The sequence below is a fragment of the Arvicanthis niloticus genome, chromosome 1 (genome assembly GCF_011762505.2).
Source record: "Arvicanthis niloticus isolate mArvNil1 chromosome 1, mArvNil1.pat.X, whole genome shotgun sequence".
NCBI classification, from domain to species: Eukaryota; Metazoa; Chordata; class Mammalia; order Rodentia; family Muridae; genus Arvicanthis; species Arvicanthis niloticus.
In genome coordinates this window covers 118,107,572-118,353,099 of record NC_047658.1, presented here as the reverse complement: position 1 = coordinate 118,353,099, position 245,528 = coordinate 118,107,572, and the positions used below count along the sequence as shown (strand labels likewise).

At 44.2% G+C, this 245,528-nt stretch overlaps 5 protein-coding genes, 2 long non-coding RNA genes and 1 pseudogene across 16 annotated transcripts; 4 read left to right on the top strand and 4 right to left on the bottom strand.

Annotated features, from left to right (window-relative positions):
• Positions 1-5,348: 5,348 nt before the first annotated feature.
• Positions 5,349-36,690, bottom strand: Rab3il1 (RAB3A interacting protein like 1). Of its 8 annotated transcripts, XM_034484081.2 has the most exons (14): positions 36,162-36,690; positions 28,219-28,286; positions 26,905-26,976; positions 25,800-25,961; positions 25,559-25,613; positions 14,066-14,321; positions 13,567-13,662; positions 13,409-13,486; positions 12,537-12,755; positions 10,931-11,059; positions 10,729-10,841; positions 8,742-8,841; positions 7,164-7,230; positions 5,349-6,502 (listed from the first exon to the last, which is right to left on the bottom strand). In XM_034484081.2, the coding sequence occupies exons 6-14, from the start codon at positions 14,123-14,125 to the stop codon at positions 6,420-6,422; spliced, it is 945 nt and encodes a 314-aa protein (XP_034339972.1). In that variant the 5' UTR covers positions 14,126-14,321; positions 25,559-25,613; positions 25,800-25,961; positions 26,905-26,976; positions 28,219-28,286; positions 36,162-36,690; the 3' UTR covers positions 5,349-6,419. The 8 variants fall into 8 exon arrangements, with proteins under 8 accessions (XP_034339972.1, XP_034339962.1, XP_034339926.1 ...); XM_034484071.2 differs by lacking the exon at positions 28,219-28,286 and having other exon boundaries at positions 5,476-6,502; positions 36,162-36,684; XM_034484035.2 differs by lacking the exons at positions 25,559-25,613; positions 25,800-25,961; positions 26,905-26,976; positions 28,219-28,286; positions 36,162-36,690 and adding exons at positions 11,596-11,742; positions 22,493-22,637 and having other exon boundaries at positions 5,476-6,502.
• A 31-nt stretch (positions 36,691-36,721) lies between these two features.
• Best1 (bestrophin 1) lies at positions 36,722-52,705 on the top strand. Its single transcript, XM_076916993.1, has 12 exons — positions 36,722-36,906; positions 40,832-41,019; positions 44,391-44,485; positions 44,712-44,945; positions 45,522-45,676; positions 46,100-46,177; positions 47,115-47,267; positions 48,081-48,161; positions 48,487-48,638; positions 50,902-51,260; positions 51,557-51,733; positions 52,475-52,705. The coding sequence occupies exons 2-12, from the start codon at positions 40,868-40,870 to the stop codon at positions 52,675-52,677; spliced, it is 1,839 nt and encodes a 612-aa protein (XP_076773108.1). The 5' UTR covers positions 36,722-36,906; positions 40,832-40,867; the 3' UTR covers positions 52,678-52,705.
• Positions 52,706-52,787: 82 nt separating this feature from the next.
• On the bottom strand, positions 52,788-55,291 carry Fth1 (ferritin heavy chain 1). The gene is made up of 4 exons (XM_034517048.2): positions 54,930-55,291; positions 53,565-53,711; positions 53,191-53,316; positions 52,788-53,100 (listed from the first exon to the last, which is right to left on the bottom strand). Exons 1-4 carry the CDS (start codon positions 55,041-55,043, stop codon positions 52,939-52,941), a joined length of 549 nt encoding a protein of 182 aa, XP_034372939.1. The 5' UTR covers positions 55,044-55,291; the 3' UTR covers positions 52,788-52,938.
• Positions 55,292-82,671: 27,380 nt separating this feature from the next.
• On the top strand, positions 82,672-112,746 carry LOC143435283 (uncharacterized). Its single transcript, XR_013105428.1, has 3 exons — positions 82,672-83,089; positions 107,707-107,827; positions 111,804-112,746. It is a non-coding gene; the product is annotated as an uncharacterized LOC143435283 (long non-coding RNA).
• A 19-nt stretch (positions 112,747-112,765) lies between these two features.
• On the bottom strand, positions 112,766-140,863 carry LOC143435281 (uncharacterized). The gene is made up of 3 exons (XR_013105427.1): positions 140,439-140,863; positions 117,094-117,207; positions 112,766-114,610 (listed from the first exon to the last, which is right to left on the bottom strand). It is a non-coding gene; the product is annotated as an uncharacterized LOC143435281 (long non-coding RNA).
• Positions 140,864-140,960: 97 nt separating this feature from the next.
• Positions 140,961-170,959, top strand: Incenp (inner centromere protein). Of its 3 annotated transcripts, none has more exons than XM_034497963.2 (19): positions 140,961-141,124; positions 148,524-148,674; positions 149,101-149,214; positions 150,078-150,874; positions 158,159-158,210; positions 159,195-159,252; positions 159,373-159,487; positions 160,459-160,510; positions 160,922-161,036; positions 161,108-161,242; positions 161,711-161,722; positions 164,452-164,561; positions 164,634-164,754; positions 165,130-165,249; positions 166,312-166,502; positions 167,875-167,953; positions 168,126-168,233; positions 168,676-168,826; positions 170,393-170,959. In XM_034497963.2, exons 2-19 carry the CDS (start codon positions 148,535-148,537, stop codon positions 170,587-170,589), a joined length of 2,667 nt encoding a protein of 888 aa, XP_034353854.1. In that variant the 5' UTR covers positions 140,961-141,124; positions 148,524-148,534; the 3' UTR covers positions 170,590-170,959. The 3 variants fall into 3 exon arrangements, with proteins under 3 accessions (XP_034353854.1, XP_034353940.1, XP_076773096.1); XM_076916981.1 differs by having other exon boundaries at positions 140,968-141,155; XM_034498049.2 differs by lacking the exon at positions 161,711-161,722.
• Positions 170,960-192,875: 21,916 nt separating this feature from the next.
• LOC117721678 (proteasome subunit beta type-3 pseudogene) lies at positions 192,876-193,511 on the top strand (annotated as a pseudogene).
• A 40,228-nt stretch (positions 193,512-233,739) lies between these two features.
• Positions 233,740-236,602, bottom strand: LOC117700091 (secretoglobin family 2A member 1-like). The gene is made up of 3 exons (XM_034491973.1): positions 236,545-236,602; positions 234,340-234,527; positions 233,740-233,781 (listed from the first exon to the last, which is right to left on the bottom strand). The coding sequence occupies exons 1-3, from the start codon at positions 236,600-236,602 to the stop codon at positions 233,740-233,742; spliced, it is 288 nt and encodes a 95-aa protein (XP_034347864.1).
• Positions 236,603-245,528: the final 8,926 nt, after the last annotated feature.

Sequence of the window (245,528 nt, the reverse complement as noted above, 5' to 3'; positions counted from 1 at the left end):
GGCCGCTGCGCACAGGCGCACCCCCAGGGGCCCGACACGAGCCCAAGTCTGAGCCCTGAAAGGCTGAGAAATGTAGTTAGGAACGTCACAGGTCTTTAGCCATGCATCCCAGGTGGCTAGAAATGAGGACACTACCTCGGGGTGACTTGTCAACGGCCTCCAAACAATGGACCTCATCTCCGCCCGCCCCCCCCCCCCCAGCAAACCCTCAACATCCACATGAAGCCATCTAAAGCAATCTGCTGGTACAGATGGCCTCTTGTCCTGGCTGCACACAGGATTGGGGATGCCCAGGTTGGCCACTGCAGGAGGAGCAGCAGACACTGCTGCTTGGAGGTCTGCGGTTCATGAGATGAAAGAATGGTCCAGTCTGCAATGGTGGCTTGCTTGTTACCACTTCCCAGTTCTCCTTCATGGTGTTGCATTTTTGACTTATTAAATCCAAATCCTCTTGAGAGTGTAACTATGATCCCAATTGTACGATGTTACTTTGAAATAGACATCAGTTTCTTAAAAGTTAAAGCTTTCACAACTGGCAAACTTTAAGGTCCATCCGAACTTCCTAGAGGGTTAGTTAAAACAGACTCCCACACACCACCCTAGTGTGACTTAGGGCAGAAAGGTGAGACAGATCTTCTCGTTAGGAGAAAATATTTTCAGAACCCTAAAGTGTAATTTTTTCCAACATGCTAACATTTCCTCTTGGTCTACCTAAGGATTTGTAGGTGAACTGATCTCTAAGGCACCCCTGTGGATACCAAAATCAACCTGTGCTTCTTGTCTACCTAAAACAGTATATGCATGTAACCTTCACACATCCCCCCATACACTTTAAACCATCTCTGACTTCCTCATAATGTCTAATGTGATGTAAATGCTCAATGGATAACTGTTCACTGCATTGTTTAGGGAACAATAAGACTTAAAAGGCTGAAAGCATTCAGTCCAGATGCAACTATTACAGGCTAAATAGGAAGGACAAGGAAAAAACGGGGAGGTGAGCAACACTCTGAAGAATGTTGGCGAGATACCTGGGACCTGTGAAATGAGGAGAGGTAATATCAGGGCCAGCCTACATACACACTAGAGTACATGAGTACATACATACATACATACATACATACATACATGGAGTGTGAGGATTGTGTCACATCTCAGTCTTACATTTTGGAAATTTTCAGAATTATTTTCTGAACATGTCCAACCTACTGCTGTTTTATCTTAGGCTGCAGAACTCACAGAGATATATGTGTCACAGGCAGACCAGAGCTCAAAGAAAGGAGCCTCTTGGTTCTCTCTAGTTTGAGGAACTCTTGCTTTGCTTAGCCAGGACCAACAGGCCCAAGATGTTGCCACAAAAACAGGAGGTGTTTAATCCCTTTCTATGGAGGCTCTTCAAAATCTTGTAACATGCTTTTTTCCTGCACACCTGAGGATACAGGAGCCCTGACCAAAAGAGGACGGCAGGTGCTGCTGCCCCCACATGGTCACAGTGAAGACTGGGACAGAGAAAGCCTACTCTTCCTAGAGAATACACCTCTTGTATCCAAACTTGGATGCCCATAGGGTGTGGTCCTTGCTCCATTCTCAGCACCTCTCAGTATTAAGATGTGGCTGGCTCAAGAACCATTCAAAGGTTCCTTTCCTGGGGGCTTGGCCTGGACTCAGATATGGGAGGCAGTTAGGGGTGGGTTAAGTTAAATCTCTGTGTCCTAGCCAGGAGAGACACCAAAGTGGAGGCTGGGCAGATTGAGGAGATAAACCAAGGACAAAGCCCTAATCATGCTGCCCTCTCTGGCCACTTCAGTCCAGTATGGAGTCTACAGGTGGTATGGGACTCTTTCCACCTGTATCTAGCTGTGTGTTCCCATAAAGCCTAAACTATGAGTGACCTCTCTCCACCTCCCACACAAACAGCTTCCCACTTAAGTTCTCTGAAGGTCTTGGGGTCATCCCTAGGCCACTTTGTTTCTCTGATCTCTGACCCTGGAGAACTTGCAACTTGCAGGGAGTCAGGGGTTAGGGGAGCTTGACAATCCATTGTCCATCCCCAAATCCCCAAATCCAGGCAGCTGAGGCCTCTCAGACCACTTGGAAAGGGAGAGGCATCACTCGACATTCCTGAGCTGCCATTGGATCATTGCCAGGGTGTGCGAGTGAGTGTAGGAGGGAGAGGGAAGCCAGCCAAATGGAGTGATGGGGGGGGGGGGCAAGCTTGAGGTTTGAGAGTCCCCTTGAATGCCTTGAATATAGCCCCTTACCTCTGCCCCAGCTGGATTCTTTACTGTTGTAAGCTTTCACTCAGGCCTCTGGTTGGATGCCTTGAAATCACCACCCCCTACAGAGCCACCAGCTACTGTCTTGGAGCCAAGAGATGTTTGTGCAGTGCCAGGGAGGCTCAACAAGCTGGGTAGGCAAGCAGTGGCTTTAAGAAAAAGCTCGGAAGCCACCAGGAAAGAGCGGTCCTGGAGCTTAGGCAGCAGAAGCACAAGAGGGGACTCAAGTCAGAGTTCTAGGGTTCGGCTTGAGTCACAGATCTCATCATGAGTTTGGTTATTAGTTAGGGGTACAACTCTTCTGAGAAAGGAGGGGCAGAGGCCATGGGCACCACGGGATTATGTAAAGGCTGTTTGAAACTATTTAGGCCAGCAACAAGAAGCCTATCAGCAACTATGGTGGAACACAGCTCCTTAGAACACCCTTGGTAAGAGCAGGATACACAGAAACATGCAGTGAGAAGGTAAGAAGACCCCAGATCACTACTCAGGACACAGATCAAAGCTCAGGGAGCAAACACCTCACGTCTCTTAGAATGGTTATTACCAAAACCAGAAAAATAATTTTGGCCAAGAGGCAGCAAAGTTGGAACCCTGGGGTGTTGTTGGTAGAACTTTAAAATGATACAGCCACCATGAAAAAAGTATGGAGGATCCTCTAACAAACAAAAAACTCTACCATATGAGCAAACTTACTAATGGTCATTTATTAAAAGGACTCTATGCAGGGTCTCCAAGAGATATTTGCATAAGCATCAACAGGTACCAGTAACCCATGTCTGTCTCCAGTGAATGGGTGTTATGCATACATCAGAATATTACTAAACCTTAAAAGGGAAATCCTGTCATCTTACAACGTGGATGGATACTGACATTATATTAAGTGAAACAAGCCAGTCACTAGAAGATGAATATGCTGACTCCATTTACAGAAAATCTCCAGAGGAGTCAGATCCACAGAGGCAGAAGGTGGAATACTGATGCCCACAGTCTAGGGGCAGGAGAAAGAGAGAATTATTCAGTGGATGCAGCATTTGTTTTGCAAGATGCAAAATGTTTGTAGATTGGTTTCATGGTAGTGTGAGTGTACCTAACACAACCATAATTCTACACTTTAAAATGTATGATAAGATCACATGTTTTTTTAAAACAAGTATGGCAGAGATTGCTTTGTGGGTAAAGGACTTCATGTGAAAGTCTGATGACCTGAGTCTAGAACCACAGAAATCTTATAAAGTTTGATCTGGTAATCCATGCCTGTAATCCCTAGTCTCCTAGTAGGAAGGTGGGAGGCAGCAATGGGAGAACTCTCAGAAGCTTGCCTGGCCTATGTATCAATGGACAATGAGAGACTCTGCCTCAAACAAGGGGGGAGATGAGGACCAAGATAATATCAGAGTTGTCTTCTGACATGTGCACCATGGTACATGTGCACTCACACACGCACAACTCACAAACACCAAATGCATGCACGTATGAATGAATGAATGAATGAATGAATGAATGAAGACTGTAGGGGAAAAATAATAATCCCAATTCAAAACTCAAAAAAGCAACTTGCTCTAAGGTCACAGCCCTGGCAGGATTCAAATTGGGGCAGGTTTGGCAGATGGTGAAGTGAGATATCTCAGGTGCTGCACCAGGATGGTAAAGTAAGATATCTCAGGGTCCTGCACCAGGTAAATGTGCTTAGTCAGGTTCAATGCCTCCATGCCTAGAAGCCAGACTCAGGGCTGGCCAAGGAGAGCTCAAAGGATTTCCATGTGCCAGGAATTCATAGAAACCCAAGTGGGTTATCTAGAAAATTTAAGAACATCTGGTGTGACAGTTAACCTCCCAAGTCAGCCCCAAGAGTTAAAGCCCTGAGCTACTTCCATAGTAGAGCAGAGAAAATCTGGGTTAGAATTCCAGCCCTGCCTCAGTCTGTTTCTTTTGGGGTGTGTGTGTGTGTGTGTGTGTGTGTGTGTGTGTGTGTGTGTGTGTGTGTCTGTGTGTGTGTGTGTGTGTGTGTGTGTGTGTGTGTGTGTGTGTGTGTGTATGTGTGTGTGTGTGTTTCTGGGGATCAAACCTCAGGCCTTACCCTTCTGTATCAATTAAAGAGGTCCATGGGGTGTCTCCTGGTGTTTCTGTGGTCCTGCATATGGCTGGATCCAGAGCACAGAAGTTAGGGTCTGAATAAGTCAAGTCCAGTACTCAGGTTTTCAAGGGTTCACCCCAGGTGAACAAGGGTTGACATAATCAGGGGGTGCCATGGGGCTCCAACACAGTATACCAAGTCCTTTCCTGATATCCTTTGGTTTTTACTAGCCTGGACATATTACTGGTATGTGTATTATAGCCAATGTCCATCCAGCACAGAGACGACCCCAGAATTGGTTAGTGAATGAGTAGATCTGACAGGGACCTGGTCAGTGACCAGGTGTCTATGGGGGCTGGGGACCCAGCGAAGGATTTGAGTCACAGTGGAGCAAGGAGGAGAAGTGAGAACACAGAGTGGCAGTGGAGTCCAGCAGAGTCCTTGGAACAGGCTACTGGTCAGAGAACATGTGAAGGCAGAGGACCCTGACAGAGCTCTGGCCAGCCCCGAGCTGATCTACCATCTGAGCACACCTGGGCCAATAGAGAAGTTTCTGTAGGCTACTAACCATCTCTGACCCAACTCAGAGTCTGCTGCACCCTCCTCCCAAGAAAGCACAAAGCCCTACTGATTGGGCAGGGGCAGGAACCACAAGACATCTCCTCATTCCTAATCCGAGGTCTCTCAGGACCATGATTACACCCACCTCCTTCCACTTGTGTCTGTCAAGCCTAGCACTTCTGAAGTCCCCACCTGTCCTATGACAGGTGGCATGGATCAATTCTGTACTGTCCTGCCAAGTCCCAAGACGCCTGGGTGTTTTGATCCCAGGCTTCTAGTAGACTTGGGGTCATCTCTGAGGGCTGGGGCATTCACAGACCAAAGCTGAACTCAGAGAGTGGGAAACTCATTCCAATCCCCCCCTAGCCCCATGAAAAGCTAAGGACAACTTTAACAGTCTTCCCTACAGCAAGAAAGTGGTGGTAGCCGTGGGGGTAGCTTCAGGATTTGGGTTTAATCCCAAGCACGAGGCCAGTTAGGAAAGGATTTGATTTCATTCCTTCAGATGCCCAAGCCCTGGCCAGAGCCAGGGCACAGGAGTGAAGGCCACTGCCGCCTAGCCCCTACCAACAAAGCCTTCCTTTATTAAATAGAGATCGTGTTACATTCCATTTGAAGGAAATAGGGGCGTGGTGAGGGATATGTCCAGGTTGGATCCCCCGAGCCCAGTTCCCAGTGGGCTATGATGGATAAGGCAGAGTCCATGTCCTGCTTAGCCCGCCCTTTCCATCCAGTCCCACATACAGGGCCCCTGCAGTCTGGATGGCTGCCCAGGGTTAAGTCCTGAGGCTGCCCTGGTGGCACACTTTGGGAAGAAAGGGTACAGACTTCCTGGCATGTTTAGGAACATGGTCTCCTGGAGATGGTGTTGAAGCCGAGAGGACAAGGACGGGGAGAAGAATGCCTCTATGCAGAAGAATGGAGGAGGGATCTTTGCCTCACCTTCAGAGCACTTTGGAGCAGTTATCCCTCTACCTTGTTCAGATTAGAGACACTTGCCCTACCACTGAGGCAGTCTAATGAGGCCACTTGAGAACAGAGTGAGAGATGGCCACAAGGGGGTGCTGGTGTTCCAGGGCTTAGAGGTTGTGGTAGCGCATACCCTGGAGATACAGTCACCCTAGAACAGTCCCTTTGAAGTGGCAGCAAGAGAGCATTGGCGAGCAGTAGGGGATTGTGGTCGGGGTACTGGCTACTCGAGGGTCCCTCTCCCTAGGACTGAGCTCCTTGCTCCGAGCTCCGTGGTCTTTGGTGCTTTCTTGAGATTCTCTTGTTGGCTACAGAGCTCAGTGGGCAAGAGGGTCATCTCATGAAGTCCAGGCCAGGCTGTCCTTCTCTGTCTGTCCCAGGAGGGGTGGGTGGCACTGGCTCAGAACTGTCTTTACAGTCTGTTTATCTGTCCTTTCAGCTTCTGGCTCAGAGCTGGCTTCGAGATTTCTTGTCTGTCTGTCCCAAGGCAGCTGTTTGCTCTAGCTCAGAGCTTACTTCAGGCCTGGGGCGATGCCCTAGGCCTCCTGGGGGAAGAAGCCAAGCTTGGCTAGTGACATCCCCTTCCGCAGCCTCATGATCTCCCAGAACATCGGCTCAGCTGCAGACAGAGAGGACAGTTCATGGTCACTTCAGGCAACTGCCCTGGCCTTCTCTCTAGCTTTGGGCAGGACAGTGATGTAAGAAACCCCTCAGCCTGGAGACATTCATGCACTCTCTGCCACACAGTTCTTTACATAACGGGCTTAACTACACTTCTCCAGTTGCAAATGTTTTCCCACTTTGACCCAGAGCAGTGAGCAGGGCCCAGGGCCTCAGTCCCTGTGTCTGGAGAAGAACCCTTTAAGTAAGGACTCAAGAGGCAGGCGAGCCATTTCTGGTGGGCATGAAAAAGTAGGCAAGAGTCACAGGAGAGACACATGATAAAGAACTTTGAATGTCAAAGCCAGTAATAGGAATGCTGTCTTTACTGCCATAGAAAAATTTCTATGCAGAAGAAAAAACAGCATAACCCAGATAGGTGGAAGGCACGAGGTTTGCCGTCCAGGTGAGACAGAACCCAGCATCAAGGAGGATCAGGGACACTTTGTTAACCTACAGTGCTCCCCTTTTCTGGTCTTCTACTGGGAGAACCCAACCCTAGATGCCTGCCTCTGCTGCTGCTGACAAATAGACTTGTAAAGGCACTTAACCAGCCTCATTCTGCCCTGTCTCTCTCCCTTGGGCACTATTCCTTGAAAAGACCACTAGGAGGCACTCACCATCCTGCCGAACCAGGCCTTGCTGGATATAGCGAACGTAGGTGAAGAAGTTGCATACTGCAGTGATCTGTGGGCAGAATGGAGAGGGTGTGACCCACCAGATTCCCCATATTCTAGGGGCCACTCTGAAAGCCACTGTGAAGCCTATTCCATAACAATAAGTTCCAGCACCTGGCAGAGCCAGAGGATGCTCTCTGACTCTTCTAGAGTTCAGCTTCCCAGGTTTAATTAACAACAGCAAGACTCCCACTGTTCCTAAGAATACCTGCCGCAGCTGCCTGTTGGCAGTGCCCATTTTACCTGTGATAAAGACTGCCAAGCTGCCGGGCGGTGGTGGCGCACGCCTTTAATCCCAGCACTTGGGAGGCAGAGGCAGGAGGATTTCTGAGTTCGAGGCCAGCCTGGTCTACAGAGTGAGTTCCAGGTCAGCCGAGGCTATACAGAGAAACCCTGTCTCGAAAAACCAAAAAAAAAAAAAAAAAAAAAAAAAAAAAAAAAGACTGCCAAGCTGAGAGATGGAAGCAGGCAGCCTGCACTAAAAGCCAAACTCAGTCCACAGGTCCTCAGTGGACCTGCTCCTTTGGAACAAGGAGGTCTGGGCCCACCAGATATAAACTAGGTGCCATGTGTAATTTCAGAAAAAGCAATTAGAGTCACTTCCCTGAGCTGCTTTGGTCCCTATGCTTGAGGACCATGTATGGCTAAAGAGGCCTGTTCCCAAGCTCTAGTGACCTTCACCAACACAGGCACCGCTGCAAAGACTCTTATAGAGAGAGGGCAGAGAGGCTCTATTGCTATCCTGCCCAGAGGCCATCCCCAAGCCTGGCTCCTTCTCCCAGCTTCTAACGATTTAGGCTACATTGAGCCCATGGTGCCCATTTTGTGAAGGGAACACAGGCCAGCTCTTTGGCTAGGACGGAGACAGCTCTGCTTGGGACTCTCTCTAGATCTACCTGAAGCTAAGCTCAGTCTTGGCTTGCCCCCTTACTTTGCCCTCATCCTGTTTCCCTCCCTCCACTAAGAAGTTCCAGAAATGTCCATGCAGACTCTGCATCTAGAGAACTAGTCAAGACGGAAGGTAGCAAGCAGCTAGACCCATAGGAACCCCCTACCCAGTGTCCTGGGTAGGAAAGCCCTACATGTGAGGCACCCAAAGACTGGTGAGTGAAAGAGGCTATAGGGAGGGGTGGTGCTCTTACCAGTCCCCCAAACACAGAACTTTCCAGGAAGCCAGAGAGGGTGCAGAGAGCTGGAATTGGAGGGAGGATACCCAAGCAGGGTAGTGTGAGAAAGGAGAGGAGCATCAGCCTAGTGTGGCCGAACCTGGTGTGGCCCAGCCTGGTGCTGGAAAGGGGAAGCAAGGCTGAGGTGTCAGGGGATGGTTGGCACAACACAGATGCCTGGTGAGTAGCTGGTAGCAGGCAGAGTGGTAGAGTTTCTCCCCGGAGCTGTGTTCTCTGCCAACACCTCAGTGTCTCTAAGTAAGGATCACATACCAAACCATTAGACTCTCCTCAGGTCTGGTCTCCTCCACTCTACAGCTTTGCCCAGCACAAAGGTGAGGGATGGATGACTCACCCTGGCCCGGGAGGACGGTGAGATGTAATAGTGGCTATCAGAGTCCCCCAGGCGGATTCGATGGTGGCAGGTACGTGCCAGTCCACTCAGGGCACATGTGCTGGGGAGAACAGAGAAAGAGTAGGGTGCTGAATGAAGCTCATAGATGCAGGGAATGTGTCTGGAGAGTGAGCACAGCAAGCAGACAGGAAGTAGGGCCTGGCCTCCCCACTCCCATCTTCCAAAGGAGCCCAGGGTCAAACAAAGATGTGGGGTAGGGCAAAAGTCTTTAGGATAAACCTTAAAAGAGCTGGATCCACACCCAGACCCCATTCTTTTCACCATACAGGCAGGGGAGCTTAGTCAACCTCATAGCATGTATATGAGAGCCCCACCCTCCACAGCCTCTAAAACTGCCTCCCCACCTCATTACTGGGGCCTTTATGCCCAATCGCCTCTTTCTCTAACTGAGTTCTGGTCTGTCTGCCTCTCACATCCCCACACCAGGCTTTTTCATCTAGCCCTGTGTTGTCCCCTGCCCAGCAGGCCTCATAAGAATCCCTTTCCCATGTCACCTCTCTCCCAGCCAGGCCTAGGAAACCCACTTAGCACCTTCAGCTACCCATATATCAGGCTTCAGTTGTCCTGAGAGCCCATCCTCCAGACTCTGGAACTCCCAGGCCCAAATCAGTCCTCCACCGGCCCCTGCCTCCATGATGAACTCTCCTGGCTCCCACCCCTACACCTGTACTTTGTCACCACGCCCCCAGATTACTCATTCCTTTTGCCTGGATTCCCTCAGCTCTTGCCAACCATTCTTTTCCCTCACTCTTTATTCTTTACATTATAGCCAGGAGCTTCTCCAAAGGCCACATCGAACCCACCATCTTTCCCTATGGCTTCCATATCACCTGGGACGTAGTTTCAGAATCCCAAGTACAGGACAATTGATAGTGTTTGTTGCCTCTTCTTTTACTGAGGCTGAATGGACCAGAGAACTCTCTGTTAAGGTCATCCACTGGTGACCCTTCATACACCATCCTAGTAAGTTGGTGCCCTACCTTGCAGAGGCTTTTCATACTCTGGCCTCAAGCAATGCCCCCAGACCCAGACCCAGACCCCTGTTTCATGGCTACATCCTGACTCTGAAGTGTTTCAAATCCCAGCTTTCATTCATTCATTTCCCTCTGCCTACAAAGCTGGCTCAAATGCCTTCTCTGTGTGGCCAGACTTCCTTTGTGGAACCAGCCTCACCAAACAAGCTCTGGAATCCCAAGGGGGGGAAACCAGCCTGGTCCTCAGTCCACCTTAACTTCTTAGTTTTGCTGCTACCTCTGCTCAGTGCTGGCTGAGCATGCAGGATAAGACGCCAATGGTGTTAGTCATTAATTGACAGGAGATAGATCCAGCCACTAGCAATCACATGTTTGCCAATCAGAGCCCAGTATATCTCTGGGATAGAAGGGGGGGGGGGCAAGGATGACTACAGCTAGAAGAGACACCCCAGCTGGCATCAGGAATTTTTGACAAGGGTAATTCCTGCTCCTAAATGGTGACAGTAGTGACTGTTTCTCTCTTGTAGTTTATTATTCTTATTTTTTTAAGCAGGGTTTTATGTAAGCCAGGTTTGTTTTGAACTTGCTAAGTAGCCAAGAATGACCTTCAACTTCTGATCTTCCTGCCTCTACCTCCCAAGTGCTGGCATCACAGGTGTATGCCACCATACTTGGTTTTACAGCACTGGAGTCAGATTCCATGGCGTTGTGCATGCTAGTCAAGGACTTTACTAAGTTATTCCCTCAGCGCCATGTCCATCTCTTGGGAGTCGCTAGGCTAGGTGATGAACCCTGGGAGACCTGAATGTTACAGCCCCTACCCACCCGAGGCTCTATATCCATCTAGGAGGCCCAAGGCTCAGGTTCCTATCCCAGTCCCCCAGGGTGCTGCCCAAGACTCCATGCTGGACTTTCCCATGTGGGCAGGAAGGGGCCCAGGGCACTAAGCTTACTTGGTGTTGTTACACTCAACAGTGGGCATCTTCACAGTGGGCAGAGTCTGTGAAGCCACGGGCTCAATGGTGAGTGTGTTGTCCTCCACAGCAGTCCGAACCAGAGCTGAGAGCTGTGGCAGATCAGGGTAGAGCAGTGAGATGCTGGGTGATGGGGAACTGATGGGTTGGGTCCCCAGCTGCCACTCTTAGCCCACCTCACCTCCTGCACTGTGAAGTCAAGGCAAGGACCCACGTCCTCCCGGTACACCCTTTCTAGGAAGGGGCAGTTCTTATCCAGGGTAGGTGATGCCCTCCAAGCCTGGAACTCTGCAAACAGGGTTGTATCCACCTGGAGAAGAGGGGAGCCAGTGTGTGTGGGGGGGGGCAGTCAGGGATGAGGGTGAGCACGCCAGAGAAAGTAAAGCTGATGGAGAGAAGAGCAGGGAGATGCAGGAGTGCTCAGTGGACGGTCAGGCCTGTCCTCAGCAGCCATGCAGGGGAGCAGAGTCCAGGCAAAGAAGAGGTCCTGTCTGCCCTTTGCACCAAAGAATTTACAACAACACGGTTTGTGTCTGGGTGTACATTAAGTTTCTTGGCACTGCAAAATTACAGACTTGGATCCGAGGCCTTGGCCTGAATGCTGCTACTGACTCCTTTTAGGAGAAATATCAAAAGCAAGCCTGTAAGAACCTGTGGGCCCCCATAGGAACCTACGGGTTTCTCTATGTCCAGGATGCACATATAGGTACATGCACACAGGAGAGAACGTTTCACAGGTTTCCCTGCTGCCCACTGGAAGGGGCAACAATGGCCTGCCCTGGGCTGCATGCACAGTGAGTGAAGCCCAGAGGGGAGATGTCGGGTGGCCTCTAAAGGAGCCATTACCTGTCGGGAAAAGGAGAGAGAGGTATCGGAGTTGGGGGTCGTGGACCGCTCCCCAGATGGGAGCTGCCAGGTCGGCTCGTAGGTGAGGTGGATGGCCTTGCTGGGGATCACGCACAGGAGCAGGGAGAGTAGAGGGGGCAGCCCAGGCTGGGCCAGAGGATGGGTGGACAGATGGACAGACAGACAAACACAGACAGGAGGAAGGAGGAGATGTCAGTGTCTAATGGGAAGCTCAGTGCTCAGAAGGGGACTGAAAGAACTTGCTTGTACCTCTTTCCTAGAAGCTCAGGAGACAGAGGAAAAAAGATCTAAGCAAGGGTGGGCTTGAGCAAGAGTCCAGGAAGCTAAATCTTACCCTATGTCTCCTGTTCATTTAATACTAAAAAGGCTGGCTTTTTAGCATCCACACAATTCCTCACCCTAAGTATGTGGCATGTGAAGTAATGGAAATTTTAACAGTCACCCAAAGACCTATAGTCATGTCAATCCAGCCTGGACCACACCTTCCTCCCTCTGTTTCCTGCTGAGGCAGGAGAGAGACATTTGTCTAAGGCCATAGTTGCTTCAGAAAGGACCCTAGAATACACAAGTGTCACAGTGTGGTCTTAGACCCTAAGACTGTAGTCACAAAATACCAAGTAGCCCCTCTCTAGAAGTCCAGTGGCACCTGTCTATCACTCTTAACACAGGAAGCATATTTCTGGAGAGGTTTCCTGAAAGAGGACCTTCAGGTAACAGCCTCAAGTTCAAAGATTATCACCTCCTGCTTGGAATCAGCCTGCCCAGCCTGCATGGTTCAAGGGACCCTGAAGCCCAAAGAGGACAGAAACAGGTGGCAGGTCCCACAGGAGGGGTCAGGATAGCTTTTTCAGGATGCTGATTCGGCTGGTTAAGCATAATCAACCCTCCCAACTGTGAGTCCACTATGGCCTGTGCCTCACCTCCTTGCCTTCTTTGTCTGGGGTGGGGATATGCCCTGCAGCGGGGCATACCACAGGGCAGAGGGAGCTGCTGGTGCTCTTTTGGCGTGAGTGGCCCTTTCGGGGTCCGGCCTTGGTGGGGCTCAGCAGCTGTGGGTGGAGCTCACGGTTGGGAGAGGCTGGTGTGGATGTGATGACCAGTGTCTTCAAGGCTGTCACCTCTGCCTGTAGCATGTCGATCTGTCCCAGACAAGATGGCCATCAACACCAACATGGGGCTAATGTCACCATGGCTACCACAGCCTGGCACCCCAGCATCCCCAGCAGTCTGTAACCTGTCTCTTGACCCTTAGAACAAGCTGTTAGACATCTATTCTAGAGATGGGGAACCCAAGGCTCACAGGAGACATGGCCTGCCTCAGGTCACACTGTGAGACTCTGCTGGAGGCAAGCAAGCATCTGGGAACTTCCTAGAGTCACTACTAAGTATTCATGGATCCCCAGAAGCCAAGAAAAGCAGCTCCAGCCTCATAGTTACTGATTAGCAGTCTAAGAGAGGAAACTCCCTGCCAGTGCTCTACCACCCTGGCCAACATTTCTGCTTTGGAGGCAGGAGGAGAACCTATAATAACCACCTGGTCCTCCTGGGCTCCAGGGGACCCTAGAAAAGTCTCCATGGTGCAACAAATACACTGATGGAATCTGGTGCCATGGGGTAGTTAATTTCAGACCCACCCTACTTGTCTCAGACCTGGATTCTCCTGTTCCTGATGTCTGGTAGGTCTGAGAGAGACCTGTTGCATGCCCTTGCTAGCTAAGGGTAATACACCCACCCCAGCAAGGACTATGACAGGAGCCATGAGCTAGCCTAGGCACACAGGGATGGGTCTCACCTTGCCCCAAGCCTCCTTCAACTGCTTTTCTGATGCTGCCTGCTTCATGTTGGCTTCCCGAACCATCTTGTGAGCTTCCTAGAAGAGCAGCGCCTCTGCATCAGCGGTCACAAGACACTGGACACACGGACCACCCGTTCCCAGGCTGCCCAGCGTACCTCAAACAGGCTGGCTGTCAGCTCCTCCAGCTCCTGCTCCAGCTGTGCACGTACTTTGCAAAGCCGCTCACATTCTTCATCCTTTAGCTTCAGCTCCTGGGTGCAGGCAGGAGGCTGTTAGCCTGCCCTAGCCAGGCTCCATTTTCCCAGCCACCAGCTCTGGGGTCTGTCACCAGGTATCTGACATTCAGTGGTACTTTAGCACATGCACAAGGTTAAAACCCTAGCCTTCCATCCCAGCTGGAAGCAGATTTCTGGGTAAGTCAAGATGTGTGAAAGTCATGTTAGACTTCTGAGACTTCAGTGATGGAGTGCACACCTAGCCTGCTTGAAGCCCTGGATTGAGCCAGCCTGTTCCTTTGAGTTCCCAGGACTCCTGAGCGGGCCTGGCATGTGGCTTTGACAAGTGATTTCTCCTCTCCCTTCCTTCCACAGCTATCCGGGCTCACTCAGTGCAGCTGCTTTTCCTCAGCCCCCAACCCTACGCTGGAGCACCCACCTTCTGGGCTTTGTGCAGCTCCTCCTTTAGGAACTCGGAGCCCTTCTCTCGGATCTCCATGGAGGAGCTGCGTAGGCGTGACACATCCAGTGGAGCAGCTGCTGGGTGTTCCTCACCCCGGGTCTCCTCCCAGGAAGTGGAGGCTTCTACCAGGCCTCCTGGGGACTCCCTGTCACCTTTGCTGGAGCCCAGATTTTTCCAGGGGACTGAGATAGCAGAGAGGCCCACAGGGAGGCCCTTGTCTTGTTGGGGTGGGCTGCAAGGCAAACAAGGGCATAAGTGCACACAGGATGGGGACTCAAGACCTGCAGAACTGAGCCCAGGGACCAACCCTAGGCCACATACCTGTCACATAGCCACAGTCTGTCCAATAGAGCCACTACAAGCTGTAACTGGACTATCACAAGGGCAGAATGACCAAACACAAACTTTCTCAGGGGCCAAGGCAGGACTCATGCATTTTTGTCACCTACCATCCCCAACCTAGGGCACAGGGCAGTGCTTGGTACACAGCCCGAGACCACTACTAGGTGCAAACTCAATTCAATTCACATTTGTTGAGCCGTCAAATGAATATAAATGTATCAATCCTTATACCACAGATAGGATTGTCCCAATGATTGTCACTCCCAAGAGTTGAAGGGGATGGGCAGAAAACCTTTGCACAGCAGAGGCAGTTAAATGAGTTTGGATCGACATAATTAAAGCAAAGCGTATATCGTCAGTGCCATGGCATCGTTAGTGGAAATGTCAATATGATAGAAGTCCACAAAGGCGGACCAGAAAGGAAGCATCAGGCCTCAGCAGGCAGGAAGAGCCTACAAATAGTTCTGGCATAATAGACTCACTTCCTGCCACCCCTGGATTTTGTGAGTGAGGAGCAAAACCCAGCTCTCCCTGGTAAAGACAATTATGTCTTCTTCTGGAAGCCTCAGGACCCTCCATTGCTGAAGCTGAAGCCCCTAGATGGACTGGGGTTTATGTTCTTAACCAATCCCCATCTCCAAGCTACAGCACCCTCTAGAAAGCAGACCCTGGAGAAGGAAGAAAGGAAGGTCTGGCTATTGGCTGTTTGTGCAGAGACAGCACCTCTGGCTTTGCTTGCTCAGCAAAATCTCCGGCTCCTGAGCCAGCAGCCTCAGAGCAGCAGTGGCTTGGTGGGGTGGGGGGTTGGGGGAGCTGGGCTGACTGATAACTGTGGGGAAGTGAGGAGGAGGGGCTTAGCCAACACAAGGCCATTGAGACTGGGTCCTAGAATAATTGAGAGGAAATGCTGATTGTCTCTCTCTGTTGTCCTCAAGTCCCTGAGAAGTTCACCAAACTCTGAGCCTCAGTTTCCCTCTGAGTAACACAAAGAAATTGAGCTCTCAAAAACCAGAGCAGCGAGCCCATAGCCAACTCCTTTAACACGACCCTGGTCACTGCCCAACCCAGCCTTCTCTCTGCCCTGGAACAGGCCCAAAGTATAGCCTTGAGGCTCCTGGAACTGGGCCCAGCTTGGCAGGGACAGGGCCTCATTGAATATAAGGTAAGAGCAGAGATTCACTATTCCACCAGTGTGTGTGACAAACAGATTTTCCTAATACCATCGGTTTTTTTGGCCGTGTGTGTGTGGGGGGGGGTTGGGGGGTCTCGTTGGCACAGTGTTCTTGAGGGAGGTCTGAGGCCCCTCACAGTGCTGCGACAGTTGTATGGAATGAGAACTCTGCCCAGGGACTGGGAGTTTTCTCTGCGTGTCAGTGTCTCTGTGTTTGTGTTGGTACACCCATGTCTGTGCACATGGATGTGGAGACCAGAGGTCAACCTTGGATGTTTCGTCTCTGGAGTTACCACAAGCTCTCTTGCTAGGATCTAGGGTTTGCTGATTAGCTTCAGCTGGATGGATAAGGAGCCTCGGGGGTTTTCTTGTCTCTTTTCCCAGGACTGTGATTACACGGGTGTGCCACCATGCCTGGCTCAAACTCAGGTCTTCATGTTTCCGTAGAAGGTACTTTATCAACTAAGCAAGCTCCCCAGCTGGCAGCTGGCTTACTCGTGTGTGTGTGTGTGTGTGTAAAATTTATTTGTATTCACATGCACACATATGTGTCTGTCCATGGATGTCACATGTGTTTGTACTCACAGGGACCAGAAGAAAGCATTAGATGCCCTGGAGGTAGAGCATCAAGCAGTCCTGTTCTTGATGTAGGTTCTGGGAACTTGGGTCTTCTGGTAACACAGTAAGTTCTCTTAATGACTGAGCTCTCTCTCTCTCTCTCTCTCTCTCTCTCTCTCTCTCTCATTCTCTCATTCTCTCATTCTATCTTATCTCACACATTGTTTTTTATATTCTTTACACAGTAATTGTAGTCTTTCCCCCCATACTACTGATAGGGGTGCAAGCTCAGAGAGAGGAGGGGACTTCCATGGAGGTCCCATAACTAGTCAGGAGTAGAGTGGAAACAGGCAGCCAGGTGTTCAGCCTGCACTCCCCAGCTTCTGGCCAAGTGGCCTGGTATGGGACGAGTGTTGGAATCAGCACATATGCTTCATGATCAAGGGTTTCTAGACCAGGGCAACTCAATAGGCTCTTTATGAGTTATAGCAGGGAAACCTTACCCAATCCAGCTCAAATTGGTTATTAGACTTTTGCTAAGTCAGAAAACATCCTGCCTAGACTGATGGCCTGGGGGGAGCAAAAGGAGGGTACTGTGGCCATGATCATGGCCATGCTTGTCCTGGGAATACCTGAGGTTCCTGGAATCTGCTCTCCCCATAGATAGACAAAGAAACCACCAGACAGGACTGGAGAGATGGCTCAGCGGTTAAGAGCACCGACTGCTCTTCCAGAGGTCCTAAGTTCAATTCCCAGCAACTACATGGTGGCTCACAACCATCTGTAATGGGATCTGATGCCGTCTTCTGGTGTCTCTGAAGACAGCAACAGTGTACTCACATAAAATAAATAAATAGGAGAAGGAGAAGAAGAAGAAACAACCACAAGGTGGAGGGACATTATCAAGATCAAATTGGAACTCACTGGTTACAGTGACAGGTGAATAGGGATCAACCCCAACTGGGCAGAGATGTCCAAATGCTCATCCTGACTCTAGATCCGGAAGCTGAACCTACAGGCAAGGGATAGCAGAGGCAGGAGGGGAAGGGGCACAACTGTGTGTGTGTGTGTGTGTGTGTGTGTGTGTGTGTGTGTGTGTGTGTGTTTAACAACAACTCCAGTCTGCAGATCCTCTTCTCTTCAAGGCCAGTTCTTGTGATTCATAAAGAATCAGAGACAGAAAGAAAGGGTTCCATGGCTCCAACAGAGCAGACTCTCTGACCATCCACACACTTCAGGTCTCCAGTAAGTAGGAACCTGAGATCCCTGCACCTCCACAGTCCAGACTCCGTGGGAATATAATCTTTTGTGAGGAGTATACTATGGGATGGGAATCGATCTTCTCGGGGTGAAAGATATTAAGAGTCAAGGTCAGAAGCAGATAGGGTGGCCAGCATCCCTCATCCTGAAGCTGGCTTGGAGCCGAGGGCCCCCACATACAGGAAGCACTCTCCTGGGTTACTTCCCCAGGAAACAGAGTGCAGCGGCTACAACCCTCAGTCCACCAGCCCTGCCCTGTAGAGGCAGCAGAAATTTTTGTCTCTACCCCTCAAAGCATAAATTCCTCAAAGGAGGAATCCTGAACTCTGTCGCCTGTTGGCCGCTCAGATGCTCAAAACCCCTCCAATCAGAAATTCCTGGCTCCATCTAAACAGGGATCTCTCTCGGCCCTCTGGCCGAACCAGACTGCTCTGGGCTCCTCAGCAAACAGGCATGGCCCTCAACAGCCATTTCCACAGTTAAGAATCCCTTCTCTCTTCCAGGCCACAATGGTTCACTAAATAAACAGCAGAGGGGGCCCTGAGCACAGCTCTGGAAAAGAACTGGCTGGGAGCATCTGGTACCTGGGGAAGCTACAGAAATCTTGCCTGGAACTCACTCTCTCGGAAGGGCAGTGCTATGATGCAGGGAGCGGATTCAGACCCATTTAGGAGACTAAGTAAGAATGACAGACCTATGACTTTGATTGTCAGGTGGCAACAAGGTGCCAGGAAAGGTTTTGACTCTCTATAAGCAGCCCACAAGCCCAGCAAACAGTTCAAGTCTTCAGCAAACCAGCAAGTCCGTACAGGGTTTCCAGGTTCCTGGTTCAGGTTCAGGCCAGCTCACCCAACCACTTCCAGCACCATGAGTGTCATGACAGTGAGATGGGCTCCACAGTCTAATTTTAATGACATGGCAACCCAGAATGAGGCAGGGTTAGTATACAAAGCAAGGAGGTGACAAGACTGGAATTGACCCCAGACTGCAGGCACAGCACAAACAGCATGTGACTTGCCCCCCCCCCCCCCCGCCCCCAGAAGCGGGACTGAATGGAGGTTTCAGAGAAGTGAGGCAGGATGCAGATGGGTTTGAGGAAGTTGGAGACAGTGCCCAAGTAAGGGAGGAGTGGTGAAGGGTGATCCTCGGGGCGTCCTTGCCTGCTGGGCAGGACTGAGCTGAGATAGACAAAGCACTGTAGGGGGTCCATGGGCATGGGTAGCTGGAGGAGGAGCTGGGTAGAAGAGAAGGTAAAATATGCGGTACAGTAATTGATTAACTAAGCTGATTTAAAATCAAGGGAAAGGTGAATGAAAATTGTGGGATGGGAATGAGGAAGTGGGAAGGGGTCTTCCAGGAAGCGAAAGGGGGTAGCTCAGGCTTTTGGGAAGTACAGAGTGTTGTGGGTGGCTAAAGGGAAAAGGCAGGACCAGAGCAGCTGTTGTGAGGCACCATTGGGAACAACCAGCACCAAGCCTGGGCTTAGGGATGGGTGGCAGAGGAAGGACCCTGACAATCAGAGACACATCTTGTCTCTTTGGTAGTAGGGTCTGGAGTTGGGTCAGAATCCAGTAAGTCAAGGCAATGAGACACCAAGGGCAGGCAGAAGATGGGCCTAGGCCACTGACAGAGGGGAGTGGGGCATGTGGGGGTGGGGTTACAAGAACAGCAGCAGGGCCTAGTGGAAAAAAAGAGATCAAGAGACTAAATAGGTGGCCAGGCCAGATTCTTCTTGCCACTGTCCCTACCCCAGGTCAAACCAGCTCAGCCTAGTAGGGGACACAACCCTCTGTCTCTCCACCAGCCAGGCCTAGATAAGAGTCCCATGCTCTGTTGGTTCTGAGAGGCTCCCTATACATTTAGTCCAAGATCACACACACACACACACACACACACACACACACACACCCCTCTGACATATAGCATGTGCCTACTGAATACTGTGCCAGCTTTCACACCCTGATCCTTCCATAAGTGCAAGGAAGATTTCAGGGGCCATCATGGCATCCCCCTCTCACCACCTACTTTGCTTTGTACCCCCCCCTCCTCATTTCCTGAGGTTTACTGAGGATACATCCGGGTCCTAGGCCTAGCAAGGCAGGGCTGTACTGAGGGTCTGGTCTGATCCTGTACACAAAAGTGCAGGGTAAGGAACAGCAGGCAAGATACTTGCATCTGTTGAAAGGCCAGGGGAGTGGGGAGATCACCTGCCTGACCCTGGGGTCCTCAGCCCCTGTGACTTACATCTCATGGCAGAAGCTCTTAGGGCAGTGAAGGCCCAGAACAGTTAAGTGACTTGCTCAAGACTGCAGAGCCTAGACACCTGCAAGTGTAAACTCCCTAGTCACTGGCCTGGGGCAAAGGCATGGCCTTTAACTCCTGGGAGGCTGAGTGATCTTAACTTTCTTTTCTTAGCACTCCATTAGAATTTGGCTCTCCCTAGAGATATGTATCCAGGAAGTGGAGAAACTGAGACCACCAGCTCAGTGTGGCTGCTCAGTGGGACAGAACCAGCACAGAACTCAGACTCTGGACTCTGCCCACCAACTGTAAAGTTCCCAGGACTGTGTTAGGTTCAGAACTCTCAAAATATCATCCTCACTCCATCCCCTAGAGTGGGCTTGGCCCCCAAGACCATAGGCCTATGAAACTGTAGGTAATGAAGGAGGGGAAGCCCAGTCTGTGGTGTGTGTGTGTGTGGGGGGGGAGTGGAGTCCTGAAAGTGAGGGTAGCCAGGCATAGCAGTGCAGCATCTCGGAAACTAAGCTCAGAGGATTAAGAATTCTAGATGAGGGCCAGTAAGATGGTTAAGTGAGGAGAGGGGCTTGCTGTATAATCTTCAGTTTGACCCCTAGAACACACATAAAAGTAGTAAGAGAGTACCAACTCCACAAAGTTGTCCTTTGACCTCAATATGTGTGTGGTGACACATGTGCTCTCTCTCTCCATCTTACACATCCCCCCACACACAGCACACTAATAAAAATTTCTTTAAAAAGAGTTCTGGGTCAGCATAGTCTATATGGTAAGAACCTGTGTCCAAAACAAAGCAAACCAAAATGAGGCTAAGGTTGGATGCACAGCCCAGTTGCCCAAGTCCTTGCCTAGAGCACACAAAGCTCTAGATTCCATCCTTGGCAACTCCTAAATCACGCCTGTAATCCCAGTGCTTGAAGATGGAGAAAGAGGGTCATCCTTGGCTATAAGGGAAGTTTGAGGCCAACCTAGGCTACATGAAACCCTGTACCCACTTCCCCTACTCCAAAAATAAGATTCGTGTTGCCATTTACTTCAGAGTTCAAGGTTTATCCTCAGAAGGATCTCCTGGCTCCTACAGGGTCCAGTCATTTCGGCTTATCTCCATTTAGGACTCTGCCATAAACAAACACCATAGCTCAGTTTAATTTACAGCAGGAAGCCAACCTCCAGGAACCCTGGATTGGCCAGGCCCCAACCCTTCCTGGGCTAGGATGCATACCTCCTAGGATATACCTCTTAGAGCTGACATGAGCTTCTAGGGAATCACATAGAGTGACCTGGCAGTGTGTGACCCAGAGCACGGTCCCTCTCAACTTCTGCAGAGTGGAGTGCTCCAAGGCCCCTAAGTCCCCAGCACATTCTAGACACTCAGACTCTGACTCCTATGTCCAAGGGCTGGGGAGATGGCTCTGTGGGTAAGAGCGCTTCCTACATATGCATGAGGACCTGAGTTCAGATCCCAGTGTGGTCACACGCACCAGCGAGCTCAGCACTGTGAGGGGACACTGCACCATGGGAATCACTGGCGTACACTAGCCACCAGCTTGGCTAAACAAGTTCCAGGTTCAGTGAGAGACCTGGCAATACAGTAGAGAGAGACAAGACACCTGACATCTCCTCTGACCCACCCTCCCCCAAAGTGCTCAAGCTGGCTCCAGCCCAGAGAAGGGGAGTTGTTATCCTAAGGGGCATACAGCAATTGTCAAGTCCACCCGGCCATCCGAAAGGCCCACAGCTTCCTTCAGACCAGGCTGCTCCTCACACAGCCCTAGGCCCCAAGCGGGATTGCCTCAACCTGAGGCAGGAACCAGGAACCCACCCAAAACACTTCCCAAGCTTAGCTAGCCTCTTTCCCTGGAGCAGATTTCCAACAAATGCAGGCTGGCTTCTGCTCCCTCTGAAAGATCAAGCCTGCCCACACCTCACAGGAGCTCAGTTCTGGTGCGCTGGCTGGGGCTGAAGCCCCACACATCCCCTAGCACTTCAGTTCAAACTCAGCTGGGGTCCATGAGAGTAAATAGATCTCACCTGTTCCCCTCCCCAGGGCTTTCCTCCTTCCCTGTCCTCTGCCTATCCTGAAACAGTCCTTAGCAGGAACACCCGCAAGACCTAGTCTTCGCAGCCCGAGAAGGAGAAGGCATTTGCCTAAATTCAAAAAAGGACATCAACCTTATGTGAACACGGAGCAGGGTCTTGGCCAGAACAGGAGTCAGCCTTAAGAACTGATAGCCAGCTCTGGATGCGGGATAATGGGACCAGTCCCGTTCGGGCTCCGAATAAGGGGTGGGAAAGGGGTTCACCCAGGACTCAGGATCTGTGCTTATCCCCCTCCAGACTGCGAGAAGGTACCACCCACCTCACATCTTGAATCAGAAGGTTCCAGTCAACTAGCCAGAGACCTTGGAGAAACACAGCTAGCTTTCTCAAGTGCACTGCTTCCCCAGAGTTCAAGGGTGTTCCCTCCTTTAAATACGTGCCCAGACTTATTTTTGAGATATACATACTACTTCTCACCACCCCCCTGCATCCCCCGCCACGACCACTTATCTCATGCGCTCCACTGGAGCTAGGAGTTGGAGAGGTCACCCTTCCCACCCTGGGGCAACTCAGATTGGTCCTGCCAAGGTCCTTTCAGCTCTGGGGCTGCAGTGTGTCCTCATGCTACAATGCACCTCGCCGCTGCAGGCACGGCTGAGAGTACAGATTATCTCCCAAGTGAGGTGCAAACAACAGCAATGAGCCCCTGTTCTCCCATCCCAGGAGGCCAGCGCGGCCCAGACCGAGCGCAGAACCACCGGCGTGCGGGGACCTACCCGCTCCACATCCCGGCGTCTCCGCCGCAGCCGCGTCCACGCGCGCCGCCAACTCTGCCGGGGCCCCAGAGCTGCCCTGCCGCCTGTCAATCGCTCCACCGCCAGTCTGTCCCGCTGGCCCTTGGGTTTGCGGCTCCGCCCCACCGGAGCCCTTCCCCTGCCCTGGGCGGGTCACGTGTCCGAGAGGCGGGCCCCCAGGCCACGTGCCCGGCCCCGCCCCTCTGCCGGCCCAGCCCTGTCCCTCTGGCTGCAAGGGGACAATGACCCGCCGGAGCCACAACGGGACTGGTCCCATCATTCTGCATCCAGAGCTGGCATCCGCCTTTCCCTGTCACTCTCTGCCTTGCACTTTTGGACCACCCTTGCTTGAGAACCTACAATGGCTCGCGGGTGTCTCAGCTCTGTTTCTCGCACAGATTGTCACGCAAAGTGGACAAACAGCTCCTACACCCTCATTCAGACTTCTAGCCCCTGTTGCCAGTCTCTGGAGCTCGTAGCTTAGTATCAATCCCTGAGTGACACTGGGCTTCTGGGAAGGGGGCAGGGCAGACCTTAAACAAGTATCATTCGTTGAGTGGTTTAAGCTAAGAGAGTGCTACCTTGGCCCAATCCTACCAGCCCTGCTTCCAAGTCCCTCCTCTAGTATCTCTGAACACTCAGTTCATCCCAGCCTTTCGAGCCATCCTAAACTCTGGAGACTACTCTGCCAGCCTCACTAGCACTTGTCTGTCCCAGGCACTTTTAAAAAGGCATGTAAAAAGCTTGCATCCCTGGCCACTAGTCACCTGTCCCTCCTATGCCCTCCTTTTATCCTGGCTCTAACCACTGACCTGGATAAAGTGAACTTCATTCACTTCCTGATCTGAGCCTCTCAGATCAGGATCCAATAAGTGGAGGCCACAGTCAACCCCTCCTTGAGTACTGCTAGGACCAGCTCCCACAGGCAGGGTCTACAGTGCTCTCTGGGCTTTTAAGAACACATCTCACTCATCCATCCACACAAAACAGGCATTCAGCTGCCCCTTCTGCATTGCTAAGGACCATGTGAAACCAGGAGATCCTCCAGGCTGGATCCCCTACCTCCCTCTCTCGTTTCCCTTAGCCCCCTCTTCTCTGTGACTGTGGGTCATATACTACCTAGGTTGGTCTCCAGATTCTGGGCTGAATTGATACTTCCTCCTCAACTTCCTCAGAGGCTATGACCACATGCTTGGCTTATGGAATTCCAGTATGGTAAATGGTAGGAGAGTGGGAGACCTGCATTAAAGGGCCTCTACTGCCAGAGCCTTGACTTGCCTGGGACCCATCTTTACCAACTAATAGTGTCTCTTTTCAAAACAGAAAAGAGAACCAGGGTGTGGTGGCACAATCCCCGCACTCTGGAGGCAAAGGCAGGCAGATCTCTGAGTTCAAGACCAGCCTGCTCTACAAAGTGAGTTCCAGGACAGCTAGGATTATTACACAGAGAAACCCTGTCTAAAAAAGCCAAAAAACAAAACAAAACCCCACAGCAACAAAAGAAAGCCCTCCCCAACCCAAAACAAAACAAAACAGGAAAAGAGTTAGGCTGGAGATGGCTCAGTCAGTAGGGCATGCATTGCTCTTGCAGAGGACCCAAGTATGGTTCCCAGCACCCATATCAAGCATCACTACAGGGTGATCCTATGCCCTCTTCTGGCCGCTGTGGGCACCTGCATGAATGTGTACAAATCCACAAATGGACATACACACATAATAAAGTATTTTTCAAAAGAGAAGATGCTCCTTTCCCAGCTTATAGGAACAAGGACTTGGTGACTGGAATCCATGTCTTTGCCCATGGCTGGTATCTTCTGCCATGGAGAACCTAGACAGCTCTCCATAGCATCCTTTTCATCTGACAGACTCTCTCAGCCCAGGTCTTCTATGTCCTTCCCTCATAGGGTGGACATTTACCAGGCTATGGCTTCTCCTGAGTAAAGACTAACCCCTTCTTGGGCTATGTTTCTCCACCCAGCCCAGCCCAGCTTAGGATCTGGCCAAAGCAGATATCAACATATTTTTGTTGACTTGAGCCCTTCACCAGCTAAGCTTTGAGCAAATGCTCTTTTCCTGTCCCTTGCTCTGGTCACCACCTAGGGGAAGGAAGAAAAGATGACACAAAAAGAGTCTAAGACATGGCCTTTGCCTTTAAAGGCCAGGGAAAAGATAAATTCTGTCAGTGGGATTAGTGAGAGACAAAGAGAGGTGTCAGCAAAGGGGAAGGTTCCCGGGAAAGAGGCCTCATCCTAGAAGCCTTTGAGGGAGGCCTCCAAGGACAAGTGTGTGGTCACCACCCTACAGCATTGACCATTGATGACATGCAATTACTAACCAAAAATATCTTGTCATTTATGCATCTAGCCTCTGTGAACTTCCAAGCCACAGGGCTTCCTCTCAGCAACACAGGAGGCCCTGCTATGCCACTGGAAAGGGATGGCCTCAGAGAAGTTAAAGAACCTGCTTTATGTCAGAAGATCCAGGGGAGGGGAGGTGGAGTCTCTTTACAGAAGCTTTTCCTAGAGACCACTGGTTCTGGTGAAAGCTGTGTCTTGGTACAGCCAGCCTTCAGAAGGTTACTGAATATCTACTAGGTGCCAGGCCCAGCCAGTGGAGAGGAAAAAATTAAAGATATGTCTATAGTGACAAACCACCAAAAGCCTCATCGTCCCTCCTTCCACACCACCATCCCCCTGTCCACTCTCCCCTCCCCCAGCTCACTACCTTTAGCCACAGACACTAGGCTGAGGCTGAAGGCATATGGAACTTGAATCTGAATCAGTCTCAGATTCTGGAGTTACATCTGTTTCTAGTTGTGACCTAGGATGAGCATCTTTGTCTCTCTGACTGTCAGTTTCTACCTTAGTCTAAATCTCAAGGTGGACCAGACAATCAGAGTCTCTGAATGCCCACCCTGCACGAAGCTCCTGGATTCTTCCCAATTCAAAACAGCCCATTGTTCCAAGCCAGCTTCTGACCCCCAAAGTCCCTACAGAGTGTCAAGACCCATCCCCCACCTCCCCTCAGTGTCCCAAGACCTCAGCTCACCTGTTTGCATCCCAGGTCTCCTCTCTAAAGTTCCTCTCAGGTACAGGACCCAAACCTGATGGAGCATAGCGGACAGTGCTTGAGCTCATGGCCAAGAACACTGGGCATGGCCCTCGGGCAGGGCACTGCCTGGGCTCCTCAGGGGCTTCCATGTCTGGGGCCAGGCTGAGGTCCCTTTGGAGACCACCAGGAGGTCAAGCGGCAAAGCCTGCCTTCACTTCAGGCAGAGCCTCACACTAACCTTTGCTATCTCTCAGGAGCAGCAGCACAGCGGCCGGGCGGGGCCTCCCAGACGGGCTTCTATCTTCTTAAACCCTTAATTATTAACTCCTGAGGCTCAGCGGGCAGCGGAAGACATGGGCCTCCTTCCTGGGTTGTGGGCTATGAGCTGGACAAGATATACCTGAGAACAGGAGAGAAGCTACCCCGCATGCTGATGCCCTGAGCTTCAACTAGATCCCTGGAGAGACCGCCTATATCCTGTCCTCCTCGGCAGAGCTGTCCAGCCTGGTTCCATTATGAGCTGGCTGGTTATTTGCTTTTGTACAGACACTCAGTAGCTAGCCCCTTAAGGCCATTGACTGCCATCACCAAAGGACAATTCAACATTGCTTCAGCCGTTCTGTGCCTCAGTTTCCCCAATCCATAAAATGGATTCTTAGCCTCTGAAGCACATCCAGCCAACTGTTGTCACTCTGATACACCTCAAATTGTCCTTTCCTTCCAAACATTGTTCCCCCCAACGTTTTCTTTTTTCCTGAGCAGGGTAGTTGTGTGGTGAGGGGAATTGAAGCCAGAGCCTTGTGTATGCAAGATAAACAAATACTGAGCTACCCCACACCCAATCCTCACACTAACTTCAACTTGCATCCCATTTTGTGCCTTCAAACAGGAAAAGATTTCCTTTTGGCTGTGTGACCTTGGACAAGTCACTTAACCTCTCTGGGGTCAGCCCCTCAGAAATAGGAACTATTCTCCCCTGTGGAAGGCAGCACCCTCCACAGGAGGTCTGTCTGCCCTGGTGTCACAGGAGCTCCTCCTAACCCCTTTCTCCTCTACTTTCACTATTGTCTCCGGTCAGCCTTTGGGTCCTTCTGAGCCCCTCCCCACCAGCACCCCGCCCCTCCCAACCCGCCTTCCCTTCGGCCAGCGGATAACAGTATCTCTGCTGAGCTCTGGGTTGTGAAGCCTGCTCCGCCTAATGCAAGCCAGATGCTGTCGGAGGGTTTCCTGGCTGTGAATTTTCCATGGCCTGCTCCCACCCCCTTCCTGTTTTTGCTCCTCGATCATCCCCTACTAGATTTTCTAGTGCCCCCACCTTCCTCTGCAGGGCAACAAGGGCTCACCTGGAAACCATTAGCAGAAAACAGGATGTGCAGAAAGGGGGTGCATCTCCTACCACCCTGACGCAACTGGACCTGGATGGTGGTAAAAGGCATTGGGGGTGCACAGTGAGGAAACTGAGTCAGAGGTGCTGAGAAACACACACACACACATACACACACACACACACACACACACACACACACACACAAATAAGCTACTTTCTGGGCATTTGCTTAGAAGGGAGGATCTGTGAAGACCTTTGCCAGTCAATAAGGGGTCAACCCTCTCTTGCAAATCAGGAAACTGAGGCTTGAAGAGTCATTCAGGGTCACTGACAAGGGCACTGGGAGACAGTTGGGAATGAGCCAGCTGGCAACAGAGCTGTTGTCTAGCGTCTCTCTTGGGGCTTGCTATTTCATACTCATCCCTGCCTGCCCTCCCCCTATTGCTTGAGGTTGAGCCTGGAGTCTAGTCACGAGGAGGAGACTCCCGAGGCGAGAGGTAGCTGCCCAGACCAGGCTGGGCAGGCTCTGAGGTAGATGAATCTCCTTTTGCAGGAGCTCCACAGGATGACCTTGGGCAAGCAGGCCCCAGATGGTGTGAGCAGAGGGGACTGCTTTGTCTTCCTTGTCCTATGTGCCTTTCCAGGCAGCCAAGGTTTGAACCCACAGGGTGCCCCTACTCCCCCAGCAAGGTCTCCCTCATTTCCATGAAAACAACACAACCTCTGGGCTCCTGACCCACTCTGCTCCTCGGGCTGCCCTTCCCTCCGCCAGCTGTGCAGTGTTTGGACAACTGGATGGAATGTTCTGCTGCCAGAATTCTCCCTGGATCCCTGAGCTCAGATTTCACCAGGGAGGGAGGAAAGGATGCTGGCTCCAGGGAGGGAGAGGGAAGAGACTGGGCGTTCAAACACAGGCCTGGACACCCCACTCCCTGTGTCCCCCGGGCCTGACAGAGAAGATTGCCTGCAGCCCTTGTTCCACGGGACTCTGAAGTCTGGCCAGGATTCTACAGAAAGGCTGGATGGCTGGTGGAGGCAGCTGTATGGTGTCAAAGATTTGGGCAAGCCAATGATGAAGTCAGACCCTGGGGACAATCTGGGCTCAGGCAGGGCTGGGTGAGGAACAGCTCTTGGAGAATTCTAAGAATGTGAAGACCATGCTGGTATAGATCTTTCCATCCACAGACTCTCTATTTTATTGCTAGGACAGTTGGGGTGCTAGGGGCAGGTGTGTTTGCCTAAATGGACACAGCATGCTGACTTAGACCTAAAACTGAACCAGACCTCCGGATGCTAAACTCGCACTTCTTGCGGTCCAGGGAGTCCTTACCCTCAGCCTTGGAGTCACATATCATCTTTGCTCTTCCTCAGGCAAGATGGCCTCTGGTATATGGTGACCTGTATATGGTCACAAAACAATAGATAGAGTGACAGAGTGGCCTCTGAGTGTGCCATCAGTTGCTTTATAGACCAAGGGAGAGGCTCAGAGAGTCAGGACCCAGCCCCACCCCCACATCTTTGTGGTTCAGACTTTGTCCCCTCCCTAGTACACCCCACACTTAGGACCTCATGAGAAAATCCTTTTCTCTAGCTTTGAAAACACATAAGCGGCTGGGCAGTGATGGTGCACGCCTTTAATCCCAGCACTTGGGAGGCAGAGGCAGGCAGATTTCTGAGTTCGAGGCCAGCCTGGTCTACAGAGTGAGTTCCAGGACAGCCAAGGCTATACAGAGAAACCCTGTCTCGAAAAACAAAACAAACAAACAAACAAACAAAAAAAGAAAACACATAAGCTCCAGATCCAACTACAGCAATGCTAATCTGAGACTCAGTTTACCCACATTAAAATGGAGTCGGGTTATCTTTCATTTAATTCAGTGGCTCTCAAAGTTCCTAATGCTGTGACCGTTCAATACAGTTCCTCATGGTGTGGTGTCCCCAACCATAAAATTATTTCCTTGCTACTTTATAACTATAATTTTGCTACTGTTATGAGTTCTAATGTAAATATCTGATATGCAGGATATCTGATATTCTACCTCTGTGGGGTCTCAACCCACAGGTTGAGAACCACTTATCTAATTAATCATTGTATGGCTGGGGGCATTGGGTGTTGGTGGACTTCTTTGGAGATTTAATTTAAAGACTGAGGAAGCCACTGGAGCTCAGAGAGAGAGAGAGAGAGAGAGAGAGAGAGAGAGAGAGAGAGAGAGAGAGAGGAATTATTTTATTTTAGGCCAAATAGGTGTGTGAAAATGCATCCAGGTGCCCCTGGGGCCTGGGCTGGTTCTGAGAGAGGAAACCTGTTTGGTCACTCGAACTGCCCAGTGGGAAAGCTCAGCCACCTGAGGAGTTTGAGAGCCACTCAGACCTTCAGGAAACCACACAACTATGAGAAAATATGGCCCGGAGTGGAAGACTCCATATGAAGGAATGTGGAGCTCAACACTGACCCGCTAGCATAGGATGTCACACCATCGAATGTGGTCCTTGTTGCTTTCTGTTCCCTTTTTATTTTATCTTGTTTTTCCAGACAGGGTTTCTCTGTGTAGTCCTAGCTATCTTAGAACTCACTCTATGGACCAGACTGGCCTCAAACACAGAGATCCGTTTGCCTCTGCCTCCTGACTAGGTTCCTAACTTAAAGAGGGGAACTGGGGACTGGGGGCGTAGCTCCATGGCATAGCACCTGCCTAGCAAGCACAAGACCTGGTTTCATCTTTCTCAGGAGAAGGGGGTTGGGATGAAGATAGCGTGGAGGCTAAAGGATACGGCCAATAGCAAACAAGTGGGCCTGACTTCCAAGTTCACTTTCTCATCTCTCCACTGTTCACCTTTCCAGAAAAAGGGATAGGTGAGGTTTGTGTGCTTTTGAGAAAGGTCTTACATAGCCTAGGCTAGCCTCCAACTAGCTAGATAGTTGAGGATGACCTTGAATTCCTACAGTGCTGGGACTGCAGGCATGTGCCACCAAATCCAGTTTATGTGTGCTGAGAATTTAATTTAGGGCTTCCTTTGTGTTGGGTGAGCCCTCAACCAACTGAGCTATATCCCAAGCCCTGTTTGCTTTTGTTCTGGTTCTCACATTTATTTAGTTTGGAGGGGACATGCATAGGCCAAGGCATACATGTCAGAGAGCTACTCGTGATAGTTTGTTCTTCCATTCCACCTGTGGGTCTCAGGGATTGAACTCAGGTTGTCAGGCTTATCAGCAAGCATCTTTAACCCACTAAGCCATCTCATTCACCCAAATTTCTTGTTTTTCTGGAATAGAGTCTTACTATGAAACCTGGCTGGCCTCGACCTCACGGTGACACTCCTGCCTCCACTCCTGGGTGCTGAAATGGAGGCCTTTTACAAACAGTGGAGCTTGAGGAATTATGCAATCATTGGAAGATATGGGCTAATGTAAGAATTAGGGACCAGATCATGGGGGTGGCAGGAAGTTGTGTATCCTGAGTTTAGAGTTCACACATAAGGACAAGAGAAGTCATCAACAGGTTTAAGCAGATGTGTGATGTGACTGGATTTCCACGTCAAAAGGGTGGCTCTAAGTGCCAAGCATGGTGATGTAGTCCTGTAATCACGGCACTTGGGAGGTAGCATGGCAGAAATATCAGGAGTTCTTCAAGATCATCTTTGGCTACATAGTGAGTCTAAAGTCAGCCTGGGCTTCATGAGATACTGTCTCAAAATCCAGGAAGACTCCTAGGTGGAATGTACCATGGCATTCCTGATCCTTACAGTGTGCTGACTTGAAGCAATGAGGAACCCTTCTGTTACTGAAAATGAATACCCTAAGCCAGGCATGGTGGAGCTCATCTGTGGTTCCAGCTACTTGAGACGTAAGGATGACTTCAGCCCAGCGTTGAGGAGCAGCTTGGGCAACAGAATTCGACTCTGTACAGACAAATCCTAGAGAGATGCTATGATTCTTTGAGGCCTTGTTGGCTGCCAAGATCGCTTTCCTTACAAGGGAGAATAAGGACAAAGCAGGAGCAGGACCAGCAGGGAGGGTAGGGGCTGAATGTGGAGCAACTACATGTACCTAGGAGAGCCAAAATATTTCATGTTGATGACATCCTTTGACAGAACTGTGTGTGAGTCTGTGGAGGAAAGCCTCTGAATCTGTTCCTGCAGGACTCCCATTAGTCAACACTGACCAAGGAGCTGTCAATCAGAGATCACCAGCACAAGAAAGATGCTAGGTACAATAAGTGAGATTCAGCCAAAGTAACCTACAAACAGATTTGGCTGTGTTAGGGCTCCAGATACTCCTGTTTGCAAAGCAGGAAGTTTGAGGTAAATAAGCAGCATGGGATTATTAAGGAGAACAAAAAAAAATTCAATGGCCAAATGAATATGTTTTTAAAATAAGGGGTTAAATAACAAATTAGACCCAGCAAGAGAGAGAACTGAATCTCTGGAAGATAACATGCCAATGTAAGAGCCAGGAGGAGCTAGGGAGGAGTGCTATGAACCTTTGTCTTCTGGACATGACACAGCTGTTGTACCCATAAACTCACAGCAGCTGTGGTTGCCTGCACAAGAGTGAACCCTTCAACATTTCATCTTGGATTGTGGAAGTACTTATGAGGTCCCACCTGTCCCTGATGGGCTACTGGCAGATAATAGTTGCTGGAGGAGATGGGAGTAATTTTCTTCAGTAGTGTAGGCTCTGACAAGTTGCTCTTACCCCAGTAAATAACCTCCCATAACTACTCATGCAAGCAACCGTAACTACACACAGTGGGTCACACATAAAAAAGAAGACATGGAAGTCGCACAGCAACTTGCTGAGAAGGAGAAGGAGGGGCATGAAAGAGGTGAATGAGGTGAAACTGACTGAAATTCATTATCTACATGATATGTATATTATATATATTATATCATATACATGCAAGAATTAAAAAATAAAAATAGAAGTTAAATTCATCGGATAAATAATATAGTTCTAAATTAATAGATACCTAATAAAATATTTAAAGCAAAAACTGTAAGAGCTGCGAGGAGCAGTTAGATAAATGTGCCATCAGGGGATGAGCAGCAGCAGACTGATAGAACCGGGAAGCATAGCTTTGGGACTTGGCAGCAGCAGACCTCTGCATTGGCAGTAAAGGCCCAAGCGTAAAGCCCTGGTTCCAAGCAAACTGGGAAGCAATCGCATCCCTGAGTCTGTTCCCATCATATCACCAGGCAGCTAACCTTTCTGAATCCTACTCTCTGGGGATGGTAAATTGGAGGTTCTTTGGATCAGTAGCAGCTACCTAAAAGAGTTTAGCAATTGCAAATGCTGACCACTGAGATCCAACCCCCCAACACACACACACACACACACACACCTCTTTCTTGACTGTCGGACCTTTACTCTCCAAACATCCGGCTTTGGGATTCTGGCCGACCTGAGAAATAGGTCTAAGACTACTTAACTGTCCAGCTAAGAGCAGTGCGTTGTAAGCATGAGCATCACACTTAGGAGCAGTCCATCAATGTTTTCTTTTGTATTCAGATGGGATCTCATGTAGCCAATGCTGACCTCAAATTCACTATGGAGCCAAAGACAGGTAACCTTGGATTCCTAAGCTCCGTGCTTTTGCTTCCCAAGTGCATCATCATGCCCAGCTTCCGTCCTGTTTTATTTCTGAGACATGAGACAGGGTCTTGGGTCTTGCTAAGTAGACCAAGCCAGAGCTGGAGTTCCCATTCTATTCTTTCTGCCCATTAGACGTCCTTCCTTTTCTCTAACTTTAAACTCATTCTTGTACCTGGGAGCGGTGGCGCAGATCTTCAATCCCAGCACTCTGGAGGCAGAGGTATGTGGATCTCTGAGTTTGAGTCCAGCCTGGTCTACACAAAGAAACCCTGTTTTAATGGGGGAGGGGGCTTAGGGTGGGGGAGAGTAAAAGGAGAAAAAAAAATCAGTTGTTGCTTTGAGTGGTGGCACGAGAGAAGATCACAAGATGGTCCACGGCAACTGCTGCATTTTTTTCTCAGCTCTTACGTTGTCCAGATTCCAAACCCAGAGAATGGCGTCTCCCATTTTCACGGCCAGCCTGGCCTACATACTTTGTCTCATGATACCAAAGGTTTGTGACACAACACAGTGGTACGCAGCTAGTATGTACAAGACCTAGCACACTAAAAACATGACACCAACAAACAGGGACGGCTACAGAACACTTATATTTCCATCTTCTAGCAAGACTCCAAAAGGGAAATCAATGAAAAGGGTTCTAGTTGTCAACATCATGTGCACACACACACATGCACACAGAGAGGGGGGGGTGAGAGGGAGGGAGGGAGAGAGAGAGGAGAGAAGGGAAAGAGACAGAATATTTTTAACCAAAAATGGCATATAATGGCACACAGGCCTTTAATAACCAGCATTTGGGAGGCAAAGGCCAGCAGAGATCTCTGTGAGTTTGAGGCCAGCCTGATCTAACTAGTTCTAGGATAGCCAGGTCTATGTAGAGAGACTCTGTCTTAAAACAAACAACAATAGCTACAAGCAAGCAAACAAAAAATCTTACACACTGGATACTACAAACTATTGTAGAATAAAATTAAAGGAGAGCTAAAGTATTGAACAGATAGTGCATGTTCATACCCAGGAAGAATGATACAATACACACAATAGATCTGATTCCTACAGAATCAAAACCAGCCTGTCACAACTGCAACTGTCATTCTTCAGAAATGGCAACACAGTCCTAAAATTCATAAGAAATGTCAAGGCTCCTTGCAATGGGTTGCTATAATTGCCAACTTGACACAGTCTTGAATAACATGGGAAGAGAGAGTCAGGTTGACCTGTGGCGATGTCTGTGGGGTTCTTTTGGTTATATTAATTGATGTGGGAAGACCCAGACTAAAAATGGGAGACGCCATTCTCTGGGTTTGGAATCTGGACTACGTAAGAGCTGAGAAAGAGTGGAACAGTTGCCATGGACCATCTGTTTCTTTCTCTGCTCCTGACTATGGATGTGACTGGCTGCTTCAAGTTCTGACTGCCCTGACTTCCCTGAAATGATGGGTTTCATTCCAGATCAAACTGTGACCTGGAATCATACCCCCAAAGGGCTTATACCCAGATAAGGCCCTCCTCCCCAAAAGGGCTTTTGTCCAAAAGGGTGTTTCAGCACAACATCAGAAATGAACCAAAACCACAGCCTAAATAATCAAAATCTGAAAACACATGCTTTGGTTTTACATTTGCTTATTTGCTTGTGTACGTGCATGGGGTGGGGGTGGGGACAGAGGGATGGGGAGATTGGTGCGCATGTACCATAGAGCATGTGTGGAAATCAGAGGACAAACTGTGGAGTAACTTCTCTTCCTTCCTTGTGGATTCTTAGGACTGAATTGAGGCCATCTTACCCTCTGAGCCTAACTCCTACTTCTGATTCCAAAACAGCCTGCCTGCCCTCTGCCTGCCACTGTGTAAACCAGGGCCTGTTGGTGCATGCCTGTCATTCTAGCACTTGGGTGGCAGAGACAGAGCATCCATGAGGCAAGCTGGCTAAGCTAGACTAGGCAGAATTGGTGAGTTCAGCAAGAGATCTTGCCTCAGTAAATGGTAGTGAGCCACCGAGGAAGACACTGACATCGGCCTGGGGCTTCAGTATGCATGCACAGGTATGTATTCATACACATATCGCACATACATGCACACACAAAAGAAAAAGAAAAGCCAAATCAAAACTAGACAAACAACAGTGTAGTATCAGCCTCAGGACAGACACAGAGATCAATGAAATTGAGCGGAGATTCCAGAAATAGATACAACTGTCACAGATTGATCTTTAACGGTGGTGCCAAACCCATTCAATGAAGGAAACAAACCTTTCCAGCACAGAGTGCGTGGAAAGCTGGGTACCCATACGTAGCAGTGGCCTTGGGCCATTACCTCACATCTTCTACAAAAAGGAACCCAAAATATATCAGATCTTAAGTGTATAAGCTAAAATTATAAGATTCTCAGAAGGAAATAGATTCGGCCACATCAAAATTCATCAAAATTAAAAAGTTTTATGTGTCCAGGAACACTCTCAACTAAGTATAAAGAGGTCTGGGTGTAGCACTTACTTAGCATGCAAGAGACCTTTGGTTCAATCCCAGCACTGCATATATTGGGCCTGCAATCCTAACACTCGGGAAATGGGGGTAGGACAATTAGGGGTTCAAGGTCAGCTTCAGATACACAGCAAGCTCAAGGCCTGTGTAAAAAGCAAACAAACAGCCGGGCAGTGGTGGCGCACGCCTTTAATCCCAGCACTTGGGAGGCAGAGGCAGGCGGATTTCTGAGTTGGAGGCCAGCCTGGTCTACAGAGTGAGTTCAAGGACAGCCAGAACTACACAGAGAAACTGTGTCTTGAAAAACCAAAAAAAAAAAAAAAAAAAAAAGCAGTGCTTTTCAAATGGAAACAGTAATAAACTTCTTACTCTGATCATCACCTGAAGCCAATCTCTCATCTCTCAACCCAGGTTGTATACCTGACTCAGATGCAGATAAGAATGCTTGCAGTCAAGGCTTAGCTTGATTCGTGAGACTCAAGCTGGAAAAAGAGAACCAACTCCTGAAAGTTGTCCTCTGATCTCCACATGTGTACTGTGGTACTCAAGCACACACACACCAATAAATAAACAAAACTTTAAAAAAATTAAATGCAGGCTCTGACTGAGGAGGCCTGGGGTGGAAGCCTCGGATTCTTGCATCTCTAACCATCTTTTGTATGGTGTGGGTGCTAAGGGGCCTCAGTGTAAGAGTCTGTGTTCTAAGAGGAGATGGACAGGTAAAGCAATTCACTAAAGCTGACAGAAAAAGCCCACAGAGGAAAAGGCTTTTGTTTCTTGATATCCCCTAAGGAACTTAGACTGTGTAGTCGGTTCTTTACATCAAGAACTCAGTTGTGGGACTGGTGATGTGGCTCACCAGTTAAGAGCAATGGCTCTTCTTCCTGAGGACCTGACTTTGATCTTCAGCATTCACGTGTTGGCTCACAACCATCTGTGACTCAAGTCTTAAGGGATGCTGCACCCTCTTCTGGCTGCATCAGGTACCAGGCATGCATATGTTATACAGCCATACACATAAAACCAAAAACTAAATACATACATACATACATACATACATACATACATACATCATACATACATACACACATACATCATACATACACACACACACATACATCATACATACATACATACAAAAGAAATTCACTGAACAGGTGGGAATTTGGTGAAAAGATTAGGGTAGGGTCAGGTCCTCACCTGGCTGGTATCTGCAGGGTAGAGTCCATGAAGCACCACTCGACTAGAAATCCTAGCTTTCCCCTAGGTTGTGCTGAATTCTCACCATGTGTCTCTTTCTGGGTTGGTTCTGGTCTACTCTGTATTATTGCATTGCTATTTGTGGGATATGGCTTGGTGGTGCCAGCAGCCTTTCCTGCCTCACCTTGTCCTTGTTGTCCCCCTGAAAGGATCAGAGGTTATGTCAGTCTCCCAGAGCTTTAGCAATGAGATCTGCCTGGTGTCAGAAAAGAGGTATTGACTGTCTTCCTTCCTGTCCCTGAAGTGGCACTATATGTCCTCTGCCTCCCTGTCCAGCTATGTTAATCCACCTCTTGGTTTCTTCCCTGTTTATTCTGTGATTGGCCCAGAGGAGGAGAGTGGGCTAGCAGGCACCCTATGCAGAACCTGGAGACAGCAGCCAGGTCTGCTAGGCCCAGCCCAGGGCCTACTGCCTACTGCCCTCTGCTAAGTCTGGCCCTCTTCTATCTGCCTGGCAAAGGCCAGGCCCTCTGTGATGCTCTCGTTGCCATGGTGATCCTAGATGAGAAGGCTTTAATGTTCTAGGTCTGGAACTTTCACCCATCAGTCCAATGTGCTTGGCTTGCTCCCTGACATGACTCTCTATCAGGGGGGTGTAGAGTATGGGCTCTGCTACCATCAAAGTCTTCTCTGCACACCCCTCATTCCTCAGACCTCCCTTCAACCTCAACAGAAACCCTAACAGGTAAGCCTCAGGTCCCAAGTAACCCTCCTCCAGGGCAGAGGTCATGGTTGGGGGTAGAAAGGGCCCAGGACCCAAATTCAGAAGACTTTAGGTCCCAAGTCTTAGTCCTAGTTCATTGGTAGAGATGTGGTCTTGGCCAAAAAGGTCCGCCTTGAACACCAGTGTCCCCTGAGTGTTATACACTTACCAGTCCCTCGGCAATGCCTCAGTGACTTGCCATGGGCTGTTCTTATGTGCTTACATCTTCTCAGCTCAGTGAGTTCCTACTCCTGCTTCAAACACTGACTCTGGTGCTCCCACTCCCTGGCCTCTCAGGAAGAGAGAATGGGAATTACCATTCCCATTCTCTGCTGGAGGTTTTAAATATTTCTTTAGCAGTCACTCAACTTTTGACTTCTTAGAGGCAGGAGTTAGAACAGACTCCACTCTGGTATCAGAGATGTTTTGCTGAATAACTTCTTGTGGCATGGAAAGGGAGAGTGGTCTTGGCTGAGTTAGGCACTCTCCTTTTGGGGATCACTCTGGGGTCCTGCATCCAGGTATGTCTTGGGTTTACTTTATCTCTGAGGTCTGCTTGGTTGACTGTGTCTGAGACCTGTGGGACACTATGTCTTATATTTGAGTGTGCCTAGAGTTGTGTGGGTCTAGGAACAGATTGTTCACAGTGTCTCTGGAGACATCTTGATACGCCGGGGAGGGGCAGGAGGGATTGCTAGGCTAGTGGTGAGGAACATGGGCTTCGTGAAAAATCGAAGAAGTTCTCCAGCACTTCCTAGCTCTTCCAAAACATTCTGTGGCTACTGGTAACGGTCAAGGAGATAACAGAGCCTTCCAAAGACAGCTTTGATTGTCACTGACACCTGGACAACCATACCAGGCTTCCCTGGCAAGAACTAAGTCAATGGTGACCTCTAGTGGCCAACAGAAGGGATGCAGGACTCCATCAAGGCAGTGCTTGCAGGTGTTTTATTTTGAATTACTCTGCCAGGAACATGTTCAACTTTAATTTAAAATATATATATATATAAAATTGAGCTGGGATTTAGCGAAGTGGGAAGAGTTCTTGTATAATGTGATCCCCAGCACTTACCTGGTGGATATGGTGGCTCACATCTGTAATCTCAGCTCTCAGGAAGTGAAAGCAGGAGTATTAGAAGTGCAAGGTCCTCCTGGGCTACATAGAAAATTCAGAGTTATCCTGAACTACATGAGAACTTACCTCAATGTAGACTGTGTGTGTGTGTGTGTGTGTGTGTGTGTGTGTGAGAGAGAGAGAGAGAGAGAGAGAGAGAGAGAGAGAGAGAGAGAGAGAGACACACCTACTAAGTAACAAGCTCTCTTGTGAGTGTCAGTATGCGTTGGAGAAAAGAGGGGAAACGAGGTAAGAGCCCACAGAGAGTCTCAGCCCAGTTGTACATTACAATGGAAACCCAGAACTTGGGCAAGTTGGGTCTGCCCCTGTCCAGTGCCCCAGGCAGGCCCTCCCCAGACCTGACGTGTCTATCATCCCCACTCTCATCTCAGCGAGGCAGCAGTTATTCTCACCCTCTTTTCAGATGAAAAGACTGAGGCTCACAACAATCCTGTCCCTTCTCTGTTCAGTTAAGGACAGGAACAGGGTGGCAGGGAGGGGTGGGTGCTTTTCCTCCTCCAAGGTTGACCCCGATCTCAGTTGACTTTCAGGATAACACCAGCTTTATTGTTCACTGTGATTAGAAAAGTAGCCAAGGTCATGATGAAACAATTTCCCCCTTTCTGAACAGAGAATTATGCAGGCAAAATCTGTGTGTACCAGAATCACCTGCAAGCTCAGCCTCCTTAGGGAGTGTCTGAAGGGGTGTGGGAGGGAGAGAGGAAGCAGGGAGTAAGAGGGTGGGTGGCTTCACTTTAAGGCTCAGGGTCATAATGTAAATTGGGACTTCCAGAACTGTGGTTCCCAAGACCACCCAAATCACAGACTCCTGCAGCACTTGATAAAAATGCAACGCTTCCAAGGACACAGCATCAGACTCCTAAGAAAGATCCGGAGAAGCTTCATATTTGGTAACTGTCTTGGCAATTGTCTCAGTCGGTGAAGACTGAGAACCAGTGCTTCTTACTGGCCATGCTCTTTATGTATGGTGAGCTTGTTGGCAAACTCCCATCTTAGCCTGATGCTCAGAGGAACGTTCAGAAAGGACAGGTACACTAAAGTTTGCTGAGCTGTTGAGATGCCACCCAGCTGCCCCTGGGAGCTTGGGCATGTGTCTTTGTCTTTCTCAGGATGTCTGGGATTACACAATTTAAATAGCAGACTGATAGTCATCTCCCACCAAGTGCAGTTGCCTCACCTGGCCTTCCTGCTCCCCTTTTCTTTTCTTGGTTCTGAAGTACCAACTAGTAGGCCCTGACAACCAATCAAAGCCACCACAACTTATGATGTCACCAGCGGCCAATCAGAGCTTCTCACCAATATATGCAGATTGCTGTCAGTTTTACTGTTCGGATATTCCAGAGCAACACATCCTTTTCAGATGGGGATGCTGTGGCCCAGTCAGGGCTAGCACAAAGGTCACTAGAAGCCAGTGACATGTGGCAGTTGTTCAGGAGAAGCCCCCAGAGGCCTGGACAAAGTCTCCTGAGTTCCTGATACCTTAGATGGAGCTCAGTCCTACCCCCAATCTTCTCAAAGGTCAGGATGCAGTGGTGGTAGCAAAGATTTCTCAATTTCTAAACCTCAAGCCATGGAAGAAGGGGTATGGCCCCTAATTCCAGCCCTCATAAGTCAGCACCCCAGGGAAGAATTAGAGGAACACTGGCCAGGCTGTGCTGGCTGCTGCTCTTGAACAGATGACAGGAGGGGCTGAGACAAAGGCTTTTGTGGAACCTTTTGCTTAGAAGGTCAGGTGCTACTCAGCACTTATTTAGGTGGGCAGTGCCAGCCTCCAAGTGTGGGCAGAGGTACCTGCCTCAGGGTCTCAGAAAGTCCCATCAACCTAGTGGCCAGAGCCTTTATGGGTTGCCTGAAATGCTGGAACCCTACCTGTGAGTAGGGGATGCCCCAGGTGGGCAGGGCTGGGGCTTTGAGGGCATTTAGGGGTGGAGAACTGTGCTTATGTATGCAGGTGTGATGGGCACACATTGGTAACACATGTGGGAGATGTGGACTCTCTATGTCTGTGCAAAGGCCCTGAGGTAGGAATGGATTTTGTATGTAGGCACAGAAACAACAGCTGGTTTGTGGTGGCACTCAAATGTTAGGAATGGGGCAGTCAATCGCTGGTTTAATCAGTTTTTATTGAGCATCTAAGCTGACACACACAAGAGCTTTTGGTGGGAGAAGAGAACAAACGGTAAGCAGGAGTGTTCTGTGGCACACATATTCAAGTAGAAACATGCACCATGTAGAAGGATCGAGCACACCAGGGAGATGCTGCTAGTGACAAATGAGATATGACTTCCAGTAGGATGGCTGAGGACATTTTTCCTAGGAGATGACCTGATGTGGAAGTGAGCCATGGGCTTACCTCAGGAAAAGCATCCATTCCCCCTGAGGCAGTGGGTGGCCTTGGAGATCACCATTTGGTAACCATCAGTAGGGAGTTCTCTCTCGCCAGGCTATGTGCTGGGGATGGGAAAATGGTGGTGCACAGAGCTAGCCTGGATCACTGAGCTACTCACTCCAGTCTGATTTAATAAACTGAGGAAAAGGGCTGAGGGCTCATGCAGCCCTGAGCTCTGTGTGAATGTTGCTACTGCCCTTGTAGCTGCCTTTGCCATCCTACAAAAATCACGGACATGTGGCAATTCACAGACCTGCCTTCTGTGTCCCAGGCTAGAAAACAGAGGCCCAGGGTAGGGCAGGACTCAACTCATGCAAGTCCAAGATCAGAACCTAGTCTTTGAGTCCTACCCATTTCCACGTCACTCTCTGCCTGCCCACCAGGACCCAAGCCCACCTCCTGCTGCCCAGTGCCAAGCCATGACTATCACCTACACAAGCAAAGTAGCTAATGCCCACCTCGGCTCCTTCTCATGCCTCCTCCTGTGCTGGCGAGGCAGCATCTACAAGCTGCTGTATGGAGAACTCCTTGTCTTCATATTCCTCTACTACTCCATCCGTGGGCTCTATAGGTAAGAGTTGGGAAGGTGAGGAGCTTATGAGGAGGGGCCTAGAGCTCATGGGGGAGGAGCCTACAAGCATGCAGGTGCGGTGGAGATGAGAGCTGGGGAGGAGCGAGCAGCTGAGGAGGAGAGTCTGATGTCCTAGCTTATAGACTGAGCTGAACTCCTGGCCAGGCCTGGCCATTGGAGAGGAGGCTAGGGAGGGAAAAAAAAAAAAAAAAACCAAAAAAGACCTGGAGCTGCTCATGCAGCTCAGAAAAACAGCATTTGCCTGGCATGTGTGTCATCCCCAGCTCAACCCCCAACACACACACACACACACACACACACCCCACAAATCAGGCTGGGAAGATACTTTAATCCAGGCCAGAGGAGACTCAGGAACTCTTTCTCTCCAACCCAGGGAGGGACCTGGACCTAAGGCCTGAGCTAGTCCTACTGGGCTGACTTTGTTTTACTTAGGCACTCAGCCACCCACAATGTACTTTAATATGCTTATTTCAACATAAATGCTTTTATAAAATAAAATGTCAGATGGGTGTGATCACAGAATATATGATAACATTTTAAGTGAAAATCATGGGCCGGTGAGACGGCTCAGTTCCGTGGAGGCACCTGCAGTTGGGCCTGATGCTCTGAGTTCAATCTCCAGGACCTACAAATTACAGGAGAACATTAACTCCCACAAGTTGTCCTATTACACCCACGCATGTGCCATGGATTTGTATATACATGTTCTCTCTCTCTCTCTCTCTCTCTCTCTCTCTCTCCTCTCCTATCTCTCTCTCACACACACACATAAGCATACACAAGAAATAAATACATAAATAAAAGTTTAAAAAGCAATCATCTACTATGTATTGAAAAATATTAAATATCTACAATTCTGGAGTTTGTTCTAATAATAGCACACTGGTATTTGGCACCTTAAAAATTAGAATTTAATTAATTGCCTGTTTTTAGATTTTTAAATTTTATTTTAAATGTATGAGTGCTGTCCCTGCATTTATGTCTGTGTACCCTGTATGTGCTTAGTGCCTGCAAAGGCCAGAAGAAGGCCCTGGGTCCTCTAGACCTGGTGTTACACACGAGCTGTGATGTCATGAGGGTTCTGGGAACCGAACTCCTCTGCAAGAGCAACACATACTCTTAACCAGGGGGCCATTTCTCTAGCCCCAAATAATTAATTCTTAGAGACGAGGTCTTGGTATGTAGCCCTGCCTGTCCTAGAACTCCCTATGCAGATAAAGCTGACCTCAAACTAGCAGTGAGGTGTTCCTTTGTCCTCTGTCTCCCAAGCGCTAGGATCACAGGCAGGAGCCAATGTGCCAAGTTTTTTTTTTTTTTTTTTTTTTTTAACTTTATTTTTAAGACAGAATCTCACTATGTAGCCTTGCCTGTCCTCAAATACTCTGCATAGACCAGTCTGATCTCAAACTCACAGAGTCTGCCTTTGCCCCTGCCCCTGCCCCTGCCCCTGCCCCTGCCCCTGCCCCTGCCCCTGCCCCTGCCCCTGCCCCTGCCCCTGCCCCTGCCCCTGCCCCTGCCCCTGCCCCTGCCCCTGCCCCTGCCCCTGCCCCTGCCCCTGCCCCTGCCCCTGCCCCTGCCCCTGCCCCTGCCCCTGCCCCTGCCCCTGCCCCTGCCCCTGCCCCTGCCCCTGCCCCTGCCCCTGCCCCTGCCCCTGCCCCTGCCCCTGCCCCTGCCCCTGCCCCTGCCCCTGCCCCTGCCCCTGCCCCTGCCCCTGCCCCTGCCCCTGCCCCTGCCCCTGCCCCTGCCCCTGCCCCTGCCCCTGCCCCTGCCCCTGCCCCTGCCCCTGCCCTTGCCCTTGCCCTTGCCCTTGCCCTTGCACCTCTCTGCCTCTGCCTCTCTACCTCTGCGATTAAAGCCTGGCTAGAGGTTATTTTTTTTTTTTCTTTTTCTTTTTTCCTTTTGAGACAGGGTTTCTCTGTATAGCCCTGGCTGTCCTGGAACTCACTCTGTAGACCAGGCTGGCCTCGAACTCAGAAATCCACCTGCCTCTGCCTCCCAAGTGCTGGGATTAAAGGTGTGCACCACCACTGCCCGGCTAGAGGATATTTTTAAGAACATGTCGTTTGCAGCAAAATTAAACAGCTGATAGAAAGATTTCTCGTCTGTGCCCATTCCAGCCTCTGCTTTAGCAAAGCACACATGCACGCTGGCATGTTTACTGATGCAGTCAGTGAGTTTGCCTTGTCACACCATTGTCACTAGAAGGTCACAGTTGCCACTAGGGTTCATTCATGGTGTCCTACATCCTATAGGTCGGCACAGATGTATCTTATATGACATGTAGTACTATTACAATACCATCAAGAGCCACTACAGTGCCCTAAAACTCGATGCTCAGTCTAGCCATCTACCTCCCCCTTACTGTGTGTGTATGTGTGAGAGAGATACCATGCCTGGATTCATTCCCACATGTGATGTACAGACTGAATGTATGAACTTGCATGTGCTAAGCAAGCACTGTCCCACTAAGCTACTAAGCCCTCTACCGTATATATCAATGTATCTATATAGCTATATCTATCTCATACATATATATGTAATAATTTATATATAATAAATATAACATATATATATTAGACACCAAACACTTGTGCCAGGTTTGGTGGAGCACCCCTTTAATCCCAGGACTCAGGAGGCAGAAGTAGGTAGATCCCTGTGAGTTTGAGGCCAGTCTGGTCTACAAAGTGAATTCCAGAATAGCCAGGGCTGTTATACAGAAAAATCCTGTCTCAAAAACCTAAACCAAACCACCAAAACACTCTTTGTTTCTACCTGCTTTTTTTTAAGACTTATTTTTTATATGTTTGAGTGCTTTGCCTGTACATATGTATGTGCCTTGGTGTGTGTGTGTGTGTGTGTGTGTGTGTGTGTGTGTGTGTTGCTCAAAGAGGCCAGAAGAGGGCATCAGAACACCCGCCCCCCCCCCTCCCTGAACTGGACTTAACATATAGCTCTAAGCTGCCATGTGGGTGCTGGGAATTGAATCTGGGTCTTGTGCAAGAGCAACAAGTGCTCCAAACCACTTTCCCTTGGGTTGTTTAAAAGTGAAGGACTGGGTATAGATCTCAGTGGTGAAGTGTTTTTCCAACACGGGCAAGAGCTGGGTTTCATTCCTAGTATGGCAACATGGACAGATACACACACACACACACACACACACACACACACACACACACACGGTGACAGAAGTGACCCCTTCCAAGAACCCACCTCAGCCAGAGAGTGACCCTGGGCCAGACCAGTAGAAAGGGTAAACACCCAGACGCCCAGCTCACCCTATCCTCTCCCTCCCCCGCCGGGAATAGGGACACACTCTTAGCCACTTCCTCTCAATGCCTCACCCACACCAGAATGGTTCTCTCGAATGATCAGCAGCTGTTGTTTGAGAAGCTGGCTCTGTACTGCAACAGCTACATTCAGCTCGTCCCTATATCCTTCGTTCTGGGTGAGTATCCCCCTCGCGGCTGTTGGGGGTCCGGTGGCCTCCCCCTTGCTCCAGATACACAATGGGCAGACCTCCACCAGAGGCGGAGAGTGGGATGAGGTGGGCCAGTGGCCTTCTAGGCTGGCCCACACATATCAGGAAAACAGAGAAACCGAGGGTTCACCCGGCATTGGTCTCTGGCCACAGCCCGGCCTCTCCTCCCTTGTACCTCATCCCTCCTACCCAGGTTTCTATGTTACATTGGTGGTGAGCCGCTGGTGGAACCAGTATGAGAGCTTGCCATGGCCCGACCGCCTCATGATGCAGGTATCTAGCTTCGTGGAGGGCAAGGACGAGCAAGGCCGGTTGCTGCGGCGCACGCTCATCCGCTATGCCATCCTGGGCCAAGTGCTCATCCTGCGCAGCATCAGCACCTCGGTCTACAAGCGCTTTCCTAGTCTTAATCACCTGGTGCTAGCCGGTAGGCAGTATGTTGAGTGGGCGGGGCCTCAGGGCTAAGGTTAACCCGAGGCAGGGCCTGGCCTGAGACGTAGTGCTGGGTGGAGCCAGAGTCCCCTGGGCTTGAAGAAGGTGAGGTGGTGTGGCACTTATGGGGTCAGATTGGGGATAGAATTGGGCAGGCCAGAATCAGGTGCTCAAAGTAAGGCAAGGCCAGAATAGATTAAAAGGTAGGGATTTGAGAAAGGGTTAAGAACCATTCAGGGATAAGGGAAGAAGTTTGGGGGCTTGGGAACCGATGGCTCTACCTCCTTTCCCTCTGCCTGTCCTGATCTTCGTTTTCCTGACTGGATGGCTTGACATAGGTCCTTAACTTCCCCTTGACTTGACCAGGGCCTGACTCTAGCTTATATAACAACCCCCCCATCCTCCCACCTCCTGCCCCATGCAGTCCAGAAGAGCACCTAACTGGGACTCAGTAATTTTGTGTGTTGAAACAAAAATAGTAAAAGAGCCCTAGTTGCTTGGGCTGGCTGGGTTTCCTGGTGCAGTCCACTTCTTTAGGGTTACCTGTTGCCTTGTCCACTCTGCCCTGCAGGCTTTATGACCCCTGGGGAACATAAGAAGTTGGAGACATTGGGCCTACCACACAACACATTCTGGGTGCCCTGGGTGTGGTTTGCCAATCTGTCAATGAAGGCCTATCTTGGAGGTCGAATCCGGGACACTGTCCTGCTCCAGAGCCTAATGAATGTGAGTCCGCAGATGGGTGCAGTGGGAAGGACTGTGGCTTCCTTTAAAGAGAAGGCTGGAGGGTCTTCCCACACTGCCTCTCCTGGTAGTTAGTGTATGATATTTCCAACAAGATTCCACAGCCCAAGGTGGCCCCTCTCCAAATCTCCCTTCTGTCTCCTCTCTGAGTGAGCCTGTGATGTCCTGGCTCCTCTCTGAGTGAGCCTGTGATGTCCTGGCTCCTCTCTGAGTGAGCCTGTGATGTCCTGGCTCCTTTGTGCTAGATGAAGCCACTGAGACACAGAGAAGTCTAGGAAGCTGCATATGACCACACAGCCAAAGCTGCTCCATTTGCACCACTGCATTATATCTGGGGAAGAGTTGTAGGAGGGTTCTGGGGAGCAGGTGGGGGTCAGCATCTCATCCTCCTTTCCCACCCATCAGGAGGTGTGCACCTTGCGTACCCAGTGTGGACAGCTGTATGCCTACGACTGGATCAGTATCCCGTTGGTGTACACACAGGTGAAAACCATGGGAAACTGTTCCCCTGTGGGGAACTGCAGCTATGAAGATCCAGAAAGCACTCTTCCCTAGAGACTGAGTACAGTCTCACCTGTGGAATTAGGCCTGGACTTGGAAGATTCTGTGCTCCTGCCTGGTTCAGCCAGCAGGGGGAGTGCTATCATCTTGGTCTTAAAGAGGGGCAAATGGCTGGGGATGGAAGGGTAGAGCTCATTGGGTGGTTCGTGGTGCTTGCCATGTGTACATGAATCCCTGGGTTTGATCTTCACCATCACATGAAACTGGTCATGGTGGCACACACCTGTATTTCTAGCCCCTGGGATCTGGTGGCCCGAGTGTTGTGTTTTATAAAAAGATAAGAGGAGTATGTTTGGTGGATGTGTAGTCAGTTATGAGGGAAGGGGGTACCTCTGCTGGTGCATGCTGAGGCATCCCTTCCCCCTGAGGGACCAGCCACATGATGCTATAGTATAGAATACAGTTTACTGGGAGGGGGTAGTTAAGAGAGAGAGAGAGAGAGAGAGAGAGAGAGAGAGAGAGAGAGAGAGAGAGAGAGAGGCCCCTTTTATAGTGAGTCGGGTACACCTGGCTGTTGCCAAGTAACTTTGGGGCAGACCTTAGACAAAATGCTAACACAGAGGGAGAATCAGAAGTTCATTGTCATTCTTGGCTATATAGTGAGTTTCATGTCAGCCTGGGCTACAAGAGACTTTGTCTCAAAAAATAAAAGAAAACAAATTACACACACACACACACAGAGAGAGAGAGAGAGAGAGAGAGAGAGAGAGAGAGAGAGAGAGAGAGAGAGAGAGAGAGAGAGGCAAACAGAGACCCAGTCACAGGAGTGTGGAGGTCAGAGCAAGGCTGTAGACACAAAAGCTTTAGACCATGGTCCCTGCTTAGCCTTTGTGCTACCTGTGCCTTTTTCTCCTTCCAGGTGGTGACAGTGGCAGTATACAGCTTTTTTCTTGCATGCTTGATTGGGAGGCAGTTTCTGAACCCAGACAAGGACTACCCAGGCCACGAGATAGATCTGGTTGTGCCTGTCTTCACAATCCTGCAATTCTTATTCTACATGGGCTGGCTAAAGGTGAGCCTCACTGCATACTGCCCTCCCCTATAGTGTAGGCATGGCCAGGGGGTTATGTCTTTCACCTGGGAGAAAGACAGGGAGTTGCAAAGGATCTGGTCATGTATATCACAAGTGCATGAGCATACATACAAAAACGATTCTGTCCATCACACACACACACACACACACACACACACACACACAGAGAGAGAGAGAGAGAGAGAGAGAGAGAGAGAGAGAGAGACTCTAGTTTCAATGTATCCTCTTCCAGTTCCCTTTGCTTTCTAAAGACTCTACTAAATTATACTTTTATAACTTTTATAAATTATCTGAGGTACCTCACTACTATCAGGATGTTCCTTGGACCCACAAACAGTAATCACCTCTGTGGAGCTTTGCTTGAGTGTTTGAGATATCAGTGCCCAGGAAACCGCCATCCTGGCCACTCTAATTCAGCACAGTCTCACTCAGCATATATCTCTAACCTCACAAAACAACAAATGCATACATATTGGAAGATAGATAAGGGAACAAAAATCGGATGGAACTTGAGGTGAGTTACATGAGTGAGATCAAGGTGATGACTCTGCTGTGTGACATAGGAAGGGACAGTTTGGTCTTCAGGGACAGGCTGGCTCATGAGGGAGAGGCAGAAGGGTAGTATGTGGGCACCTCATTGGGAGTGGCTGGGGCCCAATGCTGTGGCCACAAAGACAATTGTTAGGGAGGAAGGGCATCATGAGGGGGTCAAAATGGGAGGACCCAAGGCTTGGGGATACGAAGCAGTAACAAGGTTCTCAGAGCACACATCACCCCTCTCCCCACCTCTAGGTGGCAGAACAGCTCATCAACCCCTTCGGAGAGGATGATGATGATTTTGAGACCAACTGGATCATTGACAGAAACCTGCAGGTATGAGGGGGTGTGGGGTGTGGAGAGACTGTGTCATAGACCCTTCTCAGAGAGGGGTCCAAAGAGAGGGCACAATAGTTTCTCAGGGACTGCATAAATTGTCTTCCTCTCCTCTAACATCAGCCCCTCTCTCAGCCAGTCATTCACTCGCAGGATTCGCACCTCAACTTTGGAGGCTGCAAGTAAGCATCCGTGTCTTTAGTACCTCAGGTGGGGAAACTGGGGTCCAGAGAACTAATTGACAGTTCCTAAGGTATTGGGCGGGCTCATGGTCCTGCTTAGGCTGCCCATTCTATTGGATACTGCCTCTGTCCTTGGTAACCAGGTGTCCCTGTTGTCTGTGGATGGGATGCACCAGAACTTGCCTCCCATGGAGCGTGACATGTACTGGAATGAGGTAGCGCCTCAGCCGCCCTACACAGTTGCTTCTGCCGGGTCTCAGCGACAGTCCTTCATGGGCTCCACCTTCAACATCAGGTAGACAGTGCCAGGGGACTGGGTGGGAAACCTTTCGAGTGTAAACAACTTGGAACAGCTCTTGTTACTACACTGGGTGCCCAGTAAGGGCTAGCCAGTGGACTGTGCTCTTCACAGACATTAATTTTTTCCCTCCCAATAACCTTTGTTGTCTCTACTCTTCCTACAATTAGGTACAGGTTCATAGGAACTAATAAAGTTGCCCAGCCCAAAGTCACATAAGTGACAAAGGACACATCTGAGCCAGCTGTCTGGTTCTGTCGCCATACTCTCCCTTTTTTTTTTTTTTTTTTTTTTTTTTTTTTTTTTTTTTTTTTTTTTTTGGTTTTTCGAGACAGGGTTTCTCTGTGTAGCCCTGGCTGTCCTGGAACTCTGTAGACCAGGCTGGCCTCGAACTCAGAAATCTGCCTGCCTCTGCCTCCCAAGTGCTGGGATTAAAGGCGTGCGCCACCACCGCCCGGCTTCCCTATTTATTTTTGATTGGATTTTCTTGAGATGGAGTCTCATGTAGCCCAGGCTGGCTTCAAACTTACTATGCTGGGGGATGACAGGCAGGCACCATTGCCTTGACTTTTGGTATTTTGCTTTGTTTGAGACAAATCCATTACTATGTAGTTCAGGCTGGCCTCACACCCAGTGCTAGGAATATAGGTGGGAACCATCACTTTATGCTATACTTTTTTTTTTTTTTTTTTTTTTTTTTTTTTTTTTTTTTTTTAAGACAGGCTTCTCTACATAGTCCTCGATGTCCTGGAGCTCACTAGTTAGACCAGGTGGGCCTTGAACTCACAGAAATCCTCCTGCTTCTACCTCCTTAAGTGCTGGGGTTAACAACATGCTGTGTTCCTACACACCCAGCTACCTCCATACTCTTAACTCTCCACTATGCTGTGTTAGACCCTCCAGTCCAATCTCTCCTGTAGACAGCCCAGAGAGAAACAGGACGTTTCCAGGGACAATCAGGAATAGATGATGTAGAGATGCCAAGGCTGGCTTTCTAACTCTGACCAGAAAAAGTAGCCTTTGTATGGACGTGGAATTTTAGGAAGCCTGGGATGAAGCGGGGACAGTATTTGTAATGGAGTTCCAGTAGGAGATAGGACCTCCTGAATAGACTAAGGTCTCCTTACACCCACAGCAGCAGCAGTTTCCTCTCTAACAATCCCATTTCATCCGAATTCCTCCTACATACTGTATGGGCCTTCCACACAGTGTCACCTCTGGCTGACACAGGTGAGCAGGCGCTGAAGTGTCTGATGTATTTGCACATTGTACTAGAGTCCATTAAGCTGAAAGTAGAAATAGGAACATTTTGGAAGATGTTTTTGAACCCGTTTCATCAGACCATTCCCCCGATCCTCCCCCCAACCCCCACACACACACACCACACACACACACACACACACACACACACACACACACACACACACTGAACCTGGTGCGGCACTGGGTGAAGGTCCTGCATTCAGGAAATGGGCAAGATAGTGAGTGGAGCAGGCACCAACCCATGGCCAAAGACTGGGCAGACACAGAACAGAAGTTGCCTTTGGCCAAGAGGTGACCTTCTCCTGGGCCTGCAAGTAGATCTTAGAGGCGGAGAAATTTTGGATGTGGGCAAACGCCCCATCCAGAGTAAGTAAGCTTTTTCTTACAGATTAGAGGTCCTGGGGCCTCAGGTTGTCTGCTGCCAGGAAGCAAAAGGCCTTTTGGTGTATGTTACTCTCCAATGGGAAACATAAATTCGTTGTTCCTGCTAGGCCTTGTCTGAACAGGCTTTACTGGGAGCAGAAGTTCCCATTGCCGGAGGGAGGTACTGATAAAAGAGGACACTGTGAGATGTAGGAAATTACTGTTGGTTAAAGCAGGAATGCCCGAGTTTGACCTCCAGAACACATGGTGTCATTTGACACCATACACTTGTAACCTCACTGCTCAAGAACAGCTTGGAGATAGCCTGCCAGATAATCTAGCCTAATTAGTGAGCTTCAGGCTACCTGGACGCCCTGCCCCAAAGAAAGTGGATGGGTTTCTGAGGACTCAAATGGAGATTGTCCAATGGCCTTCACACAGGCACACACAGGGGTGTCACTCACCTATGGACACATACCAACTCTGTAATGCTAGACTGGGAAGCTGGATGTTACCAGTGAGCAAGAGAAGAGCCTAAGGTGAACTGAGCCTTGAGGGACTCCCTGGGAAGAGGATTTGTTTCCATCTTTTCTTTGCCCACTCACTCAATCTTATGTAACCTTTTTCCTTCCAGCCTGAAGAAAGAAGACTTAGAGTTTTGGCCAAATGAGGAGGATGACCCCGATGACAAGAAAGAGACCGGTTATGGCAGCACCATTGGATGTTTAGGACTGCAATCCAATGATGATTCTCCCAAGACAGACTTAAAGACCAAACTATTGGGTTCTAAGAAGGACCCTGTCCTCGAGGGCGAGTGTAAGAATGACAATCAGAAAGATAAATTCTGGAAACATAAGGGTATAGACATCTTCAGAGCTGTTCCGAGGTTTAAGAGGCCAAGCTTCCTTCGTTACCATCGGACACCCGGCAGCAGCCCTCCCATGGCCTTGCCTCCTGAGCAGTCAGCACCCTCCAGTTCTTACTCAGACACAGGTATGGACACTAAACACAAAAGCTTAATGCCCATGACTTCTGAGACCAAGAACACTTTGTTTTAAAGGTTTATTTTTATTTTATGTATGTGTGACTTTGTGAGTATATGCCATATATACTGGTACTCTCAGAGGCCAGAAGAGGGTGTCAGATCTCCTGGAGCTGTAGTCATAGGCACTTGTGAGCTGCCTGATGTGGGTGCTGGAAATCAAACTCAAGCTCTCTGGAAGAGCAGAAGTGCTCTTGACTGTTGACACATCTCTTCAGCCCCAAGAACACCACTGAATTGTTCCTAGGTGATGGGCCTTCCAGAGAGTACCAAGAAGCCTGTCACATGAGAAAGAAAACTGTGGAGTTTAACTTGAACATTCCAGGGAGCCCCACAGAACATCTTCAACAATGCCATTTGGACCAGTTGTCAACCAACCAACATGCGGTACTGAAGGAGCGTGTAGAGAGCCCCATCCCATCAGGTCTGTCCACCCAAAGAGCTGCATTCCCCATGCCTGCAATTTCAATTCTGAGTCTACCGATTTCCCCAAGATTCCATTACTACTGTGGTGTGGGGGAAACTTACATTCCTACACTAGCTGAGGGTTAATACCAGCCACCTCTGAAAGAATCCTGTGATGGAGGCCTTTTGCTCACTCCACCTAAGAGCCTGGTATCAGCAAGAATACTTCCAGGAAGTGAAATTGTACTGACAGAATGATGATGGCTATCTTGGCAAGAGGGGTAGTGTGCCAGGCTGATGATTTTTTGCAAGGATGGCTGGCTAGCTTTTTTTGCAGGGAGGCTTGAGACAGAACTAAGACTAGCTAGAATGTAACCCAGCCTCACTACTTTTATCAGCTAGATGGCAAATAAACACTTGTCCTTACCTAAGCACTCCCACCTCACTTCAGGCACAGGCCACGGTCTCCTGGGTCTTAGGCCTTAATACTTCCAAAAAGCCTAAATTGGGACACTTTTGCCCAATTACAAACATTCCACCCTCACCTTAATCATAACTCCCCACTTCTACATTCCTGGTCTCATCTGTGGATGTTAACTCCCCACTTCTACATTCCTGGTCTCATCTGTGGAAGGGCACAATTTTCAGCTTGTTTCTAGTGTTACACACTAACTTTTACAGATCATCGGGTGTGTTTAAGACTACTTCCACCTTTGTTCTTAGTCAACTCATGCTATGAATCCTGTCAAATCTCCCACAGGGATGAAGCTGACACCAAACCCGTTTCCTATGAGTGATACTTCACAGCCTGGTCCTCACCTGCAGAGATTCCAGCAGGGCACTGACTCAGTCAGAGGCACACAGCATGGATACCCAAGTGTATGTCTCCATGACAGTCTGGCAAGTAACTCAGAACCAAGAGTGCATAGTCCTGTCTGTATTTTACTATCTTCCCCAAACTAAGGAATTTAATAAACATGAATATTCTTTTATGTGTTTCAGTGTGATTAGTATAATCAGCAGTGATGCAACTGGAAGCTGGCATACTTATCCTTAACCACACAGACAAGAGCTGGGTACCAAAATTCTTTATTTGAAGAAATGGTACAAATTAAAGAACTTAAGCAGATGTTTTGGTGCAACTTATAGAAAAGATAAAGGCATCCTGACATGCATGCACTGCCTCAGTGACCAGGAAAGTCACGTGGCTTTGGGGAAGTCAGCTTAGCTCTCATCACTGTGTCCCAGGGTGTGCTTGTCAAAGAGATATTCTGCCATGCCAGATTCAGGGGCTCCCATCTTGCGTAAGTTGGTCACGTGGTCACCCAGTTCTTTAATGGATTTCACCTGTTCATTCAGGTAATGTGTCTCAATGAAGTCACATAACTAGGAAAAGAGAACATGGGACAAAGTTATTGGTCAGCTCTCTCAAGCCCTGTGGCAAATCTCCATTCACCCCGTGTTTCCAATACTTACGTGGGGATCATTCTTGTCAGTAGCCAGTTTGTGCAGTTCCAGTAGTGACTGATTGACACTCTTCTCCAAGTGCAGCGCACACTCCATTGCATTCAGCCCGCTCTCCCAGTCATCACGGTCTGGTTTCTGAATGAAACATCAAGGTCAATTCATTTGCAGTCTCTACCAATCAAGCCAAGCCAGTCAACACCTCACACTAACCACTGAGCTCTGGCAACAGGACTGCCCTCAATTCCCTCTAATAACAGCTTTTGCCTCAAGATGTTCGGTAACTGCCATTTGCCAACATATAGGGGCAGAAGGCCCGGTGCGCCATCATTTTCTGAATAAGGGTTAACTGCTCATTCATTTAAGGCACCCCTAGATCTACTCACCTTTATATCCTGCAGGAAGATGCGGCCACCTCGCTCGTTCTGCAGCTTCATCAGTTTCTCAGCATGCTCCCTCTCCTCATGAGATTGGTGGAGAAAATATTTGGCAAAGTTCTTCAGAGCCACATCATCCCGATCAAAATAACAAGACTGAAAGTGGAAAGGGTACATGTTACAGATCCCCACAGCAAGGCAGCTGCAGTGGCTGCAGGTGGTAAAGGCTGTTTGCCACCCTACTAGGCCTTTTAAAAGTACAGCAAGGATGGGAAAGCAAACCTTGGGGCTTGTCCTAAGGTTCTGTATTAGTGAAGAGAAAAAAATTTAAGCCAAGGCCGAATCTCCGTGCTAGAGTAACCTACATTGGGAGGCCATTTTTCTCCTCCTTCACCAGTCATGTAAAAAAATGGCTAATACAAGGTCACAAGGTTTCCAGACAGCCAACTGCTAATTTATAAAGTTAATGCATCATGCCTGGTTAATAATTGAGAGCATTGTACTTTAGCACAACTATATTAAGAGAAGCTTTGATTTTCAGGTTTAAGCACTCAGTGTATTCCTATTCCAGGAATGGCAGCCACAGAAGTCCAGGCCCGTTTCAAAGTTCAGGCCTCCCCCAAACCTGTTTTTCAGAAACAGAATTATTACATGAAAAACTTCCTTGCCCAGCAATTGATTGTGGGCTTTTCTCAACAAGCATATACCTACCACTTCTGTTAGAAAGCCACAACCCATGCAAAATAGAAAAAGAAAAAAAAATACAGTGCTCTAGATGCCTTTTAAGGGCAAGGTCGGGATGACACTGATAACTACAGAAGGGGAGATTCCTAGCGATAAGTTTCAATACAAGTGAGGCTCTGTGATAAGCAGAGAGGTGGAGGCGGCTGCTTTAGAAGAGGTCAGAGTAAGCTCACAAGAGATAAGCCTCTTTACACCAGGCCCCAAGGCTGCCATTCGACACCGTGACCAAGCAGACCCGCCATTCTCAGAGGAACTGGAGCTGGATGCATAGCCAAACAGAGAAGCCTGCAGGCCACGTGATCGGAGGGGACGAGTGCAGAAAATGCACCTAACTGCAGGGTTGGTTGGACCGGCTGACAATCATACAGCCCTAAGGCTTCAAAAAAAAAGGGGTGAAATGACGTGCCTGGTCTCTGCAGGAGCCACAAGGCGCAGTGTGCTCAGAATTGCCAAGGCAGGGCTGCCAGCCTTAGGAAAGAACCCCGAACAAACTCCATTTTCCAGAAAGGCGCTGGAAGGCGGGGAAGCCCGCAACAGGCCACGCCCCAACCCACCCTCCGCCTGCTCCCCAAGTGGCCCAGGGGAGGCCGCACCCGGTTCCTGCCCCTCCAAAGGCCAGGCCGCACTCACCATAGACAGATAGACGTAGGAGGCATACAACTCCAGGTTGATCTGGCGGTTGATGGCAGCCTCCGAGTCCTGGTGGTAGTTTTGGCGCACTTGCGAGGGAGACGCGGTGGTCATGGTGGCAGCGGGGCGAGGCGCAGTGGCGACGCTGGAGCGGCGGAGAGACGAAGTTGCAAAGGGCTCAGGCTCGAAGCGGCCGGCGGGGGTCGGAGGGGTCGAGCACCGGGTTCCGTTCAAGCACTGTTGAAGCAGGAAACCGCGGCGACTCTGGGATAGAACGTCTGGCGCAGGGGACCAGCGGACCGCACTTATAGCGGGATCCTGCGTCAGGCTCTCTCTGGCCAATCAGCGCGGCGGACCGCCCAGCCCCGCCTCTTCCTGTGGGCGGGTTGCCCAAACCAGCGGGGCGCGGGCGGGGAGGAGCCTGTGTGAGTGAGAGGCGACGCTAGGGGCTCTGAACTGCAAGAGCGGTGCCTAGCAACAAGCGGGCTGTTTCTGTGGCCCGGGGCTGGCTTAGTTGGAGCCAGCCGTACTGCAGAGGCATCTGGGTCCCAGATGGGGACAAGAGGGTACCGATGAGGATGATTATCAAGTCCCCCAGGACATCCCTAAACTCTAGGCTAAGTGCATGTTGTTAAATCGTGACATACACCAGGCAGTGACTTCGTCTTACAAATAGGAAAATGGAAGCGTGGCGCTGTAAATGGCGAACAACAAAGAAGTTGGACTGGGAAAGAGCAGCTTTCTCTCCTTCAGAATCTGTGGAGAGAAGCTCAAGGGAGGTGTAGGGAGACTACTGGGGAGGAGGGGTTTAGGGCCTGCCCCGTTCTTCTGACTCAAGCAACCCGGCTTTTTGCTGAAAGCAAACATGGCTCTGTGCACAGTTGGAAAAACAAAGGCTAAAGAAGGTGTATTTCTCCTTAGAGCAGGACAGCCATCTATAGGGGAATCCTGAGGCTAAAATCATCTAGGTTTCTGAGAAAGCCCCTGGTGATGCTTGAAATTAAGAGAAGTCTCTGGATTAGAAAAATAAAGAAGTGACCTACATGTATCTGTTTCAAAATGGTCTCCTTCATCTTTCTCAGAAACCTTGGGCTTGTCCTTGGAGAAAAGCTGATACCGCAGAATGGCAGGTGACAAGTGCAGGAAACCGCGGAGGGACAAGCCAACTGTGTGTGTCTTGTAGCTTGTGGCCCAGCTTCAAAGTGGGTGCGAATTCTTGGGTAGCAAGCATAACTAGAGATTAGCCACTGTGTCTTGCTAGGCCTTGCCATCCACATCTGCTACTCTGTCTTGTTTAGTCTTTTAACACAGGTGGAGAACCAGCAGAAGCTTTCCATATATTCAAAATTGGACGTTGGACTTAGATTTTGTTGTTTTTGTTTTAAAATAAGGTTGACAAGGTTACTGGATCAGTAGCCCAGATTGGCCAGGGACTCTCTATGTAGCTCAGGCTGGTTCATGATTCTCCTGCCACAGTTTGCAGAGAGCTGGGATTACAACCCTCTCTCTCCCCTTTTAAGGTAAGTCTACTGAAATACATTACTAGTGGTATTTATTCTTTTAAAAATAAACATTATGTCCAGGGAGTGGTGGCGCACACCTTTAATCCCAGCACTTGGGAGGCAGAGGCAGGCAGATTTCTGAGTTCGAGGCCAGCCTAGTCTACAGAGTGAGTTCTAGGACAGCCAGGGCTACACAGAGAAACTCTGTCTCGAAAAAAAAAAAAAAACCCACAAAAAAAAAGAAAAACGAAAATAATAATAATAATAAAACATTATGTATGTTCCTTTCAGGAAAGATTTCAGTGGTACTCTAGCTGCAGGATGCTTCTAGATACATATCCTTGAGTCAGACTTCAGGAAGACAGCCCTAAGAGACTGAAGCTGAGCTAAAGTTGATGAACAAATTCTCTTTGGAAAGTGGAGGAAGGAAGTGGGGAAAGGAATTCTAAGTAGAAGGAATAGCAAATGGACAGGTGTGGAAATGCTTGCCTTGTTCAAGGAGCCTTAAGGAAAGTGTGTTTGTTGGCCTGAAAAACAAAGTGCATGTTGGGGACTGCTGGAAGGAACACAGTCAGATTGGTGTGCCATAAAAAGTCATTAAACTTTACCCTGTAGGCAATATGGAGATACCATATCCATTTGTTTTTAGGAACATTACTGTGAATCACTAGAAAAACCAAGAGTCCAGCCAAGTCATCATCACATGTGGGATGCAAACTCTTTCTGTCTAACAATAACTGCCACCAGAAAATATGATGAAAGACCAGCAAGGGGGTGATGGTGGTGAGCAAATATTTTTCACTTAAATCAGCAGCATATACTCAAGTAGTAAGTAATAAGATCAACAATAACACGAGACAAAACAAAGTGATATTGAAGAAAGGAGGTGCCATCTTCCTGAAGGGTCATCGTCCATATTACAAATGCCAGTTCTAAACTTGTAATTCAACAGAATCTGAAATGTGAAAATACAGTGTTTGTTTGGTAGGTGATGATTCTGAAGTTCATATGGCATCAGTGGTCTAGCTTGTAAACACTGAAGAAAACAAGGTTGCAAGGGCACTTGGGAGGCAGAGGCAGGTGGATTTCTGAGTTCGAGGCCAGCCTGGTCTACCGAGTGAGTTCCAGGACAGCCAGGGCTACACAGAGAAACCCTGTCTCGAAAAACCACAAAAAAAAAAAAACAAAAAAAAAAACCAAGGTTGCAAGGGAAGGTTGGCTTGAAATATCTATCATAGCATCACATGTAGGATATATATATACACACATATATATACATATATATAGCATATATATATATATATATATATATATATATATATATATTACAATAAAATGTGGTTTTGGTACTGACAGGAAGATGAGATCAAAATCAAAATATTTCCACCCACATATGTGTGGGAACTCGATATAAGTTAAAGGCATGCATTTCAAATTAAGGAAGGAAGAATGGGCTTAACCAATAATATCGACACAGTCGTCATGTGGATAAAATGAATCACTCTGCCTTTAAAAATACCTCCTAGGTGAATTAAAAATACAACTCTTAAAGTTGAAATCTATAAAGTTTTAAAAAGACTATAAAGAAGACTATCCAAATTTAGAATAGGGAATGTTCTTTTGAGTCTCTCAAAAGTTGGCAGGCTTGACTACTTAAAAATGAAAAGGGTTTATATGAAAGATATTTTAAATAAGGTTAACACAGAAACTGTGTTGGGCTGCTGGTTTTTATTACCCATAGAAAGGATAAAGATGAAGAGCCTGAATGTCTATGTGCAATTATATATTTTTTTCAGTCTTGAGGATGGAACCCAGGGCCTAGGCATTCTAAGCAGGCTCTCTTCCACTGAGGTACTCCTGTTTAGTTCTTTCTTTTCTTTCTGTTTAAAGATGGGGTCTCACTGTGCTGTCTAGGCTAGTCCCGAGAGCCTATGCTCAAATGATGTAGTGTTCAGACTCCATTGTATCACTGTACCAGGCTGTGTGATGCCTGCATTCATCACACCTTTTTATAGGGACTACTTGGTTGGCTTCCCTACTACTGTAGGTTGAAAGCTCCAGGTAGGAAGCCATTTCTAGCACACACAGTCCATTACAAGGTGCTTGGCATTTGATGCTTGAATAAAATGAACGCATTTTATGTGGAGTTTGGATTCAAGTGAAGCAAGAGGGCCTGGTACCAGTTGGGAGACAGCTGCCATGATTTTTAATGAGCGTGGGAGACAGAAAGCTGAAGAGAGATATGGAGAAGACAAGGCAGACAGGATGAGGTGAATGGCTAAATATTGTGTGGGTTAGGAGGTAGGGAGTGGATACTAGGCCCCTCCAGTTTTCAGACCTGGGCAGCTGGATTTGCTGCTGCCCTGCATGGTACCAGAGAATGCTGAGGGAAGGCTGTTGGGAAAGGCCAGCTTGTTTTGGACTGGATATACAGGTCTCTAAGACTGCCAGGTGAACAGAAATAATACAAAATTAGATTATCTGAAAGGAAATTGAGCTGCCACAATAAGTAGGTTTTGTGAATCAGTATTGGTTCCGTGCTTGTTAAATACAATCCCTAGCTACAGTAAACAGCAGAGCAAACCAGGGGACAGCATGTCTGTGGGAGGTCACTGACGAGGGCTTGAAGGGAAATAGAAAAAAATGTGAGTACCCTTGCTTGGGTCTGGTTCCCACCTTTTGGGAGCAGTGAGTGCTAAACCTCCAGATTCTTCTGAAGCTGTGGCCAGGGCCAGGTCTTTGGACCTTTGTTGACCATACTTCTGCCTCTCCAACCCCCATGTTGCCTCCACTCCTCATGCCTTTGAGGAGGGAGTTTGGCTCGCTGCCCAGAACAAGTTGAACAGCAGCCTTTCAGGGCCAGGAGCCACAGAGTAAATGCAGGCCAGCAGAGAGTCAGGCCCCTCTCTGTTCTGTAGAATACTAGCTCATTTCGGAGAAAGAGGAGAAAGAGGAGGAAGAAGAGGAGGAGGAGGAGGAGGAAGAAGAGGAGGAGGAGGAGGAGGAGGAGGAGGAGGAAGAGGAGGAGGAGGAGGAGGAGGAGGAGGAGGAGGAGGAGGGGTTGTGGAATCTTTTGGTGGAAAGTTGTTGTTCCATTGTGACTCAGCATTCTGCTCCTTTGGAGGGGTTGGGCTTGGGCTCCAAAAGTGCTTTGTCATGGAGGGGTAAGGCAGTCTGGAAGGCCTGGAGGGCGGTGGTTTTGTGGAGAGAGGGAGGGTGGAGAGGAAGAGAGCTGGAGGGGAAGGATGAGAGCTCCTGACTTCCCCATAGCACTCAGAATCTTGACTGGGAGTAAAGAGGTCTTGATCACCCTGCCAGGCTTTGGATATTTTTTTGCCAGAAAGGCTCTTGTAGGGATGTCTCAGCAGATATTGAGTCTCTTTCCTTTCCAATGATTTGTCCCTCTGTAGTTACAGATGCCAAAGACTCCACATCCACTATTTGGTACAGTAGGGTCCAAAGGGACACCAGAGTTTACAAATCACTGTATTTTGTAGGGCAGAGGGTGAGACCCAAAGGTGAGAATTCCTGGGGGTGGGGTGGGGGAACAGTCATAGACTGAAAATGTGAAGCAGAGCGTGCAATGGAATGCCAGGGCAACCATTAAACATCACGTGATCGTTAAATGTATGGCGTGTTGCCAGACTGCATATGGAGTAATGTTAAGTGAGAAAGCAGAGTTCAAAATAGTTCCTGAAAGCCAGTTACAGAGAAGGAACATCACAGGACTGGAAACAGATGAAGGCTGGGTGAAAATAGGTAAAAACTCTGAAAACTAAACAGTCAGTGTTGCAAAAGGATAGGATTCCCCAAGAAGTGTGCAGGAAATTCTGACATTTGCAAGTGTACCACTCACTCAACCAGCTTGTGGTACATTCTAGATGAAGCAACTGTCGTTAGGGAAATGATCCTTAAATCATTTCTTGAAAACTCAGGGCATGTAGACTTAAAAGTCTAACTATCCAGAATCCCTCTCTTCTGGAATACTAAGGGGTGAGATTCATAGCCTGGAATGTTAGAGGACAACTGGAAATGGAAGCCCTGCATCCCCCTTAAAAAGTAAAAAAAAAAAAAAAAGTAAGTGAGGGCTGGCAAGATGGTTTAGCAGGTTGAGGTACTTGCTGCCAAGCCTGATGGCTTGTGTTTGATCTCCAATCTACATGGTAGAAGGAATGAACCTATTACTTGCAGGTTGCATGCCTTCCCTGCTACATATAAAATTTAAAAAATAGTGAAAGATGTACCAAGAGTACTCATAAATGAAACTCTCAAAAAAGAAAAGAAAAAGTAGTTCAGGCCTCTGTGCCTCTGGGAAGCCTTCTCAGTGTGGCTGAGGAGCCAGAATGTTACACGTCTGTCTGCCAGTGATCTTATCACTCCGTCCCTGGCTGCTTGCTTGGTCACCTTCCCTCTGGACTTTGACTAACTTCTTAACCTGAATCTCTAGACAGCAATACTGCCAGAGGCCCTTCTTCCTCTTCCAGTGGGTTGCAGCTTGTTAATTTTCCTCTAGTCTCCTACCCTTCGGAATGTCTGGTCACTACTTTGGCCTGTGGGCCCTTGGGGACTTGAACTCTTGTCTCTGCTAGATCCCTGCTCTGTCCTTCCCAGTATCTCTTGGATATCTGCTCACATCCTGGAAAGCTTCTAAAAGTTTACTTAGTCTCTCTGAGATTTGTTTTCTGTTTTGATGTATAGAGTATTTGAAGGCCAATCTCCCCAATACTTGCACCTACCCTGAACACTTGTTAATATTAACACATCTTTTCTCATAGAGCCAAGTGAGAGTGGTAACTGGTAATGCAAATTTAGGTTACCCTAATTATGACATTCCAGCATAGTAGCAATTTTGTGACAAGGTCGTAATAACAGAACAGATCAAAACCATGAATCACACTTTCCCAGTATAGGGACTGCAGATAGGTAGGTTATAGCAAAAAAGAGAAAGCTTTGTTACAGGCCTCAGAAACTATCTCATGATGTTCTTTGCTTTTGAGATGGAGGAAGCTAGGGATTTGCTCATGTGTTCCAAAGGATTTATCTAATAGTCACAAGGTTGTTAAACAAAAGGCATACACTAAATGGGCATTTAAAAGATAGCTCAAGATAATTTGCAGTGGGACTCTAAACTTGCAATGCTCTGACCCAGAACCGTTGACCTTCTAATCAGTCAGTCAGCTTCATAAGCACAGCTGCTTTATGGCTGCTTTTTTTTTTTTTCTCCATTCCTTCTACACCACAGTTCATGTCACATGCCACCAGCTGTTACTCAGCCACATGCTGTGCCTACTTGACCTATTCTAGGCTCATCTGGACCCACTGTGACCTACTCTGAGGCCCAGATCATCAGAAGTGACAGCTTCGGTAGTGAGGAGAGCCCTGGCAAGACCTCAGCAGCCTGGAAACACTTCCTTGAGGAAATGGGGTTTTGGATGCCTTGGTCTGTCACCTAGTAGATGCTCATCTGTCTGTAGGGGAGGCCATACAAACTGAGTGCCTTAAGTGATGGTTAAGTTGAGGAGTTGATGGAAGAAACTTGAGTTAGCAGACTGACTGTGGAGCCTGGGAATGGGAATTCCAGATTCACTTTGCAATAGTTGCAAGAAAGGGATGGACACAGCTCTGTGGGAATCTAGTTGGCAGCCAGGGACATGAGGTAGATACAAAGCAATCATAGGACTGACCAAGTGGGAAGTTCACAGAAGGTTTCACAGGTGAATGAGTACCCAGGCAATATCTCCTCTCTCTGACAAAGGTCCCTTTGGTGTCATCCTGAAAAACTAGCACGTCTAGGTGGGCCAGCAGATATTCAGGAGACAGGAGTTTTTGAGTGTCACATGAAAGAATCCGGATTCCATAGGCTTTACTAGATGTCCATTAGAGGTCTCAGCCATCATGGGGCCCCTTGCAGGGTCCCAGGATCCTTCTGTTCTACCCATCCTAAGTTTACAAAAGCAAACACGAACATTTTCCTTCTCAGATCAAAACCCCTGCAGGTGTTCACCCTAGACTGCCTGCCTCTGGTGTTCATTTCAGAGAAAACAACCTAGCCTTCAACAACCCCTGGCTCAGATAGCCTCTGTGGCTTCCCTTTTTGCCAAGAGAGAATCTCTAGCTTTTCTGTCTCTCTAGCATTTCCACTACCCTGCCTTGCTAGAGTGACCCATTTTATGCCAGCTCTTGCCACTGGAAAAAGACTTGTCCTGTTCATCATAGCAGTACATTTCCTGCCCCTCACCTCAGAACCCAGCAATTATGGAGAAATATAGGTTAGCTTGACTTTGGCCTTAGGTCACTGTTTACTTTGCTGTTATTGAGGAGGTCAGTCACCCCACCCATGGCCTCATAGATTTCCATATCTTCATCTAATTGAGAGCAGCTCTTTCTGTTCCCACACGGGGGACACAGAACAGGCCAGTCTTTCTGGGGTTGAGGATTATGCCCTAACACAGACCCCAGGATGTTGTAAGGCAGGGGCTCAGGACCAGCTGACCTATGAGGACAGTGGAGTGACACATGGTCACGGGCTCCACTGCTCTGAGGACAAAGTCCCTTTGCTGCCCCATGGATGCAGACTGCTTTCTCAACTAGAGGAAATCATGGGCTGTCACAGGCCAGGGGAGGAAGTGGAGGATTGCAGTAGTTAGTTCATGACTAGAAAACACCACATGCTTCCTGGTAATAGACTAGAATGTTCTTAGGGTTCTTGTCACTCCATGAGTCTGGTGCTGGGCGCTCTGCCAGAGAGCTTACACAAAGCTATTGACACCTTATGGCTGAAACTGACAACATCCCTGTTAAGTAGGCTGGGCAGGTCCCAGTGCTATAGGCAGAGTCCTGTCCTCAGATGAGGAAGCTGAGGTCTAAGAGGTGGCTTGACCTGGCCTAAGGTCACATAGCTGACAGGAGACAGGGCCTTGCCTGGAACTTGGGTCTTCCCTGTGGGGAAATGTTCTAATTGGGCATCTTGATGCAGCCATGTTGGTAACATCCTGAAACTCATAGCATTGTCCAAAGGTATGGAGGAAGATCCCCCAGATTCTGGTCCCTGGAGACTTCTGAAATGTCATTTCTCTTGTAATTCACAGGAATTGCGATTTGGGCTAAGAGCATTAGTTCTAGGGCCCAGTACACACTCCCCAAACCAAGGATGCTCAGTTGTCCCCTCACCCCCTTCTTTACAGGATTTGAAGTACCCCAGCCTCACCTTTCTATGTAGCCAACAATGACCTGAACTTGTGTCCCTCTGTTTCTACCTCTTTTTTTTTTTTTTTTTTGGTTTTTCAAGACAGGGTTTCTCTGTGTAGCCCTGGCTGTCCTGGAACTCACTCTGTAGACCAGGCTGGCCTCAAACTCAGAAATCCGCCTGCCTCTGCCTCCCAAGTGCTGGGATTAAAGGCGTGCGCCGCCACCGCCTGGCTGTTTCTACCTCTTAAATGCCAAGATTATAGGCATGTGCCACCAAAAGTGTTCTCATGCGGAGTTGGAACCCTGGGTTTTATGAATGTAAAGCAAGCTTTCTACCAGCTGAGTACACTACCAGGCCTCTATTCAGATACATTAAATGGCATAGCGTTTGTACATAACTTAGGCGAATCTTCCCATGTATTCTCTGTATGTGTATGTTTGTGTGCCTGTGCACATGTGCATGGGTGCATACGTGTGTATGTGTGCATGCATGTGGAGGTCGACCTCTATTGGGTATCTTCCTCTATCATGCTCCACCTTATTTAAGAGACAGGGTCTCTTTGGACCTAGAGTTCAGCAGTTTAGTTAGACTGCTCCGTGAGCTCCAGGGATCTGCCTTCCTGCCCCAGCAGCACAGGGAATAAATATAGAACAGTATGTCTGGATTTTTTAATATTGGTCCTGAGGATGCAAACTCATGCCCTCATGCTCACTTGGCAGACAGTTTATCCATTGGGTCATTTCTTCATCTCATCTTTTTTTAGAAAGATTAATTAACATATATCATTTACTACCTTCTCCTTCTAACCTCTTTCTTGCCCCCATTTCCCTCAACTTTATGGCTTATTTTTTTTCTATTATTATTGTGCATATATCCAAATATTATATATACAACCTGCTGAGTTCCTTTTGTGTGGCTTGTAGCTGTATGTTTTTAGAGCTGAGTAATTGGTATTGGATAACCATTTAGGGGCTCATCCCTGAGGGAAGACAACTTCTCTTCTCAGAATTCTCCATTCTTTCTTAATTTCCCCTTTAGCTTTTTGTATAGGGTGGAACTCTGTGAGACTGCCCCCATCTATGTTGGAATATCAACTTGTGTCACTAGTCAGGTTTGATTTAGGCAGCCATACTGTTGATATTTCATGGGTATAGGCTCCTAGTCATAGCTAGAAGTCACATTGCAGCAGTTTCTGGGTCTCTGGAAGTCCCAGTCTTTCTGTCCCCTCCTGTGTGATATTCCCTGAGCCTTGGGTGTAAGAGTTATGTTACAGATGTATCAGCTGGGGCTGGGTGCCCTTGCTGTCCTTTAAGACAGTGTCTCACTTTAGGTCAGGCTGGCCTGGTATTTATTATGTTGCCCAGGCTGCTTTTAACTTTAGGGTAATCATTATGTCTCCAAGTTATGGGGTTACATGTAACCCACCACAGTGGGCCTCTCTCACAGACTTGAAGTCATGTCTAGTTTACTTACGATACTGACTACTAGGTAAAAGCTGTAGAAATAGTTGCTAATCTGTATTGTTTAGGAAATGATGACAAGGGGAGAGTGGTCTTCTAGGAGGAAGCAGCAAACATGGAGGACCTTCTGTATCTGTACCATAGATGCACAGCAGTTCCTGTAGCCTGGTCCTCAGTCAGTGAGGACCCTCTGAACATACTTTGAGACTTGGACTCAGAAGCTATGACTTCTAAGCTTGCTGTAACCCTGCCAACAGCAAAGCTGTAGCTATAAGGGTTCATTTCCCAAATGAATTAGTGATTTGATTCCTAACTGGAGTTTGTTTGTTGGTGTTTTGTGACTCAGACCCCCCACCCCACTCCCACACCCCAACCCCAGGGATTTCAATTTGTAGTTTAGGCTGTCCTTGAACTCCATGTCCTCCTACCTTAGTGGGTGCTGGGGCTATGTGCATTTAGTACCATCTATAGGTCACTTTTATGGTCCTTTTCAATTTTTCTTTCTTTTTAAATCCTCCTCTCATATATTACAGTCTGGCTGCAGTTTCCTCTACCTCCTCTCCCCTTTCCTCAGTCTCTTTCCTCCAACTCCCTTCTCCCCCAGATCCATCCCCTCTGCCTCCCCTCAGACGTCAACCAAACAGGACACAACAAGCTACAGTAAGCTCAGGCATATTCTATCACACCAAGACTGGACAAGGCAACCCGGTAGGAGGAAAAGGGTCCCACATGCAGGCAAAAGAGTCAGGGACAGCCCCCCACCCCACCCCGTTTCCACCTCCAGGATTCTCACAAGAACACCAAACTACTCAGCTGTAACATATATACAGAGGACTTAGGTCAGACTTCTGCAGACTTCCTGATCTCTGTAAGCCACTCTGTTGATATTCCCAGCTCTCGACTAAACAATTTTTAAAGATTTTTAAAAAATTGAGTGTGAGTATGTGTGTGTGCGCGCGCGAGTGTGTGTGCAGGTACCTTTGGAGTCCAGTAAAGAGCACTGGACCACCTGCAGCTGGAGTTATAGGTGGTTGTGAGCCACTCAGAGTAGTAGCTTGGGGGTCCTGGAAGAACAGTAGGCCTTCTTAACCACAGAGCCATCTCTTTAGCCTGCAACTTCCTTCCTTCTGTCCTTCCTTCCTTCCTTCCTTCCTTCCTTCCTTCCTTCCTTCCTCCCTCCCTCCCTCTCTCCCTCCCTCCCTTCCTCCCTTCCTTCTTTCTTTCCCTCCCTTCCCTTCTCCTCCTCTTCCTCCTCCTCACTTTTGTTTGTTTTTCGAGACAGGATCTCACTGTGTGGTTCTCACTGTCCTAGAACTTGTGTAGACCAGCCTTGTCTTGAATTCATAAAGATCTGCCTGCCCATGTCTCCCTCCCAAGGGCTGGAATTAAAGATGTGTGCCACTGCCACTTGGCCCACAACTAACATTTTAAAATGGCATTTTGTGGCTGACCTGATGATACAGGGCTGTAATACTTGTGAGGCTGAGGCAGGAGAATCAAAAGTTTAAGGTCTGCCATGGTTATAGAGTGGGTTCAGGGCTATCCTGGGCAACTTAGGGAGACCCTGTTTCAAATTAGCAATAAAACAGACAGAATTTAAGCCTGTGGTGGAGAGCATGCCTTGAATGTGATTAGCTGTGAGTTCAACCCCCAGCATTGGAAAAAAGAAATAAGTTGGATGGAGTTGAGGACCAGAATTGTGCCTTCCAACACCTTGTTGGAAACAAGCAAAAGAAGCTTATTCTAAGTACTACCATTTTATTTTCAAACTCCATTTAATCATAGAGAGAAAGTAAATTCAAGGTTCCAGGGGAGCTGGTGACATCCTGAATAGCTTCTGTTGTCTGAGTCCAGCTATCTCAAGGACAACTTTTTCATCTTGCTGGCAGGGTCAAACAAGTTCATGTTCCCAGGCTAGGAAAAAACAGCAATCCCACTTTTTAAAAAAAATTTTTATTGTTGTTAACTGGTAAAGAATATAGAAATTACTGTTATCTAAACAAAGATGCATAAGTTATAAAAATATATAACCCAATTGCCTGTTATGTCCTAATTAACTACATACAAAGGACCCGCTCCTTTGTCCCCATGTCACTCTGAGCTCCAGACCTAATAGCTGAGATAATGAATTAAGGACTTTGAAGCCAGGTGCCCTGGATACAATCCAGTCTCTGTTCAGTACTCCCTTGCTTAACCTATAATGTCAAAATACAATTGGATAACCTTGCAACTCACCTCAGCTCACCCCTTGCTTTATGCCAAGGATCAGCCTCAGCTTAGAGAGGGGTTCCTGAGGGAGGGGTGTTTGGGAGCAAGAAAAGAAGGACTCAAGACAATTGTTGGGTACAAGCTGACAGCTCTGTGTTGTGCTCCTGCTGGCTTTCCAGACAGCTCATTAGGATAGCTCAGTTCATGTAGATGAAAGCCCAGCCTTTTATTTACATATAAACTCAATCACTCACCCAGGTTCCCTTTTGATTATTCCATGAATCAGCATTTTATAACCTTAGCCCTTTGATTCTTAGAAAAGGCAGCAAATAAATTATTAAAAAAACCCCAAAAAACCAAAAACCAAAACAAACCATGGCAATGAATTAGAGATCTGCCTGCTTCTGTAAGCATAGACAGTAAGCTAGCTGGGTAGGATCCTGTCCTGCAATTACCATTCCTACCACTCCTGGCCTAAACTTGCTCTATCCCAGGCTGACCTTGAACTCAGGAATCTGCCTGTCTTTGTATTTTTCTGACAAGCTGGCTTATAAGTGCAGCTGTCTTTGTTCTTTTAGGTCTGGGAAGCCCCTCATAGAACTCATACTTTACATAGTTGAGAAATTATATATTTTTGAACTTATATTTTTAGGGTTCTTTCCCACAGCCTTAAGAGCTGTCTTGAAGGTCACAGCATTTACTATTTTTTTCTGAGGAACAGACACACCCTCAGCTCCCAGATTCATACTGTTTCTAATTATCGTGGAGTCATTAACTTTGGCAGGGAGAATATTTCCAGAAGGAAGAACATGAAGTGAAATATATACATTATTATAAAATAAGCCTTAAGCCCAGCAACCTTCAACACTTGTGGAGGCCCACTTCCTACTGGCTCTGCTCCAGAGGTGGGGAACCATGTCATGCCACCATCTCTTCCAAAGCCATGCAGGACTCAGGACCCATCCTTTAAAAATGTATAATCTCCCCTTGGGACACAGTTCAGATCCTGAACCGGCCACCTCCCTGAGTGCTCAGAAAGTTCTTCTGTATCTGAAATAAGTTTTCTTGGCTTCCATCCTGAACCCAACAACCTGAGCCAGCTGGTTTTTGTTATATTTCTTCAAAACCTGTCAGAGTGTTTCATGGTTCTAAAAACCTGAACAAGGAGGATTATTTCTCAATCTTTGGTTTCCTGAGCAAGGCAAGGATGGGTCAAGGGGCTTCAGAGAGAAGGAGAGAGAAGAAAGAGGAGGCAAGAAAGATGAATCCAGGCAAATGGCATAGTTCACATGACACTTAGTAGCACCTGTGGTGCTGTATACTACATACTTTGGTCAGTGAAGGATCGCTCACATGACAGTGGTCCTGCTTTCCCATTACCTGGTGATGTTCATTTACTTACACATGTGTGGTGATGCTCCTGTAAACAGAGGGACTGCACTGACATTTATCTAAAAGTTCGACACATGCAATTATTCACAGTGTGTCATACTTGGTAAGAAATGTCTCTGTTCCTGGTTTACCTTATTTCCTATAGCGTCTTTCATAGCATTCTTTAAGCCTATTCTTTCTACTTGAGGAAAAAAACAAACAAACAGAAAACCAAGTTCACAATAAAAAAAAAAAAATCCTTCCAGGCTATGCAGCCAGAAGCCTCACCCTTCATGTTTACTGGTCTCTTGATAGCATGAAACAGAAGGACTGAAAAGGAATGATTTAACAAGGTATTCATTCAGTACTTGTCTGCTAGTAAACTGTGCTGTGCCATCTGGGAACAGTGGCAAGCAAGCCTCCAGCTGCCCTCAGGATCTTCAGCCCCATCTAACACACATTCTTTGCAAATGGTTTAATAATCACCTTGCCTGCCACACCTACTCAGTGCCAGGGTTGCTATGGATCTCCCTGGTGTAACCTCTGAGCCAGCAAGCAGCAATTAGCTACCACAAAATGGAGTCTGATAAAGCACCATCCAGAAGTTGTTAGGGCAAATTCCAAACACTTAGGGCATCTATAACTAGCTGGGACCAGGTCATTAGAGAGCCTGTTAAGATGCCCTGCCCTGCCCGGCCCTGCCCTGCCCCAGCTGCCCTGGGATTGTTTCTCCATGCTGTCAGCTCCACAGCTGACCTCACTCTCCTCTCAGATAGTTGCTACCCAGCAGCTGCCTCTGAGTCCAGGCACAGATGTCTGACAGGTGGCAGAGCAATCATATGAGGTCTCATTCCCAGGCATCCTTTCTTCTTGTCTCATGAGTCCCTTAAGTTATCCATATCAGTCCCTACTCTGCCCCACAGGTCCAGTGTGGCCGTACCTCTGTCACTTTCTTTAAGTCTTTCTATCTTAAAACTGTACATTGTGTAAAATTTTAAAAAATGTGTCTGGGCATGGTGGTGCCTGCCTTTAATCCCAGCACTTGGGAGGCAGAGGCAGGTGGATTTCTGAGTTCGAGGCTAGCCTGGTCTACTGAGTGAGTTCCAGGACAGCCAGGGATACACAGAGAAACCCTGTTTCAAAAAATCAAAAAAAAAAAAAAAAAAAAAAAAAAAGAAAAAGAAAAAGAAAAAAAGAAACAAACAAGCAAGCAAACAAACAAACAAAAACAGGGGTGTATGCATGTGGTGGTGGTAATGGTGGTAGGACACAACTCTGAGCACTAAATCTAAAGCTCACAGTTTCACCTAGGTGGGCCAGGCAATGAGATTCTGGGGTCTGTCTATCTCTGCCCTGCAACGCTGAGGTTACAGGAATACAGGGACATTCTCAGCTTTCACACTAGTGTTGGAGTTCACACTCGGGGTCTTAATGCTGGCACAGCAAGTGCTCCTTCTCACCAAGTCATCTCCCAGTCCCCCCCAGTCCCCCCAACTGTTCCTTCCTATCCATTAAAAGCCTGCCCTTTCTTCAAACTCTGGTTTAAGAGGGCAGCTGCCAGCTCTAGGGCAGATCTCTTTCTCCCCGTTCTCCTGCTAACATCCCTGCCTTCAGCCTTTGCTAAGTGTCAGTGAATACTTGAGTCTTTGCATTGTCATTCCTCCAATGCACAGAGACAGAAGACACAGAGAAGAAGACACAGAGGAGAAGAAGAGAGAATAAGGGCTTGACTCCCCTCCCCCTTATTTTCTAAGTAAGTTGGTTCTAAGTAAGTAAGTTCTAAGTAAGTTGGTTATGGTGTCCACCATAATAGTCAACTGTCATTACTATAATGAAGGATGCAAGGCAAGTATCTTATTAAGAGAAAAAGGCTTTGTTGCTGATGGGACTATTCCATTCTATTTCATTTTATTCTATTTTACATGGTATTTAAAGACCACCAAGGAGCACTAGATGCATATGTGTCATTTGTGTTACTCAAAACCACTAGGTCTTTTCAAAAGGTGTAAGTAAGGCTTTTAAAATGTATTTATTTGGGTGCTAAGGAGATGACTCAATGTGTAAAATGATGGCCACACAAGTGTGGGGACTGAGTTTAAATCCCTAGCACCCATGTAAAGAGTGGGAGGGACAGATTGTTTGTAATCCCAGCACCCGGAAAACAGAGGCAGGAGATTTCTGAAGTGACCTGGCTAAGTAGCCAAATTGGCAAGCTCCTGGTTCAGAGAGAGAACCTACCTCCATTTGTAAGGTGGGGAGCAAGATTACATAACATAAGGATCCATAACCTCAGCCTCTGCAGTATGATTTTATCTTGTGTCCCTTGTCGTCTAAAGGATCCCCAGTTGCTAGTCTACTAGCTCTTTAAGTAGAGTGCTTGCTTTTTATATCCTCTCCTGTTCCCAGAAGTCCCTGAAGGTCAAAGGATCAGGCAGTTCTCTTAAAGAGCCAGTAGACTAGCAACTGGGGATCCTTTAGATGACAAGGGACACAAGATAAATCATACTACAGAGGCTGAGGTTGGAGGGACCCATGGCTCCAGCTGTATATGCAGTGGAGAATGACCTTGTTAGGCATTGGTGGGACAGGAGGTCTTTGGTCCCGTGAAAGTGGGATGCCCCAGTGTGGGGGAATTCAAGGGCAGGGAGTGGGGAGTGGGTGGATGGGTGGGGGCACACCTTCATAGCAGGAGGGGGACGGGATAGGGAGTTCCTGGCAGTGGTGGAGGAGTGGGGAAAGGGGATAACATCTGAAATGTAAATAAGTAGAATATCCAATAAAAAAAAAAAACCAAGAAACAACAAACAAACAAAGGCAAGCAGAGGCCTAGAGAGAGGGGAAGTAGGGTTAGGATCCAGGTGGCAGAAGCATAGGGTCAGAGAAGACAGGTTGTGCAGGAAGAGAGAAGACTGAATAGGGCTGAGGAAGAGAAGACTTCACCGAAAGGAGACTGACTGAGCAGAGTGAAAACAGGAGACCGCTGAGCCAGGAGAAGCTGAGCTGTCAGAGAAGATATTGGTAGGAGACAGTTGAGAGAGAATTGGACTAACAGAGTGAGAAGACAGTTGGTGCTGGAATTAAAGGTGTATGCTACTCCAGCTTATCAAGGCATTTTCTAACCACAGTACTGGACATGTCAGCTGGACGAGTTATAGCCAAGCAAGAAAAACTCTGTGAATTTTACAGACATTATCTGTGACAACCTTAGGTTTGGGTTGGCAAAAGCTAAGAGTCTGTTAATGTGTCCCCCTTGACAGTTACAAGGATGCTAGGTCAGACACAGGAGGAGCTATTACGGGCTGGCATTGTGGGCATCAAGATCCAGATGCGCAAGGTTCTAACTCTCTACAGTCCAAATGTTCTTTCTCATCAGTTCTCTCATCCCTATAGACTTAAGAACTCTGCTCTGGCTTTTCTCTGACTTCACTTCACAAAATCAATTCCTAAAATTTGAAAGCAAGATGTCCCTGTGTGCTGAGCTGGGGACACAAATGCAGCGGAACTCTCGAAAGTGACTTCACCACATGGTAGTTTTGTATCTCTGGTGAGGTTTGTTCTAGGACGAGCAGACACTAACAGTATTAAGCTGTCTTCGATAACATAAGTTAAAGAAAAATGCAGATAAGGACTTAAGATGCTGTCCTCAAGAACAGAGATTTAAGACAGAGGGGAAGACATTTAGACCCAAAAATATATATATAGCTGTATGTAACTGTGTTTGTGTGTTTTCGGTCTTGGCCAGCAGAGCAATAAGCCAAGCAATGGGAGGCAAAAAAAACCAGTTTGGCTCAACACAGTAGCTGGTGTTGGTTCAAACTTTGGGAGTCTGACCCTGAGTAGTTTATTCTAGGCGTATTTAGGCACAGCACTATCTGGTGGAAACTATTCTGGTGATAATTAACTCAATTCCATGTGCAAAACCAAGCATACATAGAGCTCCTTGGGGAATGAATCAATCGAAATACAGATCAGATGTAACTATGTCAAAACGTTTTATAGACTGACTGAAAAAATAAGTTTATGGAAGAATCCAGTGCTGGAACAGTATCCAGACACACAGATAGAAAAGTCACCAGGCTAAAGAACACGTGTGCTCCAGCCTTCTGGGCAGATAGCACATTTTCCAAACAGCCCCTTGTGCTTAACACTCCAGTGCATGTCAGTGAGCACAAAGACCTCTGTCCATCTGTGTCCCTAATCTTAGTAAAACTCCAGTTCTATAAATTTTATTTTATATTTATTTATATTCTATAAATTTATTTTTTTGAGATAGGATTTCTCTGTATAGCCTTAGCTATCCTTAACTAGCTCTGTAGATCAGGCTGGACTTGAATTCACAGATCTGTCTGCCTCTGTCTCTACCTCCCAAGTGCTGGGATTAAAGGCATATGCCGCTACTGCCTGGCTTTCATCTTGAGATTAAAATATGTTGAACAGGCATAGTGGTTTGTGCCTATAACTCCAGCACATAGGGGACTGAAGCAGGCAGACTGCCGTTAAGTCTGAAGACAGCCTGGCTACACAGTGTGTAGCAACCTAACCAGAGGTACATAGCAAGATGCTGTCTCCAAACAGCAAGTAATGACAAGACAAAATAGTTCTTTGTGTGTGTATGCTGTGCCCATGTGTTACATATGCATGTTCATGTGTGTGTGGGCACACGTGTGTATGGGTGTACACAGAGGCAAGATGTAAAATGTGTTTTTTAAATGTTTCTTTTAGTGTCTCTTTTTCTTACAAATAGCAACCAGTTCTCTTAACATCCTGCCAGCCTTCCTCCCAGTTTCTAGCCCAGCCATTTCAAACATTTCTCCCACAGTTCCCCAAGTCTGCCTCAATAGTCTCCCCTCCCAGTTTTCCCCATATTAGCTGCTCCTCACTGTGACAGCTGTTCTAGCCTCTCTGCTCTGCTCAGCTCAGCTCAGCTTCTCCTGGATCAACAGTCACTAACTGTCTTCTCACTCTCTTAGTCCAATTCTCTCTCAACTGTCTCCTACCAATATCTTCTCTGGCTCAGCTCAGCCTCTCCTGGTTCAGCGGTCTCCTGTTTTCCAGCACTCGGGAGGCATAGGCAGCCATATCTCTGTGAGTTCCAGACCAGGCTGGGGTACATGAGTTCTAGGACAGTGAACCACACCGTGAGACTCTGTCTAAAAAAGAAAAGAAAGCAAAGAAAGATGTTCTATTCTCTTTTTGCATTATGTTACTACAAAGCCTCACGTGATGGTTGTGAATTACCACGTGGGTGCTGTGAATTGAATCTGGGTCCTCTGCAAGAGCAGCAAGTGATTCTAACCACTGAGGCCCTAATGTAATTTTGCAATCACCTAATTTTATAATCATGTACAACATATACATTCATGTTGAATGTAAAAATAAGATACATTTAAAGGGATCTGGAGTCTTTTCCCTGCGCTGCTCTATCTCAACCACCATGTTTATGAGGGATGTCCACACCTCCACTTTCACGTTTGCCTTTTGTCCCTTTCCGTCCCGGAGAAGCCCCTGCTTCTGAGCACGTCTTGCACTCTTCTCCATCATGTCTTCTCCCGTAACGAGATGCCCCCAGGACCACTCTGTACTTGTTTGTAGAGATCTTCCTACTTCCTCCCATGGCACAGAGTGCTTTGTTAGGCGAAGGTCTGGTTATACCCACGCTCTTATTCTGGACATTTGGCTTCTTCCCAGACCTTGACTGTCACAGAGAGCTTCAGTAAATAACCTAGTGCCAAGACTTTCTGTATTGTTTGCAAGGGATCTTCAGGATGGGTTCCTGGAAGTGGAGCGCAGGTCAAAGAGCCAACATACAAGCTGCTTTTGCTAAGCATTGCCAAGTTCCTTTCCATAGGGATGGCATCACCCTCATTCCCAGCAGCCATGTGTCACCATGCTGGCTTTCTCATAGCTGAAACAAGAGAGCATTTTGTTGAATCATTGTATTTTGGCCAATCTGATCAGTGAGAAATAGTTTCTCAGGGCAATTTGAATTTCTTTTACCATAAGCAAGATTGAGTGTCTTCTAATATAATTTAGACTTTTGTCTTTTTCTTTTAACTATTGGTATCCTTAGTGTATTTCTCAATCAGGTCATTGACCTTTAGATCCATATTAGAAGCACTTTGTACAATAATAATATTAGTATATACATAAATTGAATGTATAATTTTTATTATTTATTTATTTATTTATTTTGGTTTTCTGAGACAAGATTTCTCAGGATAGCCCTGGGACTCAGAGGTCTTCCTGCCTCTGCCTCCCAAGTCCTGAGATTAAAGGTGTGTGCTACCACTACCTGGCTTGAGTGTATAAATTTTGTGTATAATATAAATTGAACATTTAGGCAGTTATTTGTTTTAATTTTGCTCATTTACTCACATAAATTTGAAAGATTTATTTTTATTTTCATTTGTGTGTATGTGTGTCTGAGTGTATATCATATGTGTGTAGGTATCCCTGGTAGACAGAAGAGTGTCAGATTCCCTGCAGCTTGAGTTACAAGTGGTTGTGAGCCACCAGATGTGGATCCTGGGAAGCAAACCTACCTGGATCCTCTGGAAGAATTGATTACTTGTTTTTGGCCACAGATAATCCAATTTCTTATTCACCTTTCCCCTTGTGGCTTCTGGATGCTATGTGAGAATTTGGAAAGTTTGCCCTACTCCTACACTATAGGAGACTTTATCTATATTTTTTTTCTATAGCATTCATAATTTTACTTTTGGTGGACAGGTTCTCATGAACCCTAGGCTGCCCCCCTGAAATTCACTGTATATCTGAGAACGACCTTGATGTCCTCCTACCTCCAGCTTCTGAGTGCTGGGATCACAAGTGGGTGCTGCATACCTGTTTATGTGGTGCTGTGGATCCAACCCAGGGCTTCCTGCATGCTAGACAAGCACCCTAGCAACTGAGCTACATCTCCAGCCCCAGCTTCCTTTTACACCTAAATCTCCAGCCCTTTCAGGAGGTGTATAGGTGTTTCTGAGTCCATGTGGCTCTCCTCTTAGCTCATACCACCCAGTTAAGCCACCCATTCTTCCCCATGGCTTGGGATGCTGCTCCTTCCTGACTCTCTTCTCTGCTGGCAGTAGGGCTGCTTTCTTGAGCTTATACTCTGTTCTCAAGAGGAACAAATTCCTGCCTTTACCTCTGCCTAGACCCTCCCTAAGGTAACCACAGTCTATCCAGGATAGCACCAGGAAGAACATTTGTAGGGCTAGGGTACAGGGTGGGTCTGGCTTTTGGGCAAGGGAAGGCTCTGTCTGTCAACAGCTCTTTGTTCCAGGCATAAAGATCAAGCTTTGGAGACAAATGATCTTGAGAAAGGGACCTTGTTTGTGAAGCAGGGTGTCTCTATTAGCTTGCCAGGCTTGTTTACTTGCTATGTAACCCAGGCAGGCCTTGAACTCTTGTTAACTCTCCTGATTTAACCTCTCAAATGCAGGGATTCAGAGTGTCCTCCCACCTGAGTGAACCTTTCTGTTCCAAATCCATATTAATCCACACTTAGCATAGAGAATTTCTGAAAACCTTCAGAATACAAGTTGCCATGGAGGAGGACTGTCTGAGTGGAGGAGACCCCTGTTCTATCCCTGGGGAAGAGATGGCCAGGAATAAACATTACAGGCTTTACAGTGATTAATGGTCATCCATCCATCTACTCATAAATACATCCTTAATATGTAATCCAGTCCATGGCAAGCACAAAGGTCATGCTTTGTAGAGAGGAAACTCAAGACACTGCCCTACGCCTTAACCTGGGTGTGTGTGGTGTGGGGTAAGCCCTAAAGCTCATGCTGAACGCATCTGAACGGAGGCCTAAACCTTGCCTTGTGAGTCAGGTTTGGTGCATCTGTGTGACTCAGAGGCCTCACTTCTCTACTCTGCTGGTTAAGAAGGAATTCAAGTTCCAGGACAAGGAGAGGCCCTGCCATGGACAATCTCAATTTTATACTGAGTTATCATTTCTTAAATAAGCAATACTGAGTGTGGTTGTGCACACCCATAATCCTAATACTCACAAGGCCAAGGGATGAGGATATCAAGTCTGAAGCAAGTAGAGGGAGGCTACATTGAAAGACCGAGTCTCAAAAACCAGGATTGTGTCTCAGTAGGTAAAATGACTCACTGAGCAAGCCTGCCGATCTGAGTCAGAGACCCTGGGACCCAGGCCCTATGTGGTGGAATGATTCCTGTGAGTTGTCAAAACTACCTGGAAGTCTTACAATTTAGGACATTGGGGTGAATTTGTTGGGGGAGGTTTTGATGGATTAGCCTTGGATGAGTTGCTTTGTTTGTTTAAGACAGGGTTTCTCAGCAGGGTGGTGGTGGCGGAGGAGGCAGAGGCAGGCGGATTTCTGAGTTCGAGGCCAGCCTGATCTACAAAGTGAGTTCCAAGACAGCCAGGACTACACAGAGAAACCCTGTCTCAAAAAAACAAAACAAAACAAAAAAAACAAAACAAAAAACAACAACAACAACAACAACAACAACAACAACAACAACAAAAAAAAAAAAAAAGAAAGAAAGAAAGAAAAGAAAAGAAAAGACAGGGTTTCTCCGTGTAGCCTTGGCTGCCCTGGAACTCATTTTCTGGACCAGGCTGGCCTTGAACTCAGAGCTCAGGCCTCTGTCTCCTGAGCGCTGGGATTAAAGGTGTGCACCACTACTGCCCAGCTGCCAGTTGATCTTTAATAAGACAGTCTGTAGCAAGGGATATACACATGGAAGGCATGCTTTGGGAGGGTAGCAGGTCCTAATTATTCCCTGTAATGGTAGATTTTAACTGTCTAGAGTAGGGCAGAACATAGGAACCAGAGAACTTTCTTACTCCTCTTTCCACCTGTGTGACATAATTCTTGCTCTTCCCACCTCCCAAAGTCATTGTGAGGATGGACGTACATGAGGTATACCACATGACCTAAAAATCCTCAAGCTGTTATTATTGTTCATTGGATTAGACTTTGGATATTTATTTTTATTTTGTGTGTAAGTATTTTGCCTATATATATGTGCAGTGTTGCCAGAGGCCAGAAGAAGGCCTGGAACTGCAGTAATGGATAATTGTGAGCCACCAGAGAGAGAGCTCAGTGGCCTAGACTTCCTAGCCACTGTTTTCACCACCAAAGGACAACTCGCAGCTCAGCAGCATCGATATGGGCACCTTCTGTAGCTCTGTTTCATAGAATGAGATACAGTTTAAGAGTGTAAGTGGAGCAGGAACCAGTGGCACAGGCCTGTACTCCCGCCACGCAGGAGGCTGAGCCAAGGAGATCCCAAGTTCAAAACTTGCCTGGAAAACAGAGTGAGTTTGAAGCCAGCAAATTAGTGAGACCTTTGTCAAAATAAAAAGTAAAAAGAGTGGCTGGGGCTGTGTAGGTCAGTGGTAGAGAAGTTCCCTCACATGCATGAGGCCCAAAGTGCATTTCCTAATTCTGGGGGGGGGGGGGCGGGGGAAGCTAAAATGACCTCAGAAATTGTGGCAGGAGCTGTCTGTAAAGCACTTGCCTCGCACAACTTTGATCCCCAGACCCACCTGAAAAAACTAGACATGACGGTGAGTGCTTGTGACCCTGGTGCTGAAGACACAGAGACAGGCCAACCCCAGGGAGAGCCAGTCTAGCCTCAATTAGTAAGCTCCAAGGCAGCCAGACAGTGCTTCAAAAAAAACCAAGGTGGGTGTGGCTGGGGAAAAGGGAAGCTGGAGAAGAAATGGTTCCGCACTCAAGAGCACTTGCTACCCATGCAGGCCTGAGGTTTGCTTCCCTGTACCCATATGGAGGCTCACAACCTCCTAGAACTTCAGTTACAGGGGCCCCAATGCCTTCCCTCATGCCGCCCCTCCCAAATAAAATAATAAAATAAATCTGAAAAAAAAAAAAAAAGATGGCCAGTGCCTGAGGACTGACACCCAAGGTTGTCCTCTGGTTTCTACATATATGAGTACACACAGGAAATCATGGTGCCACCAGCTCTCAGGACTGGGTGCTGCCTTCACCCCATCTTTGGGAGCATGTCTTGTCTTTTAGGTATGTGCATAGGAAAGAGTGACCCAGATTGCCTGGCCCTTTTCTCTGGTTGTCCCCATGTTGGCCTCATCTGGGTCACCACTCCCCAGGGTCTTTACCTCACTCCTCTGAAGTGAGGAAGCTGTCGTTGGGCAGGGGAAGGAAAGCTGAGAGAAGGAGCTGGCCTTGCTTTCTATCAGCCTTGTTCTTCCCAGAATTTCTGACAGGCTGGTTGGGAGGTACTCCACCATTTCTGTCCACTCACACCTTCACCAACAAGGAGCTGATACTTCGGCGTAGGCAGCTGGAGCACCCCACTCCCAACAGAGGTATTTCTGGAGCAGCAGGATCCATGCCTGCCACTCTGCTTCATTCCATCAAAGACTCCAGCTTCCAGCCAATGACAAACCCATTGCAAATGGGGACACCATGGTTGGTAATAGGGATGAGAGTGGGACAATGTTAGTGACTCCCACTGTTTCCTCCTGCCTTGGTAACTGTCCCCTCCCCAGAGATGCCTTTGCTTCTTCTGCCCCTGTGCTTCAAGTCTATAGTCCTTACTGATCCTGGTCACATCCTCGTTTTCCAGCTTCCTCTAGTACCTGGTGGAGAGACTGCATCTCTTTATGTGCTAGGAAGCCAACGATCACTCCTAGCTCTCCCTTTGGGTCCCTAACAGGGACCTGGTTATGCATAAGGTGACTCAGAGTAGACACCATGGACTCAGAGGACACTAAACTTAGGAGACCACTTCTCAGAGCCTGTGGAAAATACCAGGGTTGAGACAGATTTACAATGCCTCTGGAAACCTTCGTATTTTCAAATTACCATTGTTTCAAATTACAATAGTGCTGGCCACGATGGTGCACACGCTTAATTCAGAGGCGGGCTGAACTCTCTGAGTCCCAGGCCAGCCTGGTCTACATACTGAGTCCCAGGACAACCAGGGCTACATAGAGAGACCCTATTGTCTCAAAAAGCCAACACTCAAAAGAATTACAATTAGGTAATACATTTTGACTGTCTGTCTACTTACTTATTTTGTTTCTTTGAGACAGGTTTTACTGTGTATCTATGGCTGTCCTGGAACTCATTCTATAGATCAGGTTGTCTTCAAACTCAGAGATATGCTTACTTTTGCCTCTTGAGTGGATTAAGGGCATGTGCCACCATGCCAGGCCTCATTTTGTTTTTTTGAGACAAGTTTTTTTCTGTGTAGTCCTGGCTGTTCTGGAACTCTCCGTAGACCAGGCTGGCTTCACATTTAGGGATCCACCTGCCTTTGCCTCCAAAGTGCTGGGATTATGTGCTACGCACATAGGTTCTAACTCACCTGATTTTGAAGCAAGATAGAAATCCAGGGGACATTATGGGGCTATAGGAAGCTAGTCTGGTTCTCTTCTTTCAACAGCTGAGAAGCAGAAATCCCAGCACAGCATCTGCTGTGAAAGTTGTGGCCCCAAAGATACATCTCTTTCACATATAGATTTTCTATGTTATAATAGCAGTAAACTAAGTTTGAGGCTTTAGCGAGGGCTTCTCTCTTTTCCTACGTATTCTGAGAGTCTCCAACAAGACAATTAACTTTGTTTACAGTGAAGACATCCTGTCTTCCTGTATCCTGGGATCTAGAATGTTACCTTATCCATTAGAACCTTGTCTGTACTCCTCAGGACCACCCTGTGGGCTCATTTTGTTTTCTTAGAAACCCTTTCAAAAGAAGACCTTTAGAACCAACCTAAATGCTATACGTGGCTATTGTAAAGACAGTGAGGCTGTGTCTCTTAGATAAGCCACACCCGTGCTCTCTGCTGTGTCTTCTTTAGCTTTTCTCATTTTCTCTTAATACTTGTGTTTTAAACATATTTAAAAAAAAAAATCTCTTGTCAGGCAGTGGTGTGGCACAATTAATACCTTTAATCCCAGCACTTGGGAGGCAGAGGCAGACAGATCTCTGAATTTAAGGCTAGCATGGACTACAGAGCCTAGGACAGCCAGGGCTTTACAGAGAAACCCTGTTTCAACACACACACATACACACACACACTCATGCACCCCTCCCTCTTATAATAAACCTGAACTGTCCTTCATATTGGCTTGTCCTGAAATTACTTTCTGCTGTGAAGCTAGGAATCTTGAGTTTGCCAGAGTGGAGTTCTCTGAGAAGAGCCCCTGGGGTTGCTGCTGGCGACAGATGGCCCAGGGGAGGGAAGGGAGACTACACATTACAGCAGTCTGAGGCCAAGTGAGTGGGGTTTCCAGAAGAAGTGAAACTTCAGTTTCCTCACAAGCAGGGACACTCAGACCGGGTAGCTCTGTCAGAGCAGTTGTCTCAGCCCTGCACATAAGCTCCAGTTCTCCAGCCTCTAAGAGACCAAGAGGGCTCCATAGAATTGGTCCTTTGGTGCCAAAGAGGATCTGCTCCCTCTTCTCTTCTTTTTAAGGTAGCAGTTAGCTATCTTAGGAGTCATCCCAATGATACCCAGGAGTGGACAGAAGAATATGGGGGCTGGGGTAGTTGTGGAATAAAGGAAAGGAGAAAAGAAACAGACAAAAAAAATTTTTTTTTCCCAGCACAACTTGTGGCCTTTGCTGTCTTTCTGTTCTCTATTAGTATTGAGCAATAACCCTGAATCAGGGCCAAGGCCAGCGTTCAGCAGTGCCTCCAAACCAATCTGCAGGAAGAAAACAATGCAGAGAAAGATGTTTTTTTCAGGCCCCCAAAATGGCCTCCCTCTCTGCCCATCTCCCCCCCCCTCAGATTCTTCCCGCCCACAGGAACCAGCTCTTAATGTCCCGTGATGGGTGTAGAGGAAGTGGGAGAGCCAGCACTCCTCCCAGCCAGCTGGCTGCCCACTGTGGGTCACAGTGTACGGAGATACCAGGGCAATGGTTCAGACGCCAAATGGCAGCCCTGGGAGCAGAGAGTCTTGCTCTTACCTAAACCATGCAGTGGTGCTCAGAGATTTTGTTTTAGGATAGCTTATTGGGAGTTGATAAAGGTCTCTGACAAGGTATGGGGCTGCTAGCCCCTTCAGGATAATAACTTCCAGGCTATAATTTTCAAGAGTCAGTTTCTAGGGGTGGGGAGATGGCTGAGTCAGGAAGTACTTGCTGCACTAGCGTGAGGACCTGAATTAGATTATATCTCACATAAAAAGCTGGCTGTGGTGGCACATGTCACCCCAGAGCTTGGGAGGTAGAGTAAGGAGGATCCCTAGGACTTTCTGGGCAGCTACCTAGTTAGTTGGTATGTTCCAGGATCAGCAAGAGACCCAGTCTCAAAAATAAAATAAATAAGGTAGAGGGCTGGGCATAATGACATAGACCTTTAATTTTAATTCTAGCATTTGAGTGGCAGAGGTAAGCAGATCTCTGTGGTCCCAGGCCAATCATGAATATGTGTGTATATATATACATGTGTGTGTGTGTGTGTGTGTGTGTGTGTGTGTATACACACACACACATATATATGCTATGTATAGCGTATGTATATCATATATATAACATAGATATGTATATATAATGTATCTGCATATCTTCATGCACATACAACCATGCAAACACCACAGACACACACACACACCCTAGTCAATTTACATTTAATGTTTATCTGACTTGGACAGTTGGTTGAATGAGCAGTCATTTGCACTATGGACATAGCTACTTTCTCCAAAGAGAGTAAAATAGAAAGCTGAGATGGTGTACATGCCTATAACCCCAGTATCTGGGAGGTCTAGGCAGAAGGATCGTGAGTTTGAGGCCAGAGTGGGTTACATTACGTGGTTCAAGGCCAGCCTAAACTACCTATGAGACCTTACCTCAAAGCAAACAAAAACAAGAAACTCTCAACAATGAAAACTCAATAAAAAAGTGAGCATAGGGCTTGCGAGGAAAGGACAGTTATTCAGCTTGTGGTTTAAGACGGCACAGACTCTCATGAGGAGAAACCGAGACAGTTCACACACAGCTGGGACCCCTCACCCCTGTGGCACACAAACTGCAAGAAATGTTGTTGCTTCTTCTCCCCTCCTGTTCAGACTGGGCCCCTAGTCAAAGGACAGCATGGTGACACCTTCCACCTGTTTACACTGTCCCCACTGCCATCTGATGCCAACTTCCAAGGACTGTGAGTGAGAAGTGTTTTGTTGAGTCCTGATTCCTAGTGAGAGAAAACAGGAAACTGCTGTTGCAATCCACCAGTTAAACAGTACTGGACCACCTCTGGAAGGGTATCAGGAAGTTACAGAGTAAACATTGTCTGGGGAAAACAAATGTCTATTCATCCCAAATAGGGCTCCAACAACAGACCAAAGAAACTACTCCACCAGTCCTGGTTAGTTTTTGTCCTTTGGCACAGCTAGAGTCATCTGGATTGGGGGAACAGCAGTTGAGAAAATGGTTCCATTCTCCTGGCCTGAAGGTAAGCCTGTGGGGCATTCTCTTGATTTATGATTGATGTGAGAGGACCCAGCCCACTGTGGGTGGCATCATCCCTGGACATGTGGTCCTTGGTTGTATAAAAAGGCAGGCTGAGCAAACCATCAGGAGCTAGCTAGTAAGCAGTGTTCCCCCATTGTCTTTGTTTCAGATCCTCCTTCCAGGTTCCTCCTGCCTTGAGTTTGAGGCTCTGACTTCCTTCACAATGAAGTGTGAGTCAAATAAAGTCTTTCCTCCCCAAGTTTCTTTTTGTTATGGAGTTTTGTTGCGGCGATAATAGCTTAAGATACTACTCAAGCCTAGCTTTATGAATCAGTGGGTTTTATTAAGGTTACTTGCAGGAGTATGAGTGAGGGGTTACTTTACAGGGACATGGGCAACTTATAAGTGGCTATATTATTAAAGAAAAATGTCTTGCACCACCAGTAACTGCTAATATATTTTCAGGGAGGGACAGGGTGTTGTAAGGCTGTACCACTGACTGTTTATACATCCTTGAGGTGCTTGGCCTTATGGACCTCTCCGTCATCCATGATGGAAAGTTAACAGGCCCAATCTTGTTTAGACAAACTGTGTTTAGCCTAGCTGCAGAGAATTCAAGAAAGCAATGGCTATATCCTTCCCTGAGGATAGGATTCCAAAACAGTTTTCACTCACACAGGAATGTAGAAGGCAAGAAGCCTTGTGTACACAGACAAACACTAGAGAAGCCAGGAAACTGAAACATGCATGCTTGTCTCTTCAAAGGAAGGAGGTGTTTGCCTGTTTTCCTTCCAGAATGCTGGGGAGGGATGCAACCTGGTGATTTTTTGCTATCTGTAAGACCAAGCTTTACCTGAATTACCCAGAATACTGTTTGTTTATCCCAGACTTTTCCCCCATAAATCTTTGAGTGTTGCTTCTTAGTCCATGAAAACCCATCTTTATGAGAGATATTACTTATATTTATAACAGCCTAAGTGATTTCTATGTTGTCTTAGGGCCAGGCCAATCCTGACTACCATAGGCATTATGTCTACCTCAGTCATTCTCCCTAGGCCCTTGTCCATTATTCCTAAATCAACAGAATCCATCTTTATGAAAGATGAAAGAATGAGTAATGTAAACACATCTTAAGCTTTGTTGAACACACAGGACTGAGTTAATTGCCACCAGGGAACTTTTTTTTTCCAAAATTGATGCGTTTTTCTTTTCCTGATATTTTGAGACAGGATTTCTCTGTGTAGCCCTGGCTGTCTTAGAACTCTCTCTCTGTAGACCAGGCTGGTCTTGAACTCATGGAAATCTCCTTGCCCTTGCCTCCTGAGTGCTGGGATTAAAGCCATGTACCATCACTGCCTGGCCTGTGCTGTACTTAAATGTGGCTAAAATAAACCGTCTGGTGTCAGACTATAGAAGTTTGGCCCAACATCAGCAAACTAAATCATGTTGAACCTAGTTTCATTCTTACCTCACCAGGATCATTTCCCTGGTATGCTTTCAGGGACCCCTCCCCCCCCAGGTACAAAAACTAAATTCCTTCTGTAACCAAATACAGATTGAACATCAGCTGTGCAGACCAATTTCTGACTCTTTTTTTTTTTGTTGTTGTTTGTTTGTTTTTTTGGGTTTTTTTTTTGTTTGTTTGTTTGTTTTTTGAGACAGGGTTTCTCTGTGTAGTCCTGGCTGTCCTGGAACTCACTCTGTAGACCAGGCTGGCCTCGAACTCAGAAATCCGTCTGCCTCTGCCTCCCAAGTGCTGGGATTAAAGGTGTGCGCCACCACCACCCGGCAATTTCTGTCTCTTTTATCAGACTCATGAGTATGGTTCCTGTAGTTTTATTGCTCAAAACTACAGTCTTTCAGCTGATTAGTTGTGGTAAGTGCTTTTCATTGAATGACCCAAGTCTGTCTTCTACAAAGCCTGGGTGAGCCAGACAGTTTCTAATTTTTTTCCAGGAAGGTTTCAGAATTTACAGCCTTGAGTTCTTAGGGGGAGAAAAAAGTCTTTCTTTATTGATAAGGTGTGTCACTTTCCCTAGGAGACATGATCGAACATTTATTCACCCCAGATGGGGCAGAGATGATTCCACCAATGTCTAACTTGGCAAACCCATGCATTTAGTGGGCTTACTTATAGAGCTTGAATAAGAATTTATAGGAGCACAGATGACTCAAAGGCAGGTGTATTACTAAAAAGCTTTCCCCAGCAAAGGGTGAAAATTCATATAGGCTGCATCCCTAGGGTCCTCTGTACTTCTAGGCAGTTCAGCTTCTGTGTGTGTGACCATCAGGGGAGGCCTTGTCAGTCTTGTAAGTTTCAGAAGCATCTTGAGACTTGTGAGTTGTCTACTCCCACAGCCTGGTAAGTTTCATTTAGTGTTCTGAATTTTAAGAAACCTCTCCATAAGACAGAGTGTTTCAGAGAAACTCAGAGAAAATTATTACACAACAAAAGGGCAAATCTGGGATGTGAATTTTTTGTTTTGTTTTAGATGCTTCAATTTATGGATGTGAGGGTAAAGGTGTGATGTATGGGTCATCTGTGACCATTTTAATACCCTGAGAAAAGAAGCTATAAGAACAAGACCACAGTCCAGAGCTCCTCCAGTCTTCCTATATGAGAGACAGATTCTTTATCATTCATGCTTATCTATCTGCAATTAAAAGCACTCCTGAGTCACCAAGACCCTCATTTTCTTATCTTTCTTGAAAAGCAGGGGAAGTCATTTCTGTCTTCCATGTTGAGTCAGGTGGGTTCTTTCGTTTGTTTGTTTTTGTTTTTGAGCTGGAGTTCTGGGGTTAAGAATAGGCTGTGTGCCCAGCTCCAAGTTCCTCCATATTGTATAAAATGCTGTTTTTCCCCTAGGTTAAACTTGCCTGTAATGACTCCGAGATTTTACAAGCAGTGTTTAGCTCCATTTTTTATGCAAAGACAAAGGCAGGTAATCAACTTCACCACTCTTATACCACAGACAGGCACAAACTGATAAACCACTTATTTCTAAAAGTGAAAAGGGTGATTCCCTAAAAAATTTATCATAGTTGGGGCTGGGCACTCGTGGTGTACATTTTTAATCCCAGTACTCAGGAAGCAGAAACAGGCAGATCTTTGAGTTCAAGGCTGGCCTGATCTACAGAGTGAGTTCAAAAACAGCCAGGGCTACCCTGAGAAACTCTGTCTTGAAAAAAAAAGTTGGGACCATTGAGAAATGGGTGAATTAAAATAATAAGGAAAACCAAGCCTAAGAACTTAATAAACTCACCAGAGGGAGGAAAGGGCACAGAACCCTCACCTGGACCCCATCTAGAGGAGGCTTAACAGAGATGGTGGTAATTGCCCCTCTGACTTATTATCTGCCATCTCATTTGGAGTATGTAAAGGTGTTGACAAGCAGAGAACTCTCAGCTGTCCCAGGGACTTTTCTCAGCTTGGTCCCAACTATATTTAAATTACCCCATCTTTCCTGTTCATCCATCAGGACCTGCTATCCCTTTGTCTACCAGTGCATCTACCTCTACCTAGTTGGGTCTTTTGCCTCTATGTCAGCCATCCATGGTCCCATACTTTGACTCAGCAGCTCAACTCCACATTGAGGGCTGCCTGAGCACTGACCCTTTGGCTTAACTCTGTAGAAATGTCACCCTCAGACCCCTAGCAGGTTAGTCAGTTAACCACACTTCTCTGCTTCCTATTACTCCCACAGAGATTCAACATCTTCATCTATCTTTCACATTTGCATATAAAGAGGTCTCTTTGGAGCTCACCAAATTCTGCTGTAGACCATTGTAATCATCAGCAAATTTCTCTCTCCCTATGACTCCCACACCACAAGTGTTCATTTATATTTCTGACACAGTATGCTCACTACGTGGTCAAGAGTAGTTTTCTCTGGGCGTGGTATGATCATTGGTTGCCAGAGAGCACCTTACAGTCATGGCACCAGGCCCATGGCCCTTCTACCTGCTACATTCTACTGAAACCAGGAAAGGATGACTATTAGAGACATTATTTTATTCAAGTCCAGGCTTTGGGGGTTGAAGGACTCTTTTACAGGTGTTTCCTAAGACCATTGGAAAACACAGATATTTATATTGAAATTCAGAACAGTAGCAAAAATACAGTTATGAAGTAGCCATGAAAGTAATTTTATGGTTGAGGGTCACCACAACATTAGGATCTGTATTAAAGGGTTGAAGCATTAGGAAAGTTGAGAAACACTAGCCTAGACTGTCCTCCTACCCCAGCCTCTTAAGTGCTGGCATTGCAGAATGTGCCACCATGCCCAGCTCCAGTCAGATTTTATCTCCTAGAGCTGGACGTACTGGTGGAGAGAGGAGGAGGGTGCCATTGCCTTGAGGTTGAGCTGGTCAGAGAGTAGGATCTTGTCTTGGAGCATAGCCTAAACTGACCCTCAACACAACACAGCTGGAGGATTTCCCATAGTCCTTGGGCCCCAACCATGTGACAGGTCAAAGTTACCTTTCCTGGCCTGAGAATCAGAGACTCCCCTGATACTATCTATAGCTGGCAAGGGTGAGAGATGACCTTTGTCATGGCTGGTGAGTTAAATCACGGGATGGCTCTGTCACTGATGATCTGTCATATCTTTCTTCTTTAACTTACACCCTGAAGACAAATGATTGAAACCCTCATCCATGCTGTATATTCTACTGCCCCAGGGTATAGTCTCTGAACATCTCAAAACACTATTGGCAAGTGAGATGCCCAGAGTGAGCAACAAATGGCCTTACCCACACCTGACAGTCAACAAGTGCCCAAGTTAGCAGAGTACTCTGGTGATCCAGAGTCACATTGGCTCCCTGGAGGGTGGTTTAGTGGATGAGTAAGAAGTGTGGGGTAGAAGACAAGGCTGAGCTGAAGAAGATTTTGTTATGTATCCTAGGTTGGTCTTGAACTCACTATATAGCCAAGGATGAATTTGAACTCCTGATCTTCCTGCCTTCACTTTTCAAATGTTGGGATTACAGGCTTATGCCATCTGGCTTGTTTTTCTGCAGTGCTGGGGATTAGATACTGGGTTTCGTGTGTGCTAGGCAAGTAGTCTCCCAACTGAGCTACTTTCTCAGCTCAAGCCACAGAAGATCCTGCCCCTCGTGACACAGTAAGGGATGAATCCAATTTCTTTGTTGTTACTGCTTTTGAAACAGGGTATCATGTAGCTCAGCTGGGCTTTGAACCTGTGATCCTCCTGTTTCTACCTCCCAAGTGCTAGTACTGCAGGCATGCACCACCATGTCTGGCTTGGGTTGCAGATCTTCAAGACCATAGATAAGCTGCCAGCACCTCCACCCCCTTAACTTGCTTCCTGCTGTAGTTATGGCTGGAGCTACAGGGGAGGCCCGAGAAAGCTGGGAATTCTGGCCTCTACAGAGACATGATTCAAATTTTCTCTCTGGCTCCCTGGGAGGCTGAGCTGCTGGGAAATTCCCTGGGAGGTTGGTATACACTCTTCCTGCCAACTTTCCTGGAACCTTCTGTACAGTGAGCCAGGAGAGGATGCCTGCAGGGCTCTGGAACAGCAAATCCTCTCTTCTTCACCCACGGAGGAGCAAGAAAGGCTCCTGCCTTCCCCTGGCTGAATGCCTTCAATAACAATACCAAGTAGGAGTTGGTTTGCCATTAGTGAATCCTTTGGATGTACTAGGCAGGCTTTACACATACTATCTCATCTAGTCTTTACAGAATTAAAACAAAACAATTGCCCTAGGACAACAGTTCTCAACCTATGGGTCATGGCTCCCACAGGGGTCACATATCAGATATCCTGCATGTCAGTTATTTACGTTACAACTCATAACAGCAGCAAAATTACAGTTAGGAAGTAGCAACAAGAACAGTTTTATGGTTGAGGGGTCACCATAACGTGAGGAAACTGTGTTAAAGGGTTGCGGCATTAGGAAGGTTGTGAACCACTGGCCTAGAGGATCACACCAGCCAAGATGTGCCATGGCGAGAAGCCCACTCAGGTTAGTTTACCATCTCCCCTACTTCACATTGTCTGTTTCCATGATGTAGAGGGAAAAACCTACAGCACAGTGCACAGGGCACTAAAGCTCTGGTCCCCACCACCTCTTACTTCCTTCTGATGCTTTAGCCAGTGCATGTGTTTCACACCACCCCTGCACATGCCATTCCCTCTGCCAGGAAAGTCTTTGGCAATCCCATTCAGTCCTCCCAATCTTCCTGACCGAATCCTATTAGTGGCCCAAGACTCCACTCCCTCCTGTGGGCCTACACCTTCAGTTAAGTTCCAGAGCCAGGGTTTGGGTGAAAATTCTCATGGTGGGAGCCATCATTGCTGCTCGACAGGGCTGACTTAGCGTTACTTCCTCCAGCCTCACAACTGATTGCTCTGTTCTGCTGAGCATCAGGTAACGGAGTTGCCTAGCATTTAGGAACTGTGATGCTTGTTATCTAGAATTTCCATGGAAACGTGTCTGGGATTTATGAGGGTATTTCCAGAAAAGATTAACTGAAAAGTATCACTCTTAGTGTGGGTGATAGCATCCCACAAGCTGGGGTTTTAATTTTTTTTTTTTTTTTTTTTTTTTTTTTTTTTTGGTTTTTCGAGACAGGGTTTCTCTGTGTAGCCCTGGCTATCCTGGAACTCACTCTGTAGACCAGGCTGGCCTCGAACTCAGAAATCTGCCTGCCTCTGCCTCCCAAGTGCTGGGATTAAAGGCGTGCACCACCACTGCCCGGCTTAATTTTTAAAAAAAGATTTATTTTATGTGTATGAGTGGCTTGCTTGCATGTATATCTGTTTGGGTGTATGTGCATATGCATGTGCGTGTGCATGTGCGTGTGTGTGTGTGTGTGTGTGTGTGTGTCTGTGCATCTGCTGCCTATGACAGTGTATGGTCCCCTGGGACTGGACGAACAGATAGTTGTGAGTCATTATATGCATGTTAGGTATTCTGCAAGAACAAGTGCTCTTAACTGCTGGCCATCTCTCCAGCTTCCAAGCTGAAGTTTTAGAGGACTAAATACAAGCAGTCATGCTGACATTGGTACTCTCTGCTTTCTGACTGTGGATCCAATATGACTAGCAGCTCCTGCCTCCATGGCTTCTCTATCATAGTGACCCGAATCTGCAAACTATGACCTAGAAGAATCCCTTCCCTCCTTGAATTGCATCTTGTCAGGTATTTGGTCATATCGATGAGAAAAATAACAGAGGAACCATGCTGTGTATTAGAATTATTCTCAGCATGATAATGTGCTGTTCTGGAGGGAATGGATCTTCCATGCCCTACCCCCTACGCTTGCCCTTGTTCCAGGGCTGACACCTTTTGAATGAGAGAATGATCATAGTAGGAGGGCTGGCTCAAGAAGCTTCCTGGAGGTGACCACCATGGGCAAATGTCACTTGTTAGAGGCCTTAATGACTTGGAGGTAGCAAAATAGCACTGGATATATAAAGCCATGCAGGGGAGTGATAAATTTCAAAAGACACTTGAGGGGGCTGAAGAGATGCTCAATGAATAAGACTATGTGCTGTGCGAGCGTGAGGACCTGAATGTGAATCCCCACCACCCCGTGTAAAGACTGGATGTGATTGCACACACACCTGTAAGCTAAGCACTGTGGGGCTGGAAACAGGGGCAGAGACAGTAAGAGACCCCATTTCAAGGGAATAAAGCAGAACAGGACCCACGATATCCTCTTGTGGTCTCTGGTGTCTGCATATACATATGGATATAACGTAGGGCAGTGGGGGATTATGCAAGGGAGAGGTTACTGTCGATTGTCCATCACGTAGGTCACTCTCAGTGACAAGAGGGTCTGGGACAATAGAAGACTTGAAGATGAAAGTGGGAGCTAAGATGGTTTCCCACTCAGTGGACCTGGGCTGTGTTTAGAAGGCAAAAAGGCAAGGAGTAGAGTCTGTCTGCAGCTCCTAGAGAGACATGGCCATGTGGATGGATATCTTGTTACTAGTCCTTGAAGAATTCATTTTAGACCTCTAGAACGATGTGATTATATATTGGTGCTGTTGTTTTTTTTAATTCAGTGTGTACGGTTGCTTTACATATGTGTATATTTGTGTGTCACATACATGCCTAGTATCTAGAGAGGCCAGAGGAGGACATCAGATCTCCTGGGGTTACAGACTGCTGTGAGTGTGCTCAGAACACGTAGGTTCTGAGAATTGAACCCAGGGCCTCTGGAAGAACAGCCAGTGTTCTTAACCACGGAGTTATCTCTCTATTTCTTACTGGTGCTGTTTTAAAACACTGTCTGTGAGACCTGGAAGATGGTTCTGTGTGTTCTTTCAGAGGACCAAGGGTCAGTTCTCAGAATCCACATGGTGTCTCACAACCATCCATAGGCACATATGTGCTACATATACATACATGCAGGCAAAACACCCATACATGTAGAATAAAATTAAATTAATAATTCAAAATAAATTTTTTGTTTGTTTGTTGAGACAGGGTTTCTCTGTGTAGTCCTGGCTGTCCTGGCACTCACTCTGTAGACCAGGCTGGCCTCGAACTCAGAAATCCGCCTGCCTCTGCCTTCCAAGTGCTGGGATTAAAGGCGTGCGCCACCACTGCGGGGCCAAAAATTCTTTTAAAGACACATGGTGGTGAGCTGCTGTAGCAGCAATCAGGAATAAACATGAGTCTGGCCAGCAAATTGAGACTCATGGTAACACGCTTTACTAACAAGAGGCCAAGAAGAATTACTCTGCTAGGCCTGTGGTTCTCAACCTTCCTGATTCTGGGACCCTTTAATACAGTTCCTCACATTGTGGCGACCTCCCAGCCATAACATTATTTTGTTTGCTACTTCATAACTGTAATTTTGCTACTGTTATGAATTGTAACATGTTTTCAGATGGTCTTAGGTGACCCTGAAGAGGTCGTTCCAACCCCCTCAACCCCCCCCGCCAAAGGTTGCAACCCTCAGGTTTGGAAGCACTGTGCTAAGCAGTGATGGCAGAGCTGGCTTCTCAGAGCACACTGCGGGATCTCCATTTCCACTCCTATGCTGTGACCCTGAGCTTGACTCTGTAAATCTGAGAGGGTGGAGTAGAAGGAAAGCAGAAATGCAAAAGGCTTACAAGGCTATAACACACCCCCCCACACCCCCACACCCCCCCACCCCCCCACACCCCCCCCCCTCCCGCTGCACAGTCTGTATGGACACCAGACAATGGCCTTAAGCACCCATTCCTCCAGGATTCCCGAGGCCAATATCCGAGGTTCAAAGGCTCAGGCTCATTGTGGGTCTGGGGTATCAAACTCAGGTTGCCAGGCTTGGAAGCCAGCGACTTCCTTCATCCACCGAGCCCGGCGGCCACCTCCAAAGTTTTCTTGGATCAAAAATGAAGAAGCTGCTGAGAACAAAAGGTTCCCAGTTCTGAGTAGAGGCGGGAGGGTGTGTGTGTGTGTGTGTGTGTGTGTGTGTGTGTGTGTGCGCGCGCGCGCACAGGGGGAGTGGCGTGGCTGCAGGCAGTGGCTGTTGTTTGTGTTGGCAATAGCCTATGTCTTAAATTAAATCTACGTCAGACCCAAATGTGTTTTTGCCGTCGTGTCTGTGTAATATGTTTTCACACTTTGCTGTTGTGACTAAATCAGCAACAGAAGACGGACCTCAAGTGTGTCTCAGTTATTTCAGAATGTTTGTCAATGGCAGGTTCCTTGTACAAGGAAAGATGAAAACATTTCTCAAGTGTTGGGTGGCCTTGTAACTAAAGGTTCTCAAAGGCACGGTAGCAAGAGGGTGTGAAGACTGACTAGAGGTCAGACAAGGGTGAGCTGATGGAAAGAGCTGAGTAAAGGCATTCTCAGGAGATGAAAGGGATACACACACATTCACCCCAGCCACTTTCCTTGGAGAGGAGAAATCGATCAGACCGGGAGCAAGCAGGGAGCCATTTTGTTACTTACATTCAAATCCTATTAAAGGTTAAGCGAGAGTCACTGTCATCTTCAGAGGAGACCACACTCCTCCTGGACAATCAGTGGGAGAAGAGTAAACTGAGGGACAATTTCCTTGACACAGCTGCGTAGGACAAGAGGCTCAGGAGCAGTGAGTCGGGCTTCCTGGAGGAAGAGGAAGTTGGTCGGAAGAACCGATTAAAATTCAGGCAGAGGAGAGGGCAAGTAGTGCTGAGGCCATTTAAACATGGAGAGAGAAAAAGGTAACTAGGAGAGAGAGAAGAGTGGGGAACCCCGAGCAATGGCTGTCCCAGTGAGCTTTGATTGCCAACTTGACACAGTTTCTCTAGAAGGGAGTCTGTTGAGGGATTGCCCAGAGTGGATTGGCCTGTGGGCTGGTTGTGTGGGATTGTCTTTTGTTAACTGTTACAGGAGGTAGGTTAAATCCTGTAACAGCCACTGTGAATGGCACTATTCCCCGGCCAGGTGGTGTTGTGTTTCAGACACAGGACACGGGGCTAAAGGTGCATATTTAACATACCAAGACAGAGTACACAGTGAGTTTCTGGCTTCCAGGTTCTCCCAGCATCCCTTAGTCCCTACCTGTTACAGGACGTGGCTGGCATACCACACCCTTTGCTCTGAATTTGCAGCCCAGGGGCTGGGCTTTCCTCTCCACAGGAGCTCTTTCCTATGTAATCCAGACATTTTGATCTCTTTTCTCTCTCCCTCTCTTTTTCTCTTTTCCTGTGCATGCGTGCGAGCATGCTCTTCCTCTTTCCCCTCCCCTCTGTCTTTCCCCCTATGGCAACTTCCCTGACCTCATTTCTTGGGACCAGTGAACCCACTTGACAGCTGCCCCGCCCCCCAAACCTGTCTTTATATGCTTTAATTTGTTTTGAATTGGCTCATGTTGTTGAAGAATAACTTATCAGTTGGTCCTGAACTGTGTAAGAAAGTTAGTTAAGCATAAACTTGTGAACCAGCAAGAAACATTCCTTCATGGTTTCTGCTTCAAGTTCACACCCTGATTTCCTCCCAAGATGAACTGTGAGCCCCTGGAAATGTAAGCTGAAATAAACCCCTTCCTCTCCCAAGTTGTTTTTGCTCACCGTGTTATCACAGCAACAGTGAGCAAACAAGTGAGAACAATGGTCAGTAACCAGATGGACAGGAAGAAGAACACAAAACCTGACAGGGGAACAATGCCCCCCACCCCCAAACAATGGCCCCTGCAAACAATGGGCTCCAGAGGGGAGAAGAACACAGGCCTCAGAAACATCAGCTGGGGAAGCAGCTCTTCTGTGGTCCTTTGGACTTTGTGACACAAAGCAGGCTAAGAACATCTGCCAAGCCCAGTGACAAGGTCCCTGCTGTCTGGCTGTGCTGAGAGGCGTTGCCCAGAAAACAGAAAGCAATGTTGGATTTTCAAATGGCATAGTTCACTGTCGGGCGTAGAGGCTCACAATAGTAATCCTAGCACGTAGGAACTGATGCAGGAGGTTTGCTTTAAACTGAGAGTTAGTTTGAGGAACACAGTAAGTTTCAGGCTAACGTAGGCTACAGAGTAAGATGATGTCTCAGGAAACAAACATTGACAATAAGACACAGGATTTGCTGCCGTGGAATTAGCCACAGTCAGGCTCAGTTGTAGGTATTCTAGAGTCAGAAAGTTGTACCTTAATAAATGACAGTAGGACACAGTGAGTAGAGTGCCAGGCTCTGTGCTCACATGCTCATTATTGCTTATTAATGGTAAGAATCTTGAACCTCGGTTTTATGGCCTGCAAAATGGGCATGGTGAGAATACCTACCTATATTTAATATGGTGAATATTAAATGAGTAGATACATTCTATGTGTTTAGACCAGTGCCTAGCACATAGAAACTGCTCACTCTATGTTAGTATAGGTAATTATGACATGTTCAAATGAATGAAAATCATATTAGGACAGGAAATAAAAGAAGAGCCTAAGTTGAGGGCAGAAAAGCTGCTTTGGAGTCAGCTGCACGTGAGAGCTGTGTGGTGATTGGTTGGAAGGGATGGGTTACAGGTGGTCGGTCATTCTTCAAGCTCTGGTGGCCATTCTAGCAAACAATTAAAGTTGAGCAGGGGATTCTAGGAATCTTTAACAACAGTTGATCAGAAGCGTGGGATACCTGGACTTGTGAAGTACAGGAAGTCTTGGGCTGAATGAGTTACTTTTCTCATTCTGACAAATACTGCCCAGAAGCATCTTAAGAGAAGAAAGGTTTGTTTTGGCTCATGGTTTCCAGAAGAGCTGCACTCCATCACAACAGGGAGGGCATGGTGGTGGGAGGGGCTTCTTCCTAGGCTGGGGCTCCTCACATCATGACCACAGACAGAAAGCAGAAAGTGGAACACTCCCCCCTCCCCCCACTGAGTCTCCCACCCTTAGTGGGTGACTCACTTCTTCCAGTCAGGCTCCACCTTCTGATGGCTCCGGGCCTTCAAAAGGTGCTAGGGATGAGCAAGTGCTCGAAATACAGTTCCTATAGTAACACGGACCAAGCTGTGAAAGCTGACTCTAACTCCAGGAATTAATGTCAAAACTGGATTATAGGATGTCCAGATAGTGTTGGGAAATTGGTTGTTCTGGGAAAAGTCTCTCTCTCTCTCTCTCTTCTCTCTCTCTCTCTCTCTTTCTCTCTCTCTCTCTCTCTCTCACACACACACACACACACACACAAACACACACAGACACATACCACACAGACACACACACACACCAGCTAATAGATGTGAAATGACAGAACACACCTTTAAATTAATAGGCAGAAGGGAGAAGGTATAAAGATTGCTGCAAGTTCAAGTCCAGTCGGAGCTACACAGTGAGTTCTAGACCTGAGCAGTGGATGAGCTCCTGTCTCAAAAAACAAAAGCTTGACTGGCATTGGTTGTCTTCTGAAAGGTCTGAGTTAGAGTCAGCGCTAATTGTATTTGGTCTAACGTCTCTTGTAAAGACTACAAAGGTTGGAGGAGTCATTTGTCTCTACAACTGCTTCTTCTCTGGTAGTGAAGAGTTAGTGAGCCAGCTCAAGGCTGTTAGTGGGATTGTTTCAGTGCTCTGCAGGGGCAGTAGGCTACAGGAAGTGAGTCATTCTCTCTGACTCTCGGATTTCCAAACAGGACTGCAGACATCCCTTCTTGAAGAAACCCATATGAGGCCCCGTTATTACATCAGGGAAGCTGAAGTCAGCAAGTACACAGCTGTCAGCAGACACCCACAGGACATGACAGGGTTTGTTTGGACCATGCCCTTCCCAACAGTTATGAAGGAAGCAGAGTGGAAAGCCCCGCCATCATGACTGGCAGAAAACAACCATTGGAAGACTGGTTTAAGCAACACAAGCCACGTTTCTATCGTACAAGGAAGGCATTGTGTGGGCAAGAACCCGCTTCGGTTTCGTGGCTTTTGAGCACAGAAATCAGTGGAGTAATGTCTATGACTTCCCCACTTGACGTCAGCCACTCTGTCGCGTCTGTGGCCCTGCAAAGTTGTCGTTCCTCAAGGGCCTGACTATGCATAACGTGTTCACCTTTGTGTGAGGTGGGAAGCCAGGCTCTTCTGTTTCTAGGTAATGAGATTTCCGGTCTGAGCTCATACCCATGGTTAGCTCCTGTGCTCCTGTCTTTTTCCACAACGGAGTTTCTTTTTTTTCTCTTTTCTCTCCTCCTCCTTCCCTCTTCTTTCTCTTCTTTTTCTTCTCCCACCACCCCTCACCCAAGACAACTCAGATCTGGAGAGATGAAGAGGCAATGAAGAGCACATACTGTTCTTGTAGAAGACCTGAGTTCAGCCAGTAACTTCAGTTCTGGGGATCTGATGCCTCTGGCCTTCATGTGCACTTGCACTCATGTGCACACACCCCTAACCTCCACATACATATACAGTTAAAAAAAGTCTTTAAAAAACATGTTTCAATATAAGCTTGAGGACAAGAGTTTAGAAAAAAACAAAGTGTGGATATGGGCTTTTCAAGGAAGCTCTACAGAGAGTCAGACTCAGAGTGGGTTTGGGCTCTCAAGAGACAGTCACCTTCCCTTTCCCCTTCCCTTTCCTTTCCCTCGCCTCCCTTTTTTTCCCTCCCCTCCCCTCCTCTTCCTCCCTTTGTTTCTAGTTTTGGTTTGTATGTGTGCACCTGTTTATATGTGTTGAGGCCAGAGATCAATTTTGAGTGTCATTGCTGACTTAGACCAGCAAGTCCCAGGTATCCACCTAGCTGTGCCTTCCCAGTGCTATGCTTTTAAAAACATTGTCAGCCTGGCTTTTTTTTTTTTTTTTTTTTGAAAGACAGTGTGAATTTGCTCTGTAGACCAGATATCTGTTTGCCTTTGCCTCCCAACTGCTGGGATTAAAGGTATATGCCCCCACTGCCTGGCAATGCCTGGCTTTTTTTTTTTTTTTTTTTTAATGTGGGTTCTGGGGATCAAATTGATCCCCATGCCTTCCTACATAGTAGACACTTTACTATGTTATCTCCCCAGCCTCACACCCTGCTTCTCCTGCTCCCCCCCACCCCCTGGCTTGCTTACCAGGCAGTCCATATCTGTGCTGTGTTAACTTCCTGAGCTGAGGGCTCTCGTTTGCCTGCATGTTTGCCAAACAATTGAGTCTCTTATGGGGCTCTCTTTGCTACCTAAATGCAAAATAGTCAAGGCTTGGTCTGTATTCTAGATCTTTCTGAGCTCTAGACCATAATTTTCAAGTTCTCTTCAGATTTATTATGCAGGCCCATCCCCTTTCCTTTTATATGTCCTGTTCCATCTGGAAGTCAAAGTTCTCACCACCTAAGAAGGTTCCTGCGGCAAGAAATTTGAGGATATCTGTGGGACTGTGAAAGGATAGCATGGTTTCTGGTGGAGCTCTGGCTAGAGATGGCAAGAGACCCAACAGGTATTCCTGCAAGGGACGGCATGCATTTCACCACGCTCCCAGACTTCAGGCTCCTGACACATGGCCAAAGACCTCCACTGATCCAAGCCTTTCAGTCATGTAGGGCAATGCCCCTACCAGCACCTCCACAGATAGAGGGCATGACTACAGGCTGCAGAGCCTCAAGAGAGCTCCATATTAATGAGATACCTAAAGGCCAGAGGGCATAGCCAATTAAGCATTCCTCCCCAGACCCTTCTCCTTACAAATAGTATTTAACCTCAGACCCACCCTGAGGACATGGGGTACAACTATATCCACTTTCCGCCATGACAGTAAACCTTTTAAAACCATGGACTTCCTCTCGTCTGCCCCATGGAGAACCATAGAGGGGGCCATAGACTACTGAGCCACCGCTGTCTAATCTCCTTTGGAGGACTTCTCTACGTTCCAGCCACTGAGCCCTGTCAACTCAAGCAAGCTAGCCAAGCCAGCCTTGAGTGAGTCACAATGACCAAGAGTACCACTACCCCGAGGGGGCGCTGCCAGAGCTTCTCCCTCTCAGCCCTCTCAGCTTCGGCCAGTCCAACCCACATGCCATCTCGTCTCAGGTCTTCTGCGGCTCCTAGCGCGTCTGGGAACCCAAGGACAGAGACCAGCCAGTCTCCATCCAGCTGCTTCAGCCCGGAGACCCCCAACCCAGGAGCTCTGCCCCGCTGAGACCTTTCCATGCCTGGGCGAAGCTCGAAGCTCAGTGGCTTCTCATAGCCTAGTGTCTGCCCTGCGCTGTGTGGAGTGAACTCAGTCAAATTCCCATGCTTCTGCTCCCCGAGCCTCGGTTCCAGCCGCCTGGGGCTGCAGATAGAAGGGACCCACACCCACTCGCAGACCCACAGATATCCTCCTCCTTCATCTATAGGACACCAAAAGCTCCAGACATTGTGAGAGTTTCTTTTTATGTTATGATAGGAATCAAGAACAACACTGCTTCGAGGAACCCCTTCCTGGACAACTGTCAGGAATCATCTAAGAAAGGCTAAAGGAGTGCAAGTATGTTCTGGAAATGGCCCACCATTTTTGCATGCCCTGCAATGGGTGAGCTCTGAGAGGCAAGGCCCAAAGAGACTTCATCTCAGGATTGCTTCTTACTGTTCATATGCTTTTCCTGTCACCATTATATAGTTTAATGATTATTGGGCAAAAGATGAACTTTCATGAATTAATGCTGTTTAGACGAATTAATGATTTTATAGAATTCCTGATTTGATTCAAATAATCCTAGAAAGAATGTTTTTGGGAGATAGTTTTAGCTGTTTTGCCTGAAAGATTTAATAAAAGCAGAATCAAGAATAAAGTGTGCCCACCCCACACAGAATAGTAAATAAAGGCTGCATGATAAGGAGAACAATGAGCTTTCACAATTACACTAAGAAGACGAATAGGCTTAAGACAAATTTGTGATCAAGGAAAAATAGTCATTGTAGGTCAGATCCAAGGATGAAGCCACAGGTGTGGACTATCATAAACCAAGGCCAAACTGTAGATTTGATCTTATGATGAGCCTATAGAATGAAACACTGCTATTTTCTCTGTACAGTGCTTAAATCCAGGACTTTGTGCTTGCTAGGCAAGCACTCTATCACTGAACCACAGACTAGTGCTTAAAAAAAAAACTTACATAATGTATGTTCTCTTTTGTATATGGAGGTAAAAATTTTATTTCGAAGAAGTAGAGTACAGGGCTGGTGAGGTCAGTGGGTAAGGGTGTTTGCCATGCAAGCCTTGGTATCCTGGGTTCCGTCCCTGGAATCCACATTGAGGTGGAAGGAGCAAACTGACTCCACAAAGTTGTTCACTGGCTCTACACATATTCCATGGCATGTCTGAATACATAGTCTCTCTCTCTCTTACACACACACATGCACAGACACACATACAGTAAGATATAACTTAAAATGCAGAAAGGAACAGTAGTTATCAGAGTCTAGGAAGGGTGAGTGGGAGGGGAGAATTGAGAGGATATGTAATGGGTACTGGCATGCAGCTAGATCCAAGAAGTTACTTCCAGTGTTCTATAGTTCGGTGACATAATGATGAGTGATAACTGACTATTTGAAATATATAATAGGACTGTGAGTGAGTATATTTAACACAAAGAAATTCTGTATGTCTGATGTGTAATGATCAGGTCAGGGTACCTGGAAAATCTGTCACCTCAGATGAGAGCCACCCCACCCTGTGTGTGTGTTCTTCTATGTGCATATGTGTGTGGCAGCCAAAGGTCAATGTCATGGTTTTTTTTTGGTCCCTCTCACCTTATTCTTTCTTTTCTCTCTTCTCTTTCTTCCCTTCCTTCCTTTCTCCTTCCTTCCTTCCTTTCTTTTGTTGGAAAGGTCTTTCATTAAACCTGGTGCTCACTCATTCATCTAGATTAGCTGGACAGACAGCCCAAGGATCTGGGTCTACCTCTCCAGTACTAGGATTATAGGCACACGCTGCTCTGCCTGGCTTTTAAGTGGGTGCTAGGGATCAAACTATGGACCCTCCAGCAAGCATTTTGATAACGAAGCTATCTCTCTAGTGTCTCCCCCCTTACCCCTTCCCATTGTGGCTCAAACTGGCATAGAACTGGCAGATAACCCAAGCTGACCTCAGACTTACAAACCTGCCTCAGCACCACGAGGGACAGGGTTATGTCATGTGCTACCACATCTGATTTAAGGCTTAACATTGGAATGAAAATAAATATGAGGAAGTTACAAAGCCATTGTGGTAGATTTCATGCATGCTGCCTTGTACATGTGTACCATGGCTGTATTTTAACTAAAATAAAAATATAAACCCAAAAAAGAACTGGGATATAACTCAGTTACAGAATATTTGCCTTGCATGTGCAAGGCCTTGGGCTGGACTCCAGCACAATGTGCAGGGCAAGGTGGCACATTTTTATAACCCTGGGCTATGAGACTTTCTCAGAACAAAAACAATTTTTAAAAAGAAAAAAAAAATGTCTGAAAATCTTAACACAAGTCTCTTTGAATGGATTCATGCTGGAGCCACATTGGCCTAAGCATCACCTGTAAGTCCACTTAGAACATTCTGGAGTGTGCTGGGGAAGTTCTTCTGCCTAAGGTTTTCCTTTTCAATATTTTAGGCAGATTTCTTATACGGGAAAAATCAGATAAACCATCTCTAAAGGAAAGAAGCTGGAAGGTATGAGGGGAGCAGGGAGTTACGGCTTAGTAGCTCAGTGCTTCCCTAGAATCTAAGAGGCTGTGGCTTCTCCAGCACCACGAACTGTCAAACAAGTTGTCTGAGACTTTCCTTTACTTCTGTGCAGGCCTGGAAGCAGAGTCTTGAAGACATACTGAGAACATGCCTCCAATAACTTGTACTCTACATTCGAATTGAAACGTGAGCATGCTGTGCAGACAGACCCTGCTTTGGGAGCTGGGAGCTGTCTGTATTAGACCGACAGATGTTTGATAGACAAGGAGTGACCATGTGCTTTGTTTTTGGTTAGAGGATGACGGAAAGGATGCAATAATGTAGGACTGCCGAGAGGGCCAAGGGCTTCTTGGGGGCTGAAAGCATGGTGAGTGACTCATGTCTGTATCTGTCATTTCACCCCAAAGGCTCACAAACCAGACTGAAGTAGTGCTGCTACTCATAATTGCTGGAACTGCCACAATAACAGTAAGTTGCTTTGGGATGACCAAGGTCAGCCAGAAGAGATGGTAGCATTCTTTATTACAAATACAGAAGTGGGAGAATTCCTTATCTAAAGAGACCAGTTAACGTTACCATACTCAGCCACAGAGGCAGTTTCCTGCACAAATTATGCAGCAAGCCTGGATCCCATCCTCAGTTCCTCCTTAGGTCTATGTGGCCCACTTCCAAATTTCTTGGTTTATTGGCTTTTTAGTTACTTTTCTGTTTTATGACAAAACACTGTGGCTAAAGCAACTTATAGAAGAAAGCATTTAAGCTATATGACTTTAATGTCAGCACTTTGTAGTCAGAGGCACGGGGAATCTCTGAGTTCAAGGCCAGCCTGGACTATGGAGCAAGTTCTAGGATAGCCAGAGCTACACAGAGAAATCTTGTCTTGAAAAACCAAGATGAAGGAGAAGGAGAAGAAAGTGTTTAATGGGGTCTTACCATTTCAGAGAGTGATTCCATGACCATCATGGTGGGGAACATGGCCCTGACAAGCACGTAGGTATCAAGGTCTTTTGAAATACCAAAGCTTGTGCCCAGTGACACACCTCCTCCTGCCAGGCTGGACCTCCTAAGCTTTCCCAAACAGTTCTAGCAATTAGGGACCAAGCATTCAAATATATGAGCCTGTGGGGCCATTTTTATTCAAACCACCACATTAAGTTACCTCTTATCTCAAAGACAAGCAAGCACCCTCCCATACCTGCTCCATGAAAAAATTTAAAGTTTCCTTTTTCTGGGAAAAGTTGGTCATTTCTTTTTATAAAGGTATGGTAGAGATATGCATAATTGTTTTTTAAGGACTTGTTTATTTCTGTCTGTCTTGTCCTCCAGACTGCCCTCAGCCTCACCCTCCCCAGCCTCTCAGTGCAGAATGCTGACAACTGAGGAATGTGGGTGTAGCTACTTGGAGATTCCAATCACATAACATTTTCTCATGTGTCAATCAAATAGAGAATTACATTTAACACATTCCATTTAACAAATGAGTCACTTCCCCTCTGCCTCTTCTACAGTAGAAACATTCACCATCTCTTTGCCTTTGCCTAACGGCCCTTAGCTCCTCTTATGTATTTTGCAGCCATTTGTAGATTAGCTGAGGCCGCTGGTGACAGGTTCTTTTTCTCCTAGATACAGTTTAACCTGCTTTTTTCTCTTTTGTTCTCTCTCTCTCTCTCTCTCTCTCTCTCTCTCTCTCTCTCTCTCTCTCTCTCTCTGAGATAGGTTCTCATAGTATCCCAGACTGGCCTCTTAACTTGCTATGCACCTACAGTGACCTTGAATGTCTTTCTGATCTTCCCACCTTATCTTCTAAGCTCTGAGATTATAAGAATACACTACCACACTGGGTTTATGCAGTGCTGGGGCCTGAACCCAGGATCCCATGCTTGCTAGGTGGGTACTCTACAACCTGAGCTACATTCCCAGCTTTAGCTCTGTGTGTTTAATTGAAATAAAAACAATTGTTTGTGTTGCAGGCCTGAAGTTAACAGAGGCAACCTGATCTACACTAAGTGATAGTTACAAAAATGAATATTAATGAACATAAATTATATAAATAATAATGATAATGAAAGTCATGTATGGTGACAGATATCTGTAATCCTAGCATTTGGGAGACAGACCAGAAGATCTGTGAGTTCAAGAATAGTATAAAGTGAGTCTCTCTCTCTCTCTCTCTCTCTCTCTCTCTCTCTCTCTCTCTCACATACACACACACACACACACACACACACACACACAGGCAAACACATACACACAAACATGCACATACTTGCACACATACACATTCAGTTGCAACATGGAATATTTATTATATGTCAGGAACAGCGTAAAAAGCTTTTGTCATTGAATCCTTACAGTGACCCTGTGCTATTGAAGGCATCTCTTTTAAGGGATGAGAAAACTGATACAAAGGATTAAGAGTCCCAGAACAGAAACTGATCCCTACCCTAGTCAGCACCATGGCCATATGTCTCTTGGCCATACCAGAGAGTCTTCCGTTTAGTGTTGGGGCTGAGACACTACCTATATCCCTGCCAGGGGTTCCCATTATACCCAGTGTTTTTCTCACTGTAGTAGTTAGTCCATTCTGTGCTGTGATAACAAAATACCTGGGGCTGGGAACATTATTAACTTAAAAGGGGACATTAATTAACTTATATTTCTAGAGGTAAGACCAAGATCTTGGCACTTGTATGAGGGCCTCACTGTGGATGGAATTACAAAAGTGGTACCATGTACAAAAGAATATTCAAAGCAAGAAAAAATGAAGTCACGGAAGGGCCAGGCTTCATCCTTTGCAATAAGCTATTCTCTTCAGAGTTCCATGAGACCTGAATCAACCACTTGCTCATTCTGCAGTTTGGTCCTGAGAATCTTGACTGGGGCAACTTGGGAAAGAAGAAATGACAGATACAAATACAGAAAAGCTGGGGTCAGGTGGGTTGTGCTGGCTCTGGTGGAGGGTACCTGCTATGTTACCTGGAAACTCAGCTGTTATGGACAACATAAGAAGTATTTAGTGGGAGGTTTCTATAAGGGGGCAGTCTCAGACTGCTGTCATCCAGGAAACAGAAGCCGCAGTTGTAGTTTTTGCACACACTGGACAATTGTTCTTTTTGCACATAGTGCTCAATCGTTGGCACACTCACACTTGGACCAGAGAAGGCTTTGCTATGTCTTTGAGCCTCACCTGGGTCTGAGGTACTGTGGTCCTTGACATGGTCATGCCCATGTCTATAATGCGTGTTTATTCAGTCAGCACTCCCTGCATACTTTTTGTTTTTTGTTTTTTTTGAGATAGGGTCTTATGTAGCCCAAACTGGTCTCAAACTTATGCTGTAGCTCAGGATGACCTTACATTTCTGATCCTTCCACCCCTACATCCCATCGCACCACCAGGTCTGATTTTATGCAGTGCTAGGGACTGAATTCAGAGCTTTGTGCATTCTGGGCAAGCATTCTCAAAACTGCTACGTTCCCAGCTCCAATACCATTATACTGGAACCCGGCGTGTAAAATACAAGCCTTTGGAGGATTCATGCTAGCTATTTCCAAACTGTAACAGTAGCTAAAGATTTCCCCAGTTTAAGAAAGAAAAGGAGGTTGGTGGGGGGAAGAAAGGGGATCTGTGAGGGATCCTGCAACCACCCATCCACACTCCCCTGTGGATATCAAGAGATGATGACATTTCAGATGTCTTCAGGCAACCAGAATTTGGGGGATCTTCCTCCATACCTTTGGACAATGCTATGAGTTTCAGGATGTTACCAACATGGCTGCATCAAGATGCCCAACTAGAACATTTCCCCACAGTGAAGACCCAAGTTCCAGGCAAGGCCCTGTCTCCTGTCAGCTATGTGACCTTAGGCCAGGTCAAGCCACCTCTTAGACCTCAGCTTCCTCATCTGAGGACAGGACTCTGCCTATAGCACTGGGACCTGCCTAGCCTACTTAACAGGGATGTTGTCAGTTTCAGCCATAAGGTGTCAATAGCTTTGTGTAAGCTCTCTGGCAGAGCGCCCAGCACCAGACTCATGGAGTGACAAGAACCCTAAGAACATTCTAGTCTATTACCAGGAAGCATGTGGTGTTTTCTAGTCATGAACTAACTACTGCAATCCTCCACTTCCTCCCCTGGCCTGTGACAGCCCATGATTTCCTCTAGTTGAGAAAGCAGTCTGCATCCATGGGGCAGCAAAGGGACTTTGTCCTTAGAGCAGTGGAGCCCGTGACCATGTGTCACTCCACTATCCTCATAGGTCGGCTGGTCCTGAGCCCTTGCCTTACAACATCCTGGGGTCTGTGTTAGGGCATAATCCTCAACCCCAGAAAGACTGGCCTGTTCTGTGTCCCCCGTGTGGGAACAGAAAGAGCTGCTCTCAATTAGATGAAGATATGGAAATCTATGAGGCCAACAACAGAAAGAAGCTAAGAGAAGCAGAACATGGTCAGACTTGCAAAGTAATGATGCCAGAAGCTTCTAGAGTATTAGTCATTAGTATTCAGTACTTAGGCTTCATGTTTCCCTCCAGCATCCTGTCTGTAGCCCCACAGGCCAAGATGGCTGCAGGTATAAGCCACCATGTTCAGCTTCTGTTTAGACTTAAAAACAAAAAATGAAAACAACAAAAAAAACCCCAACTGAATGTTAGTAAAGGTACACATATAGAAATAGACTTATTCTTAATAATCTGTATATTTGTGTCTGTTTGAATCTGTGTGAGTGCAGGTACCCTCAGAGTTCAGAAGAGGGCATAAGGCTATCCTGAATTACACATAGTCCTGAGATGCCCAATGTGGGTTCTGTGAACCAAACTCATGTCTTCTATATAGTGCATGTTCTGTCTTTCTTTCTTTGTTAAAAGATTTGTTTTGCTTTTAGTTTATGTGTATGTATATGTGTCTGTGTGGTTATGGGGAGCAGGGTATGTGTATGTAGTGCAGGCGCCAGAAGAGGAAGGTGATCTTGGAGCTGAAGTTACAGGTGATTGTGAACTGTCAGATATAGGACTCAAACCTGGGTCCTCTGTCAGAGCTGTATGTGCTCCTCCTAACCTCGGAGTCACTTCTCCAGGCCTGTAGAACAGTCTCAGCCTTAACCACTGAACGTTCTCTCCAACTCCTAAAACTTCACATTTTTTATCACACAAACGTTACTTCCTATCCTTAACTGAAATTTTCTATTCTTCTTTAGTGCTTGATTCATACTAATTTTTACTATTTTCTACATTTGGACAACAGAAGGGAAGAGTCTATTAAATGATAAAAAGGAGGAGGAGGAGGAGGAGGAGGAGAGGAAGAGAAGTCCAGAAAATCCCCCACCCCACCTACACCTCTCAAATAGGCTCAAGCGAACTAGGGTGTGTCCTGTTGCCTCTGTGTAGTGGGGACCCCATGGGGCCACAGAACGTTTGTACAGTCTCTTCTTTCAAGAAACAGCCATATTGCAGCAGAGTCCTGGGGTCTGCCAAGAAGGCTGGGTGGAAGAGAGGAGGTGGGGGAAAAGCACAGTGAAAAAGAAAGCGTCTGTAGTGGTGGCGAATGCCTTTAATCCCAGCGTTCGGAAGGCAGAGGCAGGCAGATTTCTGAGTTCAAGGCCAGCCTGGTCTACAGAGCAAGATCCAGGACAGCTAGAGATACACAGAGAAACCATCTTGAAAATAAAACATAATGAAATGGAAAACAAAAGGGGGAGGGACACAATAAAAAAGAAAACCAACGACAGCAAAACCCAGAGCTTGGACTTAGGATAACTGTCCACCGTTACCAATTTTCTGTCATTTTTTAACTAGGCACAGAAGGGTTCCCTCTTCGCTTAAACTCAAGCTTTATTGTTCAGAGCTACTTCCTATTGGCCAAAGAACTCTGAAGTTCTTGGGATTTCGTTGTTTCATTTATTTATTTTTTCTGGATTGTCTTGGAACATTTTTTCCCTTCACATATGTGTGTTCTATAATGTGTGTAATCGGGCATAGATAGGTAGTATTTACACGTGTTATATGTGCATTTGTGGGTGTGTCATGACATATATGTGGAGGTCAGAGCACAACCCCATAATGGGTCTTTTGGGTTCCATCTTCTTTAAGGCAGAGTCTCTAGTTTGTTTTCTGCTATGCTGTGTACACCAGGCTTGCTGGCTCATGAGCTTCCAGGGTCTGGCTCGCATCTGACCAGGATTACATGCTACTCTGCCTGGAGTAACATGGGCTCTGGAGATTGGAACTTAGATCGCTCAGATTCCTCATGATTGCTCAGAAAGCATGTTTGTCAGCTCGTGATCTTGAATTTATTTTTTTTTTAAACTCTTATTTTTTTATGTGAATGTTTTGCATACATATTTGTAAGTGAACCACATACATGAGTCATGTTCCCTCAATCTGGAGTTGCAGATGCTACCAGTAGGTGCTGGGAGTCAACCCCAGGGCCTCCGCAAGAGCAACACATGCTCTTAACCACTGAGCCATCCCTGCAGCCCAGTTCTGAACTTCTGATCCTCAGGCCCTCTCACCCCCGTGTTCACCCACAGTTTTATTTTTGCTTTCTACATTTCTTTCACTATCCCTTTCTCTTTTACCTGGGAAAGCTCCAGTGAACACCCCAAACTTGGATCTTTACCAGTGCATGGAGTTGAGGAAGAACCCGGACAGAACCTATGAACCAGACGTATTGTGGTCATCCGTTAGCAGTGGTCATTTTGTGATTGTGTAAGTATCAGTCAGATTGCAAGGTTTAGAAACCCACACCACAGTGGTCAGGCTCAGGGGCACTCCAATGGCGGGACCTAAAGGCTGAGGCTGAAAAGTTAATTACCTGTGGACTGGTCCAAAATAAAGCCAGCCCTCAATCAACCACTTGGTCTATCATTAACACCTGCGTCACTGCTTCAGTCCCTGTGATAATGACTTATTCTCCACTCTCCGTTTGCAGTCTGTTCACATGGACACCAGGCCCCTTCAAGCTGTTTCTGGCCATTACAAGAAGTAAGGGAATGTGAAAAATACACACACACTTGGCAGTAGATGGAACACCCAGTCAAAGGAAGGGAGTTCATAGCAATTTGGGGAATGGATTCGTATCCTATGGCTGACAGAACAAATGACCACAGACTGGGAAAGGGACTTAAAGCAATGAGCATTGATGGTTCTCTTGCACTTTGAGAGAATGAGAGCCTGAACTCAGGATGTGAGCGGAGCAGCCCTGGAGCCTCTGGAGGCTTTAGGGGAGATCGAGCTTAGCTCAGGATTCTTCTGAGACCTGGTGGCTGTTGTTCTATCTTTGGCTTTCTGTGGTTTGACCTCCCTCTTCTCCCTTTTCTCACTCTTCCCTTCCTTTCTTCTTTTCCCCTGCCTTCTTCTCTTCTCCATTCCTGTCTTCCTGTCCCTTTCCCTCCTTTTGTTTTAAAGCATTTAAACTATACTTATTTACTCATTTGTTTATGTATGTGTGTGCACACACCATAGAGGTCAGAGGACATGAGAGTCTGTTCTTTCCCTTCACCATGAACCAGCTTATCAGGCTTAGCTGCAAGCACCTTTGCCTGTGGGGATCTCAATGGCCTTCTTTCTTATTTTGTTGAGGCAGGGTCTTGCTATGTAGCCACGACCATCCTGGTACTTGCTATGCAGCCCAGACTGGCCTCAAATTCACGGCAGTCCTCTAGACTCAGCTTTCAAATGCTGGGATTCATTTTTCAGAGAGGGTCGCACTTGGTAGCCCTAGCAGACCTTGAACTCACAGAGATCCAACCCCTGCCTTCTAAGTGCTGGGGTTGCAGATAATGAGGCACAAAGGCTGCCTAAGATGTGGAATCTGATTCCTTACCACCCACTCATAATACTTGCTGTGCCTTTCTTGTGTTATGGAGGAGGCACAGTGTTTATGCCAAGAGCCAAGGGTCTTACAAGCTCACTTTGGGGCTGGAGATATGACTCAGTTGATAGAGTACTTACCCAACATGCACAGAGCCGTGAGTTTGATCCCTGGTGCTTTGTAAACTAGGCATGGTGGTAGCACATGCCTGAAGTTCCGGCACTCCGGAGGCTGAGGAAGAGGACTAGAAGTTCGTGGCTATTCTAGGCTACAGAGGAGTTCAAGGCCAACCTAGACTACAGGAGACCCTGTTTTAGATAGATAGATAGATAGATAGATAGATAGATCTCCCCTTGTCTTTTTAGGATCAGTGGGCTGAAGAAGGGAAGATTAGAGGTAGAATTTGTTAAAAGGATACTGCTGCAGTAAGAAGGGAAGGAGGTGGTAGCTGGGGCCAGGGCATGCTGTGGAGACCGAAGGGGTAGATTTGAATATTTTCTAGAGGTATCAGAGCTAACCTCCCTGATTGACCTTCTATGGAGTGAATGAAGGAGGGAGTTGGTAATGGATCTTAGATTTCGGAATTAAGTTGACTAATTGAGTTCCTACTTCATTCCCTATTTTATAGTTAAGCTTCATTCTGTAAACTGAGCATCCTGGACTCCGTGTTAGCCTAGAACACATGGAAATCCTTCTGCCCCTGCCTCTCAAGTACTGGATTGGAGGCATACCACCATACTCAGCTTCTACCTTTGTTTTAACAGGCAAAATACTAATCTTATTTGAAAGGGAACAAAAAGAGAGTTTATTCTTGAGCCAAACATGCGTGCCCATGTCTCGGGAACACAGATGTGTGTTGTCCCAAACATGTTCAGTGTGGAAATTGTTTCACGATGTTTTTATAGTTTTGCAGATAAAAAGAAAGTCATACATAAATAAAGGCATGTTTTCAAATGAGCTGGAAAGATAGCTCAGTGGTTAGGAACACTGGCTGCTCTTCCAGAGGACCTAGGTTCAGTTCCCAGCACCGACATGGCAGCTCACAACTCTTGGTAATTCTAGTTCCAGGAGATCCAATGCACTCATACAGATATACATGCCAGCAAAGCACCAATGCACACAAAATAAACAAATAAACAAATAATTAAAAAAAAAAAAAAAGACTTTTGAGGCCTTTAATCCCAGCACTCTGTTGTCAGACGCAAGTAGCTCTCTTAGTTCTAGGCCAACCTGGTCTACAGAGCAAGTTCCTGACAGCCAGGGCTACACAGAGAAACATGTCTTCAAAACAAAACAAGAACAAAAGACTCACAGAAATGTTATGAAAGGAAGAAAGGAAGGAAGGGAAGAAAATTTCTATGCAGGTCTCCAGCACTGTTTGATGGCAGGCATTCTTGGCTTTGGGGTTGGTGGAAACTAGTGATTTGATAAGTCAATACATAACCAAATATTTCACACGACAGTCACAAGGATATTATTACGTCAAAAACAAAGGTGGGCAAGACATGGTATTAAGGGTTAGAGATAGCCTAGCATAATTTGGCTGAGGACCTGCAGCATCCCAACTCTCCACAGTCAGGAAGTTCTAAGTAGTCACTCCTCTTTGGAGAATCTCTAACACAGGCTTCCCCCACCCAGGAACTTCAGTTCATGGTATGTAACGGAGAATTGGGCATTCATCATTTTAACCATCTTCTTACACTTTAAAATGTTAGATGCCCATCACCACTCCAGTCCCAGAACTAACAGTTCTGTTACTTGTATTTGCCGGGGGGGGGGGGGGGGATAATCAGTGCCTATTCCATGAAAGCAGAGTGTGGAAGGTGCCTGTTGGGAGGTCAGTGCCTGTAAATCCCTGTAAGCAGGTAAGACCTGCCCTGCTTCCTCCAGCTGTTTGTAGTAAGCAGAAACAAGGGGCGGGGGCAGCAGGGGTTGCACATACTTTTCTTCTGCTTCTGCCTCTGCAGAGGGTGGGGAAACCCTTTGTGCTACTCATGAATAATCTCTTGACCTTGCTTAGGACAGATGCCCAGTGCTCTGTCCTTCCAGACTCTTCTGTGCACATGCCCCAGGAGGCTTCTGAGTGGAGTCAGGTTAAAATCCCTTGGACACTAACTGAAACTCTGATCCTTGTGGTTCATGACAGATCATCAATTATGGAAAGGTCTGATGAACGCTAACAGCACTCGTGACTTCCCCAGCTGAAACCATAGAGGGTTGAAGACCCAAACTGCTGAGGTCTGCATACAGTGGTAGGAGTGGGGTGGGGAGGAGAGGCCTCCGCTTACCAAGAGATCCTGGCTTCTAACAACCAGCTCAAGAGATGTTCCTAGTGATTCCTAATAAACTGAGCTCAACAAATTGACCATGCTCTTTTCCTTTAAAATTACATTTATTTATTTACTTATTCGTTCATTCATTTATTTGAGACAAGGTCACATTGTGTAGCTCTTGTTATTCTGTTAATTGCTAAGTAGACCAGGCTGTCCTCAGGCTCACAGAGATCCATTTGCTTCTGCTTCCTGAGTGGGGAGATTAAAGGCATGTGCCTTCATGCCAGGCCACACCCAGTTTCTATATCATTCTATATTCCCTGCCAGCCTTTCTCTCTTTCTTTCCTTCTCTGTTCTCCCTTCTCTACCCTCATGGCTCTGTTCCGGTCTGTCTGCCTCTATCGCTTCTCCAGGCCTTCACTCCCTTCCCTTCCCCCAAATAAACTTTATTTATACCAGGTCTGTTGAATGGTGTGATTTCTCACGGGGACACCTTGGCACGGGCCCACCAGGTACCCTGGCCTGCTGCTGAATTACACTTCATACTTATCAGTTCATTTTAGTGTTTTTTTTTTTTTTTTAATCTTTTCTTGTGTAGGTCCAAGTGTGGTGATGCATTTTCTGAGAAGTCCTTGTCGTCTTCAAAGGGACTGAACTTTCTCCAGACCCTGCAGACAACCTGTGATCCTCCTGTTCACTCAGCCAGGGTAAACTTGTCTTAAAGAGAACAATGTAACCAAAGCTACTATGCCTTGGATTTTCCCTGCAGTCACTGTTTTTCAGCCTAAACTAAATACCTAACTTTAATCTGAAAATATGTACTCTTCCGTTCTCCTGACCCAAAGTATTGTCTGTGTTGTGGTAATCATTTGCTGACAGTAGCCAAGAGGTTGAAAGAAACCTTAAACAAAGCAAATATCCCCTATCTATTAGAAGCAACTCGTGGACTTGGGTTGATAACATCTGTTTGAAGTTAGTGCAAGTAGTTCTGGGTCAGTCAATAACTACTTCCTTTGTAAACCCTGTTAAGGATCTCTGTAAAGAGTTGCCCATTCTCCTGCCATTCCATGTTCTCTGTGGTGTTCAAAAACTACCAAGCAAACCCATTGTTACAGCCAGACAGAAGACACGGGAGGGAGTGGAGATTCTAATTTGGGCCCATATGTTAGAGCTCAAACCCAGAACTAAAGGCCAGTTGAGGTGCCTATTTAACAAATCAAAGTGGACCTGGCCACCAGGTTCTCCCAGCATCCCTCTGTCCCTACCTGTTACAGGGTATGGCTGGCATACCCCACCCCTACCCTGAACTTTCCAGCCCAGGAATGGGTCCTCTTTGGTATGTTAAATAGGCATCTCACCTAGCTGTTTGTCCAAGATTGAGAACTAACTTCACTCTTGTCAAGCTACAAGACTTCTTGGAAGTCTTTTTTTATTCTTTAATATATTACTGAGATATCCAAGCAGGGGTTCTTTTATATGATGGAAAGGGAAAATGTTTCAGGTACTATTTTTTTTTGACTATATGGAGACCATAATGATTAATCTCAAAGGTAAACAAGTTTACAGAAGAGTTAGGGAATACCAATGACCACTGAGGAGGAAGTGACTTCAGGGTCTTGTCTCTGGTGATTTAAGTGACAAATGCCCCATAGACGCAACTATTTAAACACTTGGTCCATAGTTGGAAGCATTGTTTGGGAAGGTTTACAAGGTGTGGCCTTGCTGGAGAAAATATGTCACTGTGGGCAGGCTTTGAGAGATTATAGTCCCCCCCTCCCAGTTTGTACCCCCCCCCCTTCCAGTTTGCTCTCTGCTTCATGTTTTCTGCTCTAGGTATCTTGCAGAAGTTCAAAGTCATGCTTGGCTACATAGAGGGTTTGAGGTCAACCTAGGCAGGATACTCTGTGTTAAAAAACCACAAACACAAACACAAACACAAACACAAACCAAACCATATCAGAAAGTTCCTGGGCTGGCAATTCCTGAAGCTTTGAAAATCTAAGTTGCCATGGCAACCTCCTGGGTGCTAGAAATGCCAGAAAAGTGGGATGTCTGCCACGGAAACAAACCCACAGGCATTGAACAGAACTGGGCTCAAGAGAGAAGCCCTGCTTTCTGGCTCTCACATCAGTGACAATACCTTTGAGCCTGGTCTTGTACATATGCAGTCCCAGCACTCTGGAAGCCAAGGTGGAGAGCAAGCAAGTTCAAGGCCAGCCTGGGCTTTATAGCAAAACTCTGTTTCAAAAGAAAGTGACAGTATCTTTAGTATAAAACCCCCAAATTTTACATAGAAGAAATGAGAAATTCCTCTCTAAATGAGGCAAAAGGTGGCTATGGGAGAGGCAAGGACAGCTTTTAATTCAGTGTGTGTGGCCTGGCCCTTCTTGACATACAATCCCTCTGGCTTTGTGAGTCTTTCGTATCTCGGTGGATCTGTAAAAAGCAGATTTTAGTGACCATCTTCTTCCACACGTTGCTCCATCCTTTTCCTGTTTGGATAACCTTTAGGATTTATGAGCTCTGAGTAGAGACGCTTCCCTTTTCCCACCTCTTTCCATTTTGATTCTGTCAATATTGGAAACTGCTAGGACTGTCCCTTTCTACTGGAAGTCAGATAGGCCACTCCTGGTAGAGTCTATTTTTATCTTTCTTTTGATTGATCTTTCTCCTTTCATGCAGCTGGATTGCTTTGGTTATTTGTGCTTTCTTATCTCAGAGCTGTTTAGGCTATATCTTGACATGCACACAGCCATCTTTTTGGGCCTTTTCCCAGTGGCCCTCAATCCTGTCACTTTCTCATTTCTCCTTTTCCCGTGGCAGTGCAGATGACACCCACAATATTCACAGGGTAACTCAGTGCGCGTTTGTGGACCGCCTTCCCTCTGCTCTCAGCTTTTAGGTCTCGGAGTCTCTGGAGCTGACTCAGCACAGCTAGGAGCATCTAAGTGTTTGCCACAGTCTCCCCCTGAGTGTGTCTGCCACAGTCTCCCCCTGAGTGTGTCTGCCACAATCTCCCCCTGAGTGTGTCTGCCACAATCCCCCCCCTGAGTGTGTCTGCAGGATTATTCACCACTACATGGGTGTCATCTGTTGACTTGCTCATTTATAAGCAGAAGGAAAAACAGTAAAACAAAAAGAATGCCAACCACAAATTATTCTAGAATAAACAGCTGGAAGTATCAGTTAAACAAAACAAAACTCAAACAAGACAAAAGGACCCACAAACACTTGAATGCTTTAGTTTTTAAAATATTTAGTTTTCGGTGTGCCTGTGTGGACACATGTGAATGTCAGAAGCCAACTTGTCATAGCCGTTTCTCTTAATCGGTTTTAAGGTGGTCTATGATGTTCTCTCATGGACTACGTCTTCCAACAGCCAGTGGTAGAATAAGAATCCTGATTCTGAAAGGAGGAAATGGGAGGTTAGCAGTGGAAAACTGAGCCAAAGCAGTGCTAAAGCCAACAAGAGAAACAGCGCCCCCTGCAGGCCATGGGTTTTGGAGCAAATGTTTACATAAGCTTTGTCTGGTTAAGCAGCTGTACCTCTCTGGGCCTGCCATCTGCTTCCTTCTCGGCCAGTTCCATTGAATGACTGTGCATTGTTTGTTTGTATTTCTCTGGAAAATTTATTTCCACAATCTCACAACACGTGAGTTCTGGTAGTTTGCAAAACCAGAACCTTGTAAACAACAGCAGGTTTTCCTGCCAGAGTAGCTACTTTGCTTGGGCCACAGTGGTTGTGGATCCTGAGTGCTTGCTTTACTGAACCCAGGGAAACACTCCCCTAAGTAGCCCCGTTAGAGGTGAACCCAGGGAAACACTCCCCTAAGTGGCCCCGTTAGAGGTGAACCCAGGGAAACACTCCCCTAAGTGGCCCCGTTAGAGGTGAACCCAGGGAAACACCCCCCTAAGTGGCCCCGTTAGAGGTGAACCCAGGGAAACACTCCCCTAAGTGGCCCCGTTAGAGGTGAACCCAGGGAAACACTCCCCTAAGTGGCCCCATTAGAGGAGAACCTAGGGAAACACTCCCCTACGTAGCCCCATTAGAGGAGACAACCTGGGGCTTTCTTTATAATATCTTTCTAATGTCTATTTCAGTTTCTGGAACTTTTTTTTAAAAATCATTTTATTTCCTTACATTTCAAATAATATCCCCCTTCCTTGTTACCCCTCCACAACCCTCCCATCCCATCTCCCCTCTCCCCACTCCCCTTTGCTTCTATGAGGAAGCTCCTTCACCCACTCACCCACTTCCACCTCACTGCCGTAGCATTCCCCTACAGCCTCCACAGGACCAAGGGCTTCCTTTCCCACTGATGTGAGATAAGGCCCTCCTCTGCTACATATGTGTCTGGAGCCATGGATCTTTCCATGTACACTCTTTGGTTGGTGGTTTAGTCACTGGGAGCTCTGGGTGGTCCAGGTAGTTGATATTGTTCTGCTTATGGTCCCTTTCTTGTTGTCCCAATTCGAAGTGTGAGGCTTCTCTTTAATGGTGCTAATCCCCGTAATAATTAAAACCATTTGTGTGCGATTGGCTTTGTCTGAAACTTTAACCTCGTACATACTTCCTTCTTAGCCAAATTGTACATTTTTGAAATTCACATGCTCTGTGTTTGCTTCCAATTCTCACTGTAAATTTGATTAAAAACTGTCATACTGCAATGCTATGCTGCCTTGAAATTTCCTCTGCCAAATAATTGAGTCCATTACTTTACTTTGTTTTTGGGTTTTGGGTTTTTGTTTGTTTGTTTTTGGTTTTGGTTTTTTTTTTCTGAGACAGAGTTTCTCTGTATAACAGACCTGTTTGTCTTGGGACTTGCTATGTAGACCAGGCTGACCTTGAACTCTCTTCTCAAGGCATCTACGACTGCCACCTGGCTAGTCCTTTCCTTTTGAACTCAGTCTTACTCAAATTTTCAGGACACAAACAGAAGGTAGCCATATTCTTTTACAGTAACATTAATGGCCTCTGGTTCAGTTCCCAACATACTGTTTGAATGTGAGAAACATGAACATGGTCTTTATTACATACGTTTCTCTTAGCACTCTAGGATTCCAAACTCCCACCAGAATGGCTCAAGGAGGTTTTTTTTATGGCATTCTAGGGCTTTTCTTCCCTCTCTGTCTCTCTCCTCTTCCCTCTCCTCTCTCCTCTCACCCTCTCCCTGCCATCATACCCAGTGTGTGTGGTGCTGGGAATTATGCCCTGGACTTCATGTATGATAACATAGTATTTGACCAACTAAACCACACCCCTTCCCCATTCTTTTTCTATTTCACATTTACTCATGTATGTTCTTCCAAAGGCAGGTGCAAAGGCTTAAGAACAACATGATCTGGTTTATCTTAGCAATGACAGCATGTCTCTCAAAGTAATTTTTGGTGTTAGTTAATTTTCTTGTCATTGTGACCAAAATACCAGATAGAGAACTGTGGGATTTTCAGGCTCCAAGCAGTCTGGACATCTTCTGTTTGGAATCTAGATAATTTTATGTATAAAAATAACTAAAGAAATGGGCAAATCTTACTGAATTCTATTTAGAATTGTAATAGCCACAGTGAATTACTTTAAACAAAGACATAGTTAGTTATTCATCTATGGACTCCATTGGGAGAAGAGAATTCTGAATGATTCAGAAATATGGAAACATAGTTCTGATTGATAGGCAGAAGCTGCTTTAAGAAGCAAAGCAAACGAATAGAAAGTTACCTCAAAAGATTCCTTATGGATTAGTCACTTTTCTGTTGCTGATATAAAATATCACTACTAAAAGCAACTTAAGGAAGAAAGGGTTTACTTGGGCTTTACTTGCAGAGGGACAGTGAGCCCACAGGAGGCAGGGCCAGGGTATAAGCCCTTGGAACCAACCTCCTATGCTTACCTCCACCGGCACCAGCGGGATCTCTTTCATCATCTCCCCACAGTGCCACCAACTGGGACCAAATGTTCAAATCCATGAGTCTGTGGGAACGTTTCTTACTCTAACCACCATACCCTGCAAAGAGCAAAGGGAAACAAATTACCTCTGACTGACTGTACTTTGTCTCCACATTCTTCTGTTCAACTCCTCTGGGTCTAGTGGCCTTCCTCCCCCAAAGATGAAATGGATGCTAGACATGTGTCTTTGAAGTGAGGCCTTCAGATCAATCAGACCTTTAGATACAATGGCCAACAATAAAAATGAAGTCCCCACAGTTTAATAATCAGGCCATGACCATTTGGATTGTGAGCCCTAGGGCTTATATCTTACACAGACAACTGAAGCCTAACTCCTAATGACCCATGGCATCTTACCAGTCTCAAGAAAAATAGCTTAATCTTTGGCAGTTTCATACAAGCATATAATGTACTCTAGGCACACCCGGCCGTCAGCACCTTCTTTTATCCCCCTGCTCCCATCAAAGGCCACCAACCTCTAAGCAGAAACTTTAAAGTAAATGCTTAACTTTAACCAACCAAATGTCTCCTTCCTTCTCCTCCCTTGTCGTTTGCCCTCCTCTCCTCAGCCCTCCCTCTTTCCCTTCCCTTGCTTTCCCTTCTCCCTCCTTTCTTGTTGTAGCTCATGCACCTGGGTGTTTTGAGTGTCGTTATAGAGTTCTAGGTGGTTTTTGGTACAGCCTGTGGGAAGACAACAAGAAATAACAGATAGCCATATACTGTAAGTGGTAATACATGGGAACAGAATGTTATTTTAAGATATGCCTCAAACTGGAAAAATATTACAGTTTCTGATTTAGGGAACAGGATTTATTATTTACCTATTTAATATTAGTGGAACTGGGGATTAGATTAACATGTTAGACAAGCACTCTACCACTGAGATACAGCCTTGGGCATAGTGTAACAGGGTATTAAAATATTTTATTTGAAGCTGGGCAGCTGGGCACACCTTTAATCCCAGCACTTGGGAAAGAGAGAGGCAGGCAGATCTCTGAGTTTGAGATTAGTCTGGTCTACAGAGAAAGCTCCAGTACAGCCAGAGCTAAACAGAGAACCCTTGTCTTGAAAAACAAAAACAAACAAAAGATTTTATTTGTATTTATGTGTACGTTTGTGTGTGTCTGTATGTAGCATGCTATGTGTATGTGGGTACTGTCAAAGTCCAGAAAGGGGGTACTGGACCCCTGGAGCTAGATGATTTACAGGAGTTTGTGAGCTATGCAGAGTGGGCGCTGAGAGCCAGGTCTGCTGGAAGGGCAACAACAGGTTTTAATGGCAGAGGCTTCTGTATACTCAGAATATTTTTAAAATTATTTATTTTTAAAACAGGGTTTCATTATAGCCTAGGCTGGCCTAGAACTTGATGTATAGATGAGGATGGCTTTGAACTTCTGACCCTCCTATGCTTATTTTCCTCTTAAGTTGCATGTATCTATATTTTTGATTAAAAATAAAGTCAGACAACCGTCTAAGGATTGACTGAGGAAGTAATCAGTATGCAGTGTTAATGAATGGTGCATAAAAGATTCTTTCAGCATGGCCTCTTTTTGTACATGGAAGGGTGGGGAGAAAAAAGGAGAGGCTGGGCATACTTTAGCTTTTTTCTTTATATTTGCTTTGATCTTCTAATTTTTTTATTTTAAAATTAACATGCATCAATTTACAACATTAGAACAGAGAGAATTAACAACTTTGCAGGTCCATCACTGAGACCAAGAGGACTTCCCAAGTTCACCCATGCCAGGTTCCTGAATCAAACTCCACAACCCTAGAGATCTACACTTGCAGTGTCAGCACTTAGGAGGCTGAGGTAGGAGAACTGTTGAGAGTCTGAGTTATAGTGAGTCCCTGGCCAGCCTATGCTTGTGAGACCCTTTCAAAAACAGGCACAGGGTCAGACTTCCGTAATCCCAGCATTTGGGAGTGGAGACAGGGGACCAAGAGTGCAGTGTTATTCTTATTTATAAGCCAAGTTTAAGGCCAGTTTGTGGTACATGAGACCATCTCAAACAAACACGAAAACAATAACAGCAAACATTCAGCATGGCACAGACACAACATGGGTACCTGCAAGGGGTGCGTGACGAGGTACCGCAGGAGGAGGACCCAAATTGTCCGCTTCTAAGTCCTCTGAAAAGAAAACCTGATTGCATAGAGGTTGGTGTTGATTTCTTGTGTCTCAAAGCAGCTGGCTAGGACCCTCGATATACTACGTGGCCCATCAGACAAATAACCCTCTCCTCCCCAAAAAGATACCATTACAAACGATACTGGGAGGATCAGGTCAATGCTTTCCCCCTCTGGTCAATGCCCATTTATCTGCCAATGAGATTTCTTAATGTCCACATTCACCTGCCAGCCTCCTTTAAAATTGTTAAAAGGGAACAGATGCCGGGAGCCAAATCCAGGAACTTAAAGAACAGTCTGGCATTTCCTTCGAGCCGGGAGCCAGTTACAACAATAGGGTGGTCTAGGGCAACGAGGATATAACAGTGGACTGGTCTTAGACAATAAGGATTCAATAGTGGGATAGCCCTAAGCAATGACCCTCGCCCAAACTTCCCGGTTTGCTGTGTCTTTATAACCTGCCCCAAAATTAAAGTTTCAGAGCTTGATCAGAACCCCAGACTTGCTCTCATTCTTTGTGTCTCTTGTCCTTTCATTCTTTTGCCCCCTTCCCTAAGATACTCGTGGAAACCCCTCGGCCGGGCACTTCTGGAGTAAGATTTTGTGTCTGATAGCAAGCTAAGCCTTTACTCCCAACAACAGTTTGATTGTTAACCAGGGGTACCCTAACCTAGCATGTGGGGGAAACCGAGTTCAAAACACTACAAACAAGACAAAAACCCAAAGGCAAAGCAATGAAACTCCATTCTCAGAACCGCAGCGACAGCTGGCCTTGTCCTCTGTTGCCCCCAAGTGGACATTCAAGTAATTGCACTTATTGTCTTTGATGGACTAAGGATTTTCAGTAATGGTTTCTATTGACTTTTGAAAGTACTGCTTCACAAAAGAAAGCATAGCATATTAAAGAGAAAGGGACAAGGCATCAGGGATTCCAGCACATGAGCAATATTTGAGATATTTATCCCATTTGTGAGCATACATAAAGGCCAGCAATATTGTAACTGATATGATACTTTTCCTTCTTTGATACAGGACTTATGTTGCCCAGGTTAGCCTCTAGCTCACTCTGTAGCTGGGGACGATTCTTAACTTCTAGTCTTCTTGCCTTCATCTTCTGAGTACTATTACAAGCATTTGTCATCATGTCCAGTTTTATTCATATTTTTGAAGTGTCTTAAATATCATTTTTAGATTTTAAAAATAATCAAAACTATCTCTACAATATTATTCCTTCAAAACACTAAAACTGTTTCTCTTTTGCCTTGCAGGTAAAAATAAAATTCAGGGTAGTCTTTTTTTTTTTTTTAGATGTATGTAATAATACTGCTGCACCTGATGTATGTACCCACTAACATATACAGTAATGTGTGTTTTGATAAAAGCTGGTATTATGTAGTATCATTGTAACGATCTTGTTCGTGTGTGTTTCTATGTGTACTGCTGTGACTGAACCTAGGAGTCCCCTGTACCAATGAGCTACACACCTCCAGTAGCTATGATGCCTTTAAACATTTTTTCAACGTAAATTTTATAATTTAGTCTATTATATATTTCAAATCAGTCTTATGTAACAAAGTGTTTTCTCTAAGAAACTATATTTCTCTAAGAGATATATATTATTCGGGTTTAAAAAAAAAAAAAAAAGCATCGAGAGCACTGGTTCCTTCCAGTCTGGGCCCAGAAACTGGGCAGATCCAAGATGGCAGCTCTGCCCCCAATCACTAAGAACCCAGAGGAAGTGGGGATCCCAGGTGCTCTAACTTGGGCAGTATCTTAGGTAAGCAGACAGCAAGGTCCGCCCCAAACAGGGAGTAACCGGGACCCACAAGGACCCAGGAAGTCACTCCCGGCCCGGACCACTGGTTCCCTTTGGTCTGGGCCACAGCACTGAGCAGATATTGGGCGGCAGCTCTGCTCCCAATCTCTAAGAACCCAGAGGAAATGGGGCTCCCAGAGCTCTAAGCTGGGCAGCATCCTGTCTGTGCTTGAGCACTGGGCAGATTTTGGGCCCCAGCGCTTACCCCAGTAGTTACACCCACCCCACAAAGTTCTGATACAACCAAGATAATAGGAAAGACAGGCTCCAGTCAGGGACAGGGCAGGTAGCACTAAGGAGATACAGATGGCAAAAGGCAAGCGCAAGAACATAAGCATCAGTAACCCAGGGTACTTGGCATCATTAGAACCTAGTTCTCCCACACTAGAAAGTCCTGAATTCCCCATATCACCAGGAAAGCAAGATTCAGATTTAAAATCACTTCTAATGATAATGATAGAGGACTTTAAGAAGGACATAAATAACACTCTTAAAGAATTTGAGGAGAGCACAGGTAGACAGATAGAAGCCCTTAAAGTGGAAACACAAAAATCCCTTAAAGAACTACAAGAGAACAAAACCAAACAGGTGAAGGAATTGAACAAAACCATCCAGGACATAAAAATGGAAGTAGAAACAATCAAGAAATCACAAAGGGAGACTACACTGGAGATAGAAAACCTAGGAAAGAAATCAGGAGTCATAGACACAAGCATCACCAACAGAATACAAGAGATAGAGAATCTCGGATGCAGAAGATACCATAGAAAATATCAACATAACTGTCAAAGAAAATGCAAAATGCAAAAAGTTCTTAACACAAAATATCCAGGAAATTCAGGACACAATGACAAGAACAAACCTAAGGATAATAGGTATAGATGAGAGTGAAGATTCCCAACTTAAAGGGCCAGTAAATATCTTCAACAAAATTATAGAAGAAAACTTCCCCAATCTAAAGAAAGAGATGTCCATAAACATACAAGAAGCCTATAGAATGCCAAATAGACTAGACCAGAAAAGAAATACCTCCCATCACATAATAATCAAAACATCAAGTGCACAAAACAAAGAATATTAAATGCAGTAAGGGAGAAAGGCCAAGTAACATATAAAGGCAGACCTATCAGAATTACACCAGACTTCTCACCAGATACTATAAAAGCTAGAAGATGCTGGACAGACATCATACAGACCCTAAGAGAACACAAATGCCAGCCCAGGCTACTATACCCAGCAAAACGCTCAATTATCATAGATGGAGAACTCAAGATATTCCATGACAAAACCAAATTTACACAATATCTTTCCACAAACCCAGCATTACCAAGGATAATAGCAGGAAAGCTCCAATACAAGGAGGGAAATTATACCCTAGAAAGAGTAAGAAAGTAACCCTCTTCCAACAAATCCAAAAGAAGATAGCCACACAAAGATAACTTCACCTCTAATAACAAAAATAACAGGAGACAACAATCACTGTTCCTTAATATCTCTTAACATCAATGGACTCAGTTCCCCAGTTAAAAGACATAGGCTAATGGACTGGATACATAAACAGGACCCAGCATTTTGCTGCATATAGGAAACCCACCTCAGTGCAAAGACAGACTCTACCTTAGAGTAAAAGGCTGGAAAACAATTTTTCAAGCAAATGGTCCTAAGAAACAAGCTGGAGTAGCCATTCTAAAATCTCCAGCCTGAGAACACAAAGGGGGGTGGGAGGGACTCATGTCTCCACCCGTGGGGGTGGCCTTGCCAGGCATCAGTGGAAGTGGACAGTCTTGGTACCTGAAAGTTTGGATTCCCTAGTGTTGGGGAATTGCAAGAGCAGGGAGGTGGGAATGAGAGGATGGTGGGAGCACACCCTCATAGGAATTGGAGGGGGGAAACGGGGTAAGGGGTTAGGCATCAGTAGAAGTGGAGGGCCTAGGTGCCCGAAAGTTTGGATTCCCTGATGTTGGGAAATTTGAGAGCAGGAAGGCAAAAATGGGAGGATGGTGGGAGCACAACCTCATAGAAACTCCCAGAATTATATGGATTAGACATGACAGAGGCAGGCTACCAGAAGACTAGATTCCAGAATTCAAACAAACAATTATCTTGATACTAAAAATTGTTTTGAGAATTGTATATTGCAGAATACATAGCCTTGGTGTATCTACTCATCAGGCAAGCTGAGCAGACCTGCTCGAACCTCTGATGTCCTGGAATTCCAGCTGGATGCAGTGAAGACACAGCATCAGAGGCTTATCAATTTACTCCTCCCCCAACCCCTCTTCTAAAGTCTCAACACCCATAATCAGCTTGAAGAAGTTAATGAAGAGTCGGCGCCCCTATTCCCTGGGCTTGGGGACTGAGGTGGTTAATATTGGGCTGTCTTTCTAGGGAAAAGTAGTGGTTTTGGTGGAACAGGGAGGATTAGCTAGGATTTATTGCATAGCCATAACCTACTGGTAGAAATATGTATAATTGTTATTAAGATGAAGTTATAATTTCTTACATGGTACAAAATTTACTTTGATTTCAAATTTAAGGTCTTCATTGGTACAAGCTTCTTATTAATATAAAAGTGAGATGAATATTGTTACTATCATAGGTATTGTGTCTGTATAACACATTTAGGAATAAAAGGCTTAGACCCAGTCCTTCTTTAACATTTTTAACTTATTTGAGATGGTTAGACTGTGAGTTAAGGGCCTATAGCAAATTCATGGCTTTGAGTTTATTGTTAGGGTGTTTTCTATATTTTCTTTAGAAATAGCTGAGAGGAGTTAACAGACAACAGTCCAGATTGCCTTACATAAATAGTTGGTTTTCAAAACATCAGAAATCCACAGAATTGATGTTACAAACATTTCTGTATTAATGTTCATTTTGATTAGAGACCTGTCTGCTCCTGACAGCTTCCTGTCTTGGATTCTATGAAGAAATTGAGCATCTCTGGAGTTATTCCAAATGTGGTGAGTCAGCCACTAGGCAAGAATTGCCTCTTTCCATCTACAGACAAATCACTGTCCAGAAAAGGACACACTTGCAGAATAGTCGACTGATTATATCTGCCAAGACAGACTAATCAGCCCTAAATAATTCTGCATCACTAGGTCTGTCAGATGATCCTGGGCCAGAAGTCTGAAGATCAGATGCTCCAACGTTCTGTAGTATAGGAACTGTCCAGGTGTCCAGCGGTCTCTATAAATTGGCTATGTTTTAGAAGCTATGCTTTGTGCTTCCCATAATTTCAGTTAACTCAGTCATTCTGGATTTCTGATAGGGTTGAAAACTTATAGTCTCATAGCCAATCCTTGCTATTTACTTTGAGAGAAAAGATTTGAGAGGATGGTTTTCAGCTGACATTCATCCTAAAGCCAAGAAAAAAAAAAGCCAGGTTCAGAACTAAGTCTTTTATTTAGGAGAGATGACAGAGGTTCTGCTTAGTCAATAAAATGATGGACTGGGTATTAGGTCTATCTTGCACCTTACTGACATAAATTGGCATAGTTATGCTCTAACTGTACTTTGAGAAAAAAGTTTTATTTTAACAGGAAAGGTGATATGTAGGAGGAGCTAAGGTGGGAGGAGTAAGGAGAAGAGGAGGAGAAGGAGAGGAGGAGCTAGGTGATGAAAGAGAAGAGGGGGGGCAGACATGGAGGCAGATGTTCACATGTCTCCACCAGTCAAAGATAGTTGATATATCTAGGTTGGGTATTAGGTCACACTTCTGATTGATATTGAGCATTACCAAATTTATAAAGCCATTGGTTAACATTTAAAAAAATTGTATAAAAGCAAAAAGGAGAAGGGGGTATGGGATAGGGGTTTTCTAGGGAGGGGAAATGGGGAAAGGGGATGGCATCTGCAATGTAAATAAAATATCCAATAAATAAATAAATATAAATAAAGGAAAAAAATAAGCAGCAAGAGATAGGTCCAGTGGCACATGGATATAATCCCAGCACTTGGGAGGTGGAGGCAGGATCAGGAGTTCAAAGTCACTCTTGACTTGATTGCAAAGCAAGCTTGAGGCCCACCTATTAATTCAGCTCTTGAGAGGCAGAGATAGAGGTTCCCTGGAGCAAGTGGGCTACAGGGGGTGAATCTGTGAGTTTATGTCTAAGCAAGAGACACTGCCTCTATGTATGGTGGGGAATGGTTGAGGAGGACACCCATGTCAACCTGTGGCTTCCACATGCACACACATATAAGTACATGCATTCCTGAACACAGGCTTAGGTCCTGATGTGTCTGAACACACACACACACACACACACACACACACACACACACACACACACACACACACATGCATGCACTCACAACACAAGTATATGCAAGAGAAGAGTGAATAAAGTGCTCCCTGAAGACAGAGGTTAGGGTATAACATGAAAATTCTAGTGCTGGGGTAGGCTACCCCCTTTAAAGTATTGGTTAGAGAGATTCCTGAGGCCCTCCCCGCAACAATATAGGAAATAGCTGTTGCTGTTGGTTGTTCAGGGGAACTAGAAGGTAAGACCCTATTGCTGAAGACACCACATACACTGAGGACATAGAAATGCTGGACTTGAACTACAATACTGACCAGCCAGGCAAGGTAAGCCCACTGATTCAATAGTGGCAAGTCCATTGTGGAAGTAACCAACTACTTCCCAATTTGATCTGATCCCTGCTCCACTGGAAAGAGTTCACATGTGGCTCTGTAGACCAAGTTAAAAAGTACATGTCTGAGGCGGCCTAAGGCCTTAGTGGGACACTACTTTGGTTAGTTTGCTAAATAGACATGATGTGCCTATCAAAATACCTTCTAAACAATTGTTTATGACCATAGAATGCTACTGTTATCAGTTTCAGTTAGAGAACTTTCTTTCAGTAGTAGTCACTGGTGACTGCAGAAACTCAGGATTGTCAGAGTACTAAAAATAAATGATGGTTGAACATCTAGTAACAAATGGGACACACTCATCATGCTTGCCAAGGTCCAGGAGACATTTTGGAAGAAGGAGGAGGAGGAAGAAGAGGAGGGCAGTTTGAAAAAGTGATGGGGAAGATGTGTGGGCTGCTGGGCTGCCAACTTCTGAAATCTCTCAAGGGTTTCTAACCCAGACCTAAGGTTGTGTAGGTCTGTCCATGGTCTGAACCGAGGGACACCTGCCGGACACTGTGATGTGCACTATCAGCTGCTCTACTAAGCAAGTGACAATGTTCTCTGCAGTGACAACTCTTTTGGAAGAATTCCAGTCCCTCTCCTGTCTCTGAAACATGCTTCATGTTCTAATCCTCGTCAGGTGGCAAAAACACTGGCTCTCAGAGAATCTGGGTGAGGGAAGTCACACTACACTGCTTTCTCTTCTCCACTGACATCCAGCTGTCTAGCTACAAATGTGACTTCTGTCTTGCACATCCCATCAGATAGCACTGCCAGATCAGGGCACGGCCACGTTCTCCATTCTGTGCCCTACTGGATTCTATAATTGACTTCTATTTTTATTTTGTTTCATTTTCCTTTATTCTTGACACAGGGTCTCATATATACTGGCCTTGGATTTGCTATGGAGTTGAGAATGACTTTGAGCTTTTGATCCTCCTGCCGCCATTTTCAGAGTGTTGGGATTACACCACATTCAGCTCTATAACTATTTTTAGAGTCCTGGCATCAGTCCTCCCATTGGTCTAGACTCAGAAAACACATGGGGACATCAGAATCCAGGTAGGGAGAGGTGCCAGTGATCTCCAGAATGGCAGGTGACTAAAGTTAATAGCAAGTCAGTGCACATGTTCAGAATATCTAGAAGGGGGTGTCTGAATATTCCCAACACACACACACACACACACACACACACACACACACACACACACACACACTCTTAGTTGAGATGATGATAGTGTGGATTACCCTGATCTGGTCATTAAACAGTGCATACAGATGTGTCCACAGCACATTGTAGAATTATCAAATGGGAGGAGGGGAGCTGAAGAGATGACTCAAAAGTTAAGACTACTGGCTGCTCTTCAGAGGACCTGGGTTTGATTCCCAGCACCATGCAGTGGCTCACAATGGTATGTAATTCCAGTTCTAGGGAAAGTGACACCCTCTCCTGGCCTCTGTAGGAACTAGGCATATATGTGGTGTACAGATATATGTGCAGGCAAAATATCCATACACATTTTTTTTTTAATCAAAATCTGGAACTGTATGTAGCAAGTGGTTTATGCCTGTAATTGTTAACGCTCAGGAGGTAAAGACTGAAGGACCTGAAGTTTAAAGCTACATAGTGAGACTGTATCTAAAAACAAACCCCCAAATAATCAAAATGTAGATATAACATTTTAATAAATTTTCCTGCTCTAAAAAAAAATCCAGAAGTCCATAAAACCAGAATTTTAAGGGACTTATTTTAGATTCAATTGAGATAAAGGACTTTATGAAATTTAGTTTACCTTTATTCTGATTAGGGTTTTGAATGATCTAGCTCTGATATTACAGGGTCACTGCCAGCTCGTTTGCATGCTAGTACCCACATGGGGAGCAGAAAGCTCTGGATTGTAACCATCAAGACCAGCCCCTCAGATGCTTAGACCTAACAGAACTCCAGAAGCTTCCTCTTACTGTACTGCTGAGAAAACTGACTTTGACAATGTCCATTTCTGGGCACATTACTGGATTTTCATGTGTTAGAAAGTGGCCACTCAGCTCTCTGAGCTGCTTGCTTTATTACAAAGTGTTGGTTTCAGGTCCGAAGCTGTGTAGTCTGTAGGGGAACAGGTCAGCCATTATCAAGTTGACCTTATTAGGGTAACGAGGGGATCCAGGAGATGAGTCTGGGAACATTCAGGCCCTACCTGCTAACAACAGATCACTCATCCCACTTCCCCCGCCCTGACTTTAGTGCTTTAGACCAATGGTTTTCAATCTGTGGGTCGTGATCTCTGTGCGGGTGTGTGTGTGTGTGTGTGTGTTAATGACCCTTTCATAGGGGTCACATATCAGATATTCACATTATGACTCCTAACAGTAGCAAAATTACAGTTACGAAGTATGGACAAAATTTTATGGTTGGTTCACCAGGACACTAGGAACTGTATTAAAGGGTGGCAGCATTAGAGAGGTTGAGAACCACTGCTCCAGATGACGATGACTTAGGAGGCTTTATTATAGAGTTGCTTGGTGAAGGAGGGAAGCCAAGTAAGTTTATTTAATCCTCTCCACCAAAGTGAGTTAAAGAGGCCCGTTAAAGGGCTTCAGATCTAAAAGCAGAAAGTTACTACCCCCTAGTGGACAAAGAGCATGGGGTCTCTCGATCCAGAAGTTAAAACTTGGATTTTCCTGGACCTGAATTTGTCGGAGAACAACGACCAAGCCACTACTTCATACTGCCCTTCCGTAAACAGCACCGCATACATTCCAGCTTGGTTGTAGACTTATGCACTGTCCCTCTGTGCCCTTCCCCAAGCCTGCCAGCCTGCCAGTCTGCCAGCCTGAGCAGGCCCCAAGGAGCTTTTACCACAACAGACCAAATAATAGGACCAGGGAGGCGTTGCAGAAATTAACAAATAGCAATAGGACCTGGGAGGCGTTGCCTTGGAGACCTGCAGTCTGCCACAGGAGCTGAGTTGAATAGATTGCCTGCTGAGCTTGTTTGAAACAGATTGGAATTAAAGATGTGCACTAAGGGTGTGTCTGTACTCTAGCCTGAGGGATTAAAGGTGTGTGCTACACATAACACAATCTTGGGGTTCACAGTGTGATCAGTTATCCTGAAACAACTTCAGGCAAGCACTCTACCACTCAGTTATATTCCCAGCCCTTTTGTGTGCTTTTGTTTGTGAGACAGGGCTGGCCTCACACTCATTACATAGTAGAATCTGGCTTTGAGTTCCTGATCCTCTTGTCTCCACATCCTGAGAACTAACACTAAAGGTGTGCACCTTCACTCCCAGTTTATGTGGTGTTGGAGATATGTCAGAAATCCTCCTCTTATATAACATTTATTACAGTTATTATTGCATGAGGGCATCATATGAGAGAAAGCTGAATATCCCCAAATCTAGTGTGGCTTAAAGATTTATGCATCCTCTTTATAAGAGAGAAGAAAATGAGTGGAGGTCGAGCTCAGTGATGGAGTGCTTGCTGTTCCTTCAGAGGATTCAGTTCCCAGCACTCATGACAGGTGGCTCACAACTGCCTGTAACTCCAGCTCCAAGGGATCTGATGCCATATTTTGGCTTCTGTAGGTACACTTACACACACACACACACACACACACACACACACACACACACACACACAGAGAGAGAGAGAGAGAGAGAGAGAGAGGGAGAGAGAGAGAGAGAGAGAGAGAGAAAATCAATTAAAAAGAAGGGGAACATATATACACATATATGTGGATGTAACCCAGAGAGTATGAATTATGGAAAGATGACTGGGCTCTTATGTGAACAAGTAATAGCTTGTCTGGAAAACTCTTGTCTCTTCCTATCTTTTTTTTTTTTTTTTTTTTTTTTTGGTTTTTCGAGACAGGGTTTCTCTATATAGCCTTGGCTGTCCTGGAACTCACTCACTCAGTAGACCAGGCTGGCCTCGAACTCAGAAATCCGCCTGTCTCTGCCTCCCAAGTGCTGGGATTAAAGGTGTGCGCCACTAAAGCTATGCAGGGTTTTCATGATGGCTGAGTTGGATCTGGAGGCTGTTTTTGATTAGAAGATATTCTTCAGAGAGGGTCTCCTTTATGCATTCATGGTTCCCTTGGGATTGAAATCATCATCAGACTAATGTAGGATATTTGAGGGTTATATTTCCTGCTCATGTCAGAATTTAAAATGAGAGTTGATTTTACTGCAGTACTCAAATACATATTATCCTCTCTCTTCATCAGTTGAAACTGAGATACAATCTGATGGCCTGCTGTAAGGATACAACAAAGAACAGAGCCCAAGGCCTGGACAGAATCATCGGTCTACTTTTTTTGGTTTTTTTTGAGACAGGGTTTCTCTGTGTAGCCCTGGCTGTCCTGGAACTCACTTTGTAGACCAGGCTGGCCTCGAACTCAGAAATCCATCTGCCTCTGCCTCCCAAGTGCTGGGATTAAAGGCGTGTGTCACCACCGCACGGTCTACTTTTTAAATAAGCTACTTCTGAGACCTTATATAAGGACACTACAGATATTTGTCTGTTTGTGACTTAGTTATATTAGCAAAATGTCCTCAAGGTTTGTCAGTGTCATTTTCTAAAAGCTGTATACTGTCCCATTACTAATTAAATTTTAAAACTTATTTGGTTGTGGGGTTGGACACATTTCATTCCAGAGCCTAGAAAGCATGCTCCACTCCAGAGCAGGCTAGGATATAGAGACTCTTCCAAAAATAAACAAATAATTAAATAAATAGATAAATAAAATAAAAAAGCTTACTCTAGCCAGGGAAGCAGATAGGGTAACTGAAGCTCTTCACCCTTCCCCTGAGTCTCATCCCCAGCACTGCGCAGACTACCTCTCCTTGCTCTCTTCCCCCATTCCTGAGAGACTAAGCAGATCCTGGTGGAACACCCTGCTTTCCTCTCTCCTGTGTACCCAATAGCTCCCTACCCCCAGCTCAATTCCCAGCTCTCAATACCTATAAACACATTTTACCTGAGATCCCTGAGTAGGCACACCTACCAGGATCTCAGAAAATTTTTCCTACCACAACACATAGCCACCACATTCTCTTAAGAACCAGATAGGTCAACAGAAACCAAGGAACAATACACTCACTCAACAAAGACAAGATCAGATATCAGAACCAAGTATTACAATCTTCCCAAACCCAGATACAGAGACATCAGCATGAGACCACAACATCCACCAGGACAGTATGTCTTCACTAGAGCCAAACAACCCTACCACAATAGGCCCTGGGTATTGTAAAACAACTGAAGCACAAGGAAAAGACATTAAAATAGCCTTTCTGAATATGATCAAGGAAATGAAATATCCTTTAAAGAAATCTATGACAACACAAACAGTGGAAGAAAATGAGTAAAACAGCTTAAGATGTGAAAGTGAAAATAGAATCAATAAAGAAAACCCAAACTGAGAGAAATCTGGAAATGAAAAATGTAGGAACTGAAACAGGAACCTCAGAGGCAAGCCTCACTGACAGAATACAAGAGATGGAAGAGACTGTCAGGCACTGAAGACAGGATACAAGAAATGGAACCTTAGCCAGGCGGTGGTGGCACACGCCTTTAATCCCAGCACTTGGGAGGCAGAGGTAGGTGGATTTCTGAGTTCGAGGCCAGCCTGGTCTACAGAGTGAGTTCCAGGACAGCCAGGACTACAGAGAAACCCTGTCTCGAAAAACAAAACAAAACAAAAAAAAGGAACCTTAACCAAAGAAAAACACTAAACCAAAAAATAAAAACATCCTTGTACAAAATACTAAGAAAATCTGGAACAACGAAAAGATCAGACCTACAAATAATAGAAATAGAGGAAGGAGTAGGAGCTGAGATGGAAGGCTGTGGTGATTTGAGTAAGAATGGCCTTCATAAACAAGGTGGTGGTGGTATATACCTTTAATCCCAGCACCTGGGAGGCAGAGGCAGTCACTAAGTTCGAGGCCAGTCTGGTCTACAGAGTTCCAGGACAGCCACGGCTGCACAGAGAAACCCTGTCTTGAAAAATCAGAAAAAAAAACCAAACCAAACCAAACCACTGAAAAACAAACCCAAAACAAAACAAGACAAGACAAGACAAGACAAAACAAAACAAAACAAAAAGAGGCTCATAGATTTGACTGCCTCTTAGGCATGACGCTTTTGTACACCAAGCTGCTGTGTAAAGTTAACCCTATTGTTACTCAAATGCTGATTTCTCTGCTTTCATATCTTGTTTCAATTCAGACATAGCATTGTAATGCCTGTCTGGCAAGAATCTCCTGTCTCAAGTTTGTGTAAACAATTCTTATCATTTATTTTCTGCCTTGTCAATAAATGCTGATCACCCAATAGCTGGGCAGAAGGAAGAATGGGTTTGACATCTGCCTGCCAGAAGAAGAGAAAATGAGAGAGGGAGATTGAGGTAAGCCAGGAGAATGGATAGACTGGAGCCACGAGGAAGGGGTTCAGAGAGAGCATAGAAACACACCTGAAGGTCAAAGAGCAGGGAATAATAAGAAGCAAGTATACTGGGGCCATGGCTGGGAGGTAGCCAGATTAGTTTAGAGATTAAGGTAGATTATTTAACTGCTCAGTGATTGAAGTGCAGTTTTAAATACATCTTGGTTTCTGATGTGTTTATAAAAAGATAAAGAGATATAGAATATGTTCTATGGGGGGGGTGTGGTGAGGTATGGGGGAAGGGGATGTCTCAGCGGGCCCATGCCAAGGCATCACTTCCCACTGAGGGACTAGCCACATGACACATGACAGTATAGTATAGAATAGAGTTTATTCAGGGCATGGGGAGTGGAGTTAAGAGGGTAGTAGAGGCAGAGAAAGGGAGAGGAAGAGAAATAGAGAAGTAGAGGCCAGCCATGAGCACTTGGAGAGAGGGGACAGAGGGGGAGCAAGAAGGCAAGAGAGGAGGAGATCAAGAGAGCAAGAGAGAGGAGGGAGCAAGCAGCCCCTTTATAGTGGGCCAGGCCCACCTGGCTATTGCCAGGTAACTGTGGGGAGGAGCATACCTGGCTGTTGCTAGGTAACTGTGGGGCAGAGTTCAGACAGAATGCTAACAATTTCTCTGTCTGGTTTTTGGGGACTAGCATAAGTTAGAAAAAGACAGGCACTGGATCAGTTAACACACTACATATATTAAAATCAATTTCTCCCTCCCTCTTTCCCTTCCTCTCTCCTTCTCCCTGCTTCCTGCAGATCTCAATATTGAACTCTCAGCTACTTCTCCAGCATCATGTCTGCCTGGATGTTACCATGCTCTCCACAATGATGACAACAGATTAAACTTCTGAACCTGTAAGCCAGCCCCAATTAAATGTTCTCCTTTATAAGCATAGCTGTGGTCATGGTGTTTCTTCACAGCAACAAAACACTAAGACAAAGACACAGAAAGTATTTTCTTTTTTCTTTTTCTTAAAGATTTATTTATTTATGTATATCTCTCAATATCAATGGTCTTAATCTGACTCCCCCCCCCCCCAAATACACAGACTAATAGAATGGATGCAAAACAGGATTCATCCTTTTGTTGCATCCAAGAAACACACATAAACTTCAAGTACAGTATAACTGCTGGGTAAGAGGATGGAAAAAGATATTCCAAGCAAATGGACCTTAGAAGCAAGCTGGTGTAGTAATTTTAATACCTGACAAAACAGACTTTAAACCAAGGCTATTTTAAGAGGCAAGTTTACAGTACTAAGGGCCTACATTAAAGAACAAAATAAACAACAACAACAAAACTGGAGAAATCTCATATTAGTAACTTAACAGCACACCTGAAAGCTCTAGAACAAAAAGAAGAAATCACACCCAAAGGAATAGGCAGCAGAGCCGGGCAGTGGTGGCACACGCCTTTAATCCCAGCACTTGGGAGGCAGAGGCAGGTGGATTTCTGAGTTTGAGGCCAGCCTGGTCTACAGAGTGAGTTCCAGGACAGCCAGGGCTACACAGAGAAACCCTGTCTTGAAAAACAAAAACAAACAACAAACAAACAAACAAACAAAAAGGAATAGGCAGCAGAAAATAATGAAACTCAGGGCTGAAATCAATAAAATAGAAACAAACAAACAAACAAACAAAAAAACCCAAACAAAACAATACAAAGAATCAATGAAACAGGGAGTTGGTTCTTTGAGAAAATCAGTAAGTCTTGCAAAGCCTTATCTGAATTAACTAAAAGGCAGAGAGAGAATATCTAATTAATAAAATCAGAAATGAAAAAGAGAACGTGACAACAGACACTGGAGAAATCCAAAGGCTCATAAGGACACACTTAAAAACTGCGTACCACCAAATTGAAAAACTAAAGGAAATGGATAAGCTTATCAATATGTACCACTTACCAAAGTTAAATTAGGACCAGATAAGCAATTTAAACAGACCTTAACCCCTACAGAAATAGCAGTAATTAAAAGTTTCTCACCCCCCCAAACAACCAAAAATAAAAACAAAAAACAAAACAAACAAACCCACAAAACAAAAAACAAAACAAAAAAATCCCAAACCAAACCAAACCCAACCCAACCCAACCCAACCCAACCCAACCCAACCCAACCCCAAGGCCAGAATTCTACATGTTCAAAGAATTAATGCCAACACTTCAAATTATTCCACAAAAACAGAAACAGAAGGAACACCGCCAAATGTGTTTTATGAGGCTACAGTTATCCTGGTACTCAAATCACATAAAGAACCAACAAAGAAAGAGAATTACAGACCATTTCCCTTATATTTGCAAACTGAATCCAAGAACACATGAAAAAGATTATCTAAGTAGGCTTCATCCCAGAGTTGCAGGGATGGTTCAATATATATAAATTGAAAAACATAATCCACCATATAAACAAACTGAAAGTGGAAAAGCACATGATCCTCTCATTAGATACAGAAAAGATCTTTGACAAACGTCTAACACCCCTTCATGATAAAAGTCTTGGAGAGACTGGGATACAGGGGCCACACCTCAACATAATAAATGCAGTTTACAACAAGTCCATAGCCAACAACAACTTAAATGGAAAACTCAAAGCAATTCTACTAAAATCAGGAACAAGAAAAAGTTGTTCACTTTGTGCATTTTCAACATAATGCTTGAAGTCTTAGCTAGAGCGGCAAGACAACTGAAGGAGATCAAAGGGGATACAAATTGGAAAGGAAGAAATCATAGTATTTTTATTTGCAGATAATATGATGTATATATAAGTGATCCTAAAAATTCCACCAGGGAGCTAATACAGCTGATAAATACTTTCCTTTTTTTTTTTTTTTTTGGTTTTTTGAGACAGGGTTTCTCTGTGTAGCCCTGGCTGTCCTGGAACTCTGTAGACCAGGCTGTCCTGGAACTCAGAAATCCGCCTGCCTCTGCCTCCCAAGTGCTGGGATTAAAGGCGTGCACCACCACCGCCCGGCCAAATACTTTCAACAGAGTGGCTGAATATGACAGTAACTCACAAAAATCAGTAGCCCTCCTATATGCAAATGACAGACTAAGAAAGAAAAAAACACACTTCACAGTAGCCTCAAATATAAAATATTTTGGGGTATGTTGTGGTAAATCTCTGACCCAAACATGTCCGGTCAAGGAAAACACAACTCAATATTTATGATTATAAACTGCAAGCCTTGGATTGGGCAGATTTACCATTGTACTACTCTATTCCCCAGCTATGAGAGCCCTTAAAACCTGCGGTTTTCTAAGCCATGTTCTTCTCCTCCTCCTTGTCCTTCCACCAACGGCTCCAATGGCTCCTCTCGCTCTTCTGGCCCTCCGTGTTCTCTCTCCTGTCCTCTCCTCTCCTCTGCCTCTTTCTTTCTCTCTCTCTCTCTCCCCCCCCCCCGTGTTCCTCTCCTCTTCCTCTTTTTTCTCTCTCTCTCTCTCTCTCTCTCTCTCTCTCTCTCTCTCTCTCTCTTTCCTCCTCCTCCTCTTCAGACTCCTCCTCTTCTGACTCCTCCCCTTTTTCCTCCACCTCCCCTTCTACTGCCCAATCACTGGCTCTAGCCTTTATTTTACAAATTCAATTGGACAGAAGGTTCACAAGCTTCACTCCTCCTCTGCAGCCCCTCCCAGGAGTGGAAATACCATGAAAACAAAAGGCTGGGGCTGTCCACCACAGGGGTAACTTTAACCAAGCAGGTATAAGACTTGTATGATAGAACTTTAAGACATTGAAGAAAGAAACTGAAGAGCTCAGATGAAAAGATCTCTCATGCTCATTTTTCTGTAGGATAAATATAATAACAATAGACTACCAAAAGCAATGTACAGATTTAATGCTATTCCCATAAAAATTTCAATACAATTCTTTACAGATTGTGAAAAGAGAGTTTTCAGTTTCATATGGAATTACACAAAAATTCAGAGGAGATAAAACAATCTGAATAATAAAAGAAGTGCTAGAGATATTACCATTCCTGATTTCAAGTTGTACAACTGAAGTATAGTAATAAAAACAGCATGGTACTGGCACAAGAATAAACATGTTGATTAATGGAATTGAACTGAAGACCCAGATATAAATCTATACACCTATGGACATCTGATTTTTGATAAAGAAGTCAGAAATACTGGACATCATCTTCAACAAATGGTGCTTATCAAACTGGGTAGCTGCATGTATAAGAATCTAAATAGATCCATAATTATCAACTTACACAAAACTCAAGTCCAGATGGATCAAAGGCCTCAACATAAAGGGCTGGAAAAATGGCTCAGTGGTTAAGAGCACCACTGCCCTTTCAGAGGTCCTGAGTTCAATTTCCAGCAACCACATGGTGGCTCACAACCATCTGTAATGGGATCCAATGCCCTCTTCTGGTGTGTCTGAAGACAGCTACGGCGTATTCTACAAGTAGAATAAATAAATCTTTAAAAAAATCTTAAAAAAAAAAAAACCAGATAAAGTGGGGAATAGCCTTGAACTCATTGGCACAGGAAAAGACCTGAACTGAACACAGATAGTGCAGGCATTAAGATCAACAATTAATAAATGAGACTTCATGAAACTGAGATACTTTTGTATGGTAAAGGATATTGTCATTCAGACAACGTGGAGCCTACAAAACGGGATCAGATTTAAAAAAAAAAATTATTAATCATTCCATTCATTTACATCTCAAATGATATCCCATTTACCCCCTCCACCAATCCCCCATCCCATGGTATCCCACTTCCTGGTTACCCCTCTGCCATCCCCCGATTCCACATCTGCCCTCCCCTCTCCCTTTTGCCTGTATGAGAGTGCTTCCCCCACCCACCCACCCTCTCTGCCCCACCACTCCAGCATCTCCCTACTCTGGGGCATCAAACCCCACTCCCCCCGCCCCTTGGGACCAAGGGCCTTTCCTCCTGTTGCTGTTGGGCAAGGCCATTCTCTACTACATATGTATCCGATGTCAAAGATACCTTTAGGTACACTCCTTGGTTGGTGGTCTAGTTTTTGGGAGTACTGGGTGGTCAGGCCAGCCTATATTGGAACAGATTTTTATCTAGTATACATCTGATAGTGGGCTAATATCCAAAATATATAAAAGTAAAAACAGTAGGTATGAAGAAAAGAAATAACCAGACTCTTCAAAATAGGAAACTCAAATGGATGAGAAACACATAAAACATTGTTCAATATCCTTAGCCATCAGGGGAATGCAAATCAAAACTATTTTGAGATTTCATATTACGTCTGTCAGAATGGCTAAGATCAATAAAACAAGTGACAGCTTATTTTGGCTAGGGTGTGGAGTAAGAAGAACACTCATTCATTGCTGGTGGGAGTGCAAACTTGTACAGCCACTGCAGAAGTCAGTAAGTGGTTCCTTAGAAAGAATGGAATCCATCAACCCCAGGATCCAGCCATACCACTCGTGGGTATAAACTCAAAGGACACTTTATCTTACCAGAAAGACACTTGCTCAGCCATGTTCATTGCTGTTCTATTCATAATAGCAAGAAACTGGAAACAACCAAATGCCTCTTCACCCAAGAATACATAAAGAAAATAAAATGTAATACATTTACACAATGGAGTATGTCATTAAAAAATGGACTCAGCCCCCCCCCCCAAAAAAAAAAAACCCAAAATCATGAAATCCAAAGGTAATTGGATGGAACTAGAGAAAAAAAAAAAAAAAAAAAAAAAGAAAACCCTGAGTGAGTGTATTCCAGACCTAGAAAGAAAATATGGTAAGCATTCACTTATATATGGATATTAGTTAGGGTTTGATTGCTGTGAAAAGACACCATGGCCACCGCGACTCTTTAAAGGAACAGTTAACTGGGGCTGGCTTACAGCTCAGAGGTTTAGTTCATTGTCGTCACGGCAGGAAACACAGTGGCATGTAGGCAGACATGGTGATGGAGTAGGAGCTGAGAGTCCTACATCTTGATTCCTGGGCAGTAGGAAGAGGACTGCTTTGAGCTTCTGAGACCTCAAGGCCTACTCTATAGTCATGGACCCCCTCCAACAAGATCACACCTCTTTTCTTTCTCTGCTCTGGATGCTTCTTGATGCCTTTGGTTAAATTATTCCTCATATCTATAATGAAAAACCCTCCCCTCATCCATACATAGGAGTGGGACTAGGTGGGACAGAGATTTCTTCAGGAAAGGGAAATAGAATAGATAGTTATGGATGGGTGGGGGTCTGGAACCAGAGGATCAAGTGGAGAGGAGAAGGGGAGAGGGAGGCAAGGGAGGAAATAGAAGGAGAGACAGATAAAATTAAGGGCCATTTGAGGAGTAGTATGGAAACCTAATACAGTAAAATCTTCCCAAAACATGTACCTATATGGAGGCAATCTAAATGAAACTTTCAAATAATGGGGAAGACAGAACACTAACTGGCTATTTCTTGTCACCAAATGAAGCTTCCAGTACTGGAATTGGGTTACATCTAATTGGGTTGATGGCTAAAGGGGCCTCACAGGAATCCCCAAAGAACTTAGTTTGTTGCCAAGACTATAGGTTGCTCACCATTAACCAATGGCAAGGCCCCATTGCTGATGATAACACCTACAAAACTCATTGAACATGAAGAGGTTGAGGTGGTGCCTACACAGAGCCTTTACTAGTATATTCTAGCATCTTTGGTACAGGAAGGCACTCTGTATGCTACCAAAATAAACATAAACACACGAACCCTGTCATGAACTGATGGACTAGCTTGACTCAATTTTAAGATTAGAAGCCACTTAATGGTGTTGATTGCTTTTAATCACAGCACTTAAGAGGTAAAGTTAGGTGGATCTCCAAGTTCAAGGCCAGCCTGGTCTACAGAGCAAGTTCCAGGACAGCCAAGGATACATTGAGAAACCCTATCTCAGAGACTGCCTCCTCCTGCCCCCAAAAGGATTAGAAGCTATCTTGTTACAAGATCAAACTAAGTTCATTCCTGATTTCTGTAAAATTTGGGTTTGATCATGTCTTGACCTATTGTTTGGAATTTGACGTTTCACATCTTATACCCTGACCTCCACCCCATGATAAGATCCTCTGAAACGCCCCCCACCCCCAACCCTTGACACTTCTCTAGTCTGCAGTTCCTGAGCTGTATAAATCCTACCTTCTCTTGTATTTGATGCTGTTCTTTCAAACCCTGCTTTAGGGAGACAGCCCTGTATGATAAAAAACAAAACTTGCTTAATTCAACTACAGAATTTGGATAATGGTCTTTACTCTCCTTTGGTGGGATTAACAAAACCCTTTGATTTACAATGGTGTCCTGCCTGCAAGATATGTTGGGGTAATAGTTGTACAAACCTGTGGCAGTAACCAACCAATATCTGATTTGACTTAAGGCCCACTCCACAAGATTGTCTCAGATTGATTGGGTGGCCAACAATCTGAGACTAGGAACCTAGGGTTAAATCAAATACTACTATTCTACTAAAGGAGCATAGCAGTAAAATGACTCCTAATGATGTTCTGCTACACCCATAGAGCAGTGCCTTGCTCAGCCATCTTCAGAGAAGCTTCCTGCAGCAGATAGAACAAGTGTACAGATACCCACAGCCAGACATGCATCGTGAGAGACCTTAGAATACTCAGATCTAATTGGAATGTCTCTATCAAGTCTTTCCCGCCATGGTTCAGGAAACACTGTGGAAGAGTTGGCAGAAAGAGTGTGAGAGCCAGAGGGAATGGAGGACACAGAATCAAAGCTCATATGAACCCAGAGACTGAGGCAGCTTGCACAGAGTTTGCACAGGTCTGCATCAGGTTCTTGCATATGTTATGGCTTCCAGTTTTTTTTTTTTTTTTTTTTTTTTAACGGAATTCCCGAGTGTTTGAACAAGTAGGTCTCTGTTTCTTGTGCCTTCTCTTGGGCTCTTTTGTTTTATCCAATTCAGATATGATAGATTTTGCATTATCTTATATTTTATGTTATTTTATTATTAAACCTTAGAAGCCTGTTTTGAAAGGGAGTGGATCCAGATGGAAGGGGAGGTTGAAACTGGGAGGAGTAGAGGGAGGGGAAACTGTATCAGTATATATTATTATGTGAGTAAAGAAATCTATTTTCAATAAAGAAAATAACAATTTAAAAATAAATAAAAACCCTCCTTTATCTGTTCAGGGACATTTTCTCCTCTCTTGCTACTGAGAATGATTCTGTAAAGAAGGTGGAAGTGTAAATATGTTGGAGACTGAAGTGTTTTATTTTACATGTGGTGGTGACACACCTTCAACTCAAGACTTTACCTTTATATGTGGCCAGAAAAATTCTCCGTTGTATGCAGCGTCCAATCTGTAGGGTACTTAGTAAACACTTCCGGGTGACAATCGCAGTTCTAAGGAAACATTCTGTAGTTATATGCCTGACAGCTCTTCGAGGGAAGGCTCTGTGAGACTTGCAATGTGTTTAAAGTACCAGAGGTGGCAAACTGTCATTCCGAACGCATAAGCATTCTGAACTTGAAACCAACGAAGCCGCTGGCTCGAAGATAGATAAGTATCCTCCCACACCAAGCCTGCCTTCGCAGTGCACGCTGGGATTTGTAATTCGGAGCTCCACTCTTTCCAAGACGGCGCAACCACTTCCTCACTGCGTAGAATGCCCCGGCTTCCGGAAGTTGGGGCGTGTTAAAAGCGTCTACGTTCTTCTCCCTAGCCTCCTAGTCCCACAGATTGACAGTACTAACAGCCAACAGATAAACGGACTCGTGCGTCCTGTTACGTGATTGGTTTGGAGTTTTGTAACCGCCCAGATAAACTTAAGGGGAATTGGTTGAGCCACAATTTTGAAAATCGTAGATTCGCCCGCGCTCACCGCCCGGTTGGTCCGGCGAGGTCGCGGAACCGGGAGTCCAGCCGGTCGGGCTTGGCGGGAAGCTTTATCTGCAGAAGGACTGGAATAGGAGTGGTCCCGGCAGACGCGGCGCCGCCGGGTGAGTGAGCGCCGGCGTCCGGCGTCGCAAGGTAGCGGTGTTCGGCTACTGGTCCCGGCCGCTTTTCTTTCCAGGGTGGGCCGGGGGAGTCACCTTCGTCCCTTGTTGCCTGTGGGTGTGGGGAATCACTTCCAATGGTTCTGAGCTTGGAGATGAACTCCAAGCCCCTGCACCTGAGTCCTGGGATCCGAGAATGGTCAGTTCTTTCCCCCACGCCGGGCTTAACACCTGTGCAGAGCCTGGACTATTCTATAGACCTGGACTTATGTCTCCTTATGGCAACGGCTGCTCAGCTTTTTCCCAGCTGAGCAGCATTTAAAAACGGTCCCAGATCCGGAAGCCGGTCCTGCTACTTATTTTGTCATTCCCGCAAGCATAGGCTCTTGTCAGCCGCACAGTTCAATCCCGCTTCCTGTTGCCCAGCGTTGGGATTGTGTCATTCTGAGCTTGTAGCTATTGTCCTGGAGGCCTTGTGGCTAGTGGTTAAAAACCATTTTAAATCTAGGCCCCGCCCTCTGATTTACTGGGTGACTTTGACCTAAGATTTGTATGTGCATGGGTATCTTGTATGTGCATGGTTAACTTAGAGTATGTGGCAAGAAGGAAATGAGAGGGTTCTTGGCATGGAGTAGGACTCTGAATGGAAAAGCAGCTTTAGCGATCGGATCGGTCTTCCTGCTTGGAGGTGTGTGGGGAGAGAGTTCATTTCCTGCACCCTTAAAGAATATGGCAGTGGCGGCCCTAATCTGGTGAATGGCACAAAAGAAGTAGTGACCTTCCTTCTTCTATGGTGGGATTTGGTTATATCATGGGCTGAAGGTGAAGCTACTCGGGAGTCTGATTCTTGTTACATCCCTCCTTTCCTCAGAGTCACCTCTTCTATCTTTTCAGCCGGGCTTGCTAGAACGCACATTTCCCCATGGTAGAAATGTAGTTTTGGACTTGGTGAAAGAAGTGCTCACTCAGATTGTAGCTTGAACAAACATTTTGTAAAATTTCCCATTTGTTACTTTCTGTAGCTCCTCTGCAAGTCTTTGAAGTTCTTGAACAGTTTTCTCTTGGACTTTGCTAGGGCTGTTTTCTGGTCCAGGGGGATAGGGAGACTCAGTGGAAAGGCCATGCCCATTAACTATACAGTTAATGTTTTTTTTCCTAAAGCCTCGGAGCTGCCCTTGGCAGTTAGATCAGGGTGTGTATTGGCCTGTCCTAACCTGTGCCTAGTGAGTTGCTCACTGTGTGTCCCTGTATTTGATGGTGAAGCAACCTTTGGGATTTGTTGATGGATGGATGAACTCCTTCTACAAGTGCCAGACTTTTTTGTTGATGAGCAGGGCACAAGGCTTAACCTCAGAGAGCAATGCTTAGTGGGTAGAGACTAGCAGTAAGCAAACATAAACAATCACTCATTTGCTGTGCACATAACTGGAATCTGTGTGTGAGATCTTCATTTGGATTGGAGGTCTTATCCTCCGTAAGAATCTGAAAGCTAAGTGAAGAAGCTGTACAAAACAGGAGACAGAGTTTCTAGAGGCCAGAACTTGTTTGAAAGACAAAGGGGTAGTGTGCCTCACAGACCAGGCCGGAGAACTTCAAGGAAGACCCTAGAGGCCACAGTATATGCTAGCATTAAGTTCTAAGAGGATCAGTAATCTAGCCCTTTCTTCTTCCCTGACCTTTCTCTGTAGGTGAGGCTGAAGTGTGCATGCATGCTTCTTGCTTTTGAAAGTGTAAGTCACAGTGGGTGCTCACTGTCCCTACTTAAGGCGGGATCTGACATATTATTGCTCATAGCTGTCACCCACTCTTATTCTTTCATGTGTTTACTACTTATCAGGGCCCTGTTATGACAGTAACAGAACACTTCCACTTAGTGTAGGACCTTTGTTAGGATTGTATAGCCAGGTCATAAGGCAGATATCCAAGCTTCCAGCTTTTTAAGACACTAGGTAAACTGGCACTGCATTATCTTTTGCCTGGTATTTATAGCCTGGTCTTGAAAGCAGCACATTTCATACTCACTCCACTTCCCCTCATCCATTCATAGGGCATTTTGGCTCTAGGGAAGATTTTGGAGGTTTCTTTGGAGAACATGTTTCTGGACCCCTCATTTCTTTTTGTTTTTTGTTTTTTAGTTTGTACCCCCTCATTTCTTATGCATTTCTGCGGAATGTATAGTACATTTCTATCTACTGATCCCCCCCCTCCCAAGTTAAAGACAGAGTCTCATGTAGTCTAGGTTGGCCTTAAACTTGCTATGTAGCTAAGCATGACCTTGAAATGATCCTCCTGAATTTCTCAAATGTGATCATAGCATGAACTATGTTCAGCTCTAGTGTCTATTTACTGGTTTATTTGTGCATATGTATGGGAACATGTGTGACAAAGCTTTACCTGAGGAGATGCAACATACACGCCTATTTACCCTCGTTAGGGAACCCAGAGTAGACCAAAGTATGGATACCCACCACCAAAGTCCAACTTTGTGAACCAGTGAAAATTTTTTGGGTTACTTACAGTAGTACCAGTGAGGAGTTACAGGTTGAAGGACAAAGGGGTAGTATGCTCCACAAATCAGGCTGAAGAACTTCAAGGAAAACCCTTGAGGCTACAGTGTATAATGACATTAAGTTTCAGGAGCAGAACTTACTTACAGGAGCAGAACTGACTCACAGACAGCAGCATCACTAAGGCCCACCCAAGCATTGGTAACAGCTCATAAAAACTGGGAAACCTGCAGCACACGGCACAGCCTGCAGCTAGCTTAACAGGTTAGAGAGTATCCTTTCCAAGTGACATAGTTGCTGGGCTGTGGTGGTGCTCGCCTTTAATCCCAGCACTTGGGAGGCAGAGGCAGGCAGATTTCTGAGTTCGAGGCCAGCCTGGTCTACAGAGTTCCAGGACAGCCAGGGCTACACAGAGAAACCCTGTCTCGAAAAACCAAAAAAAAAAAAAAAAAAAAAACAAAAAACAAAAAACAAAAAAACCCAAGTGACATGGTCAGTTTAAACCTCGTCCAGGAAGAAGCTTGGCAGGTTTCCGCTTCTTGCAGCTCAGCTTGTTTGAGAATCTTCTTGGCAACTGGGCTCATTTGAGAGTCTTTTTGCAGCTCAGCTCTGCTTGTATGAGAGGGGCTCTCTCAGCTTTCATTTGTTGACTCTGGCAGGGAGAGGCCTAGTGAATTTGGTCAATTTCAGGGACTTCCTGAAGCTTTTTTAAAGTTGTTGACCTTCCTGTGTAAGGAGCTTCCCTGCAATTGGAATGGTTCAGTCTGGGCGAAGAAAGTGTTATACAAATGGGCAGTGTGGCATGGTGTCAGGCCATGGAAGGGTGTTGCGGTAAATCTCTTGCCCATGGGGAGTCCATAGAATAAAGACACAAGTCAATAAATATCAAATGAATGCTGCATGCCTAGATTGGGCAGATTTACCATTAAACTACACTATTCCCCGGCTATGAGAGCTCTTAACAACTTGCAGTTTCCTAGGTCAAGGTCTTCATCGTCTTCTCTCTCTCCACCAACTGCCCTCTGCTTTGAACAACTGCCAACTCCTAGCCGCCTCTCTAACCATGGCTCTCCTCGTCTTCTCTCGCTCATCTCTGTCCTGCTGCTCCTTTAAACATTCAATTGTCCGCTCTTTGTCTGCAAGAGCCTCCTTCAGCATTGTCAGAGCTGTGTCCATGTTAGTTGTGTCCACCTGCAGAGACTTGACTTGCTCTTTCAAACTGCTCATCTGCTTCTCTTTATCTCTTAGTTGTTCCTGAAGATTTTCTATCTTCTGGAGAACATTGACCATCCGCTCCTTCGTGTCCAGCATGTCCTTGAGGTCGCGTATCTCTCCAGTTTGTGTGCCCTTCTCCTCAGTCATAACTGGTCTCAGAACATCTGTTTTTGAAGCAGTGACATTTAATTGTCCTGAGGAAGAGAATTCTCCCTTTCTGGCATTGGGGCCTGCGAGAGGCCCCCCTAGAAGTTTTTTGGCAGGGTATTGCCCCATTTGTCTGTTGTTGCTCTACATTCCCTGGTCAGATGTCGGCCTTTGCCACATCTTTGACATATTCCGGAAGGCCTAGGCCCCCATTTCGTATTATTTTGATTTGTCCTATAGTCATTCCTGAGATGACCCCATTTACCACAATTAAAACATTTGAAATCTTGGGTCATCTCTAGGTTTCTAGTTGCAGTTTTTCCTATTACTGACATATCAGCTGAGTGAGATCCAACATCAGCTGTGTATCTAATCCATTCACCTATTGATGCTGACCTTGCCCTCAGTGGTCTGATTACTTCCTTGCACTCAGCAGTTGCATTTTCAAAGGCTAAAGACTCAATTATTGCCTTTCTTGCTACTGAATCTGATATATTCCTTTTGACAGCTGAGGTTAGCCTTTGTAAAAAGTCAGGGAAGGTTTCTTTTGGCCCTTGTATGACTTGAGTAAATGGTTCAAGTCTCTTCCCGGATTCTGCAACTTTGTCCCAGGCATTTAAGGCTGACAATCTACACAATGCCAGAGTTTCTTCATCATATACAGCCTGCACCTCTAGTTCAGCAAAACGACCTTCACCAAGCAGTTGGTCTATGGAAATCTCTCTTCCTCTGGCTCTATTTTGTCGTGCTATCTCCCTCGCCTCATCTTTCCACCATGCAACCCATTGTAAATTTGCGGCAGGTTCTAATATAGCTCTTGCCATATCTTTCCAGTCTTGGGGGATTATTCTATTTTTAATAGCCCAAGAAGTCAGAATTTGTTTAACAAATGGTGAGTGCATACCAAAATTAGTGACACTCTCCTTAAATTTTCTCAGATCTAACACATCCACAGGTTGCCATTCAAATTCCTCATAACCCTGTGGGTAAACAACATTTGGAGGTCTTTGTTATACAGTGACCGGATAGACCAAGGTGTATTTTCTAATAACTCTTGGTTGACTTTCTCTATTTACTTCTGTCTTAACCTCAGTATTTCCCTTAGCTGAAAATTTAAATTCCTCCCTTAAGGTTTGTATACATGCTTCATATGTTTCTTTATATTGTAATTGTTTCCATTCCTCATTATTTTCTATCTGTTTCTCCATCTGATCTGTGAGCTGTTGTATGCTCAGTTTGATCATCTTTTCTAGCTCCTGTCTCCCAGTTTCATTTTCATCTTTCTGTCTCTTATTCTGATCTATAATTTCTTGTGTCTTCTTTTCATTATTTTCTGTTTCTCCATCTGATCTATTAACTGCTCTATCTTCTGTTCAATTATCCTTTTAATCTCCTGTCTCCCACTTTCATTTTCATCTTTTTGTTCCTGTAACTTCTGTTCTAAGCCCTGCTTCCATTCCTCATTATTTTCTATCTGTTTCTCCATCTGATCTGTGAGCTGTTGTATGCTCTGTTCGATCATCTTTTCTAGCTCCTGTAACTTCTGTTCTAAGCCCTGCTTCCATTCCTCATTATTTTCTGTTTACAAATTTCATCTCTATCCTGTACCAAAAGTTCTATTGTTTCTTGTAATCTCTTTTCCAAGGCAAAGAATTTTTTATCTAGAGCTTTGTCTTTTGAGAAGACATAGTATATCAAAAAAATAAATATAGCAATACTGATAAATAATAAAGTGTTCCCTAAGTTGATTTCTGTCAAACCATTTGAAATATCATCATATAAAGCCCAAAAGATATCCATTGTTTTTGTCATCTTTAAGTATCAAAATGTTTTTTTTTTATTAAAAAATTATCTGGTTTGGAGCCCTCAATTCACTGTTTCTACCTGAAAACTACCTCGCAGGCAGTTGTGTTCTAGGATCACCAGTCCCTCCTTACAATTCGTTACTATAACCTTTCTATTTATCTGTTTGGCTCTCTTGACTCAGAGCAGCCTGCAATTTACTCCTCGCAACCTTAAAACCTTTTACATCTATTTATCTGTGTCTATTCACCTTTTTTTAATTTAATTTTTTAATTTAAATGACCTACTGGTCTGGCTACAATAACTTTTGTTTCACTGTTGAATTTTCGGAAGACCCTTTCAGTTTTCACAGGGCAGTGAGCAAGCCCAGCTGTAAGCTGAGTGCTGCTCCTGACCTTGGCCGTTGGGGAAGTTTTTGTACTTTGTAACCTTTCTTTTGTTCTTTCCTCTCAAGTTAGTTGAGTTCTAAATAATACGTTGGGCGCCAATTTGTTGCGGTAAATCTCTTGCCCATGGGGAGTCCATAGAATAAAGACACAAGTCAATAAATATCAAATGAATGCTGCATGCCTAGATTGGGCAGATTTACCATTAAAGAAGGGTATCCTGGTTCTTGGGTTGTGAGTGTTTGGCCATGCCCCCAGAACCCAGGCTCCTGACACGAGGTCTAATCTCCATTCAACCTGTACCCTTCAGCCACGTAGGCCACAGGTAGAGGGCATGATTAACAGGTCTCCACCTCCAGAGATTAAAATATTAATGAGTTATCTAAAGGCGGGGGGGGGGGGAATAGCTAATTAAGTTATTCCCTCCCCTTTTTCCCCCTCCCTATAAAAGCTTAGGGGGGAACGCCAACCATCTACACCCATTTACCACGCCATGAACAATAAAAGCTTTGGAAAACTGGACTCCACGTGTTTCCTGGGCCTGCTACCAGGTTCCCAGCCTTTGGAACTCTGAACCTTACTGATGCAGCTGCTGGCCTGCCTGTGGCGGTTGTGTGAATGTGGGACCCTCCACCCCTTGCGACTTTGTCCCCACCGCCGGACTATCCCTGCGAGTTTTTTCCCACAGCATGGTTTGTGTAGAGGCCTGAGGGCAACTTGAAAGAGTCATTTCTTTTCTACCATGTGGGTCCCAGGGATTGAACTTAGGTCATCAGGTATGGTGGCAAGTGCCTGAGTTGTCCTGCTAGCCATCCACTGTCATTTTAAAAGAGACAGTTGGACTTGGTGTCTTGATGATTTGGTGTTTGGGGTCAACACAGGATGGCCATGCCTTAGTTCCCATCCATGAGAAGTGGGAGGAGAGTCCACAAGAAAGTAAACAGGATTGTACTTAGGTAAAGAGAGACGGTATGACAGTTTGGTGTTTCTCCTTGATCCAGGAAGGTAGTACGTGGTCATATTAAGTCATTGAAAGATGATTTATAAAGTTTATATCAGAATTGGTCAGGAAGGGTGGGCCGGTAGGGACAGTCATACTCTGTATTTGTATTGGGTTGAGGGGGTGTCAAGAGATTGGGATTACTGCAACATCATTTCTTTTTGTGAAGATGAGGCCATTGGGTTGGTATTAGAGTTGTACATTGGCAAGTAGCTCTGTCCTGGGAGATGCATGGATTTAGGCACAGGGTATTCCGTGTGATTGTGGATTTGGCAGACTTTCCTTGGAGAAGGTCCTGGTTCCTAGCCCTGATTCCTTCTGCCTTTTATCTCTACCTTCACCAGACAGTGCCACTATGGGGACCACAGCCCCAGGGCCCATTTACCTTCTGGATCTATGTGACCAGAAACTCCTGGACTTTGTCTACAATGTGGACAATAAGGACTTCATGTGGCTCAAGGAGATTGAGGAGGAGGCTGAGCGCATGTTTATCAGGTAAGGCAGGGGCATGCTGGGGTCGTGGTGGTGAGGGAGCTGGGGTGGGTGTCCCAGTAGGTCAGACAAATAGCCTGTCAGGGTTCCTTCCTAAGTGCCTCATCTGATGGGGCCAACCCAGTGCAGTGGCCAGAGGAAGAGGAGATTGAGCCCTTTTCCTGGTTCACTGTGGTTAGCTGTATCTCTGAGTGTATGGCCTGTGATGACTTGTCTTGGAACTTACTTACTTCCTTGCTTTAAGTTCAGGAGGAAGTTCTCTGAGAGTCCAGCTGCTGATTTCACATAGCTTTGGAGAGCTTTCCTGGCGATGGTCTCTCTAGCTTGATTTGTCATTGCCGAGAATAGGGTGGAATGTAGTCTAGTGAGAGAAGGGGCAACTTAGTAGTTCCCAGGAAGCCTCATGTTCACCCTTGTTGTACTTAACAGAGAATTCAACAATGAGCCAGAGCTGATGCCCAAAACTCCTTCTCAGAAAAACCGTCGGAAGAAGAGACGGGTGTCTAACATTCAGGATGAAAACAGAGATCCCGTGAGGAAAAGGTAGGAAAGGCTTGGGAGACTGCGCTGGAGGCTGTCTGGAGACTTGGTATCCTCTGGGAGAGTTTGCTCCTGAATGTGCTAATAGGAGCACCAGCTGGAAGGCAGTAGTGATTGGTGTCTCACACTGACCCTAACAGTTGAGATGCCATGGATAAAATGAACTGTTAACCAAGTTCAGAGTACAGGTGTGGATTTCTGTGCCTTGGCAGTGAGGTTGGAGGCAGGGAGTTTGGGGTTTGAAGGAGGGGAGAGGCACCAGAGGTGTGGCCCAGGTTGCTGGTTCCTACCTCTGTTATTGGGTTTGTTATAATTCCCCATAGGAATGGTGGTGACTGTAGCACTTAGATAAACATGTTAGTCATTCTAATCAGACAGTCCTGGTACGTGTGTCAATCACAACTGGCTCAACAGCTGTATGTCCTTGGAATGAAATCCTCATCTCCGTTTTCTCATCTACCAAAGTTGAGTAAGTGGTGCCTACCTCCCAGGGCCATTATCTCGGTCCTGCAGATGAGTGAAGCTTGCAGAAAGTGCTTAGCACAGTGTAGCAACAGTCAGGAAGGTGGTGTGAATGTAATCTTCCCAGAAGTGCAATGAGTAAAGGAACTCATTGTCACTTGCAGAATTTGCTGAACTTTCAACTGTCCACGTATAGTTGGGGAGACTGAGGCTCAGAGAAGAACAACTGGGGTCTCGTGGCTAGAAGTGGTAGTCTGCTCTGGAATTTCAAAGTTTTGCCTCTGGACCTTTTGCTCATACTTCATTGAAGTTGGAGGCTGCTGGGGAGATTGATATACTCTAGTATTATTTTAGGGTGCCCCTTCTTTTGGGTTGTCTCAGCCTCTGTTCTATTGCCTCAACAGGTTATCTCGCAGAAAGTCTCGGAGTAGTCAGGTAGGCACCCGGCATCTCCGCAGCAAGCCGGTTACTATTGTTGAGGAGAATGGCTCCCCTGTGTTGCAGCGGATAACTCGGGCTGCAGCTGCAGCAGCAGCAGCATCAGCAGCAGCAGCATCAGCATCAGCAGCAGCAGCAGCAGCAGCAGCAGCATCAGCATCAGCAGCATCTGTGTCTGTGGCATCAGGTTCTTGCTCTCCCACTGCTGAGTCTCCTCCCACAGTGCTGATGAAGGAAGCTGTGGTGGAGGTAAACATCCGTGATCAACTGAGAGCAGAACTACAACTCATTAAGCTCAAAGGTGGCCTTCCTCCATCTTCAGTTTCCCAAGGCACCTTGACATCAGAGGAGAAACCAACACCCAAGAAATCAGAGGCTGGGAGGCTAGACTCTGTCACAGTGAACTCCCTCAAGGCTACCCCTCAGAGCCCTAAGAACCGAGGGGTTGGGGAAGGACGTTCTGTTTCCAAGCTCAAGATTGCTCGGGCCTCCCGGGGCCTGCAGGACTCTCCTGGCTCTACAGACTCTCCATGGCAAGAGCGGGTGCTTTCTCCTATCCTGCCAAATAATATCTTGCCCACCACAGCCAAGAGCCCTCTTGGGAGTATTCGATCAGTGCGGCGAAGCCTGATTTCCCAGGATTCCCAAGTGCCACTAGCCAAAAAGTATTGTTTGGTGGCCGAACAAGAAAATGCTAGTCGCAGATCAAGCAGGATTGCCAAGAAGGCTGGCAAAGAGCCAGAGGCCTCTGCTCGCATCATTTGTGAGTGTGGGGCAGTTGTAGGGTGATGGTGTGATGGGTGGGCCCTGGTATCTGGTCAGCTGGGATGTTTCCATTGACACTTCAGTGATATACATGTTTCTCATGTGAATCTCCTGAATGGAGCTACTAGCTAGCCATGCCTGGCTATTGAAAAGATGTATAGTCTGATGGAGAAGCTGATCCCCTCCCCGCCCCGACCTCCACCCCAGCAAGGCAAGTTCTCCACTACTGAGCAATATCCCCTAGGTCTTGTGTTTTTGAGATAGGCTTTTGCTATGTAGCTTAGGTTGGCTTTGGACTCAAAGTCCTCCTGTCTCTGTACCCAAAGTGTTAAGGATGACAAGTGTGTACCACTAAGGAGTTAAATTTTAAGTTTTTTTTTTCTTTTTTTAAAAACTTTTTTGAGATTTATGTATGAATGCTCTATTTGCATGTACACCTGCATGTTAGAAGAGAGCATCTGGTCAAATAGATGGTTATGAGTTACCATGTGGTTGCTGGGGATGGAACTCAAGACCTCTGAAGAGCAGACAGTGTTCTTAACCATCTCTCCAGCCCTTAGTATGTGTATGCATATGTTGCTATAGTGTGTGTGTGTGTGTGTGTGTGTGTGTGTGTGAGAGAGAGAGAGAGAGAGAGAGAGAGAGAGAGAGAGAGAGAGAGAGAGAGGAGAGAGTGAGAGTGATCGATCGATCAGAGGACAACTTGTAAGAGTCAGTTCTCGACTGTGTGGGTCCTGAAGATTGAACTCCAGTCAGCAGGTGCCTTTACCTCTGAGTCCTCTCACTGTTTTAAGTTTCATTGACCAATTTAGATTTCAATGGCTGCCACTACTTGGTGATTGAGATCTAGTTCAACATTGTTGTTGTTATTTGTTTGTTTTGTTTTCTTTTTTGGAGATGGGGTTTCTCTGTGTAGCTCTGCAGTCTTGGAACTCACTCTGTAGCCCAGACTGTATTAGAAATCAGATCCGCCTGTCTCTGCTTCCTGAGTGCTGGGATTTAAAAGCATGTTCCATCACTGTTTGGGTCGATGTGGTTTTGTAAATTCATAAATAAGCCTAAAGTGTTGGCCCCAGTGTTCCAGAGGTCTTTGTCTCAGAGTCAGTATATCCCTTGGTCCCTCTTTGTTGTCTTGGAGTGATGGACTTAAATTCACTAACCCTGTATTTAACTCCTAGTGGTGAAACTGCTTTGAAGATAGTGCCACATAGAGCATGTGGGCTGGTACCCAGTAGCTGCTTTCACTATGGTCAGGTCTAAGTCCAGGGGCACGGGGCCCTGGTGGGCAGATCTTATGAGCCTCAGAGGAAAGTGGGCAATCCTGAGAGTTGGCTGGCTGCCTGAGGGGTGCTAGTAAGATTTTTGAAGGATGGCTGTGCCTGGGCCAGGTGGAGAAAACATATAGCATAGCAATCCTGACCAAGGAAAGGATTGCACAGAGACTTGGAGACTCCAAGCAGTAGGTGATGGGCCACCTGGAGCTTCTTGCCATTAAAGCAGATGTAGTCCAATGATGGCTGTTGGAAGTTCTTAGGCATCCTGCAAAAATAACAGGTTTCTGCAAGATCCAGGTCAGAGGACAAGCTAAGTTTCATAGTAAACAGGAAGTAAATCTACTCTCTGGGTCTTGTAAGATTTATGGAGGAAATCTATCTGTGTATTTTCTCCTTAGGGTTTATGCCTTTTAACAGAAGAGGAAACTGAGGTAGACAAGCTGTAGAATCCAAAAGTTAGGATTTGAGCCCACTTGGATTCCATCCAGGAAGGCAGGTACTGAGGGGCTGGTGAGAAGCCCAAGGGCTGGGTTTGTTGGGCACATGAAGACATCATACTTTGGAAGGTTCCCTTTGGTTCAACTTTGGGCTATGTAGCCTGGAGAGACTGCAGGCCATGTGCAGCACAAGGTCCGGCACACTATACTGTCTGTCTTTGATTGTCAGGTGGCCTGGGATGGGGTGAGTGTTAGAGCTCCTTTTGAGATTTCTTCAGGTTTGAAGTTGGTTCTGGGGAGGGATCCATAGGGTTAGCTGAGCCTGGAGCTATGAGGGATAGGAGGAACTGGGGAGAATCTCATAGACCCTTTCATGCTTTGGTGTTAGACATCAGACATGTAGTTCTTTTTATTATTTTTGTTGTTGTTATTGTTTTGTTTTGGGTTTTTTTGTATGAAGACATTTAAAAAATTTTTTGAAGTCAAAATATAATTATACCATTTTCCCTTTTCTTTCTCTAACCTCTCTCTCAAATTCATGGCCTCTCTCTCTCTCTCTTTTTTTTTTTTAATCAAATCATAATTTTTACTTTTTAACACAGGGGTTATAAACACAAAAATGCAGGATGTGGGGAAGGGGATGACACAGGAGCATAGGTGTTCAGGGGGAGTACAGATATCTTTCAGAACAGGGTATCAGCTAGGTGAAGGTTCAGGGGACAGGTCACTATGACTCTATGATTCACTTGTCCTTATCTAAGTTGGTACTATCCGCCAAGGATGCCTATTTACAAGGTCTATGACTACTCAGGCTGCTAAATTTCCACAAAAGCTGCCTGTTTACAATAGTTTATAGCCATCTGTTTCAGTGTTTTTTTCACAGAGACCCAAGACTTTGTGTTAGCAGGCATATATTTCAGGCCTATTGCTGATTTTAGGCTTATGGCTGATTTTAGGCCTTCAGTGTATAATAAGCTGGGCTGCCCCTGACATCTCTTCCCTTCTCCAAGTATGGAAGGGCAGTGGCGATTCTAATCTTGCCAAGGTGGGGATAGAAGTCTGACCTCCAGTAATTAAAGGGGACCATGTAATGGCTCCAGTCTTCCTGTCGTTGTCCAGTGAGGCATGAGGGCCATACCCATCCCAATGTCTTTTTCCTGGAGACAAGATACTTTTGACATCAACCCCTATGCAGTCAGGCTTGTCCCTCAGGGAACCCAGAAACATATTTTTAACTTTTATTTATATTCCCTTGCAGTGCTTAGCCTCGCAGCCTAAGCAAGAATTCAGATCGCCAGTCAGAGGGTGTTCTGGGTGGCCCCTCTCTGCTTGGTCTAGGGGCGGAAGTCCCCTCTTTTAGGTTGGGTGGAGATGGGATTTGGGAGCACCCTGGATAGAGTAACAACCTCATCTTGAGTCTCGTGGTCCTCCATAGCTAACTTATGACAATGTATCTGAATAGATTTTACTCTCAGATTATCTGTTATTTCACAAAGTTAGTCAGCCTATTTAAGGCCCAGGGACCAAAAGAAATAAGCAAAAATAACCCAATTAATGGTCCCAGCCTCTCTTTTTTTATTGTTGTTACACACACACACACACACACACACACACACACGGATATATATATATATATATATATATATATATATATATATATACACACACACACAGACAAATATATAAATACAACCTGCTCAGTCTGTATAGTGTTGCTCGACTGTACATAATGTAAGAGGTGACCACTTGGTATTGGATAACCAATTGTGGTGGGGGCCTTCTTCCCTGGGGAAGACCATTTTCTCCCAGTTTCTGCATTACTTAGTTGCTATGGTTCTTTGTGGAGGGTTGTGGTCCGATGTGCTTTCCTCTTCTCTGGTGGCATGCCTTTCTCTTGTCCTCATTCAGCTCTTGTTTAGGCAGCCATGCTGTTAAGACTTCATGGGTCTTTGTAGTTTGTTTGACATTTCTAGAAGATGTAGTCTCATCTGATAGTTCCTGTTCTCAGGCTCTTTTGATTGTTTTCTCTCACAGTGTTCCTGAGCCTCAGGTATAGAAGTTACAGATATATCAGTTGGGGCTGGGCACCACATAAGATCACTTGTTCTTTGCATTTTGATCTGTTGTGCTTTTCTGTAATGGCTTCCATCTGTTCCAAAGAGAAGTTTCTTTAATGATGGTTGAGAGCTACAGTTGTCTGTGAGTATAAGAATAAATATTTAGATTGCAGTTAGGAATTATATTGGTTTAGTAAAGTGGCAGTTGTGGGTTCCCCTCCAAGATCTATGACCTCATTAGCCCTGGGTAGTTGCTGGGTTTCTAGCACCAGGCACAATTTCTCTCTTAAGTCTAACTAGAGAGCTGTTGGCTACTTTCATGGGTGCCATTGTTATACCCTTAGAGTTATGGTGCCATAGTGGTCATTGTTATAGTTCATAGATTTCATAAGTGGGTAGGATTTCTTGCTTGCTTGCCTCTTGAATACTTGCATGGCACTTTCTGGTAATATGAAAGCTAGTTCTTAGAGAGTAGGCTTTCAGGTCAGATCCAACTTGGATCCTCCAAGTCTAGTTTTTTAAGTGCATGTCTTTAGCAATAGGGGTTTAACTTTGAAGCTGTGGGAGGCAACCAAGGGCAAAAGCAGTGTGAGTCTTTTAGACAACCTTGACCAACAATTCAAAAGAGGGCTTCTCATGCCCAGTATTGAGTTTTTTTATTAGATAATTTATGGCTTTTGCAGGGAGTCAAATTTTATTCAAGCTATATATGTGTATGTGTGTGTTATAGATAGATTTATATATATTATATGTAATTTAGGTAAGTACATAATATGAATTTTTATGACTTTTGATATCCTACTATTTATCCTCCATATATATACATACATACATATATATATACACACATATACAGATATATGTATATGTGTGTGTGTGTGTATATATATATATATATATATATATATATATATATATATATATATATAGAGGTTTCCCTTTTCCTCCTTAAAATTTTCTCTTCTTTTTGAGACAGGGTTTCTTTGTGTAGCCCAGAGTGTCCTGGAACTCAATTTGTAGATGAGGCTGGCCTTGAACTTAGGTCCTCCTCCTGAGTGCTGGAATTAAAGGTGTGTGCCACCAAGCTCAGCTCCCTCTCAAAATTAAAGCCCCTACTCACATCTTCTCGTGCAATCATATTTAGCCTGCTAGTCTCTTCTCTGTATCTCACTCCCCTCCAGTCCCTTTTTACCTTCCTGGTTTCTGCAGTTACTCCAGGTTACATATTCAGATCTGAAGATTTGGAGTTAGGAGCCACAGATAAGAGAACTTGAGAGGTTTGTCTTTCTGGGTCTGGGTTATCTCACTCAATATAATCTTTTCTAGTTCCATCCATTTTACCTGCAGATTTCACTTTTTACAGTGGAATAATATTCTATACTGTATATGTATATCAGTCTACCAATTTTATAGACACCATGGAGGGACTGTTAGAAAGGATTGTCAGTTGGATGAGTTGGTGGTGGGGTACAATCTAAAGCTTCCAGCAGTGTGGTTCCAAAGGCACTGCCATCTTTATGGATGACTTTTCATCCCTCGAGACAAGACATATTAAAACTTGGCTTTAGCTTGTTGTCAGCGTTCCAACCAGAAGTTTGTATAAATGGAATTGTGTCAGGGTGGTGGCCAATTTTTTTTATGGATGTACTGACTTCCTTAATTTCCTTATAAGTCTCCTGGCTGTAGGATGGCTTTATGGAATTTGTTCTGTTGGCACCAACAGTTAGCTCTTTCACACCCAGTGTGTAAGTTAGAAGGGCATGCTCACAGGTCTGCCCATTCTTGGATATTCACCAGCATTGGCAACAACACTCTGGATGGCACAGTCATCCTGAGATGTGTCTGCAATGACACATCTGGGTGATAGTCACATAATGAGTACTGGTCTCAACTCTTCATGGGAATATGTCAATAATGAGACTATGCTCACACTCAGCTTTTGTTTCTCCAAGACCCAGGCAAACTTGAAAGAGCTGCTTCTATCTCAGCAGCCTCCTTTTCAAACTTTTTAGTAGTTTGTTTGTCAATTCCACAACATTTGAAGATGGCCAGTAGTGATAGACTTTCCTGAATCTACATGTGCAGTAGTTACAGTAGTTCTTTCCATTTTTTGCTTTAAATTAGGGGTTGTTTTCATAACAGCAAGCTTGTAGCTTTTAAGCATTGCCTTTTCCCTCCCCCACAGCCTTTGCTGCTGATGGATAGGCTTCTTGATTGTATGTAAGCAGATCTGTCTAATTCCCAGCCCATCTGTTATCTCCTTCTTGAAATAAGGAAAGATGAGGAGGCAGGAACCAGAATATGCAGTAACTCAGCCCCTAGGTGACCTTGGGTGCACCTCTTCTCTTAACTTGGGTTTCCTGTCTGAAATGGTAATGAAATTACCTTGATGGTAGTTACAGAACTCGTCTTGTGCTTGGGTATGATACATGTTCGGTAACTCATTTAGACAAGCTCAGGCTGACTTTGAACTTGTGGCAATTCCTCTGTCTCAGCATCCTGAGTGCTGGTGTTAAAGGTGGTAACCTTGTGCCTGTAATTAATACTTTTCAAGGCTGTTTCTTATTGAAACTGGGCATTGTTTTACTGTGTGTGATAGGATGATAAGAGTGTTGTGCAGAGTTCTTGATGGGTTTAAGCTTCATCATATTTTCCTTGGCTCTGCTTTTGTGCTGTTTGGGCTAATGTTAATCTAGTGAGAAGACGTCACTCTTCAGTACAGCGGCAAAAGTAGTTCAGATCTGTGGATTGCCCAAAAAGGTCTCACATCTCCAGAAATTGGATATTCTCCCTCCCTCCCTCCCTCCCTCCCTCCCTCCCTCCCTGTTTCTTCACTCCCCCCCCCCCCCCTTTTTTTTTTTCAAGACAGGGTTTCTTTGTGTAGCCATGGCTGTTCTAGAACTCTCTTTATAGACCAGGCTGGTCTCAACCTCAGAGAACCTCCTGCCTCTGCCTCCGGAGTGTGGGGATTAAAGGTGTGCACCACCACCTCCTAGTTCCCCTTTGGTTGTTTCAGCACATCGAGTCTTTCGCATCAGTTCAGTCTCTATCTAGGCTTTAGCATCCTTGACTTGGTCGTTGCACATGTCCTTATTTACTATGTAAGATTATTTGATGCTGGAAGATAAAAAGACCAAATAGTGGCTTTGTTGGTTTTCCTTACCACTGAGGCTCCAACACCTGGCCCAGAGCCCAGTACATAGTAGGTACTTGATGAATGTTTGTTGAGTGAATAGGCTGCTTGTGTTGGCGCCCAGTGTAATGTCAGACATTGCTCTTTCCAAGATAGTCCTAGCCTAGTGAAGAGGTGGAGGTGTGCCTGTTATGCAAGCTACATAAAACTAATAGCTTCATTGAGGTTGTTAGGATGAATGAGGAAGAGACACAGGTTACAGTGAGACCTGTGTGTCCATGAAAGGGGCAGTCATCATGTCCCTGCCAAAACTTCCTGCACCTCTGGGCTGGTTTCTAACTGGCTTCTGATGGCATCTTTTGTTTTTTGTTTGTCCTTCAGGTCACAGTTACCTGGAGAGGCTCCTGGATGTTGAAGTGCCTCAGAATGTTGGGTAAGTTCCATGCTAGTGCTTTCTACAGGGGTGGTAATGACATATTGCAGGAGGGAGTGGAGGTGACCACCAAGTGAAAGCTGTTTCTGAGGCTAAGCCTATCCTCATCCCATCTCTCCATGGCACTGCTGACAGCCATGCTCCCTTAGCATGGTCCCCATGTAACCAGGCAGCAAGCAACATGACTATCAAGTCTCCAGGCAACATTCTATCAGTATCACTTGTCAGCTCGAGTGTGTGAGCTCCATGGCTCTAACTAATGCAGAACAACCATTTAAAATGAGTTGTAGTGGAATGTGGCCGTCTGGGGCTGAGGGCTTTCTGTCTCCATATTAGACCTAGCATTGCTTGGGCCCAGGGCACTAACTTCTCAGAGGTCGTACTCTGCTATCATGAGCTAGTCCTTCTTTACTTTGGGGCAGAGGAAATGGGGTCTGTGCATACCTTTGGGTTAGCTGGCTCCTGGGTGAGTAGTGAGCAGGCATCAAAAGAGATGAGACTTTTCTGGGCCCTATAGACTGGGACAGCTGGGTAAAATATTTGTCTTCTCTGTATCAACTGGAACAATGCCTAAAAGTTATTCAGCTTACAGAGAAAAAAGGTTTGTCATAGCTCATGGTTGTAGAGCTAAGCCACCTATGACCTGTTGGCTCTGCTGCTTTAGGGAACAGTACATCATGACGATGGGAGTTTGGTCTACAAAGCTGTTCATCTCATGGCTGGATCTTGAAAGGAGAAAGGGAGGAAAGGGCTGTGGACCCATCCTCGCCTTCATGGGCACACTCCTAATAAGCAACTGACCTCTAATAAGAAAGTCACATAACTTTCTACTCAGGAAGCCACTGGTGATGGCTGCTGTCTTTTGATCCAGCCTAGGCTATTGGTTTGTGATCCAGGTCTGGCCACCTAATATTGGCCTTAACTTGAGGAGTTGGAGGAATCTTGGATTTAAGAGTTCTCACAGTGCCCCTGCTTTGCTTTCAGCCTGGAACAGGAGCCTGTTGAGGTGGCTGAACCTGAGGAGGCAGTAGAGGAACAAGAGGTAAGGCCACAGGCCAGAGATGGGTAGGACTTGAGCCCTCCAGGTCTAAAGCTCTGTGCCATGGCCATCCTGAGCCTCAGGATCTATGTGGGCTTCTTCAAGTCTTAGTTCTTCCTGTAGGTCTCCAAGAACAGTGGGAGTCCCTCCAAACCCTGCAGTGCTCCCAAGATTGCGATTAGTACGCCCACCTTGAAGCCTGTGGCCACTGGCCAGGCAACGGCTGTGGAAGAGGAAGGTGAGCTGCTTGTCCTGTTTCTTGGGATATGGCACCCCATTTTTCTAATCTGATAGGCCAGAGATAAACCTGGAGAGGCCATGATCTTTTGGCTAGAGGTTGCTACTGAGTGTCACGTGAGTAAGTCTAGCTGTCTGGATTAGGAAACAGGGAAGGGCCTGCAGGAAGTAGAGGTATGAGAGAGCCATGTGAAGGTCATGAAGCCCATGCCAAAGGATTCATGAAGAACTACAGGCTGGGGTCTGAGTGTCTGTCTACCTGGCCTCTTATGCCTGGCTTGTTTCTGACTTCTCTAGTTCAATAAGGGCAGGGTTACTGTGGGTTTTGGGAGTTGGTCAAGGAGCCCTCGTCTGGCTATGCTACTAGTAGGCTCTTGGAGTCTGGCTCATGTCTCTCTGGAGGGTAATTTCCGTGGTGTGAAGAAATGGCACTGTAAGGGTTTGAGCAAAGCATCCCCTTTATGAAGGGGTCTGGATAGTTGTGGCAACTTGAAAGCTGTCGGGACTGCTGCAAAGACTCTTGGGAGTAAAGGTGCTTCCTCTTGGTGTGAAATAAAATGGACTGTGTCCTGTGTGATGGCCCCATGAAAAGAACCTTTTTATCATGTGCCAATTGAAGGCCAGAAGTGAGTAACTATAGTAGAGTTGGCAGTTTGTCCTGTAAGGTTTCTGCACATAGCTTTTTGTGGTAGAGGGAGTGGCATATAGATTAAGGCTTCAGTGATAATGTCTTGCCATTTGTGTCACATTTGCCAAGGATTAGGGCTGGAAGATCTGATTTGGGGGCCAGTATGCTGAGCTTAAGGCCAGTTACTGCTAAGGTTGGTGTTTTTGCCACTGACTACCCTGAGGTTGCCAGGAGTGGGGATTACTCTTGCTGTAGCTAGTGCTGCTAGACCCCTTCCCTCAAACCAGCATGTATACCCGACTGCCATCATTCAAACAACCTCACTGAAATTTCTCTCTTCACAGAAGCTGAGCTTGACCAAACAGATGGACACAGAGAGCCACCCCAGAGTGTCAGGTTTGCATCTGGAAAAGGATGTGTAGGCAGCCGTGGTCTGAGGATCCCAGAAGGGTCTTGAATCAAGCTGGGGTCCTTGTATAGAGAGGCTATATAGGGGTGTGGCCAGACATTCTGCTTTTTGATTGGTGTCATTGTTCGATTCTCTGACTTAACAGAGGAAGCAACTTGATGCTGTAGATGCTGTCTTGGGAATGGTCGTGTCCCCTGCATTCTTGGCTCTGTGACCTTTCATTTGCCACCTACCTTTTCATGAGTGGGCAGCAAAGGGCTGGTCTGCAGTTTCTTCAAGTCTAGAGTTCTGAGGCTCAAGCCCAGATATGTTTGCAGGGAGGATTTTTATGGGATGTAGCAGGGCTATGAGGCGGACTCTTGACTCCTTTATGACGCGCTGCCACCTGTTCTGGGCAGGAGGAAACGCAGTTACAAGCAGGCAATGAGTGAAACAGATGAGGAACAACTGGAAGATGAAGAACTGCAGCTCCCCCGGAACAAGACCCTTTCCCCACCCTGTCCAGCCAACAAGGTGAGCAGGTTCCTGCCATTGCTTGGTGTCTGCCATGCCTGTTCCATCCTGACCTTGCCCCTGGTCTGCAGGTGGTACGGCCCCTCCGGACTTTCTTGCACACAGTGCAGAAGAACCAGATGCTCATGACCCCCACTCTGCCCTCCCGCAGCAGTGTCATGAAGTCCTTTATTAAACGCAACACTCCACTCCGTGTGGACCCTAAGGTAAGGGAGCTTCTCTCCTGGCTGTGCTTTGCTATAGCTAGGGCACTGTGGTTAAAAGCTCTCTTAAGTTACTGAAAGTAGTGTGGGCATATGGAGGCCTGGCACTGATGATGGGCTAGTTAAAGCTTCTGTGGCCAAGGGTTGCTTCAGTTCTGTGGTACTGCTCTGACTTTCTAGACCCTGGACTCTATAACTCAGAAGCTCAACTCTCCTAGGCTGGAAAGTGGGAGGATTGGCTTAGCAGATCTAACACTGGCTGCTGTGTCCACAGACCAGTGGTGGGTGTGACCTGAGAAGAGCAGGTGAAGACACATTTACTGTTGGGAGGGAGGACAGGTGAGATGAGGTAGCAGTGTGTTGTTGGTAGAAGGCCCTGAGTAGATCCACTACCGTAGATAGGTGTGTAGCCTGCCCTGTAGGACATCACTTGGCATTAACTCTTGGTGTTCTTCTGTTTCCTCTCCACAGTGCAGCTTTGTTGTAAGTAAAACCTTTCCCTGTCCCTTTACAGAGCTGCACCTAGTTCTTAACCATGTCCATGTTACTGTGTAGCAGACAGCCCCTGTGGAAGCACTAACATTGCAAATGGGAGTGTTAGGAAGGCAGATGTGCATGTGGGAGGCACTGGAGTCACCATGGTAACTGGTGGGAATCAACAGTTTTGGGGCTCTGCAACCTCCTGCTGTAGAGATTGCCTTCTGCCCATCCCCTGCTATTGGGAGGACACAGGCAGGTGTGACCTGCAGTGTTTATCCAGCCTACAATTAGAAGTGCTTCCCATAGCCATCTACTTCCTCATTCCCAGCATTGGGGCTTGAGGGTCTGTGAAAAGAACAGACATGTCTCTGGTCCACAGAGCCACTGAGATTTATTGGGTCATAGACCTCTAAGTAGTAGCCTTGATATGATGTCTGATAGTGTAGGACTGGTAATTGTAAACTGAGGCTGCTATGCAGGTTACAGTGTAGCTGTTGGCAAGTGGCATCTGGAAACAAGACCAAAGAAGCTGTTCTCTTCCCAGATACCTCAGAGCTGAGCTGGGCTGGGTCACTTGCTGTGAGCAAGAGCTTTGGAGAACTGGGACCTGGGAGTAGCCCATAGTTCTGTTTCCTCCTGCTCTTGGTTGGTTGCTGTCTAGACCAGCTATAGCTCAGTTTCTTGTCATTTGTTTAAAAATTTAAAGATTTGAAAATGCACACACGTATAAATAATGTGGGATTTTCCTTTAAAGTTGTTTTATTCGTTTGCACGCGCGCGCGCGCGCACACACACACACACACACACACACACTGGCATGCACAGATATATTTGGAGGAAAGTTAAAGGACAATTTTTGGAGTCTATTCTTCTGTCATATGGATTCTGGGGATGAAACTAAGCTCATCAGTGCTGGTGGTAGGTGCTTACGCCTGCTGAGCCTTTTCACTGGTCCAGGGTTTTATTTAAAAGTGAAAGTCAAGGGTCCAGGAGAAAGAGGAGTTAGTTGCTAGGGACAGGGTATATAGATAATTTTCTGCTCTGGTAAACTTTTGATTGACAGTTGGAAACTTTAACCTGTGTAGATATGGATTATATACATCCCATAATTTTAACAATTTGTATGTCCAGTTATACATAGGCGTGAGATGGTAAATAAGGACCCCTTTCCCCTCAGAAAAGTTCATATTGAGAACACAGGTTATTTTATTGTTCATTTGACCACAAACTACAAACAGGGAATTGCTAGGGAGGAGAAGGACACTGCTTTCTCAATAAAGACTTGTGTGTAGCTCCAGCCAGAACAACTGCTTTGTTAGGAAAGGGGTGCTGTATTACTCAGGTCATGTAGTATATCCTGGGTTACTAAGCTCTCTGTACACCTTCCTGCTTCATACTTTGATACAGCCCCTTGTTTGAGAAGACTTATGAAGGCACCTAGAAGGCTTCTGCTTTCAGCTGATGGCCATGGCAGGCTAGAAGGTTTCAGCAGCTGGCCAGATAGGTCCTGAGCTTGTTTGTCCTCTTTGGTTGGTCAAGGTGACAGCATGTCTCCCAATACCCTCATTAGCTAGCTCTGTGGCTTCGTGGACTTATTTTGTGCTTGGCAGTGAAGAAGGCTGAACTTATTTCTTTTTCAATTGTTCATTCACTTCCTCCCCTTCTTAATATTGCCCAGGGCTTTGCAGGTATGAACATGGCTGAGAGGCACTGCAAGGTACCCTGCCTACTTTGGGGAACCCAAGTCCCTGCACAGGGCTTCTGGTGCTTATAGCTGAGATACCAGAGCCTAGCAAGGTTGAAAGGTTCTGGGCCTTGCAAATGTTTCTTTTTATACCTGAGTTTTCTCAGCTACAAAATGCAGAAATCAGCCAATAAGTGTCCCTTCCAGGACATTCCTCCCTGCCAAAGGTATTTAATCTCTGGACCACTATGAGAAGTTGGTACACATCCATTTTCTATGATGAACAACCAATAAACAGTTTGGAACCAAGGGTTGTTTCTTTCATCTACCACCAACATGAGGAGCATGGAGAAGGCCTTTGTCTACAGAGCCGCTGCCCAAGTCTCCCATAGAAGGCCTCTCTGTAATTCCAGACAACCACTGCTACCTTTGCTGATGAGCTAAACTGGAGCTCCTACCCCCAGTCCCAGCTCAGGCCCCAGGCTAGATGCTATCCTTAGCCTGAGGGCCCCCAGTGGCCCTGGCCTCCCCTCATTGAGGGCCGGTGGATCCCTGACACTTCATTTTTGACTTCTCTGTTTGGTTTTCTAGCCATGATTAGATGCCTAAAAGTCAGGAAATACCAGCTTCGGTTTCCCACATCTGGGACTGCGTTTTCCCATCCCTGGAGTGTTGTCTTGGTGCTTCCCTAAAGCCCAGCACCCTATGGGCTTCGGCTTGGTATAAACGCAATCAAGCTCTCTGTGTTTTCCTTCTCCAGTGGCCATGCCCAGCAGGATGGTGGGGCTGAATGAGGTCCCACATTTAGTCACTTTTCAAGCTGTTTTTATAATCAACACACATCTAATTTGAGGCTGTTTATTTGTGTTGCCTACAAGTCAGGTTCATGGGAGGCACTCTGTCTACCTGAAGGAGAAACTGGATGCCTATGTCTGCCTGAGAGGCATCTGCTGCTGTGTCTGGTTGAGAATGGTGCATGCTGCCAGGCAGCCTTTGGGGTTGGTGGGTGTCTTTATTCACATCCCAGTGGCTACCCTGCCCTCTTCAGGAGAAGGAGCGCCAGCGCCTAGAGAGCCTGCGACGGAAGGAGGAGGCTGAGCAGCTGCGCAGACAGAAGGTAGAGGAAGACAAGCGGCGGCGACTGGAGGAGGTGAAGCTGTAAGTGTCCTAGTTCCCAGCGCAGCGTGCCCCAGCCTGTGTAGGCTCTCCTTGACTCTGCTGTGCCCACAGGAAGCGTGAAGAACGCCTCCGCAAGGTGTTGCAGGCCCGTGAGCGGGTGGAACAGATGAAGGAGGAAAAGAAGAAGCAGATTGAGCAGAAGTTTGCTCAGATTGAAGAGAAGACAGAAAAGGTGAGTCTGGGCTGATGGGCCCAGTGGGTGGGGCCTTAGTGGAGCCCTAACACTTTAGGCTTGGCAACCTGAAAGGTGAAACTGGACTTCTCCGTAAGTCATTGGCTAGATGGCCTGTGTACCCCTGCTTTCTGTCTCATGGGCTTTGATCTTTTCTGAGGCAAGTTGAATGCTGGAAGTCTAGCCTAGCCCTTTTATCCTAGCAACCCTTTCGTGAGCGAGCAGTCCCGAGGTGATAGGGCTTCTTGTGCCTTTTCCCTGAGTTCTGGGCAGGGTTTGTAGGGGAGTAGGGGTGTCTGTCACAGAGCTCTAGGCTCCATGCTGCATGCTGAGTGAGAGGCTGCTCCAGAGGACACATGTGAGTGGATTCTGCAGGCTAAGGAGGAGCGGCTGGCAGAGAAGGCAAAGAAAAAGACAACTGCCAAGAAGATGGAAGAGGTAGAGGCACGCAGGAAGCAGGAGGAGGAGGCACGCAGGCTCAGGTGGCTCCAACAGGTATGGTTAGATGGGGACAGAAGAAGTAGGGTGGGCCAGGCACTGCCTCCATGTCATGAGGACTGGCTGGGCATGCCCATTCTGTAGAGTAGATCCTATTGGATCTTGGTACTGACTTGAGGGTTGTGTCATGGGGGCTTTTCTAGAAGCCAAAGTTTGAAGATTAAATGTGCTTCTGGAGTCAGGCTTCACTTCACATCTGCTATTTCTTAGCTGTGTGACCTTGGTCAGGTTACTCAAACAACAGAGTGATCTTGCTGATAGTTGAAAGCAAGATTCACTAATGCATGTGAAGCATGTTGTGCCTGGTATATGCTGAATGTCCAGCAGGTGATTGTACTTACACTCCACCCTTGAGCCTTGAGCCTTATGCTTGGAAGAGTAGGGCCCCATCTCTCTCTGGAACTGTTGGTCTTACTACTGTAGGGGTGTTCTAGAACTAATCAGTATGGTATATTTATGCTCTCACAGACACTTCTTAAGTTTTAATTTGTGTTAACTCAGCAGCTCCTTGAGGTGCACGTACTGCTGTCTTTCCTGTTTTACAGATGAGATATTGACCATTGGGTCAGATGGCTTGCCTATTGCACATAGCTAGCTCTCCAAGGTCCCCTCTTGCTTGTCAGTTCTATTGCAACTGTTGCTATTGCAACTGTTGCCAGATGCTTTTCTTTTTTTCTTTTTTTAAATAAGATTTATTTATTTTACAGTGACTACACTGTAGCAATCTTCAGACACACCAGAAGAGGGCATCAGATCCCATTACAGATGGTTGTGAGCCACCATCTGGCTGCTGGGAATTGAACTCAGGACCTCTGGAAGAGCAGTCAGTGCTCTTAACCACTGAACCATCTCTCCAGCCCCAACCAGATACCTTTTCTGTCCGCCCATGACTTTCAAAACTTTACTTGTCAAGGAGTCTGGTAGCTTAGTCCTAGATGATGTCATGGTGGTGGCCAGTGCCTTAGGAGCTAGGGCTATGGGCAGCTTCTTGGCTAGATTTCTCCCTACGGGCCCAAGCCTGGCTTGAGTGTCCTGCACTTCCATGCATTGCCAACTTAGGAGGAAGAGGAGCGGCGGCATCAAGAAATGCTTCAGCGGAAGAAGGAGGAAGAACAGGAACGCCGCAAAGCAGCTGAGGTCAGGCGGCTGGCAGAACAGCGTGAGCAAGAGCGGCGGAGGGAGCAGGAACGGAGGGAACAGGAACGGAGGGAACAGGAACGGAGGGAGCAGGAACGTCTTCGAGCCAAGAGGTGAGGCCACCTACTGGCCATTTATTACTGTCCTCTGTGAGGAGTGACAGGCAACATGACCATTGCTGCTGCTTCTTGACATCTGTTTACTTGAAGTTTAGCAGGCTTTTTCCTCTCTTAAAAACCAGATGCCTACAGCTGGTAGACCACTAAATTCAAGGGCTAACAGCTCAGGGTCACTTCCATGGTTTTTTTTTTTTTTTTTTTTTGGTTTTTCGAGACAGGGTTTCTCTGTGTAGCCCTGGCTGTCCTGGAACTCACTTTGTAGACCAGGCTGGCCTCGAACTCAGAAATCCGCCTGCCTCTGCCTCCCAAGTGCTGGGATTAAAGGCGTACGCCACCACCGCCCGGCCCATGTTTTGTTCTGCTTCAGCAGAATGTGCTGACTCTTTTGATGTCTTTTTCTCAGTGGATTCAGTAAAGTCATAGGTTCTTAGACAGATAGTACTTCTCCATGGGTCTGCCCCAGGCATCCTGGGCATGAGAGACGTTTGTATTGCAGTATAGGACATTGGGCACTGTTAGTCCTGGCCCCTGTGTTTCCCTTGGTGGTGATGATAACCCGGTGAGGTTTTCCCTTCACTGACATTTATTAAGACTGTGCCCACATATGTGTGCAGACCAATGGGCCCAGCAACTGTTTCCTGTTTTTTTCCCAACTCCTGAGATGGGAACAGGATTAATGGAGAACTGAGGACTTCAGGTAGAGGACTGGAATCTCAGGGCAGTATTGGGTGCGTGTAGATTGATGCCAAAGTGTCCCTGGTCTTTCTGGGTACAGTCAGAGATAAGAGTCTCGGAGGGAATGGGTGGTGGCTGCTACTGTGGCTTCAGAGCTGGGTGGTCAGAATTGTATTAGCCCTGAGGAGCGAAGGGGTGTTTGGTTGGTAGCTCTGATGGTTGTTCTGAGCTACCTGTTCTGTAGGTTTTTAAAAAATTTGAGCCTTACTTGAAGCTCTTGTGGCATAGAGACAATCAGCTTTATAAAAGGAATCTGGTTAGAGAGCGACACTAAATGACTTGTTTGAGGTCAAGCTCCTGACTGTAGATGTGACCCCTCCTCACTGTGTTGTCCCTCTCGTGCAGTAGTCATAGCAAGGCTGGAGGAGAGGTGTTAATCTTCCTATTGTGAAAAAGAGAAGGGTGAGCTTCGTGGACCTCATGTGCGTAGAGGGGCCTGTATGCTATTTGACAGCGAAGTCAGGCTCCAGTGCTTGCTTGTGGAGAGTCCAGCTGTTGGCTCTTAAGTTGATGTCCAGTTCTACTTGTCCCATTCCTTAAAGGCATGTCCACCAAGCCTAGTTTCCCTTTGCGGGGTGGGAGCAGAGCTGGGACCCCACTACTGGCCTGACAGATTCTTGGTGGTCCTCAGGGAGATGCAGGAGAGAGAGAAAGCCCTGCGGCTCCAAAAGGAACGACTTCAGAAAGAACTGGAAGAGAAGAAGCAGAAGGTAGGGGTGTTGGGAAAATGGGCTCCATGTGGGTTCTATGCTGAGCTGAGAGCTGAGAGCATCGGGAAGCCTGGGCTATACTCTTCAGGCAGCTCTGCCTTGCCACATGGCGTAGCAGTGTGGCAAGAGGAGAGGAAGGACATACCTAATCTTGTTTCTGCCTGGGTCCCAGGAAGAGCAGCAGCGCCTGGCTGAGCAGCAACTACAGGAGGAGCAGGCAAAGAAAGCTAAGGAGGCGGCAGCAGCCAACAAAGTCCTGAACATGACCGTGGATGTGCAGGTGAGGCCTGTGCCCCTGTGGGAGGGACTCTGACACCACTCTGAATTTGCCTACAAGCTCAGGCTGTGTGTTAGAGCCTGAAGAAAGAGAGCAAATCACTTGTGTTTGTTTCTTTTTTTCTTCTTTCTCTTTTTGGTGGTAGGGTCTGGTTGTATATCCTAGGCTAGCCTCAAATTTGTAATCCTTTTACCTTATCCTCCCAGTTGCAGGGATCCATAGGAGAAAGCTAGTTGAAGATCATGATGTGTCTTGAAGCATCAGTGAGGGAGGGAAATGCCAATATGAAAGAAAGTTTGCATGATATTCCCTGACTTATTAAAATGAAAAAGGGACCCTAAAGCTTTCTGTTCTCCATGAGAAGTGAAGGGAGATGGCCAGAGTGTCAGTGTCCTCCAGGAATGCAGGGAAGGGGAGCTAATGACCTTGTTGATTTTTCTTCTAGTCTCCTCTTTGTACCTCATATCAAATGACTCCACAAGGACCCAAATCCTTCCCGAAGATCAGTGTAGATGACTATGGGATGGACCTAAATAGTGATGACTCCACAGATGACGAGGCCCATCCCCGGAAACCCATCCCTTCCTGGGCCAAAGGTGAGTGGGGCCCAGAGTTTCTGAAGAGGCTTGGGCTGCCTCCTTTCCTCACCTTTGTGGGATGTAGAAGTGGTAGCTTAATTGCTGCAGGTGTACAGGCTGATGTGCTGACATGCTAGGGCCCAGGGACTTAGAGCATTGACCTGAGGACTCACGAGCATTGGGCTTTGAACATGCACTGGCAGTAGGAGGCTTACTCTGGCCTGAAGACCCATCTGAGGATACAGTTTTGGTTTTTTTTTATTGTTGTTTTGTTTTTGTTTTTGTTTTGAGACAGGGTTTCTCTGTGTAGCCCTGGCTGGCCTGGAACTCACCTTGTAGAACAGGCTGGCCTCAAACTCAAACTCCAACTGCCTCTGCCTCCCAAGTGCTGGGATTAAAGGCGTGCGCCACCACTGCCCGGCCCATTTGAGGATATAGGATGAAGGGTGTTGAGATCCTTTGTTCTTCTTGAATGTAGCTATGTCTGGCTCAAGCAAAGCATGCTGCTAAGTATTCTGACATGGACTCGAAAGTCCTCTCCTCAGAGTCTGGCCCAGCAGGGCTCAAGAGGCTTGGACCCAAGTAAGCACCCATGGGTGGTCATATAACCATGGTTTGGTAGCAGGGTTTGGTTGGAATGCTAGAGCTAGGAAAGATCACGAGTAGGGGCATTGGTACTTGAGCAAGATTTGCCTTGAGTATTGGGGTCTCAGATTTATACAGGGTGTGGATGAACCGGTTTGATGCTGTCTCTGGCCTGGGCATGAGGGCCTGCTAGGGTGCTTCTTAGGATTTGCTGAACTGGAGGTTAGCACAAGGTGTTGACCTTAGAAGAAGGGTCCTCAGATCCCACAGCAGGTAAGCACAGAAAGAAAACATACTTTTGTGACTGACCTTGTTTGAACCCCACCATAACCAGAATCTTACCATCACCGATGACTGACTCATGTCAAGTCACTTGAGAACAGCAAGCAGGGGCCAGTGTGGTCAGCAAAGTTGCCTGATGGTAATTGGTCTTAAATAGATGACTTAGTTTTTGTATCTGTGAAGAGGGAGTCGGTGATAGTAGGACCCAACTGAGATGATTATGAGTGAAGTAATCTAGGAAGCAAGCTCTGGATGTGTGTTCCCTCCTGACCCTCTAGGGCCCTCTTCAGCCTGGTTGGCGGGGCTGTGACTCCCACAGCTCTACTCCTTTAGCCTGTGTGCTCTTCCTTAAAGTCTTTGAGGTTGGTGGGAGTAGCCAGGCAAGGAGTCTTAAGATCTGGAGAGAGGCTTGTCTTCACACTTAGCTCTGCCATTATCTACCATGTGCCTCGAGACAAGTCTCTTTCTACAAAATGGGGAGAATAAGGTATTACCCAAGACAACTCCTGGGGCCTTTATTTGGGTTCAGCTGCCAGAAGATGGAGATAAGAGGAAAATTGTTACGTGGAGGTGGACAGGAGGCCTCTAGAGGAGCAGATAGGGTAGGAGCAAGGCATGCTGATATGGAAAGGATGGCTGGGCTCTGTGGGACGGTGCAGGGATCAGGGACACTCCCAGAGAGCACCAAGCAGTGATCCAGGCCTCTGCTTTCTTCAGGCACTCAACTCAGCCAGGCCATTGTCCACCAGTACTACCACCCCCCAAACATGCTAGAGCTCTTCGGATCTATTCTCCCGCTGGACTTGGAGGACATCTTTAAGAAGAAGAAGACTCGCTACCATAAGCGTACTAGCTCTGCTGTTTGGAACTCACCACCCCTGAAAGCCACCATGGTCCCCAGCAGTGGGGACTAGCCTATAGTCTGAAGAAGCCATGAGGCCGGCCCTCAACCTTTTTGCAGTACAGGGCCCATGTGTGTCTTTCTGTTTGTTTCTCTGTCTGTTTCTGTGTTGGGCTGGTGCCCTTGTGTCTGACATGCCATTGTTCAGGTGGATATCAGTGTCCTCTGTTTGTCAGGTATTCCCAGACTTGTTTGGAGGATGAGCTTCATGCCTGGGGAAGAACCAGATTCAGCACTGATGGATCGTTGCAGTACTCTGTAAATAGATTGTTACAGTTCAGTTGAGTGAATTTTAGTTTCTGGTGTTTGTGAGGTAGTTTAATAAAGTATATAGCCTGAAGTCTGCTGTGGATATTGTGAAGACTACAGGCTTCAATTGAATATTGGTCTGCAGCGGTATGTCTTGTGCCTTTACCTTCAGTGTGTGCCCAGAGGTTCTAATGCCAGACAACCCTTGGTAAACATATCAGCACGTCATGATAGGACAGTTGAACATGCTTCCTGTTTGTAAATGGAGCCTATTCCTTTGGAAAGACCTGTCCTGTGATACAACTCTGCCGTGTAGTCTCTCAGCCTGACCACTTCTTGAGCTCCTCCATGTTTGCTGCATGGGGATTGGAAGGACTTGAGGAAGTCCTCGTGCTGGGAGCTAATCAGGAAAGGAATGCTCCTTAAGCTGACTTTGGGACCTGTGCTTACAAACGGGGGTGGGGGTGGGGGGGAGTGGGGGAGATTAAACTGCCAGCTACTATGTAAATGTGATGGCTTGGTCCTGAAAGCTCCTGATTGTTCTTTTTCTTGGAACTGGGCATAGCCACCTGTGGTAGAAAGGCCAAATCAAAGTATAGTTGTTTTAGATACAGCTATAGTAAAGTCAGTTTGTTTTCCCATTATCTCCAACTCTGTTCTGAGGGCAGTTAGTTACGTGGCCTGAGAAGCTGACAGGCTTACTATGGAAACCTGTTCAGAAGACTTTTGCCTATTGCTTTCGGTCAAAATACAGTAAATACAAATGCAGTACTGCTTTAGAACGGGAACAGTGAATACAGAAGTCTGAAGTCTAGACTCTTATCACCAATGCAGAGTTCATTCAAATATGCTGCACACAGTGCAGTTTACTCCATGTCGTCTCACTAGTAACTGTTGAGGAAATGGGAGGGCATGCCTGTCTTAAAACCACAAAATCAAACTCACTTGTTAGCACATTTATCCAGTGCTTAGAAAACTAAAGGAAGGCAAATAACACCTCTCTTGGTGAATGCACGGGTGCTTCCATCTTCAATTCAGGACGACAACTTTTCTAAATATCTAATGGATTTGTAGCCAGTGCCATAGGACAGAAAGAAAAAGGTAATAATTAAAATTCATCAGGGGTTGAGGTGTACCTCAGTGGTAGAGAGTGTGCTTAGCATGTGTAGGGCTTTGGGTTCGGTCCCCAGCATGGAAACCTTGAGAAAATGATGTAGGTAATTCAGTATATCTAGTAAAACGAGTGACCTTCCTGCACGAGTCTCTCAAGTGTTAGGATCATAGGATAATAGTATCTGGAGAATCTTAGGAATACACTTGACAAAAGAGTCTGAAACTCAGTGAAAACTAAATACACTGTTGAGAGAAATTAACAGACAAGTGGGGGGCAGTGGGGCAGATATCATACTCATGGGTGGAAATCCTTATGAAAACCTCAGGTCTCCACCTCCAGATGCCTCATCAAGTCCAATACCTTTGTTTTGGCTTATGGTGGGGCCAGGGTAGAAGTTTGAAAAATGGGTTTAAAATTTTTAACTTCAGCAGACCTACAAAATAAGACATCACAGTAGTTTGAGATGTTGAAGTCAGAGTGATTTTGGTATAAAGAGAGACAAGTCTGGAACTGTGTGCCTTCTAGAAGTAGACCTATGCTTCCCTGATCGCTTGGCTTTGGACAGAGGCAGAAGGGCAGTTTGGAGTAGGGAGCAGGCATTGCTCACATGTTCTCAGAAAATACTGGATATTTTAAAAACTTCCAGCTCTTTCTTACAAGGCATGCTAGGTTTAACTCATAGTTGATTGAAGGATTGACATTAAAGCTAAAAAACTGAAGAACAGGGCTAGGAGATAGCTTCATGGGAAAGCCACTTGCCACCAAGCCTGATCTGAGTTTGATGAATGGGACCTAGATAGTGAAAGAACACTGACTTCTGTAAGTTGTCCTTTGACCTCTACATGTATGCTATGGCATGTGTATACCTCCTCCCATGATGTACGTAAGTGGACTACTACTACCACCTTCAACAAAAAGTGTATTTCAGAGATTTCATATTAAAAACTTGAACTATAAAAAAAGAAAAGGACTAATAGATAAAAAAATTCACAACTTTTGTTTTTTTAAAGTCAGTGCTGTTTCTCTTTTTCTACCCATCCTTCGGAGGGATGGTGCACCTACACATGCACACACAGTTTTGTCGCCTAGAAGGGCCCTAATGTGTCTTTATCTTGCCATTCAAACATTACTACCAACACCACTAAGTACACCACTAAGACTTTTATCTAATTGTATCATAATTGTAGGGAGTGGAATATAAAAATTATCCATTTTTAAGTTCATAGAACATTTGCTTGTAAATGAACTAGTAAGCCAGTTCAGGACTCCTTTCATGCAAGTGTCTGCGTCTGTTCTTCACATATTAGGAGGATGCCCAGGATACTAAAACATAGGAATGGTGGTCATAGCTATAAAGAAAACAAACAAAACAAAAACAGGGCTAAATGGGGAAGTCTCCAACAGAAGACTCTTAACATTACATTTGGAATTCTGGGCAGGAGAGATGGCTCACTGGGTAAAGGCTGTAGTCTGCCAATCCTGCTGACTCAAGTTCAATCCCTGGGACCCACATGGGGGAAGGGGAGAACCAGCTCTCAAAAGTTGTCTTCTGATGTCCACAGTGGTATGAGTATGTATAGAGGTGTATAAAATAAAATACAGATTTTGGAACTTTAAATTGTGGTCTAGGTATATTTTAGAAGATGGTATTTGTTTCATTTTGCCAAAAAGTTTGCAATGAATATTCTTTCAATCTATTTTGCTGGGATAAATAGGTCAAGCAGAATGATTATTTATTATTTATTTTTTATTCAATATTTTATTTATTTACACTTCAGATGTTAACCCCTTTCCCCCACTTCCCCCCAGCCCCCATTAAACTCCTATTGCATCCCTTCTCCTTTTCTGCTTTATACTGTTTAAATTACATGCAAGTATTAAGGTCAGTTCTGGGCTGAAGAACTAGCAATACAATAAATTTAAAAAGTCAAGGAACAAGCAAGTCAGTAAACCCAGATAGTCAAAGAACAAGCAAGACAATAAACAGAGACCGGTGATTGCTCCTATGTTCACTGTTTCTAAGGGCTTACCAGGATGACCAAAATATCTGAGCCTACTTCCCTGTCCTAGCCCAAAGTCATTTTCATGTCTGAAGCCTAATTCTTTGTTCTAGCTTATGATTTAGATTCCTGCCTGAAATTACTTTGTTTTAGCCTAGGATTTAGATTCCTGCCTGAAATTACTTCTTTGTTCTTGCCTAATGTCAGATTTCTGCCTGCAGTCTATTTCCTTGTCCTTGGCCAATGTCAGATTCCTTCCAAGCAGTCCATTTCCTTGTCCTTGGCCAATGTCAGATTCCTGCCAGGCAGCCCCAAAAGCTCTCCGCCTCTCCCCCCTTTTTATTGCATAAACCAGACTGAGCTTGTCTTAGGTCATTCTGACAAGAATGCCTTCCTTACCCATCATGGATTATGCATTATCAAAAGCAATGCACTTATGTCTTAGGTTGGTAAGGCTCTGTGCAGAATCTTACCTGTCCTTGGCTTGCCAGCCTGTTAAGTTAATAACTGTCTGGGGGTCCATTTTCAGGTTCAAGTCATGTACTTTGGCTGCCAATATGTTGATGTTAGAGACAAGCTTTAACAAGATGGGCAGTAATAAAAGTATTTCCAGGACAAAAAGGGCTAGCATGATCAAGCTATATATGCCATTCTTGAAGTTTGACCAAAATGGAAATACTGATGTCAAGGCATGGATAATTTTATCAGCATTATCTACAGCATTAAAGCTCAGTAGAGCAGCATTCTTTAAATTCATAATCCCACTATGCAAAGTTAAAATATTCAGAGAGGTGTAAGAATTATGTCAAATACCCTACAAATATCTTTAAACTTTTTTCTAATTATAATGACTATCATTGTAAATTTTAGAAGTAACACAACTCCAATGGTATTTGGCATGACACTTGAGATGGCTCCTAACTCTTAAACCCTGAACCTCCTTCTGATAATTTGAATAGGATATAGAACATCACTCCATTGTTCCACACACCTATATAAATCCTCTTGTATACTCAACAAAAGTAGCTATCTTAACTTCTTGTGTCAAAGCTATTGCAGAAGCAGTGGTGCTAGCAATTGATGTAATTAAAGCTGTTATACCAGCAATAGTCAAGCCCACTAACCTCTTGCTTCTGCTTAAAGCCTAATTCACTTCTTCCAGCACTTTTAAGCTTTTTTCAGAGAATCAAGTTTTTTTTAATACTCAGGGCAGTAACATAAAAGCTGGTTGATACACCCCCATTAACAGGGCAGGTTTCAACATACACAATTATAAAATATACAGTCAATGCAACTTATATTAAATACTGTAGAAGAGACAAAACCAATTTTATCTTGACAATTATAAGAGCCTTAACACCTGCACTAACCCTTGTTTGAAATCCAGATCCTGTCCCATCTTTATCTCTTGCGATAATAACATCATAGAGAACTGGAGCTAACTTCCAAATATGTCTCTGAAAATGTCCAGATCCAGCCTTCCAAATGAAGACTTATTTCCAATATTGGATTGATTTCTAGGCTAGTACATGATTGAGTCTGAATAACTGGTCACCTTTAAGAAAAATACAAGAGTCATTATAACTTCTCTTTTTGATTCTGTGTCCCACAAGGTCTAAAAACTTGAGGCAAGGCAGCTTGTCCTATCTGGACTGTAGGCAAGCAAAGGTGGGTCAGGAACATATGTCCAATACAGCTTCCCAGTCACCCTTCTCAGGGCACTCAGCAAGCTCACTATGTTACAAGCTCAGATGTTACTAATGTGTTGAGTATACAAGAGGATTTATTTATTTTAAAATTTATTTATTTTCTCAATATTTTTTATTGGATATTATATTTACATTTCAGATTTTATCCTCTTACCCCATCCCCCAGGAGCCCCCATCCCATCCCCTCTCCTCCTGCTTCTATGAGGATGTGCCCCCACCTCCCCCCCACTCGGTGTCCAGCCTTCATGGGACCAAGGATCTCTCCCACCTATGCCCGACAAGGCCATCCTCTCCTACATATACAGCTGGAATCATGGGTCCCTCCCTATGTGCTCCCAGGCTGGTGGTTTAGACACTGGGGAGCTCTGGTTGGTTGGTATTGTTGCTCTCCTCATGGGGTCACAAACCCTTTCAGCTCCTTCAGTCTTCTCTCTTCTAACTCCTCCATTGGGAACCTCTTGATCACATCAATGGTTAGCTGTGAGCATCTGCCTCTGAATATGTCAGACTCTGGCAGACCTCTAAGGAGACAGCTATATCAGGCTCTTGTCAGCATGCACTTCCTGACATCCACATCAGTCTACCTTTGGTGACTGTACATGGGATGGATACCCAGGTGGAATGGTCTCCAGATGGCCCTTCTAGTTTCTGTCCCACACTTTGTCTCCATATTTGCTCCCTTGAGTATTTTGTCACTCTTTGAAATAGGACTGAGTATTTAAAGAGTATTTGTTTTCGTGTTTGTGTGTGTGTGTGTGTGAGTGAGTTCATGTGCACCACATGTCTGCAACAGCCCATGTGGGTCAGAAGAGTGCATTGAATACCCTGGAACTGGAGTTGCAAGTAGTTGTGAGCCACTAGGTGCTGGGAGTCCCTCTACAAAAGAATCCAGTTCTCTTAAGCCACCTCTCCAGCCCCTTTTAAATTGATTGTTTTTTAAACTTCTTAAAAATTAAGTTATTTTCATACAACATATTCTGTTGATGGTTTCTTCTTTCATATCTTCCCCCATATCCTCCCCACCTCTGTACCCTTTCAACTCCACACCTTTTTCTTTCAAGAAAACAGGCAGATAAAAAAGAATGGTAAAACAAAATGACCAAAGAACAGCAATAACAACAAACTAAGAGCAACATACACACACACACTCCAAAATTATAAGCATACAAGTATAAGACCAATAGTGTTTTTTTAAAAAAAGCCCAAACAAAGCAATATGAGATTTAAAAAAAAATCCCCAAAATACCTTATGTTAGTCATAGCTGGACATGGAATCTGCCCTAAATTGTACCCAGTGAGACTTAGAGAAACTATTTTTTCCTTTTTAAGTTGCTGATAATTGGATAGCCCTTCTTGGTTGGGGCTGGGGGCTCATGTCTACTTCCATGTCCTATTAGTGCTGGGACCCTCCCCCCACCCCCAATCTGTTTTGGATCTATGCAGGCCCAATGCATATTGCTACTATCTCTTAGTTCATTTGTGTGGCAGTCTTGTGATTGGAAGAGACTGTTTCCTTGGTGACTTCTATCCTCTCTGGCTCTTAACATCTTTCTACCTCCTCTTCTGTATAGCTCCCTGAATCCTGAGGGGAAGTCTCTCATTCGTGTGTGTGTGTGTGTGTGTGTGTGTGTGTGTGTGTGTGTGTGTGTGTGACTCCCCTTCCCTGGAGTCACAAGTCTCTTGAGGATTATGCATATCTTCCACTGAGGCCAGTCCAGGCAGTCCTCTGCTATATATGTGCTGGGGGCCTCAGACTATCCCATGTATGCTGCCTGGTTGGTAGTTCAGTCTCTGCGAGCTCCCAGGGTGTACCCCATTTTTTAATTGGGTTATTTGGATTTTTGGAGATTAACTTCTTGAGTTCTTTGTATATTTTGGATATTAAATGTAGGGTTAGTGTTGAGAACAGCCCCAGCCTTTTGTTTTCATGGTATTTCCACTCCTGGGAGGGGCTGCAGAGGAGGAGTGAAGCTTGTGAACCTTCTGTCCAATTGAATTTGTAAAATAAAGGCTAGACATCTCTAGCATGAATCTCTAGCTTTGCAAGTCTCTCATCTACTGTTAGGTACCAGTTCCCATAAGTATTCAAATTCCTTCTCATAAAAAGTTAGAGCTAATGGGATCATTCTAATGGGTTAGTTGGATGGCACATAAAATATTTCAGAGTAAAAAATAAATAAATAAATAAGTAAATAAATAAATAAATAAATAAAGGCTAGAGCCAGTGATTGGGCAGTAGAAGGGGAGGTGGAGAAAAAGGCTTAAGGGAGGAGTTGGAAGAGGAGGAGTTAGAAGAGGAAGTTGCCGGGGGAGAGTCGAGGGAGGCAACGGAGAGGGAGAGCCGGAAGAGCAAGAGGAGCCGTTGGAGCCGTTGGTGGAAGGACAAGGAGGAGGAGAAGAACATGGCTTAGAAAACCGCAGGTTTTAAGGGCTCTCATAGCTGGGGAATAGAGTAGTACAATGGTAAATCTGCCCAATCCAAGGCTTACAGTTTATAATCATAAATATTGAGTTGTGTTTTCCTTGACTGGACATGTTTGGGTCAGAGATTTACCACAACAGGTTAGTGAAGATTTTTTTTCCCAATCTGTAGATTGCCCATTTGTCCTATTGACAGTGTCCTTTGCCTTATAGAAGCTTCTCAGTTTCATGAGGTCCCATTTATCAGTTTTTGATGTTAGAACCTTAGCCATTGGTGTTCTGTTCAGGAAGTTTCCCTCTGTACCAATGAGTTTGAGACTCTCTTTCTCTTCTATTAGGTTCAGTATGTCTGGATTTATGTTGAGGTCCTTGATACACTTGGACTTGAGCTTTGTGCAGTGTGATAAATATGGATCTATCTTCATCTTCTACATGTGGACCACCAGTTAGACCAGCACCATTTATTGAAAATGCTTAGTCAAAATGCCCAACAGTAGGGAGAGGGAATTTGAAGAGTTCACCTCCAATAGATAGATAGACAGGGCCCCGAGTGGAAAAACAGGGTTACTAACCCACAGTTAAAACTTCTGACCCAGAATTGCACTTGTCTAAAAGAACTGCAGGGACAAAAATGGAGAAGAGACTAAAGGAAAGGCTGCTCAGTGACTAGCCCAACTTGGGACCCATCTTATCGGGGGTAGGGATATAGGAGGTGCACCAAGGCCTGACACTATCATTAATGTTAGGATGTGCTTACAGACAGGAGCCTAGCATGGCTGTCCTCTGAGAGGCCCCACTAGCAGCTGAGTGAAACAGATGCAGATACTTACACCCAACTATTAGACTGAAGTCAAGGACCCCTATGGAGGAATTAGGGGAAGGATTGAAGGAAATGAAGGAGAGGGCAACCCCATAGGAAGACCAACAGTCCCAGTTAATCCAGACCCCAGGGAACTCCCAGAGACTGAGCCACCAACCAGGCAGCATACATTGGTGAGTCTGAGGCCCCCAGTACATGTATATATAGCAAAAGACTGCCCAGTCTGGCCTCAGTGGGAGAAGATGCACCTAATCCTCGAGAGATGTGAGGCCCCAGGAAAGGGGCATGCCCACAGGGTGGGGTCACAGGAGGAGAACACCCTCTTGAAGGCAAGGGGGAGGAGGAATGGGATGAGGAACTGTGGGAGGGAACAATGGATGGAATGCAAATAAAATAATTAAAAATTTAAAAAATATTTATAAAAAATTTACACACACACACAAATCTTTTTCAAAAATCACTGGGACAAAAATACAGTAAGAGTAAAGAAACAAGGAAAGAACAAAAGAACACTTCAGGAAGTAAAGAAGGTTGCAACATGGAAGAACAATGAAATCTGAGTCAGCAAAAGACAGGCACATGACCAATCAAACAGCATGAATCCATTCAGAGACCTTGTTGACAAGGACAGCTATTCATGGCAGTTCCACTAGACAGGTCTATAGAAGTACAGAACATAATAACTTACTTTTAAAAGCACAAAGAAATGTGTTAGCACAGTGGTAGGTGAAAATACTTGGAATGCCTTGTTGAATTACACTGTTCTGGTTTTTGGTTGGTTGGTTTGGTTTTTGTTTTGGGTTTGAATTTTTCAGTTTTTGGTTGGTTGGTTGGTTGGTTGGTTTGAAACAGGGTTTCCTGTGTGTACCTTTGGCTGTGCAAGAACTCACTTTATAGTCCATGCTGGCCTCAAATTCAGAGATCTGCCTGCTTCTGGCTACCAAGTGCTGGTTTTAATGGTGTGCATCACCATCTTCCTTGTGTGATTGTTCTGTTTTAAGAAAGTGGTGGTAATAGGATCCATGACCCCCGTCAGCCATGGGTAGTTGGCTTCATTTGTAAGAACAGGCATGAACCCGTTTTACTGAATGGGTCTTAAGTCTAATTAGATGGGCATTGATTGCTTCTATATGTAGGTACCATTATTCTACTCTTCAATATATCTTGGCAATCTGGTCATTGTTACAGTCCATGTCATTCCAGTTGGGTAGGACTAGTAGTTTCATTTCTCTTTTGGCAACTTGCACAGTACCCAGCACCTTTGGATAATATGAGAGCCAATTCTCTGGGAGGAGACTTCCAGGTAAGTTCTAACTTGATTCCTCCAAGTCTCATGTCTGAAGTGTGTGGTGTCCAGCAATAGGGTCTTATACTTTTGAATTCTAGAAGATGACCAAGGGCACTCCAATAGCCTATATTGTGTTGGGAGACTCTTGAACTCCCCGACCAACAAACTGAAAGGAGATTTTTGTTAATCTGTTGTTAAAGGATATTTGATCGCACTGTGAACCCTGAGACTGAGTTATTTACTGAAAAAAATTGTTTCTAGTTGTGATTTGACCTAGCCCTTAGCACATACCTTTAATCCCAAACAATGAAGGTAAAGTTAGTTTCTAGAAGGAAGCACCGATGTTTGAAAGTGATGTCTAATTGAGTGGCAGACAAAGTGATAAATCAGAGAAAGATTTGAGAGAACAGCATATTCCCAGCTCTCTCTCTCTCTTTTAAATTTTTTATTGGATATTTTATCTATACAAATGATAAGCAGGCTAAGAAAGAAATTTAGGGAAACAACGCCCTTTACAATAGCCACAAATAATATAAAATATCTTGCTCTTATCAAGCAAGTCAAAGATCTGTACAACATGAATTTCAAATCCCTGAAAAAAGAAATTGATGAAGACCTCAATGGAACACTATTAAGCTATTAAAAACAAGGACATCATGAATTTTGCAGGCAAATGGATGGAACTAGAAAATATCATCCTGAGTGAGGTAACCAATGCATCAAAGGACATATGTGGTATGTACTCACTGATAAGTGGATATTAGCAAAAAAGTACAGAATACCCAGGATACAACCCACAGACCATAAGAAGTTTAACAAGAAGGAAAGTCCAAGTGAAGATGCTTCAATTCTGCTTAAAATGGGGAAGGAAATAATCACAGGAGGCAGAGAGAGTGAGGGGTCTGGTTAGGAGAGTGAGAGGGGGAGGGGAAAAGGGGGACAGGATCAGGTATGGTGGGGACAGGAGAGAAGCCCAGAGAGCTAGGAGAATTAATGGAAATATGCAGCTTCTGGGGGTTTGAGGTGGGGAGGGACCCTCTAGAAAGTCCCAGAGACCTGCAATGTGAGAGACTCCCAGGACTCAGTAGGGGTGACCTTAAGTGTGCATATTTCTTTAAGAATTTTACCTGAACGCTTCCCAGATTTGCTCATTTACTCATACAACTTTGTGTCTTTTTTTTTTTTTTAAACCTCAAGATCAATTCATGCTCTGCAAATATTCTTGGAGATATAGCCTTCCACTGGAGCATGGTTGAGTTACTTTTCAGAAGCTATACTTATAGAGGAAATTGACACTTCTTTCAGTAACTAAGCATTTCCAATAGGTCCTCTGGCTTCAAGATGGGTTGAGTTGTGTATGCCTCCCAACTACTATTTTATATGTGCAGTTGCCCTGCTTTGTTCAGAAAACACCCTTTAGTCATCTACTGCCTCTGGCTGCTGCACATAATACATTTACATACTGAAAAAGGTACACTTCTGTAGTGCACGTGGGACCATTCTACCTGACAAGCATAAGAACTGGTGAGGTTGAGTGAGCTCAAGTCCCAGGAATTTGAGAGATATGAGAATGGCAGTTTACAGTCTCTACCTGTTCTGGAATAAGTAACTACACACCCAACCAAGAGGACAGTGGGTACTCAGTCACATAGAATAGCTCCTGGCATTCTTCTCCATACTAATGTGTTGTCTTAAAAATTTCAAATCCTAATTTTAATGAAGGATCTTAAATGCTTTAACCTCTCTTCTGGCCCACCACCTACCAGAGGTAGTGGAAAAGAAAGGTTATTAGGATACAGGAAAAGTAAACCTGTTTAGAAAAAGTTTTTTGGAACAAATCCAGTCTGCATTGTCAGCATGCCAACAGTCCAGTTCAGTAGTGTCAGGATACCACACATGAATCAGCAGTGGTGGTATGACACAGCAGAAACCCCTAGGCCCCCATGGAGCCTGCATGAGTCAGTGGGAGCAACCAGGACCAGCAGGGATATCATGAGAAGTTTTCTGCTGTGCCTACCTCAACTAAGTGAAGATCAGTGAAGTGAAGACTCCATACCAACAAAGCCTTGCAAAGCTAGCTATCAAGCCTCCCAGCATTGTCGAGTCCTATTTATGCTCCTCCAAACATTACATGTGTTCTACTCATCTTGCCTCAGCAAACATCATTTGACATGACTTTACAAAGAAACCAGAAGTTGCCGCTTCACTAATGAGGTATCTAGGTAGCCTTGAGCCTTCAGCCAATCATCTTCCCTTCCTGGGTTTTTTCTCCTTCTTCCCTCAAGGGTTCACCCCTAATAATGTGCATGTCCCATATCCATTCTCTATAAAGCAATACGAGCAAGCAAGGACCATCCTAGAGAGCTGCTTCATTTAGATCTCCACAGGTAAGGTCTTTGCCTAAAAGACTCACTCTTAAGACTCCCAAAGGTGGGTTTTTTTTTTTTCCTTCTCTTCTGGTATTAGGCACTCACTCCCAATTGGATCGAACTCTGCTCATCTAGGCTCTGCTTCCCCTTTTCTGCCTGATATGTAGATGCCCTGACAGGAAATGTAGACCTCAGACCCCTGTTCCTGAACCAGAAAGGAGACCACTGGGAATCACAACATTCATTTCAGACCCCACTGTTCCCTTCTGTTCTGGTGTGTAGCTGCATCTGATGCCCCAAAGGGAAACATGGGCTGTGGAGTCCCTGTTCTGGCCTTTGCTCTGCCTCCTTAGGGCCGGCATGCTGGAGGAGTCCAGTAGGACAAACTTTGTGCATGAGAGATCACTTATTCATGATTGTCTCATGCTATAATATAAGGGAGTTTACTTAGAGCATCTATCATTTTTACAGAATGTAGCATAGCATCATTTACAAATGAGAAACAAAGTTCAGATAGAGCAGCCCTATAGTTGTTACAAGTCACATTATGACAGTGTGGTGCCTCCCTCCTCTAGATCTACATTTGCATGAGAACTAATTCCATTCCTGTCCACATTCAGCACCTCCTTCTTTCTTTTCTTTTCTTTCTTTCTTTCTTTTCTTTCTTTCTTTCTTTCTTTCTTTCTTTCTTTCTTTCTTTCTTTCTCTCTTTCATTAAATTTTATTAGTTTTTACTTAATTTTTTCGTACAGTATATTCTAATCATGTTTTCCTCTCTCAATTCCTCCTAAAACCTCTCTACCTACCTTCCCACCCAACTTCATTCCTCCCCACCTAACTTTATGTTCTTTCTGTCAAAAACAAGCAAAAATCAAAACAAAGCAGAAATATCAACAATTTTTTTAAAGTGCAAAAATTTGCAATAGAATAAATTTGTGAAGTTAAACTCGTTGCATGGTGTGTATGTACATACATACTTTTTGGAATGTTAGATGTTAATAACCATTAATAATTTCTACAGAAAACTGAAAATGCCCCTCTGAAAGCATCTATAGTTGAGTGATTTCTGCCTCCTAGTTGATGATTAAAATCTTGCACCAGGTCTAGTCCTTTGTGCCAGTGCTACTGAATCAGATATTATAGGAAGCTGTTGTACTTAAAGTCAGACAAAAAATGGATGAAGAATAAGAGTAGGAGAAATAGAGAAGAACAGGAAAGTGGAAGGAGTAAAAGATCATGCTGATAATAAAAATGATGGCAGTATAAATTTACACTGGCTCACTGGCTTAGTGACTTTGTAAACACATTGGGATCTAGTTCATCTGAAGTCATGTGTGGTTACTGTAGTTACACATTATTTGATCTTTTTCTTTGTAGTAGATTTTGAATCCTCAGCTGAGAATTCCTGTTTTAGTATAGGAAGTACTTAGAGCAATCTACCTCTTGCAATGCCAGTAAAGACCACAGGATCACAAATGTGAGCATTACCAGGAGCAGGAGTATGTTGACCTTGTACTGGAGGCAGAAATTGCTAATGGATTGGAGAGGCTGGTATGGTGAACTATTGAACCAAATTACTTGTCACTCAGATATAGGGATTACATGTTTAGTCACATTATTATATAATCTGTGACAAATGGGCCCTTATTCAGCAAGGCTGTAAGGGACTTATTTTAGGAAAGATTCCCGCTATTAATATGTGTTTCTATTATTGTTAAACATATATAACAATCATTAAGCAATAGCACCCCCCTTTGGAGCAGATCTCTGCAGATCCATGAAGATGTACTGTCTTGTGGTGATGCTATATAGACAAATAGATGACTTCTCAAGTCTTAATGATGATTCTATAAGAATTCCTAAAATTATATCAATGATTATTAAGCTCTTTTATAGTGGGACTGCTATTAGGTCCCTTTCTGATAGTCAAAACTGCAATGAGAACTCTGCCAGTCTCCCAGGTGTCATCAGTTTATTGCTCTTAGATAGTAGTCAAACTTTCTCCTACTCAGAGCACATTCCAAGAGGTTGTAAATCAATTAACCAAAGGTCAATAAAAGGGAACTAAGAATTTATTACAGGTGATAGGACAGAAGATAAAATATTGACTAGGTTTATCTATACAAAACTTCACTAATTTCTTAGTTATCATTTTAAACCTTCAGTGAACCTGTGGAGCTAGACAGGTGATGAATATTTAGCCAGATAATTACTCCTAATGGATATGCATGTAAAATTCTCTGTTGTAAATTTCTATGTCAATTTATTTGATTTTTGGTGTGAATTTGTGATGAACTTTGTAACATGTGATCATATATTCTGAAAGATGTATAAGTACTGAGAACAAAGATATGAGAGGCAGTTACAATGGAGAGATAGAATAGAATTTTTTAGAGTAGTATATAGATAGAATTTTTCCCTTTTCCCAGATAGAAGTTTTCCTTTTCCCCACTTAGGACCTTTCGGCTTTTCCCCTTAGATAGCTTTCATAGGAAACTTTTTACACTTAGTAATAAACTCTATAATAACTTCTCTAAGTGGTTTTTCTTCCTGCAATCTCAGACTAGCAGGGTGAAAGTTAGAGCCCATTAGTTCCTGCTGAGATAGAACAAAGGCTATTTACTTAATCCTTTGCTGTTTTTAGGATAAGGTGCTAAGTGCCAGAAACTGCAGTTTCTGGCCTCAGAGGATCACAGAAGGCAGGTCAGCTACAGTAGCATTTTAAGTAAACTTTTCTAGCAAAGATAGGCAAACTTTTATTGTACAGCAACCCTAAATATCTCATAAGACCAAAGTCTTACCCCGAGCTGATGCACTTTCCCCTCCTCTGCCTCACGAAGAACCAACAAGAGTAAGAAAGAAGATTTCCCACCATGCCAGGGATGGCTCCTGGCAATGACCCAATATAGAAATTGTGCTTATTTTGGTTTATCATTTAGACTGAAGCTTACTTTTAGTAGTTATATTTAATTGAGATTCTATTATAATAAATATAGCCATGAAGCACATAATACATTAAGTGTACTTAATTTTAAATATTTATATTTATTATTTTGAAGTTATGTTTGTATGTCTGAATGTGGTTCTGTGCATATGATTGATTGTAAATACCTTCAAAAGGCCAGAGACATCAGAACCCTCTGGAGCTGGAGTTTCAGGTTGTTGGGAGCCTCCCAAGTACGTGAAACTGAACTCAGGTCCTTTGCAAGAGCAGCATGAATTCATGCCAGTTGTTGTGGTGTACACTTTTACCTAGCACTCCTGAGGCAGATGGATCTCTGTGAGTTCCATTTCAGTCAAAGCTTTGTAGTGAGACCCTGTCTCAAAAGAAGAAAATGAGGGAGAGAGAAGTATATGCTCTTAACTGTTAAGCCCTTTATCTAGTCCATGATTGCTCTGAAAAATGGCAATTTGTACTCTCAGAATCATTCATAGTGTTATTTTTTAAGCTTCTCTCAAGTTTGTTAAACAATCACAAAAGGCATATCTGTTAAAATCTTGAAGAAACACCAATAATGAGGTTAGCATCTGTTAAGCAGAGATGCTCAGTCAGCCAAGGTGTCACAGGGAAACAGGGCTCCTTCAAAAGTGGAAAAGAGATGGGACATAGGAATCAGGGACTCTTTGATGTACGTACCTAGGAGAGAGATACATTTTTATACTGTTATTTTTTTTCTTCTGGTGACAAAATACTAAACAGTAAAGCACCTTCAAGAAAGAAGGGCTAAGTTTTGCTCATATTTTTCAGTGGGTTCTGATCATCCATTCTGATACAGAAGATAGTCATGTTATAGTATGCCAGGAAGCAGAAAAAATGTAAGGGAGTCTGGCTTTCCTTTCACTGCTTTCACTCCACCTGGGACCATGTCCTATGACTGATGATGTAACAAGTTCTGGATATGACTTCCTCCTTCAGTCACACATAACTAATTTTTTTGGGAGATGACCTTAGTTCATGTACACGAGGTGGTTAATGTTGACTCAGGTGGTCTCCTGTGTCCATTGGAGCTGTTGTAGAAAGCAGCCAGAACAATGACACTGAGACAAGGAGAGGACCTATACTCATGCTATCAAAACTCCTGGACACTAATTACCCTGCTGAAGGACACAGTGGGTATCACATACAGCTCTAGAACCTCCGAGTTTTCAGGCTCCACAGCAGTATAGAAAAAGAAAGTCATTCCCGGGGTTGATGTAACCACTGATATCAGGGTCAGAGTCATCAAACTCTAGGGTTATCCTTAGTCAGTTTCCCAGTGTAATTTCCTACCTCATCTAAGCCTTCTACCATTTGAACTCTTGAGTTTGTCAGTGTCTATCCCCACTGATCTGCCTGAATTCCAAAAAGCTCCCCAAATTCTCAGGCTATGGCAGGTCTAGTTGAGATTCCCTAGCTTGTGGTACTTTCTTGTTCTCAGGGTCTGAGGATAGCTCAAGTTTTAGCAACAGCTTGTCTTTTGGTGTGATACTTTGCTCCTGGATGCCTGTGACCCAGCCCCTTGATTTTTAGGAGACAGAAAGCACAGGCTTTGCACACAAGCACATTGCAACAGAATTCAGAGATCTACTTGCCTCTGTTAAGCACAGAGCTAGCTGGGTGGAGCCCTGTACTGAAATTACCACTTCTACTACACCTGGGCCTAACCACCATTCCCTAAATCTTGTTAACTCTGCTCTTAATATCTTTCTGACAAATTGGCTCATAACACAGCTACTTTTGTTTCTTTAGTTGTGTGAAGACCCTCATAATTTATACTGTATTCTTATATTTTGCATAGTTGAGAACTTATTTTTGAACTCACATTTTTAGAGTTCTTTTTCACAGCCTTGAGGGTTGTCCTGAAAGTCCTAGTGTTTACCATTTTGCTGAGACATTAGCCACACCTTCCATGTCATTAGCCACACATGCTGTCTTTGATTATCACAGAGTCATTAACGTTAACAGGGAGGACATTCCTTAAAGGAGGAATGTAAAAGATATACATTTTTATACAAACAAGACATATGGCCATGACAGCCATTGACACTCATGGAGGCCCAATCTGCTGCCTCTGTGACAGAGGCAGGAACCATGTCATCCTGTTCCCATCAAGGCCATGTAGAACCTGGCATCCAGAGGTAAATCTCCGGTGTCTTCCCCACCCCTGGCCCCAGAGCCCAGCCAGTTTACCTCACTCAACCGTGATCAAGGCTGTGCTCATCTTCAACAACCACAGGGAGACTTTCCATTTGGTATCTATATGGCCTAGGCCTGCCAAGTACTGCAGTGTTCTAAGGAAGATTCTATTAACCACCCCTGAGACCCAGTTTTTGAAGCTGAGGTAAAATGCTATGTCCGGGAAGCCCATACCTTTTCCCATCTTATTCAGTATAGTTATGTTTATGTATTTTTACTTTTTAGGTTTTAAAAGTATTTTTTCTTTTTTTCTTAAAATTTTTATTGGATATTTTATTTATTAACAATACAGATGCTATCTACTTTCCCCATTTCCCCTCCCTAGAAACCCCTATTCCATTCCTCCTCCTCCTTTATGCTTTTATGCCATTTTAATTACATGCATGTATTAAAGTCAGTTCTAGGTTGAGGGTCTAGCAATACAGTAGATGCAAATAGTCAAGGAACAAGCAAGACAATAAACACAAATAGTCAAAGAAAAAGCAAGGCATTAAACCCAATTACGTGAACACTCCGTCGATACCTGTTTCTAAGGGCTTATCAGGATGACCAAAGTATCTGAGCCTACTTCCCTGTCCTAGGGCAAGGTCATTTCTTGTCTAAAACCAACTTTCTTGTTCTAGCCTAATATTTAGATTCCTGCCTGAAATTACTTCTTTGTTCTAGCTTAATGTCAGATTCCTGCCTGAAGCCCACTTCCTTGTCCTCGGCCAATGTCATACTCCTGCCAAGCAGCCAATTGCCTTGTCCTTGGCCCATGACAGCTTCTTGCCAAGCAGCCCCAAAGGCTCTCTGTCTGTCTCCCTTTTTTATTTCATAAAAGAAAAGAAAAACAAACAAACAAACAAACAAACAAATAATGGAACTGGCTATGGCAGTTGATCATTTGAGACTTTTTAGCAGCAATTTAACATTACCCATATTGCAGGATTCCTTATAATTGTCAGGAATAAGACACTATAGAACGGGCCAATGGAACTTTAAAACAATATCTTCATAAAATAAAAAAGGAAGATACATCCCTGTACACCACAAGTTAATTTAAATCATGCTCTTTTTATTTTTTATTTAATTTTTAAAAAAAATTTGAATGCCAATGAACTTTCTGCTGAGTGTCTATGGCACTCTACAACTAGGCATACTTATGCATAGGTGAAAGGGAAGGATCCACTTACTGGAATAAGGCATGATCCAGATCAGGTATCTAATATGGGGAAGAGGGCATGTTTGTGTTTTTTCTGCAGGATGCTGAAGGAGCATGGTTGCTGACAGAGCAATGGGTGAGACATGGGGATGCCAGGACAAAGAATAATGCTGACCTGTGAGCTTTCTGAGTACCCTGACAATGGTGACTGGAAAGCTGTATTGGACATAACTTCTGGACCCACTATTGTTTATCTATACCCCTGATGGGATAAGCTGCCTTGCCTCAAGTTCTTAGACCTTGTGGAACAGAGAATCAAAAAGAGAATTTTATAATGTGTTGGGGGCCGACTTTTAGCAGAAAGCGGCTATCAGCTTTGCAGCCATCTTGAGCCATATACCCTGACATGAGACTTGGATTACAATAGCCTACAACAGCTGAGCACACTCTGATAATCTTGGTTTAGATACCTTGAGATTAAAGATGTGTGAGATTAAAGGTGTGTGAGATTAAAGGTGTGTGATTTAAGAGTATGACTTAGAAGTATAGAGATCAGAGTTAGAGACAAGACCTAAGGGCATGATTAAAGGTGTAACTTAGAGGCGTGGCTTAGAAGTAAGACATATAAAAGGCAGAGACAGAACAGATCAGAATCAGACACATCAGACATTAGGTAGAAGACACTTGGCTCCAGACAGAATCAGACACAGCAGACAGAGGAGACAGAGAAGGAGACACTTAGAGGAAGAGAGACTGAAGAATAAACGGGATTGAATCACACCCTGTCTGGTCTCCATTCTTCGAGTCTGCCCTCACCCTTGTTCTTGCTGAACCCCAACCCGGCAGCTTGGGCCGGGATACAGTGGCTGCCCAAACGTGGGTCAGCCTAGGCCTCAACATTTTGCCTGGGCTGCTACGTTTTTTGGACGCCCCAACGTGGGGCTAGTGTGGACCCCAACAATAATGCCTCTTGTATTGTTATTAAATGTGACCAGTTACTCAGACTCAATCATGGACTGGTCTAGAAATCAATCCAATATTGGAAATATCAGTCTTCATTTGGAAGTCTGGTTCTGGACATTTTCAGAGACATATATGGAAATTAGCTGCAGTTCTCTATGATGTTATGTTAGCAAGAAATAAAGTTGGAGCAGGATCTGGATTTCAAACAAGTATTAGCACATGTGCTAAGGCTCTTTTAATTGTCAAGTTAAAAATCCTTTTGTTTCTTCTACAGTGTTTAATGTAAGTTGCATTGATTGTACACTTTTTAATTGTGTTTTGAAATCCAGCATGTCAGTTATAGAGGTCTATCAACCAGCTTTTGTTTTAGTGTCCTGAGTATCACAGAACCTTGGTATTCTAAAAATAGCTTGCAAGCACTGGAAGAAATGAGACAGGCTTTAAGCAGAAGCAAGAGGGTTGTTGTGGCCTGAGCTGCCCCACAGTTGGGGGCCAAAGATGTCAGTGTTGGAACCTGCACTGCCAAAAGCCTTGGGGGCTAAACTGTTAGAGCCCGCACTGCCCCAAGTTGCTTCAGTCCATAGGTTCAGCAAGAGAGAGAGAGTGAGGATGGACTCGAAGAATGGAGACCAGACAGTGTGATTTAATTCTGTTTATTCTTCAGTCTCTTTTCCTAGTCCAAGTCCCAAGTCTTGAGTTCCTAGTCCCTAGTTTCTAGTCCCTAGTGCCTCCAAGTTCCAAGTTACTTCTTCCAAGTGCTAAGTGCCTAATGTTTAATGCCTAATAGTAATTTCTTCTGTCTGCCTCTGCCTTTTATATGTCTCACTTCTAAGCTACGCCTTTAAGTCACGCCTTTAAGTCATGCCCTTAGGTCTTGTCTCTAAATCTGATCTCTAAGTCACGCCCTTAAGTCACACACCTTTAAGTCTCACACACCTAAGGGAAGATCCTGGGTATCTAAAACAAGATGTTATCAGAGTGTGCTCAGTTGTTGTAGGTTATTGTAATCAAATCTCTTATCAGGGTATATGGCTCAAGATGGCTGCAAGGATGATAGCCGCCTTCTGTTGGCTCCCCACAGAGGGTAGTGGGCTTGATTATTGCTGGTATAACAGCTTTAATTACATTAATTGCTAGTACCACTGCTTCTGCAATTGCTTTGACACAAGAAGTTAAGACAGCTACTTTTGTTAATCATTTAGCAAAAAATGTTACTAATATGTTGAATATACAAGATAGTTTAGATAGAGATTTGGAAGAATGGATTGATGCTCTTTATCCTATTCAAATTACTGGAAGGAGGTTCAGAATTTAAGGGTAAGGAGCCATCTTGAGTGTTAAGCCAAATACCATTGGAGTCATGTTAGTTCTAAAATTTACAGTGGTAGTCATTATAATTAGGAAGAAGTTTATTGACACTTGCAGTGTATTTGGCATAATTCTAACACCTCTCTGGAAGTTTTAATGATACATAGGGTGCTTGTGAATTTCAAGAATGCTGCTCTGCTGAGTGTTGATGTGGTAGATACTGCAGATAAAATGGCCTGAGGTCAATATTTCTATTTTGGTCCAGCTTCAAAAATGGCATATATAGCTTGATCATGCTTTCCCTTTTTTGTCCTGAAAATACTTTTATTTTTGTTCATCCTGTTAATGCTTTCCTTTAACAATATCAACATGGCTTGAATCTGAAAATGGACCTCCAGAGAGGTGGGTTTCCTGTATGCAGCAAAATGCTGGGTCCTTGTTGTGGATAGCCCTGGTCTTGTATTTTGATGCTAATTCCACTTTCCTGGGAAGGGCTTGCAGAGGAGGAGTGAATCAGTATACAGGTAACTTGTGAACCTTCTGCCCACCTTAGTTTGTGGAATAAAGGCTAGAGCAGGTGATTGGGCAGTAAAAGGAGAGATGGAGTGAAAAGTTTTGGGAGAAGAGAGGAGGAGGTTGATGAGGGGAAGGTGGAAGGACAATGGAGGAGAAGCAAGTGGCCTGGAAAAACTGCAAGTTATAAGGGATCTCATGGATGTGGAATAGAGTAGTATAGTGGTAATTCTGCCCAATTTGCATGCAGTTTGTATTTATAATATTTGAGTTGTGTTTTTATTGATTGGGTCTTCTTGGTTTGAAGATTTACTGCAACAAATTGGTGCCCAACTTACTGCTTAGAACTCAACTAACCTGAGATAAAAGTTCATTGTCTCCAACCCCCAACAACCCTCCCCCCCATGGCTTGGGCAGCCCTCTAGGCTGCATCAGTTTGTATTGAAAGCTGACTGGGTTTGAGGGGCCTACGGAAGAATGGCAGAGAGGCTCCCTTCCCCAACCCCAAGACAGACAGCTATGGCCAGGGCCAGGAGCAGCACCTCAACCTACAACTGAGCTTGATCAGCACCCTGTAAAGACTGCACGGAGGGACAAGTGATCCTAGAACACAACTGCCTGCGAGGTTGTTTTCAGGCAGACACAGTGGACTGATCTGACCATTGCAGCCTGGGAGTCTTTCTGTATTCACTTCCCTGTATCCTTCATCCTCTCCCCATCCCCAACCCCAGGTCTAGGACAGCCAGACTATATCTCTGGACTGCTTGCTTGAGCTGTGGGTTGCCCAAGAACAGCACACAAGTAGAAGCTGCCAGTTGCAACCCAAATGGGGACACAGACAATGTGGTTTTTCCGCACTCAGCCCCTTCCTGTGAATAAAAGAACCTGAGACAAAGTACGAAGGGCTCTGGACCAGGTAATTCTTTGATATAAAAAAAGATATATAAGCTTTTAATACTTAAAGATGAGAAACACAATAAATATCTTTTGGGCTTTATGTGGTGATATTTTGAATGGTTTGACAGGGATTGACTTAGGGGAAATAGACACCTTATCATTTACCAGTATTACAATATTTATTCTCTTGATTTACTATGTCTTCTCAAAAGACAGGGCCCTAGATTAAAAAAAAAAAAATCTTTGCCTTAGAAAAGAGATTACAGAGAAACCCAGAGCCGGTTTGCAGGCAACTCAGTGGTGGTTGTGTACCCACTACATCACAGTCATGTCTATTATGTCCTATAATGGAGGGTCCGTCATGGCCATGAAGGGAAAGAACTGTGTAGCCATCACTGCAGACAGGCGTTTCGGGATCCAGGCCCAGATGGTGACCATGGACTTCCAGAAGATCTTCCCCATGGGTGACAGGCTCTACATAGGCCTGGCCGGCCTGGCCACTGATGTCCAGACAGTTGCCCAGCGCCTCGAGTTCCGATTGAACCTGTATGAGCTGAAAGAAGGTCGGCAGATCAAGCCTTACACCCTCATGAGCATGGTGGCCAACCTCTTGTATGAGAAACGGTTTGGTCCCTACTACACAGAGCCTGTCATTGCTGGCCTGGACCTGAAGACCATTAAGCCCTTCATTTGCTTTCTGGACCTCATTGGGTCCACCTTCAGACACCATTCGACCATGGTGACTGATGACTTTGTAGTCAGTGATAGCTGCTCTGAACAAATGTATGGGATGTGCGAGTCTCTCTGGGAGCCCAACATGGATCCAGAGCACCTGTTTGAAACCATTTCCCAGGCCATGCTGAACGCTGTGGACAGGGATGCCGTCTTGGGCATGGGCATGGTTGTCCACAACACTGAGAAAGACAAGATCACTACCAGGACACTGAAGGCACAGATGGACTAACCTGTGCTCTAGATGGACTAACCTGTGCTCTGGTCCTGTCTCCCTTTTGTTGTTTTTCTTTTTAATAAAATTGATTTTCTTTCAAAAAAAAAAAAAAAAAAGAAAAGAGATTACAAGTAACACTAGAACTGAAGCTTCAGGATTTTATTGGTCAAAATAAACAACAGATAGAGGAGAATAAAGGTTGGAGATAGAAGCTTGAAGAGAGGCTAGAACAGAAATTGTGGAAGTTTATAGGTGAGTCTTAGCAACAGAGAGATAAGATTAAGACTTGGCAACATAGCCTAGAGGAAACACTAGAACTAAAGGTTCAGGATTTTATTGGTCAAAATAAGCAACAGAAAGAGGAGAATGAAGGTTGGAGACAGGAGCTGGAAGAGACACTAGAAAAAAGAATTCGACAATTCACAGATCAGACTGAACAGCAAAGAGATAGAGACAAAATTTGGAAACAAAGTCTAGAAGATAATTTACTAAAGCTAGCAAATCAAAATGAGGCGGATGCTGTAATATTACAGTTACAACATAAAGAGAAGCTAAGATTATGGAAGCAGGGCTTAGAAGAGAAGATACAGGAAATTATAGAGCAGCATGAACATCAGAAAGAGAAATTTAAGACTCGGTAACAGGGCTTAGAGGAAACAGTAGAATTGAAAACACAGGAAATGCCTTCCACCCCTGGCCTGGATACCAGTGGCTGGAGCAGTCTCCTAGCCGATCTGCTCCCCTCTGGAAACTGAGTCTGGAGGCACCCTAGGGAGGTCACAGACAACAGAGCTGCAGAGGTACCCAAGAGAGGTCAAGGACTGCAGAGCTGCAGGCATCGTAGAGAGGACACAGCCCACAGAGCTGCAGAGCAGGGGACACCATATCCTGAAGCATCCCAGAGGAGCAACTACATTCAGAGCAGCAAACACCTACTCTCTACTACCGTGGAGACACCATATCCTGAAATATCCCAGAGGAGCCACTGTACCCAGAGCAGCTGGAGCTCAGGATCATAGAGTCATCCGGACCCTGAGGAGTTCTGACACAACCAAGATAACTGGAAAGGCAGACTCCAGTCAGAACCAGTGAGTGCAAGTAGCACTACAGCTAACCAAATGGTGAAAGGCAAGCCCAGGAATGTAAACAAAAGAAACCAAAGTTACTTGGCATCACCAGAACCCAGTTCCCTCACCATAGCAAGTCCTGAACACCACACCACACCAGAAAAGCAGGACTCAGAATTAAAATCACTTCTCATGATGATGATGGAGGACTTTAAAAAAGGACATAAACAACATTCTCAAATAATTTGAGGAGAACAAAGGTAAACAGGTAGAAGCCCTTAAAGAAATGCAAGAAAACACAACCAAACAGGTGAAGGAATTACACAAAACTGTCCAGGATCTAAAAATTGAAGTAGAAACAATAAAGAAATCTCAAAGGGAGACTACCCTGGAGATAGAAAACCTAGGGAAAAGATCAGGAGTCATAGAGGCAAGCATCACTAAGAGAATACAAGAGATAGAAGAGAGAATCTCATGCACAGAAGGTACCATAGAAAACATAGACACAACGGTAAAAGAAAATGTGAAATGTAAAAAGCTCCTAACACAAAACATCCAGGAAATCCAGGACACAATGAGAAGACCAAACCTAAGGATAATAGGCATAGATGAAGGTGAAGACTCCCAACTTAAAGGGCCAGTAAATATCTTCAACAAAATTATAGAGGAAAACTTCCCTAAGCTAAAGAAAGAGATGTCCTTAAATGTACAGGAAGCCTACAGAACCCCAAATAGACTAGACCAAAAAAGAAATACCTAATAATAATGAAAACATCAAATATACAAAACAAAGAGAAGATACTAAAAGCAGTAAGGAAAAACGGCAAAGTAACATATAAAGGCAGACCTATAAGAATTACACCAGACTTCTCACCAGAGACCATAAAAGCCAGAAGATCCTGGACTGATATCATACAGACCCTAAGAGAACACAAATGCCAGCCCAGACTACTATACCCAGCAAAACTGTCAATCATTATTGATGGAGAAACCAAAATATTCCATGACAAATCCAAATTTACACAGTATCTCAACACAAATCCAGCACTTCAAAGAATAATTGGTGGAAAACTCCAACACAAGGAGGGAAACTACAACCTAGAAAAAGCAAGAAAGTAATCTTCCAAAAACCCTACAAGAAGGTAGCTATACAAACATAACACCACCGCCAATAACAAAAATAACAGGAAATGACATTAATTTTTCCTTAATATCTCTTAATATCAATGGACTCAATTCTCCAATAAAAAGATATAGACTATCAGATTGGATACATAAACAGGACCCAACATTTTGCTGCATACAAGAAACGCACCTTTGTGAAAAAGATAGACACAACCTCAAAGTAAAAGGTTGGAATACAACCTTCCAAGCAAATGGCCCCAAGAAACAAGCTAGAGTAGCAATTATAATATAAAATAAAATTGTTTTTCATCCAAAAGTAATCAAAAAAGATAAAGAAGGACACTTCATATTCATCAAAGGAAAAATGTACCACGAGGAACTTGCAATTCTGAACATCTATGCTCCAAATGCAAGGGCACCCACATACATAAAAGAAAGTTTACTAAAGCTTAAATCATACATTCCACCTCACACAATAATAGTGGGAGATTTCAACACCCCACTCTCAGCTATGGACAGATCATGGAAACAGAAACTAAACCGAGACACAATGAAACTAACAGAATTTATGAGCCAATTGGACTTAACTGACATCTATAGAACATTTCATCCTAAAACAAAAGAATATACCTTCTTCTCAGCACCTCATGGTACCTTCTCCAAAATAGACCATATAATTGATCACAAAACAGGCCTCAACAAATACAAAAAGATCGAAATAATACCTTGTACCCTATCAGACCACCATGGACTAAGACTCGTCTTTGACAAGGACAAAATCAATGGAAAGCCCACATACACTTGGAAACTGAACAATGCTCTACTCAGTGATAACTTGGTCAAGGAAGAAATAAAGAAATTAAAGACTTTTTAGATTTAAATGAAAATGAGGACACATCATATCAAAATTTGTGGGACTCCATGAAAGCAGTACTAAGAGGAAAAATCATAGCTCTAAAAAAATGTGCTCACAAAAGGAAAATGGAAAGAGCATACATTAATAACTTGACATCACACCTGAAAGTGTTAGAACAAAAAGAAGCTAATATACCCAAGAGGAGTAGACGGCAGGAAATAATCAGACACAGGGCTGAAATCAACCAAGCTGAAACAGAAAGAACTATACAAAATATCAACAAAACCAGGAGCTGGTTTTTTTTTTTTTAGAAAATCAAGAAGATAGACAAATCCTTAACCAGACTAACCAAAGGGAGCAGAGACAGTACTCAAATCAATAAAATCAGAACTGAAAAGCTAGACATAACAACAGAAACAGAGGAAATTAAAAAAATCATCAGATCTTACTACAAAGGCCTATACTCAACAAAATTGGAAAATATGGATGAAATGGACAATTTTCTAGATAGATACCAGGTACCAAAGTCAAATGAGGAGCAGATAAACCATCTAAACAGTTGCATAACCCCTAAAGAAATAGAAGCAGTCATTAAAAATTCCCCACCAAAAAAAGTCCAGGGCCAGATGTTTTTAGTGCAGAATTCTATCAGACCTTTCAGGAAGACCTAATACCAATTCTCTTCAAACTATTCCACAGAATAGAAACAGAAGGAACAATACTCAATTCGTTCTATGAAGCTACAATTACGCTCATACCTAAGCCTCACAAAGACCCAACAAAGAAAGAGAACTACAGATCACTCTCTCTTATGAATATTGATGCAAAAATACTCAATAAAATTCTCCAAAACCGAATCAAAGAACACGTCAAAGCAATCATCCATCATGACCAAGTAGGCTTTATCCCAGGAATGCAGGGATGGTTCAATACTCAGAAATCCATCAATGTAATCCACTACATAAATGAACTCAAAGAAAAAAACACATGATCATCTCACTAGATGCTGAGAAAGCATTTGACAAAATACAACATCCCTTCATGTTAAAAGTCTTAGAAAGATTAGGAATTCAAGGTCCATACCTAAACAAAGTAAAAGCAATATACAGCAAGCCAGTAGCCAACATCAAACTAAATGGAGAGAAACTTGAAGCAATCCCACTAAGATCAGGGACTAGACAAGGCTGCCCACTCTCACCCTACCTATTCAATATAGTACTGGAAGTCCTAGCTAGAGCGATTATACAACAAAAAAAGTCAAAGGGATACAAATAGGAAAGGAAGAAGTCAAGATTTCACTATTTGCAGATGATATAATAGTATACTTAAGTGACCCTAAAACTTGCACCAGAGAACTCCTTTTTTTTTCTTTTTTTATTAAATATTTTATTTACACTTCAGATGCCATCCCCTTTCCACATTCCCCTCCTTACAAAATCCCTATCCCATGCCCCCTTTCCTTTTTGCATTTATACATTTTTTAAAAAAAATGTTAATCATAGGCTTTATAAGTTTGGTATTGTTCAATCAGAGGTGTAACCCGCTACCCAACCTAGATATATCAACTATCTTTGACTGGTGGAGATACATAAACATCTGCCTCCCTGTCTCCCCCTCTTTCTCTCTTTCATCACCTAGCTTCTCCTCTCCTACTTCTCCTCCTCTTCTTACTCCTCCTCTTCTCCTTACTCCTCCCACCTTAGCTCCTCCTATATATCACCCTTCCTGTTAAAATGAAACTTTTCTCTCAAAATACAATTAGAGCATAAATATGCCGATTTGTACCAGTGAGGTACAAGATAGTCCTAATACCCAGTCCATCATTTTGTTGACTAATCAGCACCTCTGTCATCTATCTTAACTAAAACATTTAGTTCTGAACCTGGCTTTAGGATGAATGTCAGCTGACAACCATCCACTCAAATCTTTTCTCTCAAGGTAAATAGCCAGGATTGGCTATGAGGCTATAAGTTTTCAACCTCGTCAGAAATCCAGAATGACTGAGTTAACTATAATTGTGGGAAGCACAAAGCATAGCTTCTAAAACGTAGTCAATTTATAGAGACCTCTGAACACCTGGACATTCCCTCTACTACAAAACATTGGAGCATCTGTTCTTCTGCCTTCTGGCCCAGGATCATCTGACAGACCTTAGTGCTGCAGAATTATTAAGGGCTGATTACTCTGTCTAGGCAGATATAATCAGTCGACTATTCTGCATGTGTGTCCTTTTCTGGACAGTAATTTGTCTGTAGATGGGAAGAGGCAATTCTTGTCTAGTGGCTGTCTCACCACAACTGGAGTAACTCCAAAGATGCTCAATTTCTTCTTAGAATTCAATATATGAAGCTGTCAGGAGCAGACAGGTCTCTAATCAAAATGAACATTAATACAGAAATGTTTGTCACATCAATTCTGTGGATTTCTGATGTTTTGAAAACCAACTATCCATGTAAGGTAGTCTGGACTATTGTCTGTTAACTCCACTCAGCTATCTCTAAATAAAACATAGGAAACACCCTAACAATAAACTCCAAGCCATGAGTTTGCTATAGTCCCTTAACTCACAGGTTGTCCATCTCAAATCAGTTAAAAAAAGTTAAAGAAGGACTGGATCTAAGCCTTGTATTCCTAAATGTGTTTTACTGGTACATTGCCTATGAGAGTAACAATATTCATCTCACATTTATATCAATAAGAAGCTCGTACCAATGAAAGCCTTAAAATTTGTAATCAAAGTAAATTGGTGCCATTTAAGAACTTATATCTTCATCTTGGTAATAATTGTACAGATTTCTACTAATAGGTTATGGCTATGTAATAAATCCTAGCTAACCCTCTCTATTCCCACAAAACCACTACTTTTCCCTAGAAAGACAGCCCAACATTTACCACCTTAGTCCCCAAGCCCAGGGAATAGGGGCACTGACTCTTCATTAGCTTCTTCAAGCTGATTATGGGCGTTGAGATATTAGAAGAAGAGTGGGGGGAAGGGCAAATTGGCAAGCCTCTGATGCTGTGTCTTCACTGCCTCCAGATGGAATTCCTGGACCTCAGAGGTTTGAGCAGGTCTGCTCAGCTTGCTTGATGAGTAGATACACCAAGGCTGTGTATTCTGCAATATACAATTCTCAAAACAAATTTTAGTATCAAGATAGTTTTTTTTTTTTTAAGAGGACTGACATTTTATTAAGGATGTTGGTTCTAACCGATTTTTTTTCCCTCTTTTATTGGATATGTTCTTGTTAGTATAGTGGTGAGTATCCCTGCCTGTCAAGCTGGAGACTGGGGTTTGATTCCCCAACCGGGAGCTTGCAGACACACTGGAGAACTCCTAAACCTGATAAACAACTTCAGTAAAGTGGCTGGATATAAAATCAACTCAAACAAATCAGTGGCCTTCCTCTACTCAAAAGATAAACAGGCTGAGAAAGAAATTAGGGAAATGACACCCTTCACAATAGTCACAAATAATATAAAATATCTTGGAGTGAATCTAACCAAGCAAGTGAAAGATCTGTATGACAAGAACTTCAAGTCTCTGAAGAAAGAAAGAAGATCTCAGAAGATGGAAAGATCTCCCATGCTCCTGGATTGGCAGGATTAATTTAGTAAAAATGGCCATCTTGCCAAAAGCAATCTACAGATTCAATGCAATCCCCATCAAAATTCCAAGTCACCAGGAAGTCACTCCTGTCCAGGAACACTGGTTCCTTCCGGTCTGGGCCAGAGCACTGAGCAGATCTTGGGTGGCAGCTCTGTCCCCAACCTCCAAGAACCCAGAGGAAGCAGGGATCCCAGGCGCTCTAACTTGGATAGTGTCTTAGAAACTAGTTCTCAGATCTGAGGCCTGGATCAGACCTCTGCCAGGTCTGCTGTTGTGTGGACCCTGGATTCCACCTGAGACATACTGGAAGGTCCACTCAACCCAGAGCCACAGAGGAACAACTGAACTCAGAGCTTCAGACAACATATCCTGAGATATTCTAGAGGAGACACTGCACCCAGAACAGCAGACACCTAGCTGGACTACTACCTTGGAGGCACCATATCCTGAGGCATCCTAGAGGTACCACTGTAATCAGTGCAGCAGGAAAAGATCACAGAGACATCTGGACCCCTAGGAGATCAGACACAAGCTAGATAACTGGAAAGACAGGCTTAAGTCAGAGACAGCAAGTACAGGCAGCACTAGAGTTAACCAGATGGCAAAAGGCAAGAGCAAGAATGTAATCAACAGAAACCAAAGTTACATGGCATCATCAGAACCCAGCTCCCCCATCAGAGCAAGCCCTGAACACCCCATCACACCAGAAAAGCAGGAATCAGAATTAAAATCACTTCTCATGATGATGATAGAGGGCTTTAAGAAAGACATAAATAACACTCTCAAAAACTTAAGGAGGGCACTGGTAGACAGATAGAAACCCTTAAAGAGGAAACACAAAAATCCCTTAAGGAATTGCAGGAAAATGCAACCAAACAGGTGAAGGAATTAAACAAAACCATGCAGGATCTAAAAATGGAAGTAGAAACAATAAAGAAATCACAAAGGGACAATACCCTGGAGATAGGAAACCTAAAAAAAAGATCAGGAGTCATAGACACAAGTATCACCAACAGAATACAAGAGATGGAAGAGAGAATCTCATGTGCAGAAGATACCATGGAAAACATTGACACAACTGTCAAAGAAAATGCAAAATACAAAAAGCTACTAACCCAAAATATACAAGAAATCCAAGACACAATGAGAAGGCCAAACCTAAGGATAATAGGTATAGATGAGGGGGAAGACACCCAACTTAAAGGACGAGTAAATATCTTCAACAAAATTATAGAGGAAAACTTCCCTAACCTAAAGAAAGAGATGTCCATGAATATACAAGAAGCCTACAGAACTCCAAATAGTTTAGACCAGAAAAGAAATACTTCCCGCCATATAATAGTCAAAACATCAAATGTACAAAACAAAGAAAAAATACTAAAAGCAGTAAGGGAAAAAGGCAAAGTAACATATAAAGGCAGACCTATAAGAATTACACCAGACTTCTCACCAGAGACCATAAAAGCCAGAAGATCCTGGACTGATATCATATAGACCCTAAGAGAACACAAATGCCAGCCCAGACTACTATACCCAGCAAAACTGTCAATCATTATTGATGGAGAAACCAAAATATTCCATGACAAATCCAAATTTACACAGTATCTCAACACAAATCCAGCACTTCAAAGAATAATTGGTGGAAAACTCCAACACAAGGAGGGAAACTACAACCTAGAAAAAGCAAGAAAGTAATCTTCCAAAAACCCCAAAAGAAGATAGTTACACAAACATATCTCCACGGATGTTAGCCCAAAAGCTTGGATTAGTGAAGACTCAACCCACAGACCACATGAAGCTCATGAAGAAGGATGACCAAGAGGGGATGCCTCAGTTCTACTTAGAACAAGAAACAAAAATGCTCAAGGGAGCAAATAGGGAAACAAAACATGGAACAGAAACTGAAGGAGGGGCCATCAGGAGACCATTCCACCTGGGTATTCACCCCATGTACAGCCACCTAAGCTAAACACTGTTGTGGATGGCTGGAAGTGCATAATGTGAGGAGCATTCTATAGCTGTCTCCTTAGAGGTCTGCCAAAGACTAACACACTCAGAGGACAATGTTCACAATTAACCACTGATATGATCAGGGGTTTCCCAATGGAGAACTTAGTGAGAGGACTGAAGGAGCAGAAAGGGTTATTGACCCCAGGTGGAAAGCAACAATACCAAACAACCAGAGCCCCCCAGGGTCTAAACCACCAGCCTGGGAACACATAGGAAGGGACCCAAGACTCCAGGGGTATATGTAGGGGAGGATGGCCTTGTTGGACATAGGTGGGAAAGGAGTTTCTTGGTCCCATAAAAAAAAAAAAAAAAGAACACACAGTGGGGGGGGGATGTGAGGGCGGGAAGGGGATAGTGGGGGGGGGTAGGTGCGGTCACTGCCTCATAGAAGCATGAGGAGGGGGATGGGATAGGAGGTTTCTGGGTGGTGGGAGGAAGTAGGGTAAGGGGATAAAATCTGAAACGTAAATACTACAACCAATTTTAACAAGTGGAAAAAAATAGTCGTCAGAACCAACATCTTTAAAAAAAAGTCAGCCCCCTGGGGGTGGGAAATTTTTTTTCTTGATACTAAAACTTGTTCTGAGAATTGTATATTGCAGAATACACAGCCTTGGTGTATCTACTCATCAAGCATACTGAGCAGACCTGCCCAAACCTCCGATGTCCTGGAATTCCATCTGGATTCAGTGAAGACACAGCATCAGAGGCTTATCAACTTACTCTTCCCCTCAGCCCGTCTTCTAAAATCTCAACGCCCTTAATCAGCTTGAAGAAGTTAAAGAAGAGTCAGTGCTCCTATTCCCTGAGCTTGGGGACTAATGTGGTTAATAATGGTCTGTCTTTCTAGGGAAAAGTAGTGGTTTTGTTGGAACAGGGGGGATTAGCTAGGACTTATTGCATAGCCATAACCTATTGGTAGAAATTTGTATAATTATTATCAAGATGAAGTTATAATTTCTTAAATGGTACATAATTTACTTTGATTTCAAATTTAAGGTTTCATTGGTATGAGCTTCTTATTAATATAAACAAGAGGTGAATATTGACATTCTCATGGGCATTGTGCCTGTATAACACATTTAGGAATACAAGGCCTAGACCCAGTCCTTCTTTAACTTTTTAAACTGATTTGGGGTGGTTAACCTATGAGTTAAGGGACTATAGCAAACTCATATTTTTGAGTTTATTGTTTGGATGTTTTCCATATTTTACTTAGAAATAGCTGAGAGGAGTTAACAGACAACAGTCCAGGTTACCTTACATGGATAGTTGGTTTTCAAAACGTCAGAAATCCATAGAATTGATGTTACAAATATTTATATATTAATGTTCGTTTTGATTAGAGACCTGTCTGCTCCTGACAGCTTCCTGTCTTGGATTCTAAGAAGAAATTAAGCATCCTTGGAGTTACTCCATTTGTTCAGTGACAGCCGCTAGGCAAGAATTGCCTCTTTCCATCTACAGATAAATTACTGTCCAGAAAAGGACACACTTGTAGAATAGTCGACTGACTATATCTGCCTAGACAGAGTAATCAGCCCTTAATAATTCTGCATCACTAAGGTCTGTCAGATGATTCTGGGCCAGAAGGCTGAAGATTTGATGCTCCAATGTTCGGTAGTATAGGGGCTTTCCAGATGTTCAGCGGTCTCTATAAATTGGCTAAGTTTTAGAAGCTATGCTTAGTTCTTCCCATAACTTCAGTTAACTCAGTCATTCTGGATTTCTGATGGGGTTGTAGACCTATAGTCTCATAACTAATCCTGGCTATTTACTTTGAGAGAAAAGATCTGAGTAGGTGGTTTTCAGCTGACATTCATTCTAAAGCCAAAAAGCCAGGATCAAAAGTAAGTGTTTTAGTTAGAAGAGATGACAGAGGTTCTGGTTAGTCAACAAAATGATGGACTGGGTATTAGGAATATCTTGTACCTCACTGGTACAATTAGGAATAATTATGCTCTAATTGTATTTTGAGAGGAAAGTTTTATTTTAACAGGAAGGGTTATATGTAGGAGAAGCTAAGGGGGAAGGAGTACCGAGAGGAAGAGATGGAGTAATGAGAGGAGAAGATGAAGGAGAGGAGAAGCTAGGTGATGAGGGAGAAAAAGAGAGAGAAAGAGGAGGGGGCATGGAGGCAGATGTCCACGTTTCTCCACCAGTCAAAGATAGTTGATACATCTAGGTTGGGTATTGGGTTACACTTCTGATTGAGCATTACCAAACTTAGAAATCCTTTGATTAACATTTTAAAAAAATCGTATAAAAGCAAAAAGGAAAGAGGGGGCCATGGGACAGGGGTGTTCTAGGGAGGGGAAATGTGGAAAGGGGATGGCATCTTAAATGTAAATAAACAAAAAGAAATCTAAAGATCAATTTGGAAAGTTTCACAGAGACATTTAAATTGTGGAGAATGCAAATACATTCATACAGGACAGCTGTTTAAAGTAGCATTTTTTTCTTTTTCTAAGATCAGTTGATTTGATGCTGGATCTTGGTATAAAATTTCTAGGGACATTATACACAGATTCAAAGGTGTTGTTTATGGAGCACTTAGAGAATACAAATTTTATGTTGTGAAAAATGTGTCAAGGACTTTAGAAGTGTCTCTGGATGGTAATAAAGACACTGAGATGGAAGCCAAAAAAAATTTCCAAATCAGTTTTTCATAGAGATAGAAAGAACAATTTGCAAATTTATTTGGAACAACAAAAAAACCCAGGATAGCGAGAACTATTCTCAACAATAAAAGAACTTCTGGGGGAATCACTATCCCTGACCTCAAACTATGCTATAGAGCAGTAGTGATAAAAACTGCATGATATTGGTACAGAGACAGGCAGGAAGATCAATGGAATAGAATTGAAGGTCCAGAAATGAGCCTACATACCTATGGTCACTTGATCTTTGACAAAGGAGCTAAAACCATCCAGTGGAAAAAGGACAACATTTTCAGCAAATGGTGCTGGTTCAACTGGAGGTTAGCATGTAGAAGGATGCAAATCAATCCATTCTTATCTCCTTGTACAAAGCTCAAATCCAAGTGGATAAAAGACCTTCATTTAAAACCAGGTACACTGGAACTAAGAAAAGAGATGGTGCGAAAGACCCTGGAATACCTAGGCACAGGGAAAAAGTTCCTGAACAGAACACCAATGGCTTATGCTCTAAGATCAAGAATTAACAAATGGGACCTCATAAAATTGCAAAGCTTCTGTAAGGCAAAGGACATTGTCAATAAGACAAAATGGCAACCAACAGATTGGGAAAAGATTTTAACCAATCCTACATCCAATAGAGGGATAATATCCAATACATACAAATAACTCAGGAAATTAGACTCGAGACAACCAAATAACCCTATTAAAAATGGGGTACAGAGCTAAACAAAGAATTCTCAACAGAGGAAACTCGAATGGCTGAGAAGCACCTTAAGAAATGTTCAACATCCTTAGTCATCAGGGAAATGCAAACCAAAACAACCCTGAGATACCACCTCACACCAATCAGAATGGCTAAGAGCAAAAACTCAGGTGATAGTAGATGCTGGCGAGGATGTGGAGAAAGAGGAACACTCCTCCAGTGTTGGTGGGATTGCAAGCTGGTACAACCACTCTGGAAATCAGTCTGGTGGTTCCTCAGAAAACTGGACATAGCATTACCTGAGGATCCAGCTGTACCACTCCTGGGCATATACCCAGAAGATGCTCCAACATATAATAAGGACATATGCTCCACTATGTTCATAGCAGCCTTATTTATAATAGCCAGAAGCTGGAAAGAACCAAGATGTCCTTCAACAGAGGAATGAATAAAAAAAAATGTGGTACATTTACACACTGGAGTATTACTTAGCTATTAAAAATAATGAATTTGAGAAATTCTTAGGTAAATGGATGGATCTAGAAATTATCATCCTGAGTGAGTTAAGCCAATCACAAAAGAACACACATGGTATTTACTCACTGTTAAGCTGATGTTAGCCCAAAAGCTTGGAATAGCAAAGACTCAACCTGCAGACCACATGAAGCTCATGAAGAAGGAAGACCAAGAGGGGATTCCTCAGTTCTACTTAGAACGAGTAACAAAAATACTCAAGGGAGCAAATATGGAAAGAAAACATGGGACAGAAACTGAAGGAGGGGCCATCAGGAGACCATTCCACCTGAGTATCCATCCCATGTACAGTCACCTAAGCTAGACACTGATGTGGATGGCTGGAAAGTACATTCTGTCAAGAATATGATATAGCTGTCTACTTAGAGGTCTGCTAAAGACTAACACATTCAGAGGACGATGCTCTCAGCTAACCACTGATATGATCAAGGGTTTCCCAATGGAGAACTTAGAGAGAAGACTGAAAGAGCAGAAAGGGAGGTTTCTGGGTGGTGGGAGGAAGTGGGGTAAGGGTATAAAATCTGAAAAGTAAATATAATACCCAATTAAAAAAGAGAGAGATGAAAAAAAGGGGAAAAAGAAGAAAAAAAAAAAGAAAAAAAAAGAAAAAAAGAAAGCAAAAAAGGAAAAGAAAAATAGGAGATTTAATAACACAAATGGAAGTATTTAAAAATTTAGGAGGCAGTTTATGTTAATGAAAACAGCATCATAGAAACTGGAAAATAACACCGTCATAGGAGCACAAGGAGGGGGATGGGATAAGGGGTTCCTGGGTGGTGGGAGAATGGGATAAGGGGATAAAATTTGAAATGTAAATATTACAACCAATTTTAAAAATGGAAAAAACACGAAAAGTTATAACCAACATCATTAAAAAATGTCAGCCCTCTAGGAAAAAAATTTTTTTTCTTGATACTAAAACTTGTTCTGAGAATTGTATATTGCAGAATACACAGCCTTGGTTTATCTACTCATCAAGCATACTGAGCAGACCTGCCCAAACCTCCGATGTCCTGGAATTTCATCTGGATGTAGTGAAGACACAGCGTCGGAGGCTTATCAATTTACTCTTCCCCCCACCCCTCTTCTAATATCTCAATGCCCGTAATCAGCATGAGGAAGTTAAAGAAGTGTCAGCGCCCCTATTCCCTGGGCTTGGGGACTAAGGTAGTTAATATTGGTCTGTCTTTCTAGAAGAAATTGAGCATCCTTTGAGTTACTCCAGTTATGTGGTGACAACCACTAGGCAAGAATTGCCTCTTCCCATCTACAGACAAATTACTGTCCAGAAAAGGACACACTTGCAGAATAGTTGACTGATTATATCTGCCTAGACAGAGTAGTCAGCCCTTAATAATTCTGCATCACTAAGGTCTGTCAGATGATCCTGGGCCAGAACCTGAAGATCTGATGCTCCAACATTTTGTAGTATAGGGACTGTCCAGGTGTTCAGTGGTCTCTACAAATTGGCTAAGTTTTAGAAGCTATGCTTAGTGCTTCCCATAATTTCAGTTAACTCAGTCATTCTGGATTTCTGATGGGGTTGAAGACCTATAGTCTCATAGCCAATCCTGGCTATTTACTTTGAGAGAAAAGATCTCAGTGGATGGTTTTCAGCTGACATTCATTCTAAAGCCAAGAAAAAAGCCAGATTCAAAACTAAGTGTTTTAGTTAGGAGAGATGACAGAGGTTCTGGTTAGTCAACGAAATGATGGACTGGGTATTAGGAATATCTTGTACCTCACTGGTACAATTAGGAATAATTATGCTCTAATTGTATTTTGAGAGGAAAGTTTTATTTTAACAGGAAGGGTTATATGTAGGAGAAGCTAAGTGGGAAGGAGTACTGAGAGGAAGAGATGGAGTAATGAGAGGAGAAGATGAAGGAGAGGAGAAGCTAGGTGATGAGGGAGAAAAAGAGAGAGAAAGAGGAGGGGGCATGGAGGCAGATGTCCACGTTTCTCCACCAGTCAAAGATAGTTGATACATCTAGGTTGGGTATTGGGTTACACTTCTGATTGAGCAATACCAAACTTATAAAGCCTTTGATTCACGTTTTAAAAAAATTGTATAAAAGCAAAAAGGAAAAGGGGGCATGGGTTAGGGGTTTTCTAGGGAAGAGAAATGGGGAAAGTGGATGGCATCTGAAATGTAAATAAAATATAAAATAAAAATAAAAAAGACAACACAGGAAATTATAGAGTAAGAGACAGAAAGCTGAAAATGAAGGTGAGAGACAGGAGGTTGAAAAGATGATAGAACAAAGGATGTAGCAGCTCACAGATCAAATTGAGCAGCAGAGAGAAAATGATGAGGATCGAAAGCAAGACTTGGAGAATAACCTTTTAAAATTAATCAATCAAAATAAAATGGACAAAAGACTATCAGAGTTACAGTATAAAGAAAAATTCAAAATGTGGAGGCAGAACCTTGAATAGAGAATACAAAAGTAAAAGGAACAGGAGGAGTGTCAAAAGGAGAGATATGAATCATGGACACAGACCTTAAGGGAGGAATTTAAAATTTCAATTAAGAAAATACTCAGGTAGAGACAGAAGAAACTAGAGAATATCAATCAAGGGTTATTAAAAACCAAACCTTACTCTATCCTGTTAATATACAACAAAGACCTCCAGAGATTGATTATCTACAGGTTATCAGGAATTTAAATGACAACATGTGGATGTGTTAGATCTGAGAAAATTTAAGGAAAGTGACACTAATTTTGGAATGCATTCACCATTTGTAAAACAAATCCTGACTTCTTGGTTTATTAAAAAATAGAATAATCCCCAAGACTGGAAAGATATTGAAAGAGCAATACTAGACCCTGCTGCAAATTTAAATGGTTTGCATGGTGGAGAGATGAGGTGAGGGAGACGGCATTACAAAATTGAGCCAGGGATAGAGAGACCAACTGCTTGGTGAAGGTTGCTTTGCTGAGGTAGAGGTGCAGGCTGTATATGATGAAGAAACCCTGGCATTGTGTCAGTTCTCAGCCTTAAAGGCCTGGGACAAAGTTGTAGAGTCAGGGAAAGGACTTGAACCATTTACTCAAGTCATACAAGGTCTAAAAGAAAGCTTTCCTGACTTTTTACAAAGGCTGACCTCAGCTGTGGAAAGGAGTATATCAGATTCAGCAGCAAGAAAGGCAATAATTGAGTCTTTAGCTTTTGAAACTGTGATTGCTGAATGCAAGGAAGTAATCAGACCTGAGGGCAAGGTCAGCATCAATAGATGAGTGGATTAGATACACAGCTGATGTTGGATCTTGCTCAGCTGATATGACTGTAATAGGAGTAGCTGCCACTAGGCTCCTTGAGATGACCCAAGATTTTGAATGTTTTAATTGTGGTAAACAGGGCCATCTCAGAAATGACTGCAGGAAAAACCAAAGTAATACAAAAAAGGAGACATATGCCTTCTGGAATTTGTCAAAGATATGGCAAAGGCAGACATCTGACTAGGGAATGTAGAGCAACAACAGACAAATAGGGCAATACCCTGCCAAAAATCTCTCAGTGGTCCTTTCAAAGGCCCCAATGCCAGGCAGGGAGAGTTCTCTTCCTCAGGACAATTAAATGTTACTGCTTCAAAAACAGATGTTCTGAGATCAGACAAGGCTGAGGCAAGTTTTATAGACAATTCAAAAGCCTAACAGGGAGCCAAAAGTGAATATTTTGGCAAACTTCTATAGAGGATCAAAGACCAAAACAAAGAATACTAGTGAACAATACTGAGATTGAAGGGATGGTTGACACTGGAGCAGATGTCCCGATTATCTCTCCAAATTCTTGGCCTGAAAGTTGGCCACTTCAAGAAGCAGACACCCAGTTTCAGGGAGTTGGAACTTTATCCCAAGTAAAACAAAGCACCACATGGCTTAAATGTATAGGACCAGAAGTTCAGGTAGGAAAATTGAAGCCATTAATCTATGGGGAAGAGATCTTTTACAGCAGTAGAAAACCCAAATTAATATCCCCACAGTATCAGTGTCTAGTCATGTAACCTGTCATAATAAAAATTTAAAATTACTTATGGAATGTTATCAAAGGCAGTCAAAGACTGTCCAAGCTGTCTATAAACAAGATATGGCAGAGGCTGACAATTTAGCTCTACCCCAAGGAGTCATTGCTGCCAAGACACCAAACAGCCTTACTACTTCGACAGTTAGTTGGAATGGACCCGGCTGAAATTGTGCTTAATTTTACTAAAGCAGAAATTGCCTTGTTATGGATATAAGATGAACATTGGCAAAGAGCATGCAATAACTTCTTGGCAGATATTAACACCAGATACCCTAAAAGCAAGTGGCTTCAGTTCATAAAAGGAACTAATTGGATTTTCTCTCATATAATAAAGGGAACTCCAATACCTGGAGCCCCTACATTTTACACTGATGTTAGTAAATCATGAAAGGCAAGGTATAAATCAGAAGACATAAGTAAGGTGACTGAGAGTCTCTATAAGTAAGTTAAAAAATCTAAATTATATGCAATAATCATGGCGTTGTCAGATTTTCAAGAGTCCCTTAATATAGTAACTGATTCTCAATATGCAGAAAGGGTTGTTTTACACATAGAGACTGCTGAACTTATTCAGGATGATTCTGAATTGACCTCACTATTTATTCAACTACAACAAATCATCAGAAATAAGAGTTACCCATTATACATAAGACACATATGATCCCATACAGGTCTGCCAGGCTATCTGGCACAAGGTAATAATGAAATTGACCAGGTATTGATAGGAAGTGCACTAGAGGCTTCAGAATTCCATAAAAAAAAACACCATGTTAACAGCAAAGCTTTAAAGAAAGAGTTCTCTATCACTTGGCAACAAACCAAGGAAATTGTGAGGCAGTGTCCTACTTGCTCATTATATAAACAAACTCCCTTACCTACAGGAACTAACCCTAAGGGTACCCAAAGAAATGACATTTAGCAAATGGATATCTTTCATTTTACAGAGTTTGGTAAACTGAAATATGTGCACCATACTACAGACACATATTCAGGATTTCAATGGACAACTGCCTTAGCGTCAGAAAAGGCTGATTCTGTAATTACATGTTTGTTAGAAGTCATGGCTATTATAGGAATAACCATACAAATTAAAATGGAGAACTGTCCAGCATAAACCTCTAATAAGATGAATTTTTTTATATTATAATATAAAACATGTTAGAGGCATATCACACAATCCTACGGGACAAGCAGTTGTGGAGAGATCTAATTGACCTCCAAAGGAGATGCTTAATAGGCAAAAGGTGTGGGAAAAAAAAAAACTTTGTGGTGACTCCGGCGGTGGGGTCCCACGACGGTCCAGCAGCAGGGTCCCGGTGGGCTTCCCACACCGCTGGCAGAGGGTTCCCCATTCACGAAGCCGCCAGCGGGGGTGGGTGGGGGCAGGGGCAGCGGCTGCATCGGCAAGGTTCAGGGTTCCAAAGGCTGGGAACCTGGCGGCGGCAGGCCCAAGTGACACGTGGAGTCCAGTTTTCCAAAGCGTTTATTGTTCATGGCATGGTGAATGGGTGTAGATGGTGCATGCTCCCCCAAAAGCCAGGCTCCCATGGGTTTTTATAGGGAGGGGAAAGAGAGGAGGGAATAACTTAATTAGCTACGCCCCCCCCCCAGTCTTTTTTTTTTTTTAAATTTTTTTTATTTTTTTTATTTTTTTATTAGATATTTTATTTACACTTCAGATGCCATCCCCTTTCCCCATCCCCCCCTTAGAAAACCCCTATCCCATGCCCCCTTTTCCTTTTTGCATTTATACATTTTTTTAAAATAATGTTAATCATAAGCGTTATAAGTTTGGAATTGTTCAATCAGAGGTGTAACCCACTGACCAACCTAGATATAACAACTATCTTTGACTGGTGGAGATACATGAATATCTGCCTCCCTGTCTCCCCCCTCTTTCTCTCTTTCATCACCTAGCTTCTCCTCTCCTCCTTCTCCTCTTCTTACTCCTTTTCTTCCTCTCAGTACTCCTCCTACCTTAGCTCCTCCTACACATCACCCTTCCTGTTAAAATGAAACTTTTCTCTCAAAATACAATTAGAGCATAATTATGCCAATTTGTACCAGTGAGGTACAAGATAGTCCTAATACCTCGTCCATCCTTTTGTTGACTAACCAGCACCTCTGTCATTTATCCTAACTAAAACATTTAGTTCTGAACCTGGCTTTAGGATGAATGTCAGCTGACGACCATCCACTCAAATCTTTTCTCTTATGGTAAATAGCTGTAAGTTTTCAATCCCATCAGAAATCCAGAATGACTGAGTTAACTATAATTGTGGGAAGCACAAAGCATAGCTTCTAAAACTTAGCCAATTTATAGAGACCTCTGAACACCTGAAAAGCCCCTATACTACCGAACATTGGAGCATCAAATCTTCAGCCTTCTGGCCCAGAATCATCTGACAGACCTTGGTGATGCAGGATTATTAAGGACTGATTACTCTGTCTAGGCAGATATAATCAGTCGAATATTCTGCATGTGTGTCCTTTTCTGGACAGTAATTTGTCTGTAGATGGAGAGAGGCAATTCTTGCCTAGTGGCTGTTACCACACAACTGGAGTAACTCCAAGGATGCTCAATTTCTTCTTAGAATCCACGACAGGAAGCTGTCAGGAGCAGGCAGGTCTCTAATCAATATGAACATTAATATATAAATATTTGTAGCGTCAGTTCTATGGACTTCTGATGTTTTGAAAACCAACTATCCATGTAAGGTAACCTGGACAGTTGTCTGTTCACTCCTCTCAGCTATTTCTAAATAAAATATGGGAAACACCCTAACAATAAACTCAAAAATATGAATTTGCTATAGTCCCTTAACTCATAGGTTAACCACCCCAAATCAGTTAAAAAGGTTAAAAAAGGGCTGGGTCTAGGCATTGTATTCCTAAATGTGTTATACAGGCACAATGCCCATGAGCGTATCAATATTCATCTCATTTTTATATTAATAAGAGGCTCATACCAATGAAAACCTTAAATTTGAGATCAAAGTAAATTTTGTACCATTTAAGAAATTATAACTTCATCTTGATAATAATTATACAGATTTCTACCAATAGGTTATGGCTATGCAATAAGTCCTAGCTAATCCCCCCTGTTCCAACAAAACCACTACTTGTCCCTAGAAAGACAGACCATTATTAACCACATTAGTCCCCAAGCTCAGGGAATAGGGGTGCTGACTCTTCTTTAACTTCTTCAAGCTGATTAAGGGCGTTGAGATTTTAGAAGACGGGCTGGGGGGAAGAGTAAGTTGATAAGCCTCTGATGCTGTGTCTTCACTGAATCCAGATGGAATTCCAGGACATCAGAGGTTTGGGCAGGTCTGCTCAGTATGCTTGATGAGTAGATACACCAAGGCTGTGTATTCTGCAATATACAATTCTCAGAACAAGTTTTAGTATCAAGAAAAAAAAAATTTCCCACCCCCAGGGGGCTGACATTTTTTTTAAAAAGATGTTGGTTCTGAAGACTTTTTTTCCCCGCTTGTTAAAATTGGTTGTATGTAGTATTTACATTTCAGATTTTATCCTCTTAGCCTACTTCCTCCCACCACCCAGAAACCTCCTATCCCATCCCCCTCCTCATGCTTCTATGAGGCAGTGACCGCACCTACCCCCCTCACTATCCCCTCCCCACCCTCACATCATCCCCCCCCCCCACTGTGTGTTCTTTTTTTTTTTTTATGGGACCAAGAAACTCCTCTCTCACCTATGTCCAACAAGGCCATCCTCCCCTACATATACCCCTGGAGTCTTGGGTCCCTCCCTATGTGTTCCCAGGCTGGTGGTTTAGACCCTGGGGGGCTCTGGTTGTTTGGTATTGTTGCTTTCCACCTGGGGTCAATAACCCTTTCTGCTCCTTCAGTCCTCTCACTAAGTTCTCCATTGGGAAACCCCTGATCATATCAGTGGTTAATTGTGAACATTGTCCTCTGAGTGTGTTAGTCTTTGGCTGACCTCTAAGGAGACAGCTATATCATGTTCCTCACATTATGCACTTCCAGCCATCCACAACAGTGTTTAGATTAGGTGACTGTACATGGGGTGAATACCCAGGTGGAATGGTCTCCTGATGGCCCCTCCTTCAGTTTCTGTTCCATGTTTTGTTTCCCTATTTGCTCCCTTGAGCATTTTTGTTTCTTGTTCTAAGTAGAACTGAGGCATCCCCTCTTGGTCTTCCTTCTTCATGAGCTTCATGTGGTCTGTGGGTTGAGTCTTCACTAATCCAAGCTTTTGGGCTAACATCCGTGGAGATATGTTTGTGTAACTATCTTCTTTTGGGGTTTTTGGAAGATTACTTTCTTGCTTTTTCTAGGTTGTAGTTTCCCTCCTTGTGTTGGAGTTTTCCACCAATTATTCTTTGAAGTGCTGGATTTGTGTTGAGATACTGTGTAAATTTGGATTTGTCATGGAATATTTTGGTTTCTCCATCAATAATGATTGACAGTTTTGCTGGGTATAGTAGTCTGGGCTGGCATTTGTGTTCTCTTAGGGTCTGTATGATATCAGTCCAGGATCTTCTGGCTTTTATGGTCTCTGGTGAGAAGTCTGGTGTAATTCTTATAGGTCTGCCTTTATGTGTACTTTGCCTTTTTCCCTTACTGCTTTTAGTATTTTTTCTTTGTTTTGTACATTTGATGTTTTGACTATTATATGGCGGGAAGTATTTCTTTTCTGGTCTAAACTATTTGGAGTTCTGTAAGCTTCTTGTATATTTATGGACATCTCTTTCTTTAGGTTAGGGAAGTTTTCCTCTATAATTTTTTTGAGGATATTTACTGGTCCTTTTAGTTGGGAGTCTTCCCCCTCATCTATACCTATTATCCTTAGGTTTGGCCTTCTCATTGTGTCTTGGATTTCTTGTATATTTTGGGTTAGTAGCTTTTTGTATTTTGCATTTTCTTTGACAGTTGTGTCAATGTTTTCCATGGTATCTTCTGCACATGAGATTCTCTCTTCCATCTCTTGTATTCTGTTGGTGATACTTGTGTCTATGACTCCTGATCTTTTTTTTAGGTTTTCTATCTCCAGGGTATTGTCCCTTTGTGATTTCTTTATTGTTTCTACTTCCATTTTTAGATCCTGCATGGTTCTGTTTAATTCCTTTTCCCGTTTGGTTGCATTTTCCTGCAATTCCTTAAGGGATTTTTGTGTTTCCTCTTTAAGGGTTTCTATCTGTCTACCAGTGCTCTCCTTAAGTTCTTTGAGAGTGTTATTTATGTCTTTCTTAAAGCCTTCTATCATCGTCATGAGAAGTGATTTTAATTCTGATTCCTGCTTTTCTGGTGTGATGGGGTGTTCAGGGCTTGCTCTGATGGGGGAGCTGGGTTCTGATGATGCCATGTAACTTTGGTTTCTGTTGCTTATGTTCTTGCTCTTGCCTTTTGCCATCTGGTTAACTCTAGTGCTGCCTGTACTTGCTGTCTCTGACTGAAGCTTGTCTTTCTAGTTATCTAGCTTGTGTCTGATCTCCTAGGGTCCAGATGTCTCTGTGATCTTTTCCAGCTGTACTGATTATAGTGGTACCTCTAGGATGCCTCAGGATATGGTGCCTCCAAGATAGTAGTCCAGCTAGGTGTCTGCTGTTCTGGGTGCAGTGTCTCCTCTAGAATATCTCAGGATATGTTGTCTGAAGCTCTGAGTTCAGTTGTTCCTCTGTGGCTCTGGATTGAGTGGACCTTCCAGTATGTCTCAGGTGGAATCCAGGGTCCACACAACAGCAGACCTGGCAGAGGTCTGATCCAGGCCTCAGATCTGGGAACTAGTTTCTAAGACACTGTCTAAGTTAGAGTGCCTGGGATCCCTGCTTCCTCTGGGTTCTTGGAGGTTGGGGACAGAGCTGCCACCCAAGATCTGCTCAGTACTCTGCCCCCCCCCCCCCCCCAGTCTTTAGATAACTCATTAATATTTTAATCTCTGGAGGTGGAGACCTCTACTCACGCCCTCTACCTGTGTGTTATGTGACTGAAGAGCACAGGTTAAATGGCCAAGGCCGGACAAAAAGGGATCAACAAGAACCCCCAAAGATAGATTACATAGTGCTTATTAACCTTAAATTTTTAAAATGCTAATGAGCAAACACAACAGCTGCTGAAAGACATTGGATGGTGGAAAAAACTATTGAACTAAACCAACCTGTTTATATTAAGGATATTCTGACATCAGAATGGAAAGTGTTACACTGGGGGAGGGGAGACTAATACAATCAACCAAACAGGTGATGTATATGTGGTGATGTTTATGTCTCTATATATGAAGACAGCTCTGGAACTGGCAGAGATTAAAATGTCTATACATAGCAATAACACTTATTGGGTACTAATTTCTCATGACTTGTTATTACATGCCATACTATACAAGGGCATGTATACAAAATTATATTAAAGTTTGATTATATGATAAAACTAAACTGAAGAAAGTTTTCTTTATTGATCTTCATTGACCAATCTGTACACCTTGCACACTCCATGTGAATGTCTTTACATAACTATATTTTGTTTTTAAGTTTTATGTACTGTCACAGTCATGGTGTCAGCTAAGCAATGAACTTTCTCAGCACATAGTGACTTCAAGGCAAATAAATGATGCCACCTAGCTCTCCTTAGACTAAGCCAATTTTCTGACTTTCCTTTGGGCCCCCAGATGGGAATTCTTCACCCCAATTCAGCTGGAAGCAGACAAAGAAGATCATCATACCAGTTCCTTATGTTAGGGTGGATGGTTCTCATTATTTTAAAAATTATAAATGTGTTGTCATTCAAAGAATACTTTACAAATGTAGCTGTGAACAGGGAGGGAACTAGAGAGCTTGAACTCAGGGATTTCTACCTTTCTTCATTTTTAAAAAAAATTATTTTTATTGGATATATTTACATTTCAGATTTTATACACTTACCCCCATACCCGCCCCACCACCCAGGGACCTCCTATCCCATCCTCCCTCCTCATGCTGCTATGAGAATGTACCCTCACCCCCTCCCACCTCCCCACCCTCGAATTTCCCCCCCCCTCAGTGTTTATTCTTCATGGGACCAAAAATCTCCTTTCCCACCTATGCCTGACAAGGCCATCCTCCCCTTCATGTACAGCTGGAGTCATGGGTCCCTCCCTATGTGCTCCCAGGCTGGTGGTTTAGACCTTGGGGAGCTCTGGTTGGTTGGTATTGTTGCTCTCTTCATGGGACCACAAACCCTTTCTGCTCCTTCAGTCTTCTCTCTAGCTTTCCATTGGAGGACGCTTGATAAGATCAGTGGTTAGCTATGAGCATCGGTTTCTGAATGTGTCAGCCTTTGGCAGACCTCTAAGGTGACAGCTATATCAGGCTCTTGTCAGCATGCACTTCCTGCCATCCACATCAGTGTCTACCTTTGGTGACTGTACATGGGATGGATAGCCAGGTGGAATGGTTTCCAGATGGCCCCTCCTTCAGTTCCTGTCCCACACTCTGCTTCCATATTTGCTCCCTTGAGTATTTTTGTTACTCATTCTAAGTAGGACCGAAGCACCCACATTCGGTCTTCCTTCTTCATGAGTTTCATGTGGTCTGTGAGTTGAGTCTTGGCTATTCTAAGCTTTTGGGCTAATATCCACTTATCAGAGAGTAAATACCATGTGTGTTCTTTTGTGATTGGGTTAACTCACTCAGGATGATATTTTCTAGTTCCATCCATTTACCTAAGAATTTCTCAAATTCATTATTTTTAATAGCCGAGTAATACTCCATTGTGTAAGTGTACCACATTTTTTGTATTCATTCCTGTGTTGAAGGACATCTTGGTTCTTTCCAGCTTCTGGCTATTATAAATAAGGCTGCTATGAACACAGTGGAGCATATGTCCTTGTTACATGTTGGAGCATTTTCCGGGTATATGACCAGGAGTGGTATAGCTGGGTCCTCAGGTAATGCTATGTCCAGTTTTCTGAGGAACCACCAGACTGATTTCCAGAGTGGTTGTACCAGCTTGCAGTCCCACCAACAATGGAAGAGTGTTCCTCTTTCTCCACATCCTCGCCAGCATCTACTATCACCTGAGTTTTTGCTCTTAGCCATTCTGATTGGTGTGAGGTGGTATCTCAGTGTTGTTTTGATTTACATTTCCCTGATGACTAAGGATGTTGAACATTTCTTAAGGTGCTTCTCAGCCATTCAAGTTTCCTCTGTTGAGAATTCTTTGTTTAGCTCTGTACCCCATTTTTAATAGGGTTATTTGGTTGTCTCGAGTCTAATTTCTTGAATTCTTTGTATATTGGATATTAGCCCTCTATTGGATGTAGGACTGGTAAAGATCTTTTCCCAATCTGTTGGTTGCCATTTTGTCTTATTGACAATGTCCTTTGCCTTACAGAAGCTTTGCAATTTTATGAGGTCCCATTTGTTAATTCTTGATCTTAGAGCATAAGCCATTGGTGTTCTGTTCAGGAACTTTTCCCCTGTGCCTAGGTATTTGAGGGTCTTCCCCAACTTCTCTTCTAATAGTTTCAGTGTATCTGGCTTCATGTGAAGGTCCTTTATCCACTTGGACTTGAGCTTTGTACAAGAAGATATGAATGGATTGATTTGCATCCTTCTACATGCTAACCTCCAGTTGAACCAGCACCATTTGCTGAAAATGTCCTTTTTCCACTGGATGGTTTTAGCTCCTTTGTCAAAGATCAAGTGATCATAGGTGTGTGGGTTCATTTCTGGATCTTCAGTTCTATTCCATTGATCTTCCTGCCTGTCTCTGTACCAATACCATGCAGTTTTTATCACTACTGCTCTATAGCATAGTTTGAGGTCAGGGATAGTGATTCTCCCAGAAGTTCTTTTATTGTTGAGAATAGTTCTCGCTATCCTGGGTTTTTTGTTGTTCCAAATGAATTTGCAAATTGCTCTTTCTATCTCTATGAAGAATTGATTTGGTATTTTGATGAGGATTGCATTGAATCTGTAGCTTGCTTTTGGCAAGATGGCCCATTGGCTCCTGCCAATCCAGGAGCATGAGAGATCTTTCCATCTTCTGAGATCATCGTCTATTTCTTTCTTCAGAGACTTGAAGTTCTTGTCATACAGACCTTTCACTTGCTTGGTTAGATTCACTCCAAGATATTTTATATTATTTGTGACTATTGTGAAGGGTGTCATTTCCCTAATTTCTTTCTCAGCCTGTTTATCCTTTGAATAGAGGAAGGCCACTGATTTGTTTGAGTTGATGTTATATCCAGCCACTTTACTGAAGTTGTTTATCAGGTTTAGGAGTTCTCTGGTGGAAGTTTTAGGGTCACTTATGTATACTATCATATTATCTGCAAATAGTAAAATTTTGACATCTTCCTTTCCATTTGTATCCCTTTGACTTCCTTTTGATGTCTAATCGCTCTAGGGAAGACTTCCAGTACTATATTGAAAAGGTAGGGTGAGAGTGGGCAGCCTTGTCTAGTCCCTGATCTTAGTGGGATTGCTTCAAGTTTTTCTCCATTTAGTTTGATGTTGGCTACTGGCTTGCTGTATATTGCTTTTACTATGTTTAGGTATGGGCCTTGAATTCCTGATCTTTCCAAGACTTTTAACATAAATGGATGTTGAATTTTGTCAAATGCTTTCTCAGCATCTAGTGAGATGATCATGTGTTTTTTTTTCTTTGAGTTTGTTTATATCGTGGTGTATGTTGATGGATTTCTGAATATTGAACCATCCCTGCATTCCTGGGATAAAGCCTACTTGATCATGATGGATGATTGCTTTGATGTGTTCTTTGATTCAGTTTGCGAGAATTTTATTGAGTATTTTTGCATCAATATTCATAAGAGAGATTGATCTGTAGTTCTCTTTCTTTGTTGGGTCTTTGTGAAGCTTAGGTATGAGCGTAATTGTAGCTTCATAGAACAAATTGGGTATTGTTCCTTCTGTTTCTATTCTGTGGAATAGTTTGAAGAGAATTGGTATTAGGTCTTCCTGGAAGGTCTGATAGAATTCTGAACTAAAACCATCTGGTTGCAGACTTTTTTGGTGGGGAGACTTTTAATGACTGCTTCCATTTCTTTAGGTGTTATGGGCCTGTTTAGATGGTTTATCTGCTCCTGATTTAATTTTGATACTTGGTATCTATCTAGGAAATTGTTCGTTTCATCCATATTTTCCAATTTTGTTGAGTATAAGCCTTTGTAGTAGGATCTGATGATTTTTTTAAATTTCCTCAGTTTCTGTTGTTATGTTTCCCTTTTCAGTTCTGATTTTATTAATTTGAATACTGTCTCTGTGCCCTTTGGTTAGTCTGGCTAAGGGTGTATCTATCTTGTTGATTTTCTAAAAGAACCAGCTCCTGGTTTTGTTGATATTTTGTATAGTTCTTTCTGTTTTTATTTGGTTGATTTCAGCCCTGTGTTTGATTATTTCCTGCCGTCTACTCCTCTTGGGAATATAAGCTTCTTTTTGTTCTAACACTTTCAGATGTGCTGTCAAGTTGTTAGTGTATGCTCTTTCCAGTTTCTTTTTGTGGGCACTTAGAACTATGAGTTTTCCTCTTAGTACTGCTTTCATGGAGTCACACAAGTTTTGGTATGATGTGTCCTCATTTTCATTAAATTCTAAAAAGTCTTTAATTTCTTCCTTTATTTCTTCCTTGACCAAGTCATCATTGAGTAGAGCAATGTTCAGTTCCCATGTGTATGTGCAATTTCCATTGTTTTAGTCATTCTTAAAGACCAGCCTTAGTCCATGGTGGTCTGATAGGGTACAAGGGATTATTTCGATTTTTTTGTATTTGTTGAGGCCTGTTTTGTGACCAATTATATGGTCTATTTTGGAGAAGGTACCATGAGGTGCTGAGAAAAAGGTATATTTTTTTGTTTTAGGATGAAATGTTCTATAGATATCAGTTAAGTCCAATTGGTTCATAACTTCTGTTAGTTTCATTGTGTCTCGGTTTAGTTTCTGTTTCCATGATCTGTCCATTGTTGAGAGTGGGGTGTTGAAATCTCCCACTACTATTGTGTGAGGTGCAATGTATGCTTTAAGCTTTAGTAAAGTTTCTTTTATGTATGTGGGTGCCCTTGCATTTGGAGCATAGATGTTCAGAATTGCAAGTTCCTCGTGGTACATTTTTCCTTTGATGAATATGAAGTGTCCTTCCTTATCTTTTTTGATTACTTTTGGTTGAAAATTGATATTATTTGATATTAGAATTGCTACTCCAGCTTGTTTCTTGGGACCATTTGCTTGGAAGCTTGTTTTCCAACCTTTTACTTTGAGGTAGTGTCTGTCTTTTTCACAGAGGTGCATTTCCTGTATGCAGCAAAATGCTGGGTCATGCTTATGTATCCAGTTCGATAGTCTATATCTTTTTATTGGAGAATTGAGTCCATTGATATTAAGAAATATTAAGGAAAAATGAATGTTGCTTCCTTTTATTTTTGTCGTTGGAGGTGGAATTATGTTTGTGTAGCTATCTTCTTTTGGGGTTGTTGGAAAGATTACTTTCTTGCTTTTTCTAGGTTGTAGTTTCCCTCCTTGTGTTGGAGTTTTCCACCAATTATTCTTTGAAGTGCTGAATTTGTGGTAAGATATTTTGTAAATTTGGGTTTGTCATGGAATATCTTGGTTTCTCCATCAATATTGATTGAGAGTTTTGCTGGGTATAGTAGTCTGGGCTGGCATTTGTGTTCTTAGGGTCTGTATGATATCAGTCCAGGATCTTCTGGCTCTTATAGTCTCTGGTGCAAAGTCTGGTGTAATTCTTATAGGTCTGCCTTTATATGTTATTTTACCTTTTCCCCTTACTGCTTTTAGTATTTTTTCTTTGTTTTGTACATTTGATGTTTTGATTATTATGTGATGGGAGGTATTTTTTTTTTTTCTGGTCTAGGCTATTTGGAGTTCTGTAAGCTTCTTCTACATTTATATACATCTCTTTCTGTAGGTTAGGAAAGTTTTCCTCTATAATTTTGTTGAAGATATTTTCTAGTCCTTTAGATTGGGAGTCTTCACCCTCGTCTATACCTATTATCCTTAGGTTTGACCTTCTCATTGTGTCCTGGATTTTCTGGATGTTTTGGGTTAGGAGCCTTTTGTATTTTCTTTGACAGTTGTGTCATTGTTTTTCATGGTATCTTCTGCACATGAGATTCTCTCTTCTATCTCTTGTATTCTGTTGGTGATACTTGTGTCTATGACTCCTGATTCTTTTTCTAGGTTTTCTATCTCCAAGGTAGTCTCTCTTTGTGATTTCTTTATTGCTTCTACTTCCATTTATAGATTCTGGATGGCTTTGTTTAATTCCTTCACCTGTTTGGTTGTGTTTTCTTGCAATTCTTTAAGGGATTTTTGTGTTTTCTCTTTAAGGTTTTCTATCTACCTGTGTTCTCCTTAAATTATTTGAGAGTATTATTTATTTCCTTCTTAAAGTCCTCTATCATTGTCATGAGAAGTGATTTTAATTCCGAATTGTGCTTTTCTGGTGTGATGGGGTGTTCATGGCTTGCTATGATGGGAGAACTGGGTTCTGATGATGCCATGTAACTTTGGATTCTGTTGCTTATGTTCTTGTGCTTGCCTTTCACCATCTGGTTATCTCTAGTGCTACCTGCACTCATTGTCTCTATCTGGAGTTTGCCTTTCCAGTTATCTTGCTTGTGTCTCCTCAGGGTCCAGATGTCTCTGTGATCTCTTAATCCTGATCTTCAGTTGCTTTGAGTACAGTGGCTCCTCTAGGATGTCTCAGGATATGGTGTCTCCACTGTTGCAGACCAAGTAGGTGTCCGCTGCTCTGGGTGCAGTGTCTCCTCTAGGATGTCTCAAGATAAGATGTCCACTGTTGTGAGTGCAGTGGCTCCTCTAGGATGTCTCAGGATATGGGTGCCCACTGATCTGAATTCAGTAGTTCATCTAGGATGTCTCAGGATATGGTTTATGTTGCTCTGTGTTTGATTGTTCCTCTAGTATGTCTCTGGCTAAGGTGTCTGTTGCTCTGAGTTCAGTGGCCCCTCAAGGATGTTTCCTGATACGATGTCTGCCGCTCTGGGTCCAGTGGTCCCTCTAGGATGTCTCAGGATACACAAAAGCAGACCGGGCAGGTGTCTACTTCAGGCACCAGGCCCAGGTGAGGGGTGGAAGGGCGGATTTCTACCTTTCCTGTCTTCTTCTCTATCCTTCCTTCTTAGGTAAAAGGGAAGGGGGTAGAAAAGAAAGGGGGGATATAGTAATATCATAGAAATCATAGAAACAGACAAATAAGGATAGGTAGCAAATTTACTTTTAAGCAAAAACATTACAAAGGTATATCTAACATTGGTGCAAGGTTGAAGTTATAATCTCTTACATTGGTACAGAACATATTTTGTAAAAATTAAAAAATTTTTTCATTTTAAAATTTAAAAATTTTTAAAAAAGTTTTCATTGGTATGAATTTTTTATTTATATAAAATTGGGATTAATATTGTTTCTCTTATATAGGTATTGTGCCTATATAACACCTTTAAGAATACCAGGCTTAGACACAGTCCTTCTATGACTGGTATTATAAACTACATTTAGATGATTAAGCAATGTGAGTTAAGGCCCTAATAGCAAATTTATGGCTCTGAGCTTAGTGTTAGGGTGTTTTCTATATTTTAATTAGAAATAGCTGAGAGGTGTTAACAGACAACAGTTCAGATTGCTTTCTATAGATAGTTGGTTCTCAAAAACATCAGAAATCCAGAGAATTGATGGTACAGACATTACTTTATTAAAGATCATTTTGTTAGAGAACTGTCTGCTCCTTACAGCTTGCCCTTCTTGAATTCTAAGAAGATATTGAGCATCTTTGGAGTTAGTCCCGTAGTGGTGAGACGGCCACTAGGCAAGAATTACTTTATTTCATCTACAGATAATGCTGTCCAGCAATAGGACACACTATACTGAATAGTTGACTGATAATCTCTTCCTAGACAGGGAAATCAGCCCTTAGAAATTCTGCATGTACTAGGTCTGCCAGATGATTCTGGGCCAGAAGGTTGAAGTTCTGATGCTCCAACATTTTGAAGTATAAGGGATTGTCCAGGTGATCAGTAGTCTACATAAATACTTAGCCAATGTAAAACTTGGCTAAGTTTTACATGCCATGCTTTGTGCTTCCCATATTTTCAGTTAATTCAGTCATTCTGGATTTCTGACAGGGTTGAAGACTTAAAGTCTCATAGTTAACCCAGGCTATTTATTTTGAGATAGCAGATTTGAGAGGATGGTTTTCAGATGGCATTCATTCTAAAGCCAAGATATAGTCAGGTATAGAACTAAAGTCTTTTAGTTAGAATAGATGACAGAGGTTCTCTTTAGTTGACAAAAATGATGGACTGTGTGTTAGGTCTATCTTGCACTTTGTAAATTACAAAATGGTAATCAGTTGTGCTCAATTTACATCTGAGATAAAAGAGTCTTTTAATTGGACAGAAAGGGGGAAGTGTTGTGGAAGCCCTGGTCTTGTATTTTGATGCTAATTCTTCTTTCCTGGGAGGGGCTGCAAATGAGGAGTAAACCAGTATATAGGTCACTTCCCGTGAACATTCTTCCCACCTTAATTTGTGGAATAAAGGCTAGATCCAGCGATTGGGCAGTAGAAGGGGAGGTGGAGCAGAAAGGTTTGGTAGTAGAGAGGAGGAGGAAGATGAAGGGGAAGGTGGAAAAATCATGGAGGAGAAGCATGAGGCCTGGAAAAACCACAAGTTATAAGGGGTCTCACAGATGGGGAGTAGAGTAGTATAGTGGTAAATCTGCCCAGTCTAGGTGTGCAGTTTGTAGTCATAATATTTGAGTTGTATTTTTATTTATCAGGCCTACTTGGGTTGGAGATTTACTGCAATAGTTCCCTTTTGTTAATTCTTGATCTTAGAGCATAAGCCATTGGTGTCCTGTTCAGGAGCTTTCCCCCAGTGCACATGTGTTTGAGGTTCTTCCCCACTTTGTCTTCTATTAGTTTCAGTGTCTGGTTTTATGTGGAGGTCCTTGATCCACATAGACTTGAGTTTTGTACAAGGAGATAGGAATGAATTGATTTGCATTCTTCTACATGCTGACCTCCAGTTGAACCAGCACCATTTGTTGAAAATGCTGTATGTTTCCACTGCATGGTTTTAGCTCCTTTGTCAAAGATCAAGTGACTGTAGGTATGTGAGTTGATTTCTGGGTCTTCTATTTTATTCCATTGATCTTCTTGCCTATTTTTTTTTTGTTTTTTGTTTTTCGAGGCAGGGTTTCTCTGTGTAGCCTTGGCTGTCCTGGAACTCACTTGGTAGACCAGGCTGGCCTCGAACTCAGAAATCCGCCTGCCTCTGCCTCCCAAGCGCTGGGATTAAAGGCGTGCGCCACCACCGCCCGGCTTGCCTATTTTTTTTTTCCAATAACATGCAGTTTTTATCACTTTGCTCTGTAGTACAGCTTGAGGTCAGGGATGGTGATTCCCCCATAATCTTTTATTGCAGAAGTTCTTTTATTGTTGAGAATAGTTTTTGCTATCCTTGGTTTTTTGTTATTCCAAATTTATTTGAGACATGCTCTTTCTAACTCTAAGAAGAACTGAGCTGAAATTTGGTTGGGGATTGCATTAAACTGGTATATTGCTCTCAGCAAGATGACCAGTTTTACTATATTAATCCTGCCAATCTATGAGCATGGGAGATCTTTCCATCTTCTGAGATCTTCTTTGATTTCTTTCTTCAGGGACTTGAAGTTCTTGTCATACAGATCTGTCACTTGCTTGGTCAGATTCACACCAAGGTATTTTATATTATTTGTGACTATTGTGAATGATGTTGTTTCCCCAATTTCTTCTCAGTCTGTCTATCCTTTAAGTATAGAAAGGCTACTGATTGTTTTGAGTTAATTTTATATCCAGTGACTTTGTTAAAGTTGTTTTTCAGGTTTAGGAGTCTTTGGTGGAAGTTTTGGGGTCACTTAAATATACTACCATATCATTTACAAATAGTGAATTTTTGATTTTTCCTTTCCAAATTGTATCCCTTTGACCTCCTTTTGATGCCTAATTGCTCTGGGTAGGACTTCCAGTACTATATTAAATAGGTAGGGATAAAGTGGGCACCTTGTCTAGTCCCAGCTTTTAGTGGGATTGCTTCAAGTTTCTGTCCATTTAGTTTGATGTTGGCTACTGGCTTGCTGTATATTGCTTTTACTATGTTTAGGTATGGGCCTTGAATTCCTGATCTTTCTAAGACTTTTACCATAAATGGATGTTGAATTTTGACAAATGCTTTCTCAGCATCTAGTGAGATGATCATGTGGGTTTTTTCCTTTGAGTTTGTTTATATAGTTGATTACATTGATTGATTTCTGAATTTTGAATCACCCCTGCATTTCTGGGATAAAGCCTACTTGATCATGATGGATGATTGTGTTGATGTGTTCTTGGATTTGGTTTCTGAGAATTTTATTGAGTATTTTGCATCAATATTCATAAGGGAGTTTGGTTTGAAGTTTGCTTTCTTTGTTGGGTCTTTGTATGGTTTAGGTAAGAGTGTAATTGTAGCTTCATGGAACAAATTGGGTAGTGTTCTTTCTGTTTCTATTTTCTGGAATAATTTATAGAGAATTGATTTTAGGTCTTCTTGGAAGGTCTGATAGAATTCTGCTCTGAAACTATCTCATTCTGGGAGTTTTTTGGTGGGGAGTCTTTTAATGACTGTCTCTACTTCTTTAGCAGTTAAAGGACTATTTACATGGTTTATCTTTTTGATTTAACTTTGGTGTCTGGTATCTGTGTAGGAAATTGTCCATTTCATCCAGATTTTTCAGTTTTGTTGAGTATAGGCTTTTGTAGTAGGATCTGATGATATATTGAATTTCCTCAGTTTCTGCTGTTATGTCTCCCTTTTCAGTTTTGGACAAACTGAATTTGGATATGTCTCTGTGCCCTCTGGTTAGTCTGGCTAAGGGTTTATCTATCTTGTTGATTTTCTCAAAGAACTAGGTTCTGTTTTTTTTTTTTTTTTTTGATTCTTTGTATAGTTCTTTTTGTTTCTACTTGGTTGATTTCAGCCTTGAGTTTGATTATTTTCTGCTGTCTACTCCTCTTGGTTGCATTTGCTTCTTTTTGTTCTAGAGCTTTCAGGTGTGCTGTCAAGCTGCTAGTGTATGCTTTCTCCAGTTTCTTTGTGTAGGCATTTAGAGCTATGAGTTTTTCTCTTAGCACTGCTTTCATTGTGTCCCATAAGTTTTGGTATGTTGTGTGTTCATTTTCATTAAATTCTAAAAAGTCTTTAATTTTTTTCTTTATTTCTTCCCTGACAAAGTCATCATTGAGTAGAGCGTTGTTCAGTTTCCACGTATGTGGGCTTTCCATTGATTTTATCATTATTGAAGACCAGCCTTAATCCATGGTGATCTGATCTGATACATGGGATTATTTCAATTTTCTCACATCTGTTGAAGTCTGTTTTGTGACCAATTATATGGTCAGTTTTGGAGAAGGTACCATGAGGTGCTGAGAAGAAGGTATATTCTTTTGTTTTTGGATGAAATGTTATATACATACATATATACACATACATACATACATACATACATACATACATACATACATACATGCTAAATCCATGTGGTTCATAACTTTTATTAGTTTCACTGTGTCTCTGTTTAGTTTCTGTTTCCATGATTTGTCCATTGCTGAGTGTAGGGTGTTGAAGTCTCCCATTATTATTGTGTTAGGTGCAATGTGTGCTTTGAGCTTTAGTAAGGTTTTGGTTTTTTTTTTTTTTTTTTTTTTTTTTTTTTTTTTTTTTTTCCCGTGGGTGCCCTTGCTTTTGGAGCATAGGTGTTCAGAATTGAGATTTCATCATGATTGATTTTTCCTTTGGACAAATATAAAGTGTCCATCCTTATCTTTCTTGATAACTTTTCATTGAAAGTCGATTTTATTCACTATTTTAATGTCCACTCCAGCTTGTTTCTTGGGACCATTTGCTTGTAAAATTGTTTTTCAACCTTTTATTCTGAGGTAGTATGTGTCTTTGCCACTGAGGTGCATTTCCTGTATGCAGCAAAATGTTGGGTTCTGTTCACATATCCAGTCTGTTAGTCTATGTCTACTTATTGGGGAATTGAGTCCATTGATGTTAAGAAATATTAAAGCAAAAGTGATTGTTGCTTCCTGTTATTTTTGTTATTAGAGGTGGAATTATGTTTATGTGGCTATCTTCCATTGGGTTTCTTAGAAGAAGATTACTTTCTTGGTATTTTTTTTTTGTTGTTGTTTTTGTTTTTTGAGACAGGGTTTTTCTGTGTAGTCCTGGCTGTCCTGGTACTCACTCTATAGACCAGGCTGGCCTCAAACTCAGAAATCTGCTTCCCAAGTGCTGGGATTAAAGGCGTGTGCCACCACTGCCTGGCTTTCTTGTTTTTTCTAGGGTAAAATTTCCCTCCCTGTGTTGGAGTTTTCTGTCTATTATCCTTTGTAGTGCTGAATTTGTGGAAAGATATTGTGTAAATTTGGTTTTCTCATGGAATATCTTGGTTTCTCCATTTATGGTAATTGGGCTATTGTTTTGCTGGGTAATGTAGCCTGGGCTGGCATTTGTGTTCTCTTAGGGTCTGTTGTCATACATCTGTCCCAGATCATCTGGATTTTATAGTCTCTGGTAAAAAGTCTGGTGTAATTCTGATAGGTCTGTCTTCATAAGTTACTTGACCTTTCTCCCTTACTGCTTTTAATATTCTTTCTTTGTGTATCTGGTGTTTTGATTATTATGTGAAGGGGGAATTTCTTTTCTGATCTAATCTATTGGAGTTCTGTAGGCTTGTTTGTTCATAGGCATCTCTTTCTTTAGGTTAGGGAAGTTTTCTTGTATAATTTTGTTGAAGATATTTACTGGCCCTTTAAGTTGAAAATCTTCACTTTCTTCTATACCTAGCATCTTTAGGTTTGGTCTTCTCAGTGTGACCCGGATTTCCTGGATGTTTTGGGTTAGGAGTTTTGTGCATTTTGTATTTTCTCTGACAGTTGTGTCAATGTTTTCCATGGTGTCTACTGCACCTGAGATTCTCTTTTTTATCTCTTGTATTCTGTTAGTCATGCTTGCATTCATGACTCCTGATCTCTTTCCTAGGTTTTCTGTTTCCTGGGTAGTCTTCCTTTGTGATTTCTTTATTATTTCTACTTCCATTTTTATGTCCTGGATAGTTTTCTTCAATTCCCTCACCTGTTTGGTTGTGTTTTCTTGTAATTCTTTAAGAGATTTTTGTGTTTCCTCTTTAGGGTCTTCTACCTGTTTACCTGTGTTCTCCTGTATTTCTTTGAGGGAGTTATTTATGTCCTTCTTAAAGTCCTCTATCATCATCATGAGAAGTGATTTTAAATCTGAATCTTGCTTTTCCAGTGTCATGGGCTGTTCAGGACTTGCTATTGTGGGAGAACTAGGTTCTGATAATGACAAGTAACCTTTGATTCTGTTGCTTATGTTCTTGTACTTAACTTTCATCATCTGGTTATCTCTAGTACTACCTTCACTCACTGTCTGTGACTAGAGCCTGTCTGGCTGTTATCTTGGTTGTGTCAGAACTCCTCAGAGTCCAGCTGTCTAAGTGATTCTGTGATCCTGAGATCCTGGATGCAGGAGCTCCTGGGAGTCAGGATGCTTCTGGCATCCTGAAATCCTGGTGTGCCCCGGCACCCGAGATCCTGTGATCCTTTTATCCTATGATCCTGGGCGTGTTAGAGCTCCTCGGAATCCAACTTCCTCTTCCTTTTGGGGATTGGGTATAGAGCTGGTGCCCTAGGACTGCTCTGAGCACTGGCACAGACCAGAAGGGTCCCGCATCACTGGCCATGAGGGACTTCCTGGGTCCCCATGGGTCCCAATTACTCCCTGTTTGGGGGTGAGTGTTGTGGTCTACTCACAATCCTGGGCAAGTTAGAGCTCCTGGGACTCCAACCTCCTCTGGGTTTGGGGGATTGGGTGCAGAGCTGGCACCTTAGGACTGTGCCATGCACCGAAACCCAGAGAACTCTTATAGCCATTAAACACTTTTAGCAATGTGGCTGGATACAAGATCAACTAAAACAAAAACAAATAATGAAAAAGCCCCCCAATACTCCACCTATATACAAATGACAAAGTATCTGAGAAAGAAATCAGGGAAACCACACCCTTCTTAGTAGCCAAAAATCATATAAAATATCTGGGGGTGACTCTAACCTAGCAAGTGAAAGATTTGTCTGATAAGAACTTCATGTTTTTGAAAAGAAATTGAAGAAGACCTCAGAAGATGGTAAAATCTTTCATGCTTATAGATCAGTGGGAGTAACACAATTAAAATGACCATCTTACCAAAAACAATCTACAAATACAATGCAATCCATATCAAGACACCAACTCAATTCTTCACAGAGATGAAAAGAGCAATTCTCAACTTTATATGGAATAACAAAATACTCAGAATAGCAAAAACAATTCTCAACAATAAAAGAACTTCTGTGGGAATCATCATATTTGACCTCAAACTGTACTTCAGAGGAATGGTGATAAAAACCACATGTTATTGGTACAGGGACTGATGGGTTTAATCAATGGAATAGAATTGAAGACTCATAAATAAAACCACACACTTGATCTTTGACAAAGAATCCAAAACATACAGTGGAAAAAAGAAAACATCTTCAACAAATGGTGCTGGTCTAACTGGCAGTCAGCATACAGAAGAATGCAATTAATCCATTTTTTTTTATCTCTTCATATGAAACTTAAGTCCAAGTGGATCAAGGACAACATAAAACTGGATATAATGAATGTAATAGAAGAGAAAGTGGGAAAGAGCCTTGAATGCATTGACACAGGGGAAAATTCCTGAACAAATCACCAATGGTTCAGGCTCAACAATTGACAAATGGGACCTTATGAAATGAAAAGCTTCTTTAAGGCAAATGACACAGCCAACCATTGGATTTTTGCCAGGGACCCCTATAGAAGAGTTATGGGAAGGACCGAAGGAGCTGAATTACATCCCCAGAGGAAGAACAACAATATCAACTACCTGGAACCCTCAGAGCTCTGCAGGTCTAAGCCACTGACCAAAGAGCATACATGGGCTGGTTTGTGGCCCCTGCTACATATATGGCAGAGATTGCCTTGTCTGGTTCTGTGGAGACTTGATACCCCAGAGAAGGGGGATATTAGAATGGTGAGGTGGGAGTGGGTGGGTGGGTGAATGAGCACCCTCTTAGAGGCAAAGGGGGAGATGGGGTGGGGGGATCATGCATGGGGACCTGAAAAGTGGGATAATATTTGAAATGTAAATAAATAAAATAATTAATAAAAAGAGTATATCACATTTTGAAAAATAAATTTATAAAAAATGTATTTGGATGATAGGGATGAACACAATAGAGAAGAGTAGCAACCAATTATCTGACCAAAATATCCAAGTAATCATTTCCCCACAGTGACACTAATTTCAACAACATGTTGACACATCAACAAACTTTAGAGTACCAAGGAGATCTTGTGTAAGTAGTGTGTCTAGTTTAAGACAATAAATAATTGCACACTGAATAAAGCAGAAAGAAAGTAGGTGCTCAGAATGCCTTCTTCCAAAGTGTAGACTATAGGCAAAGTCCGTGCTCACAATAGTCCCATTCCTACTCCACTGAGCACAGTGCAGACGTCATAACACCTCAGACCCAGTCCTTAGACCAGGACCCATGTACTGATCTTCTGGAACTCTTTAACGAGAAGCCCAGTGTATTGTATCCACCACGAATCTCATAAGCTCCACAGACAGTGAGGAAGACTTTCCTCAACAAACAGCAGAACATGAAAATGTCACAGGAAGATGCTTTAGAGCTCATTGCCAAGCTCAACACTGTGAGACGTTGTTGGAGGCTGACTTTTAGCAGAAAGCGGCTATCAGCTTTGCAGCCATCTTGAGCCATATACCCTGACATGAGACTTGGATTACAATAGCCTACAACAGCTGAACACACTCTGATAATCTTGGTTTAGATACCTTGAGATTAAAGGTGCGTGAGATTAAAGGTGTGTGAGATTAAAGGTGTGTGACTTAAGAGTATGACTTAAAAGTATAGAGATCAGAGTTAGAGACAAGACCTAAGGGGCATGATTAATGGTGTAACTTAGAGGCGTGGCTTAGGAGTGAGACATATAAAAGGCAGAGACAGAACAGATCAGAATCAGACTATAGAAGACATAACAAGACATCAGACTATAGAGACGAATCAGACACATCAGACATTAGGTAGAGTCTGCCCTCACCCTCGCTCTTGCTGAACCCCGACCCGCAGACCGGAGCGGCAGCTTGGGCCGGGATACAGTGGCCGCCCAAACGTGGGTTGGCCCAGGCCTCAACATTTTGCCTGGGCTGCAACATTTATTTTGGCCGCCCCAACGTGGGGCTAGTGTGGACCCCAACATTGTTTTGGCGCCTGAACAGGGACTTGAGCTTGGGCCTCAACAAGACTTAACCAGGAAGAAGAAAATAGCATACATTCCCAAGTACAGGTCTATTTCACAAAGTCATGATTGTTTTGGTCTGCACCATTTTCAGACATTGTATCTGAAATATATCCATGAGACTTGCAGGCACATTATGCTAGGATGATCAACTCTGTGATTTCTGATATGGCAATAGTGTTTCTATTTCATTTTTTTTCCTACATCCTTAAACAGGACAGATAGTAGAAAGACTGCCCCAACCAGTGACTGAAGCAGGAAGTCATTACAGTATACTGGCTTGAGTCTGTGTTGGCCTAATGAAAACTCACAGTTGAAGATGGCACAGCAACTTTTTTTTAGTACTCATTTGTATTCATATCATCTTCAGCAAAAAATATAACACAATGCAACAAAACAAAACCAAAAACCAAAATGGAAAAGAAGCCCATTTATTACAACTACAAGACTTGCTTGGCATTACTTAATTTGATAAGTAATAGTTTAATTCAGACTCTCCTTGCATTTCATGAGATATATTTTTCCAAACCATGCATGTCCCAGAAGTGGAGCCTAAAAATAAGAGTTTACCTAGGTATATTCTGTTTTGTTCAAATTCAGACATCCTCAGTTCCTACTGCAGAGTATATTAACACCATACAAGAAATAGAAGGAGGAAATTATTTTCTTGGCCCCAGTACTCATGTGCACAAGGGTTATGAAGATTCTTAGAAAATGATGTGTTGGAGGAGAGAGTTTAGAGGGAGATGATGAGAAAAAAGTGGTTGTAGCAGGTGTGTTACCCAACCTCCCAACCTTCCAGCCCCAGGATCTCAGGAGGGCTATGTGCAGTGAGTGCAAAGGTGAGGGGAAGAGAGCATCTACGGTGCTTTTTCACGATCAGTAAGGAAGGTGCTTTTCCTTCTTCACTCCCACACCCAGACATTTCCTAATGGCTAACTGTGAGTGTGCATGCATGTAAATATGTGTGTGTAAAACTCCAAGTGTGAGACAGTACAGCTCTTTTAGGTTATTTTTATGAAATAACACAACAGAGAATTGTATGCAGTAAATTTAATAAAATTTTGAAATACACGTGAGGTTTCAACAATTGTCTTGCACTTTATAGGTAGAAATAAAGAATGAAGAGAGAAAAGTTATAATTTGTGGTATCAATATGAGTGACCATTGCCAGTTTCCTGGAGTTCTGTGAGCCAAATTTCTTGTGGAGGTTTATGACGACTCTTGACAGCTGTTGCTGTCATATATTGCCTCCTGGAAAACCAAAAGAAGGAGATGTCTTAAATTTAGAGTTGTGCCTTAAAAGTCACAGGTTTAAAATTAATTTTTCTTACTAGTATTTTTATTTTTCTCTTAGTAGTTTTTAGACTGTATAATAATTAGTATGTGTATTTGTATGGATGCCCCAGTGTGGGGGAATTTGAGGGTGGGGAGGGGGAAGTGGTTGGATGGGTGGGGCACACTTCATAGAAGAAGCAGGAGGGGGGATGGGATAAGGGGTTTCTGGAGTGGGGAATGGGGAAAGGGGATAACATCTGAAATGGAAATAAATAAAATGTCCAATAAAAAATTAATAAAATAAGAAAAAAATGTCACAGGCTAAAAATCAATTTTTATTGCTAGTATTTTTGTTCCTTTTTCTCTTATTAGTTTTTAGAATGTATAATAATTAGTATGTTTATTTGTGTGTGGTGTGCATGTATACCCACACATGTGTGGAAATCAGGGGACAACTGTTGGAAGCTAGTTATTTCCTTCTGCATTTACATAAGTGATATTACAGTTTACAAAAGAAAACAAATTAGAAGTTACCATCATCACGTTAACATTTTCCAGAGTCACATTATCCTGGGCTAGAAAACATTGTTTGAATTCTGTGGCAGCATTTCTAGTAAGAGGTGTGTATATATATGGACTAAGCAATTGTAGATATTCGTCCTCAGACACAGACGAGTCAATTGTCTTGTTGATAATTTCATCTAGAATAATGCAGCCAGAACCTGGAAAGACATGGCATTTGTAGTAGATGGAGGTTTGAACTCATTAGCACTTGCCTATCATGACAATCATGCCCTTGAGTACAAGTGGAAGCACAGATTGGCAATGATGATGGAGCACTGCCAAATCTGGGACAGAAGATACAGGCTATAAAATTCTACTTTGAAACAGCAAAGTCTGCCCCTAACATCCTACCACAACTAAGCCACATCTCACACAACCTTAGCTAACAAGGAAACTGAAGCGATGGCAGGCTGTTTTGCTGGGCACGGTAAACATTCTTCATTACTATCTCGAGTACATCATGGAATATGTTCAAACATCCTATAAATATTTCATCTAAAATATTATCCACATTGCTCTGTTAACTCTAGCATCTGCATCACAAAGCAACATAAACAGAAGCCCTAGTACTTGAAGTGACCTCAGGCAGCCAGGCTAGGAGTGGGGCAGGAAGGAGCTCATTACTTTGATTCACTTGAACTAGTTCTATTAATGAGTCTTAATCTTATTTAAAATTTACTGAGCCCTTCACATTTTTTCAGCCCGTACCAAGTAAAAGTAGGCAATAAAACCAATGTACACTCTACAAACCACACTGCATGAGGGCCATTTATAACAATCACATTTTTTTTGAGACAAGGTTTCTCTGTGTAGCCTTGGCTGTTCTGGAACTCACTCTGCAGACCAGGCTGGCCTTGAACTCAGAGGTCTGCCTGCATCTACTCCTGAGTGCTGGGATTAAAGATGTGTACCACCATTGCCCAGATGACCATATTTATTTTTAAATTTGTGTTTTTAAATTAAAGTATAATTACATCATTTCTTCCCTTCCCTTTCCTCTCTCCAACCCCTCCATGTCCCATAATATATCTATCTATCTATCTATCTATCTATCTATCTATCTATCTATCTATCTATCTATCTATCTATCCATTTAGTGTTACTTGTATGTATATGATTTCATGGCTGATCATCCTCCTCACAACTTCATGTCTCATTTTTCTTTGTTTTAAAAAATAATATGCTGAGTATAATTAGTGTTGCTCATTTTTCACTGATATAAGGCCATCCACTTGACCATGGGAAACCTACCATGAGCCACAACCCTGAAGAAAATTGACTCTTCCTCCCTCAGCAGCCAATCACTTGCCAAATCTTCACCATTAGGGGTAGGGCCTAATCAGCTTGATCTTGTGAAAATACTGGGCAAACAAACACTTCCTCTCTCAGTTCATCAGTACAACAGCCCACCACATGTCTAGAAGACAGTATTTTGCAGCAGTTCTCCCCGACCTCTGGCTCTTACAATCTTTCATCTCCCATTTCCACGGTGTTTCCTGAGTCTTAGAGAGGAGGATATGAGATAGATATCTCAGTTAGGGCTGAGCACTCAACAGTCACTTATTCTCTGTACTTTGATCAGGTTTTGGTGGGAGTGCTTTCATTATTCATTACTGGAAGAAACCCCCAGAAACAATGCAAGCTGCCCTCCCTACCAGCATGAATGCAAAGAACATGTAGATAAAGGAACACTAAAAGAATTCAGAACAGTCTCTCATATGTCTGTCACATAATGTCCAAGCTTTTTACCCTGGCATTAGATGCTATAGTGGGAAAGCAGCACCACTGGGAATTTTCCCATTTCATTCTGCAGTTAGAGAGACTCATGAATACATCCTCCAGGAAACCCATATGGGTCCAGTGTTATGGGACCACATTTATATTGTCAGCCCTTACTGCTGAAATATCTCATAATCAAACCTGAGCCTTGCCATGGATTTTAAAAGAGCAGTTTTCATAATGGAACATTTTGTATGGTATTGACACATGACATGCAGATACAACACAGGAATCAAACCCACAATAAAGATACCCTTTTTATTATTTGAACTAATATTGATCCATGAAGTTACTACATCAGACACTTTACACTAGTGCTCAGTTATGATGACTTCTTCCTGGAAGACACAGTAGGAATATATGGTCTAAAAGCACTCTTCCCTCTGCAGAACTTACCACTGGCATAGCAGCAAATGGGGATGGTGATCAACATGAACAGAACCACCAGCTTCATGTTGAGGCAGTCCCTGTGGGTTTTTTTGTTGTCCAAGACAGAAATCAGGAAACTCTGGAGTTGAGACCTGTGTTCTTCTATTTATTGCTCAGGCAACCACCTTGGTCTCATCCAATAAATAAGAATGCATGTCACATGTTTAATATGGCACTGCACCAGGAAACATAAGAGAATAAAGAGCCAAAGAACACTGATTCCATTGAAGAAAGCAAGGGAACAGTTTTTTTTTTTTGAGACTCTGGAGGCCACTGTATTGACAATTGGCAACAGCAAAGTGTTGACAAGTGCTTCTAATGTCCAATGCAGATTAAAGCACTGTGGGTTGATTTAATCATCTGCTGTTCTGATTATTAAGGTATTATCCTTTCCCTCTTCCCTTCCTCCCTTCTGCTCATCCTTTTGTCTCCTTATTTGCCTTGATAATGTCATCTTTCATTTTCTTCCTCCTTCACTTTCTTTCCTGTCTACCTTTTCTCCCTTACAAACCTCAAGCTTCTTTATTCCTTGTCTGTCATTTTCTGTTAATTTCAGTGGTTTGAGTGAGTTCATTATGGCATACTCACTCTGCAAGGCAAACTTTCCTTTTGTTAACCTTTGTAAATCCCTTCGAGTTTGGGAAGGGGCTTACCAATTTTAACTCATTATTGAAAAGATCTGAAATCTAAAATCTCCTCAGGTCCTGTCCTTGGAAGGAATTACAATGCTTTTCTCTATAAGATTTATTTTAGACATTGGTAAAATGGGGGTTTGAATGACACTATGATGAGCTTTTATCAGGATAACAGATATTGTATGTAAAAAAAATCTGTCACATTTTATACTATAAGACAACCATTAATAAATGGGAGTTTCTGTGGCTGAAGAGATGGCTGAGCCATTAAGAGCACTTAGTGCTCTTGCAAAGGAACTGAGTTCAGTTCACTGCACCCATATAGTATCTCACAATAACTCACTATGTAGACCAGCCACATAATAATCAAAGCATCAAACATATGGCACAAAAAAGAATATTAAAAGATGCAAGGGAAAAAGATCAAGTAACATATTAAGGTAGACCTATTATAGTGTGATCATTATACCAAAGACAAAAAAATAGGTCCACAACAAGCAATGGGTTTGAATTAACAATTAAAAATCTGCCTATAAAGAAAAATCTAGGGTCAGACATATTCACTGCTGAACTTTACCAAAGTTCTTAGGAAGATCTAGTACCAATACTACTCAAATCTCAAGAGTCTTGCCAAGTGGTGTGACTTATGAACTACAATACCAATCAATCAGTCAGGCAACATGGACCCACTGATGTATGACTACTGATGGCATGACTATTGTGATGGTAACTAATCACTCTTTGGGTTGGATTTCAGGTTTGTTCCACAGAAGAAACTGATGTCTAGCACTGTAAACACAATAGATCTCCTCCAATGGCTGAGGAGATCTTTTCCCCTAGGGAGGAACAGACTGTTGTTGCTTAGCTGCATTTACATAGTGCCAAACTGCCCTCTAAATATTTCTGCTTATGTATACAGACAAATGCTACGCTTATCTTTAATCACAGAAGCTTCTCTGCACAGAACTGTTGTGAATACAGAGGCTCATGACCTTTCAAGTGCTGAGAATAAGTGTTGTTTGAGTGCTTAGCCCTAAGAAGACATTTGTATGAACTCCTTTAAGACTCAGGGAAGAGTTAGACCAGAATTCAGGGAACATATAAGAGCTAGACGATAGGGAGGAATGTTATGAAATGCTGTTATGAACACAACACAGCTGCACAAATCACAATCTCACAGCAGCTGCAGTTACTTTAAGTAGGCCTGTACAAAACTAGACCTAGCATCAGTCAGGCAAGACTCACTGTGCCATACCCAGCCCTGATGAACTATTTTCTACTGGAAGATTCTGGAGAAAGGCAGTCATTGTCTTCAGTTGAGTATTGTACTTTGGGTACACAGTTTGAGTGTGAAGTTCAAATAAGAATTGGTCCATAGGCCCATATATTTGAATGTTTGGTTTTCAATTGGTGGGCAGTTTAGAAAGGATTAGTGGATGTGGCCTTGTTGGAAGAAGTATGTCACTAGGGAAAGTTCTGAGGTTTTAAAAGCTCAGTTTTGCTTTCTCTCTACCTCCAATTTGAAGATACAATATATGGGCTCAGTTACTGCTCTAGTGCCATGCTTGCCTGCCTGTTGCCATGCTCCCTGCCATGATAGAGATGGACTAAACCTCCGAAACAATAAACAAGTGCCAAATTAAATGCTTTCTTTGAAACATACCATATACTATAACAAAATACTTGTCTGGGGTTATTATTATGAAAATAGAATTTTAATTGTATTATAGTTTAGGTGGTTAAGTGTCCAAAACTGAGAGGTCAAACTCATTTCTCTCATGATGAAGATTACATAAGATGGCATGTGTGAGTAGCTCATGAGATATGAATAACTCAAATTTCAAAACAGAGGAACTGAATTTCAAGCTGAGGGTTACATAATTGCCTTCAAGGGCAACATACAGTAACCTCTGAACCTTTTACTGGATTTCACCTCTTAAGGCTCCATAAAGACCACACACTATCACTGCTCTTGGAATAAGCTTTAGCTACAGAACTTTGGGTGTAGCATTCCACTGTAGTCTTCAAGGTACCATGTCTATTTCACAATGTTAGCTGTGTTCACTACCTCTGTAATAGTTTTTAAGTTCAAATCTGAAAAGCCCTCTAAGAGTTAAGAGGAACTCAAATGTGAGGCCCTGTAAAGCAAAACAAGCTAAAGAACAACTTTCACCTTATGTTGTGATTGTGGGATCAGCGTAGGTGGTATCTTATTTCATTCCCCAAATTTCCTGATGTCCTTTAGCCCTTTGGAGTGAATACCACATGTTGACATTTCACATTTTATCTTTATGTTGCCTTCTCCATCATTAAAATGAGATGTGCTTGGCTGGGTACTGGTGGTTCACGCCTTTAATCCCAGCACTGAGGAGGTAGAGGCAGGTGGATCTCTGAGTTTGAAGGTCCATTTTGGTCTATAGAGTAAGTTCCAGGATAATCAGGGCTACACAGTGATATCCTGTCTCAAAACAAAGCAAAGCAAAGCAAAACAAAACAAAGTGGCACAAGGGAGAATATTCATAGGAATACATACAGCAATAAACCTGGATTCATGCCAGAGAAGACGCCCTTAGTTACATGCTCATTAAACACAGATGCATGATGGACAGATGGATACTTTCCAAGATTACCTGGGATAAACCACATGAATCTTTTTAAAAAATTATTTTATTTATTTACATTTCAGTCATTGCCACCCACTTTGGTCCCCCAACCCACAGTTTTTCATCCCATTCCTCCCCCCTTGCCTCCAAGAGGGTGCTCCTCACTCCACGAGACATCCCCCTTCCCTAGAGCCTCAACTCTCTTGAGGATTAATCACATCTTCTCCCACTGAGGCCAGACCAGACAGACTTCTGCTAAATAGTGCCAGGGGCTCAGTTCAGCCCATGGGTTGGTTCAGTTCCTGGTTGGTGGCTTAGTCTCTGAGAGCTCCCTGGGGTCAGGTTTAACTGAGACTGTTGGTCTTCCTATGGGGTTGCTCTCCCTTTCAGCGTCTTCAATCCTTCCCCTAATTCAAGCATAGGGGTCCCTGGCTTCAATCCAATGGTTGGGTGTAAGTATCTGCTTCTGTTTCAGTCAGATGCTGGTAGTGGCTTTCAGAGGACAGCTATGCGAGGCTTCTGTTTGTAAGCACATCATAGCACAGTAATATCAGGTCTTGGTGTCCCCTCATGAGATGGATCCCTAGTTGGGCTGGGCATTAGACTGCCATTCCTTCAGTCTCTTCTCCATTTTTGTCCCTGGAGTTCTTTTAGATGGGAACAATTCTGGGCCAGGAATTTTGACTGTGGGTTAGTAGCCCAGTCCCTATACTTGAGGCCCTGTCTATGTCCTGGGGGTGGATCTTGGAGTTTTCTTTCCCCAATGTGACCATATGAATTTACTCTTTCCTTTTTTCTTCAATTATGTTTATTTATTTAAAGTGTTTTCATGTGTACCACAGTATATTCTGTAGGCCACAGGATGACCTTTGGAGTCAATTATCTTCTTCAACCATATAGGTCTCAGAGATAAAACTCAGGTTGTAAGGCTTAGTGTTTCTTTACCTACCCCATCAATATGGATTTTTACATGAGACAACTTTCATCCTTAAATGCTTGGCATTGTACCTGGGCACACATAAGTGAGGTGCTTCCATCACTTTTAGCATAAAGGATATGCCCTTTTGTTTTCAGAACTCACCTGTGGCTGTGAAAGCAAGACAGAGAATGTAGATAATTGTCACAGAAAGCTCAACAATAAACTGAAATTCAGGGAACCACTCCCTGAAAACCAAGAATGATCACTTGAAGGAAGGATTGGCAGAGATGCGAGCCCTAGGAACCACAGTACCAAAACCACGGGTGCAGTAGTGGGCAAAGAATATGGTCAAGCAGAAAGTAATCAAGAAAAAGCTGTGATGTGTAGGCAAAATCCTCACACACATCTAGCTATCTGTCAAGAAAAGTTGAATACATGATAACTGACTTTTTATGACTTGTGCCCTATATACTCTGTTTTATAAACAGGTTACTTTAGGTTTTGTCATCTCTTGCTGAATTTCACTCCTTGCAAGGATAATGAACAATCCAATCATTAAATGAGTGATTAGAACAAGTTGTAGAAGACTTGCCTTAAATGTTAGCAGCCCCTTCCTTTAGACTGAAGTCCTGGGCAGAATAAAAGAAAAAAATAGAGTCAGCATTGCTTCTTTTCTTACTGTTGCCCTGATGTGATGTAACCGCTTGGCTCCCCTAATCTCCTCCCATCATGATAAACTTAAAAAAGTTGATTGGGAGCTTTGAGCTAAGGTAAATAATTCATTTATACAAATTATTTCTGTATATTTATTAAATCTGACAGATATGAAAAGTGATGAATATAGTGGTAATATCCCACTTTAAACATGTATTCAAAGGTATGGGAGCACACACTACAAAGGTACATAATTAGTATTAGTTGACAATCATAAAAGGTTGAAAAATGGTAAATGTTTATTTGAGGATGGGTATATCTCTGGCTTTGGTAATTTATTGTAAGAATGATTATAAAGGGGATGGAATTGAGAACTTTATACACACACACACACACACACACACACACACACATCAATTTGTGTGGACACTAGCAATTTGATGTGATTCTTTTCAAAGTTCCCTTGGATCATATGTTTTCCAATTTGAAAAAGCAAGGGCAAAAGAATGCCTGAGATTTTCTCTCAACATATGTCTTCAACACACCCATTAATGAGTGTAGGGCCATTTTAGAGATCTTAGGGATGATTGATATTTGTCCCAATCTACCAGACACATGTATTATATTTCCAATAGTCACTTAAGAATTCTACCACCATAATAGTCAGTTCATCATACCCATGAAAATCAAAGTAGTGAAGAGTAACTAAGCTGTAGGCAGAGAAAAGCCATCAAACCTAGAGCCAAATTTAAGCACATTTCTGAACATTTAGAATAAACAACTAGTCCTTGTTGACAGATAAGATTTAATTTGATATTCTCTGAGAAAGAGGTGATTAATTTCACTTGAGTTACTTTGTTTTTCCTTTCAGTCACATATGTTGGTTTGAACTGTCAAGATTTGCTGCCACATCTCAACTTTTCTTCTGGTTGGGTTTAATGCATTTATTTATTACCTGAGTGCTATAAAGTGGACAATATCATCAATTTCCTTTGCAGAAGTGGAAACTGAGGCTGTGAGGCCAAGCAACTTGCAGAAAATCCCACTGCCAGACTCCACTCTAGTGCTTAATCAATTCCTCTTTACTCCTCAATGGATAAATACATTCTGAGTGTGGAATGTTCAGACAACATTTCAGAATTCAAAACCAGGCATCTACCTGCCCCAACAGAGTAATAGGGTCTGAGGAGCACATCTGAATGAAGTGAAGGAGTACTTGCCTATCATTTCTGAGGCTGTAGGTTCAATCTCCAGCACTGAAAATCAAAAACACCAAAAAGCCTGCAGCCTATTCTAACAGAGCTGGGCATGGTAGCTGTGTCTATGAGCCAGCACATGTGAGGTAGAGGCACAAAGATCATCTAATCTATCTGCTCATGTGTAGCCTGTGCTACACATAAAGACTGCACAGGAAAATGAAGGACTGAAGTTGTAAGTCATAGAATTCTGGCCTTGTATGTGTATTTTCCTTTGTCTGTTTCCCAGAACCACAGAATTAAGTGGGATTGTGAAATTTTAGATATTTCCCCATTTGTTTCAATAAGTCATTGCTATTTTTATGGATACTTCATTGAATCAGTAGCTCACTCTGGCAATACAAACTTTCAACATATTAATTCCACTGTTCCATAGGCATGGGGCATCTTTCCACTGTCAAGTGTCTTCTTCGACCTCTTTATTCAGGGTTTACATTGTTTATTGCAGAAGTTTTGTAGCTTTCTTACTGAAGTTTATTCTTAGTTACTTTAACTATATTGAGTGTGAGATTATTTTCCTAATTTCATTTTTATCATGTTTTTTATTACTATAGTAAAATGATATTGCTGTTTGCCTGTGGATGGGATTTCTTGCTACCTTGGTAAAAGTATTAGCATATTTAAAAGTTTTCTGGTGGAGTCTTTAGAGTTCTTTGATGTATAAAATTCTATCTTCTGAAAATAAGAATATTTTGTTTTTGTCCTTTCCTGTTTATTTCTATTTACTTATTGCCTTATTGTATATCTGAGACTTCAAGCAGAGCATCCTATAAGAGTGGAGGACACTCTTGTTCCTGATTTTAGTGGAAATGTTTTTAGTTTTTCTCCATTTAATATAATGTTGGCTGTATGTCTGTCACTTATAAGCCTTCCCTATGCTAATATCTGTTTCTTCTGTTCCCAGAATGTTCTGTTGTGGGTCTTGTTTTATTACAGATGAGTGTTGGATTTTGGTTAAGGTGCTTTCTACATTTACTGAGGTGATAATGTGATTTACTTATATGCTGTATTATATTTATTGACTTGTGATTGTTGAATGATCCCTGTATTCCTGGAATGAAGCCAACCTGATGATGGTGAATAATATGTTTGATATGTTCTTCAATTTGGTTTGCAGGAATTATATTGCAAATTCTTGTATGTGTATAACTGTCTTTTGTTGTGTGGTTACCCAAATTTGGTATCAGTAAGATGCCAAACAATATGATAGTTTTGCAATGTTACTTTGGTAGTGGTCCTTCTCCTCATAGTGGAACAGAATGAGGAATATTGGTGCTAGTTCTACTTAATTATGTGGTGGAGTTCAGCATGGACTCTATCTGGGCTGGACTTTCTTTAGTTACAATATTCAGTACTGCCTTATTCTCATTGCTTGCTATGCATGTATTTACGTCATTCAGCAGCTCTTGTTTGAAATCTTGGAGCACATGTATTTAGAAATTTATCTATGCTTTTTGCTATTTTCCACTTACGGAAATATTAAATTTCAAAGTGTCAATGATTCTCTGAATCTTGTTGTCTCTTATAACATGTTCCATTTGCATTGCAATTTTAATTAATGAATTAACTAGTTAATTTATTAATTAACTAACTTTACAACCCCATAGTAGCTTCTTCTCTCTCCTCTCCTCCCAGCCCCTCTCTCTAAATTCACCTCCATGGTTTTTTATTTTGTCCTCAGAAAAGGCTCAGAAAAAGGGAGGCTTCCCATGGATATTAGCACATGTTGGTAGATCAAGTTGCAGTAGGACTAGGCCATCTTCTTTTATGTGTCTAGGCAAGGCATCCCAGTTAGGGAAAGGGATCCAAAGGCAGGCAACAGACTCAGACATAACTCCTGCTGTTAGGAGTCCCACATGAAGACCAAGCTGCACAACTGTTATACATGTGTGAGGGTCTAGGTCCATCCTATGTATGCTCTCTGCATTTTCAGTTTTAATAATTGGGTCATCTCTTTTTGTTGGTTTGGGTGTTTGTAAACCCTGCTCATCTTTTCAAAATACTAATTTTTTGCTCTGTTGACTTCTTGTATTATTTTTTGTTTAAATTTCAATAATGTATGCCTCAATATTTATTGTTTTATAATTTATTTATTTAAGGTATGAGGTGTTATTTTCTAATATCTGAGGGCACATATCTCTTTAATAATTCTTTTTTTTTTTTTTTTACAAGACAGGGTTTCTCTGTGTAGCCCTGGCTGTCCTGGAACTCACTCTGTAGACCAGGCTGTCCTCGAACTCAGAAATCCACCTGCCTCTGCCTTCCAAGTGCTGGGATTAAATGCATGAGCCACCACTGCCTGGCTCTTTAATAATTCTTAATTTTACTTTTTAAAAATTTAGTTTTGTGTGTCAGGATGTTCATGTGAGTAAAGTGCCTTACAGGCCAGTAGAGGAATTGGATCCCTTGGGGTTGGAGTTACAGACAGTTATAAGCCACTCAAAGTGGGTGTCATGTCAAACACAGGTCCTCTGCAAGAGTAGTATGCTTGCTCTCTTCACTACTAAGCCATCTCTCCAGCCTTCTAATTTTTTTAAAGTGGGCATTTATAGTGATTGTGTTCCCTCTTACAATGATTTTCACTGTATCCTACAAGTCTAAATATTCTGTCATTTTGTTTTATTAGATTTTATGACTTTAAAAAAATCATTTACTTATTTACTTATTTATATTTTACACTCAAAATTTTATTCCACTCCCAGTCCACTTTCTGACTGTTCCACATCCCATACCTCCTCCCTGCCCTCTCTCTCCAAAAGCATGACCCCAACCCCCACACCCCACCCAACCAGACCTCTAAACTCCCTGGGGCCCCCAGTCTCTTGAGGGTTAAGTGCATATTCTCTGACTGAACCCAGACCTGGCAGTCCTCTGCTTTATATGT

Bases quoted from the DNA above. Each gene is read 5' to 3' on its own strand.
- Rab3il1 (XM_076917026.1), bottom strand. From the start codon at position 25,710: ATGGAAGCCCCTGAGGAGCCCAGGCAGTGCCCTGCCCGAGGGCCATGC. The intron at 11,743-12,536 runs GTGAGGCACAGG...CCTCTGGCCCAG, and splicing joins CAGACAAAGAAGGCAAGGAG to CCTGGGCTGCCCCCTCTACT. The intron at 8,842-10,728 runs GTAAGCTTAGTG...TGTTCTCCCCAG, and splicing joins GTTGAGTGTAACAACACCAA to CACATGTGCCCTGAGTGGAC.
- Best1 (XM_076916993.1), top strand. From the start codon at position 40,868: ATGACTATCACCTACACAAGCAAAGTAGCTAATGCCCACCTCGGCTCC. The intron at 48,162-48,486 runs GTATGAGGGGGT...CTTGGTAACCAG, and splicing joins TCATTGACAGAAACCTGCAG to GTGTCCCTGTTGTCTGTGGA. The intron at 48,639-50,901 runs GTAGACAGTGCC...TTTTCCTTCCAG, and splicing joins GGCTCCACCTTCAACATCAG to CCTGAAGAAAGAAGACTTAG.
- LOC117700091 (XM_034491973.1), bottom strand. From the start codon at position 236,602: ATGAAGCTGGTGGTTCTGTTCATGTTGATCACCATCCCCATTTGCTGC. The intron at 234,528-236,544 runs GTAAGTTCTGCA...ATGTCTTTCCAG, and splicing joins CATTTGCTGCTATGCCAGTG to GTTCTGGCTGCATTATTCTA. The intron at 233,782-234,339 runs GTAACTTCTAAT...TTGGTTTTCCAG, and splicing joins AAAATGTTAACGTGATGATG to GAGGCAATATATGACAGCAA.
- Fth1 (XM_034517048.2), bottom strand. From the start codon at position 55,043: ATGACCACCGCGTCTCCCTCGCAAGTGCGCCAAAACTACCACCAGGAC. The intron at 53,712-54,929 runs GTGAGTGCGGCC...TTCCACTTTCAG, and splicing joins CCTACGTCTATCTGTCTATG to TCTTGTTATTTTGATCGGGA. The intron at 53,101-53,190 runs GTAAGTATTGGA...CTCTTTTCCTAG, and splicing joins CTGACAAGAATGATCCCCAC to TTATGTGACTTCATTGAGAC.
- Incenp (XM_034497963.2), top strand. From the start codon at position 148,535: ATGGGGACCACAGCCCCAGGGCCCATTTACCTTCTGGATCTATGTGAC. The intron at 150,875-158,158 runs GTGAGTGTGGGG...TTTGTCCTTCAG, and splicing joins GGCCTCTGCTCGCATCATTT to GTCACAGTTACCTGGAGAGG. The intron at 159,253-159,372 runs GTAAGGCCACAG...TTCTTCCTGTAG, and splicing joins AGGCAGTAGAGGAACAAGAG to GTCTCCAAGAACAGTGGGAG.